The sequence below is a fragment of the Leopardus geoffroyi genome, chromosome D4 (assembly GCF_018350155.1).
Source record: "Leopardus geoffroyi isolate Oge1 chromosome D4, O.geoffroyi_Oge1_pat1.0, whole genome shotgun sequence".
Classification (NCBI taxonomy): Eukaryota; Metazoa; Chordata; class Mammalia; order Carnivora; family Felidae; genus Leopardus; species Leopardus geoffroyi.
The window spans coordinates 92,954,003-93,230,173 of record NC_059342.1 but is presented as its reverse complement, the minus strand read 5'-3'; the positions used below and the strand labels follow the sequence as shown (position 1 = coordinate 93,230,173).

At 62.3% G+C, this 276,171-nt stretch overlaps 6 protein-coding genes and 1 long non-coding RNA gene across 34 annotated transcripts in view; 2 read left to right on the top strand and 5 right to left on the bottom strand.

The window, feature by feature from the left end:
- KCNT1 (potassium sodium-activated channel subfamily T member 1) overlaps positions 1-48,897 on the top strand; it is a 51,852-nt gene extending 2,955 nt beyond the window's left edge. Inside the window, exons 1-32 of one of the 13 annotated variants that reach the window (XM_045467887.1) lie at positions 11,627-11,799; positions 16,881-16,922; positions 22,927-23,006; positions 23,473-23,572; positions 25,696-25,752; positions 26,534-26,582; positions 26,653-26,712; positions 26,824-26,898; positions 26,966-27,049; positions 27,337-27,431; positions 28,488-28,713; positions 30,327-30,491; positions 30,637-30,773; positions 31,754-31,817; positions 31,926-32,034; positions 32,510-32,618; positions 32,992-33,141; positions 33,270-33,505; positions 33,658-33,892; positions 34,769-34,874; positions 37,968-38,140; positions 38,511-38,582; positions 38,833-38,967; positions 39,111-39,222; positions 41,649-41,750; positions 42,036-42,119; positions 42,203-42,331; positions 42,651-42,671; positions 43,302-43,623; positions 44,766-44,828; positions 47,668-47,752; positions 48,133-48,897. In XM_045467887.1, coding sequence (XP_045323843.1) covers positions 11,645-11,799; positions 16,881-16,922; positions 22,927-23,006; positions 23,473-23,572; positions 25,696-25,752; positions 26,534-26,582; positions 26,653-26,712; positions 26,824-26,898; positions 26,966-27,049; positions 27,337-27,431; positions 28,488-28,713; positions 30,327-30,491; positions 30,637-30,773; positions 31,754-31,817; positions 31,926-32,034; positions 32,510-32,618; positions 32,992-33,141; positions 33,270-33,505; positions 33,658-33,892; positions 34,769-34,874; positions 37,968-38,140; positions 38,511-38,582; positions 38,833-38,967; positions 39,111-39,222; positions 41,649-41,750; positions 42,036-42,119; positions 42,203-42,331; positions 42,651-42,671; positions 43,302-43,623; positions 44,766-44,828; positions 47,668-47,752; positions 48,133-48,643 — 4,143 coding nt within the window. In that variant the 5' untranslated portion in view covers positions 11,627-11,644 and the 3' untranslated portion in view covers positions 48,644-48,897. Of the gene's footprint in view, positions 1-11,625; positions 11,800-16,880; positions 16,923-22,926; positions 23,007-23,472; positions 23,573-25,695; positions 25,753-26,533; positions 26,583-26,652; positions 26,713-26,823; positions 26,899-26,965; positions 27,050-27,336; positions 27,432-28,487; positions 28,714-30,326; positions 30,492-30,636; positions 30,774-31,753; positions 31,818-31,925; positions 32,035-32,509; positions 32,619-32,991; positions 33,142-33,269; positions 33,506-33,657; positions 33,893-34,768; positions 34,875-37,967; positions 38,141-38,510; positions 38,583-38,832; positions 38,968-39,110; positions 39,223-41,648; positions 41,751-42,035; positions 42,120-42,202; positions 42,332-42,650; positions 42,672-43,301; positions 43,624-44,765; positions 44,829-47,667; positions 47,753-47,840 lie in introns of those variants that run through there. The other 12 variants (XM_045467889.1, XM_045467893.1, XM_045467894.1 and 9 more) reach the window with 12 other exon arrangements.
- Positions 48,898-57,355: 8,458 nt separating this feature from the next.
- CAMSAP1 (calmodulin regulated spectrin associated protein 1) lies at positions 57,356-116,443 on the bottom strand. 7 transcript variants are annotated; one of them, XR_006709882.1, is made up of 20 exons: positions 116,288-116,387; positions 115,980-116,139; positions 95,547-95,809; positions 94,566-94,727; positions 84,336-84,416; positions 83,340-83,372; positions 80,640-80,781; positions 73,094-73,233; positions 72,655-72,751; positions 70,112-70,289; positions 69,622-69,713; positions 68,835-68,919; positions 65,816-68,153; positions 64,745-64,881; positions 63,716-63,924; positions 63,530-63,632; positions 62,085-62,200; positions 61,563-61,681; positions 58,028-58,497; positions 57,356-57,605 (listed from the first exon to the last, which is right to left on the bottom strand). XR_006709882.1 is itself a non-coding variant. In XM_045467878.1 (19 exons), the coding sequence occupies exons 2-19, from the start codon at positions 116,137-116,139 to the stop codon at positions 58,195-58,197; spliced, it is 4,758 nt and encodes a 1,585-aa protein (XP_045323834.1). In that variant the 5' UTR covers positions 116,288-116,387; the 3' UTR covers positions 57,356-58,194. The 7 variants fall into 7 exon arrangements, 4 of the variants coding, with proteins under 4 accessions (XP_045323834.1, XP_045323838.1, XP_045323836.1 ...); XR_006709883.1 differs by having other exon boundaries at positions 58,126-58,497; XR_006709884.1 differs by lacking the exon at positions 83,340-83,372.
- A 17,566-nt stretch (positions 116,444-134,009) lies between these two features.
- On the bottom strand, positions 134,010-152,017 carry UBAC1 (UBA domain containing 1). 2 transcript variants are annotated; one of them, XM_045467932.1, is made up of 11 exons: positions 151,768-152,017; positions 148,068-148,188; positions 147,089-147,162; positions 142,699-142,806; positions 141,712-141,814; positions 141,331-141,439; positions 141,190-141,231; positions 140,452-140,674; positions 137,737-137,823; positions 136,871-137,009; positions 134,010-134,629 (listed from the first exon to the last, which is right to left on the bottom strand). In XM_045467932.1, exons 1-11 carry the CDS (start codon positions 151,903-151,905, stop codon positions 134,514-134,516), a joined length of 1,260 nt encoding a protein of 419 aa, XP_045323888.1. In that variant the 5' UTR covers positions 151,906-152,017; the 3' UTR covers positions 134,010-134,513. The 2 variants fall into 2 exon arrangements, with proteins under 2 accessions (XP_045323888.1, XP_045323889.1); XM_045467933.1 differs by lacking the exon at positions 141,190-141,231.
- An 11,860-nt stretch (positions 152,018-163,877) lies between these two features.
- LOC123592666 lies at positions 163,878-179,404 on the bottom strand. The gene is made up of 3 exons (XR_006709894.1): positions 174,706-179,404; positions 165,653-165,664; positions 163,878-163,888 (listed from the first exon to the last, which is right to left on the bottom strand). It is a non-coding gene; the product is annotated as an uncharacterized LOC123592666 (long non-coding RNA).
- A 1,611-nt stretch (positions 179,405-181,015) lies between these two features.
- On the bottom strand, positions 181,016-253,015 carry NACC2 (NACC family member 2). 5 transcript variants are annotated; one of them, XM_045467915.1, is made up of 7 exons: positions 252,850-252,973; positions 213,390-213,817; positions 212,885-213,059; positions 189,903-190,067; positions 187,786-187,891; positions 187,347-187,444; positions 181,016-185,957 (listed from the first exon to the last, which is right to left on the bottom strand). In XM_045467915.1, exons 2-7 carry the CDS (start codon positions 213,753-213,755, stop codon positions 185,452-185,454), a joined length of 1,416 nt encoding a protein of 471 aa, XP_045323871.1. In that variant the 5' UTR covers positions 213,756-213,817; positions 252,850-252,973; the 3' UTR covers positions 181,016-185,451. The 5 variants fall into 5 exon arrangements, with proteins under 5 accessions (XP_045323871.1, XP_045323872.1, XP_045323873.1 ...); XM_045467916.1 differs by having other exon boundaries at positions 212,885-213,056; XM_045467917.1 differs by having other exon boundaries at positions 212,885-213,041.
- Positions 253,016-265,253: 12,238 nt separating this feature from the next.
- On the top strand, positions 265,254-269,153 carry LOC123592648 (formin-like protein 16). 2 transcript variants are annotated; one of them, XM_045467943.1, is made up of 3 exons: positions 265,254-265,416; positions 266,474-266,602; positions 266,948-269,153. In XM_045467943.1, the coding sequence occupies exons 1-3, from the start codon at positions 265,299-265,301 to the stop codon at positions 267,445-267,447; spliced, it is 747 nt and encodes a 248-aa protein (XP_045323899.1). In that variant the 5' UTR covers positions 265,254-265,298; the 3' UTR covers positions 267,448-269,153. The 2 variants fall into 2 exon arrangements, with proteins under 2 accessions (XP_045323899.1, XP_045323898.1); XM_045467942.1 differs by having other exon boundaries at positions 266,474-269,153.
- On the bottom strand, positions 269,089-272,905 carry TMEM250 (transmembrane protein 250). Of its 4 annotated transcripts, none has more exons than XM_045467973.1 (2): positions 272,799-272,905; positions 269,089-271,483 (listed from the first exon to the last, which is right to left on the bottom strand). In XM_045467973.1, the coding sequence occupies exon 2, from the start codon at positions 271,431-271,433 to the stop codon at positions 270,945-270,947; it is 489 nt and encodes a 162-aa protein (XP_045323929.1). In that variant the 5' UTR covers positions 271,434-271,483; positions 272,799-272,905; the 3' UTR covers positions 269,089-270,944. The 4 variants fall into 4 exon arrangements, with proteins under 4 accessions (XP_045323929.1, XP_045323928.1, XP_045323927.1 ...); XM_045467972.1 differs by having other exon boundaries at positions 272,795-272,887; XM_045467971.1 differs by lacking the exon at positions 272,799-272,905 and adding an exon at positions 272,428-272,758.
- Positions 272,906-276,171: the final 3,266 nt, after the last annotated feature.

The window sequence follows — 276,171 nt, the reverse complement described above, 5'->3', positions numbered from 1 at the left end:
CTGACCCTCCTGTGCTCCCGGGGTCTGAGTCACAGCTGGAGGCTGCAGGCCCCCCCACTGTGAGCCCTCCTCCTGAAAAGGTGATGACAGCCCCAGTCACCTTGAAGAGAACTGTGATGGGACCTCGAGTGACACGAGGGGGAAGGGGCTCTGCCACTGGGCGCTTTGCCGTTAAGAGTGTTTCTCCCCCTCCTCGCCTGCATCCTGGACAGGAGGCTCTCAGCCCCACTCCCCACCCCCCGGGCTCAGGATGATGCAGGTGGGCTCTGCACTGAGGTACAAGGGGACACCGGGGCTGTCACACTGCAGCCTTGTCCCCCACACGGGGCACAGCTGTCAAAAGGCTGGGGTGGGGAAGCCACCGGTGAGGACAAAGCGCCTGGCATGTGGCCATCTCCCAGACTGCAGGACCCGGACCGCCTGCTCTCCGCAGCTGTCCGCCAGCCAGGACTGGCCCGGCGGGGTGGCCGAAGCCACAGCTGGAGGCAGTGTCAGGGTCTGTGCCCTCCCCTCTCCCAGGCCTCTGAGTGCAGGACACGTGCACACGGAGAAGCATCTAGGGCCGAGGCTCTCGGGGGCCCTGGGGGCTGGGGGGGTGGGGGGACATCGGCCTGCTGCAGGAAGGACGAGGAGGCCAGGCCTCCAGGGGTCAGAACGCCACCCCCGCGGCTGTTTGCCTTGGCCCCTCTGACAACAGAGTGTGGAGCTGATGTGTCTCTGCACCAGATAGATAGTATTTCACACAACAAGCTGGGAAGTGGGGACAAGGCCAGTCCTGCGTTGCAGGGGCAGGGGGGGCCTCAGACCCCTGCTGGCCTGCGGCGGGGACAGGGGACAGCCATGGCCCCCGGGGCAGGGGCTCCTCCTCGACCTCAGTCCACAGGGCCCCTCCAACCTGGACTGGGTGCAGGCAGGGCTGGGGTCTCTGCGGGAGGCGTGCCCCTTCCCTGCCCCTCCCCTCAGCCGAGCAGAAGGGGATCAGGCCCCTGGAGTGCGCGCAGTGAAGCCCCCCCAGGAGCGGGGGTCACATGGAACAGCTCTGCCCTCAGGGCCATTCAGCTGTAACTGTTAATAAATGGACATCACTGAGCCACACTGGAGATGCCGCCAAGCCCGTGCACGGCTCCGAGTGGGTTCTAACCCCTCAGGGTGCTCCCTCCGCTGTGCTCCTGCCCCTCCCCCAGCCCTGGGCCTCCCTCTTCCCTCCTCCCTCCCGCCACCCAGGGCTCCTGCAGATGCAGCAGGGGTAGCCTGGGAGGGCAGCATGGTGCAGAGGGCGGGACACCGTCCTTGCTCACTGGTACAGGACCCAGGACCCTCCTGAGAGCCGCAGAGGGCAAGCGTTGGCAGGGATCTCTCGTCTGGAGGGGCGTCCGGGACAGCTCGGGGGCTGTGAGGGAAGCCAGGACCGTGGGGGCCGTAGGCTGGCCCGAGTCTCGCACATGTGGGTTCCGTGCGTACCGATGAATACGGAGGGTGCTTCGCGGTGCAGGGTGGCCGTGGACGCACCCCAACCCGTGGCAGTCCGGCTGAAGCAGGGGCGGCGTGACGCCGGAGGAGCCCCGCTGCTCGGCCCCGTGTCCGCTGGGTCCCTCCTGCGTGGGGCTGCTGGGCCCAGGCCTCCTGGGGGCCTGCCTTCCCCCTGCGGCCCGACTCCTGGACGGGGCCGACCCACAGGGTGGGACAGGGTGAGGCCCCAGCTCTGCCCCGGCACCTGCTCCTTGCCCCGCCCTGGCCGGGGGCCTGTGCCCACTGCCAACCCACAGGCCTCGGAGGACACGGCCGATCAGGGAAATGGTGGAGGGCCAGGCTGGCGTGGCCCCGATCAGGTTGGGGGGTGTCCCACCACCTTCAGCTCCACGAATAGCATTGGATGGTGCCCGGGCAGCGGGGATGTGGAACGAAAGCCAAGCCCCTCCTCTCCCCGCTCCCCAAGACCCCACTGGGCCCGGAACAGCCACCCAGGTGTCCCACCTGCTGTCACACCAGCCTGTTGGATGAGCCCCCACCCTCCTCGCTCAGGCATGGCATCGCTGTGTGTGCTGACCGCAGCGTTGTCCTGCCTGTCAAGCCCCTGCATGGTGGCTGGGCGCTTTCTGGCTTCCCGCGGAGCAGGGCCGGGGTGCGGGCGTGTGGGCTCCAGGAGCCGATGCTGGACGCCTGGAGAAGGCTGCTTCTCCAGGATTCTGCTTGGGGCTACGTGACTGAGTCAAGGAAAAGCCTCTGGTGGTGCCAGGTTCTGGGCAATTCCATGAGCTTTAAGGTGTCCTTGGGGAGTAAAATTTGTGTCTTGATTTTTCCGGTCACTTTCTGGGCCCAGGGTTCCTCTGCCTGCGTCTCCCTCACTCCACTGTGGGCCGGCTGGGGCCGTCCGTTCCCCGATCCTGTTCCCCGGTCACCTGGGGTCCCCCACAGGGAACAAGGGCCTGGGGGGTGGCTGGTGCAGGGCAGAGACAAGGGCGGACGACTCCCTGTGGAGGCTGGGCTCCTGGGGGCAGGTCAGGCCTTCCTCCTGCTGGAGTCCCTCCCTCCAAGTGGGGGTTCTGGGGACTTGAGTCACCTCTCCCCCAAGCCCGGGAGGCCAAGAGGGGACAGGGGGAGCTGCGAGTGGATGGACAATAAAGGGACACCGCAGACGGACAGGAGAGGGGCTGGGGGTGGAGGGGCACAGGCACGCGTGTGCTGAGATGGGTCAGCCGGGCTCGGGGACCTGTGTCTGCACTTGTGAAACGGGCGAGCTGCTCAGTCTTCTGGGGGCCAAGGGTGCATCAACATTCCTGGCTCCCCCTGCCCGTGCCCTGGGGGCATCTGGGAGTCCGCATGGTGGGGAATCAGGTGTCCCCTGGGAGCCCCGTTCCCCATCCTGCCCTGGGACTGTGCAGGTCAGCGTATGTCTCCGGAGACTTGTACGCGTGACTCAGAATTCAGTTCCTCCTCAACCGGTGCAGAGCACGGCACAGATGCCCAGTGAGGGGGCAGCCGGCATCCTCCGGGGTCACAAAGACCACGATCAGTTTTGGTTTCAAGTTCTAATTCCCGTTGGTCCCTTGATGTGCCGCTTACTGCTGTAACGGTAACATGCAGGGACCATCCCGCCGCCTCCATCTGAAGCGAAGCTAGGGGGCGGCAGTGTTCAGGTTGTGCTTCAGTCAGCTGAGCTGCGTAACAAAACACCACAGCTTAAACAACACGTTTATTTCCCGCGGCTCTGGAGACTGCGGGTCTGGGAGCAGGGTGCCCGCACGGCCGGTCCCGGCGACGGCCCTCTTCCCGGGTGCAGGGGTGGTGTGGGGCTGGAGGGAGCTCCCCAGTGTCTTCTCATAAGGGCACCAGCCCCATCCCCAGAGCCACCCTCATGACCTCAGCTAACCCTAATCACCCCCAAGACCCCTCACTCACAGCATCGCACCGGGGGTTAGGGCCTCAACACACGAGTCCACGGCAGGCTTGGAAGGTTGAGTTGACGCCACAGAAGAAATGGCAGTTCATCCTTCCCGGGACTGAGCTGCGCTTTGACTTAAACTCCTTAAGCTTTGAGGGCGACCCAGGAGAGCCTGGAGAGAGAGCCCGCTTGGAGCTTCCTCTCCCCTCCGGGCTGGGCGTGTGCGCCGGCTGGATGGAGGCAGTTCCTGCAGCAAAAGGACCTGTCCAGGGTCACAGCGCTGCTTAAGGGGGCTTCAGGAGGAGCGGGTCTCCAGAAAGTGCCCCAGACCCCTGTGGTGTTTTGACTGAGCCTCCACCTGGGAAGCGGGTCTACCTGGAGCCCGTGCGTGGGATCTTACTTGGAAATGGAGTCTTTGTAGCTGTGGTTAAGGTGAAGGTCTCGAGGGGAGCTCATTCTAGGTTAGGGCAGGTGCTACCCTCTGTGAAGAAGGTGTCTTACAAGAAAAGACACACAGGCAAACCCGCGTGAAGGCAAGGGCAGAGGCTGCAGGGACGCGGCCACAGGCCGGGAGCACTGGGGCCCCCAGGAGCTGGGAGAGGCAAGAACGACCCTCCCTGGAGCTTCTGGAGGGAATGAGGTTCTGCCCACACCTTGATTTCAGACTTCTGGCCTCAGAACTGGCAGAAAATAAATTCCTGTTGTTTTGGGCCTCCCAGTTTGTGGCACTTTGTTACGGCACCCCAAGACCCTGATGTCCCCATCACAGGGTACGAGTGTGGTGGGGGCAGGCGGCCCCGAGAAGCTAGGGACCCAGGGACCCGGCACCTGCTCCCTTCTCCGGTCTCTAAGGAAGTTTCCAGTGTGGGGTTGTGGAGCGCGTGCTGGGCCTGCAGGGTGGTCACAGCCCGTGTGGGGTGGAACCCCTGGTCCGCTGAGGTTGGACAGAGTCTGCGAATAACTTGGCCTCTCCTTTTGCTGGGGTGTTTTCCGGGGCAGGGCCTAAAGTGATACTGAAAATACACTCACAAGCGGAAATGCCGGAAAAAAGGCCCCCTCCCACTGGGCCGTGGGAGCCAGGAGCAGACGGACACCTCCCCCCACCCCCGGACAGCAGGAACAATGGCTCCTGGCCCTGAGGACTCCAGAGGAGGGGCTGTGGGGGCGCTGCATCCTTCGTGACCTTGACCCCCACGATAGCCCAGGGAGGAGGCTGCTCCTATGGGGCAGCAGGAGTAGGGAAAAGGCCTGGGGGTCGGGTCGTGGGGAGGGGACGGGCGGAGCCAGGAAGGTGCCTGGACTGGGCGGGGGCTCGGGTTCTGGTGCAGGTGTGTGTGGGGGGGAGTCTGAGGGAGCAGACGTGGATGCCCCCAGCCTCTCTTCACAGCTGTGTGGTGGGCAAGGGCAGCTCCCCAAGCATGGCAAGGCCCTGGCCAACCCCACTGCATCTCTGTCCCTGGGTCCAGGGACAGGAGGCCCCTCTGGGGGCTGAGCTGGCAGCACCCTCCTCCCCAGGCCCACGGGGTAGGGGGGCCGGGTCCCGGGTCCTTCCCTCCTCCCTGCCCGCATTCTGAGCCTTTGTGGGCTCCTCACCACGTGCCCACCTCGGGGGTCCGGGGGTCCAGAGGGGCTAAAGAAGCGAGGTCATCTTGGGAAAGCCCTTCCCATCCAGCCCCTGGAGCCCAGGCCCTGCCCCTGCCCGCATCTCGCTAATTAGCAGCTCATTCTCTCTGTGTCTTTGTCTTTCTCTGCCTCTCTGGCAGGTGTTCCTGTGTTTGGGGCCCCCTTTCAGAGCACTTAGCCAGGGCCCAAGAGCAGGGAGAAGGGCCCTGACCCTGTGTCCCCTTCTGGAGGGGAGGGTGGGCAGGGACTCCAGCTGAGTCTGGCCGTGGCTGTAATGCCCGTGTGTGGGGAGATGTGGCACCAGGGCAGGGTCGGTCCCCCCAGGCCGGCCCTCTCACATCCCTCTGCATCCTCTGGGCAGGAGTGGACACAGGTGGGCTGTCTGGAACTGCCCCAGAAAGACAGCCAGACGGTGACTCTTTGCAGGGGTCCAAAGTAAGCATTTTAAGATGGGGAGAGTACCCTGGTAGCCCCAGGTGCCATTGAAGTGCCCCCAAAAGAAGGAGGCAAAAAACGGTTAAAATGCTAAGCTGTGTTATGTATATTTTATCCCAAGTTGAAAAAGAGAGAGAGAGAGAGAGGCGAAGGGAGATTAACACAGACTGAGGAGCCCACTTCAGGACAGGGGCAGAGATCCGAGGGACGAGGCCACAAGCCAGGGGACACTGGAGCCACCAGAGGTGGGAAGGGTCCCCTGGAGCGTCCAGGGGACGGCAGCCCAGTCGTACCGACCGTGGACTTCTGGGCTCAGAACTGGTGGGACCCTTTCTGCTGTTGAACCACCCAGCGTGCGGTCCCCATTAGGGCAGCCGCGGGACCCTCACACGAGCTCTCCCAGCTGTTGGGGGAGCGGAAACGTCCGGAGAGATCCTCTCACTCCCGCCGGGCGGCAGGAAAGTGCCAGCTGTCCAGCCACCCAGGCACCCAGGCCAGGCCGCCATTGGGAAGTGAGTGTCTCACGGAAGCAGATTCTGAGTGGCGTTTGTGGGGCATCTGTGACTCACGCCCTGTGCTGGGGGAGAACGGGGGAGATTCTGGTGGTGCCCAGGAATTGGTTAAGGGGCGTGGAGGTGAGTGAGGGGCCGGCGGGGTCGGGGGAGAGTGGCAGCACCCTGGCCCGGGAGACCCCACCCGGTGGCCCCCAGCCCCTCGCAGCTGGTCTGCTCAGCCCAGGAGTGTTGTGTCCTTCTGGTTGTTGGGGCTCAAACTGCTCTTGATCCAGAATGGCTCCCGCCAGGTGAGGCCCCTCGGGATCTCCACGGCCGCCCAGGACCGTGAATACGATGAGATGTCCCGGCCAGGATCAGGATGCGTCGCACAGTGGGGGGGGCCGAGCTTCATCTCTCCTAAAGTCATGTGGTGGACTTTTGACCGCCTGAGCCTCCCCGCCCACCAGTGCCTCAGAAGTGACCTCGTCTGGAAACAGGGTCATTGCAGGTCATTAAGTGAGCATGAGGTCGTCAGGGTGGGCCCTAACCCTGTACGACTGGAGCCCTTTCACCAAGGGGGATCTGGAGACAGGCGCAGAGAGAAGACAGCCGTGTGCGGGACGAGGAGGCGGCCTCGGGAGCACAGCCCTGCCGGCGTCGTGGTCTTGGGCGTCCGGGCTCCAGGACCGCGAGGGAACGCGTTTCTGTTGTTTGAGCCGCGTGCCTGTGTTGCTTCTTTCCGGCGTAGCAAGGGACTGTGCGTGGTAATTCAGGTTACCGGTCGTCTGAGCGGGCCCCGTCCAACCACACGAGCCCTGTGGAAGCAGAACGTTTTCTCTGGCTGGAGCCCAAGAGGCAGAGCTTTGGGGTCCGGGGGAATTTGGCACACCGTTCCTGGCTCTGAGGACGGGGGAGCCACGTGCCAAGGCGTGCAACGGCCCTTCATAAGCGAGCCGGTGACAGCCAGCGCGAGAAAGGGCGCGTCCTGCAGCCTCCAGGAACTGAGTCCTGCCAGTGGCTGGATGAGCTGGCGGGCGGAGTCTTGCCCAGAGAGTCCGGCCCTGCCCGACACGCGTCGGCCTCGTCGGCCTCGCGAGGCCCCACGGAAAAGCCGAGCTCGGAAGAGCCAAGCTAAACCCTGCTCAGACGTGGAGCCTACAGCACCGTGAGATGATAAAGGAGCTGCTTTAAGTGGCGACGTCGGCGATGATTTGTTACACGGCAACGGCAGCCGATACACCTCTTTCCTGCAGAACATTCGCCGTCTGTGTGCGTCTGGGTGCCTCTTCCAGAGCAGCTCAGTCTGCCCCTCTGCCTCCGGTGTTCCTCACAGGCTGGCTGTCGGGTCCAAAGGCCGGGCAAACGATTTAGGTGAAGGGACATTTTAGGTGACATGTGGCCACACGTCTCCTGGTTTTCCCTCCACTGAGATGATAGCTGGGTTAGGGACAGCAGCACAGCCCTGCACATCACCCCTGCTGGCAAGAGGGACTTTGCAGATGTGATGCAGGTAAGGCTCTTCACGGGGGGCAGGGGACGCTCCTGGATGGTCGCTGTGGCCCAGTGCTGTCACAGGGTTCTCGGAAGAGGGAGGGGGAGGGGCTGAAGCAGAAGTCACAGCGGCGTGAGGAAGGGACCCAGAGAAGCTGGCAGAGGTGGGGGGTGTCCTCCCCCAGAGCCTCCAGAAGGAACCAGCCCTGCCCACACTTAGATTTTAGGCCTCTGAGCTCCGGACTACGAGACGGTAAATTTGTGTTGTTTTAAGCCAGTAAATTTGGGGTGATTTGTTACAGCAGCAGCAGGAAACCCATCCACCGTGTTGTAATCATTGCCCATCCTGATGCTGAGCTGCCCCTGCTGTGTCCGCTGAGAGCCCTGCCCACTGGGTTCTGTACCTTTCCTCCCCAATTTTTTTTATTGTGAAAAAAACACATAAGAAAATTTACCACCTTTTAAAAAAAATTTTTTTTAAGGTTTATTTTATTTTTGAAGGAGAGAGAAACAGAGCGTGAGCAGGGGAGGGGCAGAGAGAGAGGGAGACACGGAATCCGAAGCAGGGTCCAGACTTCTAGCTGTCAGCACAGAGCCCGACACGGGGCTCGAACTCACAAACCGCGAGTTCGTGACCTGAGCCGAAGTCTGACACTTAACCGGCTGAGTCACCCAGGCACCCCTAAAATTAATCGTCTCAAGGGCACAGTTCAGGGGCGTCAAGTGCATTCACACTGTCGTGCAGCGGTCTCCCCTCCGTCCCCAGAACGTGTTCGTCTTCCCAGGCTGGACTCTGTCCCGTTACACACGGACCCTCCCCTCCCCCAGCCCCACCCTCCCGCTCTCGGTGTCCGTGGCTCCGACTCCTCCAGGGCCTCCGGTGAGCGTCCACTCCTACAGGACGTGTCCCCCTGTGACGGGCTGACGTCACTCAGCACGGTGCCCTCCAGTTCGCCCAGTTGTAGCAGGTGCCGGGATTCCCCTCCTTTTTGAGGCTGACGTTCCATGGTGTGGGCGGACCACGTCTTACGTACCCATCCTTCTGTGGTCCATCTGATGGACCCTTGGGTTGCTTCCGTGTTTAGCTGTTGTGAGTGACGCTGCCATGAACACGGGTGTGCAAATATCCGTTCGAGACCCTATTTTCAGTTCTGCGGGCATACGCCCCAAAGCAGAGCTGCTGGGTCACACGGTAATCCCGCTTCTCGGGAAGCCCCAGACCCTCCCACGATGCCTGCAGCGTCTCACGCTCCCGAAAACAGCACACGAGGCTCCCATCCCCCACACCCGTGCCGGCACCTTTATTTTCCGTTGGTTCCAGAGCGGCCGTCCTGGTGAGTGCGTGCTGGTATCTCGTGGTCGTCTTGAGGTGTTTCCCCAGTGATCGGTGGCGTTGAGCATCTCCTCACGGGCTCATAGGCCCCCAGGCCGGAGCCTGGGAGGTCTAGCTGTGGTCCCGGGGACAGCCCGGGCGCCACCCCAGCCGGGCGATCGGCACACCCTCTGGTTCTCCTCTCGCGGAGTGGGGCTGTGGGTGAGGACTCCCAGGACCCCGTGGGCACACACCGGTGTGGCTCGGGAGGGTGGAGGCAGGGGCCTCCCCTGGTTCCCCTGGGCACCGCTTCAGAAAGTCCGCGATGCCGGGCCTGCGTCCTAGGCCTGCTGCTTCAGGGTCGCCCCTTGCTGCCTTCTGCCGTTTCCACATCTTCCTGGGTTCCGGAGGCTCCTGGGCCAGCCTGCCCACCTGCCCTCACACCTCCGGACATCATACCCGGACCCCGTGGGCCGTACCTGCCCTGGGGCGCCCCTCCGGCCCGGCCGCCCGCAGAGTGCCAGGCATGGGCGTCCGGCACCCCCCCCCCCCCACGAGACGGCGTCTGGTCGGTGTGTGAAGGACGGATCGGTGACCACCCCGTCTGCTCCTCCCCGTCTCGGGCGTCACCGCCCACCCATCCCCTCAGCCTTGATTGACGCCCCCCATCCGGTCCTCCAGAAGCCTGGCTGCCTCCACCTCAGACACCCTGGACTCGGCCTGGCCTCGTCCCTATCGTCACAGGGATGTGAGGTGCCGCCCCCCACCCCCCCACCCCCCCCAGGACAGCCGTCCTGAAGCGGGAGCCGAGCGGCGTTTATGGCGCTCCAGGCAAGGGTGCTGGCTCTTGTCCGCCCTCCCACCACAGCCGTGGGCCGGAGGTCGCCCGACCCCAGCGGAAGACGGCAGTCTGCGACTCTCCTCACAGTGCCCACAGCCGGGGAACGAGGCGCCTCGGGCCGCTGCCCGTGCCCAGGGCCGGCTCTCCTGCACGGCCAGGTGATGCGGCACCGGCCAGAGGCTAAAGTGGATGACCGTTTTCCAAACGAATCAGCCCTCATGGAAGTGACACGGCGGCCAGCTGGAAAGGGCTCCGCCACCAGCTCCCGGACGCAGCACTGACGGCTGTCTGGTGGTCCTTCCACACACGTCAGCCGGTTTCTCTCGTTAGGGCGCGTCATACAAAATGTTGGAGAAGTCTTGTCACCTGACACTTATCCTGGACCCCAGAAGCCATCACTACTCTCAGAGTCCAGGACTGCAGCAGCCACGGCGGACTCGGCAGACGGGCTGGCCCGAGAGGCGGGCGCCGCCACCTGGAGCCTCGGGTGGGCCGAAGCAGCCGTCGAGGAACGTGAGCTCGTGTCTGTCTGGGCAGAGGTGCATCCCGAGGGCCCTGCGGCTCCCGGCACCTCCTGGGGAGCCCAGCGAGCAGCCCGGACGTCCGACCCTTCTCCGCTACTGACCGGACCCGGGGAGCCTGGCCCGGCCCGGGGACGGTGCCCGGACCCCAGAGCCACAGCTGTGGGGACGCCGCCTGTGCCCACGGCCCCGCTCGCCGCGTGCCGCGTGCACCACCGCGTGTGGCTCGCTCGCCAGCGAGCCCCGGAGCTCTTCCAGCCACTCCACGTCCCTCCACGGGAAGGGGGACAAGCGGGGGCCATCTCCTCGTCCCTTCCTCACGCAGGCAGGCAAGGGGCTTTGCCCACACAGAGCCCTCATGTCTCCAGGGCAGATTCCTAATGGAAACGCGGTCGGGGGGATGCTGCTGTGGGGGTTTGCTGAGGCCACCGAACGGCTCCGCACCAGCTGTCCCCGCCTCGCGATCTGGGGAAGGGCCAGGCAGGGGCTGGGCGCCCTGGGCCCACCTGCCTCCCACAGACCTTCCGTAAGCCCAGGCCCCGGTGGTTTACTGGGTCACGCAGGTGGGGTGAAGAAACGGGCAGGCCAGGCAAGCTGGAGCCTCTGGTCCAGATGTCAGGGTTCGGGCAGGTCAGGAGGGCCTGGAGCCGCTGGCCGCTGCGGGGGATAGCCATGCATCTCCGCACCCCTGCGCCCAGGGCGCCCAGAGCCAGAGCCTCGGTACCCCCGGCACCAGCACCTGCTGGCCGTTACCTGGGTGAGCCACCTCACCTCCCGGGTCCTCGATCCATTTCTCCCTGCCTCGGTCTCCGGGGGAAGCCACCTCCTACTTCGGTGCCTCAGTCTCCCCACTCTGCGAAAACGAAATCTTCCCTGTCTCCTTGAGTTGCTCGTGTTCAGTGAGGTGACCAGAGCCGTCCCCAGCCGGGCATGGGGTGCAGACAGGGCTCCACAAAGCAGCCGCTTTGTCCAACACGGAGCCGAGCTTGGCAGATGAGCACTGCTTGCTTGGTGAGTCCCCCCACGGACTTCCGGATAGCCCTGGGAGGTAGGGAATGGGGGCGCGGGGGGTGGACCCACCCAGCCTGAGCAGGCACCAAGAACGGGGCCTGGAAGGCGGGCACCGCTCTGCGCAGGCCATCGGAGCCCCACCTGGGTCCCCTGGACCCGGAGGCCGACTGTGACTTGGGCGCGCGGCTGCGCACCGAGGCTCCCGGGGCTCCGGCAGCGCCTGCCTGCGGAGGTGAGTGGCCGAGAACCACCAGCTGTCACCGCGCCACTCCTGCTCCCCTCCCCCAGCGCCGCCGTGACTGTCGTGATTCTTACTACTACTTCCGTTATAAGGCGGCCCGGCAGCCGGCACCGAGACCCCTCCTGCCGGGGCTCCGTGCGCGTCCGCCCGCCCCCCCCCCCGCCCCACCCCGCCTCCCGGCGCCCCCCGCCCGCCCGGGCCGATCCACTGCGGCGGCGGCGCGGGGAGCGCGGGGCGGGGCGCGGAGATGGGAGCGCCGCCCCCGCCGCCTCCCGCCCGTGCGCTCCCGCAGGATGGCGCGGGCCAAGCTGCCGCGCTCGCCGTCCGAGGGCAAGGCGGGCCCGGGGGGCGCCCCGGCCGGCGCCTCGGCGCCCGAGGAGCCGCACGGGCTCAGCCCGCTGCTGCCGGCCCGCGGCGGGGGCTCCGTGGGCAGCGATGTGGGCCAGAGGTAGGGGCGCGCGCCCGGGGGGACCCCGCGTAGCGCCGGGAGGGGCTCTGCTTCTCTGCCGCTCGCCTCCCGCCCCGGCTCCGCTCGGCTGCACCTGCCGCGTCGCCCGCAGCCCCGGGAAGGGGGCGGGGGACGGCCGGGTTCTCCCCCTCCGAACCCTCACCCGGGCGCAAGGACCACCCGCTGTGCTCTCAGCCGGCCTCTGGGAGCCTGTGCTCTCCCCCTCCCTCCTGCTCTTAGAGGCTGGTACGGTGGGCCTGCAGGTAAGACCGGAGGGAAGCAGGGAAGACGACCGAGGCACCCGGCCAGGTGGCTCGGGGACCCCTGCCCGGCCCTCTCCCACTGAGCCCACACTCCAGTGGGTTCCAGCCGCCGCTTGTGGGGAGGTGAGGCCAATATCCGAGTCCCCACTTCAGAAGTGGGCAGCATGAGGCTGAAGGGGGGGGGGGTGCTGGCTGAAGGCTGCATAGCAGATTGGAGCTGGGACGCAGGTCTGAGGCTCCCTGGGGGGCTAGTGCCTGAAGCTGGTGGCAACCAGGGTGCAGCAGTCCAATTTCCTGGGGAGGGGCCCGCCTGGGGAAGGGGGCCTCACCAGCCCTTCTCCAGCTCCGCTGAGCGCAGGGCTGGACGCAGCACCCCCATTTCACGGATGAGGACACTGAGGCTCTGTCTGCGGCACTAGTCGTTAGCCAGCAGCAGTATTTAGCCAGCACCTTCTCTGTGCAGGGAACCCTTGTAGATGCTGCGGGGGAAACGGAGATGAATCAGATCCGCCCTGGGTGTGGGCACACGTCGTGGGCACAGAAACCTGTGCCTGGCAGAGAGGTGCAGGCTGGGCCGGGGTGAGGCGAGTGGGAGCTTCCAGGGCCGCTGGCCCTACGGGGAGGGGCACAGGAAGATGGGCAGGGGCCCTCCAGGCAGAGGCGACAGCCAGGGCCAAAGCCTGGGGAGGGTGCGATGCCTCGTCAGAGTTGGGGCCGAGGTTGGCAGGGACTCTCGGCCCGGCAGATGGTAGGATGAGGGGTGCCTCGGGAGCCTCTCCCCTGCCCCTCCCCTCTGGCCACAGGCTACCCAGGCCCCTCCTGCCCTCACACCCTGTTTCTGGCTCCTTCGAGCACCCCTGGTGGAAAGCTGATGCCCGGTGGTTATTCCCATTTGCCAGAGCGGACTGCTAAGGCTGGGGATTAAGTGCCTCTGAGAGGCGCTGGAGCAGCTAATGGGCAGCCCGGGCGGGAAGGCAGCAAGTGCCCGCCAAGGCCCTGAGGACAGAGTCCTCTCCTTTCCATCCTCCTCCTGCGCCGCGGGGGGCAGTGGCTCCGGCAGCTCTGGTTACAGCCAGTCCAGCCCCTGCAAGAGATCGGTTCCCCTTGCTGTCCCTGTTCCTGCAGGGGTGCAGAGGCAGGTCCGGCCCAGCCTGCATCTGAGCCTGCAGTGCAGAATGGGAGCTGAGATGGCAAGGCCACCTCTTCCAGGAAGTCCTCTCCCCTCCCCGCACTCTTCTGCCCCCAGTTCTGTGCTGACCCTTGTACGGGTGGCCTCGCTCTATCCCCAGCAGCCTCTGAGGTACAGGTACCAGCCTCCTTGTGCAGAGCAGAGAAGGGGGAACTGTCTATAGCTGCGTAGCTGGCCCGTGGTGTTCGGGCCTGGAGCCCTGCAGCCCCGTACCCTCAAATGCTAGATGCACACCATGGAGTTGATTCTGGACAGGAGCAGTAGAGAGCCACAGCAGGTTCCTGAGCAGAGGAAGGCATACAGGGTTTTTGCTCCTTGGAAACTCAGATCTGACGGAGGGTCCTGCACAACCAGGGCGGGGTGACGGGGACCTTCTGTCAGAGGGAGCCAGTGGCCAGAGCTCCTGAAGCTGGCCCCATCTGCATGCGGGGCCCCCTTCTGGGGCCAGCCAGGATCAGCGCTCCTGGACCACGAGGCACTGGCCTTCCCCAGGGTGGCCCACTACAGCTGGGGAGGCAGCAAGGCACCGGGAGGAGCCTGCTCCCAGTGCCAGGGCTCAAGGCCCCCCACCCCACACAGTGCACCCCAGGGGCGTGGATGCTGGGTGGGCCAGCACGGGTCCCTCCCCCACGCCGGCCAGCCCGAGCGCCCCGGGCTCTGAGCTCATGGGTCTCCTCCTTCCCCTCCCCCACGTCTTGTGGGGCCAGGAAGGGGAGGGGCAAGGCTTGGAAATCACGACCTGGAGCAGGAGTGTTGAAGACCATCGTTCAAGAGCCTTTGAGCAAGGGGTCCAGTGGACTCTCCCCGTGGGTCGGGGCTGTGCTGGGGCCCCTTCCTGACCCCAAAAAGCCCGGGGCTGGGGGGCCTTTGCCCTTCCCAGGTGCTGCTGCATGTTTGGTGTGCCAGCCTGGACGGACAGACAGGGCTGGAGAGGAAGGGGCTGATTGCTGGGCACCTCCCTCCCGCCCCTTCTCCTCCCCCCCACCAGGTTCGGGTTCTGCACCAGGTGAGGGGCTCACCGGCGTATCCTCGGAAGGGACATCTGAGTGGGTGGCCTGGAGGGCACGGGAAGACTGCAGAAAGATCTAGGAGGCAGAACCCAGGGGTCTGGGAGTGGTGGGGAGTGGTGGCGGGGTGTAGGGAGCACTGCGGACGGCTGCTTGGGGTACCTGGAGGCACAGCCAGGCTGGCCAGTGGGACGCTCCCGTCGGCGTGGATGCCCGGAGGGGAGGAGAGGGGCAGCAGGCCAGAGGCCAGGATGGAACTCTGAGGTCCTGCTTGAGGCTGTGGGGAGAGGCCACTGTGTCCCCGGGACAGACAGAGAGTCCTGGGGAAGAGGGGGGCCAGGAGGAGGGCCTGGGCGGGGGAGGAGTCGCTGCGACCAGATGAGGCCGGTGCCCCGCCATCGGTAGCTTCAGGGCAGGGGACATCCCTGGAGGGGCCTCACTCAGAGGTGGGCTGACAGGCAGGGTTTGGGGAGTAGAAGGGGAAACTCCCGCTGAGGGGCTCCGCGGGAAGCCCCGGGAGGGGCGGGGCCTGGGGCGGGGCCTGGGGCGGGGCCTGGGGAGGCGGGGCCGGAACAGCTGGAGGCAGTGCCTGGCCGGGGATTGGAACCCCGGTGAGCCCCAGTTCGGGGCTGCGTCGAGTGGGCCCTGGGGGCAGCCTGTCCCTCCTGCCTGTGGCCCTGTCCCCTGACGACGGGTGTGGAGGGGCAGGGCGCACCTCTGCGTGCAGGGTCCCGGGGAGCTTCTGTGAACTCGGGGGCCGAGGCAGGAAAGGGAGGGAGGACGGCAGGAAACACCTTTCAGCGGCGGCCACTTTGCTCCGCTGGCCCCCCTGCGCACCCACGCCCGCCCCCCCCCCCCCCCAACAGGTGCTCCGAGCCCAGCATGCAGCTCCACACCTCGGGGTCCTTGGGGCTCCAATGTGGTCCTGCTCTCCTGCTGTCCTTCCCAGAGTCCCGCGCGTCTGCCGTGACCCCAGGCTTGCCACAGCCAAAGGCAGTAGGCAGAGCCCCTTCCCCACAGGCCCGCTCACCCCCCTCTCCTTTAGGTGGCCCCCGTGGTCCTCCAGGAACCTGGCCACTCTCCTCACCCACCCTCCTTGAGCTCCACCGCCACTGCCCCCACTGCAACAGCCTGGGCCTTGCCAGGCTCCTGCCCAGCCCCCTCCTCCCCACCCCTCTCCATGCAGCTGTCGCCCCAACTCAGAGCTCGGGGCGGCACCGGGGCCAGGACAGGAAACCTGAGGTGGACAAACATGTAGAATCTGCCAGAAGCTCCCGGCAGAGCCCTGGCCTCCTTTGCTCCTTGCGGAGCCCGGCCCCTGAGCACGCCCCCTCCAGTCCCTCATCGTCCCGGACCTCCCCGCAGCCCCACTGTGCCGTCCCAGGCACGAGGAGCTGTAGACCGGGGCACTCGGAGGGGGGCCTGCCCACCCGGAGGGCCCTGCACAGGCGGCGGGCGGCCGGGTACGGATCACCCGGCCCGTGTGAGGGGCTGGCCCAGCCCTGCAGGCCAGCTCCTTCCTCCCTGCCATGGCCTCTGGAAGGCAGTGGTCTTCCCTGAACGCTCACATCCTCTTCTGGAACATGGCAGCATGGAAGGTTAAGAGAGGCTCCCTGAAGTCCTCTGTGCACCAGATGGGTACGTCATCAGCAAATAGACTTTCTGCATATACATGCAAACGCACACCCCTCCAGAGCCCCCCGGGGCCAGTCCTCAGAGCCCCAGCTGCCACCAGCACCACCCCCCTGCCGGCCTCCCCTCCAGCCCAGGCCCAAAGCTGCCACCAGCCACCACCCCCCCCCACCCCAGTCTCCCCTCCAGCCCGGACCCCAGCTGCCACCAGCCCAGGCCCAGCCATCATGGCGTCAGCTCTTGTGGCCAATCTGGGAGAATCCCAGGGCAGGCTGCCCAAAGGGGAGCAGGTGTGTGATTGCTGGCCCGGTGGAGGGGTGCACCCGGGCGCCCCCCAGGAAGCCTCAGCTCCCTGCCTCGGCCTGTCCTCTCCCTGGGAAGCCAGGGTACGGGGCTGCTGGGCTCTGTGGCCGGGCCCGTAGAAAGCAGGGGAGCAGAGAGGAGGCAGACAGACTTGACGACGAGGGGCCCTGGCTGTTGCGTCCGCCCTGTGGCCTTGTGTGGGAGCCGCCTCTCGCCACATCAGCTTCCTGGGTATAAAGCGGGGCTGATGGTGCCCTTCCCTGGAGCTGGGGTGGCGGTGCCTGGGGCGGGCTTGGCAGGAGCAGGGACAGTGAGCGCGCGCCGGATAGACTGATTCTTGCTGAGTCCTTGTGCTGAAGGCGGGTGTCTGTGGCCTTGGCCTTGTGTGCCGTCTGGCCTGGGCAGGGGTGCATGTGCTACGGGCGCTGTGCTGCTTTTTTGGGCGCCGAGGGGGCCAGGCCCAGTAAGCGCCTCACCACAGGCTGCCTCCCGTGGGCACCCCCGCCTGCCTGGGGGCTCTGCGGGTCTGGGGGTGTGCCCAGGGGTGCCCCCCCCGCCGACCCCGCCGCTTCCCTCGGACCCTGCCTGGAGCTTCCTTGAGTGTCTGTGCCCCCACCTGGTCCAGGAGCCCAAGCCCTCCGTCCATCCGTCTTCCATGTTGATGTGACCACCCGTGTCTGTCCCCAGGCTTCATGTGGAAGATTTCAGCCTGGACTCCTCTCTGTCTCAGTAAGTGCTTGCAGGGAGGGGGCCGCAGCAGGGAAAGACAAGTGGCCTCCCACCCCCAGCAGACCCCGGGAGGAGGGGGCTCAGAGTCCAGTCTGCCCTGCAGCCAGGACGGACGGGCCACGAGCCAGCCCTGGCCACCGCCGCCCCGTGCCATCGGGTGCTGCTGCTGGGGGTGGAGCTGAGGCCGGGGATGGGACAGCGGGCGGTCCTCTGGGGAGGAGCCCTGGACTAGCAAACAGGGCCATCCAGAGGCGGACACCCACAGCCCTCAGGGGTGCCCAGCGGGAACGGGGACCCCCGCCATTTGCGTGTGTGGGGACAGGCATGCAGATGACTGCTGGGACCCTCCCCCCTCAGCCTAGCCCCCAGGCACGTCCTGGCTTCCGTTAAGATCCAGGTCAAGTGGACGGTGGCTTTGAGGCTGGGGAGACCAACATCCTCCTTGGAGCGGCCACATCCTGTCCAAGCCCTGGGCGTCCAGCGTGGCCACTAAGTGGGACCCGATGTCATTAATTACCATTGTCAGCGGCAACAGCTTCCAGCTGCTGCTGACACTCGCCCCCGCCGCAGCCTGTGACCCGGGCCTGTGATTACCCCGGCAGGTGTGTGGGAGCCGGGAGGGCTGGGCCACAGTCCCGGGCCTCTGGCTCCCCAGCCCAGCCCCCTGCGCTACGGTGGTGGTGGGGCGGAGGGCCCCTCCAGCACCCGCAGGGCTCTCTGGGGCACCTCGGGCTTCCCAGGGGGAAACGGACGATTTGCGGCCACCGCAGCGTTGTCACTGGTAGAGCAGACGCTCCGTGCCCACCAAGGCCCCAAGAGGCTCTCCCAGGCCCCCGGCCCAGCCGAGGGTGCCAGGACAGGGGTTCTCTCCAACACGTGTGTAGGAGGTCCCAGGTGGGGCCGCCTCACGGGGGACATGCGGGCTGGGGTCACCTGTCCGTTGGAGAAGCCACTGGCCACCGTGCCTTTCCTCGGTCCCCCAGGCTGCTCTGCCCCTCCGGGTTCCCGACACGGGATGTCCCTGGCAGCGGGCCACCCTGGGGCAGCAGGTGGCCTGCGGGAGCTGGCCTGTGGCCCTGGGCAAGAGCTAGAGGAAAGCCTTTCAGCGCTGGTGGAGCCAGAGCCCCGCCACCCCGCGGGAGGGTCGTGGTGCCTGGAGGGATGTCCCCCACAGCGATCTTTGCCCACACGGCCACCAGCCCCCCATGGGCGAGTCTGCGAGCCTGGGGCTGGGAGTGGTGGGGACAGCGCAGCCTTCAGCCCTACCCCACCCCCCACCCCCGGTGCCTCACTACTCAGCAGACACCCCTGCCCGTCCTCTGCCCCCAAGCCCGGCCCTTTGCCCGCACACCTACAGGAAGTGCCAGTGCGTGGGGGGTGGAGCAGGCCACATGTCTGTCCTGGGCTGGGTCCCTGGGCTGGTCATAGGCTCTGCCCTTGCTCAGAATAGCCGGCCTCGGGGTTGGCAGTGAGGCCGGGGCCCTGCCCTTTCTCTCGCGCGTCAGTCTGCGGGTTCCTGTGTGGAGGGAGTGAGCCACACGGCGACACGCGGAGGGAAGCAGACAGTAGGACCCCGGCCCCATGTGAGTGCACGGCTGTCGTGGCCCGGCGGGCCGGCCTGCCGTGCTGTGTTCTTAGCGTCCGGCCACCCTCCCCGCCGCCGCCCTCCTGACTCTGCCTACGGAGCTTATTGGCACAGGCCGTCTGTGCCGGGACCACCTGCCAGGATTCCCTGGAAGGCCTGCTCCCCGGGCCTGCCTGCCCGCTGGCCTCCGGGTCAGCCTGCCGGTCAGAAGGCAGACGTGCAGCCCAGAGTCCGCCTGCCCGGCTCGCCCCAGGGCGGCCACCCTCGCCTGGCACGTCCTGTCCCGGTTTCAGGTTGGGGAGGTTGGAGCTGCTTTGCCGGCACAAGGGGGACTCTGTGGGCTCCCCTCCAGCGTGGACAAGGCCCTGGCACAGGCAGGCGGTCAGCCTGGGCCCACTCAGACACAAGCCTCGTGGGGATGGGGCAGAGGCAGCTGGGGGCTGACCCTTCCACCCCAGACATTTGAGAGGCCCCTTGCAGAGCCCCAAGCCCCCGATGCCTCCGACCCCCTGGGCCAGCCTTGGGCCTCGGCGGGCCTTATTTTCCACGCGTGTTGGGATGAGTCTGGCTGGAGCCCTCCGAGGGGCTCCAGGGCAGGGCTCGGCCAGACGGCCCTTTTGTCTGTTCGGTCTGGACCCCTGTCCTCACCAGCCTGAGAGCTGGCAACCTCCGAGGACAGAGGAGCCTGGGGTGGGGCCCAGGCGGGGCCTGTCCAGTCCCCAGCACCCACGGCCTGACCCCGGGGGTTACACCCAGGGCTTTCTGAGTCCCAGGCTCCCCTCAGGCTCTGGGCCCCGAGACCACGCCCTTGGGGCACCCTGGCTTTAGACCTTCTTCCTGGGCCCCTGGCGGCAGGGGGCCTCGGACCGAGTGAACGAAGGAGGACAGACACCGACGGGGGGGGGGGGGGGGGGAGTAGACCCTTGGGCTCCACCGTGGGGTCTGGGGCAGCTCGATGTCGAGGCCGAGCTCCGGGGCCACGGCACCGTGTGTCCTCAGGACCCCTCCCCCGGCTCGCCGGGCTTCCGGCTCAGCCCCTCCCTCACTCCCCAGAGTGGCTTCCGTGAGCTTGGTCACGCACCCCACGCAGGGCCTCGAGCCACGGCTGGACCGGGGTCCCACCCTGCCCCCTGCCCGTGGAGGGCATCAGCCAGGTGGATTTGTGGCCCGGGGGCCCGTCCTTTCTGGGTGATCTGGAAGGAGACCACGGGCACCAGCTGAGCTGATGGGTGCCAGGCCCCGGGCCACGCACTGGGGCGACCTCTCACTTAATCCTCCTTCGGGCGCAGGCACTTAGCAGACTTGAGAGGTTGAGGGTCAGATGCAGAGGGACAGGCTAACTCTCCCCAGAGCCAAAGCCCCCCCCATCTGCCACCCTCCAGACACCTGTGGTGGACCTTTCCTGTCACCGCCCGCACCCCCAGGTGAGGAGGCCGGGGCTCGGACGGGTGCAGGGGCCACGGAGCAGCCGGGCAGGGGAGGCACAGGGCTTCTGTCTGTCTGGCCAGACCCGTCCGTGACCCCGGGGCCCACCTGCTTCTTCCCGTGAGCTTGCTGAGCCGAGAGTGTCCTTCAACCGGGCCCAGGCTGTGCTGCGAACCTCGGGGCCGCGGGGGTCCGGAAGCCCTCCAAGGTTTCCTCCTGCGTCGGCCCAGCGCCCCGTGGGGGTCTAATTACGCTTGTCGCCTCGACCGCGCTTCAGGCTAAATGGACAGCTTGTAACCTGCTGTCTGTGGTGGTGTCAGAAGTGGGCAGCCGCGGCTCGTGAAAAATTAAGAGTGAGAGAGGCTTCACGAGGCTCGATTCACGCGGCCACGTCCGCCAGCCCACGGCTTCTCCTTCACCAGCCCTCTCCCTCCGCGGGCCCCCCGCCGCTGACCGCCTTGGGGGGGCTGTCCCCATGGGTGTCTGCAGCTGACCCCGGGGGACAAGGGCTGGCCGAGAAGTGACCGGGGTTCCGTTTCTGGGCAGCTGGGAAGGGGCCGGGTGACCCGGAAGCAAAAGTGTCCAGGCCCGACCGGTCCCAGGTCAGCAGGCCTGACCCCTCGGGCCTGGGCAGGGGCGTCCGGTAGGCATCGGGCTGCTCTACGTGCGGCCAGGGGCCGTTGGCAAGCGGGGGCAGGGGCGAGGTTGGGTCAGGCCGGGGGTCCCCGGGGAAGGAGCTGGGGGTCGCTCTCTTTCGCCAACAGAGAGCACAGGAAGGAGCCAGGGACTCCGGCTTCCGGCTTCGTCTCACCTGCTGGCGTCTAGCTGTCCAGCGAGGATAGGCAGGGGACCCGGGGGGGAGCGGAGCGGGGCTCTCAGCCGCATAGAGCGTGAGGTCCAACGTGGGGAGAGGGAGCGCCTCCGGCTCCGGCTTGGTCTGGGGAGGGTACCCCAAAGGGCAACGTCGGAGGGCAGCCGGGGGCTCAGAGCAGGGCTGGGGTTTAGAGGTCACCTCGCGCAAGCGGGCCAGGCGGGTGTCGAGGGGGGCCCGTGAACAGCCCTAGGGCGTCCCGCATTCAGAGTTGAGATGGGGGCAGCTGAGGAGTCTGGGGGGGGGGGTCGACCAGAGGGGGGTAGGGACAAGGAGGCCGCATGGTCGGTGCCCTGGGAGGCTCAGGAGGAAGGAGCAGGGCGGGGCCTCGCTGGCCAGATAAGGGCCCCGTCAGGGAAGCAGCCTGAGCGGGTGGCCCGGGTGGGGTGGGGAGACCCCTCTGTGGAGGCTTTGCTTTGATGGGGCCGGAGGGTGTCGGGGAGGGCTGTTCCCGGGCTGGGTGCTCTTCCCTCGGGCTCACTGACTTGCGTCCATCTGCCCCCCTGAGCTGACCTCACCGGGCCCGGGCCCGGGCCCGGGCCCAGCCAGACTTGTTGGACCAACTCCCCAAAGAGGCCCTCAGGAGCCCCCGACACAGCTCCAGGCGGCGCCTACAGAGAAGGGTGGGATTCGGGGCTTGAGGAGTAAGCCGGGAAGGCAGGGAGAGGGCTCCGAGGAGAGAGAGGAAAGGGGTCTGCGCTGGGGTGCAGTGGGGTACAGGGGTGTGCTGGGGGAGTGGGGGGGTGCCATGCGGTACAGGGAGTGTGGGGGTCTGCTGGGGGTACAGTGGGGTGCCGTGGGGCACCGAGGCTGTGCTGGGATGTGCTGGGGTGCCGTGGGCACACTGGCTGTGGTCTGTGGGAGGCCCGTCCTGCCTCTCTGGCTCCGGGGGTCCAGGCTGTGGCCGTGTGACCCCTCCCTGCACCAGAACCCGAGGGAGGGGAAGAGCCCACGGCGCCCAGGCCTCCTCTGGGAGCCGTGGCCAGTGGAGCCCACTGTGGCCCAGGCGGAGGTCCCCCGCCTGGAGCAGGTCAGGAAGGTGCCGGCGCCCCGGCCGAGGGCCCGCCGAGGCATCGCCCTGTCACACCGTCCTGTGCCCACGGCAGGCTGCGGGGAGGAGGGCTGTCTCGCGCAGCTTGGAGACGGCGCAGCCAGCCCCAGGCAGAGCGCCCCATTCAGCCGTCGGGGGCAGAGCGGTGCTCGTTTCTGCCCCCAGGGGAGCCCAGCCAGGCGGAGGCCATTCACAGCCCGCCCGCAGGCCGGAGCCCCCTGCCCCGGGGCACGATGGCCGGGAGGTGGGACCCCCAGGACCACACTCCGCCTGTCCTACTGCCGTCAACGCCAGGGTTTCCGTCCTAGGGGGACACCGGGCCCCCACCGGGCCAGCGCGCAGGGCACAGCGGCCACCGCGGGCCTGGGTCCAAGGCTGGGGCGGTGCTGGGCGGTGGCCCGTTGCCCCAGACCCCGTGTTACCCCCAGGGACCCGACGGCCCTTCCCGACTCCGCCTCCTTCCCTGACACGCCGGGTGTGCCGTGGCCGGTCCCTGGGAGGCTGGGAGCCCGGGCAGGACTCAGGGTGCCTGGGGATTGGCCAGGGGCACAGGTGAGCCTGAGGGAAGGAGAGCAGCCTGGGCTGGAGGGGCCACGGCGGGCCTGACGGCCGGTGCCTACGCGCCCGACCCTCTTGCAGGCTGCAGCGGGCCTCAGGGGACAGCCCCGGGGCCAGCAGGCAGAGCAGCCGACCATCGGCTTCCACTCCTACTTAGGGGACACTGGTGTTTGAGCCCTGTGCCGAGGGCCATCAGGGTTTGTTTAACGCCGGTAGCGGGCTGCCGGTGACAGTCAAGGCTGAGGGCCCGTGGCTGTCCGCCTCTGGTGCCCAGAAGGTAGCAGCCGACTGGCCCCAGCTGTGCCCCGTGGCTTTGGAAGGGCTGGCAGGCGGGTCTGCCGGGACCACGCGGGCCGGCCGGACACCGGGGCGCCCTCCCGGTCCCGCTGTCCCCGCGGGTCTCTCTTGGCCCCCGCGGTGTGGGGGAAGCCGGTCCCACCCTGGGCTTCAGGCTTGTCTCCCTGCTCGAGTCCCCACTGGCCAGAGCCCCCATGCCCCTCTCCCCTGCCGCCAGGGTCCAGGTGGAGTTCTACGTCAACGAGAACACCTTCAAGGAGCGGCTCAAGCTGTTTTTCATCAAAAACCAGAGATCCAGTGAGTGGGGGCCTGCGGGAGGAGCGGGGGCACAGGCGGGTGGGCGCGGGGCACGGGGGGGGGGGGGAGGCCCCTCGGCTTCAGGCCACCTACCCCCAGTGGCCATCCAGGGCACCGGCACAGCCTCCTCCCAGGCGGGCCCAGCCCTCCTACCTGCACCCTGGAGGGTCCTCTGGCCACCTGCCACCCTTTGCCGCTCCCCCGCCTTCCCGGCAGGAGCTTGGCTCCCTGGGACCCCATCTGGGGTGCAGGATGGGGCACGGGCCCTGGTCCATCAGTGTGCCCCCCAGGCCCCCACCCTTCTGTCCCAAGGAGCGCGTGGCGTGGGGAGCGGTCTGCACCCCATCTGGAAGGCAGGACGGGGTGGAGGGTCTCCCCCCGCAGTGCGGAGCACCCCTCGATCCTTGGGGGCGGCCCAGGGTGTCCCGGGTGCCCGGGAGCCCTGACCTGCATCCCCCGCCCGCAGGCCTGAGGATCCGGCTTTTCAACTTCTCCCTGAAGCTGCTCACCTGCCTCCTATACATCGTCCGCGTCCTGCTGGATGACCCGGCCCTGGGGATCGGATGGTGGGCGACTGCGGGGCTGGGGGCGGCTTGCCGGGACAGAGGCCGGTGGGGTCAGTGGGGGGGGGGGGGGTGTGCCCAGCCCCCGGGGACTCCTTCCTTCCCAGTGTCCGCCCCCGCAGAGCGGGCCCTGGATGCCACTCAGGGTCCCGCTGACCGACAGGCTTGGCTCGGGGAGAAAGGTGCCCAGGCCGCGCACTGCGGCTGTGCGTGTCCAGCGGGGCGGGAGCGGCATTCTGCTGCCTTCGGTGGGGGAGGGGCAGGGTGCAAGCCGGGCAGGGCCACCCGCACCTCCTGGGTCCCCTCGCTGGCACAGAGCTCGCGCTGCCCGCCTCCTCCGGGTCTGACTTGACCGCGGTAGAGTCGGTCCCTCTTGCTGCCTGGCCTTCCTGCCACCGGTCCTGCCGGTCGCCCGTGCGGGAAGCACACTCTTTTCCCCTGGAGGCCGTTGCAGTCTCTTCTCCGTGCCCATGTCCGGCAGCCTCTGCGACGCCTTGGCACGACCCCTTCCCTCCCATGCTGGAGACCACGCTTCTCCCCTCCGCTGTCTGTCTCTGGGCTTCCGGTGCCCGGCTGTGTGGTTCTGGACAGTCCCGTCTGCCCCGTCTCTCCTCTCGTGCCCCCTCTGGGTGACTTCCTTAGCGCTGCGTCCGGCCCTGGCTCAGTCCTTCTGCATCACGCTTTGATTTCGGAGACTTCCTTCTGGCTTTCCGCCTCTCCGGAGGTGATGTCTCTAACCCTGCCTTTCTTCCGTGTTTCTCTTGGGCTCAGTCTCTGCTTCTCCCGAGCTCACACTGGGTGGGTTTCTTCAAACATCCAGCAACTTGGGCTCTGCTCACACTAAGAGTGGGGCACTCAGAGGCTGAAGCCCCATCAGTCAGGACAGGCAAAGCCTGGTCGCCACTGTCACCTGGGACAGGCTCAGTCCTCAGAGCGGATCCGTCCCGCCTCTTCCCTGAGGGCGAAGTGTGGCCACTTGACTCCTGGGGCCGAGGTGGGAAGAAAGCTGGGGCCGGAGGACAGTGCAATCTGAGGAGCAGCGGGGGGGAGGGGGTCCCCAAGCCAGACACCCTTTGACCCTCCCTTGGGGCCCCTCGTGTCTTCATCCCAGGTGGGGCTGTGCAGACCCAGCTGTGGTGGTTTGAGAAGGAAGACTGGGGGTCCTAACTGACTCTCAAACCGCTTTCGTCCCACCTTCTCTTTCCAGAGGCTCCTGGGACATCTGGTTGCACATCCCTACAGGGACCAGGTCTAGGAGTCATTGCCGGTCCCTAGCACGTGGATGGGCGGGTGGGAGGGCGAGTGGCCGGATGAGACTAGGGAGTGGCTGGGTAGAACGGATGGGCAGGTCGGTGGCTGGATGAGTTACGAATGGGGGGCTGGTGGCTGGGTGGGTAACAGGTTGATGGTTGGAGGACGGTGGGAGGTGGATGGGAGGACAGCCGGCCACTTCTGTGGGCAGCGAGTTTGCAATAATAGCCCCAGTAAGGCTCGGGGAAGTGGGTCAGTTGGAAGAAGAGTGGGAGGAGCTGCCTGTCACCATGGGGCCCCGTGAGAGTGGGATCCTCTCGGTCCGTGACCCTGGCATTACAGCCGGGGCAGAACGAACAGGTCTGTCCCTACCGCCTTCCCAGAGGCTGGGCATCCGGCGGGCTGAGAGAGGCTCGCTCCTGGGGTGACTTGGGTGCACCTGGGAGTCGGCACCTCAGGGTGGGAGCCCAGCCGTCTCTCTCCCTGGCTCGAGAGCATCGTCCAGCCTCGTCTGCGGCGGCTCCGGCCTCCGGGAGGCACCGATTGCCCCGGGGTCCGCTCTGACCCCGCACGGCCCTCCCCGGCAACCTGCCGTCAGACGGGGCAGGATCCCCAGCTCTTTCCCCGGCTCTGCCTTTCCCATCCCAGAGTGCTGTGCTCTCCCGCCCAGCCTGTCTGCCCCTCCCCGCCTGGGACCCTGCCCGGGCGGTGTGCAGGGTGGGGGCAGGCCGTAGGAGCGCAGACGCCTGTCTGAGAGGCGGGGAGTTGGCCCTGGGTGGGGGAGTGGGTGCCCGCCCACCGGGCTCCTGAGCCCACGGCAGCCGTGGGCGGGGTCTCTTCCGGGGCCGGGCTGGGCCAGCTCTGTCTCTCCACAGCTGGGGCTGCCCGAAGCAGAACTACACCTTCAATGCCTCGTCCTCCGAGATCAATTGGTGAGTTCCCGGTCCAGCCCCTCCGGCCGGATGCCCGGCTTTGGCCCGCGCAGCGGGCAGCGCTAGGCAGTCCCCCAGGCAGTCCCCGCAGAGCACCTGAAGCAGCGGACCCTTTCAGAATTACAGGTGTCGCCCCAAGTGGCCCGACTCGGCGTCCCTCCAACTCCTGGCTCAGCCCTCAGACCGAGGGTGGGGAGGGGCCCGCAGGGAGGGCCCTCCAGTGGGTCACCGCTCCTGTCCGCACTTGCACCAAGGAGAGCGGTGCCCCCGTCAAGCGGTGCAAGTGACCCCGGGATGACCGTGACGCCTGGCCCAGCATTTAGGACGCGTCCCCAGGGGCCCCGCCACCTCCTGCCTCACTCGGCTTGTCTGTGCAGACGGCCCCGGTCCTTCCGTTACCCGAAGGAGCACCGGCGTTTGAACAGACCCTGCCCCCGCCCCCATTTGCTTCACCTCCCGGGAGCCCCCCACCCCCGGCTGGACTGGGGAGGAAGGGAGGCCCCGCGGCTCATCGCACTTGCCCAGGGAGCCTGTCCAGGGCGGGGGGGGGGCCTCCCGAGCCTGCAGCCCTGCCCCACGTCCCGCAGCTTTGGGCCTGGCCTCACCCTGACCTCCCAAGAGGCCTCCTTTCCTGGGGGACCTCTCCCTCCCTTCGTGTCCTTGTCCCCTCGAGGGGGAAGGCAGGTGCCCTCCCCCCGCCTGAGGAACAGCTCGGGTCAGGGGAGGCCTGGGGGTGGGGCTGGGGGACACCAGCCCGAGGCTCACCTCCCTCCCTCCCCAGGGCGCCCATCCTCTGGGTGGAAAGAAAGATGACTCTGTGGGCGATTCAGGTGAGTGGGGGGCATGGCTCCGGGTGGGCCCTGCTCTCCCCCCGTCCCACTCAGACTGCGCCCCTCCTAGGTCATCGTGGCCATAATAAGCTTCCTGGAGACGATGCTCCTCATTTACCTCAGCTACAAAGTGAGTCCCCCCCCCCCCCGCCTGGCCTGACCCTCCCCTCTGACCCCCCAGCCCGTTCCCTGACCTCCTGGCTCGCCTTTCTCCCCCCTCCCCGCCCCCCACGGCCCCCAGGGCAACATCTGGGAGCAGATCTTCCGCGTCTCGTTCGTCCTGGAGATGATCAACACGCTGCCCTTCATCGTCACGGTGGGTGAGCGGCCGGCCGAGGAGGGGGACGCCCCGGCCCCGGCCCCCTAACCCGGCTCCTTCACAGATATTCTGGGCGCCCCTGCGGAACCTGTTCATCCCCGTGTTTCTGAACTGTTGGCTGGCCAAGCACGCTCTGGAGAACATGATCGTGAGCTCCCGTCCCGGGGGGCCGTGTCCCCCCCCCCACCCCCCCCGGGAAGTCCCGGCCGGAGGGAGGAGGGGTGAATGTGCGCGTGGGGCCAGAGACCCGGCCCGCGTGACCCGGGACCCTGGACGGACCCTCCGCCCACGTCCCTTTCCGGGACTGTCCGAGGGGAGCCTGACGCGGAGGCGGGAGGGGGCGCGGGGCCGGGGGATGGGACCCGCTCACCCGCCTGCACCCACGCTGCCTGCCGGAAGGGCCAGGCGCCGCCCCTGACAGCCCTTGTCCCGCAGAACGACTTCCACCGCGCCATCCTGCGGACCCAGTCGGCCATGTTCAACCAGGTCCTCATCCTGTTCTGCACCTTGCTGTGTTTGGTCTTCACGGGGTGAGTGTGCCCCCAGGAGCCCCGCCGCCCTCTCCCCCTCGGGCCGTAGCTCAGGAGGGCCCCGCGGTGGCAGGGGGCCCAAGGACGGCGGGGGGGGGGGGGCGGGGGGGGGAGACGGCCCGGAGCCCACAGCCCCGGGCTGCGGCGGGCCCGGGTCCCGCTCCTCTGGGACCCAGGGAGACCTAGGTCTGGCTTCCGGGTCCGCACCTCGGAAGGCTGAGCACCGGCCCGAGCCCCGTGGGGACCCTTTGGCACGAGGTCCAGCTGAGAACGAGGTCTGGGAACGGCCAGGGTGAAGAGTGGGGGGGAGGGGGTGTCCCCTTTCGGGCCCGGCTCCCGCCGCGGGTCCTGGGGTACCGGCCCTGCCCGCTGCTGGTGAAGGCGGCCACCACGTCCCGTTGCCCCGGCAGGGATGTGGGGCGGGCACCAAGGCCCGGGAAGGAGCGAGGAGCAGCCACGTGCTTCCTGCCTCCCCTCCCGCACGCCTGCCCACACCACACAGACCGCAGCAGAGGGGGACGGGCAGCCACAGGGTCCAAAGCTCAGCCTGTTTCCTCCCGGCAGCCAGTGTGTCCTCCCATCCCCCTGGGGGAGAGTCTCGAGCACCTCTCTGTGGCACCCCACGCTGTGTGCCATGGGCCCCCCAGGCCCTGCCGTCAGCAGCTTCCGGTGTGGCGAGGACTTGGGGTCACAGGTGCGGGAAGCGGGGCCGTCGGGCTCTGTGCCCCGTAGGGGGCTGTCCGGCCTCCTGCCCGACCCCCTGGGTGAGGATGAGGCTCCAGGCGGGGCGCAGGCCCACCCCACTGACCCCCAGGCCCACACTCCACCAGTGTGGGTCCGCATCCACTCAGGGCATGTTGCCCAGGGGCCTCGAAACAGCCACCGGTTGGAAAGGGAATATCCAGGGGGAGACCCGAGGGGCTGGGCCGTGCCCACTCTGGCAGACCAGGATGGGAAGTCCCCGGAGCCATCGCCCGCCCCAGGTGTCCCAGGCCCCTCCCACAGCCCAGGGCAGGGAGCACAGGGCCCCCCTTCGCCCCCCCCCCCCCGCCCCAGGTGTCCCAGGCCCCTCCCACAGCCCAGCGATGCCCGGACTTCCAGGACCTGTGGCATCCAGCATCTGGAGCGCGCAGGGGACAACCTGTCCCTCCTCACGGCTTTCTACTTCTGCATCGTCACCTTCTCCACCGTGGGCTACGGTGACGTGACGCCCAAGATCTGGCCGTCCCAGCTGCTGGTGGTCATCATGATCTGTGTGGCCCTCGTGGTGCTCCCGCTGCAGGTGAGCCCCCAGCCCGCACATAGGCCGCTTCTGCCCAGCCCGGAAGTGGGCAAAGCCCGAGGCCCGAGACCCGAGGCCTCACGGCAGGGCGAGGAGCCAGGGGTGGCGTTCTCGACGGGGAACCACAGGCCGCTGGTGCCGTGCCTGCCCCCTCGGCCGCTCCTCCGGGGCCGGGGACAGATGCTCAGGACCCCGGATGCCCCCTGGTTATTCGGGAAGAGACGGAGCGCCCGTTCCCTCCCCGAGTGCTTCCCTTTAAGCCCGCTCACTAGTTAGCACCGTGGGAGAAGCGTGGAGATGGCCGCACGCCCGCTAAGCCTCCCTCCCAGGAGGCAGCAGCGGGGTCCCTGACGGTGCCACAGACTGGGCCTTGGAACGACAGAAATGTGCTCTCTCCCGGTCCGGAGCCTGAGTCCGAGGTGTCCGCGGGGCCAGCCCATCCTGGAGGCCCCGAGGGCGGCCCCCTGCACCCTCCCAGCTTCCGGGGCTGCTGGCCCTGGGCCCCCCTGGCTTTTGGCTGCGTCCCTCCCGTCTCTGCCCCGTCTTCACGTGCCTTCTCCCCGTGGGTCCCTCCGTGTCCTCTTTTGAGGACACCGGACAGTGGACGAGGGCCCACCCTGATCCCGTCTGACCTTGTTTCAACTAAGCACATCTGCAAAGACCGTTTCCAAATAAGGTCCCAGTGGGAGGTTCCGAGTGGACAGAGTCTCAGGGACACAACGGGATCGGCTGCGGTGAGGCCATGTAGCCCTCGCCTCAGCTGGGGGGGCACGTCGCCGGGCCTCCTTACAGATGCCCAGGCCCGGAGCCCGTAGCACAGCCGTGGTTGGTGAGGCTGCAGCCGAGTGCCTGTGTCGGAGCCCCCGTCCTGCACAGGGGGGCCCCCCCACCCCGGGCCCGGCACCTCCAGCTGCGGGGCCAGGCCTGTGCTTCGGGGTCACGGGGCCCGGTCGCCGCAACCTAGCAGGTGTTCCCTAAATGCGGTGAGCTGCTGGCACGTGGCCCGGCACAGGCGAGCCCCAGACGGGGTCCTCGGCTCCGTTAAATACACGAATGGCCTCGATGCGGGGGTGGAAACGGCCGGAGACCCTCAGGGTCTGGCCATCCCCTGCACCTGAGTCAGGCTGCAGGGGGGGCCCCGGCGGCTCCGCGGGGGTCCCGTCACCCTGACGCTTTTATCTGTCCTTTTCCTAATTTAAAAGGACTCCCGACACTCCAGGCAAACGTCCGGGAAGCGTGGGCTGGGCGGGCGGCATCCCCAGACCTGCGCTCGGCCCTGACACGGGCTCATAACCGCTCGTACTGAAGGTGCCCTTTCCACGTGCCCAGTTCCGGCTCCGGCTGCCACTTCCCCGGGGCGCCCTCGCGTTTCTCTCAAAGGGATCTCGTCGTCAGCTCCGTGTCCGGAGTGCGGACTTCGGCACCGGATCGCAGTCGCTCGGCCTCCTGGGCCGGGAGCCGGGGTGTCCGTTTTGCCCCCGCGTGGCCCCCCCACGTGGCCTGTGGTGTTGGGGGCCGGGGGAGGTCCACGTGTGGGCTCCCACGGGGGACACCGGGGCCCCCGCAGCCCCCTGAGCCCCAGGCCCCCCGCTGTCCCCCGCTGTCCCCCGCAGTTCGAGGAGCTAGTGTACCTGTGGATGGAGCGGCAGAAGTCGGGGGGCAACTACAGCCGCCACCGGGCCCAGACGGAGAAGCACGTGATTCTGTGCGTCAGCTCCCTCAAGATCGACCTGCTCATGGACTTCCTGAACGAGTTCTACGCGCACCCCCGGCTCCAGGTGAGGCCCCCCGGGTGCCGTGCGCCTCGGCTCCCCCGTCGGCCCCCGCGTCACACAGGCCGGCACGGGCGGGTCGGGGGGGGGGGGGGTGCCGAGCGGCGGCAGAGGTGAGCCCGCACGGGGACTGACGCGGCCCGGCCTGCAGGACTATTACGTGGTCATCCTGTGCCCGACCGAGATGGACATCCAGGTCCGCAGGGTCCTGCAGATCCCCCTGTGGTCCCAGCGGGTCATCTACCTCCAGGGCTCCGCGCTCAAGGACCAGGACCTCATGCGAGCCAAGTGAGCGCCGGCGGGGGGTGAGGGTGTGGCGCTGAGGGTGGGAGGGCACGGATGCCGCCGCCGTGGGGCTGTCAGTCTGGGTGGGGCGTCAGGGCGGGCAGCGGCCCCGGCTCCCTGCCCGCCACTCACCCGGCCAGACAGGCCCCTTGCTGACCTCACCTCGGGCACCTGGCCACACCCACCTCACCTGTCAGTCTTCCCCCCTGGGGATGCTCTCAGGTTCCAGCGTGGCTCCCCGTGGAGCTGGGGTGGGAAGACGGGCTGGGGGCCAGTTTTCTTTGAAAGACCAGCTGACAGAGTGAGTTGAGACGACGTCCTTACATGGAACTTTCTAGAATGTGCCAGTGCACACCCCAGGAGACCCCCCCCCCCCACCGCCACCACATTGTCATTCCAGAAGCCTCTCCTCCTCCTTTGTGATGGAATGTGGGTGGTAGCCCGAGGGGAAGCAGGAGTGCCCACCTCCTGAGCCCTGGGCCCCACTATCTCACCTATAAAATTTCCGAAAGGAATCCAGCATGGAGGCGGCAGTGGCCAGGGGCCCAGCCTGTGACCCAGGACCCAGCTGCAGGCCAAGGGGCTGGGAGAGGCACGGGCCTGGCAGAGACAGATGATAAGCCGGGGTGGGTGGGGTGCAGGGTGGAGGGGGGGCGAGGGTGCAGGCCTCCCCACCCTGGGGGGAGCGAGCTGCAGCCAGAGGCTCTCCAGGTGAGAGAGGGACCAGAACAGGTCAGCCGGGTGCCCAGACCGTGGGAGGGTCAGGCCAGCAGGTGGGCACATCTTCACCACCGACTGCCCCAGCCCCGCCCTGGCTTAGTGGGGTCACCGAGGCTGGTCAGTGCCCCGACACCGGCTCAGAAGCACAGAGTGAGGTGGGGTCTCGACGGGGCCCCCCCCTTCCAGCTTCTGCCCTGAGCCCCCGACGTCCGAGATGGGAGCGTGGACGGGTCCAGGCAGCGCTCAGACCCGGTGCTTTGCAGGATGGACAACGGGGAGGCCTGTTTCATCCTCAGTAGCCGCAACGAGGTGGATCGCACGGCAGCGGTGAGTGCTGCGGACGCCCCCCCCCCCCCCCCCCCCGGCCAGAGACCCTCCCCTCCTCCCGCCAGTCAGCACTGACCCCGCCCCCGCACCCCCCCCCCCCCGCCCCAGGACCACCAGACCATCCTGCGCGCCTGGGCCGTGAAGGACTTCGCACCCAACTGCCCCCTCTACGTCCAGATCCTCAAGCCCGAGAACAAGTTTCACGTCAAATTTGCAGGTACGTTGGGGGCCGCGGGTGTGCACCCAGCTGAGTGTGCACCTTGAGGGCCGGGCCGTAAGTGGGGGCTGGAGCGTGCGGAGGCGTGGCAGGAGGCCCAGCTGAGTGTCCTCGCCCCGGCGTGGGGGGCGGTGGAGCCCATGTAAGTCTAGCCGTTTGAGGGGACAGTCCTGCGCCCGGGGCCCCGGGATCAGCGTGGGCAGGAGCCCAGGGCTGGGGCATCTGATAAGCATCTCTGGGGCGTGCTCCAGCCAGGGGTGCCGGGGGGGGGGGGCAGGTGGGCGGGCCCCCGAGCTGGGCTCCGGAGCACAGGTGAGCGGGTGCCACCAGCCCCCGAGTTCTCACCATGCTGGGAGTCGAGCACGGAGGTGCTGGGGCAGATGAGGTCGGGAAGCTGGAGCTCCAGGGAGGGCGGTGGGGCGCCTGCTGTGGGCCCAGCGGGGCCTGGGCGGTGACCCGGCCCCTCCTGCCGCAGACCACGTGGTGTGTGAGGAAGAGTGTAAGTACGCCATGCTGGCCCTCAACTGCATCTGTCCGGCCACGTCCACGCTCATCACCCTGCTGGTGCACACGTCCCGCGGCCAGTGAGTGCTGGGGAAGGGGAGACACAGGAGGGGCGCCCAGGGAGGGTCAGAGCAGCCAAGGCGGGGGGGGGGTGGGGGGGGGCCGGAGTGGGGAGCCACCAGGAGGCTGCTGGGAGTTGCAGGCAGGGACCAGGGTGGGGGTGCCCAGAGAGCCCTGGGTCGAGGGCACGGTGACAAAGGGCAGGTGGGGCCCGGTTTGGGGGAGAAAGTACATTTGGTTCCCCACTGCTGGGCCGGGGAGCATCGGGGGCCGGGGGAGGCCGCCCGGGGACAGAGACCAGGCTGGGGGCCCCCGGGGCGGGTCCTCCCGGGAGGCTCGGCCATGCAGGGAGGGGTCAGGGGTCAAAGCGGTGACTCCGGCTGCCCGCCCCAGGGAAGGCCAGGAGTCCCCCGAGCAGTGGCAGCGGATGTACGGACGGTGCTCGGGCAACGAGGTGTACCACGTGCGCATGGGGGAGAGCAAGTTCTTCCGGGAGTACGAGGGCAAGAGCTTCACCTACGCCGCCTTCCACGCGCACAAGAAGTATGGCCGGGCGGGCGGGCGGGGGGCCCTGGGCCGGGGACCGTCCCCCCCCCCACCCCGGCCTCTCCTCTCTGAGGCCGCTGGGGGCGCGGGCGCTGCCCCCTCCAGCCGCCCGCGCCCCCGCCCAGGTACGGCGTGTGCCTCATCGGGCTGAAGCGCGAGGACAAGAGCATCCTGCTCAACCCGGGGCCCCGGCACACCCTGGCCGCCTCCGACACCTGCTTCTACATCAACATCACCAAGGAGGAGAACTCGGCCTTCATCTTCAAGCAGGAGGAGAAGCAGAAGAAGAAGGGCTTCTCGGGGCAGGGCCTGTACGAAGGGTCCGGCCGCCTGCCCGTGCACAGCATCGTCGCCTCCATGGGTGAGGCCCGGGGCAGGCTCGCTCGCGGGGCCCGACCCGACTCCGCGCCCGGGGCCCCTGGGAGCCTCTGTCCGCCTCTGACCCGGGGACCGGCCGCCCCCAGGAGGGCCTGGGGAGGGGCCCGCCGGCCAAGCTCAGCCGCTCCGTTCCAGGGACCGTGGCCATGGACCTCCAGAACACGGAGTGCCGGCCGGCGCCGGGCGACGGGGGCGGCGGGGGCGGCAAGCTGACGCTGCCCGCGGAGAACGGCTCGGGCAGCCGGCGGCCCAGCATCGCGCCTGTCCTGGAGCTGGCCGACAGCTCGGCCCTGCTGCCCTGCGACCTGCTGAGTGACCCATCTGAGGACGAGATGACGCCATCGGAGGACGAGGGGCTGTCCGTGGCGGAGTGAGTGCCGTGCACAGCCGCTCTCGCCGGGAGGGGGAGGGGAATGGGCGTGGCCTGTGGAAGTCGCGCGTAGGGGGTCCCTGGTGCGGGCCAGGCGAGGCCTGGACGCCCCTGGCCCTTCCTGAGCCCTCCGCCTGCCCTGGGTTGGGGCCCAGGTCTTCCCACTGCCCCAGCGTGTCCTCGGGGCTCCTCAGCCATTTGGCTTCGGGGCGGCGCTGACTGTTGCCACCGCCGGGGGCCCCCCCCCCCCACTCCGGCTCTGGCCCTCAGAGGGAGCAGACGCGCCCTGGGGAGGGACCGGCTCTGAGATCCGGGGGAGTGCCCAGGGCCGCTGGACACCGTGGGGCAGGGGTGGGGCTGGCCTCTGAGGCCCTCCCTCCCCGGCACTGCTGGGGGCTGGCCGTGGCCGGGTGGCTGCCCCCGGGGGGTGTGAGCCGGGCGCTGCTGGGGAGACTGGCCCGGCGCTGCGCAGCCAGCGGAGAGGGGCCGGGGGCCGGCGTCTGCCCGCTCGCTCGCTAGGGTGCTGGGGGCTTCGGGGAGGGAGGACCGGCCATCAGAGCCCCTCAGGGCTTTACCCGTGGTTTCTGGGCCTGGTGTAACTCCTACTTGCGTCCATGTGCGTGCTGCGTGGCTCCTGGCCTCGGACCCCCAGGGAAAGGACCGTGCCCTGTCACAGCTATGCTCCCACACGCAGGCCAGGGGCACGGACAGGTCCGCGGGGTTTGGCGCCTCCGTGTGGCCGCCTGGGACGAGGCCCTGCCATGCGCTGGGCCCCGGGCGGAGGGCTGGGAGGTCCCGTGGGGGGCGGGCTCAGGACCACCTCTTGCGGGTGGCCGGTGGCCGGGGTCCGTGCTGAGGGCTCCTGTCCTCCCCCAGGTACGTGAAGGGCTACCCCCCCAACTCGCCCTACATCGGCAGCTCGCCCACCCTGTGCCACCTTCTGCCTGTGAAGGCCCCTTTCTGCTGCCTGCGGCTGGACAAGGTGGGTCACCTCCCGCCACACTGTGTGACGTAGTCACAAACCTACGGAAAAACTGCCAAACCAAGAGGGCACTCCTGGCCCTTTGCCCAGACTCCCCGGGTCTCGCCCTCGGTAAACGTGCTTCCGCTTTGGAGGAGTGATTTTCCCCACCACCTGAGGGCAGGTGGAGCCCCCTCCCCTCACCCCTGCGTGTCCCCGAGGGCAGGTGGAGCCCCCTCCCCACACCCCTGCGTGTCCCCGAGGGCAGGTGGAACCCCCTCCCCACACCTGTGTGTCCCCTAGGGCGGGTGGAGCCCCATCGCCACACCCCTGCGTGTCCCCGAGGGCAGGTGGAACCCCCTCCCCACACCTGTGTGTCCCCGAGGGCAGGTGGAGCCCCCTCCCCACACCCCTGCGTGTCCCCGAGGGCAGGTGGAGCCCCCTCCCCACATCTGTGTGTCCCCAAGGGCGGGTGGAGCCCCATCGCCACACCTCTGTGTCCCCAAGGGGGTGGAGCCCCCTCCCCACACCCCTGCATGTCCCCGAGGGTGGGTGGAGCCCCCTCCCCACATCCCTGCGTGTCCCCGAGGGCAGGTGGAACCCCCTCCCCACACCTGTGTGTCCCCAAGGGCGGGTGGAGCCCCATCGCCACACCCCTGTGTCCCCAAGGGGGTGGAGCCCCCTCCCCTCACCCGTGTGTCCCCGAGGGCGGGTGGAGCCCCCTCCCCTCACCCCTGCGTGTCCCCGAGGGCGGGTGGAGACCCCTCCCCACACCTGTGTGTCCCCAAGGGTGGGTGGAGCCCCCTCCCCTCACCCCTGAGTGTCCCCGAGGGTGGGTGGAGCCCCCTCCCCACACCCCTGCATGTCCCCGAGGGCGGGTGGAGCCCCCTCCCCTCACCCCTGAGTGCCCCGAGGGCGGGTGGAGCCCCTCCCCTCACCCCTGCATGTCCCCGAGGGCGGGTGGAGCCCCCTCCCCTCACCCCTGCATGTCCCCGAGGGCAGGTGGAGCCCCCTCCCCTCACCCCTGAGTGTCCCCGAGGTCGGGTGGAACCCCCTCCCCACACCTGTGTGTCCCCAAGGGCGGGGGAAACCCCTCGCCACACCCCTGCGTGTCCCCGAGGGGGTGGAGCCCCATCGCCACACCCCTGTGTCCCCAAGGGGGTGGAGTCCCCTCCCCTCACCCGTGTGTCCCCAAGGGTGGGTGGAGCCCCCTCCTCTCACCCCTGAGTGTCCCCGAGGGCGGGTGGAGCCCCCTCCCCTCACCCCTGAGTGTCCCCGAGGGTGGGTGGAGCCCCCTCCCCACACCCCTGCGTGTCCCCGAGGGCGGGTGGAACCCCTTCCCCACACCTGTGTGTCCCCAAGGGCGGGGGAACCCCCTCGCCACACCCCTGCGTGTCCCCGAGGGGGTGGAGCCTCCTCCCCACACCCCTGCATGTCCCCGAGGGCGGGTGGAGCCCCCTCCCCTCACCCCTGCGTGTCCCCAAGGGCAGGTGGAGACCCCTCCCCACACCACTGCGTGTCCCCGAGGGCAGGTGGAGCCCCCTCCCCACACCCCTGCATGTCCGCGAGGGTGGGTGGAACCCCCTCCCCACACCTGTGTGTCCCCAAGGGCGGGGGAAACCCCTCGCCACACCCCTGCGTGTCCCCGAGGGGGTGGAGCCCCCTCCCCACACCCCTGCGTGTCCCCGAGGGCAGGTGGAACCCCCTCCCCACACCTGTGTGTCCCCAAGGGCGGGTGGAGCCCCATCGCCACACCCCTGTGTCCCCAAGGGGGTGGAGCCCCCTCCCCACACCCCTGCGTGTCCCCAAGGGGGTGGAGCCCCCTCCCCTCACCCCTGCGTGTCCCCGAGGGCAGGTGGAGACCCCTCCCCACACCACTGTGTGTCCCCGAGGGCAGGTGGAACCCCCTCCCCCCACCTGTGTATCCCCAAGGGTGGGTGGAGCCCCCTTGCCACACCCCTGCGTGTCCCCGAGGGCAGGTGGAGACCCCTCCCCTCACCCCTGCGTGTCCCCGAGGGCGGGTGGAGCCCCCTCCCCTCACCCCTGAGTGCCCCGAGGGCGGGTGGAGCCCCCTCCCCACACCCCTGCATGTCCCCGAGGGCGGGTGGAGCCCCCTCCCCACACCACTGCGTGTCCCCGAGGGCAGGTGGAGACCCCTCCCCACACCACTGCGTGTCCCCGAGGGCAGGTGGAGACCCCTCCCCACACCACTGCGTGTCCCCGAGGGCAGGTGGAGACCCCTCCCCTCACCCCTGCGTGTCCCCTGAGGGCGGGTGGAGCCCCCTCCCCACATCCCTGCGTGTCCCCGAGGGCGGGTGGAACCCCCTCCCCCTACCTGTGTATTCCCAAGGGTGGGTGGAGCCCCCTCGCCACACCCCTGCGTGTCCCCGAGGGCAGGTGGAGACCCCTCCCCACACCCCTGCATGTCCCCGAGGGTGGGTGGAGCCCCCTCCCCTCACCCCAGCATGTCCCCTGAGGGCAGGGGGATCCCTCACATAATCTCGGTTCCCTCTCGCTACAGTACACACACCCTTGTACACACATATGCGCGCGCACGCGCACTACCCGTATGTACACGCTCACACACTTACGTGCACACAGCCCAGATCTCGTTTCTGCTAAGGGCCGGATCCCCACAACACCTCCCTCCCTTCCCTGACGTGACCGCCCCCCTCCCTGGCTCCAGCTCGCGCTCTGCCGCGGGGACAGTCTCACGGCAGCCGGGAGGGGCAGACGGGCCGTGACAGGATGAGGCCGGTGGCTGTCGGCCATCCGGTGAGGGGTCCCCGGGGGAGCCCGGCGTCGCCGCAGCGGCCCCTGTGTGCAGACGCGGGGTCAAGGGGTGGCGGAGCTGAGGGGGCTCCCACACTTGCCGCCAACCGCAGGCCCCGTGGTCTGCTCACCCATGGCGGGGGGGGGGGGGGCAGCCGAAGAGAAGCCCCCAGGCCGCGGTCCTCCATCCTGAGGACCCTCCCCGTGTCCCCGCAGCTGGCCCTCTGGTTCCAGGTGAACCGGTGCTCGCGGGCACGGTGACCGGGGGGCCGGCGGCTCTATCTGCGGGGCTAACGCTGGGCCCGCCCCCCTCCCCCCCCACGCCCCCCCCCCCCCCGGCAGGGCTGCAAACACAACAGCTACGAGGACGCCAAGGCCTACGGCTTCAAGAACAAGCTGATCATCGTCTCTGCGGAGACGGCGGGCAACGGGCTGTACAACTTCATCGTGCCGCTGCGCGCCTACTACCGGTCGCGCAAGGAGCTCAATCCCATCGTGCTGCTGCTGGACAACAAGTGGGGCCCGGCCCGCTCCCGCCCCCCCCCCCCCACGCGCACCTGTGCTCCCCACCCGCGGATGCCCCGCTCCTCCCCTGCCCTGTCCCCAGGCCCTCCGGTCCTTGGTAGCACCTGACCTCCCTCCCTCGTGGAGTCCCCGGGAGGCCTCGCCCCGGCCCCGGCCCCCCCCCCCCCCGTGCCCCCAGAGCTCAGGGTCTGACCTGGGCAGGACCCGCCCTCGGCCCGCGGTTTCCCCTTGGGTGAAATAAAGAGCAGCCCCGTCGTCTGATGTGCTGCGGCCCTGGGGGACCCCCAGGCAGGGCCAGGCAGGGCACGGGGGGCACGCGGCCCAGCAGGACGGCAGCCCCAGGACCTGCTCCCCCCACAGGCCCGACCACCACTTCCTGGAGGCCATATGCTGCTTCCCCATGGTCTACTACATGGAGGGCTCCGTGGACAAGTAAGGCGCCGCCTCCCTGCGGAGCCCAGAGCCCGAGGGGTGGGGGTGGGGGCGCCCATTTCTTAGCAGAAGCCCCTCCCCCTCCCTCCTCCAGAGTCTCCTCCTACCCGGTGGTGGGGGGCCCAGGCGGTTGAAGACCACCGCCCGTGGAGGGGGAAGGAGGGCACCCAAAGGGAGCTCCCGGGATTCCCGACCTGGCCCTGAGGGACCCCCCCCCCCCCACGTGGCCTCTCCCCACCGCCCCCTGCAGCCTGGACAGCCTGCTGCAGTGTGGCATCATCTACGCGGACAACCTGGTGGTGGTGGACAAGGAGAGCACCATGAGCGCGGAGGAGGACTACATGGCCGACGCCAAGACCATCGTCAACGTGCAGACCATGTTCCGGTGAGGGGCAGGGGGCTCCCACCCCAGGCGGGTGTGGCGGGGCCGAGCCGGGTCCTGAGCCAGCCCCCCAGCCGTCGGGGAGCCCGTCCCGTTGCTGCCTCTGTGACCGGGGGACCCCTCCCTGAGCCCCCTCCTCCCCCCAGGCTCTTCCCCAGCCTAAGCATCACCACGGAGCTCACCCACCCTTCCAACATGCGGTTCATGCAGTTCCGCGCGAAGGACAGCTACTCTCTGGCTCTTTCCAAGTTGGAAAAGGTAACGGGCCCCGACCTGACCCCCCGCCCCCCCCGCTCGACCTGCTGTCAGGGTTCGGAGCCCAGAGAGAGTGGGTGAGGGGCCTCGAGGCTCCTGACCGTGTTGTCGGGAGCCTTCAGGGTCATTGGCCAGAAGCGGACAGTCGTACCTCTGCAGGCAGGGTCCGGGGCTGGGGCCGAGGCTGCCCGTCGTGTCCGTAAATACCGACACGGGGGGCACAGCCTGCCCGTTTCCTGCGCCCCCGACGCTGTGCTCAAACCGGAAACATGGCCGGTCTCAGAGAGGGGAGGACCCCGTCTCAGGCCACACAGCACGGCGGTGGCCAGCGGACTCCACCTTTCGCTCCTCGGGGCTCCAGGAAGGGCATCAGCCGGCGTCGGCGTGACGTTCTGGGCCCAGGGACCAGCCACCGGGGACACGGGCCCTGGCTAGGGCACAGGCGGCTCGGCCCTGGTGCTGTGGCCCCCCGCCCCGGCCGCTGGAGGCACCACACAGGCAAGACCAGGGAGCCCGGGACGGCACCGCCGTGGACGAGGCCGGGAGCAGTGGGCCCTTCCTGCGGGCCCGGAGCCGCCGTCCACACCAGACAAGGGAGGAGCTTCCCCCCGAACCCACGCGGATCGTGGACCGCGAGGCCACCCCACGTGTCAGAGGGGCGAGCGCGAGGCGGGCAGGAGAAGGAGGCAGCGGAGCTCCTGCCCGGGCGTAGCAGCCCTGGGCGCTCGGGCGCCCATCCTGCCTGGGCCCTCCCTGGACCGCGCCCTGCCCGGTGCCCGGGGCCGCTCGGAGCCCGTGCAGCGGCCTGTGGGCCGAGTCTCCATCCCCCAGAACGACCGGAAGGCGGACGCTGGTCTCAGCAGGACCAGCGTGCCGGGAATCCGTGTCCAAAGGCCGGAGCGGCCTTCCCAGCTCCGGGAACGGCAGCCTGACCGAGCACGGCCGGGGTGACTGACCGGCACGGGATCGGGCTCCGGCAGACGTGCACCCGGCGCCCCTGCCTCCCTCTCCTCCCGTGGTGACCCCAGCAGCCGCCCCTCCTTGCTGTACGGCGTGGCCTCCGGGGGCAGGGCCAGCCTGCCCAGCCCAGGATGGCGAGCCCGTGGCGTGGCTCCGCGGTCTGGGCCTGGAGTGAGCACGCCCGGGCATGTGACCCCGGGAGGTGCCTTGAAAAGCGGATCCGCTGTTCCTGGCCGATGTGGCCTGAGGTCCCGCGGCACTGGCAGAGCTCTGGGACCCCACCCACCCCCCACCCACCCTCAGAGCCCACGCCCCGCCCTCCCCCGCGAGTGCCGGGCCTGGAGGCCGCGGAGGCCTCGTCTGGACGCCAGGCACGCGGGCTCCTGACGGCTCAGACGGACGGTCCGGCAGCGACGTCCCCTCACAGGAGCAGCCGAGCATTTCCTTGAAGCGCTGACGGCGACTTACTTTTACGAAAGTGGGCGTGTCTTCCGCTTCAAGGACCGTTGAAGGTGTTTATAAAGGGGACCCAGGCGGGCACCTGACGGGCGGCTGCTTCTCCGAGTCCCGTTAAAGGCGCCGTAGCGCCGTGCCTCCCCTGCGCCCTCCGCGCTCTCCGAGCCTCACCGGTGCCGCTCGGGGTGAAGGGACATGACATCTGTAACGGCCGCTCGCCCTTGTGACGCGCCCCGGGAGCCTGAACGCAGACGCGGCTCAGTCCACCGGACAGGGCGCCACCGCCAGAACCGGCTTCCTGGCGGCCCGCACCCGACGCCCTCGCCCTCTGGGTCCCTTGCCTGACTTCTGCCTTTGAAGCAAGTCTGTCCCCGTGGGAAGGAGGGGGGCCTGTCCGGCCGTCGGTCGCAGATGGAGCTCGGCCGCCAGGGATAATGGCCCCGAATGCGCCCACATCCTACTTGCCAGGGCCTGGCCAGGGTGCGGGGGAGACCAAGGGGCCTCCTAGACGGGAGATGGTCCCGTGTGGGCCGAGTGGGCCTAGGGTCCTCACCGGGGACCTTACGGGAGGGAGGGGCGGGTCAGGGGTTGGCGGACGCGCTGCTGGTTGTGGGGGCGAAGGGAGGAGCGCAAGCTGAGGGAGGCGGTCAGCTTCTAGAAACGAGACGGGCCTCGCAGCCACAGGAAAGTCCCCGTGGACGCCACAGAGAACGGGAGGCAGGCGTCTCCGTGGTTTCCACGTGTGGAGCCCACGCTCCACCGGCCCGTCCGACTTCACTTAAAACCACCAGCTTGATGACAAAATGACTCACATTAGTTGGAACTCTAGGCAGCGAGACCCAAGCGAGACCCGCATCCCTGCTCCCAGGCTCTGGCCTCGAGTGCGCCGGCGGGGAGGGGGGACACGTAGCTGGCGCCGAGGCCTGAGGTCCGCCGCCCGCTGCGGCACGCACGGCTGCGCTCCCGTGCGCCCGGCCACCTGCCCTGCGCCCCTGAGTGCCCCTTTCCTGCAGAGGGAACGCGAAAACGGTTCCAACCTGGCCTTCATGTTCCGCCTGCCCTTCGCCGCGGGCCGTGTCTTCAGCATCAGCATGTTGGACACGCTGCTCTATCAGGTCAGCGGGGGCGGGAGGCAGGGAGGCCCCAGGACGCCCGGCCGGGAGCCTTCTCTCCACCTCCCGCCAGCGTCCCGGTCCCGGGCGTCCCTCCCTGGGTCCCGTCCGAGTCCTCTCCTCCCGGAAGGGCGCCACCCTGGGCTCCGCTCCGGGCAGCCTCTGGCCTTCTGATCCCTTTTGACCAGCTGGACTGTGGCGGCCAGGAGGGGCTTCCCCGCGGGAGGCTGAGGGCGCCCGGCGGCCCCCGGGGTGCCCGGCCTCACTGCGGCCTCCCTGTCCGGCCAGTCCTTCGTGAAGGACTACATGATCTCCATCACCAGGCTGCTGCTGGGCCTCGACACCACGCCAGGCTCCGGCTACCTCTGCGCCGTGCGTCATGGGCTGGGCGGGCGGGCGCGCCATTCTTGGGGGCCCCGCGGCGGGCTCCCCGCTCAGACCACCGCTCGCTCTAGATGAAAATCACGGAGGAGGACCTGTGGATCCGCACGTACGGCCGCCTCTTCCAGAAGCTGTGCTCCTCCAGCGCCGAGATCCCCATCGGCATCTACAGGACCGAGTGCCACGTCTTCTCCAGCTCGGAGGTTCGGGGCCGGGGGTGCTCCCGATGCGGGGGGCTCCCATACAGCAGCCCCCGGGCTGTGGATGCGTGCCCCTCCCGCGTTCACTTCTGGGGATCCGGGCCTCTGCTGTCAGGCCCTTCCAGGGTCCAGGGCACGTGGCCCTGCGCGTGGTCGGGTGGCGGTGGCCCCCGGGTGCGGCAGAGTGGGGCAGGGGAGGCCGTAGAAGGAGGGTGGCCCGGCGTGCTGGTCCCAGCCCCCAGGGGGCTCAGGCAGTGCTGGGGCGGGGGGCAGGGGCAGAAGCGCCCACGGGCACCCAGACTGCCCCCCGTTTCCTTTGCAGCCACATGACCTCAGAGCCCAGGTGAGCGGCCCCTCAGACTTCACGTCAAGGCGTGCTGACGTGTGCACCGTCCCGCCTGAAGCCCCCACCCCCACCGCCCCGAGTCCGGAGGGGCACAGGGCCCTGGGCTCTGGGCCAGGGCCCGGCCAGGGAGTGAGTCCCCGGGATGCGTGGGCCGTGGCGCAGCTCAGGGCGCACGGGATCACCCCTCCCTTACACGAGGGGAAACTGAGGCCGGGGGTGGGAAGCCCAGGCTCCTCCAGCCCTGTGTGCCATCTCCGTGTCCTGCTGTGGCCCCCTCCCTGACGGTCTGGCCCAACCTCCACACCCCCAGCCCCTTCCGGGGTGCCGCCTGCACCCCGCACCCCTCCCGCGTCCCTGCTCTCCCCCGCCCTCCAAGATGGGGGAGACAAAGGTACAAGAGGGGTAGCGCAGGGCCCGGTGGGGAGCCAAGGACACAAGGGCCCGGAGAGCTTGAGGGCGTTGCCCTCTTCCACCCGGCAAACTCGGGCAGACCCGGAGGCTGGCCGGGCTGGCGGTCTGGGGCTCAGGAGGAGGGCCTGGGCCCTGGGGTCCCCCCGGCGCGGGGCAGGGGAGGGGGGGCGCACCTCCCCGTCCCCGTCCCGGCCCTCACCCTCCTGCCTCGGCCAGTCCCAGATCTCGGTGAGTGTGGAGGACGGCCCGGACACGCAGGACGCGCGGGGGCCCTGGGGCGCGAGGGCGGGAGGCGGCGGCACCCACGGCCGGCACTCGGTCGGCGGGGACCCCGCGGAGCACCCCCTGCTGCGGCGCAAGAGCCTGCCCTGGGCCCGGAGGCTGAGCCGCAAGGGCCCCAAGCCCGCGGGGAAGGCGGCGGCCGCCGAGTGGGCCAGCCAGCAGCGGCTCAGCCTGTACCGGCGCTCCGAGCGGCAGGAGCTCTCCGAGCTGGTCAAGAACCGCATGAAGCACCTGGGACTGCCCACCACCGGCTACGGTAAGGGCCCGGCCACCCGCCCGCCACCGGGCCCGGGGCAGCACGGGGTGGACCGCGGGGCCCGTCGGAGGAGCCCCTCTGGCGCGAGGAGGGCGCCCCCTTGCGGCTCTGGGGCCTCGGGCCCCCCCAGGGGTAAACAAGGGACCGGAGCGGACGGCCCCGGCACGCAGGACCGGAAGCGGTGGGGCGGGGCGGGGCTCCCCAAAGCCAAGGGCAGGGTCCTCGCTGGCGGGCAGACCAGCCGCCTCTGGGATCAGACACGCGGGGGTGCGCTGTGCTCTCGTGGAGAACAGGGGGACCCCGGGCCGCCCCTCCGGCGCCTTCCCAGCAGCCAGAGCGTAGGGGGCGCGTCAGGGGGCAGCTGGACGGATGGCCCGGTGCCGGGACGCCCTCCGTCGACCACAGCGGACGCCACGGCCGCCTGCCCGCCCCGCTGGCAACGCCGCCCCAGGCGTTAAGTCTTTGCCGGCAGCCCCCTTCTCTCTGGAGATTCTCTTGGGGAAAAGCTCACGACCTTGACCACGGGCGGGCCCGGAGGAGAGCAGACCTTGCTCACCGCCTCTCTGCAGCGGCTGCCTGGCGGTGGGGCTGAGGGGGCGCCGCTCCCGCCGCTGCCTGTCTGCGCCCACGGCCTGCGCCGGTTCCGCCCTGGGGACTGTGCGTCCCAGCGGGCGCCCGCTCTCCCCACCCTGCTTCGTGCCATGTTGCCCGGGACGGGACCCTAGAACCCCCTCCAAGAGGGATCAGAGGCCAGAGTCTGGCAACCCCCGCCAGCCCCACCAGCCCCGCTCCCCCGCTACACGGAACCTGCACGGGTCACCCTCGTCTCTCCCGGGGTCCCTGCCTGGTCGGGTGCTGCCACCCCTTTTCCGGGGCCCTGATGCCAAGGCTCTGGGCAGGGCACTCCGTGTGCGTCGGGCCCCACGGCCAGTACCCACACTCGCAGATTCCAGCCCGCTGACCCCCAGAGCTTGGCAGAGAAGGGACCCACCTCGCTTCCCGGGCGGCGGGCTGGCCGGTGCCCGTGTAGACGCCCCCGGGTGCTGCTGCCTGCCCTCCCCCGCTGTGCGGCCGCCGCCCGCTGCTTGCTGACCTCTCTCTCTCTCTGTTTCTGTCTGTCCCTCTTCCTGTGTGTTCCGTAGAGGATGTAGCAAATTTAACAGCCAGTGATGTCATGAATCGGGTAAACCTGGGATATTTGCAAGGTAATTCTGCTCCGGCTGCCGCACCAGGGGGCAGCCTAGTGTCCGCCCCAGCCAGGCAGGTGGACAGGACAGGAGATAGGACAGGGTCCCTGCAGGCGCGGGCTCACGTGCTCCCAGAGCAGCCCGTGGCGGGGACCTTGACAGCCCCCTCCTCCTCTGTCTGCGGAGGACGGACTGACCCCAGGAAGGCTCGTGATTTGCGTGGCCCCTGGCGGTCACTGAGCAGCCCTTGGGCTCCCCCCTACTGACCGCGAGTTCAGTGAGGTCTGCTGTCCGCGTCTGTCCTCGCACACTGGTGGCTGCCGGCCCTCAGCTGGCCCCAGATGCCCCGCGGCCCTGAGCCCACCCTGCTCTGGGGAAGCATCCGGACAGACGGTTCCCAGCCTGGGTCCCACCTCCAAACGTGGCGGGGCCTGCTGAGCCCCGGGCCAGCAGCTGGGCCGCCCTGGGCCAGGTGGACAGTTGACGCCCACACCCCAGCAGGGGCTTCAGGAGGGAGCTCCCTTTCCAGTTGGGACAAAGCCTGTGCATGCTCCATTTCTCATCCAAGGGCTCTGGTTTCCTCCAAGAGGTCACCCCGCAGCCCCCCAGATCAGCCCTGGGACCCCAACAGAAGTCAGAGCAGAGTCTGGGCCACCGGCCCCGCTGCCAGAACCCCTTCCTTCCCCCCCCCCCCCCCCGGAGCTCCGCGCAGCCCTAGGGAAGCCTCAGAGCCCGTGTGCCCAGGCGCCTTGGGGCGGCCCCTCCATACAGGGCTCACCCCGGAGGGGACACACCCAGGCCCAGGAGAGAACCTCGTGGTCCACAGCCCCGTCGGGGGCCGGCCCAGCTGGGCCCGTGCTGGCGAGTCGCTGGCATCTCCTGGGTTCGCGCCCTTTTCCCTGAACCTGACACCCGTGATGGTGGTCACAGAGGGCCCACGGGGTCGGCACAGATCCCAGTCCGGCAGCTTCCACGAACGGTGCCCGGCTGCAGCCTTGCTTCCCCCCGAGGCTCCCAGGCAGGGGCGGGCTCACCTGCAGGGTCCCCAGAACTTGGTGGTGTTTACAGAGGCCCCTGCGTATGGTCGCTGAGAGGTGCCTGCGGCAGGACGTACGTAACACCGGAGCAGAGGGAACCACGTTAGCCGGGGCTGCAGGGTGGTCCCCGCCCCCAGGGAGGGCACCATCACTAACTGCTGGTACAAGTGTATGCCTCACCCCTGCTCACTGCCTGCCCTGGAGGGTGGGTGCAGGCTCGGTGAGGTGCGGACCCCAGGGGACGGGGCCGGGAGTCACAGGCCCAGGTTGGGGACGGGAGTGGAAGGACCTGGCCTGCAGGGCTGGGGGGAAGGGGGTGCGAGGATGGGGTAGGAAAGGTGACTCTGCCTTTGCTCATTTGCCAGAAGAGCCACCGTCAGCCACCCTCCCCCCCCCCCCCCCGCCACCCAGCACAGTGGTCACGGTGGAACTGACCTGTCCTGTCCCGGGGAAACCAGGGTCAGCGACTGACCACCCCCCAGCCCCTGGGACTGAAGCTGGAGCCGCACCCCTGCCCACCCCCCCGCTCAGCCTGCGCCCCCCCCCCCCCCCGAACCCCGAAGCACACCACCAGGCCTGGCCGGGGCAGTCCCAGGCTCTGTTAATTGCATCCACCCAGGGGGGGCAGCAGGGGCCCAGGCCGAGTGGGGAGGGCCCCACGGGCCCCCCAGCAAGAGAAGACAGGCGCCCGGCAGTGGCTGCTCGGCCACCGAGGGGTGGAACCAGCCGGCTGCCCGGCCCCCACGCCGACCTCTCCCCTTACCGTGTCCCGACCCGGTGTGCCTCGGCACGGCCAGCCCGCTGGCACCTGGGATCGGAGGGCCTCCCCTGCACCCCTCCCCTCCCCTGCACGCCCCGTGAGGCCCACTGGGGAGGGAGGCGCCTGCCGGGCCCGGGCTGCGAGGTGCACCGACCGAGCCACCCTGCTCGCGGCTGGCAGCTTCCACCAGAGGGCCCCCGACACGGGCGTGGTCACCAGGCAGAGCAACTCGTCCTCCAGCGGTGGGAGGGACAGGCTGGGCAGGCTGTCCCGTTCCAGGGTGGACACGGCTGGCTGTGCATGTCCATTGGCCCCCCCAGTCCCAGCCTGGGCCCCCGCCCACCCCCCCCACAAAGCTGCCACACTCGACCTCTGGCTGCAGGGGTCAGACTCCGCTCCGCTCCGCTCAGAACTTCTGGGTCCAGGGCCGAGACGCGGCTCCCCGCCCCAGTGGCCAATCCCCTTAACGCCTGCTCTGGGTCGGGAGGTGCCTTTAGACCTCACCACAGGGGTAAACAGAGGCCAAGAACCATTCGTTTCTCCGTCCGGGGACACGGGGCCTCTGCCGGGACGTGCCCGCCCCCAGCCCTGCATGCGGCCAGGGGCCATCTGTGGCGGGACCGCTGTTTCTCCAGAGCCCACTCTCCCCACCGCGGGCTGCGTCCCCACGGCCACGCGTGAGCCGGAGACCGGGCCGTCCCTGCACCCCCGGGGCTCCGCGGGCTGACGCGGCAGAGCAGGTTGTGGGGAAAAGGACGCGCGTCCAAAGCGCAGAACTGAGCCGGGCGTGTGGGCGGCCTGCCTGGCGCGGGGAGGGGGGAGGGGGACGGGGTCAGGTGTCAAGGCGCGTGCGCGTTCGTGCAGGGGGCCGCAGGTGTGCTCCGTGCCTCTGCTCAGGGCCGCCACCTCCGTGACCGGCCCCACGCGGGTCGCCGCCGGCCCCTCGCGGCTGACCCCGGCAGCAAGCCCGGACGGGCCGGGAAGACTCCGTGGCCGGGCCCGGCGGAGCGGACCGGGACGGTGGCCGGCGGTGACCCGCACGGGGCCTGTGTCTTTGCAGACCAGATGAACGACCAGCAGAACACGCTGTCCTACGTCCTCATCAACCCCCCGCCCGACACCCGGCTGGAGCCCAACGACATCGTGTAGGTCCCGCGTCCCTCCACGGGCGCCCGGCGGGGGCGGGGGGCGGGGGCGGAGGCTGGCACCCAGGGCTCTCCCCCTCCCCGGCAGGTATCTCATCCGCTCCGACCCCCTGGCCCACGTGGCCAGCAGCCCCCAGGGCCGGGAGAGCAGCGTCGGCAACAAGCTGGCCTCGTGGCACCCGGAGACGCGGGATGAGACGCAGCTCTGAGCCGGCCCACGCCCCGTCCCCACGTCGGCATGCATCGCGCTGCATGGAGCGCGGGGTCCCTGCCACACCGGCCCGGCCCTCGAGGAGTCCTCCCACGGCCGTGAGGGAGGACCGTGCCTCCGCGTGCCGGGAGGAGCTGGCGGCGAGGCCTTTTTTAACCTGTTTTTACAGACCCATCCGATCCGCGTCCCCACATGTACCGCAACTCGTGACGGGGCCCGGCTGCGTGGGGAGGGGTCCCGCCGCCCTGGCCGCGCCGTGGGCTGAGGCCGGGGTGCGTGGGAAGGGGAAGAAGCTGAGCCCGACACTCGCGCACACGGCTCACGCGGGAGCCGTGTTTTCACGGCCACGTACCAAAGGCCCGCTCACGGGGCTTGCCCGCGGCTCGCGTGTTGTGGGTCCCAGCTGGCCTCGGCCACACGGTGGTGAGGGTCTGGCCCCGGGGGTCTCCCAGCCAGTGAACTCTCCAGCCCCGTGCGGTGGGCGCGAGAGGGAAGCCGTAAACACAAGAAAGTTGCAAGCGTCCAGCTTGGCCGGGAGACCCTCCGGAGGCTGGGCGTGCTCGGGGGATGTGGAGGGGCCGGGCAAGACCCCCGCAGGGGCCCGGGGACACCTGAGAGTTCCTGCAACCAAGGCCTTGGTGACGAAAAAGAAGACGTCCTTCCCCTCTGGTTTTACGTGACCCGTCGCACCCCGGCCCCTGGGTGCTGGGCGTTGGGCAGGGGCGGTGCGTTGGCACAGGGTTCTACACCCATTAGCGCCCGATGGAAGCACAATTCACCGCGGGATGCTGGCCCGGGTTTTCTCCTCAGCAAGGGAAGGAGCCTGGGTGGTGGCCGTTGGTGACAAGCCGCCCGGGTTCCTTTGTGACTGTAACAGGTGTTGCACGTTCAGTGCTGGAACCTTCTATTAAATGGATGCTTTCTGCAAACGTGAGGGTCGTGTATAAGCCATTTCCTCCGCGGCCCCACCCACCCGGTCGCACCCCACCCCACCCCACCGGGACCCCTCGGGGAAGCCCCCGCCCCGAGGAAGGGCCGCCGGCCTGAGCCAAGACCAGGAGGCGTTGGGCCGGCCCGTGGGTACTGGCCGCTGGGAAGCACGGCCGGGGCGAGGGCTCCCTGGCGAGCGGCCCGGCGGGTGTTGGGGTCCCCTTCAGGGGGCGGGGCCGCCCCAGGGGGTGTGCGCCAGCACAGGGGCCTCCAGGTTTGTGTCCTTCCTGTTCACGGAGAGCACCCCACGAAGCCGGGTGAAGGGGAGGGGTCAGCACGGCCTCCGGATGGCGGCGGCGGGCAGAGGGGCCTGCCCGAGGGAGGGCTGTGACCCCCACACCAGTTCGTACCCCGGCGCCCCGCTTGCCTGGGATGCGCCGGCCCGGTGGCCCCCAAGCCCTCGGTGTGCGGCAGGGCCGGGAGGGCGGGCACTGTGGACTGGGTGGGGGTCGCCCGGGGCCCTGGACAGTCCGGGCCGGCACACCGTGGGCCCCGGATCCGTGCCAGCGGTGTCGGCGGTTCACGGGGCCCTGCTGGCTGGCATCCCCTCCCATACCAGCATCCGGCCACAGGAGACCCAGCCCCCCCTCCTGGAACCCACTGCCCGGCTCCCTGAGAGAGCGGAGGGGGAAAGGACGCTCTCCGCCACCAGGACCGGGAGGGGCTCGGGGCCTGCAAGTCTGGGGTCACCGGCACAGGTGGCGGGGACGGCACCAAGACACTGGGGGCAGGCTTCCCAATAGGGGTCCTCAGACACCAGCGGACGCGCCTCCTGTCTTCTTCCCGAGCCAACACAACTACCCGCGGGGGGCGCTCCAAGTCCGGGATGGCGGCCCGCCTACCTGGGGCTGGGACTGGGCAACCCCGGCATTCCCAGCCCCCAGGGGCAGCCGGCCGGCCAGGACCACCTTCACCCGCCAGTGACGTTAGCAGGAGCCCGGGGACACCCAGAGCGGGGCCGCTAGCCCAGGACCGTCCACCGACGGAGCCGGGCCAGGCCGGGCCCTGCGGGCGTCTTCCACGGGCACCCACGGTGTCTCTGGACCCTCTGCCTTGCCCTGGTTGCAGAGCACTGAGCTGGCGGTGAATGCCACCATCAGGTGTGGCCTGACCGTCCAGCCTGGCCCAGGGCCCGGGGTCTTCGGGGGAGGGGCCACCCCCGCCCAGGGCGCTCTGCAGGGGCCCCTGCCTCAAGGGGGCAGTGGGCACGGCCTCTCGGCCACACAGGCAGGCTCCTGGGGTCCCCCGGCTCCACAAGTGGACCCCTTCTCGGAGGGGCTCCTCAGAGGGGCTTCCCAGGAGGTCTGCAGAGTGCCTGGCTCCCGGGTCCTCACAGCCACTGGCCCTGTGCTTCTGGGGTCCGTCCGGGGCTGTGCCGGGAGGACTGCTCGCCCAGGCCACCTCCCTGTGGCCCCGTCCCACGTCCAGAGCCCACAACTGGGCATCTGCCACAGCCCCCATTCTGTCCTATCTCAGGGTCCCGGCCCTTCAGGACAGAGGGGGTCCTGGGACGCTCCTCACCCACCTGGGGCTCTGAGGTGGCCCGGGGCGGGGAGGGGGGCCTTCCGAGGGGAACCCCTTCCCTTGGTGCCTCCTTGAGAGCTGGTGCTGAGATGCTCGGGAGGCACTGGGCGTCTCAAAGCCCCTCTCCAAGCCTGAAAAACAGGACAACAGCACAGGCACCTTTGTCCTTGGTCCCCAAATCCAAACCCAGGAGTCAGCTGACGGAGCCACACACCATCTCCAGAGACTTGTGCCCGGGGCTGTGCTCCACCCGTGGACTCACCTGGCCAGGAACCCACCTGGGTGACCTGGGGTCTCCCCAGCTGTGTCCTGGCCACACCCCGCGGCCGCGTGCTTCCCTCACCACCCCCCCCCCCACCCCACCCCGGCCCTTCCGCTCAAAACACTTCCCCATCGGCTTGTCCTCCAGCCCCCTCTCTGGGCTCCAGGACCTGTCATCTGCTCCTCCCTGCGTTTCTGGGAGGACTTTCTCATTTCTGCAAATAACGATCATTTGGGTTTTTACCTTTTACTGACCTCTTCTTAAAAAACAGCCAGTTCTTATACCCGCAAGACGACTTTATTTGGGAACGGCGGACGCGTGCAACTCAGAACAAGCAACCTATGGCGAGCCCCGGAGCTCCAGGGCGCAGAGCAGGGGAGAGGCGGCCGCCAGAGGCCGTTTCTCCTCCCTCCCTCCCGCGGGCTCCCTTCCTCCTTCCGGGCTGAAGGCGAGTGCTGGTGCGCGAGCTCCTCCTTCCGGACGCCGCTGGTGACGCGCTTCCGGTCTCCACGCGTCACACCTCCTCGGTCCTTCCGCTGTTGCCACGGCTCAGGTGTGCGGTGAGCCCTTGGCTGGTCCCTGGGGCCCAAGGCCACCTGGCCTCCCCCCCGACCCAGACGGGGATCCTTCCAGCGTCCCAACCGCTAAGCGTGGGGTTTGCCGGAGGTCTCGCCAGGTGTTGCCAAATGGCACGAGTTCTCACTGCAAAACGTGTCGTGAACACGGACCGATGGCCGCCGAGTACTTTCCCGTAGTGTCTCTTACGCTTCGTGTGAGTCGCCCCCCGACGTGGGCACGTGTGCACTCCTGACCCACCAGGCACGGTGCTTACCGTCCCGCGCCGCCGCCAGGTTGGCTTCTCGGCTTCGGCTGGCCTGCGGCACGTGCACTCAGCGGGGACAAGCCGACCGCAGCTTCCTGTTCTCGGGCTTCTCCTCGCGTTCCGGCACGCCGCCGTGCTGTCACCGGCCGGCCCTCCTGTGTCGTCTTCCCTTTCGGCGGTGTCCACTTCTGACACGCGTCTCTCCCTTCCCCCTTTTACTATTATTTTAGCCTCCCCGCCCAAAGCTCGTTTCGCCGGTTTTCCATCTTTCTTAACGTTTTCAAAGTTTATCTACTTCCTTAAGCCATCTCTACCCCCAACGTGGGGCTCGAACTCACGACCCCAAGACCAAGAGTCGCCCCCGCTCTTTCTTAATTTTTAGCAAATGCGTTTAAGACTACAAATTTCTGAGAGCGGTTTTGGGGGCACGTAGGTGGCGTCGCACAAAAGTACGCAAGCCACTCTTGGCGGGGGCACCTGCTCTCCCAAATATCAAGACTTGTGACCAGGTCACAGGAAGCGACCGGGGGCAAGGTGCCGCAGAGACGGACAGGTGGACGGGGTGCTCCCTCCTGTCGCCGCAGTGGCTGCGGACGCGAGCGCCCCACCTTCACAGTTCCGTATGTCGGAGCCACGAGGCCGGTCTCCCTGCGTGACGCCCACTCCTTCCAGGAGGCCCCCGGGGAGGGAGGGTCCGCTGCCTGGCCCCTTCCTCCACCGTCAAAGCCCTTCCGCTGCTGCCGCATCTCTCTCTCCCGCCTCCCTCTCGCACCTCTGAGGACCCGTGAGCACACGGGGCTCACAGGACAACCCGGGTCGCCTCCCATCTCAAGGTCGGCTGCCTTATCCCTTTCACCCCCTTGCCACCCAGCAAGCACAGCCCCAGGGTCTGGAGAGGAGGCCATTACTCTGCCTCCCACGTGGACCGAGAGGCCAGGAGGGCCCATCGCGGCTGCATCGCAGCTGCATCGGGCAGAGGCAGGATGCCGGGGAAAGGGGGTACGGTGCGCTCCGAAGGGCTCCGGGTCCTCAAGCTCCTGCAGGGAACGGGGACCGGGCTGCTCCCTCGCACGCGGCCAGGAACGCCGGCTCCAGGTGCACAAGGACCCAAACGCAAACGCCCAGGACACAGGCTTCACAAGTTCATTTGCAAAATACCTTCCTAAAGTCCTGGTAGCTCTGATGAGAACCACGGCAACTAGGCCACATGAACCTGAGGAACTTGTGTGGATCAGGACACCAGACAGTGAAAAGCCACAGGATGGGACACTTGTCCTCGTCTGTGTGTCACCTCTCAGAAATTCACCTGCCGGGAATTAATTAGAAAGAGGCAAACAACCCAGCAGAAAAACAGGCAAAAACATGAACAGGCATCTTATGAGAGGAAAACCGAAATACCCAGCAAAGACGTGAAAATACACTCTGCTTTCCTGTGACCAGGGAGATGCAGAGTCACAGCACCGAGAGAGGCCGCGGGAAGAGCCTGCACGCCAGGGGCCCGCGACCCCTGAGCTGTGCGGACTCAGCACTGGCGGGAGCACGGAGATCTGGAGCACACCAACATCCTCCCCTCGAGCCCTGGAGACCCCGGGCTTCCAGGCCCATCACACTTGGGAGCTGTTTACACCTTACGCTTTCACCGAAGCCGTTAGGTTTTAAGTAAACAAAATCAAATTTAACAGCGTGGCAAGCAGGGACCATCTCACTCAGTGAATCCGTTTCCAGGCCAGGTGAGGAGCAGAGCTCCGAGTGGGCCGTGCCAGCCAGCGCCCGCTCCGACTCGGCGGGCTCCAGGACCCGCCCACCCTTGCGGGAGGTCCCGCTGCCCTGGCCTCGCATTTCAGGCGGAGCCTGCCGTCCGCACCCCGATCCTAGGCGACGGTGTGCTACCCCTGCAGGGCTTCGAGACGAGCGGTGCGTCACCAGCTTTAACTTAGGAGCAAACAGGTCAGGATCGCGGCGTCGCCGTCAATAACCGGGTATAAACCCTCAGACTGAAAAAACAAACCCATGTGAAGAAAACCAAGCCTCTAGCACGGTTTCCAGATGTGCGTTCCGGAGCCTTGTACAGAAGGACTGGAGCCTCCGCAGAGCTGGGCCGGTGAGCGGGAGCGCCAGCCCTCGGGGCCGGGCCGGGAGCACCGGGAGGTGGCCGCGGACCCACGGCGACCGCCTGCCGCCACACTGCCCCGGGGCCGGTTCAACGTCAACATGGGACAACGCTCCTCGGGCCAGAGGTCCCCACACACGGAGATTTTTGCAGGAAGCGTCAGTAACGTTGCTACTTTCTGCAAAAACAGGCCGTCCGTCCCCGGAGCACTGACGCCCCCGAGTACACCGGGAACATCACCCCCCACCTCCTTCCCACTCTCTGCTTCTTTGCTTCCCCGTCCTACCGAGGGCGGTTGTCGCCGGATCAGCCCCAAACGCTGCCTGCCGCGCGTGCCTGGCACAACGTCGAGCCCACAGGCGCGTCGGCAGGACAACCGGAGCACGCCCAGATTCTCTGGGGGGCCACCCCCTTTTCGGCAGCTAAGGTCACTTGAGGACTGTTTACAGCATGGCCCTCCCTCCACAAAGCCCTTCCGGAGGCTTCTCCCGGGCACTCGGAGCTCACGGCTCTGGCACGAGGCTGATTTGGCTGAGCACCATTCACTTATGAGTCTAAAAAGGCCCTTTGTGGAAACGTAGCAGGCTGCACGCTGGGATTCATTAGCTTTTCTGCGGGTGAGCTCTGCTTCAGGATAAAAAGAGAATGGGGGGACCCCTGGGGGGCTCAATCAGTTAAGCGCCCAACTCTTGGTTTCGGCTCAGGTCATCATCGCGCGGTTCGTGGGTTCGAGCCCCGCATCCGGCTCTGCACGGATGGTGCGGGAGCCTGCTTGGGATTCTCCCTCTCTCCTCCCTCTCTCCTCCCTCCCTCTCCCTCTCTCTGACCTTCCCGTGACTCTCTCTCAAGACAAATAACCTTAAGAAAAAAAAAAAAGAACAAGGATTGGTTTACAACGAACACAATCTGGAATAAAAGGGCAAAAAGTAAATCCCGCCTCCTGCAAATCTGCAGGCGAGCGAGTCTCATCGGCTCGACTGAAAACGCCGCGTGACAGCGGGCCTCAAGCGAGCCGGCGTGCCCCCGGCCCTGGCGGCCCCCCCGCGCCCTCTGGCTGCGGACGACCCCGAGACCGCGTCACCGTCCGTGTGACCCGCCACGTGAGACGGCGCTGTGACCAGCCACAGGACTTCCTGTTCGTGATGACGTACAACAGTGAGGGGCAGTCTGTCCGGTTCTTTCTAGAACAAGGGAGCCGTGACACGAGATCGTTTCTTGCCTGGCGTCGTGGCCTTCTGTCCACCTGGGTCTGGTGGCACGTCACATCCTGAGGACACCTCCGCCTGTGCCATCGGCACGGAACGCGGGGGGAGTGTCCTGACGGCCCCAACACGGGAGCCGCGCAGAGGACAGGGGCTTCGCGCCCCCGGCTGTCAACACACACCCGCCCCCACCCCACTTCCGGGGAAGCGGCTTCAATGCTGTCGCCGCGTCTCTGCAGCCAAGGAAGGTTTTCCCGACACACACCTGTCACAGCCTCGCGCCTGTGTGCGGGCCTGGACTGTGGCGTTTATGCATCGCTTCCCTCCACTGTTCACGCCGCTGTAAGGACCCACCGGCGCCATCGAGGAGACAGCAAGGCGCCCCAAGCTGTTGAGAAAAGACGCCACCCTGGACACGACCTGCTTCTCCACCGACGCGGACGGACGCGAGCAGAAACGCAGCCACAGCCTTCCACGCGCCACACGCTCCGACACAAAGACGTTCAGACCCCATCCCACGGAAGGAGCCGGCACTGATCATCGAAGGCGACGCAAGTTCATTCCGAAGGGAAAGTTTCTTTCAGCAAATACTTTCCTGTCCAAGTGACAACCACAGTTGCAAATGCAGCCAAGGACCGACTTGAGAGCCGCCTCCCCCCACTCCCGCCCCCTCCTCCTCACTGAGGGCAGCTTGGGGGCTGCAAGACCGCACCAGAGATGGCTCTGGTGTGGCACACTGAGGACACGGGGCCGACGGACCCAAGGGCACCTGTACGCACACACATCTGTACCCACAACACTCGTGCACGCCTGTGTATGGGCGCGAGATAAACGTCACCACGGGACTCACCCACTCCAGTGTCGTTTATCTCAAACATCCACCCTCTCGGGCCCCCGGGACACTGTGTCAAGACCAAGAACTTACACTTCGCACGTTCCATCATTTGCTCAACGCTTTTGTTACAAAATTAAGTTCTCTACAGGCAGACGAGTGGCAATACGAGACGTACATTTGCACGGTAAGAATTTACAACAGGACGCGAGCCCCAGAAGGGCTTTGGCGAGCGTGAAACATTCACAGAGCTACCAGTGCAATCCTAGAAACTGAAAAATAACGCTTGCCGCATCGGGCCCAAAGAGACGAAAATCTTGACCGCAAAACGCATCCCGTGTGTCCGAAACTTTCCATAGTAAAAACGCCCGCCACACCATTCAGCGCACAAAGAACCCAGAGGGCGCCTACCGGCCCTTTAAGCACACACGTCGGCTGCGGTGACCGACAGAGCATGCCCACAATGGTCAGGGCACCCAGAGGCTGACTCACCACACCGAGAGATCCTGAACTTTCCCAGAAGTCTGGCGGGAACGACCGCCCAGCTGTCCGCCGGGAGCACCCCCGCGTCTCCGTCGAGAACAATCCCACCCCACTCGCTCCGCGCGGCCACGTCGAAACCGGCGGCGACGCGGTCGCACGTTTTGACTTCGCAAAGGAAGCAGCTGGGAAGCCTCCCCACAAGACGGGCCAGAAGGAGGTGCTTTTCGAGAAGTGTGTTGGTCAACTAACGACGCAAAACTCCTCAAAAGACGCCGACCCACAGAAGGAGCCACGACAACCTCACACGGGGGTGATTACTAAAAGGCAAATTAATTACTTTATTACATCTCAGCGCTTTCTTAAAATAAATAGGATAAGAGAATATCGAACACACAGCGAGAAGCACAGGAGAACAAGTTCACTCAGGACCCTTTCAGAGCACTCGGCTTGCGGCCCAGGCAGCCGCCTCCACCCACTCGCAGGACGCGGCTGCCGCGGACACGGTACTTACAGACGAACCTTCGGAAGACGGGGGCGCAGACGGGGGAAGCGGGAGGGAGGCCCACAGCCCCGCCTCGGGGTCTGTAGCCTGCTCCCCCCTCCCTGAGGCACGGGGCTCACTTACCTCGTACTCCACCCACAGTTAGGGAGCAGCTACGTTTGCCTAACTTTTCCTACGGATCTTCGGCGTCTCTACGGTTCAACACAGATTCAAGTAACACTCCCAAGAAGACATGTGCAAAACTAACGTGACTCCGGAATCTTCTGGTAGTTGGGTCAAGGCTCAGAGCAGCTGGTCCATCACACGGCGTCAGGCCTGCGACCACGCGACGGCCAGGCAGGGGGGAGCCGCAGCGCACACCCGGCGGGGCCGAAGGCCGGTCTCCCGGGAGCGTCTGGTCCGGAGAAGCGTTAGCGACACGACCGTCTGGACCAACGTGGAGAGAACCCAAAGCCGCTCCACCGCAAATGACCACTTACGCCGCTTTTAAAGGCCCAACGGAACAAGATTATCAATCTGGATGAGGAGCTGCGCACTCCTCTCGGGGCCTACTGCTCTTCGGAACAAGAATCAAGACAAGTCACGGAGCGATACGGCCGCCAAAGGGACCGTCGGCCTAGCGCGTCACCTCTCAAGAGAAACATGCTCAGAGTGAACACTGGTCTACTGTACCAAAATCTGTCTTTATTAAAGTGAACAAATCATCAGAGCGCAATCCCAAACTCCGGGAGCGATGGCGGTCACCTGCTCCGCTCGTCTATTTCCAATGAGGCGAAGGCCGGCTGATGGCACCACTCACCGTCCTCATGATTGCGTGGCAGAAAACCATCACGTCTGTAAACGTCATCTTAGTAGGAGACAGACTTTGCAGATTTCAGTGCTTTTAGTGAACTGGGGTTTTCAGTAAACGTTTTCTGAGCAGCAAAGAACAAGAATTTTTTTCAGAAATCTTAGAACTGGATATAAACATTGGCAGTAGACACAATCAATAAATATCATACAGTTTCTCAAACGAACAAGGTTCCCCCAACTTGAATTCCTTTCCTAACGACATTCAAACACCCTGACCCGAGACCGAGCCTCAGCCCTGTGACCCCCACAGGATTACAGCCGGCCGGCACGAGGGGGGAAGGGGGGGGTCGGGTCACGTGCAAAAGGGGTCGGGGTAGGAGGTGAGAAAGAGAAGACCGCTTTCCATTCACACCGAGGAGAACTTCAAGTAAAGGGATCCACTGCCCGGAGACCTCGCGACACGCGCACCCCACGTCCGGCCCCGCGTGGCCGGCGGTGGCCGCGAGCCACCCGACACGGCGCCTCCTCCCCCTCCTCGCCCCACCTGGCACCCGGTGCGTGTGGGGGGCGCTGCCGGGGAGGCCTTTCTTTTGTCAACCGAAGCCTCTCTGAAAAACGTCTGCGACTCCGCACGCTTCGTACCAAACGAACGAAAATAATAAATATCGATCCCGTCCACGCATCCCGCAGGCCGCCCCGCCGGCGCCGGTGTCATTTACGAGTCTGGGTCTTCTTTGGCACCGCGGGCCGCTTGGGCTGCCACAGGTGGTTGTGAATAGTGAGGGCGTCCACGCTGACGGACATGGTTTTGGCCGGGATCAGGTTAAACTGTTTCCGGTCTGAGCTGTACTTATAGAGTTTGTCAATCATCTTCTTGGTGATGCTCTTTGGCCCCGTGCCGGTTAACTTGTAGATTTCTTCGGTGTCGGGGTAGTAGCAATAAAGTGCTCGGAACTGGCAGCCCGCATCCCGGAACAGTATGATGTAGTGGTTGGCGTCACACTTCTCCAGCTCCTGTGTTGGGGAGTAAAGGAAAAGAGACAGGGACTTGAGGGCCACGCCCAACGGTCACGGCCGCCACAGCGCCCCCGCGGGTGCCCTGCCGACGCCCGGCCCCAGCCCTCCCGCCCCGACAGCCAGCGCGGCAGGCGTCACAGGCCACGGAGACTCAGGTCGGGCTACGTGAGAAAAAATGCTTTTACGACGGAGTGAACAGCCACACACGGTAGGAGCCACCCGAGAAACGCAAATCAAAACCATGCGGGACGCCAAGGATGCCCCCGGGGGGGGGGGCCACAGGTGCTGCTGCGGGTGTGAAGCTGGGACCTCCCACTGCCCACCGGGGATCGGAACTCATGTGGGCGGCTGCTCCCAACGCCACGGTCACAGCGGGCCACGGCACTTCCGGTCTGAGGTGCGCACCCGGGACGCCGAAGCACCCACGCCGGCACACCCGCACGCGCACACGCACACCCGCCGGCACGCCGGCACGCCTCGCACAACAGCGCCGTCAGAACCGTCAGGAAGGCGCGGACGGCCGAATGGCCTGTTACTGACGCGGCTACACGACCCGGGGCGGAGAGCCACAGAAGGAGGGGAGCCCTCACCCGCACCCTGACACGGAGGGGCAGAACCGCAACGCTCTGGGAGAAAGGCCCCAAAAGGCCGCCCGGAGAGGGGTTCCCTTCCGTGAAACGACCAGGAGACGCGCGTCCAGCGGCGGAGGGCGGGCCGGTGGGAGCGGGGCCGGGGAGCGGCCAAGCGGGACAGGGTTCTCTCTGCACTCCTCCCACCGCGCGGTGCCGGGGCCACCGCTCCGCCCACGGACGGGAGCCCACGGAGCCCACGGACGGGGTGTGTGTGTGTGTGTGTGTGTGTGTGTGTGTGTGCGAGGGACACCTCAGTGACGCCGCCAGGAGCAGGAACTGGACGAAAGCGGCACTGCGGCGGCACTGCGGGTCCTCGTGACAGCGTCTGGCCCGCGGTGCTCTTAAGTAAGCGTCCTGTGTCACTGACGTTTGTGAACAGATCCTCCTCGTGCCCGGAAAGACCTATTTCGACGCTGTGCCCCCTCGCTTCCCAAGCCCCAGTCCCAGGGCTCCCGAGACCCGACCAGGGGGTTCCGAGGTCACCGCCCTCCAACAGCAGCTACCGGGTTCCGCCTTGACCCCGCCCCCCCCCACCCCCGGCGTGCAGCGGGCCTTTCCAGAGGCAACGTCACGGTGTCCCCAGAACACGCTGCCTGCGGAAGCAGACAAGGACCCAGGAACTTGAAGGGTTTGTAAAACCGTGAAACGGTGCCATTGTTCTTCCTAATCATTTTTTGCTTTAGAGACCCTTATTTTTCAGAAACACACATCGGTTTCGTCACAGTACATAGGCTTGTCGTTAACTCAGAATAACACACAGATACGTATTTTAAAAGACTAACCGGGAAAAAGAGACTCCAACTCAACAAAAATTGTGTGGAAACACACACGCCACTGGATGCACCTCCAGACACGGCCCCTGGGGGCAGCCAGTCCCATCACCGCCCTTTCGAGTCCCCACTCCCACCCTTGCTCCCCTCACGTCCGTGCTTGGCCCGCAGCCAACGTGGCGTTCGGAAGGCAGGTTGTCCAGGGTCCTCTGCCCACAGACGCCCCGTGGGAGCTTCCTGGTGCCCTCTGCCCTCCCCTGAGCTCCTCCAGCCCAACGGCTCGCTCCCACCTGCCTGCAGCATCCTTCCCCTAACCCGCTGCCCGGCCCCCCAGGCTCATCACCTCCTCACCTACAGCACGGGCCACGCGTGGCCACCACCTGCCGCTGCAAACGACTTTATGGGGACAGAGCCACGCCCGTCCGTCCACACACAGTCTGTGGTGGGATTCACACTATGACATCGTGCTGAGCCCCGCAGAGCAGGAACCATTTCCTGTCTGGCCTCTTACGGAAGAAGCCGAGACTCCTCCATCAAGGGCCGCCTCATACCCTAGAATGCCAGCCGCACAGCCGGGACCTGTAAGTTTGCTCCCGGATGGACCCTCAGCACCTGGACCAGCATGAGACATCAAAGGAAAGGCACGCCCAGCCCCACATGGTGCAGAGGGCGTGGCTCACTCCACACTGAACACCAGTCAGGCTAAGGGCACGTAAGTCCTAACCTTGACTCTCTACTTCCAAATGCCTTCCGCATCGTTCTTGCTGAGACCACCCCATCTCACCTTTAAAACAACCAAGGCCCAGGGCCCCCGGGTGGCTCAGTTGGTTGAGTGTCGAACGCGATTTTGGCTCAGGTCGCGATCCCAGGGTCATGAGATCGAGCCCTGAGGCGGGCTGCAAGCATAGAGCCTGCCTGGGTCTCTCTCTCTCTCTCTCTCTCCCTCTGCCCCTCCCCCTGCTCGAGCGCTCCCTTGCTGTCTCTCTCAAAATAAAATACAAAACCGAAGGCCCAGCAGCGTTCTCGCGGCAGATGTGACGAGTGTTGCCCATGGGAAGGTGGCGGTCAGCGCAACTCTCACCACCGAACTTCCACCCGTGCGGTGACCTGAGCGGACACTGAGCTGCTCCTGCCGCCGGGCGCCCCTCCACCCTGAGGACACCCCTGCCGCCGCCTCCTGGCTCCATCCGCCCATCCGCCACCACCGCAGCCAAGGCCATCAGCGTGCACAAGCTCCGCTCCCCCCGCTACCTACAATCACGCTGTCCCCCTCTGGTGCGCGACGTCCACCCGCTCTCCCCCCGGCTCCCCGCCGCACGACCCTGCCTGAGCCTCCGGCTCTGTCCCGAGCGCAAGGCCCTCCGGCGCGGCTCGTCCGAAGCCTGCTCTCCCTCGCGCCGCCCCTGCCCCCGCGCCACAGAGGCCGTGCAGATGGCTCCCGTGCGACGGCGCGCTCTCAGAAGCGGGGGACTCAGCAGCAGGGCGGCTCAGAGCCACAGCAAGCAACCGCCCTCAGCACGACTAAGTGCCGCTTTAGGAAGAAGCCTTGACTCACAAACGCCCTTCGTTCTACACAAAGACTCGGCGGTTGGTAACGCTGTGTGCCGACTGAACTTCAATAAAAAATTCAAAAACCTTAGTGCTGACGTTTGACACTTGCCTCTAATATGGAATTCTTGTGAGGCTCGTTCACTTTCCCAGCCAGACAGCAGTGAGAGATGGCGTTGTGAATGATCGGCTTGTTTGATTTGCTACTAGGCTCCTTGAACAGCTTGGGACCTGTCAAACAGGCAAGACCCACGACGTTAATCCCAAAGATGCGCTCCAGGCGCACATGCACCAGAACCGACGGTCTCCCAGAGCCAAGCGGCAGCCAGCCTCCGTCAGCAAGGTCCAGCCACCCCAAATCTGTTCGGAAGAATTCTCAACGACAAACTAAGAAAAAGATGAAAGTGGCTGTTAGTTTGTCCCTTTCTACTTTCTCTTTGATCCAAAAAAAAAAAAAAAGAGAAAGGAAACAGTACGTTTTAAATTCTGAGGCTCCCCAGGACACAACACTCGGCGCGGGGCCACGGGGACAGAAAGGCGCATCACCCGCCATTGGGGTGGCCGGGGCCCAGCACGGCCCGCCCCACCCGGGCAAGGAGGTGCCTGTGCTCTCCACGGGGGGCGAGGCCGTTACCTGTGTACTCGGCCACGGAGGCGAGAGAGGACGCAGCGGACGCGGTTTCCCAGTCTCTGTCTGTGCTCCTGCTGGGGTTACGGCTCAGCGTGGGCAAGGCTTCCAGGGACTCAACTCTGCCGAAGGAAAGGGCGATGGGACGGGGATGGTCACAGGCACCCCCTGGGGCCCCCATCCACACGGGCTGGTGGAACCCAGCCCCCCCACCATCGGTGCAGGGAAATCCGAGGGGGCGGGGAGGTGCCTGTCTGTCCGCTCCGCCCTGGGGATAACTGTAAGCTTGGGCCAAATACAAAAGCCCGACACCTCAGGCGTGAGAGAGTGACCAGAACAGACCCGCTAGAGGGATGTCGGCCTCCACCAGAGGTCCGCCCGAAGGCTCCACGCCGACAGGGCGGGGCAGCCGCACCGGGTCCCCACTGGCTCGGGAAGCTGGAGGACAAAGTCTGGGACACCGGTGCTGCCGACACTCGAGGGACGAGGCCTCGGACAGGGAGGAGGGAGGGAACACCGAGGGCTCAGTGCAAAACCCCGGGTCTCAACAACTCTGATCCCTGAGCCACGTCCCCCAGGGCAGTGTCCACGAGCACAGTGGAAGCCGGTGGCACCGAGGCTGTGTGAGCTGCTCGCAGAGGAGCAGGGGCTCAAATCTAAAGGCGGCCCCAGCAACCGACCATTAGAACAAAACCCCGACTGGGATCTGGAGTCCCCGAGACGTGCCCTCCCCGAGGCCCGGGTGACAGGAAGCTACCAGACACACGACGAGCAAGAACAAGGTGGCCACAGCCAGGAGAGGACGCTCACGGGGAGGACAAGAGGAGACAACAACACACGCAGACGAAGGGACGAGGCAATGGCAGTGGTTACTGACGCCCATGAGCAAACAGTGGGATCGACAGTCGCCAGCATCTTCTCCCAGATCCCTTCTTAAGCACAAAGGAGTTTCCTGGGGCCAGCAGGACCCCTGCCCCCGCTGCCAGAATGGCCCAGTAAGGACACGCCTGACAGGCCGTGCCAAGAAACACCCGCTCGCCAAAAACGCACAGCCTGAAGCTCGTCGGGGGGAATTTTCGCTGGGGGCGGCCCGAGACAGCCGGCCTGGACTGTCAGAAGCATCAAGGTCAAGGGAGGGAGAGGAGGGCAGAGGCCGGTCTGGCCTAAGGAGGCACAGGATTCACGTGACGAGCGGTCTGAGCAGGGTCCTCGGCCCTCAAGGACGCCATGGGACGGCTGGTGACCACAGACAGGGGCTGTGGGCCCCAGGGAAGCGCTATCCGGGAACTGTGGGTATCTGGGGACACGTCCTCGTTCACGGGAAAGACACGCGGCTAAAGTCAAGGCTACAGAGCAAAAGGGCTCCAGCTCGGCAGCAGCAGCCGGCCGCGGAGAGATCGCCCCAGAACCACCGCACGCAACGCGCCGCCCCGCGCTCCGCTCCCCCTTACCGCTGGGAAGGCGTGCCCCCCGAGTGCACGCTCTCGGGCTCGGTGGTGGCCGCGGAGGCCAGGGACAGGCTGGAGCCCGACTGGGCGCGGCTCAGGTGATCAGCTGGCGAGACAAGGGAGCTGCTGCGAGGCCCGCCGGGGGCCACCCCGCCCGCCGCAGCCGCCCTGCCCGCCCCGCCTGCTTACGGGTGGAGGAGCACTTGGTCCCTGAGTCGCTGCACGACTCCTCCCGGTGGACGGACTTGGGCCGCGGCTTCCGGGGCTTGGCCTTCGGCTTCCCCAGCCCCTGCTCCTCCAAGATCTGCTGCTGCTTCCTGCGCAAATACTCCTGCTTGATGAGCTCCCGCCGTGCCTTCTCCTCCTCCTTCCGGATGCGCTCTTCCTCGGCTTTGCGCCTTCGGGACACACGCTCCCCTCAGGCGTGGGCGGCGGCCACCGCGCCCGGTGTCCCTGCGACCCCCACGTCCGACACCCCGTGCCCCCACCCCCCTGCATCCAACTCTCCGCGCCCCCGCACCCCGCCCCCCTGCATCCGACACCCTGTGCCCCTGCCCCCCTCGCCCCCTTGCCCTGCCCCATGTCCCCGCATCCCCGCATCCAACACCCCGTGACCTCACACCCCTGCATCTGACACTCCGCGTCCCCACACCCCACACTCCGTGCCCCTGCACCCCTGCATCCTACACTCTGTGCCTCCCACACCCCACATCCCTGTGCCCCACACGCCGCATCTCTGTGCTCTGTACCCCTGCGACCCGCAACCCCACATCCCACACTTTGTGCCTCCGCAACCCTCACCCCTGCATCCAACACTCTGTGCCCCTGCACCCCTGCATCCGATTCTCCATGCCCCCCGCACCCCACGACCCTGTGCCCTGTACCCCTGCGCCCCCCCCATGTCCTTCACCCTGTGCCTCCGCATCCCACACCTCTGCATCGAACAGTCTGTGCCCCACACGCCCACATCCGACACTCCACGCCCCTGCACCCCACGCCCCCACACCTGCACCCGCCTCCCCCGGTGGACACCCGGCACCCCTGCAGAGCCACGCGACCCCAGGGTGAGCACTGACAGCTCAGGGATGTTGTGCTGAGTGAGAGGGATAAGTCCCAGAAGTGCCTCAGCCAGAGCTTGGCCTTGGGGCTGGGCGGGGGAGGCTGGGGCGTGGCAGCAAGGAAGGCGGGCGGACCGGGCAGGGGCGGGCGCCAGCTTACCGGGCCTCGTCTCTCTTGAGCTCCACCTCCGCCTCCAGCTGCTGCTTCCGCACCCGCGCCTCCTCGGCCTTACGCTGCTGCTTCAGGAGGAAGGCCGCCCGCTTCTTGGCGAGCTCGTCCTCCGCCTTCTGCTCATCCTACGGAGCAGACAGCGCGCATCACACCGAGGGACACGGCCCTCCAGGCGCCTGCACGCACGTGTGCACGGAGAACACGCGTGTCCACCGTTCTCCCTGATGAATTAGCGGGGGTTTACAGACGCTAAGATACAAACGGACACCAGTCCCAGAAACAGCCCCAACCTGGAGCGCCTAAGGGGCTCAGGTCACAATCTCCAGGTCTGTGAGTTCAAGTCCTACACCGGGCTCTGGGCTGACAGCTGGGAGCCTGGAACCTGCTTCAGATTCTGTGTCTCCCCCTCTCTCTGCCCCTCACCCGCTCACGCAGTGTGTGTGTGTCTCTCTCTCTCTCAAAAATAAACAAACATTTAAAAACAAAACAAAAAAAAGAAACAGCCCCAACCGGCCACCTTCCTCAATGTCTCCCACTGAAGCCAGTTTAGCCGCACGGCTGTGCCCCGGGTTTCCACCCGGTGAGCTGACACCCAGATCGATATCCGCTCATTTACAGTTTGAAAGCATTAAAAACCCAACCCTGCTTCTTGCTTTTGGGAAAAGAGAAATCCTGTGCCCTGTGGGAGAAAGACCACGAAAACAGAAAGGACGCCCCACCGTCCGTCTCTCTCCTCCACCTAAGGAAACACTATGAGAAAGGCAGAGACAGAAACAAAGCCCCCGGGGAACGTGCCTCTGCCATCCGTGGCTCTGACACGTGCAGGTCACACGGGATCCCCGAGTCGGGCCCAGGGCAGCAGCCTCACCGGCACGCGGCCCCGATCGCACCTACAGGCCCTGCCCCGCGTGCTTCCAGCAGAGTCGGGTCCTTGCGACATGGGGTGGGGGGCTCGGATCCCTCCCTGGCCCTTCGGGGGGCGGTGGGGGAGGTCCGCCGGCCCCGCTCTGAGCGTAAGGTCCTGACCCGCCAGCTGAGAAGATGCCGGGAGCAGTTTACCTTGAAGAAGAAGCCGACCCCCGGCTTCTGGTCGCCTTCACTGGCGAGGTCCACGGCGCTCTGAGGGCCCTCCGTCTCCCCGTCCTCGTCAGGGGCCTTCAGGTCCGAGAGGTCCACCTCGATGAGACTGGCCTTGCCTCTGGGGGGCTCATCCACAGGGACGTTCTCCTTCCCTGAGACCGAGGGGCAGCTGAGCCCCACCTCCTTCACGCCGCTTTCCAGAACTTCTTTGAGGCTCATCTGTTCGGACAGAATATTTGCGTCTTTGGAAGAAGACAAGACAAGAGTCCGCTGGTTGTTCTCATCGTGGAGCCGGTAGCTGTCAAAGAAGTACTTCTCGGGAGGGTCACCGCCAGGCTCTGCAACCCCGTCCCAGCCCGGGTCGGAGGGGGTGCGGGGCGGGCAGGGCCGTAGGTGCGGGAGGCTCTCCACGCTGGGCGTCGGGGTCTTGCTGCGGGAGGAAGCCTGCCGGTCCTTGGGGACCTTCAGCTCGGCCGGCCTCCCGGAGCGGGAATTCCGAGCCTGGCCGAGACGAGGAGGTTTGCGGTGAGCGGCCGTCCCGGGCGGGGAGAGCGGCTCCACAAAGTGGATGGCCGCGCGCACCTGCGGGTCCGGGCCGCCGTGCTTGGGGCCCGGGGCCGGGGCCGCGGGCGGCTTCATGAGCAGCTGCTCCTGCTGCTGCGAGATCCTCAGGATGGCCTGCTGCAGCGTGCTGATGGTCTCGTTCAGCTTCTCGATGGACAGGTCGCACTCGCTCGCGTCCACCGCCTGGCCGGCGTCCTCCAGCAGCGCGGCGGACAGCGCCCTGCTCTTCTCCAGCTCGTGCAGCGCGGCCGGGGCCACCGCTTTATGCTGCAGGAAGACCGGGCTCTCGGCGTCCACGTCCGGAGACTGCAGGGCGCCTTCCCTCCCCTCCTCCTTCGCGGCCAGCTCCTCTGTCCCGGAGGCCCCGTCGAAGTCCTCCCCGTCGTGCCGCGCACGCTCGCCCGCCGGGCGTCCGGGCTGGCGCGGCGGGGCGGCGCCGTCCGCCTTCCCCTTCTTGACCACGTGCAGGAAGGCAGCCTTCCCCAGCTTCAGCCGCTGCCGCGCGGACAGGGCCTCCACCTCCCTCTTCTGCGCCTCGATGGCCCTGCGCTTCTCCTCCAGCTGCATGTGCAGCTGCACCAGCTCGGAGGCCAGGAGGCTGGCGTGGTCCGCGCTCGGCCCGCCCGGGCTCTGCTCCCGCCGCTGCTTCCACGTGGTCAGCGGGGCCGGGCAGCTCTCCGAGGCGTCCGGCGTGGTCTTCTGGGAGCTGCTGGTGCTGGACCTGGTCTCGCAGCTGTTGAGCCTCTGGAGCTTCCGCTCCGCGAAGCTCGTCATCTTCACGCTGCCACTGGCCGCGGAGACGCCGCTGACCTGGGACACGGCGCTCAGACAGGGGCTCGAGCGGCCGCTGGCGTCGTCCTTGTCCTCGTGCTCCCTCACCTTCATGTCCTCCTGCAGCTTCGCCGACTCCTCCTCGCCGACGTACCCGGCCATCACCACGGGGTGGTCCTCGCCGACCAAGTCCTGCTCGGCTTCCTCCAGGTCTGCGACGTCAGAGTCCGAGTCCTGCCTCAGCACGGCCCACGGCTCGGGGTCGTGGGCGCCGGGGCTCCTGGCACAGCTGATGCAGAACCTGCCCTCCGCGTCGTCAGCGGCCCTGGCCACGTGGAGAAAGAAGCCGTCGGCAGACTGTCCCCGGGGTGACGGATCGAAATCACTCACCGCCTGCGGCCCTGTCTCAGCAGGCACGGGGTCCACGCCCGCGGGAGGTTCCGGACAGGAGATCGGGGTGAAAGTCCTGGTCGGGTCACGGCCGCCGTGACTGCTGGGCGCCCTCTTGCGCACCAGGGGCTGGTGGCCCTCGCTGGGTCTCTTAGAGGCAAAGCTCCGTGGCCGCCCCTCTCCACACTCGTCCTCCTTGGCGATCGCCTGCTTCTCCTTGGCCGGCCTAAGCACGGCCGGCATCAAGGGCTCCAGGAAGAAAGTCTCAGGCTTCCTTTCTAGGGTGTCTGCCAATCTCTGGGGAGACCTGGCACTTGCCGGCAGGCCCCGGTCGCCGCCATGGGGAGCCACGTCCGTTCTGATGACGGCCACGAGCTCTTCATCCTCGATGTGGACGTCGTTCAGGAGGCTTTTGCCATCGGTCTTCAGCGCTGCAGGCTGGGGCTGGTTCTGCGGAGTCAGGTTAATGACACTGGACGCCAGGCTATCCTTGCTGATGGAGCGGGCCAGGCTGACACTGTCACCGGAGCCGGGGTCCAGGTCACAGCTGGCAGCGTGATGGAGGGCAAAGGGCGCTGGCTGAGACACAGGCCTGCAACGTGGGGAAAGAAGCCTGTTGGACACGCCACCGTCTATTCGAGAAGGGGACTCAAACACACGGAGAGACAAGGCACTAGTTACGAAAAGAGAGCACCGGCCTTACGTCTAGTGGATTTAAGCAAACCCTTCCCCGGAGCAGAGGACAACAGAGACCAGCTCAAGTCCGGCAGTTCCCAAACACTTAGGGGAACACTTGGTTTGCGCATGAAGAGGTCCCGGGACCTCCTTGTGCCCTTAAAAGCTGCTGGGGCCCTCAAAGAGTCTTCATCATACGCTCATTGAGGGCTCGCTCCAGCAGCACAGAAGCTAGTATTACATATCGATACCAATGTTTACGGTGCTAACATGAGAGCTGAAACATTTCGAAAACAAAAAAAATTATGGCAAGAAAGCCATCCCGTGAGGTATGACCGTATTTTCTAAACTGAAAAAGCTTATGTGGAGTGAAACACTGTCGTGATCCTCTCTGCTGTCCGCCTCGGGATTCGATCTGTCACAAGAATGAGAAAAACCGAGGAGAGGACACCCCAGCCCTGTGAGGAAACGGTTCTGAGCCACGGACTCCCTGGGTGGGTCTCGGCGAGCCCAGCGGCCCCTGGACCCCCTCCGGGGAAGGGCAAGGTTAACCTGATGAACATTTCACACAGAAACTTCCTTGAAACACAGAGTTCACCTGTTCTGTTTTTCTGGCCATGCTACTGCTGCACCTCGTGGCTGGCCATCCACTCGGGTTAAAGAATTGGACCGGTGTCGCTGATCTGCAGGGAGGAGGAAGCAAGGCGTTCGGTATTAAGCAGCTGACTTCGTAGCATCTCAAATTCTTGCAACCTAATACGGAAATTTCTCAAGGAAACGCACCATAATTCAGTATACCAGAACTGCCCAAGAAAAACAATGACAACCACAATACAGCCTTCAAGAGTTTTAGTAAGTAACACATGACTTAGTATTTAGTCCAAATCATGACATGAGACCATCGGACCTCTAACTAAACATCCATACGCGCAAGTCCTTGCTTATTAGGTACGACAGAACAATTTTCTGTATGCTTCACGTAATTAATGATACTTTCACCAGGGGTGCCTGGGTGGCTCAGTGGTTGGGTAGCTGACTTCGGCTCAGCTCATGATCTCCCGGCTTGCGGGTTCGAGCCCCGTGTTGGGCTCTGTGCTGACAGCTCAGAGCCTGGAGCCTGCCTTGGATTCTGTGTACCTCCCTCTCTCTGCCCCCTCCCCCAATCGTGCTCCGTCTCTCAAAAATAAATAAGTGTTTAAAAAAAAAAATGATACTTTCACCATAAAGACTATACATTCTAGGAAATATCCACACAAATTAAAATTTTCCGGACTAGAATGACCAAATCAGAGTAGGAGTATCCCACCGAGGACCATCACCTAATGCATAGGCTGCAGGAGGAAGGACAAAAGACCAAGGCAGGTGCAGGGGACGTGTGCTCTTACCAGGAAGGCCCTCCCCCTGCGTGGTCTTCTGCTGTCTCTGTCTCAGAGGCAGTAAAGGGTGTGATGGGCTAAAGGCAGAGGCGCCTTTCCCCCTGAATGGGAAAGAACAGGAAAAGAGAATCACCAGTGTATCAGTCTTCAAGTTCAATGGCAAATGTACGTAATAAACCACAGAGAATAAACCATAGACAGAATCATGAATCACGGCAACATACGAGAAAACCACAGGTTCTTTGGGAAAAGTTAATTATCATAAGAATTAGCCAAGAGTACCAAGAACTTCAAACCCGGGATAAATATCCCAAAAGTGCCACTCGGGGACACAGTGGCTTGTGCACGCCCTCCCCTGCCTGGGGCTGCCGGAAGCAGAAGGCAAGGGGGGAGGCCTCCCACGGCCAACCCCCTTCTACTTTCCCCATCACCCCTGCAGAACACGAACTGCGATTCTGAGTGCAAACTAACTGGAGAAGAGAAGCGGAGGGGGACTCACAGGTGCTCGGGCTCCTCGGGGTGCAGGCGGTGCCTGTGGCCGCCTTCGGCTGGCAGGGCAGCGGGGGGCTGCAAGTCGGCCGGGCTCGCCGCCGCGGGGCTGCCCAGGAAGCTGCGCTTGGTGGCATTGGAGATGGGAACGGGAGGCCGACTACTCTTGTGGTGCGACACCGTTTTAGCTGCACAAATGGCAATTTACAGAAACGTCCGTGTTATTTGCAATTACCGAAAACATTAGCAAGAAGCACCTAAAAAAATGAAACATCCCGCAGACTTCTCCCAGAACAAAATGACTGCCAAAAGTGAAAGCTGCAACACCGGCAGGGCGGGAACCAGCCGGCGGCCCCGACCACTGGCAGGGACACAGAGCCTCGGCCCAGAACCACGGGTCCGGTGGTCAGGGGCACCCCAGGTCACCCACCCAAGTAAAACACACACCACCACATCCCACAGCTCTCATGGGGAAGAGGGTTCTAGACGTGGCACGCTTTGACCTGGGGGACCGCCCGAGCGGCACACGGGCTCCGAATGGGGTGCAGAGCAGCCAAGGGCCCCTCCACAGACACCGCCACGTGGACTACAGGTCCCAGTGGGAGACACGCAGAGGCGGACGCTGGGCCCCTGCAGCCCCATGACGCCTGCTGACAGAAGAGAAGCCCGAGCCCGCTTAACAGGTGGGGGCAACTCTGAACGCGGACAGATGCCGCAGGCTGCTGCCAGCCGGCCTGTCATCAGCCCCGCCACGCAGGCATGGTGCGCCCGCGCACGAAGGGGCTGGGGCAGGGTTGCACCTACACGGGGAGGCGAAAGGCAGGCTCCCCCGGGGCCGGCACAGAGCCCCTCAGAGGGACCGGTCCCCGACAAGCCAGATGCCCACGTGGTGGCACGTCAAGTCTCTCAGACCCGCCGTGGGAGGACCGGTGACCCACTGAAGCAGACGGACACACGTCCCGCCTCGAGTCCGCCTTCCCGTCCGCAGGTCTCAGCCACGCCTGTAGCCGAAAGCAGCCAGCAGGTGCCCACGCCACCCACGTGATGCCAGGGACGTGCCTTACAGCAGAGAGGCGCCAGGGTGGGCCGGTGACGCGTGAGCCCCGCCGTGCCCCCTTTCCCTGCCCTGCTGCCTCCAAGCCTCCCTCCCGCTGTGTCTGAAAAACCACCACCATCCTTCGGAGGGCAGCCCTTCCAGGCCAGAGCGTGCGTCGTCACCATACCCTGCAGCCAAACGCCACGAGTTTGCCCATCTCCGCCTCCAGCGCCGGCCCTGCTCCCAGGTGATGCTCAACACCTCGGGGTGAAACCCCAGGGTGGGGGGGAGCGGTCGGAGACTCCCGGGAAGGCACTCAGGGTCCGGTGCACAGAGAGGGGTCAGGTGCAGCACGCGACCTCACAGGACACAGCGGGAAGGAGAGCAACTGGGCAGGGACCAGGACGAGGCCCTCTGCAGAGGCAGAACAGGCAGCTAGCCTCTCAAGCAAGAGATGATGCTAAGGTTCTTGAGCTGGCGAAGCCAGTGACAAGGACAGGGAAATGTACCCGCGTTCTTCCCCAAGCCCTGGCACCGTTCAACTAGCTCGCGGCCAACACGGCGGGGACATCTGTCGGTCACCGTTCCGTTACCGATTAGGCGAAGCATCTCTGCGTGCGTTTACTGGGCATTTGGAGCACCGCTTTACTGAAGTACCCGTGCAAGTCTTTTGCTTTTCTTCTGTTTGTTTTTTTTTTTTCCTCGTTGGTATGAACAAGCTTTTTATACGATCTGGGTACTGAGTATACGCTCTGGGTACAGGTATGTGTTGTAAGTTCTAGGAGTGTCTTTTCCCCTTTATAGCTAGTTTTCTTTTTTTTAACTCTTTATCTCCCTTCAATGAAATCAAAGTCTCCATTTTAAGGTGTCTGTGTTACCAATTGTTTCCTTTGTGGTTTTTTAGATTCTTTCTATGGAATCGCAAGGACATGAAGACATTCTTCCATACTGTCTTTTTTTTTCCTTTTTAATGTGTATTTACTCTTGAGAGAGAGAGGGAGACCCAGAATCCAAAGCAGGCTCCAGGCTCCGAGCTGGCAGCACAGAGCCCGATGCGGGGCTCGAACTCACGAGCCGTGAGAACATGACCTGAGCCGAAGTCGGACTGAACTGAGCTTAGCCGACGGAGCCACCCAGGCACCCTTCCACACTGTCTTCTGAAGTCCTTACAGATTTGTCCTACCCCGTGGCAAACACAGTTTTTTCTGCCCCCCAGACAAGACTAGAGCTGCATTCTTCCCAACCGAGGAGGCCAATCACTCTCCGAAGGAGCCGGATTCTGATCTTACGGGACGAGCACAGGCCCAGAGCTGCACGCTGGGAAAAGCTCTAGGACATGATGTGGAGCTGCAGACACGCAGCTATGAGGACAGCGCAGGTCTCTGTATTCCCAGAGGAAACCACGTAAACGCCACTGACGATGACAAGGCGGAGACCCGTCAAGGGCGCCTCTGGAGTACTGTATTTGGCATCTCTGGGAGGAAACGGCCATCGATTCCCAGAAGGTTTTCACTCACCATCTTTCAGTTCCTGAACATCCCTGGGCTGAACGAAATCTGGTTTGACATTCTCAAACCACCAGAAGAGCTCGGCAATAAAAACCATAACGTTCGGCTGAAAGAAAACAAACAAAAACAGGGACACGGTAAATAGTTTATTCATCGATGGTTTTAAAAAATGTGTCTTTGGGGCGCCTGGGTGGCGCAGTCGGTTAAGCGTCCGACTTCAGCCAGGTCACGATCTCACGGTCCGTGAGTTCGAGCCCCGCGTCAGGCTCTGGGCTGATGGCTCATGATGGCTCAGAGCCTGGAGCCTGTTTCCGATTCTGTGTCTCCCTCTCTCTCTCTCTGACCCTCCCCCGTTCATGCTCTGTCTCTCTCTGTCCCAAAAATAAATAAACGTTGAAAAAAAAAAAATTAAAAAAAAAAAAATGTGTCTTTAATAATTCATGATTACCTTCAACACTAAGGGAGCATACAGCATGTCTTCTAAGGTGAGATAAAAGCATTTGTTAAGATACTCATTCGAGAACTCCCTCAGAAGCCGAATATTATACAGACTGTCAGCCATCGACGTTACCTCCTTCAAGCATATATCTGACGGGCAAAGAGAAAACTACAGTTTATCATACACACGCTGCTTCACAAGTATGTTTGCATTTACATATGTATATATATGTATATATACGTGTGTGTATATATATGGGTGTATATATATACACACACACACGTGTATATATACACATAATTTGAAATGAAAACATTTTAAACAAAGGGAATAGTGATGTTTAAAAGGATAACATTAAGACATTTAAACACTGTAATAAGTAGAACCAGTAACAAGAAACACAGAAAGTAAGCACTCAAGAAAAAGACCGGAGACTCTCTAGGGTTTGAATTTCGTTGTTGCCAGCTAAAACAGCATACCAGAATGGAGAGTACCGTCACTTTTCAGTTTATAAAGGACACTGCTGCATAAAGCCGTTAACATTTTACCAAGTTTCTTGCACCAGCTGGACCCCTTGCATGAGGTCATCTCCACTGTGGGGGCGGGGGGGGGGGGGGCAGGCTACCCCAGGAGTAGTCCCGAATACCACTGTTCCCCCCAAACCAGGAGACGACGCGTAGCAGAGGTCTCCCTCCACGGAAGAGGCTGGGGACGGCTGGTCGGTGGCATCCGGGGGGCTGCTCTGCAGGCTGGTGGCGCCCCCACCGGACCAGCACCGCCAGACAGCCTCACGCAGCTCAGACTAAAACGGAAGGGGCCGTGCAGATGACTTGAGAGAACTCTGCCTGCCAATACACACAGGTAAGAAAAGAACCGATTTAAAAACCATTTTTTAAGTAATTTTATTCTTCAGAAGACATCACCGGGAAGAGTTCGGAAGCGCAGATTACACTTGCGGTGCCCCAAGCTCACGACGGCGAAGTCAGTCCTCCGCCGCGTCCTGCACGATCAACACAGAACCGTGTTCCAAGCGGACTGACTCCGCGCTGACACGGCTAACGGGCGGAGTGACTCCGCGCCTGGGCACCGCTAACAGCTGCTTCCTGACTTTACGCTCTGATCACGAAACATTACAGACATCGGGATCAGACTCCCAAGGATCGTCTGCTCAGACGGAAGCGTTAACACCACACCTTATCTGATTCAGATCTCGTCCTTCGGTAATGAGACGGCACAGCACCCGCACCCCCACGGCAAGGCTCTCCCCCGCCGGAGACCGCCGCCCGCTCGCGGTCCACGCGGCCACGGACGGTGCGCGTCCACGAACACTACCCTCTGGACCTGGCTCTCTTGAATCTACGCTCGCCATCCCACACTGCACCTCCCGTTTGCAGCCTGTCCGTCCCCCAAACTCAGTGCTGTGTCCAAGTCCGTGTACGTTCACGGGGGTAGATTCCCGGCGTTCGTCTGAACAGCTGGACAGCGCTCCACGGTTTGCACTCTTGCACGCGAGAACCAAATCTGCATGTGCCCTCTGCGCCCCGCACACCCGGCCGCCCGGTGCTGGCAGCCCCGTGGGTCGCTGCCGGTTGGATGGGGGTGAGACGCCCCCTCGTGAAGCAGCACGTCCGTGACCACGGGCACAGTGTCACTCTCCACTTCTGCTTCTGCAACAAGCCTGCTCTCTGTCTCTAGGTTGTTCAACTTCGTCTAACTTGTACAAATTCTTTACCTGTTATGGCCACAAAAGGGTCGTGTGACGGTCCTTTGTCACTTTGTGTTCGTTCCAAATACTTTTCCATGGATATAGCTTGTCCCTTAATTTTTACACAGTTCCTCCGTCAGCACGCCGCATTCTCGTGTGGTTAAATGTAATAAAATCTTTTCTATCGCTTGTGCTTTTCTTCTTGTAATCTCAGGAATCCATCCCAACACCAATGTCCTAAAGGTATTTTCCCGTGTTTTCCTCTCAAAATTACTATGTTTTGCTTTTCAGGCAGAGATCTGTCACCCAAGGCAGGGACGCCCATCTCATGTGGACTGAAGCCAGATGGCCACGCGTCCACAGTGCTATGCGCCCCGGAACATCGCTGGCCGGGCTCCTTCGGGCCACGTGACTCTCCGGGACCCAAACCACAGCAGTTTAGCCAAAGTAAAGTTAAACCAAACTTGGTCTTTGTCAAGCCAAGTACCCACACTCTCATCCTTCAACATCACCTTGCCCGAAACCGGCACGAATCTACGACAAAACAGTGAACACGTGGGTTCTCATCTGCTGAACGGACAAGAAGCCACAGGGCCCTCGTGGTGCAAACCAACCCAAGAACAAGTGGCAAGAAGGCACCCCACTCCCTTGTGGTGACAGGCCAGCTGATAAACAGAGGAGGAGGACAGGGCGAGCAAACTCCCCGTGGACGGGACCACCAGCAGGTCAAAGTCTGCTGGGAAACGGGCTGTTTGTTCAGTCTCAGAGCCAGTTCCCCAAATGACTGACGAGAAAGCGAAAACCAGCGACCTCAGACTGGGGAAGCCCAGCGACACGGCCTCAGCCAAGGGTGCCCCGACCTCACGTCCCCAGTCAAATGCACCGGGACGGTGCATCACTTTGGAGGCACTCTTGCTAGCCCTGAATCGAATCAGAGGAAACACGGGACAGACCCAAACAGGGACATCCGACAAACCAAATGGCCTGTACTCTTCACAAGGCCGAAGCCAAGAAAGACAAGAATGACGGAACCGCCTGACAGCCACCTAGAGGGAGCAAAGCCGGGCCACAACCCGCAGTGGGAGCAACGGCCACAAAGGACACTACTGGGACAAGTGACAAACCGCTCGGACCGCGAGGCAGTGCCGCGTCGCCGTTAACTTCCCCGGTGTTTGTGGCGATCAGAGTGCCTTTGTCCCCCAGGTTGTTCTCAGACGGCTCAGAGGCAGAAACAGAGCTCATGTGACAAAATGTAACAACAGGGGCATGTGGATAAACGTACAGCCAAGAATGCCTTGTGCGTTCTTCTGTAAACATAAACACGTGCAAATAAAACGTTACAGGGGTTAATTTCATCCCTTAGGCCTTTACTCTTCCACACGAATGTTTACCTTACTTTGTCCATTTCTGTAAAAAAAAAAAAAAAATTATGTATTGGGCTGGCAATAAATGAACAAAGGAAATCACAATTTTTATACTGATTATCGGCATCTGAGAAAACAGCTTAGATCTTCTTCCAAGGACGACAAACGGGTCCTCCTTTGTCCAGGACTCACGGCGAGCTGCTGCGGGGAGCAGGGCAGGGGCAGGGAGGGCCCAACGTCGGAAGGCAAAGGCGCCGAGCCTGACCCCCACGTGGGAGCGCGTCCACGGCAGCAGGGGCCGGGGCCTTGGTGGGTGGCATCGAGGCAGCAGCAGGCCGACAGCATCCGTCACACGCGGGCAGTGGCTCCTAACATGCAGTTTCCTGCACATGTCGTATGCGTCCAGGGTAAGTCCTCCCACCTTCCTGTCCGGTCTTCCTGGACTGAGCCTCTCGCTTTTCCGCCTCTTCTCTCCCACTGTCCATTCCGCTTTTTAGATGTCCTTTCCGGGAGGTTTCTTCAAAGCCGTCATCTAACACTTCAGTAAACTCTTGATTTATTTATTTTGAGAGACAGAGACAGACAGACAGAGATCGAGCAGGGGAGTGACAGAGAGGGAGCGAGAGAATCCCAAGCAGGATCCACACTGACAGTGCAGAAGAGTCTGACCCAGGGCCTGAACCCAAAACCACGGGACTGTGACCTGAGCCGAAGTTAGACACTCAACCGATGGAGCCACCCAGGCGCCCCACGCACCTCCGTGAACTCTTAAATTTCAGCAGCCACGTTTTCTCCCCACGGGCCCGCTTCTGCCCACTTACGGTGCACCTCTGTCCAGGACACCGTGTTCCAGACGCTCTCCTCCAGCGCCCAGTCCGTGGCCACCGTCCTCTCTCGCCTGTGGGGCCCCTGCAGACTTGGCCTCGTGTTCACACCGGTGCCTTCCTCAAGTGTCGGGGGATCCGTGGCCACCCAGAGTCGAGCACAGGGCACCGGGACGTGGGCCTCACAGTAGGGGGGCGGGCGGCGGCAGGGGTCTCAGTGATGGCCACCCAAGGGCAGCGGCTGTGGGTCTTTGCCCGAGGCCAGATTCTGCAGAGAAGCATCCTTCCCGGTTTTTTAGCACCGTATATCCACTTACTTAGTCAACGACACAAAGTTGGTAAGACGACACGAGATATAAAACACGCTCCCTTGGGGCGCCTGGGTGGCACAGTCGGTTAAGCGTCCGACTTTGGCCAGGTCACGATCTCGCGGTCCGTGAGTTCGAGCCCCGTGTCGGGCTCTGGGCTGATGGCTCGGAGCCTGGAGCCTGTTTCCGATTCTGTGTCTCCCTCTCTCTCTGCCCCCCCCCCCCCCCCCCCCGTTCACGCTCTGTCTCTCTCTGTCCCAAAAATAAATAAACGTTGAAAAAAAAAAAAAAATTTAAAATAAATAAATAAATAAAACACGCTCCCTTGAAAAATCACGAACACGAAGAAACGCCAGTAAAAAGCAAAGGTCTTCAAGCACCTTCGTTCGTTCCACTTGAGACGGCAAGAGCGAGCAGGAGCCACGGGAGACGAGCTGACACCCCTTACACGTCAGGAGCGTCACACAGCAGTCCGGCGGCCACACACGTTAGGAAACGCTCACCGCGTAGGGGCGCTCACATCTGTCACCGGACGAAGTCGCTCCGACACCGCGATCGCTGCCGTGCCCCTCGTCCTGTGGCTTGTTCTGTGCCCCCTCGCCCCCCGGCTCTTTTGTCCGCGCCCGCCCACCCCCGCAACGACCAGTTCGTGCTCTGCATTTATGGCGACTTCGGCTTTGCTCTTTACACGCTCCACACACGTGAAATCGCACACTATTTATCTTCATTATTTCTTTTTTCTTATTTCACTCAGCCCAACAGCCTCCAGGTCCGCCCACATGGTCGCAGATGGCAGGGCTCCGCTCTTTCTCGTGGCCGCCTGATATTCCACTGTGTTTATGAACCAAGTCCTCTCTACCCATCAGTGACTCCTTCCCCGGCCGGAATGTAAGCAGCCTCCTGGGGCAGGCGGACGGAGATCAGGCTCGCCTCCCAGCGTGAAGAATTTTACACAGAGCACTGATGCGGCGATCACCTTGTACCTGTCGGGCCGTGTGCGACACGTCTGGGACTCGAGCCGTCTGGCTCAGCTGCCCCGGGAGCGCGGGCCCATCTCTGAGGCGTGTGGGGAGGAGGTCACCGCGGTGTCCCACGCCCCGGGCGCATCCGTTCCCCTGCCTCTGCGGGATTCTGCGGGAGCGAGCCGGCCTGCTGCCCTGGCACGAGCCCCCTGCCCTCCTCGCCGCTCCCTAACGAGGTGCTGGCCGCTCCGAGACCAGACGTGCCCCGTCTCCTCCCAGACGGAGCCTGTGCTTCAGCCCCTTCCTGGTGTCGTGATCTCTGACTGGCGGGAGAGAGAAGACCACCCCCCACTCTCCTTCCTTCAGCGTTCTTCGGCTTTACCTCTTTTCTACCGCTTCTACCGCACGAGATGAACCGAGTTCGCGCTCATTTTCCAGAACGTGCCCTGAGGCCACCGGCTCTGGCGTGTGTGGTGCTCGCCCATTATGCAGTCAGTTGTCTCCTCAACACCGGCGTGTCCCGGGCGCCAGGTCTGCTGGCTGGGACGCGTCCCTGAACAAAACGGATGAAAACGCTGCCCCTCGTGCAGCCCGCGCTAGACGACTGCGCCGAGCCTGCGACTTTGAGCCACAAGCACGTGACAGCATCCTCTTTGGTTTCCGAGCATTGAAGAGTTGAGAGGTTTGGAGAAAGACTTTGCGCTCTGCCGCGCCGCGGGAAACCTGTCGTGGTCTGCGAGCTGCTGAGGCTTCTTCTGGGGCCACGGTCAAGTCCACTTTTTACACACGCTTCCGGGCTCGGCTATTCTCAAAGAGCGGACGGCGAGGCGGTCGGCACGCTGGCCCACACCCGTGACTCTTGTGTTCCACATCCCGTGGCCTTCCTCCACTCGTACCTGCTTCATCAGCCAGGCCCCGTGACCGAGCTGGGGAGTGAGTCCGCTCGCTGCTCCTGAACGTCCGTCGTGTTTCTGACCTGCCAGCGTGCCAGGGCCAGACGCGACGAGGCTTGACACACCACCACGTCCTTGCGGGCTATTCCTTCTCTTTCGTAAGGACCCCCTCCTGCCAGGAGTCTGCTTTGACTTAAGGCCCCAATAGATCGGCCAGAGGCAACTGCGGCAGGAACCGCCCAACCTGGCGAACCGCAGGCAGACCTGGGCAATATCGAGGATGCAGAGGACAACGAAACCAGGTGCTGAGGGCCCCGGAAAGTTCCAGCACACGTTCAACAAGCTCGTTCCCCTGTCTTAGTGTTCCCACCGCCTCCCTTCTGTCCGCCGTCACCGTGAGCATCCGGTGTCTCCTTCCAACATCCTTTCCGCCCACGCCCGGGTGCCAGGCCTGTCTGTCACCTCTGCTGGTTCTGCACAGGCTGTCGGCCCACGTGGTCCTCCTTTCCCACTGGGCTCACGTGCAGCGGCCGGGACACCCCCCGTACAGACCTCCCTCCTGCCGTGACCCAGGGCTTCCACTAGTGCGAGACTCAGTTCCACGAGAACCTTCCCCTCGCCACACGGGCAGCGTCTAGTTCAGCCCCCCCACCCCCCGTCCGTGATGCAGTCTGGCAGCTCTGTCTCCTCAAGAAAGATCCCCGGCCCAGGGCCCGGGGTCCCTGGCATCCGACGCATCTCCGGCATCTTTCCCAGGCCGGCAGATGGGCCTTTCCTAGCCCTGCCCAGGGTCCTGGTCACTGCCCCCAACCACACACAGCCCCAAGGCTAGAGGGGCACGGGAGACCAGACAGGACTCGGGACTGGCACTCCAGAGCAGAGACCCTCTGGAACCTGAGTCTCTCCCGCTCTTTCAAGTTCTGCTGTTGTTTTATTTATAAAAGACGCTCTATCCAGCACTCTTGTACTTGGAGCAGGACCGACTCCTGCTCCGTCCTCTGGTGCCAGGATCTAAGACAAGTATTTCACGGGCGGGGGAGTCGTCTGGCCGTGCTCTTGGCCCGTACCTCCCTCCTTCAGAAAGAAGGACGCCCAGCACAAGGTAAACCAGAATTCCCGTTCCCGAGGCCCCGCACGCGGCCACTGTCGGGCAGAGAGTGCCTAAGACACAGGCTGGCACCGGCACCACTCGTGCACGAGCCACTCAGAGACGGACTCTGCACCTTCCCAGCCCCCAAGCAGCTTCTAGGTGCTTTACATCAGCTGCAGTGGGATGGACAAAGTCCTCCCCGTTCTGAAACTTAAGAGAAGTCACGTACACTTAACACTCTACAATTTCTTCACGAGATACAGCTGCAGGTTAAGCGTGAGCACACGACCCGCTAACGTCCCAGCTGGCGTCTCAGCGAGCCACTTCCCAGGCTTTTGCGCGTGTGCATCAGGCTGTGCGTGACGCTGCCCGGGCCTCGCGCCCACCCCGGGAGGCACTCCGCACTCACCATCCAGCTTCATCTGCTCCGGGCAGTAGTAGTGGACCACGGCCAGGAGGGCGGCCCCGTCACTGCCGTCCCTCATCAGGTCTTCCAGCAGCGGGAAGTAGGGCGGCTGCCTCGCGGACAGGTGCTCTCGGCGATAGCGCACCTGCGGGCGATAGAAGGAGAATGGTCCACGCGTGACGTGCCTCCACGAGCCCGGCCGCTACGGGCCGGCCGTTCAATCCGGAACTGCCCCGATGCCCGCGGGATGATGTTTCGAACAATGGCGATCATATGGAAAAGCTCACACGTCTGGATGACGTACTCGGCCTTGGACACACACGTCAAGATCCAGGGAAGTGAGCGCCACGGCCACATTTGGGGGACAGCAGTTAGCCGCTAATGGTGCCAAGGCTGTCCCACGCTACAGGGCGCGTGAGACCGGATACGGAACGTGTGGCTACGCTACCAGAAGCCGCATCCTCTGAGCAAGCGAGAAACAAGTTAAGCAGTGACCACCCTAATGCGCCGAAGACCCACCTGACTCTTGCTTCCTCCGCATCATCGGCACGAACCCCAGCCAGTAAGAAAAGTGCGCAAGAACGTTAACGTCTGGTCTGAGAAACTCCCCAAACCGGTTCGGCAAAATTTCATAGAAAACATCCACCAGACCCTTTAATAAATGCAACGAAGCGTCAGGAAACCGAATGCACGCGAGGTGCCACGTAAAACAGGTGCTTTTGCAAGGTTTCCACACTTGCGCCTCTGGAGGGCAGGGTACGCACGCCACCCCGAGCCTCTCCGCGCGGCCCCCACGGCGCCGCGTCAGGTTCCGAGCGTGCAGACACGCCAGCCGTCCGGGGAAGGGGGGGCCTGTCCCAGACGTCCTGCCGCGCACTCCGTCCCTCCTGCATTAACGCTTCCGGTCTGGACGCGCCTTCTCCAGCGGGAGAAGATACACGACAGAAGCGGGAGAGAGGAAACCAGCAGTCCGTGCTAACGACTGTGGGTCGCTGAGAGCCGCACAGATGGGTCAGCCCAAAGAAAAACCGTCTCTCGGCAGTCGAGAATTTAAAGTCGTCTGAATAAATACACAGGGTAATCGATGCTGGAATCGGGTATAAAACACGCCTAACGCATTCTTTCAAAACAGGAATGCGGTTTATTCTGTGTCACTCAAGTCTGTGTTGACGGAGACCTTAACTTGTTTCTCGAGGCCCGCGGCGGGCCCGGGGTGCGGCATGCAGGGCGTGGGGCATGCTCCAGGCCAGGCTTCCACACAGACCACACGGCACACATGGGACGGAGCACGGCATGCGGTGAAGCAAATGGTTTCTCCACTGAGCACAGATGGCATGTGTGTAACTAAAATCAGGGGACACAGCTGAACTCCGGGGCCCAGGGAGCCCGTGTAGGACCTTCGAGTCAGGTTCCTAAAACCTCCAGGCTGCAGAGCAGCGGGCTGAACCATCCAAGCCTGCCGGCCTGGCCACACCCGCCCGTGCTCGTCCTCACTGGCCCGTGTGCTGTGCGCTGGAGGCACAGCCATGGCCACCAGCGTCTCCAAGGAGACCTGGACGCCCACTGCCCTTGGTCACGGTTTTCAGCTTCTACAAACCCCTCCACTGACACTTTGCTTCCTACAGGACAGCTCCATTTCTGACGCTCTCTTCACTAAATAACACAAGTTAATACTTAGCACTGTGGCCTTCAGGATTCGGGAAGTTAAGAGACACGTGAAGATTCACAAAAATGCTTTCCTCTTCTTTGTTACTGATCCATCTCAAAGAGAAGCAAAATTATCCACAAAGTTGGCCACAAAGCAGAACATGTCACTGCTCACGTGGGTCGGATTTACCAGCTTAGAGCCGTGGTATTTCCTTTATGATAGAACTCTAAGGAATAACCTGGTCTGAGTAATTAAACTAAAGGAACAGACAATTGAAGGGGTGTGCAAAAAGGTGTGTTCTAAGACTTCACTGCAAAATGCACCCCTTGGAGTAGCCGGTGTTTTTCCACAGGAATGGCGTTAGCACGCTGGTTCTGCTCCCAGAATGCACCACCAGGTGGGGAGCACAGCTAACGTGGTAGGTCCAAGTCACTAGCTCGTCACTTTCCTTTTACGGGAAGTTAACTTGGATCCCAGAAAGCCTGCATCCACGCTGACCTAACTCAGACCCTTTCCCCACCCCGGGCAGGCGCGGGCAGCAGGGGTGGTCCCAACACCCAGGGAGCTGTCCCTAGAGACAGAAGCCCCTCCCTCCCTTCCACAAGGCCTTTCATCCTCAGACGACCCACATGACACTTCCTGAGAGAGATCGCATTAAATACCACCATCAGGGAAGGTAACATCAGGACAAAAAACGTAGACAGTAACTTAGGAAATGAGACTAGTCTCATTCCCTCCTTCCCTCCGGTGTCTGCGAGAAGAAAGAATGTACGTTCGTTCTCCCGTAAAGAGTAACTAAGTGTCCGTAAGAAGAAACACAACCCTCAGTCTCTAAAATTACCTAAGAAACCGGGCAAAACCAAACTGGGCGCGTCTACGGAAAGCCTGCTGAGCCCAGAATCGCGTTCTCGCTAGTACTGCAGGAAAGTGACAACAATACCAAGGAGGACATTGGACAAAAGAGGCAGGTTCAGGTGTGAGCAGCTGTTTAATGGAAGCGGGTGATTGCGACAGGATGGCCGTCTGGATGCAGCGGGTGTGCGGAGGTCACTTACGGGCACTAATTTCCAGTACCACTTGGAGGGGGACTGCGCGGGAAGCAGGGAAGGAAGGCAGGAGACGGTGTCAGACGGCGGGCCGCGTCCGGACCGCGTCACGCACACTTTCACACAATATTCACGGGAGAGCTGGGTGTCCTCTGACAAGTGAGACCCGCCCAGGGCGCATGACCTGGATGCCCTGTATCGTCACACGACCGAGGCAGAGGGGACACAGGCACCTCCGCGGGACGCTCGGCGTGGGCCGGCCACCACAAAGGACAGCTGCCAACTGCACCTCGGGGGGTGCCAGGCGTGTCCCCTGTGCCCACGTGACGGACAAGGAGGCTCACAGAGATGCGGCCCGGGGTGTGCTGCCCACGGCCTCCCCCCCAGCCCCCCCACCGCCGGCAGTGAGAGGACCAGGTAAGGGGTCGCAAGAGACTGCAGACGTGGCCGGGTCACATCTCACGCGCATTTAGGGGATGGGGATTCGGTCACACACCCGCTTGGCAAAAAACCACGATCACAGGGGAAGAAAAGGGCGGAAATGACCAGGACGCATAGCGCACCACCTCTGGATGTGTCATTCCACATCCATCTGCCTGAATTCCACGCAGGCTTGCAGAGGCGCACCAGCGGCTACGCTGGACCTCACGGGGGACAGACGCGGTTTTCAAGGGCACCCTGGGCAGGAGGCAATTTTCTCCCCATTTGGTGAACCGAGAAGCCAACTCCCGGGTTGTCCCGTCCGCCCCGCCTCCTCGAGCTTCAATGCGCCCGACCTCTCCCTCGCCCTCCCCAGTTAAATACAAGGCCAGCCCCGTGCAGGGAGGAAAGAGGAGCACACGGTCACGCCCACCACCAGGGCCACTGGGCGGAGACCTGGGAGCGCCCTCCGGGGAGGGCCGAGTACAAAGAGAGGAAGTGGCGGGCTCGGACAAACTTCGTGACAACCGCCAGCAACCGCCAGCGTCACCAGACGCGTTCGGGAGGGTTAAGGGTACCCTTTACCTTTTGATGAGCCGGACTTTCCAATAACTGCTGTTTTAGCTTGACTTCTTTCTCTGTTATCTCTCTCATTTTAAGATTTACCTGAAGCAGGAAAAAAATGCATTAAAAGGGTAACAACTTTCTCTGTGGGTCATATCGGTAGCTTCACCTCCCACCCAGAGAGCCCACCTCGCTCGTTTGCAGTCGGACTCTCAGACGCAGGTTGAGAATAACTGGTTTCGGCCAATTACACAGATGCAGAAACACACGCATTCCACACGGTCTGTGCTGGGCGAGACCCCAGAGCTGGCCCGCAGTTCCAGGACACACTCTGCGCCTCCACACGCAGGCCACGCTCGTGGCCGCCCACAACAGGGCCAATGAGCCACGGCACCGAATGCCCGGGGTGCTGAAACAGCGCGAGCCGCCACCATCAGCAAATGCCGCCGGTAAGACAGTGTGGGGCAGGCGCTCCTGCCCGGGGCCTAGGGGGTGGCTCGCATGTTCCCTGACCGTTCACAAGTAACACAGATAAACTTCAATCGTAAAATGTAACCGTGCGCTCCCTAGCTAACACGACTTCTTAGAACTTACTCTCTCCTGGAATGATTAACCCAACGATAAAATCAAAACTACAACTACAAAGTAACACCATGAGGAAAGACACTCATCAATGTGTCAAGGACACGGTCAAAGCTATGAGATGAAAAGACACAGAACCGAATGTTTTACTAAATAAGAATACACATAAACGAACTCATGCAAATCAAATCAAGAAGGTAGAAAATTTGTTTTGAAAATGTGGTAAAAGGAAAATCAATACAGATAAATTTTAAAACAAATGAATCAGAATAGACAGTGGGGGTGCCTGGGGGGCTCTGTCGGCGGAGCGTCCTCCTTCGGCTCAGGCCATGGTCTCGCGGTTCGTGGGTCCAAGCCCCGCGTCGGACTCTGTGCTCACGGCTCGGAGCCTGGAGCCCGCTTCGGATTCTGGGTCTCCCTCTCTCTCTGCCCCTCCCCCGCTCACACTCTTTTTCTCAAAAATAGATACTAAAAAATTCTTCTTTGAAGGATAGATGGGTGGATAATATAGCAAGTATTATAAAACATCATTTGTAAAATCTGGGTGGTAGGCACATGCACGTTCTCTGTGTATCTCTTCATGTTCCACCATTTTTCACAATAAAACCTTTTCACACGATGTGTTTCTGTCACATGCGAGAGAGTTTTCTAATACGGGAAAGGATTTTCTGATTAGATTGATGGCAAATTATACCAACAAACGTAATCTTTGACACTGTTCATGAAACGTGACAACGTCGCAAAGACCTACACAACCCTCCCTGAAACTATTTTCCAAATGACCAATGTGCGACGTTACCAAGACACGGTGACTAAAAGAGCCAGGAAGGACACAAGAGCCACAAGTGGACTTTAATATAACCGAGGACAAAGGTCATGGAGTTAGTATCCAGAACATGCAGAAGAATTCTCCTAACAATAAAAAGACGGAGGATCTGAAAAGGTGTCTCTCCGGAGGAGACCTGCAGGTGGCCACGCGCACGAACTCGCAGGGGCTCCCCCCCGCCCCCCGAAGGAGATTCGCACGAACTCGCAGGGGCTCCCCCCGAAGGAGATTCGAACCTGAACCACAAGACAACACCTCACACCCTCCAGAACGGCTAGAATCAGACAATCAGAAAGCAAGCATCCGTGAGGACGTGGGACACTGGAGACCGGAGACGCCGCCGAAGAGGTAAGAAATGGCGAGGCTGCTCTTCGAAAAGGTCAAGTTTCCACACGCTCGGCGATCCCATCCCCAAACACCCAAGAAACAGGACAGCACAGCACACAAACCTCATCCACAACGACCACAGCAGCATCCACGAGGGCCGAGGACGGGCACAAGCGTCCCCCGGCCGAGGAGCGGCACGTCCACCACACGAGGGAGCGGAGCACCGTCGCGGGCTACGACACGCTCCGGCACGGGTGACAGCTGAAAACGCGATGCTGAGTGCGGGCGGCCAGACGCAAAAGGCTACCAAGCGTAGGACCGCGCTGACCTGAAATGCCACGGTCAGCAAGGGTGCAGACAGGAGGCAGACCCGGGGCGGCCAGGGGCCGGGGCAGGGATGGGCAGTGAGTGCCGACGGGAACTCTCCGGACGTGATCAGAACGTCTGGAACTGGCGATGACAGCTGTACCACTTTGTGAACATATTAAACACCACTGAACTGGAGACTTCGAAATACTGCATTTTATAACCTCAATCTTATCCCAAAATGTTTTAAGGAGCTAATTGATAAGAGTTTCAAGTTCCATACTGCAATTAACCTCTGAGAAACTACTACCTGTCAAGTTTTGGTGTCGAATCAAAAGCAAACGAGCACACAGACTTGCAGGGAAGAGGGCGGAGCGGGACGACCCTAAGTCCCCCTCTCGTCACTCCAGACGACCCAGAAAACGGCCCGCAGACCGGCAGGACAGACCCCACGGCTAACCGTGCAGAAGCGGCCGCTTGGACATCAGAAGGGAGGACGGCATTCTGCCACACCACAATCTCAACAGAACGTAACGGCGCTCACTCTCCCACCCACACGTACTTAGGAAGCCAGACCGTCTTCGCGTGCTCCCACACAAACGCTCTGGAAAGGCAGGCAAGAGAGTCCGGCTTCCCTTGCAGTAAGCCAGATGTTAAAGAATCGTACAAATTTGTAAAATACCATTTCCTCTTTCAGAAAACATAGTTATTTTTGGTAAAAAAAAAAAAAAAAAAAAAGGAATACGTTATTTATATTAATATGAAATGAGTTTTGTTATTTTTAAGCAAATTAATAAAAATTTTAAATTTTGTGGTTTTTTTAACGTTTATTTTTGAGAGGAGAGAGAGTGTGAGTGGCAGAGGGGCAGAGAGAGAAGGAGACACAGAATCCGAAGCAGGCTCCAGGCTCCGAGCTGTCGGCACAGAGCCCAACGCGGGGCTCGAACCCATGAAGCCAAACTCAATGCTTAACCAACTGAGCCACCCAGACGCCCCAATGTTTACTTATTTTTGAGTGACAGACAGACAGAGCATGAGTGGGGAGGGGCAGAGAGAGGGAGACACAGAACCCGAAACAGGCTCTGGGCTGCCAGCTGTCAGCACAGAGCCCAACGCGGGGCTCGAACCCACAAACCGCGAGATCATGACCTGAGCCGAAGTCGGACACTTAGCCGACTGAGCCACCCAGGCGCCCCTAAATTTTCTTGTTTTTAATGTCTAATATGATAAATACTGACAGATTAACTTTTTTTAATTCTTTATAATCCAGTTTTTTTAAGAGTGTAAAAGGGGACCTAAGACCAAAAGTTTGAGAGCTCCTTATCTACACAGAGGAATGAAGGGGAACAGAAATGGAAACTACGTGGATAAATATTCCCTAGTTCCAATCACCTTAAAACACGCCTAACTGGACAAGCGCTGAAAACAGAGGTCCCGTGATTTCGCGGAGGCTGCAGCCAAGTAGGTGGCAGTGGCACAGCGGCCAGGGAGGCAGAAGTCATCGCCGATGAGCCGAGGGACACGGCATCACCCTGCCTGAGGGCAGACGGTGAGGACTAAAGCCTGAACCAGCCCCAAGAACTCCTGGAGAAAAGGGAGTGCCAAAAAATGCCCAGTCTAAAATAAGCCAGAAGAGAAGAGAGAAGAAGACAAAATGAGATGGATCGAAAGCCGACAACATGTCAGACCGAGAGACCTCAATAATCACGTTAAACAGAACTGGTCTAAACGACAACAAGGCAGATTCTCGGACTGAATAAAAGAGCAGGGCCAACTCCACAGGGTCCGTAGGAAACTCGCTTTAGGGAGCGCCCGGGGGCCTCAGTTGGCTGAGCAGCTAACTCTCGACTTCAGCTCAGGCCGTGATCTTGTAGTTCGTGAGTTCGAGCCCCGAGTTGGGCTCTGCGCTGACAGTGCGACCACGCGGGGCCTGCTTCTGATTCTTTCTCTCGCTCTCTCTGCCCCTCCCCTACTCGTGCTTGCTCTCTCTCGCTCTCTCTCTCTCAAAATAAATAAACTTAAAACCAATGTTTTTTTAAATAAACGAACTCGTTTTAAGTAGAAAGAAAACAAGAGGGGCACCTGGGGGGCTCAGCAGAAAGAGGATCTGACTCTTGATCTCCTAGTTCCAGAGATCAAGCCCCGAGACAGGCTCTGTCTGCACGGACAGCTCAGAGCCTGCTTGGAATTCTCTCTGCCCCTTCCCCACTCACACTCCCTCTCTCTCTCAAAACAAATACATAAATTTGAAAGAAAGAGAAAGGAAGAGAGAAAAAGAAAGGAAGGGAGGAAGGAAGGAAGGGAGAGAGAGACAACACGAGAGGGGCTCCTGGCAGGGCTCAGTTGGTGGAATGTGCACCTCAGGAATCTTGGGGTCATGAGTTCAATCCCACTGGGTGTCGGGATTACTTAAAAATTAGATTTAATTAGGGGCGCCTGGGTGGCGCAGTCGGTTAGGCGTCCGACTTCAGCCAGGTCACGATCTCGCGGTCCGTGGGTTCGAGCCCCGCGTCGGGCTCTGGGCTGATGGCTCAGAGCCTGGAGCCTGTTTCCGATTCTGTGTCTCCCTCTCTCTCTGCCCCTCCCCCATTCATGCTTTGTTTCTCTCTGTCCCAAAAATAAATAAACGTTGAAAAAAAAAAAATTAAAAAAAAAAAAAAAAAAAAAAATTAGATTTAATTAAATCATTAAAAGAGAAGAAATTAAATAGAAAACACTAGAAGAAACCAGTTAAAACCTAAAGCAGGTTTTTAGATTAGAGAGACTGACAAGCCAGACCAACCCAAGGGAAGGAAAACAAGGGACAGAAATCACCAGGAGCCAGAAAACAACAGGGGGCATCGCTACAGGCACACGTGCACACGTTTAAAGGACAGTCATTTAGTTCAACGAGGAAAACACAGCTGAGAAACTCCTTGAAAATCACGGGTTCCCAAAACGGACACAGAATTAAATACAAAACCTGAAATCGGGCAAAATATCGGAACACGCACCTAACAAAACATACACAGACGTGTTCAGCGGCGAGGGGCACGCAAATGAAAACCGCGGGAGGACAGCCCCGCACATCCACTCGACGGCTACCGCGGACAGACAGACGGTCGCACGTGCTGGCACAAGCCTGCAGCGGCTGGAATTCTCTTACTGGCGCTGCTCAAAGTGGTGCCATCACTTGGGGAAATAACCTGGGCAGTTCCTCCTAACGTTCAATGCGACTTTATCACTGGCCCGGCAATTCTATGCCTAAGAACGTGACCCAAAGAAAGGAATACGTGTCTCAGGTAAGACCTGTACACACAGGTTGCCGGCAGCCTTCGTCAGCACAGACCAGAACTGGAAGTGACCGCAGCGTCCACCGGCAGGGGAACGGGTAAACCGTGGTCTGTTCGCGCGATGGGACTCTCCAGAGTGTAAAAAGAAAACCACTGCCAGATGCACTAACACGGATTAACTTCAGAATCACTTTGTTCCAAGAAGGGTACATACGCATGACCCGGTTTTGTCAGAACCTAGAAGAGGTAAAACTAACTTCTAAGTGTAGAAAGCACATCAGGGGCAATCTGGGCTGGAGGGCAAACCGCAAAGGGAAACAGAAGAACTCATTTAGGGCGACGGAAATGGTGCCTTGTGGCGAACGTCAAACAGCAGTCACTGGTCAAACTCGAAGAGCCGGGCCCGTTCGCTGCGTGCGACTCACACAGCAGTGAAGCCGGGTTTTGTCTGTCAAAGACCACAGCAACGGGCTGGGCAGCGGTAAAAACGTCAAAAGCCACAGCAAGACGGTCACGGTAAAAGTCCACAACTCTGGCGACCGAGGACAGCTCAGTCCCTCACACAGAGAGCAGGGAATGTGGGGGACGGCTTGGTGGTGAGCCCCAATCCTGGGGAGGGCAATTTCTACCCCCCAGAGGGCCTGATCATCCAGGGGGAGGGGGGAGAGGGAGGGGGAGGAGGAGGGGGGAAGGGGGGAGGGGGAGGGGGAGAGGGAGCGTGGTCCCTGGAAGTGACGCACATAAAAAGAGAAAGAAACTCACAGCAGTCACCTGACAGGCCTGAGTGTGACTCCAGAGCTGCGGAAGAGGGGGAGAGCACCCAGACACAGAGCCAAACACGAAAAGGAAGCGAACCCATAAAAATACCTTCACGAGTGAAAATGGCCAGCACGGAGGTGAGAGAGTTTAAATGTGCAATATTCACACAGCAGAAATCTTGGGAACATCATCCACAACCACAGTTTCAAAGAAGATCCAGGTCTTATGAGGCATCAAAGACTGACGCTGAAGGGAAAACTCACCGTACGTGAGCCCTCAGGAACCCGAACCTTATCAAACATGGAGGCTGCTTTCGGTGGGGAGAGAACCCAGCCGCCAAATGAAGGTGGGAAGGCTTCTGGACCCGGCTCTAAACTGTCAGGCACCAGAGGACCCACACTGCAGAGGCCACGGCCACTCTCCCTGAAGGAAAAGCTTGGGGGAGCTGACACCTCCTCTGAGTCCAGGGAAAGACCCTCAGTACACAAAGCATGGAGGCACATCTCACCCCGCATCAGAGCTCACATCCGAGAGGAGCCCCTCGAGCAAGTGCCGGAAACCTCCTCAGTGAGCGCACCCCTCATTTGACACCGTGAATCCGTGCCGGAAAGAAACCACACGGAGGCAGCAAGTGTGGGGGAGCCCTTGGCCAGAGCTCACCGCTCAGTCGACAGCAGAGAATGAGAACACACACAAGGGAAAATCTATCAACGTAAGAAACTCAGTTCATTTGGAAATGCTAAGGAAATACAAAATTTGGAAAACACTGAATAAAACGATAAATATTAGGCAAGGACCAGAAAGGCCACAAAAAAACAAAGCAAGTACCAACTCCAGGAAAACCGAAGTGTGGCACAAGAAAAGGGACATGAGCTGTTGAAAAGTCATACCCGGTCATCTGACTACAGATCCAACCACAGTAGGCCATGTGACCACAGTGGACCAGCAGGGACCAGACGGGAGGGTCACATGAGCTAGCAGTAAATCAGAAGGCAACGCCCGCCAGAGGCCGATGCAGAGTCAGAAATACAGCGCACCTCTTTGAAAGACAGAGGTTAACACCAGAAAACGCACGTCAGCAGATAAAGGCTGCACCACACGAAGATCATCTCCCACACGTCAGCCAAGTCCACAGGCAAACGGGCGGCAGTAACCTGGAAAATCGTCTACACAAATACGGCCAACAGGGAACGCCCTTAGTGGTATTATGAGAAACTTGATCAGGCACGGGAGAAAAGGAATGCACCCCTCCCCCAAAGAAATATGGCCAAAGATCACAGACAAGTAATGTATCAAAGAGAAAGACAAACAGCCAAACGTACACTCTCTCTCTTAAACTTCAACTTTACCAGTAAATGAAGAAACGGAAGTAGAAGATGACACTATTCCCCACCTTTAAAAAATGGGAGGGGCGCCCGGGGGGCTCAGTCGGTTGTGTCCGACTTCAGCTCAGGTCACGATCTCACGGTTTGTGAGTTCGAGCCCCACGGCGGGCTCTGTGCGGAAAGCTCGGGGCCTGGAGCCTGCTTCCGGTTCTGTGTCCCTCCCTCTCTCTCTCTGCCCCTCTCCTGCTCATGCTGTTTCTCTCTCTCTCGATAATAAATAAATGTCAAAAACATTTATTTTTTTTATTAAATTTATTATTTATTTTTTTATTAAAAAATAAAAATTAAAATTAAAAATAGCAAATATTCTTTTAGTGATATCCAATCTATGGGAAATCATGGAAAAAGACACCTCGACGGACTAAGAGTACGAAAAAAATACTATAGTCTTTATGGTCAGAAATTTGGCAAAAACCAATCAAAACCAATCAAAAGCCTTTACAAATGAACCTCAGCCATGTGGCCACCATTGCCCACCCATTACATGTGGGAGGGAAATGCCCGTGGTCACCTACAGAGCCCGGCGCCTGAGACAACAGCAGGCGGGCACTGAAGCCGGCCCTGGAGAGACCCCTCCCCATCCTGCCAAAGGCCTCAGCTTTCGGCCCAGCACCTGGGAGCACCTAATTGTGCTTTTAAGACTGTGTCTTATGCCTAAAAAAAACTATGAGAATTTATTATTTTTTTAAGTTTATTTATTTTTGAGAGAGAAAGAGCACAGGCGGGGGAGGGGCAGAGAGAGGGGGGTACAGAGGATCCAAAGCAGGCTCTGAGATGACAGCAGACAGCCCAATGTGGGGCTCAAACTCATGAACGGTGAGATCACAACCTGAGCCGAAGTCGGACGCTCAACCAACGGAGCCACCCAGGTGCCCCTAAAAATTATGAGAATTTATGTTAAAACGCATGTGTAGGTGGTAGGGTTATGGGGAGTTTATATTTCATTTTATTTGCTTATTGTATTTTCTAGCTTTTCTATAATGACCATGTCATTTCATTTATAAGAAGGAAAAACCGGGGCGCCTGGGTGGCTCAGTAGGTTAAGCGGCCGACTTTGGCCCAGGTCAGAATCACACGGTTCGTGAGTCGTGGCCCCGCATCGGGCTCTGTGCTGACAGCTCCGAGCCTCAAGCCTGCTTTGGATTCTCTCTCTCTCTCTCTCTCTCTCTCTCTCTCTGCCCCTCCGCCACTCACGTGCTCGCTCGCTCTCAAAAATGAAAATAAAAAAGGAGAAGCCAATAAAAGTTATCAGAGAGAAACAAGTTAGAACCTTGGTTTTGCAGGGAGAAAGGTGTAGCACAGGGATACGGTCAAGTCCCCTGACGAGGCTGTGTGGCGACAGCTGGCAGCTACACTTGTTGAATCACCACACTGCGCCCCGGAAACGAACGGAGCACCGCAGGTCAGTGGCTGAAAACACACACGTGAACTCGCGGCTACAGGAAGGCCGTGTCGGGATTACAGAGCTATCAGCCAGGGCTCAGCTTCCTCTGGAAATGTGCACCGGTCCCGAACATCCTTCCTCAACCACGTTCCCGTGGTTCCCGTGGTTCCCGCTTCCCACAGGCACGGTACCCTGCACGGCCAGGGGGCAGGTGAGACACGGTGCCACCACCAGGAGGCAAACTCATGGGCACTGGCCAGCATCTGAGTGCAGACGTTGCAGCTACCCTGGAAAAGCCCTCCACCCCACCCGGCAATCGGGGCCTTAAGGGGGTCCGCCCACGGACTGGACTCCCCCACCCCACCTCCGGGTAGGAAACCAAGTAAACAGCAGGGCAAGCGTCTTAGCTGGAAGTCACAACATGTGCTTGACGTAAGGCCTTGCTCGTCACAACCACGGAGGGGGCCCTCTCAGGGGAGCCAGCACACGCGCCACGGCCTGGCTTTGCCACGTTCTTCAACTAATTCCGTGGCCACTGATTCTTACTTGGTCTCTCATAAAGCCTTACGTTATAAAGAACACGTACACAAACCATATAAGGAAATAATTTAAATCTTGTGGGCAGACTAACACAACTACTTAAGTTTATTTATTCGGTGGGGTGGGAGGGGCAGAGAGAGAGGGAGAGAGTCCCAAGTGGGGTCACGCCGTCAGCGCAGAGCCCGACGCGGGGCTCGATCCCACGAACCATGAGATCATGACCTGAACTTCAATCGAGAGTCGGACGCCTCGCCGACCGAGCCCCCCAGACAGTTGTCTCAGCTGCCCCAAGACAACTCTACGAGGGGCTGTCCCGCCTTCCACGTCCTCACTCCGTTAGCTAAGTGTCCCCAGTTGAACACCTTTTTACACACAGAGATGCTTCACGACCAAACTGTTGTGGAAAGGTAACCCTATGAATAATCCCGTGCCACTGAAAATACCCTCTCTGTGCTTGTATGAAAGATCACGCTGTAAGCTCCTAAACGTAAAAAGAGAAAACGCTTAGGAAGACACCGCTTTTCTCTTCATAATCAAAACGCCTCTGAACTCGGAGCACCCCTTCGATGCACAGAGACCCTGAGATGAAAATAACAAGAACGTAGTAATTCAAACCGCGGCCACGCTCCGCGTGCTCACGGGGACACCTGTTTGTTCTGTCTGGACAGGAGCAGACGTGCTTCTGGACACAGCACATCCATCTGCCGCTCCTGGGGCCCCTGCCAGCACCCGGTTCTCGGGCGACACACGAGGCGGGCGCGGCTCTCGGGGGAGGACCCGCCACCAGGGAGCGCCCCGGCCCGCTCGGGCCGCTCGAGGAGACGACCCGCGGCCCCAGTCCTCGCACCGGCCACGGCTCCCAGCACTGACCTTGTTGACCCAGAACACCATGGCGTCCTCGAGGTCGTACGGAAGCTCTTTCGAGGCGCTGAACGTTGAGAAGCGCTTGACGCTGGCCACCACCTTCTCGATGCTGATCATCTCCACGGTGTAGGCCATCATGAGGGCGTCCACCATCGCCATGTGGGCACTCTGGGAGCAGAGATAACAGTTAGGGTGGCCCAAGCCCACCTCACCTCCGCGGCAACCTGGCGAGCCCCAGGAGCTGGCGGAGGGGAAAGGTACGAGCACAGAGAGATGCGCCCAAAGCTGCACGACCGCGAACAGGGCCCAGGGTTCCAGCAGGAGCCCTGCTGCCGAAAGTCCGCCACGCCTTTGCACCATCTCCTCCCAGAACCCGAGGAACATCCCGTTGACCCACAACGCGTCCTCCGCGAAACCCACACGTGAAAAGCCACCGAGCGCAAGTCGCCAGAGAACAGCCAAAACCCAGTGACGTGGGAGGCACCCAAACTGGCCGCCCTAGGGCAGTCTGGAAAAGTCACATCGATGGTGCGGCTTCCAGAGAAAAGGGGGAGGGGGGAAAGCGGAGTCCTCTCTTCTTTATTTGGACACAAAAACACAATGCGCGTGAACAACCTAACAGAACAGGCCCGACAGCTGCACGTCACGACGTCCGTGAAATATCTGCCTCCGGACGTTTTCGTTAACGTGCCTCGACTTACCCTCCGGCGCACAGAGGGCTCGTGAGGAGGAAGAGAGCTGACGGGGAGCTGCTTGCTCTTTCCCCGTCCTCCACAAGTCACAGGCACTTCAAGACACACAGCTCAGGAGGCCGCCGCGCAGCCGCGAGCCCCGCCACCCGGCCGGACGCTCCCACCATCTGCACCGCGGAGGGCCGGCTGGCGGGACGACAGACCGGGGCGCCACACGAGTGCCCGCGGTAGAAGCAGTCGCGGTCGGTGACAGACCCTGCCTCCCCCCCCCGCCCCCCCACCACAGGACACTCACCATCTTTATGGGTGCGTGGCTGAGGTCGGGATCCGTCACGGGGGTGTCGTCACTCTCCATCACGTAGATCCCTTTCCGGGACAGGGCCTGGATGACAGACTGGTGTCCCTGTAAGGCCGCCACCTGGTCCCCCTTCAGGATGAGGCTGCAAACACGGCAGTAGAGCTCGCTGGACAGCAGGAGCTTGATGACGGGCGGCTTGATGTGCTCCTGCTCATACTGGTCAATGTAAAAGGGGTCCCTGAGGTCCTCGGGGATGTTATCTGAGCCAAGAAGAGACCGGCACGTGAGCATGATGCCAACGGGGACAGAGCTGCCGTCAATCACAACGGGCACCTAACCACATAAAAAGACCCCATCGTCTCCTCGGGCAAAGGCGACCCGGCTGCCGACACCGCCTGGGCGTGTGGGCGACGCACTCGCCTTAGTGACGTGGCCGCCACGACCTCCAGGGGTGACTCTCCTGCCAGACGGCAGCGAGAAGCACGTGTGGGAGCCCTAAGCAGGGAGCGGAGCCCAGGGGAAACCCGAGACGCGAGCCGGCTGGACTGCACGGCACCCGGTCACGCCACGGGGGCCACGCGTGGCACAGGCAACACGCAGGCCCTCGTCACCCTGCAGACGGCGTGGGGCACACGTAGCACGGGTCCCGGGGAGGAGGTCAAGCGCGCCCTTTCCTGAGGTCACACTGGACACGACAGCGAGGCCCGACACCACAGCCAGGCCCGCAGGCACCGTGACAAAGGCACGACCGCAGGGACAGGCCCTCACCTGACCCCGGGCCAGGCAGCACTCGACGCCACGCAAGCCATGTGACGTAAGCACGCGGCAACTGTCAAGCTGAGACTCTTATCCCTGCATTACTAACGGGAAAACGGAGGCATGGGGAGAGCGTGCCATGTGCCCAAGGCCCCGAGCGGCAGAAGCCGACTGGGAATCCGGCCTGACTCACAGGTCTACACCACCTCCCACACAAACACACCAGCCACACGTGCACCGCTGGGGACGCTCAGTTTCTGAACGGCTGGAGCATGGTCTCCCCAAGTGTCCCTCACACTTGCCCTGCAAGATGTCCATCGCTGTGCCATGAAGCTGCGCAGGCTAAGGCTGATCTCCCTCAGTGAGGCCCCCAGACCTGAGACCGGCCTCTGGATGCTCCGGAACAACCCTGCCTGTGAAAGAGTTCAGACGGGCCTGGTCTCTCCAAGGACACCGGGGAAGGACACCCACGGCACCTAGTGCCGAGACCCGGGGCGCCAGCGCGCCCTCTCCCCGCACAGTCCGGGCTCTCTGCGGCGACCTGGCGAGTGGCCTCCAACAGTGGCCTCTGCCCCCCACCCCCCCCCACCCCCATCCTCACTGTCCTCATCACAGACGCTTTTCTCAGGGCCCTGAATCACTTCCTTGTGGGTGTGGGGCTCCTCGGTTCCCCACTGGCTCTCCTAACGGTGGCTAACGTTCACACTGCCCTTCTGTTTGCAAGGCCTCGGTTCCCATCGCCCGTGACTGTGACTGACACCGTGGCAGCCCCGCGGGCACACGGGGCCAGCCCTTCCGAGGCGGGAGGGACACACCCTTGGCTCAGGGTCAAAAGGACCCTGTCAGAGCCCATCCTATTTTACAATCACCCAGAGTTCTGAGACAGAAGAGATCATCCCGACCACAGAGAAAGGGAGCCCCAGGGCAAAACGCCGTGGGAAGATTTCTGCTGCCTTTGTAGGCGGGGTGACTTGTGAGAGGGGGGCTGAGGGAGGGACAGGAGCCGGCCCCACGCGCTCCGGAGTGCGCCGTCCCAGAGAGCAGACGGCAGCCCGGGAGGACACCCACACGGACGATGCAGGACGTGGTTGTGACGGACGGGAGTCCAGGATGCGAGTCGAGGAGGTCGCGGGGCCAGGGGTCCGCCAGCCTAGTCCGCTTTCAGGTGCAAGAGGCCAGGCTGACTTCGGGCAGCGCGGACTGGGACGCAGGGACCCGGGCCCACCCCGTCCTCCTCCTCTCCCCACGCCTGTCCCAGCTCCATCGCCTCTGCTATGGAGAGGCCTCCATCGCTCCCTCACCTCTCCAGGACTGGAAGGGCGCAGGTGACTTCAGTCAGTCTCGTGGCTTGAAGGAGCACGGGCGTGTTGTCACCGTGAACACACGTCCTGACCCCAGCCACTTCCCTGGGTCTCCGTCCCTCTGCCCCTTAAGGTCCGCACGACGGGCTGGTGGGCACGACGGGCTGGTGGGCACGGGGCCTAATCCGCCTGCAGGGGAACTCCACCTCCCAACCTGCCCCTCCCGGCCTCATCTCAAGGTCAGCCGCTCACCAAAAGTTTCAGGGTCACCCAGTTCTCCTCCTGCCAAAGCCCTAGCAACTCTGGCTGACCCGCCCCCCTCCCTCCTTTTTTTTGTTTACTTTTTTGTTGTTTTTATTATGTACTGCAGTGACGTGCTGCATAACCCTCTAGAAGGGGTAGACGAGCATAACCGAGTTATTTTCGTCAACGGGGAAGAGGCTCCCTTAATCGATAGCCTCCACATCCTTTGGCACAAAGTAACGATGAACTCCAGAGACCTGCCTGTCAAACTCCACTAACTGGACAGGAGACAAGCCTTTCTTCCTCGCCCCCAGGACCGCGCCCGGGGATGTGCACAGTGGCTGTGCTAGGGATGAGCAGCACACAGCCAGGACACCGATCCCGGGCACAATCTCGAACGACATTGTGCCGCAGTTGCTGGGGCCACACTCTTCCTTCTGGCCCCCTAAAGGTGGTGACCCAGCCTCCTAGCCAGAAAACGACAGCTTGGGGCCACGCCACAGCCACCGCCACGCCACCGTCCCCCCAGCGCCGGCCCCCTCGCCTCTCAGATTACTGATGGGCTCCCCTCCAGGACAGCAGAGACCTGCAGGCCTCAGGACAGAAAGGTCCCTTAGGGTCACAGCTCTGGGAGGAGGGGGTGGGACACAGGCACAGACGGAGGGTTGGCTGCAGGAAGGACAGGCGTCCAGGGGCACAGGTTCGGAACGACACAGCCTACCCGCACCCGGGAACCCGGAGAGGCTGGACAGAACCACAGCCAGGGCTCTGAAGCAGCTTCTCTGTCTACCCAGGAGAAAGGTTTCCACGGGCGGCCCACTTGGTGGAACTTTCAAAACTAATCAATATAAATTGACTAGGATAACCCACTTTTTAATCACACCTGAACACGCGTGTATGAATCACAGAGCTGATCCCCATAAACTCCACATTTATGGGAAGATGACACGTCGACTGCAGGGAAGCGCTCCGGACACCGTGCGGCTGTGCCCCGCGCCCCCCAACCCCTGCGCCCCCCGCCCCCCTTCAGGGCAGCCTCTGCCCTCAGCCGTGGGCGGAGGGGGGCCGGTTACTGTGCTTCAGCGGGTCAACTGCTGCAGGGGCTTTATGTGCCAGCTGTGAAATTCCCTCTCGGTTTTACTAAAACCGACAACTGTTTAAAGGACGACAACTTCGCAAGTGCCTTACGGCTACTGCCAGGGACTTAGTTTTTGTTCCCTCTACAAATGTAAAGACGATTTGTCAGAATTACTCCTGTGCGGAGCCGTCATTTACTGAGCACCTACCGTGAGCCAAAGATGCACAGAAATGAGGGGGTTAACGAGGACAAAGACGTCACCACTCGGGGCAGAGCCTCTTAAGATGACAGGAATCACCAAGTGCCGTGCACAAAACATGCTGGGCGCCACGCAGGCCAGATACGGGGTGCTCTGTGCTGCTCTGGGACGCAGATCAGCCGGCACCACAGGGCAGGGAGGCTTCCGGGGCAGGCTTCCGGGGAGGGAAGCAGCCAGGCTCTGGTGGCAGAGAGAGCGGGAACAGGGGAAGGGATGAGACCAAGGGAGGGGGACGGGATGACGACACATGAGGGACACACAAAAGAATGACCCCAAGAGAGGGTTCTGGAAAACTGCGGCTCAGCACAGGAGCAGCCAGCCGCACAGGCCACTTCTCGGCTCACCAACAGGCAATCAACTAAGTACCTACCAGCAGCCTTCACCAGGAGGGACTGGGGGCGCCAGTGGGGTCCCTCAGTGACAGGGACAGGCACAGGGGGCTCTGAAGGCCTGAAGGGATGTGACCAGCCCCCGTGGGGGACGAGGGGCCGGAGGAGTTGGAGAACATAAGTCCCTACCTACCAGAATCCCACCACAGTCAGCGGCCCGAGCGACAACGGAGGCGGGCCAAGAACCGGTGGCACCAGGAAGGGGCACAGACACCCAGGAGGCATGGGCATCGGGCCTGGAGTGTGGCCAAGGCAGCAGACCTCCCACTCTGCCGACAAGATGCAGGACGGTGCCTCCGACACAGGAACCGGTAACGCGGAGGACGGTCAGGGGAGAGGGACGGTTATTCTAGGCAGGACGTCTCTGAGGTGCCCGTGGGACCCAAGTGGAGACTTCAAAGCCGCAGGAAAATACGGAGATCAAAGCGCAAGGGAAAGGGTCTGGCTGGACACACAGGCTTGGGATCTACCACGCAGAAATAATTATCACAGCCACGGAGCACACGCACGGGGGGCAGAAAAGGTCGTCGGGTACACCTGGCCAACAGCCACGTGTGGGGCAGACCTGGGCAAGTGGGAAAAGGAAGCTGGGGACCGGCACGGAGAAGCGATCGGGGAAGGGGGGGGAAAACAGAAGGCGGGCTCGGAGAAAACACTTCAAAGCAGGAGCGATCAGCGACCACGGTGGGGAAAAAGATGAGACACAAGGCGGCCTGAGAGGGGTCCGCGGATTTACAAGCAGGAGGCAGTGCCAGCCGGGGAAAGAGCAGCGGCGGCAAGGGTGAGGGACGGAGGGGCCAAGGAGAGGGCCAGCAGCCCCCTCTGCTTGGAGGGAGGCATGCGGAGGCCGGGACACCAGGAGCGGGCTTGACCGACCACGGGAGCGCAGCCGGTGACGGGGGACCGAGAGCAAGGTCTGGAGGCGGAGGCGGCCAGCGGGAGGGAGGAGCCCGCGTCTCTGGCAGAGAGGGCTGGACGGAAGGACGGAAGGCGGGAGGGGTGAAGCAGCCGCTAAGCCTGAGGGCAGTGGCTCTGTGCCGAGGGCGCCCCCAGGACACGGCCTGGCGGGAGGGACAGCGGTCCCCGTGACCCCGGTCTGCAGCAACAGCGACAGTGCGTACACGGGCTGGCGATGTGGGGCTAGGGCCCTGCGGGCACACCGGACAGGAAGGCCGCACGAAGTACTTGAGGGTCCTGAGAAGCCCGCACCTGCAAGGCAGGACGCGACATGCAGGAGGAAGGAGAAACGGGTGACAGCTGGGGGAGAGCAGACGCTCAGAGCTCCAAGTCTCCAAGGCAGGAAGGCGTGCGGCTGGGAGCAGGACCCGCGCCGGCCGGCCCGGCCTCTCAGAACCCCAGGCACACACACGACAGCCCGGCCCCCTGTCCCCCGGGTGAGGGCAGGTGTGTGAGCCGAGGCGCTGAGGGCAGAGCCTGCCGTCAGTGACAGTCACACAGGTGCCAGCTACCACTCTCATCCGTCGCTGTCCACCACACGCCCCACCCTGTCGACTGACGCCGTACCCCTGCACCCCGAGCAGGGCCAGGGGACCCCCCCAGGTGCCCCACGGAAGCCTAAGGCCTCACCTGGTCCGGCTTGGTCTCAGGAGAGCAAAGCCCGCACAGCCACCAGCGACCGGCAAGACGGTGGTCCAGTCGCCTGCTGGTGCCCAGCCCCTGCCCAGACTGTCGACCACAACGTCGTGGCCAGAGGCCTTGAACTGTGGCCACACCCCAGGCCTATGCTGACAACACCAGACAGAAGAGAGAAAAACTGCTCTGCCAGGCAGACTCACTGGCTCCCCTGCCCCACGCCAGGCCAGCACCGGCGAGAAAACCGTACCCAACGGTGGGCGGGGGGTGGGGGGGAGTGAGAGGGCGCCCCACAGGCTCTTTTCCCTCCCTCTCGGCTGACGCAGCTCAGGGGCAGGAAGCACACAGACTCTTCCAGCCGGACTGGGAAGGGAGACCCCTGCAGGGGAGCCCCCCGGAGAGCAGGAGGGGGTGCTGAATGAAGAACCCTAAAATCTGCGTGTACTATCCTGGATGACGCGAGTGGCCCCGTGTGACACTACCCACGCACGGCACAGCGCGGACTCTGAGAACTACAGCGGGGCCCCGGTTTCACAGAGGTGCCCTGCGGACAGACCAGAACGGTCCAGAGGCTTCGGGACTAAACCAGCATGGAGCAAAGGCCCACACGAAGCAGCTCACGAGGACTCAGAGTCTCAGCCTAACTGGGCTGACTGCCCGTTTAAAAGAAAAAATTCTCTACATTTTAGCAGACCCCAGGGTCCCACGCGCAAGAATCAGAATGTCCCAGACACGATGCAAACTTACTCGGCGCAGAAGACAGAGGGAACCCACGAGAAAAGGCAATCAACAGACCCCAACCCCTGATGGCCCAATGTCAGAAGCTTCTGATGAGGATGTGACTGGTTTCTAAAAATGCGCTCTAAGAGGAAAGAGCAAACACTCTTTAAAGGAACAAAAAACCAGCATAACACGGTGAGAAAGCCCAGGCAAAGAGAAACCCCAGGATGGAGAGAAAGCCCAGGCCAGAGCAGAAGATGGCAGGAGCCGGGGAAGAGAGGGGGGAGAAGGTCTCACAGGCGCCTGTGCCCCCCCATGGGCCCCGCCCCCGCTGGGAGGCGGAGAAGCGGCCACACTGGCCCAGGCATGCGGCTCACGGGCCCCCCCACGGGGATGCCGTGCCAGCAAAGCAAGTGGGGAGCCGCCGATCAACCCTCAGCAGCCCCCTCCCCCCCTCCACTTCGAGGCCCAGGGGACAGCTTGGGGGACAGCTCTGACCTGGGATGGTGCCTGAGGGAGGGAAGGTGACCAATGGGAAGGACAGGTCACAAACCTGAGTGCCAAGGTCCTGGCTAGACCTCCCTCCCTCACACCTCACACTCCCCAGGGAAGTGACACCCCAGGGATCCCCACGCAGCCGCCCACCAGCACGTCCAGCAGCCCGCGTACCAGCCCGCCTCTTGGCACACCTGCCCGCGCACCCCCCAGCCACCCACCAGCGCGCCCACCAGCTGCCCAGCCGCACGCCCAGCAAGCTGAGCAAACCTACGTCCGGCAAGGGAAGATTCTGTGACCAAACGTGGCCAAATGCAGAGGGAGCATCTGTAGGCATCTGGCGTGGAGAGGAGCTCTCCAGTACCAGGGGACAGCATGGTCCAGTTGGCACGCACAGAACGCGCCTCCGCTGGCCGCGCTAGCTGACCAGGGGGCAAGGTGGCCGGGCCGTGTGCCAGGAGAAGCCTGCAGCCGAGGGCCCCAGCTCCCACACCACGCTGACAGAGGCCGTGCTCCGTCCGTGGCAGGTGCGACGAGGGGGACCTGCGTTTCTGGCACCTCCCAGGTCAGGGGGACTGGACTTGCAGGGGACCCTGGTCACCCAGCAGGGCAGGCATGCGGCCGGGAACCCCAGAGGCTGCTCCCCTGGAGCCCACGTGACCCGAGTACAGCAGCCCTCGAGAGCACCCCAGTGCGTGTGCTGGAGCACCGGAGCGAGGGGGTCAGGGACGGCCGGTGCCTGGAAGTGCAAGTTTCTCCGGGGTACGGCACCGTCCTGGGCCTCTGGTGACGCCCACCGCCTCCCGGCCACCTCACCCACTCAGCCAAGTGAAAGCAGCAGCCGAGCAAAGCGACAGGACGTCCTGAACCAAGCCAGCGGTGACACCGAGCGAGCGACAGAAGCAGGCTCCCAGGCTGTGGAGCTGCCACTGTGAAGCGGGCCACGTGCAGCCACGGGAGGATCCTACACGTGAAGAGCAGCAGGCGACCAGGGGGCAGACACAAAGGCCCCAGAAGCCACACCTACAGGGTCCCCGGCTCCGTGCCCACTTCCTCTAGGGGCTCTGACCCACAGGGCAGCCGGACGCACGCGCGCGGGCAGTCAAAACGCGGACAGAAACCCGGCCTCTCTGGCCAGAGCACCAGGAAAGGGGCCCCCGCATGCTGGAGAGCGGGAGGGATCTGGGCTTTCCTCCCCTTCCTCTCTTCCAGCCCAGGTTACGGAACTCTGGCAGGGCAGGGCCCTCGGTGGTCTGCAGAGGTGAGGGCACCTGACGTTCCTGTCCCCTGCGCAGGCAGTACCGCTCCGAGTGAAGCCCTGTGTTTCCAGCCGGAGGACAAGGAAGGGGGGGCTCCCTGGAGCAGAAAATGCAGAGGAACCCAAGAAAGGAGAGAGCCGGGAAGGGGACTCCTCCTTCCGCGTACGAGCCCACACAACCCCGAGGACCCCCCTGGCTACGTGCACGTGGGACAGACCCACAAAACCACACTGACCTTGAAACCACGGCACACGAAATGACAAAGCAGACTTGGGGTCTGAGGTTCAAGGTGCTCACTGCCACCCGGCTACAAAAACGGACCACCAAGAAGACATCAGCAGCCCCACAGCGCAACATTCAAATGTCCAGGACACGACCCACGGTTACTCAACATACAGGAAACCGGAAAATGCAGCCGATTCCCAGGGCAAGAGACAATCCACAGATGCCAACCCTGACGTGACCCAGAGGTCAGAATTAATCACAGACCTTAAAGCAGCCATTGTAACCAAGCTCCCTGAGGTCAACGTAGGAACTCTCGAAAGAAACGGAAACATAGACATTCTCCACAGAGAAAATTTTTTAAAATAATAAAAGAATCAGAATTCAAGAACAATACAGTGTATCGACAGAGTGTTCACCGCACAGGAGAACCGAGAGGGTCAGTGAACCCGAGAGACGTTATGGAAATTGCCACCCGGAAGGCAGGGACTGAAGAGTGTCAGGGAGCAGGGGGGACATCAAAAGCCTCGCGGCCGTGCTCCTGCAGGACAGAGACCGCTGCCCAAGAGCATCTGAATTGGTACTGGCCAAAGTCGCCCCATGTTTGGAGAAAGACACCAATCTGCAGGCACAGGGAGCCCAGCAAACCCAAACAGAACCAAGTGGAAGAAAACCATGCCCAGACGCTTCTAACCAAACTGCTAAAAACCAAGAGGAAGGAACAGGCCCCGGGGACCCACAGCTGGCGTGAGCAGCCACAGACTGTCCCTGACCACGCTTGAAACGAGAACATGAAGAATTCTGACAGAAGAATTCGGAAATTACAGGACAGGACAGGACAGGAAAGGAAAGAGAGCCCTTGCCACGGGAAGACAGGGGAAGTGAACTGCATTCACACGCTGGGGTGCCGAACAGCAGGCCAGCCAGAGGAGAGACAGGACAGGAGGGAAGGCGGGTGACAGGTACCACAAGTGTCACACAGTGTGACCGGAGGCCCAGGGAGGCAGGACAGAAAACATGGGACAGAAAACGGTATTACTGCAAGAGATAGGGCGCAAGGAGTTTCCCGTCCCTGTAAACTTCATGAAACCCAGCGGGACAGAAAGGAGACACACACACCAAAGCACGTGCTGCTAACAGCGATGGAGTCGAAAAACAAAGCAAAAACATAAAGCAGCCACGAGGGCCTTGCGGTCAGGACGCACGAAGCGCAACTGTAAACCTTGGAAACGACTCGAAAGACAGGAGAACCCGAAGGCCGCACGAGGAGGCAGACTGGGGGGGGGGGGGGGGGGGGGGGGGGGGGGGGGGAGGGGGGACGCCAGGGCGGGAGGAACAGCACGGCCACGGGGCGTCTCCCGACCTCCCACCCAGCAGGTGACCTGACCCGGCATCTCCCGGCCCTCGGCCTGGCGACGGAAGGCGAGCCGCGCGGGCTCATCCCCGCCCCAGACACCAGGCCGGCCTGGCAGAAGCAGGGGCACAAGCTGGCGGTCTGCAACACCTGCCCCAACAAAGCCCCCCGAGTGCTCTCTCTCCCCACCAGACTCAAGACACAGCATTCCCCCGACACCGTGCGCGAGGGGACCCCGCCACGACAAGCACCCGACCGGGCCGGGAGACGCCCTCTGTCCTCCAGGGGCACCCGGCAGTCCGGCACCAGAAAGCTCCTTCCACCTCCAAAAAGCAGCACCGGCAGGGCCACGGGAGCCCCACGCCAGCCACGCCGGCAAAGGCACGCTGTGAACGTCAGACTGGCGGGACCGCGTGCTGCCCCAAACCGGAAGCTGCCGCCGCCGCTGCCGCTGGGGACACTTTCAACAGGACCCGGAGTCTCTGACAGAAGAGGCAGAGTGACCGGGGAGCAGCCGGAGGTCACCCGGCACACCCAGAACCAAGAAAATCATGACTTTAAGGAGAAAAGACGATCCACAGACACCAGCACCAAAGCGAGTCAGATGCTGGAATTCTCCGACACAGAGTTTAAAGCCGTTGTCGTAAAAGTGATTCCTCGAGCAATTACAAATTCTCTGGAAGCAAACGAAAACCAGAAAATCTCAGCAAAGAAAAAGTTCTAAAAAGAACTGAATATAAAACTGAAAAATAGAGCAACAACTCAAACTCGCTGGATGGGCTTGAGAGGAAAGTGGAGGTGACAGGACAGGATCGGTGAACTCGTGGACGGATCAACACGAGGTGCCCAATCCCGACGACAGATAGAAACCGCGCTGAAAGAACCCGAACACGGCCTCGGGGACCCACAGGAGGGGAACACGAGACCCAACAGCTGGATCACTGGAGTCCCAGAGAAGAGGGCAGAGAGTGGGGCCGAGAGGGCACTGAAAGGACAATGGCCAAAAGCCTCCCAAACGGGGCAAAAGACACAACCCCACAGGTTTCAAGGAACTGAGCAAACCCCTAATAACATGAACCCAAAGAAATGCACAGCAAGACACATTATTCCCAACTTGACGAAGAGCGCGATCGTGAAGCAGCCGGAGGGAAACACTGCACCCCAAACGGGGGCCACAGGCTTGGGGGACGGCAGGTCTCTCGGAATCACGGGGCCAGAGGGAGGGCGCGTCACCTTCCAGTGCTGCCCGAAAAGAGCTGTCAGCCAGATTCCACAGCTGGGGAGACTTTCCTTAAGGCAGCAAGGAGACCTACAGACCTTCTTAGACAAAGGAAAACTTTAAAAAACTCGTCTCTAGCAAACCTTAAAGAACGGCGGAAGGAAATTCCCCAGATAGAAAAAAATGAGAAGGAAGGGGTCCTGAGAACCAGGGAGCAGGAGTGACAGGTACAGATCATTTGGGCAAATGCAATGGTGAGTTTCCTACATTCCATCTGGTGACAAAACTCCCACGCCTGCACCCCCTCACAACAATGGCATTTAAAGGTGGGGAGAGCAAAGATGGAAGAAAAGGTTTCTACACCTCACTTGAAGGGGCAAAGCAACACTGGAGAGCTGCTGGAAATCACGTATAAATATGGCCATACCCAGAGCAACCACTAAGAAAACTACAGACACACCCCAAAACAGCCCATATAAATCACAACGGGATCTTAAAAAATAGTCAAGTCATCCACAGGAGGGCAGAAAGAAAGAGAGAAAGAGAGAAAGAGAGAAAGAGAGAAAGAAAGAAAGAGAGAGAGAAAGAAAGAAAGAAAGAAAGAAAGAAAGAAAGAAAGACAGACAGACAGACAGGAACAAGAAATACAGGAAAGACTACAACATCAGATGTAAGCCTTAACTATCGACAATCGCATTACATATAAATACCCTAAATACACCAAGTAAAAGACAAAGACTGGCAGAATGGCTTTAAAAAAAAAAAAGGCAGAGGCACCCGGGAGCTCAGCTGGTTGAGCTTCCAACTGTGATTTCAGTTCAGGTCATGATCTCACGGTTCGGTTGGGCAGTCGGAGCCCCGTGCCAGGCTCCGCACGGACAGCGAGGAGGCTGCCTGGGATTCTCTCCCTCTCTCTCTGCCCCTCCCCTTCTCACACTGTCTCTCTCTCAAAGCAAATAAAATATACATACATACACATATGTAAACAACACAGCTCTATGCTGTTTCCCAGAAACTCGCCTCAGACTCAATGACTTCAATATGCTGAAAACAAAGGGATAAAAAAAAGGCTAGATCAGGAAAACACGGTCAACAAACAGAAAGCAAGAAGAGCTGGGGCACCTGGGTGGCTCAGCTGGTTGGGCGACTAACTTCAGCTCAGGTCGCGATCTCACGGTCTGTGGGGTCGAGCCCCACGTCAGACTCTGTGGTGACAGCTCAGAGCCTGGAGCCTGCTTTGGATTCTGCGCGTGTCTGTCTCTCTTCTTTTCCTCCCCCTGCCTTGAGTTCTATCGAAAGTAAATAAACATTAAAAAACAGTTTTGTAAAAAGGCAGGAAAAATTGTATGAATACACGATAAAGTAGAAAGAAACTTACTGAAGAGAAAGAAAGGTACCTAAGGGTAAAAGGGTCAACCCAGCAGGAAGACCTTACAATCCTAAATGCATATGCACCAAAGTACAGAGACACAGACGTGAGGGAAAAAACAGAGCTGAAAAGAGAAATACACAGTGTGCAGTATGGCTGGGGTTTCAACAGCCGTCAGCAACTGACAGAACCGCTGGACAAAAATGAACAAGGAGAGAGATCTGAACGGTACAACCAACCAAAAGGCCCTCACTGGTATGTGTGGAAGGCTCCACCGACGGTACCAGAAAACACATCTCTCCCAATGCCCGTGGAACATCCACCCAAAAAGACCCTACCCTGGGCAAGAACACAAGCTTGAACAAGTTTAAAAGAACAGAAACCCTACAGAGTGTCACCTCACCACGACGGAACCACGCTAGAAATAGTAACGGAAAAGCCAAACGAGAGAATCTCAACACGTGGAAATTACGCCTACAAAAAATTCACGGGTCAAGGAGAAGTAGCAAAGGAAATCAAGGACACAGAACTGAATGAAAATGAAAACACAACGCACCAAACCTTCGTGGGATGCGGCTAAGGCAGCACCAAGGAGAAAATTTACAGCACTACACGCTTACCCTAGAGAAGAAAAAAGGCATCAATGATCTAAGTCCATACCGCAAGAAACTAGAAAAGGAAGAGCAAAACAAGCCCAAGGCAAGCAGAAGGGAAAGCTGAAGGGAGGGAGGCAGGTGTGGCTACAAAAGGGCCACCAAACTGAAGAGATCTTTGTGGGAATGGAATGTTCTACATCTCGATCATACAACGTCACTCTCCTGGTTGTAATATTCAATTACAGTTTTGCAAGAAGTTACCGCTGGCGAAACTTTCTTACAAATGCACGTGAACACCATTGCCTCGAATAAAAGTGTAGTTTTTTTAAGACTCTGGCCAGAGACACGAAAACGCTCAACTGAAAAAAGATACTCAAACGGCCAATGACCGTATAAAAAAATGCTCGTCATCACTAGTCTTCAGGGAAATGCACATCCAAACCACAGCGAGACATCACAGCCCGTTCACTCGAAAGGCTAAAATTAAAAAGACTGACAATGCCATGTGCTGGCAAGGATGCAGGTCCGCCTGGACTCCCACTCGGGCTTCGCGGGCGCAAACAGAAACGGATACACCGACCTCGGAAACCAGCGGGGCGGTCACACACACGCACGTGAGCCGGCAGCTCCACGGTTTCGCCCCGAGACAACCGAAACGTATGCTCCCACGGACCTGTCGCGAGCGCTCGCGGCGGCCCCGTTCGTGGCAGACAGGCTGGAAGCGATCCGAGGGCCCGTCCACGAGCGGGGAGGGAGCAGAGTGCAGGCAGCCAAACGACGACGACACCGCTGCTCCCAGCACTCGGAAAAGGCGCGCTCACACGGCTGAAGCTCCAAAACACAAGGCGGAGTGAAGGAAGCCGACGGACAGAACAGAGCGCAGCTGACGTTCGGTGGGTCGTGAAGGCAGCTCTAGGAAACCCCTGGGATCCACAGCAACCACAGATCAGCGAGGCTCCGGGTGGCGACCGGCTGGAGGGTTCAAGCACACCCTGGAGACGTGAAAACCGTCAACCGTGACCGAGGTCCTGTTCACAGGGGTGCGGAAGTCACACTACTACACTCAAAATGTGTGCAGCCGGCCGTACGTCAAGCGCACCTCACCGAAGCTGGTGTTCTCAGAGCTCCAAACTGGTCTTCTCACCGCATTCCAACCAAACGACAGGCATTTACCTCCCCTGCAGAGACTTCCCCGAGAGGCCCGGGTCTCAGACACCTCACTTTCTGGAAGGGAACGCTCTCGACTCCCTCAGGGGAGTTTCCCCCTCCCCTCACCTGTCCTGCCGCGGCTCCCGCTCCTCTCCCAGGTGCCCATCTCCTTGGCTATGCAGCGCAGGTGGCTGTGCGCGTGGCCGTGGCCAGCGCCACCCGAGCCCCGAGAGGCCATCGAGGACCCCAGGGTTCAGAGCACGGCACTCGCGGGACGGACGTCGGGTTAATTCCACGTGAGCGTCTAGTGACTACAGGACGGAGGGCGAGGGGCACGTAAGTGACCTGGGCAGCATAAACAACAGAAAGGGCCAGGCCACAGGGAGGAAAGGAGCCAGAAGGAGCAGCTCGGAGGTGACCCTTCTGCGTGTGACGACGCCGCCGTGGAAGCAGAAAAGCTCCGTGGACGAAGGACTGACGACTCCTGCCTCCTTCCCCTGCGTCAGCCAAGCCGGTCTCGGGAGCTCTGCCCCCCTCACACCTGTCAGCGCATCCCCGCTCCCCTTTCCCCTGCAGACAAGACAGGCAAGGCCTGGGCACCGCGGAGACGCAGCCCCCAGGGTGTCGGCAGCAGAGACGAGGCCTCTGGGAGGTGAGGGCGCTGTGAAGGCGGAGCCCTCCCGAGCAGGGTAGGTGGCCTTATCAGGAGGCTCCAGAGAGCTCGGTGAGGACACAGCGAGAAGACAGCCCTCTACACACCGGGAGGCGGCCTCACTGGACACCAGCCCCGCGGGCAGCAGGATCCGGGACTTGCAGCCTCCAGGGCTGGGAGAGACCCACGCGAAGCCAGCCCTCCAGCGCACGCGGCTGTCCGGAACGCACCTCGATGCGACTCCTCCACCTGATGACAGTCCCCACCCACACCCACCCGCTGAGGAACCCCTCCGGGCTCCGTCTCTCATCGCCCCACGCCCCTACACAGAAACCCTCCCAGGCACACGTCACAAAGAAATCCCCAGCAGGCCCGGAACGCCACCGCCACGCTGCCCAGACGGTCCTCTAAACTAATCACTACCATCTCGTCCGCAAATCCTATCAGGACGTTACTCACTCCGCCGGGCATTTCTTGGCCCGCACAGAACCCGGCCAGCCAGCCACCCCTGCGCTCCTGGAGCGGTCCCACACCTCACCCACCCTTCAGAGCCTCTGGCCCCACGCCGCCCCCCCCCCCCCCCACCGCCGCCCGCAGCCCCGGCGCCCGGTCCCCATCCACCCGCCTGCAGCTCCACAGCCGGCCTGCAGACGGCTCTCGTGGTGACGCCACGCGGCGTGAGTTCGCTTCCCCTCGCGTAGCTCAACCGCGCCCGTGGCTTCGAGCAAGCGAGGGGACGGCACCACAGCGCCAAGCCCTGCACGTCACGTAGTGCGCCAATGACACGCGGGACAGCTACGTGGCTGTCACTGGCTCAGCGAACGTAACTTTGGATCCAGCCTGGCCCCATCCAGAAGAAAAACGAAAGCCGTCTGACTTTTTCGGCAGTTCAGCTAGAAAGTGAAAAAGCACGCTGGGACCCGCAACAGCACTACGGCCCCAGAAAAACCAACAGCAAGAGAAATCTATGAGCCGGTAGGAGGCTAAGTGAGGTAAAAAAGCATACACGTTCCAGGATGCTTGGAAGAACATGAGCGCAAGTTTAACATGCGGCAACACAACAGTGGCCAACCACCTTGAGGGTCGCTCAAATTTGAAAGATGAGGGCAGTGCGAACTTCAAGATGGGGGTCAGTTCTCCGATTAACATTCAGACGGTGGCGCCGGGACAGGAGAGAAGGCATGTGCACACAGACACAGCTTTACAGATACAAACTCATCCGTGCTCTGGCCACCACGGCAGAATACAGACCGCATCCCTCTACTTCAGCTGGTATGTGTGTGTGTGACGAGTAGCCGAGTGCTGCAGACAGTGGCGTTAAACCGGACAACGGTGACCCCTGAGCTCACACACACCAGGCAGTTCTCGGCGCCCCCAAGCAGAGGGCAAGTCACACCAGAAGGCCAAGCGGCGGCCCCCTCGGCATCTAGTCGACCCAGCAGGGGCACCTAGGACGCATCACCTCCGTCTCAGAAGCACCCAACCCCTCGCCAAGAACAAAAGACTATTAAAAAATACACTCTAAACTCGTAACGCAGTAATCCGGGTGAATCACCAAGTGAAAAACGACCATCTGCTCACGGATGAGGGCCTCCGCACCAAGAGTCACCGGCCCAGGCTCTCCCGTTGGCCCAGGGACAAGACCGGCAGCCGCACTCCATTTCTGGTTGTGGGGCCTGGAGAGGGGTCCCGCGCACACGACTCATCTTAACCGAAGGTCACTGCCACAAAGCCAGGTGGTGAGCTGGGAGGTGACAACAAAGAGACATTGCTCCCAATATCAACCAGGCTCTCCTCGCGGCCCGGGCGGGGAGGCCACGGCGGCTGCACTGCTGACGGCCCTCACGGCTGTGCCGGCCAGAGCGTCCCACGTGACCACCCATCGCACGACATGCACTCGGGTCAGTTGTCTGATTACTCCCACGGAAGAGTGAGGGGAAAAGAGTGTCAACTCCCCGCCAGCAGCGGGCTCTAGACGGCCCGTAGCCTGTCTCCACCCCAGTGTGCTGCCCATAAAAAAGAAGGCTGACCGTGGCGGCCCCTACGGCCCTGCCCGGTTCAGGTGGTGGACTGGGGAGCTGTGGTCGGCCTCGGCTCAGCTTCCAGGGCTCCTCGAGGGTAAGTCACCACCACTCGGCTACACAGCAACAGGTCCACAAACAGCAGAATGCCGTCTAGCACTTTCCCTGCTGGTTTTTCCCTCTGAAGGGAACAGAAACTACCACCCTCCCCTTACCCCCGAAACCAAGGCCTAGATGCCCCTAGGTTTCTAAGGTCGTGGGCTAAAATCAACAGGCAGGAGCACAGCAGGCCCCCGCACTCTGTAGGAGAGGAAGTGCCGTGAGCCACTCCTTCAAGCTGCTAACGTGTTACAGCTCTCACCCAGAAAGACAGCGCAAAACATTCCAGCTGCACAGGTTGTACACTTGTTTTTTCTTTAAAGTCAAGTCTAGGCCCAGGGTGGGTCTTGAACTCATGACCCTGCCAGGCACCCCAGATTCTACTCTTTCTTGCAGACACTTTTATTTGTTTTCTTTATTAACATTTATTTATTTTTGAGAGACATAGCATGAGCAAGGGACAGGCAGAGAGAGAGAGACACACAGAATCCAAAGCAGGCTCCAGGCTCCGAGCCATCAGCACAGAGCCCGCTACGGCGCTCGAACCCACAAACCGCGAGATCATGATCCAAGCCGAAGTCAGACGCTTAACTGACTGGGCCCCCCAGGCACCCCTCTTGCAGACACTTTTAAATGAATAACTTCCAACACGTCCAATATATTATTTCTTAAAAAGAAGAAATAATTAAGCGTCGTCAGTGAAACAGCTGTTGCCCCAAAAACAGAGGAGCAAAATCTGAAATTAAAAGTACAAGGTGGCCCACAGTCCTGGCGGCAGCGAGCAGAGACGGAAGCCGGAGGAAACCTTCCCGGACTGAAACATGCCACCACAGGCCTGGCCAAGGTGACTCTCCTGAGCCTCCCCACTTACTACAAATGGCAGGCACTGGCCCAGAGGATACCCCAGGAGACACCAAGAGTCCCAAAAGGCCAACACAAAACAGGAAGGGCGCCTCCGTGCACCTCACCTAGCCAGCCTGCTCGCTTTCAATCCCCACACAAAGGGAAAGCACCGGTCAGTTTCATTTGGGTCCTTAACGACAACTACACAAGTGAAATACTGAAGCCATTTTCATCGTCACACCCACCCCCAACGCTGATTCACCATTAAAGCTGCTGATTGAAAGAACCATGTCTAATTAGCTGGAAACGAAGCTGGAGACGCACAGGGAAACGTCCAAAAGAAGAAACAAAGAATAGGCCCCTGGATTAGGAAAGGAACTTTGCGGCGGGGAGGGGGGGGGTCTATACCGTCCTATCAAAATCCCCCCCTCCACCTTCCTGCTGTCCTCAAAGAACAGACTGTGTGCTGGTAACACCGAATCTTCCACCCAGGCCGTGACCTCCACACCAATGACATACATGAAATCGCTTCAGCTCAGCCAAGGTGAGTCTTCTCAATCACGCGAATTAGGATCTCCCAGATTTGTAAATTTAAAGAGACTCTCGGGACGCCTGGGGGGCTCAGTCGGTTGAGCGTCCGACTTCAGCTCAGGTCACGATCTCGCGGTCCGTGAGTTCGAGCCCCGCGTCGGGCTCTGGGCTGACGGCTCAGAGCCTGGAGCCTGCTTCCGATTCTGTGTCTCCCTCTCTCTCTGCCCCTCCCCCGTTCATGCTGTCTCAAAAATAAATAAATGTTAAAAAAATAAATAAATAAAGTAAAGAGACTCTCAACTAGAAAAAAAACTGCCCCTGCTGCCCTTCTGAATCGACGTACAGAATGGAAAAACTTTCTCCTTTAGGGAAACTGAATGGAAACCGGCCCTCCCAAAGCCAGAGTTTGATGAGCACGCTGCTGCCACAGGATGGTGACCGATGGGCCACGTACAACCAGTCCTAGATGCCCAGACAGCACGTACTCTCCTTCCCCACGCACTCACGTTCTATAAATACCCACCTTTAACGATTTCAACACCGTAAGGCCCATTTTAACACGAGTTTTTGAGTTAATTACCTGATGAGTCGACACGTATTAAGGCGAGATCTGGTACCGGAAGTAAAACTAGACCAACCCTGAGAGGCGCACATTCACTGCCAGATCGCTGACCAATCCCACGTGCAGTGCCGAAGTGAAACGCAACAAAAACCCGGAAAGCCAACGGAGCGCGCTTCGTAAAGGTGTTCGTGTCCGTGCCGCGTTCATCACCAGAAACTTGTCGTAACCATTCGTAAAATCTCAGAAATACGTACAGGAGCAACGCCTCGCACGTGTGCCCCAGGAGCTGCGCCCAAGAATGCACCGTGTGCCCGAGAGCAAAGGACCGGACCGGCCAGCGCCCGTGGACAGTGAACGGGCCTCCAGTGAAATACTACGCAGGGGGGAAAAGCAAGAACCCTGCACAAAGCTGCGAAGAGCCTCCGAACGTCACAGGTAAGAAGGCAGCGTCAGAAGGTGCAAGAACCTGTGGGACTCCACGACGTAGCTGAGGGGCGGAGGCGGAGGTGGTGAACCGTAACCAACCGCCAACACGAAACACGAGGCCGCTAAGGACTACGCGCACCTGCTTGTCCTTAACCTGACTGCCCCATACCAAGGGGCCACGCCAGCGTTCCTCTTCGCCTCTTACTGTACAGTTTCCTATGTAACTTGTACCAATTCCACGCCTCCCCCCAAAGCACCGAAATTCGCGGATGTGGCAGCGGACCGGACCACACAACACACGAACCGAGCAGTCTTCAACGGAGCCATAAACAAAAATCGTCGACCGCAAACTCTAGGAAAGCACTCTCCTTACGCGCCATGAACCAACTTCAAACGGGGCGACGCATGGAATGGCTGGGACTTGCAGGGCGCCTCCCTACGGCCCCGGCCACGCCACCTGGTGAGACCCTGGCACAGGGCACCCTTGCTCCACAAGTGTTCAAACCGGGTCCACCAAACTCCTCCCCAAAGGGCCCTCTCCAGATCAGGGTCACTCTGGAAACAGGCACGTTTGCGCCAGAGTAAAGGCCATCTTTGAACAGGCTTCAAATTAAAAGGCAGAAGATTACACAGTATCAGCCCCCAAGTGTGCCCAAAACAAAGCACCAGATATTAATAAAGCCACTGCGAGAAACACTCGGTCTGTAAAAATCCAAGGGCTGGAAATAGGAAAGTCTTAATCCACTAAGCATATTAGGGCCTAACGAACTGGATCCAGTACCAAGGTTACCTAGTTCTTCAGAACGGGAAGTAACCGAAGGAAGGATGCTCATTAAGCACAATCCGTTCAAAGACCGATTTCTCGTTAGGAAACTCCGCGTCGGATGCTCGGCGCGCATCCAGAGCGGCTGGGCGTCCAGGGTTTACCCCCTGCACTCCAGCCCCACCAGGAGTCTAACTCCGCGCCCGGCCCCGCGCCCGGCCCCGCACCCACCCCCGGGCAGCTAGGGGAGCGCGCCCACTCCTCGCGGCACCTGCCGATGGACCCCCGCAGGCGCCCCCGCACCGCGCGCCGCCGCAGCCCGCTCCGGAGGCGACCGGCACAGCGCCGCGGCCCGGGACCCTGAGCACAAAGGCGGCCCCTGCCCCCAGCCCCCGGTGCGCCCATCCCCGCGGCTCGGGCGCCGGGCTCCGACCCCGCCCTCGGCCCCGCCCCGGCCCCCGACCCCGACCCGACCCCGCGGTCCGACCCTCCCCGGGTCCCCGCCCCGCCCCCGCCCCCGCCCCGGCCCACCTATGCCGTAGGCCTTGGCGCAGATCCACTGCAGGTTGGCGGCGATCTTGGCGCGGGCCGAGTCGTAGCGGTCCAGGGGCACGATGTCCACGGCACCGTCGGGCGCGGCCTCCATCCTCCTCCAGCCCTCCCCGGCCGGGCAGCCGCCCGCGTCCACCATCTGCACACAAAAAGGCCGCTGCAGCGCGGGCGGCGCCCGGCCTCCGCCGCAACAAAGGCGCCGCGCCCCTCGCTGCGCCGGGACCCGCGAGGGGGCCGGGCCCGCAAGCACCGCGGCCCCCGGGAGGCCGCCCCCGCCCCGGCCTCACCTCACAGCCACCGCCGCCGCCGCCACCGCGGGTGCTGCTGCTGCATGCTGCGGGGCCGCGCCGGGAGGCCAGGGGGCCCGGAGGCCGGGAGGCCCGGAGGCCGGGGAGGCGGCGAGGTGAGGGGCGCGGGCCGGCCGCGGGCCGGGGCGGGGGGCGCGTGCGCGGGCCGGGGGCAGGGGCGGCGGCGGCGGCGGCGGCGGCGGCCGCTGAGGGGGCGGCCAACCGGCGGGAGCGCGCGCAACGCCGAGGCCCTGCGCACGCGCGGTGGGTGCCGCCCTCCGCCCCGCCCCCGGCCCGTGCTAGCCCCTCCCCTTACCGCACGCGCAGTGGGTCAACCTGCGGCCCCGCCTCCGGCTCGCGCTCATCCCGCTCATTGCCGCACGCGCAGTGGGAGCGGCCCGCCCCCGGCCCCGCGCTCGCCCCGCCCACTGCCGCACGCGCATAGGGCCAGACTGCGGCCCCGCCCCTCTCGCCGGGCGCCGGGCGCGGGTCGCGCGGAGCGGGCGGGCGCTGGTGGGCAGGCCCGGGCGGGTTCAGCAGCAGCCCTTTGTCTGGGCCGCGCCTCCTCCGTCCCGGCACCCGGCCGTCCGCACCGGAGGTTCCAGCCGCCGTCCGACGGGCCGACTGCCACCCCGGGAAGGCGACCCCCCCGGCCCCTGCACAACCCCGGCGTCTCCCCCTCCCGGAGAGAGGCACTGCTGACGGGGCCGCCCTGCCCACCATCGCGGGGACCCCGAGCCTGCAGCGGGGGAAGGGGGGCCTGGTGGGCACCGACCCCGCCCGCGCCTCTGCCGCCCCCTCCCCCCGAGACCTCCAGGCCCGGAGACCCAGGACCCGCGGAGAGCAGGGGCGAGGGCTTCCTGAGTGAGGATCCTGGGGCGGGGGGAGGGGGGGGGAACCGCCGCCCTGAGCCCGAACGTGGAGCCCGCGGTCGTTGCACAAGCACCCAGCGGAGAGCCCCGGTGGAGGTCGCGCCGGGGGCAGGGGCGGCCAAGGACAGACGCGCGGGGGTGGGGGGTGAGGGTAGGCGGGGGCCGGGCAGTCCCGGCACGTGGGCGACAGGGACGCCTACTAGTCCAAAGCCAGACTAGGAGAGGGGCTGGGGATGGCGGGGGGGGGGGGGGGGGGTGCTGGCCGGTCAGAATTGGGAGCTCCAACCCCTTCCCCCGGATGGGCAGCCAAAGAGTGACTGTGAACACAGTGGGGAAAGCGTGTGAAAGACCCAGTCGAGGTCAAGGAAGAGGGGGTGGGCAGGGCACGGAATTCAGCAGGGACACCGACCCCTGATGTGGACCCTGGAGCGGGAGAGAAGGAATGGGGGTCAAGGGTGACTGTTAGGGTCTCGGTATTGATCCTGTATCCTGCAACCTTGATGGACGTGTTATCAATTCCGACGGTTTTTCAGCCTATCCCTAAACCTGACTCCTACACACAAGACGATGACCTCGGTGATCGAAAATAGTCGTACCTCTTACCTTTCAATCCCCGCGTCGTGTATTTCTTCCTCTTACCTCCGGTAGAGTCACATCCTAGTCTTGTTTCTGGGCTTAGACGAAAAGCATCCGGTCAGCCACTGCCGAGTGCCCTGTCACATGTGGCTTTTCTGCGTTAATCAGGTTGGGGAGTTTCCCCTCTATTCCTGTTTTGTTGAGGGTTTTATCACGAAAGGGTGTTAGGTTTTGTCCGGTGCTTTTTTGTGATTATTGAGATGATCCTGTGAGGCCTTTTTATTCATCCCATTGATGTGGTATATTTCATTGATTTGATTTTCAGATACTCAACCAGCCTCACAATTCCTGAGACAAATCCCACCTTGCCGTAGTATATAATTTTTTTTTCAAGTGTGGCAAATCAGTTTGGGGTTTGGGTTTTTGTTGTTGTTGTTGTTGTTTGTAACTTTACTGAGATATAGTTGACATACAACACTGTTAAGTTTAAGCTGTACCACGTGACAATTTGGTGCACGTGTAATACACAGCACACGTAGTACTTAACATGTAGGTACGTATTGTGAAATGATTACCACGGTCAGGTTAGTTAACATCCATACCCCACCTGGTTACCGTGTGCGTGTGTGTGTTGAGAACATTTAACATTTACTCTCTTAGCAACCTTCAAGGGTACAGTTAAGTATTGAATGGCCAGCATGCTATACATTACATCCCCAAAACTTACTCCTCTTAAAACTGTAAGTTGGTAACGATTTTGACCGAAATCTTCCCATTTCCCCCACCTCCCAGCCCCTGCCAACCACAGATCTACTCTCTGTTTCTATACGAGTTTGGTTTCTGGATTCCACATGTCAGTGAGGTCATACAGTGTTTGTCTTTCTCTGATTTATTTCACTGAGTGTAATGCGCTGGGGGCTTATCCGTGTTGTCACAAATGACAGGATTTTCTTTTTTATGACTGTATTTGTATATTTCATTCGTGCATGTGAGATATACGTGTATATGTGTATAAAAATGTAAAATCCCGGGGCGCCTGGGTGGCGCAGTCGGTTAAGCGTCCGACTTCAGCCAGGTCACGATCTCGCGGCCCGTGAGTTCGAGCCCCGCGTCGAGCTCTGGGCTGATGGCTCAGAGCCTGGAGCCTGTTTCCGATTCTGTGTCTCCTTCTCTCTCTGCCCCTCCCCCGTTCATGCTCTGTCTCTCTCTGTCCCAAGAAAAAATAAACGTTGAAAAAAAAATAAAAAATTAAAAAACAAATGTAAAATCCCATGCTCTGTCTCTCTCTGTCTCAAAAATAAATAAACATGAAAAAAATTAAATTAAAAAAATTTTTTAAAAAAATGTAAAATCCACTGATGGACACTCAGGCTGTTTCCATGTCTTGGCTCTTGTGAATAATGCTGTAATGAACATGGGGGTGTGGGTATTTTTTCAAATGAGTAGTTCTGTTTCCTTTGGATAAATACCAAGCAGTAGAATTGCTAGATCGTAAGGTTGTTCTGTTTTTAATTTTTGAGGAACCTCCATACAGTTCTCCATAGTGGCTGCACCACCATTCCCACCCACAGCGCACAGGGTTCCCCTTTGTCCACATCCTCGCCAACACCCGTCAGTTCTTCCATTTTTGATTGTAGCCATTCTGACAGGGTGGGTGAGGTGATGACTCCTTGTGGTTTTGATTAGCATTTCCCTGATTGATCAGTGATGTTGAGCACCTTTTCGTGTACCTGTTGGCCATTTATATGTCTTCCTTGTGTTTTTTCTTTGTTTTTTAATGATTATTTCTGAGAGAGTGAGTGGGGAAGGGGCAGAGAGAGAGGAAGACACAGAATCCAAAGCAGGCTCCAGGCTCCAAGCTGTCAGCACAGAGCCCGACACGGGGCTCGAACCCACTAACCGTGGGATCGTGACCTGAGCCGAAGTCGGACGTTTAACTGACTGAGCCCCCCAGGCACCCCTATATGTCCTCTTTGGAAAAATGTCCAGATCCTTTGCCAATTTTTTTAGTTGGATTATTTGTTTGGGAGTACCTAAATGTTTTTGGAAGAGTTTGAGAAAGACTGATGTTAATTCTTAAAATGTTGGGTGGAATTCACCAGTAAAACCATCTGGTCCTGAGCTTTTCTTTGTTGGGAGATTTTCGATGACGTTTTCAATCTCACTATTGGTGTGTCCAGATTTTCTATGCGTGATTCAGGTTTGGTAGGCTCTACGTTTCCAGGAATTTATCCATTTCTTCTAGGCTATCCAGTTTGTGCCACATAATTGTCCACACTAGTCCCTTATGATCTTTTGTATTTCTGTGGTGTCTCTTGTAATGTCTCCGCTTTCATTTATACTTTTGTTGATTTGAGTCCTTTTTTTTCTTACTCTAGCAAAAGGTTTGTCAGTTTTGTTTATCTTTTCAAAACACCAGCTTCCTTGATTTCTTTCCTATTGTTTTTCTAGTTCCTATTTCATTTATTTATGCTCTAATCATCTTTATTACTTCCTTCATTCTGCTAACGTTGGGCTTAGCTTTTTCTTCTTGTGTTTCCTTGAGGCGTAAAGTTAAGGTGTTTATTTGAGATCTTTCCTTTTTTCTTAATGTAGGCATTCGTCTCTATAAACGTCCCTCTTGGAACTGCTTTTGTTCCAGGCCGTCAATTTCGGTATGTTGTGTTTCGTGTGTCTCAGGATACTTTCTGATTTCCTTTTTTATTTCTTCTTTGACCCATTGGTTGTTGGTGTGTGTTGTTTAACTTCAAGGTATTTGTAAATTCTCTGCTTGTCCTTCTGTTACTGATTTCTAGCCATGGTGGTCATAAACGATACTTGATGTGATTTCAATCCCCTTTACTATGTTAAGACTCACTTTGTAGGCCAGCATGTGATCTGTCCTGGAGGGTTGGTCTACAGCGTGGTTCAAATACACTGTTTCCTTCCCGACTCTCTCTGGACACTCTATCCAGTGCTGAAGGTGGGGCATTAAAGTCTCTCCTGTATACTGGATGTCTGTTTTTCCCTTGATTTCTGTTACTATTTATCTCAAATATTTACGTGCTCTGTGTTCTTGTTGGGTACACACACACTCTATGTATATGTATATACATACACACACACACACACGTATGCAGTATTTACCATTGTTACATCTTCTTGATGAACTGACCCCATTATCACTGTACAACGACCTTCTCTGTCTCTTGTGACCAGTTGTGACTGACAGTCTGTCTTAGGTGATATGAGCACAGCCTCTCCTGCTATCACTGGCTTTCCGTGTGTAAGGCATGTCTTCTTGTGTCCCGTCACTCTCAGCCCTTGTGTGTCCTTAGAGCCAAAGTGAGTCTCTTAGAGGCAGCGGGCTGTTGGATCTTGTTTTTTAGTCCATTCAGCCAGGATATGTCCTATGTTTGGAAAACTTAACCCATTTACATTTAAAGTAATTATTGATAGGTAAGAACTCAGAATTGCCACCTTGTTCATCGTTTTGTATTATTTTGTGCTTTTATTCCTCTCTCGCTGTCTGCATTTGTGGTTTATTTTTTGCAGTGGTATGCTTTTTTTTATCTGTTAAGAAGATATAACGGTCTATGTATTTTTTTAAGTAATCTCTATGCCCAACGTGGGGCTTGAACTCAGTGCCCCGAGCCTGGGAGTCGCACGCTCCACTGACTGAGCCAGCCGGGCACCCCCAAAACAGTGTGTTTTGAGGTGACAACCCACCTTCGGTCAGCAGTCAGGTACAAGAGCCCCACGCTGTTATTTCTCTCCCCCCCCCCCCCGCCCATTTTATGCCATTAACATCACACTTTGCACCTTTGCGTGTCGAGCATCCATTTACAAATTATCATTCCTGCTGTGAGTTTTGGTAGCACTGCCTCGTCGGAAGTGTTACGCTGGAGATGGGAGTGGTTTACGTGCCCATCATGGTGTCAGGTGTTCTGAATTTGACTAAATACTTACCTTTACCCGTGAGGTTTACACTTGTATTTGTTTCTGTGTTGTCGCTTAGCAGTCTTTCCTTCCCACCTGAAGAGCTCGTTCTGCCTGTGTCCTGAAGCAGGTTAGTGGTGACGAACTCCCGTGGCTTGTGTTGGTCCGGAAGTCCTCACCTGTGCCCGGCTCTGAAGGACTGAACGGAGCACACGCCTCTTCCAGGCCGCAAAGACTGGTTTGGGCAGGCGAACGCACCTGCCTCTGGCTCAGGACGGCGGGATCCCCTCCGCTAGCGCAGTGGTTGGGGGAGGAGCGGGGTTAGGGGCTGGGGCTGCGGTGGGGGCCCTCGGGTAGCTCGCTGTGACCATCACCGAAACCCGGCTCGCCTCCTGGTGGGCGTCGAGCCAAAACACAGGAAGAGGAAGGGTTTCACTTGCAACGGGTGAAGGGGCTTTCCCAGAGCAGTGTCTCCCCACACAACACAATTGGAGAAGTGGTGGTTCAACGTTTATTTATTTTGAGAGAGAGCATCCCAGGCAGGCTCCGCTCTGTCAGCGCAGAGCCCAACACGGGCCTCGAACCCACGAACCGTGAGATCACGACCTGAGCCAAAACCAAGAGTCAGGGGCTTAACCACTTAACCCACCGAGCCCCCCAGGCGCCCCGGAAACCGGGGACCTTTTAAGCTAAGGGTCCGTGCGTGTTCGCGAAGGGGCTCGCGCAGTGGGGAACACAGCACAGAATCGGGGCAGAAGTCCACTTGAGGTGACCGCGTGCCAGTGACGGTCCCAGGGCGCCAGGGATCAGCGCCCTCGGTTCTGGCTCCAGACGGCCCGGGACCCGAGTGTCAGAAGGGTTCAGATCTGCGAAGATAACTGGGTCAGGTCAGTCTTCACTCTGGGTCCCGATTAGGCCTTTTCCTGCCCTGACGGTGACGTTCGCTCTTACGTTTTGTTCTTAAGACGGCCGGGGGGCTGACACGTCCTTATGCCGAGAAAGCTGTCTGTCTGTGTTTTCTGCTCGTTACCAGGTGCACAGAAGGTGCCCCCACCACATCCCTGGGAGGGCTCCGGCCAGGTCACCAGGAGGTCCCCAGATGGGCTGGCTGAGTCCCCGCCCACTCCAGGCTCCACAGCCGCCACCGAGGTCTGCAGACCGGCTTTGCAGGCCCAGATGGGTATGTCTCCGGCCAGGTTCCTGGGCAGCCTGGGCTGGTCCCTGCCAGTCGGAGGGGCTGCAGCCGAGTGTAGGGCCCCCTCAGTATCTCTGGGGGCACAGATGGAGTGCGTCCCGCCGCGTCCCTGTACCTGCAGGACTGCTCGGGGGCTGGGCCCGGCCAGGATGAGGTCTGTGTCCTGTTACCAAGGCATAGCTGGGAGTGACCCCTCCCAGGCCCCTTGGCCAGTGGTGCTGCTGGCCCAGTGTCGGACGGGGCTGTAGCCGAGGCCCGGGGATGAGCTTTTGCGGGGTCTGTGGCCAGGACCTGAGCTTGGGGCAAGTCAGCTGCCGGGGCATGAGTCTGCCTTCCCCAGTCTCCTCTGTCTGGGGCTGCGCCGGACCCCACAGCCCCCACCAAGGCACCTTTGTCTACGAACGGATGCCCCCTTGGCACAGGTCAGCGGGGGCCCCGGGGGGGCGTCTCCCGTGTACCTGACGTTCCCGGACCCGGTTTACCACGGCCGCCTTGGAGGTCGTGTGTCCGTGTTCCTGAGACACGGGCCTAGTGCGGTGATGTCTTTGTCTGGCGTGGTGTCAGGGTAATGGCCTCCTAAGAGGAGTTGGAAGTGTTCTCTCCTCTCGTAGTTTCTGGAAAGTGCGTGGAGAGCCGGTGCTGTGCACTCCTCTGCAGGTGTCGGGCAGGGCTGAGCATGGGAGCCTCCGGACCCAGGCTTCCCTCTGTCGCTGGTGTTCGATCGAGAATTCTCCCTCTTCACTTGTTTGGGGTCCGCTCAGATCGTCTGTTTCTTCGTCGGTGGTTTCGGTGATCTGTGTCGTCCTGGGAATTCACCCGTCCATCTCAGTGCGAGGACTTGGTCCTAAGAATTCTAAAGGCCCAGTTACCCTGCCCCGAGATGGCAGAGGGAGGGTGCAGCAGCCCGGGGGAAGGGGCAGGGGCTGGTGCAGCTTTGGACACATTAAGTCCGAGATGCCCACCGGACCCCAAGTGGAAAAGCTCCCCGGGTGGCCCAGGGAGGGCGCAGAGAGGGCACTGCCAGGCGTGGAGGAAGGGGCGTGATGGGGAGAGGAGGCGCCATGGGATCCGTCGCCCCGGGCAGCGGACAGCCTGGGTCCTGCGTTTGGGCCTGGAGGCCGGGGTGAAGCCATCCCCGAGGAGGGCTGATCTGCTGAGAAGCTGGGCCTGGGACTCGGCGATGCCCTGAGGGCCCCTGACGGGCAGGGGTGTGGACTGGCAGAGGCAGTGCAGAGGGAGGTACCCCCCCCCTCCCCCGGGCAAAGGATGGCGGATAAACGGAGCGGTGGCCCCGGGTAGTGCGTGTGCCCCGAGGCGCCTGTGTTTTCAGGGCGGGAGAGGCTACAGCCAGTGGGTACCAGACACACTGGGACTGGTGCAGCGAGGGGAACCCGATGACGCTGGACGGTCGCCGGCGTCCTTCCTCCCCGGGCAGGAGAGGGGCCGGTCACCGGTCTGCGGGTGCGGGGACGGCGACGGGAGGAGGCCCAGGACAGGCGTCTGGGTGGGTGGGAGCGGGAGGGTCTGCGATGGCCCCCATGACCGGGCAGCCGCGAGGGGCTTCTCCCCGCAGACACCAGGGCCGGTGGTGCAGGCCCGTGTCCCCTCTGCGAGCGCGTGACAGCGCGTGGGGGCTTCAGGGGGGCGGAGCAGAGGGGGGTCCGGCAAGGGGGTGGCTGGGGCCTGGACCGCGGCTGGGGACCTGGCGGTGTCAGAGGGCACGGCGCGGAAAGAGCGGAGAGGCCCCGCCCGGTGCAGCAGGGCTGCGTGTGGAGGCATCAGCGCGACCACACTCCGGAAGGATCGGTGCCTCCCCGCTCCGTGGTTTGGTTTTATTTCTGGATAACTCCTCAACGTGAAGGAGCCCCTGGCACAGGCTTCCGGGCGTTGCTGGAAGGCGTAGCCTGGGACGCACCGTGTCTGAGCCACAATTGCAGACAGACTGCCCGACGGCCCAAACCGGACCTGCTCGTGCGCGTCTGAGGGGGTGTGTTTGCAGAAGCAGTGACTTGTTCGGGAGCCATCCAGACTCCGAGGGGGCGGTGGGACTTGCTCCCCCCTGGCCAGCTCTGGGGGGAGGCTGTGGGGAGAGACCCGAGGCGGGGTTCCGGCTCCCATCCCCCCCCCCCCCGGGGCCCCTCCCCTCTGAGTGTGAGCCCGTGGGTCACTGCGCTGGGCCCCTCGGAAGTCCAGCGAGGACAGAAGGAAGCAAATTCTCTTCCAGCAGCGGGCGGCCCGACCCCACCAGGTGCCTTGGCCCGAGCTCCAGCCCCGCCCCCCGCAGCCCCAGTGCCCTCCCGCCCCGCAGAAGCACCACCACCGTCCTCGGGTTCCACCCGCTCCCCTGCTTATGCCACTTTCTGCCCGGAGGTGTCTGTTTGCCCCCAAGCGCCTGTGCTGCTGGGACGCAGAGCACAGGCCACCAAGCGAGGGGGCAGCCTGGCTCCCGCCTCGTTGTCAGAACGGACGGGCGAAGGTGGCGGTCACGTCGCGTGGGCTTCCCGAAGGCACCACCTGAGCGAAAGGCCAGCTTAACCTCTCCTCGGCTTGGCAGCCGTCCCTCCGTTACGGAAAGTTTAAACTGACATCTTTCCGTTTTCCGTGTTGACTCCATCAAATCCAGCCTGTCTCGGTTTTTCTGTGACATAAACGGGCAGGGAGTCCCGCTGACACGGGTGTCTTGGGGCCCTGGCGGCCGTCTAGGGCGTCCACGCGCCCCGTGGTCGGGCCCACGGGTTCACGGGCACATTCCCATCCCGTATCCGGGAAGGAAGATTTTGTTACAAAAGAAAGAATTTTTGCTGGGGCAAAATAGGCCAGTCTCTTGGCTTTTTCCTCTTTTTGAATGTTGAGAATAGGTCAAAATAAAGCAAAACCCCAGGAGGGCTGCGTTCGGGGACGTTCTGATGGCAGTTCGCCTGTGGTGAGACACATCCTCCGGGCTCGATCAGGGCAGCGGCTCAGCCCTGCCCGCGGCCTCCCGCGTGTCACTGAGGGCGCCAGGGGCCTGGTGCAGGCCCGAGTGGAATGACCGATCCATTGACAGACCCGCCGAGCAAGGCCCCCCGGGCCGCCTGCAGACGGCCACCCCTCCTCGAGCCCTTGGCGCCCCCTGCCAGGGACCCATCGCCCGGCCCTCCAGGGCTCCTGCCTGCCTTCAGGATCGTCTGACCCCGCCCCGCCTTGCTGCTGCCCCTGCCTTCTCCTAGACACAGCCGACGGGCAGGCCGCATCCTCTGGGCTCCTCACCAGCGAAATAGTGCAGTGGGCTGAACCTGCCCCCCAGGATGCCCACGTCCTACCCGCCAGAACCCGTGGATGTGCTGCCCAGCGCGGCAAGAGGGGCTTCATGGACGGCACTAGGTTCAGGACCTCGAGGTGGGAGACTGTCCCGGGTTTCCCTGGTGGGCCTGGGCACAGGGTTCCTCTGTGGGCCGGGGGTGTGTCCCCCACAGTCGCCCCAAGGTGAAGGTGTGAGAACTCGGGGCCTTTGGGGGGTGGGAGCGGGTCGTGGGGTGGGGCGAGTCCCACTGGAGGGCAGTGAGCAGCCAGCCTCACCAGGCCCGTGGTCATATGGGGGGCCAAGAGGGTCCCGGTCACAGGGAGATGCTGCTGGCCTTGGCCGTGGAGGCAGGGCCACCAGCCAAGCACTCGAAGCCTCTGTCTAGGAGCCTGAAAGGCAAGGAAGCCGAGCTCCCAGGGCCCCGGGAGGGACCAGCCTGCCCCACCCAGACCGTGGCCCATGAGGCCCATGCTGCCCGCTGGCCTCCGGAGCTGTGGGCTCCACTGCTGAGTTTGTGGCAGCCCAGGACTCCCATGCACAAGGTCACCAACACCTTCCCCAATACGCTCAGGATGGCGTGGCCGCCCAGCCGCACGGGACACGGGCGGGCACGTCCAGGGCCCGGGGCCTCCTCCCCCCTGGGACGCCGTCCGCCACACCGGCCCCCCGTCCAGCCGGGAGGCCCCTGCTCGGGGCTGTGTCCCTGGCCCCTTAGGTCGGCGGTCGCCTCGGCTTCTCCCTCCAGGGAGACGCGTGACAGATGACGTTCATATACGTGACATGCTCCATGGGGTGTCCGGGGTAATCGTAACTCCCAGCTATGACGTGATAAAAAAGTACCGGGCCTTTGTCTCTGGCTCTTGGCACACAGCTCCTAAAACCCTTGGATTTAGGGGTGACACAAGTGTGCTCTGTGCGCTGCTGAGGGGAGTGGGGTGCGTCTAAGGGGCTTCGGCCTGCGGCTGCGCAAGACCGGACGCGGGTCGGGGGCCGCCCAGCCCCAGCCCCAGCCCCGCTGCGGGTGGGGACGTGAGACTGAGTCCAACACCTCGGCCCAGGACACCGCCAACGACGCCAGTGCAGCGAGGCCTCCGGGAAAGCGCCTACCGACAGGGTCCAGGGTGGCGCGCCCCAACTGCACGGGGGCGGGAGGTCCGGGTGTACCCGTTAAACAGGTGATGGCGAGGGAAGTGTTTTCCAGAGTTCCAACAAACTGAAATGGGGGGTTGTGGGGGCTGTTGTAGCTGGTGTCTGGAGGGGGGCAGTCCCACGGGGCAACTCCAGGGGGTCTGAATTGTAGGATCTCCCACCAGTGTCCGGGAGCCGGAGAACAGGTTGTCTGGGGGGGAGGGGACCCCACATACTAGGTGTCAGAAGCGTTGGAGTAAAAACAGGTGGACAGGGGCGCCTGGGGGGCTCCGTCGGCTAAGTAGCCGACCCTTGGTTTCGGCTCAGGTCACGATCTCATGGTTCACAAGTTCGAGCCCCGTGTCGGGCTCTCTGCTGTCAGCTTGGGATCCTCTGGCCCCTCCCCCGTTTGTGCCACCCCGCTCAAAACCAAAGAATACATTAAAAATAAACCAGATGGACAGTATGCACGCAAGCTCTGACCACATGCTGGGATGGGAAGTCGGCCTGCCTGCCCTCACAGGCCTGTGACGGAAACGTGACCTTTCCTACACCAAGGACCCGGGCGGCAGTGTTGCTGGGGCCCTACCTCCTGCAGAAGTCCCATCTCCCCATCCTGCCCCACCACCGCGATGTCACCGGTACCAGCGGGCCCGTCACAGATGCAAAATGACCCGTCAGGCGAGCCCCGAGGTCTCAGCATGACGCGCTGATAAGGAAGCCCCCGCATGGGACACGGCGATCCAGAGGCATTTTGATAACAGGGTTTCAAAAGTACAACGCGTCTGCACAATGAAATCCTGTGAAAGGGCATAAAGGTGCCGGGTCCCGAAGCAGGAGTGGAGCACTGACCCACCACAACCTGGGCAGACGCGGATCCAAGAGGCCAAGCGACAGGAGCCAGACGCAGACCGAGCACCCGGGCTCCGTTCCTGTGAACCGTCCAGAGTGGGCAGACTGTGGCCGCGGGGAAACACGGGCAGTCGGTGGATGACTGCTTCATGGGTGTGGGGACAGCCACGGGGCTCTGCTGAGAACTCTGGGTCACGTGCGGCGGAAGGGAGTTCTGGGAACCAGACCTCAACAGAAAACTGGCTGAAAACAGGCAAAAGCGACCCTGCCAGGGAGCAGAGGGGACTGGGGACCCATGGCCTATGTCCTGGCCTGGATGGCGGGCTCAGAGATAACGCACCCAGCTGCACGGTCCAGCATCATCCACGTGTAAGTTCATATTTCAACTAAGAAATCAAAAAGTGGGGCGCCCGGCTGGCTCAGCTGGTGGGATGTGCAACTCTTGATCTTGGGGTCCTGAGTTCGAGTCCCCCCATGTTTGGGGTAGAGATTACTAAAAACAAAAGTGGCTTAAACAATAAACAATGGCTAAAAAAAAAAAAAAGAGGGGACACAGAGCAAATGAGTGAACGTACTATGGGGCCAGGGGCCAGAGTCCCATGTGGAGAAGGGACATACATGGATGGACAGTGGGATGGTGAGAAGGCCCTGTGTGCCTGGATTTAGCTGAGGATATTGGTTTAAATCAATGATTTTTTAAAAAATTTCCTGGGTCTTGGGGTGCCTGGGTGGCTCAGTTAAGCATCCGACTCTGGATTTCGGCTCAGGTCACAATCTCACGGTGCCTGGGATTGAGCCCTACATCTGGCTCTGCACTGACAGTGTGGAGTCTGCTTAGGATTCTTTCTTGCTCTCTCTGCCCGCCCCTACTCTCCCTCAAAAATAAATAAATAAAAACTTAAAAAAAAATTAAAAAGCAAAAGCATCATCACAGAACCTGGTTTGGACGGTCTTAATTGAATGTGTTTGAGATCAAAGGTTTTGCTTTTTGTTTTCCGACCTTCTTCTGGACCCCGAATGCATCCCTGCGGCCCTCGGGACACACGCTTTCCTGTGTTCTTCTCGGGTGCGCACGGGAGGGGGGGGCAGTGTGCCGCCTGCGCTCTGATCAGGGAGCGGGGAGCCGTCCCATCCCTGCACTCGCACCGGGGCTCAGGCAGCTTCCCGTGGGCACCTTTCACTCCAGTAAAAAGTTAAAGGGGGGGGGGGGCGCCTGTGGGGTTCAGGCGGTTGAGTGTCCGACTTCGGCTCAGGTCATGATTTCACGGATTGTGGGTTCGAGCCCCGCGTCGGGCTCTGTGCTGACAGCTCAGAACCTGCTTGGGATTCTCTGTCTCTCTCTCTGTCCCTCCCCCACTTGTGTATGCGTGCTCTCTCTCTCAAAATAATTAAAAAGGGGGGTAATGGGGGCGCCTGGGTGGCTCTGTCCGTCGGTTAAGATCTGACTTTGGCTCAGGTCATGATCTCACGGTTCGTGAGTTGGAGCCCCACATCAGGCTCCGTGCTGACAGTTCAGCCTGGAGCCTGCTTTGGATTCTGCGTCTCCCTCTCTCTCTGCCCCTCCCCTGCTCACACTCTGTCTCTGTCTCAAAAATAAATAAAACGTTAAAAAATATATTAAATAAGGATATTTATTTAAAAAATAATAAAAAAAATTAAAAAAATTCAAATAAGGATAAACTTATTTAAATCCTTAAACTTACAGGAAATGATTTCCTCAACACAGACTTAAAACATCAGAAAGTCACCACCACCCAGACCCGGCTCGTCTGAGGGTTACCCACAAATCCCAGGACCTGGATCCAGGGCAAACGGACTTCACCCCAGAAGGCAGGGGGGATGGCGTCAGGCCACGTTCCCGGGTGGTGATCCCTGGACGGCAGCGTTCGGACCCGAGGGCTGCGGCTGAGGACGATGTTCTCACTGGGCACCTCTAACTCAGGAAAACGCCCCCAAAGGGGCGTCTGCCGGGCGCCCTGGCACGGCCTCCAAGGAGGCGACCCTGCGTCAGCGCCCGGTGCGATAACTGGCAGGGACGAGCAGGAGAGATCCCGTCACGTCGTCCAGCTGCGGCCGGTCCTCGTGGGCCAGGGCTGGGATGTGCGGGCACGGGACACTGCATGGGCGCCCGTGTCCCGGCTGGACGGTTGGAGGGGGACAAGCACGTTCCCGCTCGGACCCGGAAAGGCCTCGCGGCAGGGCACGGAGGGGCCCCACCCCCACCCCGTGGGCCCGCGCTCGGTAGCAGAGGCCGCTCCGGGGGCCCAGCGGATAGGCACACGTGGAGGTCCCAGGGACGTCCCGGCCGGGGCAGGGGACCACACGCCATGACTGAGTGCTTGGCAGAAAGCCCCGGTGCCAGGAGGAGGGCAGAGACCCATCTGCCCATGAGGACCGACGTGCCACGCTTCACAGACACGAGTGGATGGTCCCGGGCGGAGAGCGCCGGAGACGGGGGTGGGGTGGGGTGGGGCACAGGGGCCGATGGGAAGGGAGCCTGGGGGCCGGCAGCCCAGGCTTCCACACGTTTCCCAGAGCCCCTCTGAGACTGCCACGGGCTCCCGGCACCATGCTCACACCACACCGCCGAGGTGCCAGCAATGGGGTGATGGGGTGGACCCTGACTCCTCACCAGGCAGGAGGCCGTGGGCCAGGGAGGCCCTGACGCGATGCCCAGCAACGGTCAGGGCCGGGCTCTTCTGGAACACTCACCTGATGATCCAGAAGCATTTCACGAGTGAGCTGGGCAGAACTGCGGGCCGAGCCCCCTTCGGTGGGACCTTTTCATTTTGGAAGCAACCGCTCTTGAGAAGGATGCATTCTCCAGATGCAGCCTATCTCTGCTGCTCGGAGCAGACGCTCCCCTTCCCTGGGGCCCACATCTGACTTAAAATAGCCACCCAGTTCCCAGAGGGAGAGTGTGCGGCGAGGGCCGTTCCAGGGACAATCTGATGGCCCGTGGACCCCACACCCTCCACTACCTGCTGCCACTCAGGAAGGGATGGCGAGGGCAACGGGAGGCAACAGGGAGAGTCCCCGGGCCTGAGCGCCAACTGGGAGCGCCCACGTTCCTGGTCCGGGCAAAGGAAGGAAAGCCTGGGGTGCAGGCCTGCGGGGGGCTGCTGGGGCTTGTACCCAGCACGGGCCAGCGGCCTCCCTCCCCGGCTTCGGTGCCCTCTCTCCTAGGGAGGACGCGCTCAGGTCGGGCCAGGACCCAGCGTCCTGGCCAGAAATGCCACCCGGTTCCAAACCGGCTTTAAAGGTGAAGCCTTGAGGGGACGTTGCACCGGGAAGGGGCCTCTTGATAAACATCGGGCTTCGTCACCCCTGCCACAGCCCCCTGCGAAGGAGTCCAGAGCCTGCGAGAGGGTGGGGCACGCGGGAGGGGTGCCCAGAGGGCAAAGAGGAACCCCCAGCGCGCTCTTTCTCGTCCTCCTCACCCCAGGCCTCCCACACACCTGCCCCGAGCCCAGGCCTCCCAAAAATGTGCCCGGGTGCCCAGCTCCCCTCGGCCCGCCAGGCGTCACGAGCTGCCCCCTCCCTGCACTGCCCGCACCTAGAGACCAGCTCCGCCTTGAGCACACAGCCCTTTGCACTAGCTCCCCTGGAATCGCCCCAGAACGTGGCCGAGCTGGTCCAGGAAGCCTGCACTTGGCAGTGTCTAGAATGTCATCGAGCCCTGGCCCATCCCGGGAGCCCCAGGATTTAGGTCACAAACCGTTACCTTTGCTTCGGTCTGGTGGCCTGAGTGCGAGGCCATCGAGGGCAGAGTGACGACTCACAGGCGCAGGAACGACAGCGTCACTTTTCCTTCCACGATGGCCATGCTGGAGACGTCCGTTCTCTCCAATTCAAATTGCTATCTTTATTTTTCACACTCCTGTTACGGCATTAGGTGGGCTTTTCTTTTTCTTTTCTCTAATGTTTGTTTATTTTTGAGAGAGAGAGACAGAGCATGAACGGGGGAGGGTCAGAGAGAGGGAGACACAGAATCGGAAGCAGGCTCCAGGCTCTGAGCCGTCAGCACAGAACCTGACACGGGGCTCGAACCCACAAACTGTGAGATCATGACCTGAGCCAAAGTCGGAGGCTTAGCCGACTGAGCCACCCAGGCACGCCTTGAATTTTCAAACCACGCGTGGAATTAGGTTATATTTTCTCAAACTCTCATTGCAGACGCTGAAGCAGACATCATGAGATGTCTGTTACAGAGGGGGCAGGAGTCCAGCTGGTGGCGAGCAGACCCCCGCCTGCCCTGGCAGCATGGCCACCCTCGGACAGGCTGGGGGATGGAACAGTTCGGCCGCCTCTCCCCTTGGACAGAGACCTGCGCCACCGGCCGTGCACCGAGGCCTCTCCTTGGCCTTTCCCACCCACCGGGCCACGCCTGAGACAGGGGTGAGGCTCCCAGGAAGACGGACCACGGTGGGGAAAGGGCCTCGCACCGCAGTCTGCACACGCGTGCACTGGTGACACGCCAGCGATGTCCTTCTGCAGGCGCGTAGGGCAGGCCCTCCTGGGTCACAAGGGCCGCAGCTCCCCACGCCCAGGGGGCCGCAGCACAGGTCCCCGAGCAGGGAGGGAAGCCTTGCAGGAGCCGGAGCCCAGACAGGCCATCGGCCCCCCGGGGCAGGGCACCACGAGCTGCTGCCGCCCGACTGAAACCAACCCCCGACAGGCAACACGGCCGTGTCTGTCAGAGAACAGGCTCCGAGCCAGGGTCGGACACGCTTTCCCTCCTGAGGAATGTCCTTACACAGTGGACAGAAAAGAAGGTGCACGGGGTGGCCTGAGGCCTGGCCCACGAGGCGGTCCACAGCCGCCACGCCGCAGGGCCGGCCCCGGGGTGTTGCCTTCGAGCGGTTCGACCAGGAATGTGCTTCCACACGGAGACTGCAAAGCGCACCGCCCCTTGCGTGGGGCTCGGAGTCAGGGGCACGGAGGCCACAGCCCCGTGGCTCACTGCTTTGCCGTGAGACAGAGGAGAAAGTCACAAGGCCTAAGAACCTTCCAGTCGGTCGCTTTAAAGACAGGGCACAAATAATGGAGTGCAGGGCACATCCCTGGTGCTTCGGGAACAGCTGGGACTGTATTTTTTTTTTTTTTTTATTGCTTACTTATTTTGAGAGAGAGAGAGAACAAATCCCAAGCACACTCCGTGCTGTCAGTGCGGAGATCTATATGGGGCTCGAATTCACGAAGCTTGAGATCATGACCTGAGCCGGAATCAAGAGTCGGAAGCTTAACCGACTGAGCCCCCAGGCGCCCCTCGGTGGAGACCGCCTCGGGCTTAGAAAACGTGAGATTCGCTACCTGTAAAAACTTTTTACTATTCTGTCCACAAGTTCTAAGTCTGAATCAAAAGAATGAGAAAAACCCAGATCTGTGGAAAGAAACACTTCCTTACAACACCTGTGCTCAGCTGAGCGGGGCGGGCGAGCGGCGGAGGCCCCGGGGCAGCGAGGAGGCCCCTAGCCCGCACCTGACCGCGCAGCCGACAGCCGAGCGCACCCAGGTCTGGGCCCAGGCAGGTGGGGCCGCTGCAGAAGACGAGTTCAGAAAAACATCTGAAAAATGCGTCAAGCAGTAAGCAACAAGCAGCATTGAAAAAAAAAGCAAAGCGCTAACCCATTTTCCCATTTTGCAACACGAGTAACGTTTACAAAGGAAAGGCAGCCCCACTGGCATCCGGTCCGCCCTCGGAGGCCTGGGAGCGCTCGCCGGGCCCATACAGACCGTCCGCTCCAGTCAGAACCGCCGTTCTGCCCCCAGGACGCGAGCCCGGGCAGCCCGCCACGCCGAGGGGGCAGCGACTGCCTGGAGCGGGACAGGCGCGGCGGGCGTGCTTTGTCGGGAGCGCACAAGCCCCTCTCCGGCGCTAAAGTCACACGATGACAATAGCAAAAAGGGAATTTATTTATTAAAGAAAAATCATCTGTGATTTCCTCTACATAAGTTAGGACTGACTTCACACTTTGGGTCGAAACATGCCTTCTTCCAAGTGACAAGCAGCGCCTGCGGGTCGGGTCAAAGAGCGTTTCCAGAGCCCAGAGGGACACTGTGGAGGGAGGGGACCCCTCCCGGGGCATCCACGCCTTGTAAACACTGTTGGAGGCCGGAGACGCGGCCGGCCGTGCACGCTGCCATCACACGAGTGTTTAAGCAGAAGATCAAAGCCGGAGAAGGGCCCCCGAGCCCTGAAGACCCGGGGTGGGGTGCGGAGGGCGGGGTCCGGCGAGCCTCCCCCTCCCCCCCAGCCTGCGGCACTGGCACCGAGGGGTCTCCACGCTCTTCCGCGGCTGGCTGGCAGGCAGGCTGGCGGGTAGAAGAGGGCCGTGGCTGGGGCCGCCCCGGCTCCCGGACAGGTGCTGGAGCCGTGCAGGGGAGCGGCCGCACTTGCGCCTACGTGCGGTTCAGGGTCTGGAAGATCCTGGAGATCTGCAGCATGACCGGCCCCGTCTCCGGGTCGTTCATCCACTGGGTGCTGTTCAGTGGGTTTTCCAGCATGTCTTCAAACGCTGCGGGGAGGACACGGCAAGGCCGGCTGAGACACAGCTCTCGGCATGCAGTCAAGCACCACGGACTTGCCTCTCAACCGGCCCTTAAAGGGCGAGCCGTGAGTACCCGGGTCACCCCTCCCCAACAACCCCCGGCAACGTCTGATCTGCTCAGCCCACAGGGGCACCCGCGTCTCCAGCCCTGGGCGGGCAGGCGGCGTGCCCGTGTGCTTGCTGGCGCACCGATTCTGGAAAGCAATCTGGCAACGGCTATCCGCGATCTTAAAAATAGACGCAGCCTATGACTCAGTAATTCCAATTCCAACCCTATCCTGGCAAAATAATCAGATGCAGAAAAGACATAAAAACACTGCTGCAAATTTAACAATATCTGATTGGGAAAATGAGAATGTTCAGTGTTCAGGAAATGACTTAAAAAAACCGGACGCGGGGCCACCTGTGCGGCTCAGTCAGTTAAGTGTCCGACTTGACTCTGACTCAGGTCATGATCTCCCGGTTTGTGAGTTTGAGCCCCGTGTCAGGCTCTGTGCTGACAGCCTGGAGCCTGCTTGGGATTCTGTGTCTCCCTCTCTCTGTGCCCCTCCCCTGTTCGCACACGCACTCTCTCTCAAAATAAATATCAACATTTAAAACATTTTTAAAACAACAACAAAAAAACCCAAGCATTAAAAATGTGAGTGAGGGGCGCCTGGGCAGCTCAGCAGGAACCCCACATCCCAGGGTTGTGGTTCGAGCCCCACGTCGGGTGTAGAAACGACTTACAAATAAAATCTGACAGAAGGTGTCTCCCAGCACACGGCTGTCCCCCGCAAACCCTGGCCGTGTGAGCTCACAGGCTGCAGGCGTCACGCACGTCTGGAGAGTGCCGTCCTCCCTCCGGCCTCACCCGTCACCACACGCGGAAGTGCGGAGCGGCCCCACGCGCACCAGCCTCGGGGAGCGCACTTACCCTGTCTGCTCATGGCGCTTCAGGGCCACACGGGACCGCGGTGTAGCAAGAAAGTCTGACTTAGTCACTTGCTTGTGTGACCTGACAGCCCTCCCAGCCCTTAAAACCACCGGGGACCCCCGATGGGCACCCTCCGGAAACCAGTCACGAGCATCAGACAGGGGGCCCAGAAGGACGGCGGCGCGTCCAGGCGAACTCGAGGAAGCACACAGCATGGGGTCAGTGAGGAAGGACCGGCTGCTCCGTGAACGTGCTGGGCACCCCACCCGCCGCCTCCTGGCGCCTAGAGCCGTCCTGGGGACAGGGGTAAACGACGCGGGGCCCCAGGGGCTGGCTGGGACAGACGGCAAGGACGGACATCTATCAGAGCAAGGACGGTCTCCTACCAGACTCGCACCTGCCAACGTCCCCAAGAAACACCTGTGCAGAACAGAAGCGCGAACACGACGTCTGCACACGCGACGAGAGACGAAGGGGAAGGTGTGGACACAGGACGAGCCCTGACCAAGCCCCAAGGTGCAGGTGCCATCAAAGCAGCTGGCAGATGCGGGTGATGGGGGGCGGGGCTCGGGGCAGACACAGGCACGCTGCCCCCGAGGGGCCCACGGGATGATGAAGGCCGGCTCCTGGGGTGGGGGAGGGGACCGGAGGACCCGCGGGGCCTGGAATTCCACACTGTTGGTGGTGCCTTTTTCAGTTTATTGATTTGAGAGAGAGAGAGAAAGCGAGAAAGAGAACGAGTGGGGGAGGGGCAGAGAGAGGGAGAATCCCAAGCAGGTTCTGTGCTGTCGGCACAGAGACCGACGTGGGGCTCGAACTCACAAACTGGGATCACGGCCTGGGCCGAGATCAAGAGTCAGAGGCTTAACCGACCCGGCCACCGGGCGTCCCCAGGCTCTTCCCATCCCATCCTCTGAAGCCAAAAGGACGTGTGGCTCTTAGTTTCGTTACTATTCTGCGAGTCACAAAAACCATACGTGCTTCCGGACGCCGGCTGTTTCACGGTCAGACAGAGGGCCAGAGAAAGCCCTCGCGACCAGAAAGAGCAGAGGCCAATGTCTCCCGCACACCTGGCCCCGGCCCGCGGGGCGCTGCCCGCGCTCTCCTCAACCTGGACGGGCCACTCTGGTGCCCACAGCGCGTCCAAGTCGTCTGCACGGGAGGCCGCCACACCACGGCCACAGCCCGGCCGTGCCTCAGGCAGGAGCTCCCCGAAGGTGACAGGGACATCGGCGTCACTCGGTGAAATCCACGCGGTGTGGCGGGGCCCGCCCCTGGGGAAGCCCACGTACCTAGTAACGTTTTAGGGTTGGTCAGGCCCAGCTGCACCACTGGATTATCCAGGATGGCTTGAAAGAGGGGGCTGTCGGGGTCGATGCCCTTGTCCAGCTCCTCGGGGGAGGGCTTCCGGTCTCCCAGCAGCCACTCGCACTGCGGACGCAAAAGTCACACACACGTTAGTCGCTCCTGAGCCCCCACCGGCAGCGGCTGCCCCCAGGGAGGGGCCCAGGCCGGGGGGCTCCGATGTCGGCACGGCCAGCAGATCCCAGCTGTGCTGACAGCATGAAGCCTGCCTGGGACTTCTCGGCAGGACCCGCGCAGGGCGCTGGGAGGAGAATGAAGAGAGGCATGGAACCCCCAGGCTGCATCCCCGGAAGTCCCCGCCCCACCACCACGCCCTCCTCGGGCAGCTGTCGTGGGTCCACAGCCTGGGACCCGTCCCAGGTCAGCTCAGGCAACTAACGACTCACGTGCGTGCCAAGGAACACACGCGGTCGTACAAAGACAGATCCCGGGGCGCCTGGGGGGCTCAGTCAGTTAAGCGTCTGACTCTTGGTTTCTGCTCAGGTCATGATCCCGCAGCTTCGTGGGTTCGTTCCCCACGTCGGGCTCTGTGCTGACAGCATGAAGCCTGCCTGGGATTCTCTCTCTACCTCTCTCTCTGCCCCTCCCCTGCTCTCTCTCTCTCTCAAAATTAACATGCAAACTTAAAAAAATAAATAAACGAAGAATGAAAGAAAGAAACAGAAACAAAGAAACACAAGGCCCAGAACTTTCTCGTCAACATGCAAAACGCCATCGACCCTCTCGTCTCCCTCGGAAAGAACGGACCGCCTGAGACAGGAGCCTGATGCACGTGACGCGGGGCGGTACTCACGGCGGCGTTCTGCTGGTTGTTGTTCACTCTGAGGGCGTCTATCACTTCCTTCTCGTCGAATCCCATCTCCATCAGGGAAATGACGGCCTGAAGGAGAACCCACAGGCCACTCAGTGTGCGCTCGCTGAGGACCGGGGAGCCGGGCCGTGTGGCCCGGATCCACACCGGGAAGCCTGCTGACCAACATGCCACGGGCAGGCCACGCCAGCGGCAGACCCTTTCAGGTCTGTCCCCGTGTGTGGCCAGAAACGTCCCCACCACCGCCGTGAGCTCTCTGCAGGGGCCCCGGTCCCCAGAACGAAAGGGTGACGGAGAGACCATGAGGGGAGCAAACCCGACTGAGGTGGGGAGAAAAATATCCTGCTCACTTGAGGTTTCTGCACGTTTTATCCTTCAAAAAAGGACACTAAAATTAACTTCGAACATCTTACACTTAACAAAATATAAACTGTAAACATAAACGTTTGAGAATTCTCAGAGAGAACAACGACCCAACGTTCAACGTTCTGGGGATGAGAGATGTACGATTTCAGGACAAAAACCACAGAACACGTTACATCCTTCACTTTACCCTTGACTTTTATTGTGCAATCTTTAAAAGGGTCAATTTTGGGGGGAAAAAAAAAGGTAAAAGATTTCATCAAGTTAATTGCATGGAGATCAAACCACACTCTTGTGAACTGGGCCCCCGTCTTCTTCCTGGTAGACTTTTCCGTGTCAACCACTCTACCTTGCCACACACCCGGGTGTGGGTGCTGGCGGCCATGCCCAGGCTGGACCGGCCCGACAGGTGTCTCAGACAGCACCCGGTAGGAAAGGAAGTCAGCCGGAGCGGCAGCCAGAAAGATGCTTCACTGGGGCCAAATGGTGTCCAGTGAGCCCACGAGAAAGCATCTGTGCGATGACCCACTTCCTTTCCTTTCCCGAAGCAGCTCCTAACCCCAGGGCTGGCAGGGGTGGGGGTCCCCCCGCAAATCCTAGGAGAAGAACGCACCATGTGGTAGTTGACCTCCGGGTCACATAAAATCACCGGGACCTCCCACTAAATTCAAGCACCCGGAGATCTTCCTGTGAACGTCAACAAAAACCTTCCTCTCCTTTCACTCACTCCCAGCTCAGCCTAGAGAAACCATGGCCGAGTCCTTCCGCACGGGGACTCTGGGGTCACGCCCCCAGCCCGCCTGCCAGGGGTCCACGCGCTCACAGGCCCCAAGACCCGGGCTCTGCCTGCCCCACGCACCGCACGCACTGTCCCCCCGCAGCTGGCGTTGGCGTGGGGGGAGGGGAAGAGACCGCGAAACGTCCATCTTGGTCTCAAGTCCAAGCCCTGCTCCCTGATCCAGACTTCCTGGGAGCCACGCTAACACTCCCGTCCTTCCAGACTATCCTTTCAAAGGGTGTGGAACCACAGGGTGGGAGACGACGATGTCCTGGGTCAGCCTTTTGCAACAATTGTCACGGAACGTCTACCACAAAGAGGGGACAGGAAGGCCTGGCACAGGCACGCATCTTGGGATAAGAGCACCTCAGGCGTCACTCAGCGTCACGAGGTTGAGAGGGCAGCAAAGACCACCGGCCGAGCAGCGGTGTGCCCGACGAGGACAACGTGAGACCACCCTCCAGGGAAGTCCGGAGCCCGGAGGAGCACAGAGCACCCTCCAGGAACACGGCCTCCCCTCCCATGGGGCTCAGCCCGGCGCCCAGACCAGGCTCTAGAAACACCAGCTACGGGCTCAGCTGTAGCTGAGCTCACAAGAAAGCAGACAGAACAGCAAACTAGCGTGGGAGGGGGCAGGGGCATTAGCAGGGCCTGGGGGTCAGGGTCTAACGTGCAGACGCAGACAGGACGTGGGCCTTGGGTCCATGTGAGACGACAAGCTGGAGCTTACACCCGGCACCCTGGAAGGGGTCTGCACCCCCAGAGGGAAGAGGAGCCAGAACAGCACCGGCCCCCGCGCGGGGAGCGGTCGGCCCCCAGAGCCAGGGCTCACGCCACGTGCGGTCAGCGCGAACCGGGCCCCTGGAGGGAGGTGCCGCTCGACCCAGGGGAACAGGTGCAGGATAGGCTAGGGTGGGCATCCCACGAGCCCGCGGGTGAGCCCACAAGGACGACACGGCACCCCAAGCCGAGTCAGGAACTCACGGACTCAGAGCCCTAACACCTCGAAACGACCCATCTATAACCTGAAAGAAAACCGCAGTCTTAAAGCACAGAAAACATCCAAGGGGAAATCACGACCCTGGTCGAACGACCGAACAGTGGAGAACAGGGAGCCACAAAAGCACCCAGGAGGAGGCGACAGTGGAGGGCAGCCACACCAGACACGAACGTCAGCCGGCCAAGTGCAGCGCGAGACGGCCCAGGCCTCGGGTCCTGACATCCCGCAGACACCACGACCAGGTGGTCAGAGCCTGACCGCCTCCCCGTCCACAGACAGTCCTGCGGCGCCCCAGCCTCTGGTCTCTGGGCAGCGTCCCCACCCAAGCCCACGGCTCACTCACGGCGGGAACGGGGACAGGACCGTCGTGAGTTTTCAGGTGACAAATGAATATCTGGAGGAAAAACAGCCACCTGGATTCACATGAGGACAAGCGACAACCGAACCTGGGCCTGACGATAAGCCCCTCACCAGGTCCAGCTTCCTCCACACGGCGCAGCCCCACGTGGACAAACGCCAACCCTGCCAGGCGGCGTCCAGGCCCCGGAGCACGTACCCGAGCATCGGCCCGGAACTCCCTTTTCCTCCGGATCTTCTTGAAGATCTCCGTGAGCTCATCTCTGGGCTCCTCGTCTCCCGAGCTAGTCCCGGCCGCCTCGGAGGCAGCCTCAGGGGCGGCCTCAGCCCCTCCCGGAGAGGCCTGGCCCGGAAGCGGCGTGTCGATGGTCGGGTCTTCTGCGTGTTCGATCAACCACTCCATGGCCTGAGGCACTGACATGCTGCAGGTGACAAGAGACTTTCCAGATGGCCCAGGCCAATCGCTGAGGGCCTCCCACCTCCTTCACATCTCACGGAAGGTTCTCTGGCTTTAGTGACTTCTCCGGCAGGAGCTGGGGACCCCTTGGGAGAGGCCGTGGCCCTGGCCCCGAAACCCCCTAAGATCCCGGCCACCGCACGGAGACCCCTTCACTAAGCAAGGGCCATAAGCTCATGAAGAACGGGAGACTTTTAGGTCCAAGGCCAAGAGCAGAGCCCCCCCCAACCGTCCTCTGGCTGTCAAGGCGCTCATTTCAGAGCTGAGTGCGGACGCAAAGGCAAGTGGCTGCGGCGGGGCAGGCGTAGGAGGCTGCTTAAGAGGACACAGCTCCGGGCCGCCACATCCCTGCCACAGGCAGGCTCCCACGCAGTGCTGGCAACGACGGCCCGGGAGGACCTGGCCACCCTGGCCCGTCCCCAGCGAGGGCGAGGCCACATCACACTGTCCTGAGACAACGGAGGTGCCCCACTAGCTTCCCTCGGGGATGTGCGTGCAGGGTTTCTCTTTAAAAACTCACATCTATCAGAAACGGTTCAATCAGAGAGTTTGGGACGGAGGACGTCACCCCAGGGGAACCCACCGCATCGGCAGCAAGGGGAGGAGGTGGCCCACACGTACTGGTTCAGCCGCAGGGCCTTGGCGGCCCTGCTCTCCGGGAAGCCCATCTCCGTGAGCTGCCGCAGGGCTGCCTCGTCCACTCGCCCGTCCTCCTCTTCGTCCAGCATCGCTGTGGGCGAGAGACGGGGCGACCCGTGAGGGCCGGGCCAGCGCGAGGGGCCCGGGGGCCCGGGGGCGTGCCAACCCCCCGAATCCTCAGCAAATCCACACGGTGCCTCGGCCGGCACCCGTGTGGACAGGAGCCCGCGTCAACTGAGAGCACAAACATAAAGCATTCTTCGTCCCCCCGTGTGACCCCGGGGCCGTGGCCGGTGAACGGGCGCCGCGGGGCCCACGGCAGGTCCAAGCGCAGGCTCGCGGCCAACCCGGGCTTGCTCGTACCGTTGGCCTTCTTGAACAGCTCGACCGCATCCGGGTTCAGCGCTAACAACTTCTGTGCCACCTCGATGAGAGACACCAGGATCTTCCGGAGTTCCGTCTGGAACTGCAGGAAAGGAGAAAAAGGCTCTTAACTGCTTCACGTGCCAGAGACCCGCCTGGAGGTGTAACCACGCCCCTGGGCCCTAGACCCCACATCCCAGTCCCAACTATGCTGCTGCCGCTTCCGCAACACCAGAGGCGGGGGCGACCGGACTGGCAGGACTCTGTGCCGGGCAGGGAGGCGTCGGACGGGCGACACCGCTCAGCCCCTGGGCCGACGCAGAAAGCACCCGGCGCGGAAGGGGAAGAGAGCAGCCTGACCCACCGGGCCCCCCGCACAGGCCTCGGGCTCTCACCAGGAAGAAGGCTGCTGGGAACTCGATCAGAACCCTCTACGGGTGGGTCCCCGGTCCCATGGGCGACACAGGGGCCGGCCACCGCTCGTTCCCACGACGGGCCTCCGACGCCGCAGGAAGGACACGCACGGGGCAAACCGCGTGCGGGCCGGGGCAGGCGTGCAGAGTGTGACGGCACGCTCTGCTGCTGAGGTGAGCAGGGACGTACGTGGTGGCACTCTCGGAGCGGGCGGCCATGCGGTCCCAGTCCGTGGGGCACGCTGCACCCTGCTGGGACCGCTCCATGGGACACCGGACACACCCTGCTTTTCTAGCTCAGGACTTTGCATCCAAAATTACTAAGGGTCCAGATTTCTCTCTACCAGTTTTTACCAAACTTCGGGCAAAACTCTAGTATTTTCCAGTAGCATCTACCTTTGCGGTCCCACTTTCCAACGTCTTCTTAACCTTTTTATTTTGAAATCGTTTAAGGTCTACGGAGAAGCTGCAAAAACGCACACAGAACTCCTATTTGTCCTCCCCCCCACTTCCCCAAGCACGGCCCCCACACAGGCGTGAGGAGCACGTGGCGTGGCCCATGGCGGGCACTCACGTCTCTGATGTTGGTCTGGACCTCGGCCCGGTCCATGTTGTAGGAGGGCAGGTTGGCGGTGGCCCGGAATATAGCTTCTCTATCCGGGGCTTTCTCTTCTTGGTTTTTCTACACAGAAAAGTAATCAGAACGTCTGAAACGAATAGGGCGCCTGGGGGGCTCAGTCGGTTAAGCCTCAACCCCTGATTTTGGCTCAGGTCAGGATCTCGCGGTCCGTGACTTCAAGCCCCGCGTGAGGAGCCTGCTTGGGATTGTCTCCCTCTCTCTCTGCCCCTCCCTCACACGTGTGCATGTTCTCCCTCTCAAAAATGAACAAACATTAAAAAGAAAAAGGAAGTCCAGAATGAACCCGAGAGCAAGAAAAGGCAAGGCCACATCAGCCGGAACACGGGCTCCCGCGAGGAGAGCGCCTTTCCCGAGGGGGCGGGCACCGCTCTCGCCTCGGCAGAGGGCCCCTGCGGGTTCTGTGCGCGTCCTCGGGGACAGAAGACGTGATGCTCTCTGGGGACACGATTCCTGCCTGTCATAACCAGAGGGTGGCAGGGCAGGAGAGAAGGCAGACACGGTGTCTCGTGGCCACAGGGAGGCCGTGGCGCGTGAGCCGTGGCTGTGCCGGGGCGCCCGACACAACAGCACATCCACACCAGATGGCGGCGACTCCAACACAGAGAACCAGAGCGACAGAGACTGTTCCTCCGAGACAGAAAACAGACGGGGGTCAGCCGAGCACGCGGGGCAGGAGTCCAGCCAGAAACCAGGCCAGGCCGACGCCAGAGCCCGAGGGAAGCGCCCAGGTTGGGAGTGAGCGGCCGAGGCCAAGGACAGTGGCCCTCTACCACCCTGCTCGGCCAGCAACCGCCTTGGAGAGGGCAGACCCGGGGAGCCCCGGAGCCGGGGAGCCCGGGCTCAGCAGCCGGAAAAGGGGGCCCCGTCCTAACCCTGGACGAGACCCAGTCCCTGCGCTATTGGGCTTCAAGGACCCCAGGCAGGAGACACACCCCTGTGGACGGAGGGAACAGGGCCGAGTCTGTGCCCCACAGGCGCGACCGTGGGCACAGAGAGCAGCCGGTGAGCCCCTGGTGCCTCTTGGAGAGACGGCAGCCGAGGAGGCCCCGGGGTGTGAGGAAAGCCTCCAACTCGAGGGACAGAGACCCGAATGAGAACGGGAAGTAAGGAAGCGTGAAGGAGACGACAAGAGGAAAAGGATTACACGCCAGAAAACCCTTGGAGACGGGGGCGCAGCAGGAGGCCATCACCGTCGGAGGAGACACCGCTGGGAAACGTAAAAGATCACCACCAGATAAACAGGCCATAGCAGTCAGGGAAAGATGTCCAGGAAATCGCCAACATCCAACCAACGGGAACTCCGGAAAGAGGGAGAGAAAACGAGGGGAGGGCACTGTCCAAGAACAATCCAGAAAAAGTTCTGGAACGAAAACCCACGGATCTCGGACTCTACGTGCCGGGGGCGGGATCTGCATCAACGCAGATCACGAACTTCCAAAGCCCTCAAGAGCCTTGGGGCTGGGCGGGGGGGGGGGGGGGGGGGGGGGGGGGGGCTAGAAGACCCCGGGGGGAGGGGAGGGGAGAGGAAGCAGAGCAGGGGAGCAGGGACAGGGGACAAGTCAGGACCAACCAGCCGCTGCCGGCCACATGGAAACCCCGGACACTGGGCCCGGCACCTTCATCGTGCAGTGCACGCACACAGGTGGTGCTCACCAAAGCCACTGAACGCTGGAGTGCAAGGCCGCAAGACTCCTTTCCCTTCCCAGATGCTAAGGGAAGCCAGGCTCCACCAGACAAGTCAGCTGCAAGATATCTGATTCTGCAGGTGGACTCCGAATCGGGCCCTAAGATCACACTCCTGCAATCACACCCGCACAGTCCCAGGGGCTGGGAGTAGGATGCATTTTGTTATGGGATAAGGTCAGGCTATGGCACAGTCAACTTTAAAGGAAACGCCCCCGCCTTGGTGGGCCTGACCTAATCAGGCAATCCCTTCCAAAGAAAAGTGCTCTTTCTGGCCAGAGGAAGAGTCAACGCGTGAGAAATTCTGTCACTGGCTCTGAAGATGCAGGGGACCGTGAGGCAAGGAATGTGGCGGCCCTGACTGACCGAGCAAGAAAACAGGACCCCGGCCTGTTAGCGGTAGGAACCGACAACCACCAGAACGCACCCAAAGCAGACCCTTCCCCAGAGCCTCCAAAGAGGAACGCACACCGGCCGCACCTTTAGACCTGAGAGCCTAAGGCAGGGCCCAGCTGAGCCCACCCAGACCACTGACCCACGGACCTGGGAGCTGTGTGCTGTCTCAAGCTGTTGTCTGTGGTTATGAGGCAGGCGGCAGCAAAGAGTGTACGGATACACAAGATTCAGAAGCTCGGACACAGGGGGCGAGATGGGAAAGCCTAGAAGCCACTGAGGCAGAGGGATGCGGCTGGAAGGAGCTGGAGGGACGTTTCCAGGACAGCAGGAGCTGGCAGATGGCCTCACACATGTGACCCTGTTTTCAGAGACATTTATTAATCCGGGCAAAGAACTTGAAAAACTTAGCAACAACCCTACAGAAAACAAAAGAAGGAGGGGCGCCTGGGTGGCTCAGTCAGTTAAGCATCATCTTGCTTCATCTCAGGTCGTGATCTCAGTTTGTGAGTTCGAGCCCCATGTCGGGCTCTGTGCTGACAGCTTGGAGCCTGGATCCTGCTTCAGATTCTGTGTCTCGCTCTCTCTCTGCCCCTCCCCTGCTTGCACTCTGTCTCTCTCTCTCTCTCTCAAAAATAAGTAAGTGTTAAGAAAAAAAGAGAGACAAAGAAAAGAAAAGAAAGAAAAGAAAAGAAAAGAAAAGAAAAGAAAAGAAAAGAAAAGAAAAGAAAAAAGAAAAGAAAAGGAGGAGGCAATTGTGGGTTCCGGGAGAAAGTTGTATAAAAAAGGATAGTCTTAGGGATGCCTGGGTGGCTCAGTTGGTTGAGCGTCCGGCTTCGGCTTAGGTCATGATCTCACAGTCTGTGGGTTCAAGCCCCACGTCAGGCTCTGTGCTGACAGCTCAGAGCCTGGAGCCTGCTTTGAGTTCTGTCTCTCTCTCTCTCTCTCTCTCTGTCCCTCCCTCCCTCACACTCTTTCTCTCTCTCTCTCTCAAAAACAAACATTAAAAAAAAAAAAAAAGGATAATCTTAGTACCCTTCAACTCCTAACAGAAAACAACATGTATACACTAATCCTAACGGAAATCCTGAAATCTTCAACCAGCATGGAAACAACCAGGGCTATGATCTAACACACCAAACACCAAGAAGCCAAAGAACCTAAAGCTGATATTCTAATAATAAATTATGCGTGCTGTTTATCCATCAGGAAGAGAATCGCTGAAGGAAGAGCGAAAGGAGTTAAAGATGTTGCCTTCAGGGTGTGTGACTCCCGTGGGAGAGGGATGTGCTGATTTTTATTGAGAGACCGGTAGCATTATTTGCCTTCGGAAACGCGTGTTACTTTCACTTAAAATTAATAATAATTCACAGAAACAAGCATTAACGTCTTACGATGTTTTGTTTTGCAAACGTGCGCAGACAAGGTGAACTGCCGCGTGAGGTCCGCAGCCGCAAGTTACCCAGAGCCGCCGTGGCGGTGGGAACCCCATCGTCTACACTGGTTACCAAGGGCTCGCACTGTAACCGGAGAACCGCGTTCCGCCCAGGCAGTTCTCCGGGACAGGCAGGGGCGGGCCCGGTTCTGTCTCCCGGAGATGGGGGGGTGGCGGCTGGCCCATCTCCACGCCAGCGCTGTGGCCAGGTGTGGCCACAGATAAGCCCCCAGGCACTCCCCCCGTGCCGCCTGTCCCAGAGGAGACCCTGAGATAGCTCACTGCTCAGAGGCCCACGGCCCACGGAGTCTGGCCTGCTTTCTCGGGGGTGAACGCCCTCCCTAGCATTTCGGAGCATGAGTAAGAAACTCCGTCCCCAAGATAAGCGAGGAAAAGTTGTGAAATTCGTAGGGCAGCCCCTTTCCGACAGCAGCGTTTTGCACCTGGGCGCAGGTGTGGAAGGCCCCCCGCTTCTCCAGGAACTTCCCGAGCGCGAGCCTGCGCTCCTGGCACGGGGGCCCAAGTGTGTGCCCGCCACCCCTTCCCCGTGCTCCGGGTGCCACCCGGGGAGAGGAAGGAGGGCGCTCCCGGAGATCGGGGTGGACGGGTGGCCCGGGGGGCGGAGTGCCAGCCACGCGGCCAGCGACCAGCGACCAGGAGAGGCTCCGCCACGACAGAGAAGCCCCGTGACTGTGACCGTGGGACGCGCTGGGTCTGCGAGCGGCCGGTATCCAGAGCCGTGTCAGGCCGCGGGCTTCAGCGGGGGGGGCCTCCTGCTGACAAAGGCGTCCAATTCCCGACTCTGAGACTCACCTTTTCTTCTGCGGACACGTCGGCCATCTTGGGCAGCGGACTCGGGGCACGCTTTTTTATCAACAGTAAGACATCTGGAAAGGAAACACGTCTATCAAGCCGGTTACCTCCCTTATCTGTGAAATGACAGAACGGGCACCAGAGGACCCGAGGACACAGGAGCAGGGGCGCCCTCTGGGTGCCCCCCAAGCCGAGTGCTCACATGAGCGCCTTCGCCCCCCCCCCCCCCCGTGCGCGTGCGGGTCCCCTGGCCCGGCGGGACCCTGGCTGGGGGTCACACACAGCACGGCCCTGACAAGTGTGCCAAGAACGGGTGGAAACCTCACAAAACGCTCCTGTTTCAACGGGCTCCGCTCTCGGAGGCTGGGGGGCCGGTCTCCACCCTCAGAGCTAAACCCGGGGCGTGCCGGGGGGGAGGGGGGCCGCGGGCCGCGAGGCTGGCAGCTCCCGCCTGGTCCCCAGCCTGACCCCCACACTCCACGGAGGTCTGGGAACAGTACTTCCGAAACGGATTATTTAAGAGAATCCCAGAATTAAAACCACCCTTTGAATGACATCTAGAAAACCAAAGGTTTCTCCCCACGCGCTTCGGACGCAAAGCCTAAGCGACGGGACGGAAGTGTCTGTAGCAGGAGTGTCATCCCAGGACACCGGCGCCCTGGGGTCCGGCTGCACGATACAGCCGGGAGCAGCCCTGCAGACCCTGGGTTTGCTCAGAAACAGAATTAGAAACGAGGTTCACAGCTGGTTTCTCAGATGGATGCTGCCCGTTCCATTTCGGTCTGTGCTGTTTGTCACAAACGTCCCACAATGCGTACTTTGTTGTACCAAAGGGAAAATAAAATCCTTTCAGTGGACCCAGTGTTCTCGGCCGGTCCCAGCCCGGAACGCAGACGCGGACGTCAAGGGTGCTCTGCCTCTCAGGTCCCCCGTTCCCACAGGTGCCGCGGCTCCCCCCGCTGCCCCGTGAGGCCCCTACCTTGGTCTTGGATGTTCTCTTCCAAGATTGTTTTGGCATCACTCAGCACCCTCTCCGAAGCGGCGTGTATTAATTTGTGATGGGTCACACTTTTGGGGTCTTCTAAGCTCCCGTGAGCACACTGGGGGGAAGAATCACATATTTCAAGATAGAAAACAAATCATGATGGCAACAATACGGGACCTGACCCTCAAACCACAGCAGGAACGTACTAGCTACTAGCTAAAAAGTCAGAGCGCAGACGAAGTCAAAGAATTCTCATCAATGGCGGAGGCCAAACAAAAGGCCACAACATCTGATCCCTAGAGCAGCAATCTGTCCACCAACCCAGTAAGTACTCCTGAAATAGGTTCACGGCTTGACATAAAATACCCTGCTGGCAATTAGTGGCAACCTGAATCGTTTCCCTCGTCTGCAAAGATCTGGAGCAACATCTTAAAATGAAAACAGCAGGTCCGCCGTTACCTGAAAACCTAAAAACGTAAGTATGATTTGTGTACTTTTTCTGTCTTCCAGACGCACGGAAGGGGCTGGGAGACGGTGAAGAGAGAAGGCGAGTCCGCAGACAGTAGAAACAGGGCCCTGACCACTGAAAAGCCTGCAAAACCCCGAGAGGAGAACAACCAGCCTTCACTCGGCCCTTGGCTTGCGCTCAGCACGGGACCACCACACAGATCCCGAAGCAAGCTGCAGCTGCCCCGGGTGGGGCCCCTCCTGGGCGGCCAAAGGGGACTGGCCGACTGGCACGCAGTTGTGACTCCCTGGCCAGGGCCCCAGGCGCCCCAGAACGTGGCACCGGGGCAGGGGTGGGGGGACACTGAAGTCCAGGCAGGAGAAGGCCGTGGCAACAGCCGGAACACTCTGGCTTCAGGGGGGCTGTTGTGCACTCACATCGACGGGCAAGGATGAAGGGGGCAAAGAAGGGCCCAGCCAACAGCAAGATCCGCTCCTGCATCTATGAGAGCAGATGCCACCCTCCCCCCACTTGCCTTGAATTCGACTCTGGCTCTGCTCCCAGAAATACTGGGTGTGCTCCTTCTAACTCCGAAATTCGCAGGCTAGCTGATCTGACAAGTTCAGAATACAGTGTATGAAACACAATTCTCCAAAACAACCCTCGTGTGGTCCCTGAGAAGACTGTACTGTGCAACCTGTCCACGGCGTGCCAGGAGCACAACACAAGCGTGAGTCATCCGCACACACCGTGACTTCATCCTGCTCCTTTGTTCTCGGCACAGACGCAACGAGCAAGCAAAGATTGGGCAGCAGGAGCCGGGCCCCAGCGGAGCCCATCACGGGAGCCGGGCGCTGACACCCGCTGAAGCTGCTTCCTCCCCAGAAGGGTGAAGAGGCCGTTCCTCCCACACGTGACGTGACCTCCTGGGTCATCCCAAGACACACCGTCATGTGATCTCATAGCCGTATTAACAGGTACCATGTCACGCAGTGACAATTTCACAAGAGACCCCAACTGACGTGGAAAGAAAAGAAAAGCTACAGAGCTCATCAGGTTCTTTAAGAGTTATGGTAAGAACGCTCCTCATTAATAAAGCAACACGCTCCCAGGAGTACCACTGGGGGGGGGGGGGTGGGGAGAAACCCACAGCGTCCCCTTCGAGGAGGAAGGGAAACATTGCGCCAGCCTGAGTGTGCACCAGGGGAAGATTGGGAAGGAGGAACAGAAGCCCGGGCGGGCTGAGCCTCACTGCCTGCTGCAGTACGACACTGAGGCAATGGTTTCCCGGGTGACGTTCAAGTACACAACTTGAGAATACTCGTCGCTAACTACTGCATTCTGACCGGCTCGAGAGACGGCGCGTCCTGCCTACAGAACAGGACGGGCACGGAGGGGGGAATACTTCCCGACCACTCAGCTCTCGAGTCCCGTGATTTACGTGGCTCCCCCACACCTGGAGAGACTGCAGAGTGGAACAAAATCCCAATTTAAAGTAGGAGAGTGCCAGAAAAATCCCCAACGACACACCTCAATCCCGACTGGAATAATAAATATCAGGAACAGGGTAATTAGCATCTTATTCAAATTGGCTGCCTAATGAACCCCAACAGCTCCTGAAATTCATTAGCAAGCAACTGCGGATCGGTCCAACAGTTCTCACTTCCTGTTCCCCTTCATAAACTAATATTATGATAGCTATGTAAATTAGCGAGTTAAGTCAAATGCCACCCCGATTTACCCACCGACTTCTCCCTGCCTGACTCCGCAGGTGTCGCTCCAAGTCCGGGCAGTTCTGAATTGACAGTCCATTTCCAGTTATTCCATTAACCCACAGGTTTGTTCTGAGCACAGAGAGCCTGGCTCTGGACATGTGAACACAGACCCAGCCCTCGAGGAGCTCCTGTCCTTGGGTGGGCTGGGGGGAGGGAGGGGGAACAGCAAGTCGGGGAGGTTTTTGGCTTTTGTTTTACACGTACAGGACTCGGGGCGCCTGGGTGACTCAGCCAGTTGAGCGTCCGACTTCGGCTCAGGTCATGATCTCGTGGTTTGTGAGTTCGAGCCCGGCGTCGGGCTCTGCGCTGACAGCTCAGAGCCTGGAGCCTGCTTCGGATTCTGTGTCTCCCTCTCCCTCTGCCCCTCCCCCACTCACACTCTGTCTCTCTCCGCCTCTCAAAAATGAATAACAAACGTTAAAAAAAAATTTTTTTTAAATAAATGTACACGACTCGACAAGCAACAGGGCCTGGCTCTAACAGCCTGCATGCTCGTGGAGCCCCCAGCCTGCTAGCCTGCTGTCCGGGGGGGTTTCTAGATGGCGAAAACACCGGACTGGCCCCCTCCTGGATGTGAGGCCAGGACCGCATCGTAACTCACATCCAGCGTGTTCCAGAAAGGGATCTGCGCTGGAAACCAGAATGCCTGCCTGCCTTGGCCAGTCACAAAACAGCTCCACAGACCCCCACTCCCAAGTGACTCAAAAGTATCTTCGTGCGTAGTTCCTACAGTAACTGGAAGTTCGTCCTTGGAGAGGACGCTCGCCACAGTACAAACGTGTAATTTACTACATGGAATCCGCAGCAGAAGACTAACCTAAACCCTGACAAGAAAACACCGCGCGGGCCAAGGGCAGCGGGAGTCAGGTGTCCCAGCCTGCCTGAGTGGAAGAGTTTACAGAGACACGGCCAGCCAGAACTACTTCCAAAAATTAGCAAACTAAGGAGCCAACTATACAGGGGTATTTCACATGAACTGACCGTTAAAAAGTGGCTTTTTCAGCGAGGAGACTCTTCTCCTGGACCCACCCGCCGAATGGATGCAAAGGCCACGGCAAAGCAGGGGCTCGGGGACGAGTCTGGCAGCGGCCCCATTTCAGGGACTCCAGCTCGGAGGCTCAAGCGGCCAGAGCCAGACCCCATGCCAGCCAGCGGGAAACAGCTCCAGGTCGCCCGCCCCGCAGGGAAGGGAAGCCACTTCTCCACGGCGGGTCCCTCTTCCTCGGCCCGGCTAAAAACCAAGAGCCTCACCCCAAGCGCAAAGCGAGCACAAATGATGGAAAACCACGAGGCCCTGCTCCGCGCGGCGACTTCACCTTTCCTGCCTCAGTTTCCCGGCCTGCCCCGAGCTCCTCGGGCTGCGGCAGGAGTTGATCGTGAAGCGCTCGGCCCGGAGCCCGGGCCGGGGAGGGCGTCGGGAAGGTGTAGGGGTTGGGGGGTCGGGAAGGGGGCGGCCGCGGCCCGGACTTACGTGCTTGAGGCAGCGCTCCTTGAGCTTCTCCACCGAGGTGTCCTCGGTCGCCTCCTCCAGCCACTCGGCGCCGTCGGACGCGCAGATGTGCAGCCGCAGCACCTTGCCCGCGAAAATCTTCTCCTCCTGCACGAACATCGCGCCGCCGCCGCCGCCGCCCGGCCTGCGCCCGCCGCCCGGGCCGTGAAGGTCACCGGGGCGGGGCTAGGCCGCCCGCGCGCTCCCTCGCCGGCCGCCGCCGCCCCGCCCCGGCTCCCCCTCGGCCGGCCGCCCGTCACTTGCCGCGGGCCGAGCGGTCGCCTCGCTCCCGCCGCCGGGCCGCCGGGGGCGCGCTGTCCCCGCCGCGCCGGAAGTGCGTCACAGCGCGCGCCCGGAGCCTACCGGGAGATGTGGTTCTCCCGTAGCCCCGGCGCGCCCGGCGCCGCGCAGGAAGTGCGTCAGAGGGAGCGCCCGGGCATGCCGGGAGGTGTAGTTCTCTTGCTGCCGCCTCCGTCCCGCACAGCTTCCTTGCACTTCGCAGCTCCCGGCCGCAGGCACGCGGGACGGTCGAGTTTGGTGATCAGTTCTGAGATGCGCTCTGGGTGAAAAATACGCAGCAGGTCTCCGAGAGTCCGCAGGGAAAAGGAATGAAAAATACTCCCTGTTGTCTTTGTATTGACTATAAGTTATTGGTTATAGACTGTTATACGAAATAAGTCTAGGCGTATCGGGTTATGTAAGGTATGTTGAAATTGATTTCTCCTGTTTCTCTTAAAGCGGAGCCTACCCACAGTTTTAATTGCACATGTGGCAGCTATTGTGTTTTTCTGGACTGTACTGCTCTGGGTCAACTTCTCAGAGTGTGGTTCGCAGCCAGGCAGCGGCAGCCCGGGTTCCCGGCCTCCCCCGAACCTTCCGCGTCAGACAACCCTGAGCGGCCTCCACTAGGGGGCAGAGCCGCAGGCGGACGCAACTGTCCTCCCCCCCCCCCCCGCCCCCCAACTCTGCACGTTTCCTGTGACAACGACAGATGTGGGTGCTGCGGTTCGGGCCACGTATGATCTGGTCCATTCAGAGAACCTTTACTGAGCAGAGATGAACGCCACACAGCTCCCCTGTTCGTGCTAAGGAGATCGGCAGCCTAAATAGGGCCGTGGTCCCCACGTCTGTCCCCTTCGGACGTTTACTGTCCCCGTGCCGCTTTGTACCCATGTTCTCATTCTCCCCCACAATCACTCTGACCATGCCCGAATTTCGTTTGTCCTGTTAGCGTTTAGTGATGGCCTCCATGAGTCCGGACATGAACAAACGAGCGGGCTCTCTGCTCGGCTGGGAGGCAGTGGCGGCGAGGGGAGGGAAGGAGGCTGGAGGCGCCCAGTGGGGCCAGGCCACAGGAAGGGGCGCTACAGCTAGTGGCCTTCGTCGGAGGCCATGGGGGCTGCAGTGTGGATGGTCACCACCCTCTGGTGGGGCTAGGGAGGAGGACAGGAGCCAGCCCGGATGCGGGAGAAAGCTACGGCATCCTTCCAGAGGGTGATGCGAAGCATCTGAACCAAGACCGTGGAGGCGGTGGCACTTGGAAATGCATCTGACGGAGGGCAGGTATTGGGGAGAGCAAAATCGGGGATCCCATGAGTGCCTCCAGCGTGCGTGACAGGGTGCACCTCGGTGCCAGCACCCGAGGGAGCAGGAGAGGGTGGGCGGCAGAGGTGTTGAGCTCTGCTCTGCACAAGGAGTCCTGGACATCAGGGGACGTCCGAGGGGCCCGGGCCGGAAGGCGGTTGAGTGCGCAGGGCTGAGGTCCAGTGGACAGGCCCGGCTGGAGACAAGGAAGGGCAGCCGCAGGCTCGTCCACAGGAGCCAAAATGACGGTGGTGCTCACCCCGCCCCCCTGTGCAGAGAGGAGCCCACCAAGGAAACAGAAGAATGGTACCAGAAAGTTCTAAGGGCGAGGCACCATGAGATCCAAAAGGGGGGATTTCAAGAAGGAGAACATGCGGGCATGAACTGGAGGGAGTCATGGTGGGGCGCACACCTCTGAGACCGCACACCGGCTCGGCCACTGGCTGCGAGGGGCTACGTGGTACCGCTGGCCCAGTTCCTGTTGGCGCCACAGGCCTTTCGCGTGTGCGGGACGAGGGCCCAGGGGGCCTTCCTGTCGTATGTCAGCAATCAACTCTCGAAAAGCGGTTCACTGTACCTTTATCAACCGAATCAGCCAAGCCTGGCCATGTGCCTAGCACCCTCCATCCACAGAGTTTCCCTGCTCACCTACCAACTCCTGGCCTCGGGGCCCCCCCTTCCTCCAGGAAGACCACCCTGACTGTGCCTGCCCTGAGCCACCCCTCAGCACTTTCGGCACCGCTCACCCTGACCCCGTCACGCGGGCATAACCCCCTGCAGAACGGGTGTCCTGAGTGATCTGTTTCCGAGGAGACAGACCTAAAGAAGCAGTCGTAAACAGTAACTCTTCTCATAGGAATTCAGGAGAAGAGCACTAGACGCCCCAGAGGACCTGGGTCCGGGGCTCCTCCTCCCGGGCTCTGCTTCCCGGCAGTCCACTGGGAGCAGGGACGAGGTGCTGTCCTGGGATTCCCTGCGGTGAGGGGGCCACGCTGTCCCCAGAGACCTCAGCGGGTTCCTCCCTGTCTGAGCCTCTGTTTCCTCTTCTACGTGAGAATGAGGACACGTGTGCACCCGGAGAGGGAGCACCTGCCACCCAGCTTTGGGGAGCAGTCAGCCGCCAGCCCCGCTGCCTTGCAAGGTGACAGCTCACGCTCCTCGGTGTAAAGACCCGGCATCCCACGCAGCCCTGGACACACCCCTCCCCCCCCCCCACCGGCCTGCCCGCAGCCAGCTCTGCTTCTCCCCTCGCCTAACGCCTGCCTCCCCCCTCCCAACAGACGCAGGTCCCTAAAGCACGTTGCGCCTGCCGCTCATCGCAGCCTCTGCCTGCGCACCTGCCTGGGTGCCCGGCAGGCGTGTATTTCGTACCTACGGTGCACCGGGAGCCGCTTCAGGTGCCGGAAGTGCGGCAGGAATAAGGTGGCCGCCGGCTCCGGGAGATGCTGCTGGTGTGAACGTGGCAGGCCCAGGGCCCGAGGTCGAGCCTGGAAGAGCCGAGGGTTTCCCTGAATGCGGCGGAGCAGCCTTGGCTCCGGACCCCGGAGGGCCCGCGAAGAGCAGAGCCGCCCTGGGAGGTGCCAAGGGGATGACCTCCCTTCCCATGGCCCCCCCTCCCCCGTTGACGCCGGCTGAGACGCAGCTCCGGGACCCTGGGCAGGCAGTGGCTAGGCCATAAGGGCTGCAGAGGGTCTCCCGGCCAAGGGGGCCTCGAGCCCGGCGGGGAGGGGCATCCACCCTGCGGGGATCCCAAGCCTCCCGGCAGCGGCTGCCAGCGGTGCCTCCCGGCGGCCACTAGAGGGCAGGGGCGAGCTGTGGTCCTGGTCCTGCAGGCCGGCGGGTGAGCCGCGGGCAGGCGCCAGCCCCTGTCCTCTCAGCGCCCCTGCCGGAAGCCTGCCTGGGCACAGCGGCTGGGCCAACACCTCCTTCGAGGGTAGTGGGAACGGGCCCTAATGAGTGACTAAGAGCTCTCCAGACAGCAAGAGGGAGGAGGAAGTGATTGGGGGGAAACTGAGGCACCCAACAAGAGGAAACAGCCCCACCACCCCTGTGGGTGCCTTGGGGAGCCCAGTTGGAAAAGCACAGCTCTGGGCCAACACCTTTCAGCGGGAGACCCCAGGACCAGAGAGGCAGGCATCTGGTCATGTATCCTGTTCAATCAAAAGCCAGCACACGGCCCCACTGCCAGTGCCTGGGGTGGGGGGTGGGGGGGGGCTCCTGGTTCTCAGGATGTAGCCCCAGGCGGGCCCTGGCCTCTCTCAGCTGCCCCCCAGCCCCGCCCCCCAAGGTCACTGGGTGTGGGAGTGGCCGGGGGTCACCAGAACAAAGTCTCACAAGGCAGGGGGCTTCAAACAACCGGAATCTACTCTCATCCAGCTCTGGAAGCCACGGGTGTGGGCAGGGCTGGTCCCCTCTGAGGCTGTCGGGGGAGTGCCTCTGTCGCAGGTCAGCTGCTGGTGATCCCAGAAATCCCTGGTGTCCTTTGGCTTGGAGACGCGCTGGGCCGGCTCCCTGTGTCCCAAATCTCCCTCCTCTCCGTGCCTCTGTCTCTCCGTGTCTTGGAGGGCGCCCACCTGTCACGGGATGCAGGGCCCACCCTAACTCCAGGATGACATCATCTCTAGACCCTTAACTCATCACATCTGCAAAGACCCTGTTGCCAAATGAAGCCATTCTGAGGTGCTGGGTGGGCGTGAGCTTGGAGGGGACCCTACACAGCCCCCCATGGGTCATGGGCACCCATGAGTGGGGGGCACGTACCAAGCCGGCCGCACCCTGCCCTTGGGGAGCCGAGGCCTCAGGAGCCTGGCAGATAGGAGTGGTCCCAAGGTTAATTAATTATGACATTAAAAATTCGCCCGTTAAGGGGCCCCGCAAACAGGAAAAGTATTAATCACTCGTTTCCTCAGAGTGACAAGTGCATTTCCCTAAATTCCTCTGCTGCTGACTTAACCGAATGATAATCTCCCGGCTGCTGCCATTCCCGTGAAGTCACAGCTCATGAATATTCCAGTGTCACAATTTGCTTTTTAAAAGGACAGACTTATTATTTCATTTTTAAGCTTGCTGTCACGAATAGTAATTTTCCAGGCCCTGAAACAATGAAACGGCAGTGACTTTCCGGTCACCCACGAACAGTCCCAGGGAGCCAGTCCCTGCCCTGTAGGGGACCGGGTGGGGGTGCCAGGCCTTCCCACCACTCATCCAGACACGCAGTCAGCCCAGGGGAACATGGCTGAACAGTGGTGAATACACTGTACCCCCCTGCCCCTCCCCTGGGCACTTCGCAGTTTATAAGCAGGTGCACCGTTCAGCCCCGAGTTTCTGCAGGCGCTCTGCATGCGGGGGGCCACAACGGTGTCTCCAACCGTGAGCCAGCTGAGGGGGTGGGAAGCTTCTCCCAGGAGCCAGACAGATAGCAGTTCAAATCCTGACGCCGAGTGATCTTAGGCAAGGCACTCTGGGCCTCAACTGCCCATCTGTGAAATGGGGTCTGGAGCCAGGATTGGACCCAGGTTCACCCAGCGCCAGAGCCGGGGTGCTCGCCCCCTCGCTGATGCCTCAGGTCTGGCGAGACAGAGCATCGGGACCCACTGCCCTGAAGTTTGGATCTTCCGTTCCCAGTAGCAGAGGGACTAGTGGCAACACCCAGCAGCTTCCCCGGGAGCGCCCTCCGGGTGTGATTTCTACCACTCGATGCAATTACGGGCCGTTCCGGAAGCCCAATAAACCGTAGCGATTCACTAAATACGTGTTTAAGTGGAAAATCAGATGCCACGGCTCCCTTCCGTAATTGTTCGTATGGGAAGGGACTCCTTTTCAGAGGTGCACTGATGGTAGATGGGGAAGGGCCCCCCTCAAACCCCCTCCCTTCCCCTGCGCCTCAGTGCTGTCTTCAGCGCCGGCCTCCCTAGCCCCAGCCTGTCTCCGGAGAGACCCCGAAGGCCCCCACCGAGGCCGTCCTACAGATCGGGGGCCGCTCCTCAGCCTGGCTTCGGGTCGGCCATCCAGGAGGCCCAGCCCTGCACCTCCCAGGCCCGTCCCCACCCCCACCCGCACCCCCGCCTAGCCTTGCTCACGCTCTGCACCCACAAAGCCCCTGCCTCAGCTTATCCTGCCCCCGTGACCCCCGAGACTCAACTCGAACATCCCTCTGCTGCAAAGCCCACCCCGGCTGCCCCTGCCAGGCATGAGCCGGGACCCCCTGTGCACCCCCGGACCCAGTCCCCTGGGTCAGACTTCAGGTCTTCCCATTTCCCTGTGTTTGCTTCTGCCTGTCCCTCCTCAGTGGCAGGGATTACTGCATCCTGGACCCCAGCCCCAGCACAGGGCTCTCGGGAGAGCTGCAGTCGACCTCGTTCTTGTTCCCACGAATGAAGAATGAATGGATGAAGCATCGATCGGAGGGACCTGTGACATAGGTTTACTCTGGAAATAACACGTCCTTACAAAGTGTGGCCCCCAAAAGAACCCTTCTTGGGGAATTACATCGTGCCTCACTTTTCCAGAACAGTGCTAGAGAGGATGTGTAAGAGCTGCGGTCTTGACCTCCAGGGGTCCACAGCGTCCTCTGCTGACAGCCGAGATGCTGCCCCGTGGGCCCCAGCGATGGGATTAAAGGGGAGATCGTATGGGGCGGCGAAGCTTCTCTTGGCTCCCCAGAGGGAGCCCCCAGCCGGTGCCGGAAGCGTGCTCTGATCGGCGGACAGCGCTGTGCGCACAGGAGGCAGCACTGACCCCGGGAACGGAGGGGCTTTACCGTAACCCGACGTCTTCAACTGTCCTTGGGATCTTGTCACAGAGAATCTGAGCGGCCGGGGCCTCCAGAGGCTTGGTTTCCGGAAGGCTGTGTGCTCTTTGCTGAAATGGCATTTGTGGAACGTGCAGTGACTTTTCACAGGGACACCACCGGCCCCGTGGGGGAGGGGCCTGGGGGCAAAGCTGGCTCACCCACGAATGCTGTTTGCGGTCCTGGGTGGGGGCACTAAATGCCGATTGCACACCCCTGCCCCCTGGAACAAGAGCATCGGGCAAGCCTGTCCCAGGGGCTGAGGCCACACCACCCCAGGGGAGAGTGCTGGTGTCAGGAGATCCCAGCTTGGTTCCAGGAAGCCCCCGGGGCGGTGGGGGAATCAAGAGGCCCCCCAGATGGGCAGGGGCCCTCCCGAGGCCATGGGGAGTCAGTGCAAGGCGGGGTGGGACCCAGGCCCCTGAGGCCCCTTCACAGCTGGGGTGGCCCCAGGTGCACAGCCTCAGGCTGCACCAGCCCCCCGTTTGCTGGGGAACCCCTGCAGTCTGACATGCAAAGTCCTTGGGAAATCTCACCAAACACCTGCCTGCTTTCGTCACCGCGAGGAGAAGACAGGGGACGTCAGAAAGACCCCAGCACCTCCTGCGCCCAGATCCCTGGTCCAGAGGGTCCCCCCACCCCAGCCAAAAAGGTGTGGCCGTGCCTCTCTCCGAGGTGCTGAACCCCGCCCCTGGCAGCCCTGCTGTCTGGCATTGCCCCTGCGTCCTGCCCTCGCGCCTGACACACACTGTTTGCTGTTCTCATATTCTCATTTTTTATGTTTAAAATCGTGGTTATACGCACAGACACACACACACCATTTTAACCATTTTTTAATTTTTTTAATGTTTATTCATTTTCGGGAGAGAGAGAGACAGAGCATGAGCAGGGGAAGGGCAGAGAGAGAGGGAGACACAGAATCCGAAGCAGGCTCCAGGCTCCGAGCTGTCAGCACAGAGCCCGATGCGGGGCTCGAACCCACGAACCGGGAGATCATGACCTGGGCCGAAGTCAGGCACTCAGCCGACTGAGCCCCCCAGGCGCCCCCATTTTTACCACTTTTAAGGACACAGTTCAGGGGCGTCGGGCACATTCACACTGTCGAGCAGCCGTCCCCCCTCCGTCCCCAGAACGTGTTCGTCTTCCCAGGCTGGACTCTGTCCCGTTACACACGGACCCTCGCCTCCCCCAGCCCCACCCTCCCGCTCTCCGTGTCCGTGGCTCCGACTCCTCCAGGGCCTCCGGTGAGCGTCCACTCCTACAGGACGTGTCCCCCTGTGACGGGCTGACGTCACTCAGCACGGTGCCCTCCAGTTCGCCCAGTTGTAGCAGGTGCCGGGATTTGCCTCTGTTTGAAGGCCGAGTGATATCCCGTGGTGTGGACGCCCCACATCTTGCTTGCCCACCCATCTGTCACTGGACACTTGAGACGCCTTTTCAAAACCTGCCTTTATTCTTTCGGGGACATACCCAGAAGTGGGGGCGCTGGGTCATATGGCAGACCGATGTCCAGTCCTTTGAGGAACCTCCACCCTGTCTCCCACAGTGTCTGAGCCACGCTGCACCCGCGCCGGCAGCCCGCGGGGCGCCCACCCTCCACGTCCATGCCACGCTGCGTTCTCCCGTTCGGTGGGTGGTAGCCGTCCCCCCCCCCCCCCCCGGGCCCGTCCTCTCATCTCATCCTCCTCCTGTTTTGTTTTGTTTTTGCTTTTGTTTGTCGCTTTGTCTCATCTTGTGTTTCTGCAGTGGGGAGTGTTCCAGGGGCCGGGTGTGATGGTGGAGAGCACGATTCTGGATCCAGATCCTCGCCTTGACTCTCACCAGCTGCGCAACCTGAGCCTGCTGTCAGAAGAAATGAGAGACGGCCTGTAAGGGGCCAGCGAAGTGCGAGCAAGAAAACACGGCAGCTCTTTTTACCGTCAGCACCGCTGCGGGCTGGGCCGTGTGTTTAGGGAGGACTTTCACGCACAGGAAGGCTCACACCGGTGACCCGGCCGCGGAGGGGGCTGGCAGGGGGGTGGCTCCACCACGGCCACCCCCCCCCCCCACCTCCGGGACAGCACCTCTGGGGGCGCGGGTCCAGGTGGCCCCCCTAAGGGGAGGGCTGCGGCCACCGCAGCCCCAGAAGCGCCTCCTTTCCCTCACTCGGAGGCAGGGAGGCAGGCGGGCGTCCGCAGCGATGAGCTAACGCTTCCCAGTTCTGAGATAATGGCCTCTGAACAGTCACAGAAGAGCTGATGTCTGGGCGCCCCCGAGGCAGGAAGCATCCGGCACCGATTCTGGGAACATGAGACGTTTAAGCGACTGCCTTGTTGAATATTTCATGATTTACATTAATGGATTTCTGGTGTTTTTCATAACAAAACTGTCCACATTATGATGGGTTAAAATGCGGTTATTCTGGCCACTCTCCCTCCGAACACCCTCTCGGAGCGCCGGCCACTGTCCCTCTGTCTGCCCGAGTCTTCTCCCCGAGAGCCTGCGGGGCCCCCCGGAGCCCACGTGTCCTAAATGAGGCTCTCGGCCTCCGGGAAGGCGGTCCAGGCACCCCACAAAGCGGCCTGGGGTCTGGGGCTAGAGGGACCTGCACAGGCCCCCAACACATGCTCCCCGAGACCACTTGGCACCCCAGGAATTCATTTTTTTTAATTAATTAAAGTACACAGTTTATCCGATTTCCTTAGATTTCATTTAAGTCCCTTTCCTGCCCGGGGTCCCCCCCGGACCCACACTGCAGGCAGCCGCTCCGGGCGGGGACAGAGTCTCAGACTTTCCCTGGTGTTGACCATTTGGTCGGTTCCGGGGAAACCAGGCCAGGGGCTTCGCAGAACGGCCCTCAGCTGGGATCTGTCTGATGTGTTCCTCGTGCCGGGGCCGGGGCGGGGGTGTGGGAGACCCCGGAGCCGAGGTGCCCTCGTCATCACGCCGGGTCGGGGGCACACCGTCGCTGTGACCGTGGCCCCCCTCCCAGGCCGTGGCTGACGTGGGGTGCTGGCAGCAGGGACAGTCCTGCACCATTGTCCCGGGGCAGGGTGGGGGTGGAGGGCACCGGCAGGGCAGAGCTGGGCGGCCGGGCCCCAGCTCAGCGGCTCTGGGGGGTTCTGCCATGACCTCGGGCCTCCATGCTCCGCGGGCTCAGCCCACAGGACCCACGGTGCCTGGAATATTTCAAAATTCCTAGTGTAATATCCCAGAAACCAGGACCATCCAGAGCCCCTCAGAGGTGCAGGCAAATCCACGGTCAGCGTGATCCGAGCAAAACAAAATTAATTTCTTCCAAGGAGCGCGTGGCCTCACCACCGGGGCTGGCTGGCTCTTTCCTCGGTCGCCCCCACCCTCAGACCCCCCGGCCTGGCTCCGTAGGCATCACCTCCAGACTGGGAGAAACGGAGGCCCCACAGGCTCCGTCCAGCCTGAGGACACGCCGTGAGGGTGGCCGGGAGGAGCCCTCGCTCTGCAGTCCCAGGCGGGTCCGGGCTAGGAGCGGCCTCCATGGGGGCCGTGTGCGGGGAGGCGGCTGGCTCCCAACAGCGCCGGGGAGGGCGGTCACGGGGTGACATGGCAGTCACGGGGTGACACAGCTGCCCCACCGTGCATTCCTAGCAGGGCCTCTGGGAAACCGGGGCTCGTGGCTGAGGTCACTCGGGGTTCAGCCCAGAACCTCCCCGCAGATCCTAGGACTCTGTGGGCTGACCCGCAGGGTCCCCGCCCTCACGGTCCTGGGGCTCAGCCCAGCCCAGGCACCTGACCCTGGGGCAGGGAGGGGGAGGCTGGCCGCCTTCAGGGGCCACTCTTGTGGGCTTGACGGTGCTCCCAGGGCCTCACAGATCCCTCCTCCTCCTCCCACCACATTGTATGCAACTGCCAGGAGCATTAACGCCAGGGACACCCCCAGCTTAAATGAGTCAGCACGTGGGCCTCCCTCAGGTGGCCACGGTCTGTCGTCTGTCCTGTCCCAAAGGAGGGCCGCGTGGAACCCCCTGGGGACACAGTGTCGGCCCACCTTCCTCTTCTCCCTGTGCTGAGCCCCTCTCGGCCCCAGGGCACCCGAGGTGCACTCTGCTTTCATGGGGAAGGTCGGGGGGCCCCACCCTGGCCACGGCCACCGGGCAGTGCGGGCAGGACAGGCACCCAGGCCTCTCGGTCCTTCTGCTCTCCGGCCACCAGGGCATAGGGTGAGCAAGCCAGGCTGGGGAAGGGTGAGGGATGGGGTGGAGACTCAGGAAGGCGCAGGGGACCAGAGCCCAGGCGAACTCGGTCCCACATTTGCTGCAGCGGGCACCCACTTGGCTGTCCTATGCCCCTGTCACTCATGTGATCACCCCTCCCACCGGGGGAACGAGTCCCACTAAGAGATAGAGAAACAGGGGCAGACACGGGGGTGTGACTGCTTCACTCAGCGACTTCCTCCCACCCCTACCCCCAGCCCTGTTCCTCCAATAAGACCGGAAATTCTGGGCCACGGAGGGGCCCCCCCAACAGTCACGGGGGTTCAGGTCGGGGAGGCCCACAGCCACACTGCCCCACCCATCCCTCACCTGTCCCCCAGCTTCCCCAGCCCATCACCCACCCCTCACCCACCCAGCCCCCACCCCTCCTCCACCCAGCGCCCAACCTCCCCCACCCCCACTGAGCCCCCATGCCTCCCCCACCCAGCCCCCACTCAGCCCACACCCAGCCCCCGCCCAGCCCCCACTCAGCCCCCACCCCTCCACCACCCAGCCCCCACTCAGCCCACACCCTCTCCCACCCAGCCCCACTCAGCCCCCACCCAACCCCCAACCTCCCCCACCCCCACTCAGCCCCCACGCCTCCCTCACTCAGCCCCCACGCCTCCCCCGCCCAGCCCCCACTCAGCCGACGCCTCCCCCGCCCAGCCCCCACTCAGCCGACGCCTCCCCCGCCCAGCCCCCACTCAGCCGACGCCTCCCCCGCCCAGCCCCCACTCAGCCGACGTCTCCCCCGCCCAGCCCCCACTCAGCCCACGCCTCCCTCGCCCAGCCCCCACCCCGCCCCCACCCTTCCCCCGCCCAGCCCCCACTCACCCCCACCCCTCCCCCACCCAACCCCTCCCCAGCCCCCAACCTCCCCCACCCTCCCCCACCCATCCCCCAGCCTAGCTCGGCTGGTCTTGGTGGCTCTGCAGCGCACATGCGTGGCATTCAGACCGGGTGCCTGCCGAGGAGGTGGTGGGAACACGGCGTTCCCTTGGTGCCTGGCCAGGCGGGCCAGGCGCCCTCCCTCCTCCACGCAGGCACTTTTGGCACTTTCGCAGAGGCAGCGAAGTTCCCAGACGCCACCCATCCCCAGACACACGCTGTGCACTGCCCGGGCCTACAAGCAAAGCAGGTGGGCCCCGCCCACTGTGGACGGGGTGTCAGGACCCCCACAGTGCTTACACCTGGCCACTGCTGACACCCCCAGACCCCACCCCTGCCCGCTCTGGGCCGGATTGCCTGGCGCCGGGTCGCCCCTCCTCCTCTGTGTCCCTCCACCCCAGGCGCAGTGCTTGTCTGCCCCTTCTCCACCTCCATCCAAGCTTGTCTTGGAGACACCTGCAGCTTAGAGTCCCGGTGTGCGGCCGCCCTCGGGGGGTGCTCACAGCGTCCTGTGCTTCCTCCTGACACGGGGCCCCACGGGGAGCCGGAGCAGGGTGTCCTCCCTGGGCAGTCATGCAGCCCTGCACTCGGGGACTCTTCCCTCTGCTCCTGCCTCCTCTGCACTGCCCCTCTGGCTTGTTCCTTCCCCGGCCCGGCTCCTGCCGGACACATGGCCTCTCCAGAACTCCTCCTCCAAGAAGCCTTCCCAGTCTGCTCCTCCAGCATCATCTGGTCGAGGTGGACCTGGGGTGTCCCTCCAGGGACTGAGGGACAGGGCTCCCTAACCAAGGCTCACCCGCTCTCACTCACCAGGCCCCCGGCAGACACACCTCTGAGCTGGCACAGGCCGAGATCTGCACCCCATCCAAGAGCAGACACCCTCCGGGACCACCGAGAGGGGTCCCCACTATTGTGCTGTCATCAGCCTGAGACAGCATTGTCACACCCCCCCCCCCCCCCGGAGCACTCACATCAGCCAGGGGTGGAGGGAGGACGTGGGGACACAGCCGGGGGCAAGGGAACCTCCTTTCTCTCCTGCTCTGGGAGAACCCCACCTCCTACGGCCTCCCAGGGAAGTGGGTCCACTGCCCCCCATCACCCATGTGCCCCCCACCATGGCGAGAGGGCCGGCCGAGTCACCCCAGGCCACCCAGGAAGGGGTCTGACCACAGCTGGCACTCTGGCTTCCCTGCCCCCAAGGCCAGGAGCCCCGCTGGTGCCCACCGCCCCCCCCCCCCCACACCGAGGCCGCCCACAAACACCTCGGTGCTTCCCAGCACGCGCCTCTCCGGGAGCCCCCTGCGCGGCAGAGAGGGTCTCGCGTCCCAACTGGCGCCCCTGAGTGACGCCAGAACGGTAATTCCTAATTAAATAGAAGAGGAAAACCCGGGACTGAGGAGCGATTACCCAAATCGCTGGATCATTGGATCTCGAGGAACAAATATGCGGTCGGTGCCGATCGCACCGCGGACACATGGCCATAAAGCGGCGACAGAAGGGAGCCTGGCAGTGAATATGGAAACCCTCTTTTCGGGGACCGTGCGCTCGTAAAGGGGCCGCTTCGCGGAGAGCCCACAGAGGGGCAATGGCAGCCCGGAGCCTGATTTATCCGCGCAAACGCTTTGTAGTACTTGAGATTAATACAAATATTTAATAAAGAATCAGGATGGTTTATCTGTAATGCAAAGAGAATCACATTGCCTATATTTTTATTACTGAAAAATTGGAAGCGGGGAGAAATAATGATGGAAACCACTGTATAAATGACAAAAATACCCATTCTGGTTATGTGCACGGCTCTACAATCTCCCTCTACCCTATAAACATAATCTATTCGCGCGGCTCTTTCGGCAGATTCCGGAGCCCGCTCTGCGTTGTGGAGTTTAATATCACCCTGTTCTCCACGGCACAGGGAAGTGATTAAATAAGAAATAAATTTGGCTGTCACTGCATTTAAAATCAAATCAAGGATCATTTGTTACCCAAAATGAACCAGCTCTCCTTCCCTGCCCATAAGCAGGCCGCTGTTTGCCGAACCATTTAGAAATGTATATACAGTAAATTCGGCACATAATGGCTTGTACTATAATATGATCTTTATGGGCTCCAGCACCGAGCTGCCGGAAGGACCGTAAACAGCACGTGGCTTTTTTAATTTAAAGTTATAGGTATGAGACTTCGCAGACCCGTCTCAGATCCATCTGAATCTCGTTGGCGGAGGCCCGCGCACAACGTGGGGCCGCCGCCCCAGATCCCCTCCCACCGCCACCTCCTGCCCTTGCGTGGCGGAGGGGCCGAAGCAGAACTGAGGGTGCACGCCCTGACCCTAAGCCCCTCGAGGGGCAGCAGGGCCCGGAGGAGACAGAGCTGACCCCACCCGGCGTGACTTGCTCACCCGAGAGAGCGTCTGCGGGCCGGGGCGCCCAGCGATGGCTGAGAAGCAGAGCGGGCAGAGGAACCAGGAGCCGGGATCCCAGGCCGGCCCCGGGATGGCCGGTCCACGGGGCTCAGACGCCCTTCCGAAGGTAGGGCCCCGGAGGTGACTTTTACAAGCGTTCCCAACACAAATGTTTGCCAGGCTTTAGTCCTGAAAGGGGTCAATGCGCTAACCCATGCGCTGGGAACCCATGCCTTGGGAAATGCACTAACCCATCACCCTGGTGGTGTCCAGCCAGACAATCCAGTTAAGAACCACGTGGGCGTCCCTTTCTCCCAGGCCCAGGGAGCTTGTCCACAGTCCCGTCAAGCAGGCCTGTCCCCTGCCCCAGGCCAGGGGCCCGGGCTGTTCTCTCCACCCCCTGCCCGTCCATCTGGGACCTGCACCTGTGCTCAGCTCAAAGCTGCCTCCCACTCAGGTGTCAGCGTCCGAGATGCCGTCACCAGTGTGTTCACGGCTGCTTTTCTTCCAGCCGGACGGGAGACGCTCACTCCGGCCCCTTCTCCCCGGCCTCCAGCCCCTGCTCCCGCCCAGGGAAGGGAATGCTGGGGGATGGCCAGGGGTGGCCAGGGCCGCAGGGCTGCAGGGCTGGGGTTAGAGCAGCGCCCCTGCCCCAGCCAACGCCCGCCGCAGGTAAGGGCAGGGGACACCTGGCACTTGCTTCTAGTAGGGAGACTGAGGCCCAGGCAGAGGCAGGAGTGCTTCAGGGTCACGGCCTGGAGCAAAGCTGGCCCTGCCTGCTATGACCTTGAGTCCAGCTCAGCACCCTGACTTCCGAGTCTCCCCCACCCACACCAGCCGCCCCCTCCCCTGGAAAGTGGGGCCTCTGGGAGGAAGCACGTTAGTTGAGCAGGGTCAGGGCCTGGAGCCGGGACAGAGGTGCCTCCACCAGGCCCAGAGGCCCCAGCCCCAACTCTGACCTCTCACCCCGGACCCCATCCCAGACTGAACCCCCTTCCTTCCACGGGACATCCCCCACTCCCAGAGTCCACAGAACTACTAGATATGCAGGCCCAGGGGACTGTTCCTCCCGGGGCGCAGGGACACGGCTCTCCAGTTCGGGAGACTCGGGCACCTGTCCCCGTGGGCTGGACGCAGGCGAGCCCCTCCGCGGGGCGGTCCAGCAAGCATCCAGAGAGTGTCCGCGGCTGCCTGCCACCTCATCAGCGGCTCGCTGTGCTAAAAAGTGCGACATAAACTTAAAAATTAATTGCTTCACCTTCTGAAGCGTCTTTAACCGCTCCAGAAAGGAGATATGGCTAATAACCATAATTTTAAAGTCAATTCTTGTTAGAAGATTATGTTTGACCAAATGTCTTCTGTGAGCTCATTATTTCACATTTTCTCCTCCCTCAAAAAAATCTTTTATGTATATTTTGTCCCTAAGAAAATACGGGACGGGCCATGTGGACACAGCTCCCCCCTGCCTGGCCGGGGGCAGGGCGACCCCGGGGGGGCTCAGACCCCTGCAGGCCTGGGAGCGCCTCTCTTCCTCCCAGGGGAAGCGTGGGGGGTGAGGAGGGCGTTTCTGCTCTTCTCTCCACTGGGGACTCACTGTCAGTCCGAGGGGCCCCTCCTCCTCCGTTCGGGTGCCCCTTGGAGCCCTCAGGGCTGGTAGGGCATGACCCTCAGGTGCCCCTGTGACCTCTGGGCCTGGCTTGCTCTGTCCACGACTGGAAACCAGTGAGCGCACCGGCTCCTGGGCTGGGGTGAGGGGCCTGGCGGTTGCCCCTTGCTGGACGCCCGAGGCGGGGGCCTCAGGGCCTCACAGGCCCCTAGACCCTCAGAGGCTGCTCCCCGGTGACCTGGAGGGGGCCCAGAAGCAGGTGGGGAGGGACGGCGGGGGCCTGGAGACGGCCCGGCACATTTTCCTTCCACCACCATTCGGCAGGACCCCTGTCTGTCCCTCGGCCCCAGGAGACAGGTCGTGACGGATATCAGCCCCTTCCGAGGCACAGGTGGGGCTCCTAACCAGAGACCCCCGGCCCTGGGGAGCCACCCTTAGTATGCCATGTTCACACGTGTGTGTGGGCACAAGTGTTGGGGGCCCAGCACTCGGGGGCCGAACACCTTCTCCCCGGAGCCCCTGAGCCTGAGGCCAGCGCAGGGCCCGCTCTGCCTGCGTCCCAGGGCACCTCCGCGCCCCCGGGGTGTCCGCAAAGAAAGCCAAAGTCCGAGGGTCCGCCAGCCTGCGAGGACGGCCCCCCGGCTGCAGGCGGAGGGGGTGAAAGCGGCTCCCAGGCCCCCTCCTGAAGCAGGTTGATTTTTATTGCCTAGAGGACAACAAATCACTCTCTGACAATAATCGGAATGAACAGACACTTAATTATGAGGCCATGAGACAGCATGATTATTAATTTCAGAGTGTGCAACCCAGTCCTAAAGGCTGAGCCTGGACACTTACCGCGGGCGCTCCTGGGGGCCTGGGGGCAGTCAGAGGCGGGGGGGTTCCAGGCACCAGGGCGAGGGCCGCTCCCAGGGAGCCCCAAACCTCTCCCTCCAGCCTGGGGAGCCTGCGCTGCAGGGGAGCGGTGTTGCTTGGGCTCCGGGCCCCCCAGAGGCTGCCCAGCCAGCACGCCCCAGGGTCTGACTGGGGTGAGACCGGCCGGCCCCTTGGGCACGCAGGGGTCCGTCCTGCGGTTACTTCCTTCCTGGAGGGCCCAGCTCTGCTGAGAAGGTCCTGGGCCTCAGTCACCCCCAGCAGGGCAGGTGTTGGCAGCCGTGTCGCAGGAAAGAGGGGGACTCGGGGGTTGGCACAGGCTGACCTCAAGAGGTGGCCTGTCCCCCAAGCCTCGGTGACACGTGCTCCCTCCTAGGGCTTCTCCTCTTTTCCCACACCTCCTGTCTCCCCAGAGTTCGGGAATTCCTCCCACGGCATCTCCAAGCCTTGGGGTGCCGATCCTCCCCAGCCTGTGGGGCCTCGGGGCCGCGGACGCTGCTCTGGATGGAGGCCGGGGGACGTAGAGGGGCCGCAGCCCCGTCGCGAGGTCGCAAGACCCAGCGCACAGCAGCGGACAGCCCTCCCCGGCCACCAGCGAGAAGCCGGGTTCCAGGCCGGGCAGCCTGTGCGAGCCGACTGCCAGCCAAGCTGTCGGCTGGTGGCGCTTGGCAGGCGGTGCGGCAGAGCGGGAAGGGGTGTTTGCAGACTGCCGCTGACAGTTTCCCAGACGAAGCCGCGCTGGTTAAACACGAGAAGTGAGCAGTGCCCATGGGCAGATCCCGGCCGGGAGGAGACGAGCAAGGCAGAAGGTGGAGATGTGGAGGCCCGTCTCCCGAGGGCTGGGCTGCTCGGGGTCCTCCCCTCCCACCCAGCACCCTGGCCCAGTGCCAGCCGTTCCCCCCCCCCACCTGCCTGGTGCCAGCCGTCCCCCCCCCCCCAGCCTGGCAGCTTGGCCCGGTGCCAGCCTGGTGTCCAGACCCCTGAGGGTCTCCGCTTCCCGCCTCTGTGCACGGCCAGTGTGGCCGCCTTCCGGGCTGCAGGGTGGTGGGATCTGGGGGAGGCACCTCGACCCCTCTGATGGGGGTCCCTTCTCTGTCCTCCCAGGCGGGCTGCCGTGTGGGGTGAGCTGACCAACCTCATCTGGGAAGGAGTTTAGGACAGGCTCTCTGGCCTCTGGGTTTCTGACCCGGCACCACCATCCGGAAGCCCAGGCACAATGCCGCCTACCTGGCTCCCAAGGAGGGGGGGCCTGGGTGCCCCGGTCTCCCTGGGGTGGGGGCAGGTCCCCCGTTCCTGCTGGGCTCTCCCGGGCCCCTCCTGCCGTCCCCCCTTGGACTCTCTGGGTCCCCCCCACCTAAGGAAAGCAGTCAGGGTGCCACCATCACCAGAAACCAGGGTTCTCACGTGGGCACCACCCCCCTTTACAAACGAGGAAACGGAGGCTCAAAAGGCCAGTCCTGTGTTGTGGTCGGCAGGGCGCCCCCAGAGCAGTGCTGTGCCCAACCCAGGGCTGGACGGGGGCAGACAAGGTCTTGATCTCAATCCAAAATACAAGTCCGGGTAAAGCCGTGCAGAGAGCCATTAACAAGTGACAGTCTGCTGCTACCTGGGATGAGGCCACTGTCCATCGCCTCCCAACCCCGCAAGGGATACTGAGCCTGGGCTGTGGGCCGAGTGAGGCATCCAGGGCAAAAGGGAAGGGTGGCTCTGGCAGAGGGAGTGGCGTGGGCAAAGGTCCTGTGGCAGAGATGGAAGAAGGCCAATGGCACATGGAGGGAGGGGCCAGAGCAACACAGAGCCAGCGTGGGGCAGGGAGGGTTGCCAGGTAAAGTACGGGATGCCCCGTAAATTTGAAATTTCAAATAAGTAATGATTTTTAAAAATATAAGCATGTCTGAAAATTGCATGGGACATACTCATACTAAAAAATTATTTGTGCATCAAATTCAGATTTAACTAGGTGTTAGGTATTCTTACTTGCTAAATCTGGCCACCTTAGCCAGGGATGACCCACACTTGGGTGCACCCACCTGGCTGCAGGGTGGACCCTGGGCCCAAGCCTTGCCCCTGCCCTGAGACGTCCTGCCTGGTAGGCCACCACCTCCCTCCTGACCTTCCTACTCCTTCGCTGTGAGGCCCTTTCTCGGAGGTGACCAAGAGGGGCCAGGGGCAAGCGTTGGGCCAATCGGCCCCCTTCACGGAGGAAGTGCGTGGCTGACCTTCGCCCCCGGAGGTCTGGGCGCCGCAGGGCCCGAGGCAGACCCAGTGCCCCCGGCCCCCCGGCCCAGCCTCACCGGGCATCCGCGGGACCGACCAAAGGCTGTGCTCAGACCCCACCCGGCCAGGCCACCTGCACAGGCCACCAGCTCCCCCTGAAGCAGGTGATAAACGCCCATTTTTTAGGGCCAAAGCGATTGATTACCAATCGTGTGGCTGACAGTTACAGGAACAGCAGGAGGAGGTGTTAATCTGCTCGAGGTTCGGAAGCCGGTTTCCTCCAGTCTGGAGACGAGGAACCTCGCCTCCTGTCTCGGGGAGGACAAAGTGACCAGATTTATTGCAGCCACAAGAGATCATCATGCACTCAGCAGCTTCCAGACCCTGGCTCGAGGGGAAGTGGGGGCCCCCTGGGGACTGAGCGGCGGGGGGGGGGGGCTGCTCCCGGAATCCCCCACCGGGTGGGAGGAGGAGAGAGCCTGGGGAGGCCAGTGCTGGGAGGGACCGGCCAAGGCCGGGAAGTGCCCCCCACGCCACCGCCCCCGCTCAGCGATGCTCAGGGGCTCCCCTCCCTGCCCCTGCGGCTCCCTGGGCTCCCCACCCTCCTCCCCGGCCGCCCGCGCCAGGCCACATCCAATCTCTCTCACAGCCTCAGTTTCCTTTCCTGCAAAACAAAGAGCAGCTTCTGGAGGATTCCGGGACACCCTCCAGGCCAGCCTGAGGACAGCACCTGGCCGGTTGGGCTCGGCCACTGAGCACTGCTGGCCCCTGGAGGGACAGGGCTCTGCAGACCAAGGGTCCGGGCAGGGCGGGTGTCCAGGGCCGGCCGGGCTGCAGAAGCCAGCCTCGCTCCCCGCGTGCACTCAGGCGCAATCCGCACGATGAACGCGGTAAATGATTGCACCCTCAATAATCAAAGAATCATCATCGATGGGTCTTTAATTTCCATACAATAACTGTCTTATTAAATCTAAATTTAATGTGTTTCTGGAATCCTTAATTTAAAGTGTTACTGCGCCCACCATCTGCTCCAGTAAATACAAATGCAGGGAGCACGTGACTCCAAGCAGCACGGAGACAGGTGCCGGCCTCACTCGCACAGCTGAGGCTCCTGGGCTGGACCTCCTCCCGCCGGGCTGGCCCGGCTTCTCTCCGGGGCCGGACCTTCTCTCCTGGCTCAGCTTCTCTCCTGGGAGTGCGGCCCCAGCGCCAGCCCGGGAGTCTTCCTGCAGACAGGGGAGTCCTGGGCCTGGCATTCGAGGCCGCAGGAGCTCCCCTCTCTCCCCGGCAGGGCTCTGCCCTGATGTCGCTCAGCGCTCACCCCGGGGCACCTCCGGCAGGAAGCCTCTCCTGGCCCCTGACGGCTGCCCAGAGTGCCCACAGACCCTCCCTGGACACGGGCCCGGGTCTCCGCAAATGCATAGTGGGTGCCTGTGGGGCCACTGCCCCAACGGGTGACCCTCACGACCCCCGATCCTGGACACTGGACTCAGAGAATCGGCTGGCTTCTCCTCCACGTGCTGGGTGGCCGGGGGCCACTCACAGGGCCTCTCTGTAAAGGGGACAAGATAGTTGATAGGCCTGGGGGATGGGAGCCTGGAGGGGTTGGCGGACCTTGGGGGGGGATGGAGAGGCTTCTGGTGACGCCTGGGGGACATCGGGACAGGGAGTGTACTGGCTCTTTGGTCCCTTCCCCTTGGCCTGATGGATGGCTGCCTTGCCCTGCACCTCTCCAGCCTTGTCCCCAGCCCTCCCTTCCCCAGGTTTCCGGAAGCAGCTGCCCTTGGAAGCCCCTCCTGACCCAGGTCACCCCTGGTCTGGAAGGGGTCGCGTAGCTCGGTCTGGGGCCAGAGCGCCCGGGGCTGGCTCTGTGCTGCACCGGGCCTCCCTCCTGCTCCACCGTGTGAGTAACAGCGTCCCCTCGCCCCTGTCACCTGCCCCCGCGTGGGCCGGGCTTTTGCCTGCATGCTGTCCGCTTGAGCAAAGTCAGTCACCTCTGGCAGGTGCGGATTTTCTACCCCAGACCTCATATCGCAGACAAGGGCTCACCTGGTGCAGAACCACCCCCCCCCCCACCTCTGCCAGAACGCCTCCCTCCTGCACCTGTCTGCTCAGCGCTCCGAGCCCCCGGCGGGTTGGCGGGACCCCCAGCACCCAGCCCCTATTTGGGACGGTGTCGGGTGGAGGGTAACGCCCGGCCTGACTCAGCCCCACCACCCACTGGCCGTGAGGAGTTATTTTTGAAATTGTGGCAAAATAGGGGTGCACCGGGGTGGCTCCGTCGCTTAAGCGTTCGGCTCTTGATTTCAGCTCAGGTCACGATCTCACAGTTCGACGGTTCGAGCCTCGTGTCGAGCTCTGTGTTGACAGCACGGGGCCCACGTGGGAGTCTCTCTCTCCCTCTCTCTGCTCCCCCTCCGCTCGCTCTGTCTCTCTCTCTCGAGATAAACAAACTTTAAAAACATTGTGGCGGGGCGCCCGGGTGGCTCAGTCGGTTGGGCGTCCGACTTCGGCTCAGGTCAGGGTCTCACGGTTTGTGAGTTCGAGCCCCACGTCGGGCTCTGTGCTGACGGCTCGGAGCCCGGAGCCTGCTTCGGATGCTGTGTCTCCCCTGCTCTCTCTCTCTCTCTCTCTCAAAACTACGTTTCGAAAATTAAAAAAATTATACATTTTAAAAATTGTGGCCAAATACAGCAGAGACAAGATTTACAGTTAAGCGTTATAAACTGCACAGTTCGCTGGCATGAAGCACATTTCTGATGCTGCAGCCTTCACCACCCTCCAGTTTCAGAACGTTCCCCCCAAAAGGACACCGTGCGCCCATAGTCAGCAGCCGGCCCCTGGCGCCAACGACCTGCTTTCTGTCTGTGGAGCTGCCTGTTCTGGACGTTTCACGTGGCATCCCACGCTGCGTGTCCTCGTGTGCCTGGCCTCCCTCACACAGGGCCGCGTTTTCAAGGTTCCTCCGCGTCGCCGCAGGAATCGGCATTTCCTCCCTTTTTCCTGGTGGAGGAACATCCCGCCTCCCCGGGGGGCCCCCGTTCACTCGTCTGATGGTCCCTCCCTCTGGCCGCGGTGAATAGCGCTCCGGGAACGTGCGAGGACGGGTTTTGGTCCTAACATCGGTCTTCAGTTGTTTGGGGCGCGTGCCGGGGGGGTGGCACGGCTGGGTCCCGTGGAAGGTCCGCGTACGGCGTTTTGAGAACCGCGGCCCCGCCGGGGGGCACAGACGTGTGAGCAAGCGTCCTCGGCGGCCGCGGATCCGCCCGTCGGATGGAGACCATCACTGCTTCCTGTGGCGCGTGAGGAAGAGCGGCCAGGGTGGCCCTCAGCACGTGGGTCCGGCCGTGGCAGCCACAGTTACTGAGCCCCTGCTGCGCACCAGCCACTTTGTTTGGTGCATCTAGTCGGTGCTCTGTACGTACCAAATAGAGAGGGGATTTCCGATTTCCGATTTCCATGCCACCTGGGTGAGGTAGAAACTGTTTTCTCTAATTCACAAAATCTCACACAGGTCAAGCGACTCCAGAGTCCCCCAGCCAGAGGATGGGGCCGGGACCCTGTCACAGCCCATGTGGCTCCCGAGAGCAGGGCTGCCGTGCACATGGGTGCAGGTTGCTCACTGCACAAGGGTGCCCGGCTGAGGGGATGAAAGGGGCTGCCCGGGTCCCATTCTGTCCACCCCCATCATGTGCCCGGGAGCTGCCTTCGCCCAGGGTGCCTTGTTGTGACCAGCGCAGAGGTGCCGGGCGTCTGCTGAAGGCCTGGCCGTGTCCTGCCAGGGGCCCACCCTGTGCCAGGCCTACCCAGGGAGCCCTGGGGCTGCCCTCTGCTGTGTGTGGGAAGCAGGGACACAGTGTGCCTCTGATGCAGGAACGGGGAGAAGGCCAGAGACAGGCCTGCCTCTCCGATCTGGGCCTGCACGTGCCTGGGCCCTGCCACAGTGGCCCCGGGCCCAGCCTCTGCTGGAGGGATGCCCAGGAGAAGGCCGTGCAGAGAGGCACCCGACTCCGTGCAGGTGTGAAGGCTGAGGGTCAGACCCTTCACACTCCTGCTTTCAGCAGAGGAGGACCAGAGGGGGGGCCGCAGTGACCGTGTTCCTGCAGTGTGCTGCAGGCCTGATGGACACGGTCGGAACAGAGGTTCCACTTACAGAGGACGAGACTGAGGTTCAGAGTGGCCAGGCCCAGGCTCCTCTCGGCCTCCCCTGTCTCTCAGGAAATTGGCTCTGGCTGCCGGACCAGCTTTCCCTGGATTCTCGGTACAGAATCACCCACTGGCATCCTCCAGGGGTCCGAGTATGTGCGGCTGGGGAACCAGATTCCTGCCTGAACAGAACCCACCCGGCCAGCACTCACTCTCCATCATGCACGGCCCCCTCTGAGGCCCCAAACTCCTCCGGGCAGCAGCGGCCTGATCCCATTTCATGGAGGGGAAAGCCGAGGCCCAGGGGAGTCAAGCACATGCCGAGGCTGAGGAGGGAGAGCTCCGCTATACCTCCCGCCCCGCGAGCATCCGGGCGGGCCTGGCCTACCTCAGCCTCGGCCCCTCCGGAGTGAGCCCCTCCACACAGGCGCGTTCAGAAAGTTCCATGTTTGTGGAGCTGGCTTCCGCCTGGATCACAGCCTCCGTCCTCGCGGTAATCGACTGCTCGCTAATCAAATTGATTTCCATTCCAATGAGCCCTGCCTGCTGCCTACATTCCAGGAACCGTATTTTGAGCACAGACATATAATCAAACGGCAAAAAGCAGAGGGCACAGAGGGCCTCTCTGCCAATCGAATAAAAGCTAAATGGCCCGAGCTTTTAGGCCTAATCACTTCTGTATTCCCACCAGGGCTGGGTCTCCAGCAAAGCCCATCTGATCGAGGCTGGGCTCACCCGAGCATTTTGGCTTCAGGTCCTAATATCCGCCCCCAGCCTTGCCGGTCTCCCCTGATCTGCCGGGGTGGCCTGATGGCTCCCTTCCAACCGAAGTCCAGCTTCCCCTTCGGGAGGGGCTCTGCCGCTCTGTCCTGGAGACGTTCCCGGGCCCGGCCCCGGGCGGTGCACCCCTCCTCCTGGCATGTCCAGTGGCCGAGAGTCCCTGGAGGCCCCAGGGCACGGGTCCAGGAGCCCAGGAGCACAGGGCACCAGCCCTCCAGCCCAGGCCGTCCCCGGTCTGTGTGGAGCCCTGGCCTGGGGGGGCTCTCGAGGGGGCGCGTCGGGTCCTGAGGCCCAGCGGCTGCCCAGGGCCTGTGTGGAGACACAGACCTCGAGAGCCCCTGCAGCCAATCTCTGAGCCCAGAGGGACCCTTTTCAGCCCCTGCAGGGCCCCCAGGAGGGGAGTCCAGGCCCCCCCTCCTCCTCGGCCCTCCATCCCCGCCTCCCGCCCCACTGCCCTGCCCAATGTCCCCAGACAAAGAGCTGGGCCTGTCTTCTCAACCCACTGTGTTGGCCACGGGAGAGAAGCAGCCAGTCCAAGCCCGGAGCCGCCTCCCAAGTGTCAGAGTCTGTCCTGGGCCAGAGGCCACCCCTCCCTGCCCCAAGCTCCACCCCCCCACCATATGACCTCAGTTCCCCATCTGTGTGGTGTGGGTGACCACAGGAAGCAAAACGCTGGGAGCATCCGCCCCTCTCCACAGCCCATCAGCTCTCAGGACCTGGCGTGGGAGAAGGTGGGCAAGGGGCTCTGTGGGCTTCCGTGGGGGTGGGGCTGTGTGCCGCGGCCACGCCCCTGTGCTGGCCCCGGGCTCTGCAGGCTGCAGAGCGTGGGGAGAGTGGTCACGGGTGATGGCCTCCCCACGAGAGACCGGGGAGCCTTGTGGGCGGGGGCTCCTGGAAGTGATGGGGGCCCTGGGGCTGAGTGAAGAGGCCCCCCCTAGAGGGAGCTCTCAGAGTTCCTGTGGCCGGTCCCAGTGTCCCCCTCAAAGCATCACCCCAGACCACAATTACTCCCTGCTGGCCCTCGGCTGAAACTTCAAGAACTCTGAAGCCAGGAGCTGCAGCCAGAATAGGGGAGGGCACCTGTGTGGGTCACAGCTGAGACAGAGCTGGCCCGGGCCCGGCCGGTACCCAGCACACCTTTAGCAGGAATCTCCGTCTGGCTTCTGAAATGGCGTTCGAGGCCGGCCGACTTGGCCAGCCGTGCGCAGGGCCGTGAGTTCCCCTCCCTGTTTCTTTGGGCGGTGGGGCTGCGGTCAGGCCGGAAAGCGTGAGGTTGCCTCTGTGTCCACGCAGACCCTGAGGGGTCCGCTCGACCCGCTCACCTCCGACCGACACTTGGGTTGCTCCCACCTTACGGCACGAGGCTGGCACCTTAGGACCACACCTGCCTTTTCTCTGGGGACCCTGACTGGGGAAAGTGCCCACCGGTCTGACTGGAGCCTCTTTGTCTGAAAGAGTCTCCGAGACTCCTTGTCACCCCTCGGAGGTTGGAGCCCCTCGGGGTGACGCTGAGCCAGGCTGCCCGCCCCTCCCCTGCTCTCCCAACCCCAGGGGCCACCCAGGCAGGTGACTTCCACTCTGGGCCCCTCAACCCTCGCCTTCCTCAAAGAGCCCCGGGTCACCCGGCAGACCAGGCCAGATGCCCCATTCCTTCCCTCCTCAGAGGAAGGGCTGAGGGCCCCCCTCGTGGTGGGGGTGAGGAGACCGGGAGTGGCTGTGGCGGGAGACCCCTTCAACACCTCTGGGCCTCAGTTTCCCTGTCTGAAAAACGGGGCTACAATGAGATCACCTCACAGGGTTGTGTTGGGGCTTCAGTGAAGTCCTGCATGAACACCAGACCTGCAGAGGTCAGCAGGGCCAAGCTCAACCCCACCCCCACCCCCGGGAGGCCCGAGGTACGGTGTGGTCTCCCGCAGGGGTAGCAGGTGCGTTCCTCCCCCACCCCAGCCCCCTCAGGTCCCCACAGGGATCCTGGCCATCTGCGTGTGCTGTGATTTTTGTGGGTGTCATTCGTAGTGACAAAAGTAGCCAAAGCAGTTCCCCACCAGAGACCTGAGCCCAGTGGCTCTGGCTTTCAGGCAGGTGGGGAGGACTCAGGGTCTCCCGGAGCGAGGGCCCCAGAGACCCTGCAGCCCAGAGGCCGAAGCCGAGGTCCGGAGGCGGGAACATGTGCGTCCATATGACAGTTCGGGGCACCGAGCCAGGCCTCAAATCATCGGCTCTCGTGCAGGCCAGGGTCCCTGGGGGGATGGAGGACCAGGGGCCGGGGGGCGGGGGGGCCCGGCTGATGGATGAAGGACCACACAGCTGAGCAAGCAGGGCCCGGTTGGCAGGGAGGCGTTTCGGGGTCCACGAGGCGCTAATTCCCTCAGGGCAGGAAATGCCCTCCCAGCCCCAAGCTGTTTCGGGCCTCCAGCGCCTAGAGGGAGGGTGGGGGTGCTCCGGAAACAGCTCAGGATGGAGACCCAGACCATCGGGGTCTGTGGAGGTCAAGTTCCCCACCCCCTGCCTCACCCACTGTTCCTGGGGGGGCTGGATGTGAACACCCGGCCGGCCGCCAGGGGTGACCTTCCTCCCCTCCCGCCCCGGTGCAGCCCCCCAGCTGGGGGCCAGGACTTCTTCCTGGAGGGTGAACTTCTGTCCTCTGCCCCCTCCAGGACCAGGGCCGGCCAGGGTCGGAGCAGGGCAAAGGCCACAGAGCTGTATGGCCCGAGGGGTGGCTTGTCTGGGGTGCCAGCCCAGTGGGGCGCCCTGGAACCTCCGTGACCAGGCAGAGCTGCCTCCCGAACAAGGTGCCAGCGCTGCTGGGGAAGCCCTTTTCCAGAACCTGCTCCGCCGTGGGGAGGCCAGAGGGACAAGCGTGGCTGGCTCCTTGCCAGGAAACAGCCACACCCCCGCACCAGCCCGTCCCTCACTCGAAAAGGCACCTGAGGCAGGATCCGGGCAGCCCCAGGCCGTGCACGTGGGCTCTGTGCCAGCCTGGCTGGCGCTGGGCAAGGCCTTGCTCTCCCCGGCCCCTGATGGCCAGCCCTAGAGAAACAGGCTGCCTTTCCTGGAAATCAGGGCCTCCGCGCCCCTCCCCCTGCGGCAAGGGCATCCACCTCCCAGCTCCCTGTCTGTCCGGAGCAGTTAGGCAGTTACGGGTCCCAGGGGGCTGGGACCAGCTTCCGCTCAGCGAGACCTGCCTCCCCGGTGTGTGTGGGAGGGGGGCCCAGACGAGACCCCCGGGGCCGCCACTGCCTGGGCCACACTGCCGCCTTGGTCCCTGCGCCCGCCCCGCCCCCTCTCTCCGTAGGCTCCGTCACAAACCTGCCACACCCCGGGCCCACCCAGAACAGCCTCCCTCAGACGACGGGGACCCCGGAGGTGGGCCACAAGGGAAGGGCAGATCTGGGCCAGAGATCCCGTCCAGCCCCTAATCTTCTGCGGCATTCCTACTGAGGCCACCTGATGTGTCCCCACCCGCTCCTTAGCAGGCTCCCGGGGCCCCGCCCAGCTCTCTGCACTGGTCACCCAGGGGGGCCCAAGAGGCAGCGCCCACGGGGGATGGCCTCACGCCCCGCCCTCGGGCGCCCAGGCAGCCCGGCCTCCGTGACCCCTACTCTCACAGCAGGAGCTCTGTTGACATCGTCACCCAATTCACCCCCTGCCCGTCCCCCGAGTGCCCAGACACGTGGGTGCCTCGGTGGCCGACATACTGGAGAGCTGGGTGCATCTGAACACCCTGTCCCTCCTCCCCGTCGGTTCCCTCCCTCCCAGCCCAGGGCCCTAACCGCGGCCCGCCTGCCCACCGTTCTCCTTCCTTCCCGACGAAGATCCCTCCGTGGTCCTTGGACAAGCGTCTGTGTCCACTGCTGAGTGGACCCTCCCACCTGGCCCTTCTGGGGTCACCTGATCGAGCGGATGTAATGCAGAGCTGTGACCGAGCCGCCCCAGGCCTCCTCAGCAGCAGCAGATGGGCTGGGTCACTGCCAGCATGGCGCGGGGTGACAGCACAGGGCCTCTGTGCCCCCTCCGGGGAGGGGTGGTGCCCGTCCAGAGCGGGTTGTGACGAATACGCCACCCAGGCTTATCAACGAGTGGGAGCTGGCACAAAAGTGACCAGTGTGGCTCCCGCCCGGGGCCCTTCCTCCACAGGCTCAGGACCACCTGGTCCCCGGGGCTCGGACCCTTTGTGCGGAGGACAAAGGGCTCCAGGGCAGAGCCTCGGGCCTGCTGACACTGCACCCCCTCCCAGATCAGGACAAAGGCTTGAGAGGAGGGGCTGAGGTTCTGATGCCTCAGCCAGTTTCTGTGGAGGCTGCAAGGGCAGGGAGGCCGCTGAAGGACAGGGGCCGGAGGGGACAGAGCACAGGCCGGCAGGTGCCGGGCTCCCCCTCCTCCTGAAACACCGGGACACGCTGGGCCAGGCGGGTCCCCGTGCCACAGGGTCCCCCCCTCCGAACTGGGTTCCAAGCCGGGACTCTCCTCGTACTCCCACCGCACACGGGCCTCAGTCGGCCCCAGACCACCCGGATGGGGCATCTGGAGGCCTGTGAGGGGGCTTTGGGGCCTCCCAGGTGTGTGTCCCGTGGCCCAGAGGAGGGGTATCTCTACCACGTCCAGCAGCTGTGAGGCCGCGGCGGGAAGGGGCCAGAGAGGACGCTGGTCAGCTGGACTGGGGGTGGCAGGGAACAGCTCTGAAAACAAGATCTGAAGTGACACACTGTCCTGGTGGCCGGAGCTGGGCTTGGCAGTGGGGTGGGCACAGGCACGCCCAGGTCCCCAGCCCTGCCTGGGCCAGGCTCCTTGGGCATTCCGGGGGAGACGGCGTGATGTGCTGACCCAAGCCAGCGTACCCGCTGATGCAGGGGTCCCCAGGGTAGAGCACCCATTTGAAAACCACGTGCGCCCATTTTAGACTCTGTGCCTGTTCCGTGCTGGCCGTGGCTCCAGGGGACCCCATTCTGGGGACACCACCATGAAGCAGACCTACAGGCGCCCCCCCCCCCCCCCCCCGCCGGGGAAGCTCGATAAACAAGTCAGCAAATACACCCGTGGCTCAGCCCGGGCAAGAACCGGGGGTGCCGATGAGAAGACCGGGGACTGCCATGCCACACAGGTGCCCGGGTGCGGGAAGCACGTGCGAGGGCCCAGTCCAGGTCTCAGGGACACCCTGAGGCACGGCCTCCCTTGCCCAGCGCCCTGGTTTCAGGGCGAGCTCTCAGCAGAGAAACAAAGGGGGCAGGCAGAGAGCTGCCAGGACTGAATCTGAGAACCCCAGTCCAGAGCTGGCCTGAGGGGGACAGTTCCAGAGACGGCTGGGAGATGGGAGTGTCCCCCGGGACACCGGGGGGCTCCCCGTCCGGCCAGGGGACCTGCTGTCCACTTGCAATCCCCCCTCTGTCCACCTGGGGGCAGGCCCGGCCCAGGAGGAGGTGGCCGGGGCACAGCCAGCAGTAGCCGCACACCTGGCGGGTGGCAGGCAGGTGAGGCAGGTGAGGTGGCTCTCCCAGCTGGCAGACAACAAAAAGGAAAGGAGCCCCTCCCAGCTCAGCCCGGAGCCCTCCCACAAGCACGTAACCCCCCCGGGGTGGGGGGCCCGTGGGCTCGGAGCCTGGGGATGGCCCTTCCCCCCACCTGGGGATCCTGGGTCCTGAGGGCGACCCGAATCACTGGGTCACCTGCCCAGCAGCCGGCCTTCTCCCTGGCTCCTCGGCGTCTCCCCAGTCGCACTGACCAAGCAAGGTGCGGACAGCTGGGTTTGAACTGACTTTATTATTCCGTAAATGTGAATTTTACAAAGCGCTATACAATTAACGATCACATCCTTCTGTTTGTTTGTCACGGATTTCCACCTCACGAATCGGCTCTGAGCGCGACAGAAGCCCTGGGTTTCCCGGTCGCCGGCGGACGTGTCTGTAGGGTTGAGTTACCGGTGCAGCGTCAGCCACGGCGAAAAAGCAACAGTCTTGACTCTGCTGAGTAGCAGCAGAAAGGAGAGAGGACGCACCTGCGGGGCTGGAACGGAGCTCGGGGCTCAGGAAACAGACCTCCTCCGCGGCACAGCGACACTGATTTCATTCATTTATTAACAGTCGTGAGTTACAGCACTACCTAACAACCCCCACCGGACGACAGTCTCCTTTATCAAAAGGCTCTTTTTCCCAAACATTCCGTCCAAAGCATGAATGGTCTGTTTGCACCCAGTGCCATCCACATGTTCAAGTCAAAAATATTTATACATTTTATACTTAAGTTCTTTTTTTTTTTTTTTTTTGTCTGCTAAAAATAGTATTGCAAGTTTTGGCTTCTTTTGACATAAAAATTACAATCATGTGCAAAACGCTAACAATGAAGGGGCTGATCTGAATTCAAGCAGGTTGTCCAATCTGAACGCTCCAGATTCTGCATAATTTTCCTTTTCATTTTTTTTTTTTTTCTCGAAGAAACAAAACAAACAAACAAACGGAACCCAGAACCTTTGCCGTGTTAGAAACATCTTGTACCAAGCCCTAACGACCTCCCGGTGGCGGGTGGCGGGTACTCGGAGCTGGCTGGCTGACATGATGACACATCTATGCATCACAGTAGTTAAAGCTCAAGACAGCTATGAACTCTCAATTCTGTGTTTAGGATTTACTGCTGGCAGAGGCAAACAGAGGTTTTCTCGCAGTTTTCGGTGGGTTAATGGGCCATCGGCCTCTTTCCGCGGGCATCAAGACATCTCCATAAAAATAACCCATCTGAGGGGAGTCTAGGCGGTAAATGGCGGGGGGTGGTACTGGGCTGGTGCTAGAAAGTTCTGCCGTTCGGAGGGAATAGGTCAGGGCCGGGCACACCAAGAGTCCCCGCAGATGCTCCGGCCCCGCCCCCCGCCGCGCCCCTCCCCCTCTGCCTTCCTTCCAGCTCCAAACACAAACGCTCACGAGCGAGCTCGCTTGTGCAGAGGAGACGCGAACCCCAGGCCCACGGTCAGCCAGCACCACGGCAGCCGGAGAGGGGCTGCAGGCCGCACCCGGGAAGCTATCTCCCCCGGCCTCTAATCCCCGGCCACGGCCACATTCAGGGGCAAGGTAAGACAATCGAACCAGACGCAAAGTTAAGCAACCACAGAGAACTCTGGGTGAGACCAGACACAGTGCAGAAAACAAGACAGAATTCAAGTACTGAGGCGCCCCGGCCAGGCCGGGGGGGCCCTGCCAGCTCACAGTATCTGTCACATCTACCCGTCCCTTCTCCTGGACCTTTTGCACTCCGTCCCAGCTGCCTCCTGCGGCACAGCCCGTCCGCCGGGGGAGGATGGGCGCCCAGCCGGCTGCCCGCCACGTCCGCTCTGACGGGGTCCAGTCCCTTCTCTCCTCCTCAAAAAGGCGCGGGTCTAACTTAGCTCTATAATAGACTCTACATAGTGTATGCATATTGCTAATAGTCAAGCTTGGGAGTAAAGGTGCAGAAATGTCATAAATACTGAGTGGCTTGTCTCTCGGTCTACAGGGTCTGGGTGAGTCAGGGTCACGCTCACGGGACAGGAATTAGCCGTCTTGTAAACAGAGGAGGGGGAGGGTCCGGTTTTCTTAATTGGTTTTCCTTGGGAAAAGTGATTGGAAGATGCTAAGGCACTCTGGAAGGCCCCTCCGAGCCCAGGCCCGCCGCCGCCCGCCCCGCGGAACATTCAGGACGCGGAGGGAGCGCCCCGGCAGATACAATCATCAGCCATGCCCGTCTGCAAACGCTCCGGACCCACGTCCACCGCGGGACACATTAGTGCAAAACGCTCGGCCTGGCCCGCCCGGGGCACAGGGGGAGCTCAGAACCCATTCACATTGAAGTATTAAAGTTTCACCTATAGCTCTTGCCTTCCTTACCCAGAACAACAAAACAGACGGCGGTTATAAACAATTAGGGGACAGAGGTCGCGGGACATTGTGCTGGCCTGAGTGGCGGTCAGGCCTTCTCTGTGCAGGCGCCACTGCCCCCACCGGGCCAGTGCACCCCTGCGTGACCTGGCCTCGGGTCGGGGGCCGCTCCCACTCTGGACCGGAGGGGAGAGAGGGAGAGCGAGCGAGCCCTTCTGCTGACGGCCGGGGCGGGCTGGCCGTCTCCCCAGGGTCCTCAGGGATGGTCAAATTAAAGTGCACATTGGGGTGAGGAAGGGGAGCTGCAGGGGGGATGGAGGGATGGGGGTCAGCCTTACCCATCCCCACCCCCACCCCCCAGGGGCCGCCTGAGGATGCTGGGGGAGGCCTTCTCGCAGTCCCAGGAGGGCCAGGTCCTGAGGGGCCCACACAGAGCCAACCCCACCTGGGCCCAAGTCGGGGGGGAGAAGGAGGCAGAGAGAGAGGCGTATCTCGGGGCCAGGCGGTGGGTTCGGGGCCCCAACCTCCAGGCCCAGACCACCCTGGTCTGGGGCACAGGGGCTGCGATCAGCTCCCCCGTGCCTGCCCAAGGTCCCCCCACCCCTCTTCCGGGAGCCATCAGATCTTTCTGGAGGGTGGGCACATGTTTGGGCCGGCTGGAGGAGGCTGGAGGCTCCGTGCAGGGAGCCCCCTCCCCAAGCCTCCCCCAGGGCCTCTCCACACAGGGCAGCAGTCAGTAGGACCCTCCGTGGAAAGGGGCCTAAGCCCCTGCAGGCCGCCCGCAGCTGGGAGAGGCTCAGCTCTGTGGGTCCCGGGCAGGGATATCTACAGGCACACGCAGGCAGGTGGGCCTGTTCTGCACCCAGTCGGGGGCGGGGAGAGTGTGAGGGAAGGGGAGGGGTCCAACAGACCCCTTCAGGTCCGGAAACCGAGGGGTGTCTCGGGTCTGGCCTACCGGCTGCCTGGGGCTCGGAAGGAAGGAAGCCCCCGGACAAAGTGGCCACCTGAGTGCTCCATGCAGCCCGTGCCCTCCCTCACCAAAACACAGCAACTCAACTTCAAAGGGAGCCTTCCAGCAACTTCTAGGGGCCCTTCCTCCGTGCACCCTGCCGTGCATTCCAGACTGCACCCCTACTACTCCCCCCGCCCCCGCACACCCACAGCCACAGCGGGGCACACCCCAGGGTTTGCAGCACAAAACAGGGACCCACTCCAGCCCGGCCTGGCCTCTGCCTCCTCCCAAGCAGGGCCCGCAGCACCCTCCTGTGTCACTTGCCCCGGCTGCGTCTCCCTGCGACAGCCCTGCTCTGCACAGGAGGGAGGTGGGACCCAGGGCCGGGCGGGACCCGGATGCAGATGACCCAGCCCCCCGCCACAGTGGGTTGGAGGCAGGGACATCAAATCCTCCCTAATTTTTTGCTCTTTTGGGTCTGAAAATTTTCAAACCATACATGAAATAGATCTGAATTAAGACAAAAACAAATAAACAGACAAACGTAATCCCAACGTGGCTGAGGGCTGTGGGGCGGCACCAGGGCCGTGGCCGCGCCCCACAGGATGGCAGGTGGCCGGGCGGGAGCCCGCGGGCGCTCATGGCAGCTGGCCCAGCCTGTGGGGCCCCGGTGCAGCAAGGACCAAGGAGCTGGGGGACCAGGGGAGCCCACGGGCACAGGGTGGGAGGACAGAGATGCCGGAACCCTGCCTCCTCCTGTGGGCGGCCCATCCCGCTGCCCCCGCACACGCTCAAACACACACGCACACGCACACACGCTCTCACGCGCTCCCACACCCCACGCACACAGTGGACCCGGAAGGCCTGACCCCCGAGTCTCAGGAAGAAGGAAAACCAGAGGAGTTTGGCCCCCGGGGGCCCAGCCCTCGCCCCTGGCCCCAGGGGGGTGAGCAGTGAGTGTCAGGGGGCGCGTGCCCCACACCCCAGGCCCCCTGGGCAGAGGGGGCGGGCAGGGCGGGGAGGCAGGGCAGGCGGACCCACTCCCCCCCCACCCAGGCTCTTGTCCCCGTCCCCGCCCCCGCGAGGGGTGGGGTGGGGGTGGGGTGGGGTGGGGGGGGCGGGGGGCGGGGCCACAGCCTGGAGGCTAACCTCGCAGATATCAAAAGGGGCCCTGGGACCTTCCTCACGAGGTCACCGGCGGACTCGTCCTTACAGTATATCGAATGCGTGTGTTTCCTTCATCAACTTTAAATACAAGCAGGATAAAAATCACATTTTTTTCAGGCAACAGTAGCAGTTCCGTAGGTAAGTGGCTTGATCACATTTGTTGTATTAGTAACGCATGCAAGCAGCTGGAAAACCGTCCCGCGGGCCGGCGGCTCCTCTACAAGGTCCCTGCGTAGGACGCCTCCTGTCTCCGGGCCACCGCGGGCGTCTGCGGCCGGCTGGAGCTGGTGCCGCCCTGCTCGAAGGGCTGCGGGGGGCTCTGGGCGGCCGCGGGCGGCGGCTCGGGCGCGGCCACCTCCTGGATGACGGAGCCCGCCCCGTCCGCCTCCTCGCCGGCCTCGAACGCGGGGTTGTTGGCGGCGCTCAGGTCGACATTCACGGCGTCAGTCCTCAGAGCCACGATGGTGGCGGCGTCGGCCCGCCGCTCCGCGTAGATGCGCTGCTCGAACACCTGCGCCGCGGCGGGCGGGAAGTCGGGGTCGAGGGGCGGGCCGGCGGCCGAGGAGCCCATGACCGTGCGGTACATCTCCACGCCCTCGGGCAGCATGGACTTGATCTTGGGCAGCCAACGCTTGCGCACGCGGCGGGCGTTGGTACACATGTCCGCCGCGATCACGTTCATCTCACTCTCCTTGAAGCTGGGGGCGAAGTTCTGGCAGTACACTGCGAGCACAGGGGCGCGGGGGCACGGGCTGAGTGACCCCCGCCTCCCGAGGGGCCCCACCAGCCCCGGGGTCAGGGTGACCCCCGCCTCCCGAGGGGCCCCACAGCCCCGGGGTCAGGGCACTTATTTGCTGGAGTGGCCACTCCTGAGCCAGCGGGGGCATGGCTGGGGGCCTCCAGAGACCTCATGGCCACCCAGGCCTCTTCTGGCCTCAGCCTGAGGACAGGGGGTCACCCTTCTCTCCACTCAGTCCTGGAGACCCTGCCCTGCTCCCTCGGGACAGGCATCGGGACACATCGGGACACAAGGCATCGGGACACAAGGCTCCCCTTGTGGCATCGGGACACAAGGCCACGGTACCTCCCTGAGCACCCACTGGCTGTGTGGCCTTGGGCAGGTCCCTGGCATCTCTGGGCCTCATTTATCGCTGCCCCACCCACCCCGGGTCCCAGACCTGCTCAGACAAGCCTGATGGGTAACCCTGCCCTGGCCAGAAGGGGAGTCGGGGCAGGGAGGGCAGGCAGCCCTCGGCACCCGCTAATCAGAGGCGCTTCCTCAGAGTCTGGACAAGGAGCGAGGCGGAGCCGGTCAGCACCTTCCCTCGGCCCAGCCCACGCTGGGAGGAAGTGAGCCCCGGTGGCCGCATCCGTCATCACTGAAAACAGTGCCGAGCCTCTCCTCTGTCCTCCACTGGGAGCCACAGGACCCCGCTCTGCAAGCCACCTGGGAGCCGGAGCCAGGTCCCCAGGGCGAGCCCCTCACACCAGCATCGGCCGCACACCTCCCGGCCTCTTCCCGGAGCCCCGCTGGCACTGCACGCTTTGGGACTCCCATTATCCACCACAAAGGCCCCTCTTTGCTCTAAAACAGAATTAGCCTCACAAGAGACGTTTTCCAAGCAAGGAAGTAAGACAGTGTCTCGTGAGCGTCGCGACGGCCGCAGGAGGGCCGGCTCTCGGCCCGTCTGGCCCGATGGGAGCGGGTGGGCTCCTCCCGAGGCCGGGGCTGGGGCCGGGGGGCAGCAGTCGGCTGCGGAGATGGACCGGCTCCGCCCCCACGCGCCCAGGAGCGGGAGGCAGGAGCCAGCAAGCAGATGGCAAAGGCTCAAAATAACCTCGAAATGTAAATAAGGGGTTTTGTTCAAAAAGGAAAATTAGATCTATTTCACATATTAAAATAGTTTCGCACGCAGCTGAATCCATCATGCTTGGAAACCTACCAAGAACGTTAGCACCTCGAGACCTGGCTCCTGAGAGCTGTTCTTTTCTCGTTCCCCCCAGCCCTGTAGGGCCAGCCTGGTGCCGGGGAGAGGCCGCCCGCCCCGGCCGGGGTCCCCGGGGGACCCCGCCGCTCCTGCGCCCCCGACCCGGGAGACCCCGTCCACTTACGCTTCACGGCGTTCAGGACCCGGCTGTCCAGAGGCTTGCGGCTTGGGTCACTAGTGGACGATCGGATGCCGGTGCCACAGCTGTTGGCCAGTGTGTTCCTGGCGGGGGGGGGGGGGGTAGTCAGAGGTGCCACGGGAATGGGGCTTTCCCACCCAGAAGTCTACCTACCCCCCGCCTTGTGCCGCTCCTGACTTCCAAGGGTGCAGGGGTGGGGAACAGGCCCGCCACCTTCTGACCCACCCATGCAGTGAAGCACGCAGCTCTTTGTTTTAGACGGGGGGTGGTCCACAGCCCTCCCCAGACCCAGGCCCCGCCTCCCTCACCTCCACAGTCCCCGGGCCGACACCCAAGTGTGAAGTCAGTAAGGTGGGGGCCTCACACGCGAGAGGCGTCAGCCACAGGAGACCCTCGAGGCTTCTGCACCTGCCCAGGGACCCACCTGTCAAAGAAGGTGGCGAGGAGCCGTCTCAGCAAGACCTTGTGCTTCACCCCTGCGCAGAGGTGGCAGTTCATCAGCTGACCTCGTGTGATGTAGACGCCAGAGCCTGTGAGCACCAGACACAGAAAAGTGAGGCGCGCGGCCTCACCACCCACACAGCCCAAGGCCAGGACCTCCCCGGGAGGCTCCTGGGGCCAGAGCAGGCGCGCAAGGGGTGTGGGGAGCGGCGCAAGGCCACCCGACTTCTGGGTGCAGCACCCCAGGGCGTGCCCTGTCACCTGGAGGAGGCAGCCTTGGCCATGTGTCCCCAGATCACCCTGGCAGCCTCAGGGGGTTTTTCTGCTCAGCCCAGGGTTTGGGCAACGCTCCTCGCCTCTCTATCCCTTCCCCAAAACCGAAGCGCCTCGGGCAGCGTTGGGGCCTGGAGTTCTGGAGGTCACCCGGCCCTGTGCCTGGGGGGGGAGGGGCGCCGCCAGCCCAGGGCAGGGGTGGGGGCAGTGAGCCCACACGGTACCGTTTACCCCAAAGAAACCTGGCAAGGCCCAGGGGCCCAGCAGGGCGTGGGCCAAGCCAGCAGAGGACACAACGCCCAGAGCGTGGGGTGGCCTCCATTTAACGGACGCTGCTTGTGGAGAAAGGAGCCCGCACCGGACGGTGCCCCCGACCCCCTGAGACAACAGTGCGGTAAACCCCAACGGGCTCTGGGGCCTCCTGAAGTCTCCTTCAGGCCTCTATGACCCCAGTTGTCACAGATCATGTGCTGAATCTTGTGAAAAAGACAACGGCGGGGGGGGGGGCTCCTTTCTCGGGGGGCAAGGTGGAAGGAAGACGCAAGGAGGTGTTCTTGCGTGTGGGTCCCCAGCTGGTCGGCCTGGGGCTGGCTTCCCTCCACGGGCCAGGTCTCCGGGGGAGCCTGGGCCCACTGTTTAAACAGACATGTGATTCTGGATGGAGACCACCGCCAGGGGCGTCGGGTCAGTGTGGCCTGACGGTCCTCAGCCACAGCATGCCAGGTGTCCCTGAGGGCCACCCCGCTCACGTCTGCAGAGGCTCCCACCCAACAGCAGAGCAGGTCACTCTGAGCCACACGGGGGACACCCCCTCGTTGTGGGGAAACACAGTGGGGCCTGGGAACCTGATATCCAGCTTGCGTTGGGCCAGGGATGGTGGCCAGCCCTGGCCCCCGCCCCCAACCCCCAACCCCGACAGACAGGCTGTTAGCTGAAAGGCAAAGCCACCCCTCTCTGCCCTGTTCTAAGGTTGCCTGTTTGGACAGTGGCTCCCAGCAGAGGGGACGGCTCAGGCAGAACCCTATGATGTTGCCCAGGGCGTGGTGGTCAGGAGTGCCCAACAGGACTGGGGGGGGTGGGGGTGGGGCAGAAGCTCACAGAAGGTCCACGCCAGCACTGGAGGGAGGGAAGGAGCCCATGGGTCCTGGCCAGCCTGTTAGGGGCTCCCCCGGCCAACCAGGAGACTCCTGGAAAATGGCTCCACCTCCCTAGCGAGGGTGACAAATGGCTCCACCTCCCTCCCCACCGAGGGTGACGAGGGTGACGGCAGCATCTTCTGTCTTCCCTGTGCAGAGCCTTAAAAATCTACGAGGGGCCTGCGAGGCCAGATGCATCCTCGTGTTGAAAAGATAAGTATTTCTCACAAAGGCACCCGGCCCTAATGGGCTTTCGGACTCTACTGTGTCGTTCGCTTTTGCAGAATTCCGTTTCTGACTCGGACCTGCGTCTGGAGCCTCGGTCGCTACCCGTCAGCGCAGCGATGGGGCGCTCTGGGACTTGGGGGAGGGGGGCCTGTGCGCTGTATTCGATTTGGTTTTATCTGCCACCTAAATTAAAACACAATCGTGATTGCAGCCCCTGCCAATCAGATGCGCGACCAGCCCAGGGGATTCAATTAAAATGCTAAATTAATTCAATTGAATAACTCCTCTTAATGACACATTCTCCTAAAAGGAAATTAGAGGAAATTTAAGATGTTCTTTTTTTTTTTTTTTTTTTTTTTTTTTTTGACTGATTAGTGATGAGTACATTGTTCAGAGCTCTGAAGGAAAAAAAATAAACGAGGGCATCTGCACACAATAGACAGGGGGGGGAGGGGCACTTCACCTGCCACCAGCTCTAGCTTCTCGCCAGGGTCCCCTTCTGAGTAGAGCTTGGGGTGACAGCGGTACCCGATCTGGCTGATGAGGCTGGCGGGCAGCGCCACCAGGTCGCGGCGGATGAGGACACAGGAGCGGCTCTCCAGCGGCATGGGTTCCGGTTTCTCTTGCACTGCGGACACAGACCCGATCTGGTCAGGGGTGCTCTCAGGCACGGAGATGGGGATCCTGCCCAGCCAGGCTCGGGTCAGACCCTCCACGGTGGGCTCGACTGCTCCCGCCCTGCCTCCTTGCCCTCCCCACTCTCTCCCTGCCCGCCTCACCCTGACCTCTGCAGGGAGGACCAGAGCGAAGAAGTGAACGGAAGAAGGCAGGGAGGGATGCCCACCCAGACCTGTGAACAAGCTATGAGGGCCCGGGAGGTGCCCACCAGACACGGGCCTGCGGATCAGGCAGGACTGAGGGCTCAGGATGGCACGTGCAAGGGGCTGGTCGGAGGGCAGCCGGGCTGGCCCCGAGGTCTCATCGGGCACTCTGCCGGGTGGAGTGCAGGCCTGGAGCGCATAGGGCCTGCACTGTGCCCCTGGCCTGATTGCTGGGGGCGGTCCCATTCCACAGGTGGGGGCACACAGGGCCTCTGCCTGCCAGTGGGCACTTCGCGGAGGCTGTGCCATGCTGCCGGGACGAGAGACAGTTCCGTAAGTACCTGACAGCAGTAAAGCTGGGCGGTGGCACTGTCGGGCAGGGCACCCAGGGCACCTCCAGCCCTCCAGGTGGTCTGGGAATGCTCCTGACAAACCACTGCCAGCTGACAGTCAGGGGCCCCTGAGCTCACCGAACCTGCAGCTACGATGGGGCAGGGGCTGAGCCCCCTCTGATGTCCCCAAGCCACACGGGAGCATAAGAGCAGCTAGACGTCAAGGCCACTGTCCCCCCCCCCCTCCCCTCCCCTCCCGAGGCCCCACCCTCCACCCTCCCCTGGCTTGGATACAGGCCCTCTGGCCAGTCTCTCAAGGCCGGGGTGGGGCTCCCCCACTAGTGCTCATGAAGGCCCTGAGTCTACTGGGCACCAGCCACACAGAGTGCCATCCAGGTGCTGGGGGGCCAAGGAGAGGCCCTCAGGGGATGCCCCGTCGGGGGCTCATCAGGTAGCCAGGCTGGGTGGGGAGAGACGCCGCATGGAGGCTCCCGTGGTGGAGAGGACTGAGCCCCACCAGGCTTTGTGTCCCAAGACCCCTTAAGCAGATGCCCCCAAGTCCAGCCCCACATCTTCCCCCATCTCCCTGCAGCCCCCTGGTCTCCTTGCCCCCCCACCCCGGCAGCCACACAAGCCGCACGCTCATCACAGGGTCAGCGAAGGGCCTCTGCACGGGGCAGGGCTCCAGGGCAAAGCCCCCCTGCCACGCACATGCTGCCATCAGCCCGGCACGCTTCACCCCGCCTCCCTCACCCTGTGTCCCCAGCACATGGGCCACTCTGGGTCACCTCCCAGGAGGGCCACCTGCTCCCGGTCAGCTGCTGTCACTGAGAAATCACAGCTGGTCCGGGGCAGGGGACTCCCCCCCACAGCTGGCAGAGAGCATGGCCCAGCCCGCCCTCAGCCACCCAGACACAGGGGCAAGGTCTGCATGCCGGCGAGGGCCTCAGGCTGCTCAGAGGGTCACTCAGGGTTGGGCCCTCATGGTCAAGGAGAGCAGTTCTCTGTAGCAGCCTTAGTGGCTCCTGGGCCAGAGGGGGTGGCTGTAGACCCCTGTAGTGCCCAGATACCTGGAGGGCAGGGCCAGGCTGGAACCTGCTCTCCATCAGGCTCCAGGCAGGGACACCTGGCCACTCAGGCTGGAGCAGTGGTCCTGTCCCCTCGGCATTGTGACCCATCCCCGCTTAGGGGGTCCCAGGAAAATTCAGCACCTGGCCTCACTGTGGCATGTGCCAGGTTGGGCCGGGTCACAGACCTGGGAAAGCCACACGGGGGCTGCTGCAAAGGGGCTTCAGGAGGCAGGTGGCAAGGAAGCGTCTTGGGCAGACCCTCACCCCCAGGCGGCCAGAACCCTAACCCTCAAGCTCCCGTCGGGGCAGTGGTGGGGGCCGGCCTCCTGGAGCCACAGGAAAGCCCCTCGGGAGAAGGCAGGCTGGGCTCCAGTGCCCAGCACGCCCCCCCCCCCAGATCAGGGCTCAAGTGGGGGGGGCAGTCGTTCTGGGGAACGGGAGGCACCTCCCACCAGGTGTGTGTGGGGAACGCGGGTGGGGGCAGATGAGCAGAGAGCAACAGAGAACCTTCCAAACCTGGCATACCCGGGGGCTCAGGGAGCACAGGAAAAACAACCCGGGTGGTATTTTAAAACATAATTACCCGCCCCCGCCCCCCCCACGGCCTGCTGTGATTACACACGCAGACGCAGAGCCAAAGCCAGCGCCGCGGCATTTACATAAAGAGCGCTCACCAACAGAAATAACGGCGTCCACAACGCAGCCTGCCTGTTTCTCCAAACAGCAGAAGTTGTTTCCGCTCCTCTCGCCTGCCCCCCGACCCGCCCCAGCGCCAGCCCCAGCCCCCCACCCCGGCCCCTGCCCCCGGGCCGCCCCCCAGCCCCTGCCCCTGCCCCTGCCCCCCACCCCCGCCCCGGCCCCTGGCTCCCAGCCCCCAGCCCCCTACCCGCCAACACCGGCCACCAGCCCCTCGCCCTCCGCCCCGGCCCCTGGCCCCCAGCCCCCTTCCCCCAACCCCCAACCCCGGCCACCAGCCCCCCACCCCCAGCCCCTAGCCCCCTGTCCCTGCCCCCGGCCCCAGCTCTCCACCCCAGCCCCCACCCCCCACCCCCACCCCCAGCCCCCACCCCCGGACCCCCGCCCCAGCCCCCGGCCCCCGGCCCCCAGCTCCCAGCCCAGCTCCGGAGAGCCAGAGACCAGCAGATCCAGAACACCCAGAACAGCCTCTTCTATTTCTGCTCTGCCTAGCGCCGGATACTGCACCAGCTAAAAATACCCGAACCCGCGTGGTGGCTCATCTGGAAAGGTGCGCCCAAAGCCTTCCCTGCCCCTGCCCCTGCCCCTGCCCCTTCCCTGGGCCCCAAGTCTCCTCCTCCCAGGGAGAGGAGGGGGCAGCTTACAACCAGGTTCTGGGAGCCTGGGAGAGCGTGCACGGGGCCCCTCGGGTGTCCCCGTGGCCTTCGGGCGGGCGTCCCTGACTGCGGGGCTGGCGGGAGGCCCCTCGGTGGGCTGTGGGCAGGGACACGGCAGCCCGCAGACGGACCCACGGATCACACTGAGGTCACTCGGGGACTGGCCACCACGGCGGACCACCACCCTCACCATCAACGGCCTCGTTTTCAACCAGCAACAGCTCCAGTCTCCAGGACCGTGGGCTCCGAATATTTGGGGCCCATGGAATTTGGAGAGAAGCACATGAAAGTGAAGAGCAATTAGGTGTTTGTCCCGAGAGGTGAGTAATTGCTCTCCCCGTAGGAAAGGTGAGTCCCGGTCAAAAGGCCTCTACGGAATGATCCGGAACAGTAGCTGATCTGGGCCAAAGGGGCAGCCGCAACCAAGGACAGGCAAGAGTTTCCCTCGGATCACCGGACAGAGAAAACTGTCACTGTGGACACTGGACTCATGGGTGGACCCGCCGGGGACTCTGGGCACCAAGAAGGGACCCAGCTGCTCCCTGACTCGGTGACGCTGCGTGAATCCAGCAGGCGAGGACATCGTGTTGGGAGAGAGGAAACCAGCACAGAAGGACCAGTCCCGTCAGATTCCACTGGCTGTGGGGCCGAGAGGAGTCGGACCCACAGGGACAGACAGCACGGGGGGCAGGATGGTCGGCGTGTAACGGGACCGAGTTCGGTCTGGGAAGATGGACACTCCTGGGGACGGACGGAGGGGACGGCTGCATGGCAGCGTGAGTGTGCCCGACGCCCCCGAACTGTGCCCTCAGCAACAGCTGTCACGGCAAATCCTGCATCACGATATTCCAGCCCAACAACACGACTCTCTTGAAAGAATGAAAGGCCTCTGTGGGAGACAAGGGCTGTGGTCCTCATTTCGCAGTCTGTTAAGCACGGATAGAAGGCAGCGCTGGTGACGCAGGCCTGTAGGGACCCCGGGAGGGTCACTGACCTCCGTCCCTGCACCTTCGCACCCTCCCGTGGGTCACTGGGAACCCGGAGGAAGCGACGGACTCTCTCCCCAAACAAGACACACGGAGTCCCCAGCCCACGGGATGCCGGTGCATCACCACGCCCCAACGGTGTGGCCTCTGTTCCTGTCCCCAGATGCACAGAGTGTCTCTGGCGGCCCCTCAGAGATGGCCTAGGCAGCCCCCATCCTTGGCAGGGAGCCCCCACCAACGTGTGTGGCTGCCAGCAGGTGACCGAGCCCCTGGGAGGTTGGGCGCGGAGGTGTGGGGGCAAGGGAGGGGACACTCAGAGTACGTGTCATTTGTTAAAATGGCACAATAGGAAATCGAACCCCTAGTCCTTGATCATATCGGAAAACACAACGTAAAGCCAAACGGAAAGAAAAAGGCCAGTCACACTACCCACTTTCAACTCACTATAAACCGATCGTAACGGTACGTGCGGGCAAGCGAAGGGACACGCGGTCCACAGCACGGAAACAGGCCGGCACAGACACGCTTGGCTGAGTTGTGACAAAGGTTCGCTCGCCACTCAACGGGGGAGGTGACAGCTGCTTCGGCACGTGGTGCAGAGGAAGCAGCCAGGCACGGACAGATCACAAAAGCGAAGCCGCCCTTGATCTGAGCCTCACGCCTGACGCGGAAATTGACAAAGATGACCCGGGACCTCGCGTAAAACACAAAACTACAAAACTTCCAGGAGAGACTCTTCGTGAACTCGGGTTCGGCGAAAAGCTTACACACGACCCCGAAAGCACAGCCCGTGAAGGAATGGCCTGATTAGCGGGACCCCACGGAAGGGAAAGCCTCCCGCAAAGACAGCGGTCCCAGCCCGCGGGCCTGCACCCAACAGGCGATTGGTGCTGAAAACCCGCAGCGGCTCTCAACGCCCGACAGCCAGAAAACGGACAGCTCGATCTTTAAAATGGGCAAAAGATCCAGACAGATGCTTGGTGAGAGAACACACAGACGGCAGACCGGCACCGAAGAGGCAGCCGCGTTAGCCACCGGAAACTCCAAATAAAACCGCGTGGAGACACCACTCCACACGCACGGTGCGGCTGAACTTGCGGCCTGAGTGGGGCGAGGGGTGGCCACTGGGCGCTGGTCCTCAGCCACAGTGCACAGGGGGACACAGACACCCCGGGGGATGGCTAGGCAGGGGGACACGGGCACTCCAGAGGACGGCTGGGCAGGGGACACGGGCACCCTGGGGGACGGCTGGGCGGGGGACACGGGCACCCTGGGGGACGGCTGGGTGGGGGACATGGGCATCCCGGGGGATGGCTAGGCAGGGGGACACAGGCACTCCAGAGGATGGCTGGGCAGGGGGACACGGGCACTCCATAGGCAGCTGGGCAGGGGACAAGGACACTCCAGAGGATGGCTAGGCAGGGACATGGGCACCCTGGGGGACGGCTGGGTAGGGGACACAGGCATCCTGGGGGACGGCTGGGCAGGGGGACACGGGCACCCCGGGGGATGGCTAGGCAGGGGGACACGGGCACTCCAGAGGATGGCTGGGCAGGGGACACGGGCACCCTGAGGGATGGCTGGGCAGAGGAACATGGGCACTCCAGAGGACGGCTGGGCAGGGGACACGGGCACCCTGGGGGACAGCTGGGTAGGGGACACAGGCATCTTGGGGGACGGCTGGGTAGGGGACACGGGCATCCCGGGGGATGGCTAGGCAGGGGGACACAGGCACTCCAGAGGATGGCTGGGCAGGGGACACGGGCACTCCATAGGCGGCTGGGCAGGGGACACGGGCACTCCAGAGGATGGCTGGGCAGGGGACACGGGCACCCCAGGGGATGGCTGGGCAGGGGGACACGGGCACCCCGGGGAACGGCTGGGTAGGGGACACGGGCATCCCGGGGGACGGCTAGGCAGGGGGACACAGGCACCCCGGGGAACGGCTGGGTAGGGGACATGGGCATCCCGGGGGACGGCTGGGTAGGGTACACAGGCATCCTGGGGGACGGCTAGGCAGGGGGACACAGGCACTCCAGAGGATGGCTGGGCAGGGGACACGGGCACTCCAGAGGATGGCTGGGCAGGCAACACGGGCACCCCGGGGAACGGCTGGGTAGGGGACACGGGCATCCCGGGGGATGGCTGGGTAGGGGACACGGGCATCCCGGGGGACGGCTAGGCAGGGGGACACAGGCACTCCAGAGGATGGCTGGGCAGGGGGACACGGGCACCCTGGGGGATGGCAGACAGGGGGACACAGGCACTCCATAGGCGGCTGGGCAGGGGACACGGGCACCCCGGGGAACGGCTGGGTAGGGGACACGGGCATCCCGGGGGATGGCTAGGCAGGGGGACACAGGCACTCCAGAGGATGGCTGGGCAGGGGACACGGGCACTCCATAGGCGGCTGGGCAGGGGACACGGGCACCCCGGGGGATGGCTGGGCAGGGGGACACAGGCACCCCGGGGAACGGCTGGGTAGGGGACACGGGCATCCCGGGGGACGGCTGGGTAGGGGACACAGGCATCCTGGGGGACGGCTAGGCAGGGGGACACAGGCACTCCAGAGGATGTCTGGGCAGGGGACACGGGCACTCCAGAGGATGGCTGGGCAGGCAACACGGGCACCCCGGGGAACGGCTGGGTAGGGGACACGGGCATCCTGGGGGACGGCTGGGTAGGGGACACGGGCATCCCGGGGGACGGCTAGGCAGGGGGACACAGGCACTCCAGAGGATGGCTGGGCAGGGGGACACGGGCACTCCAGAGGATGGCTGGGCAGGGGGACATGGGCACCCTGGGGGATGGCTGGGCAGGGGGACACAGGCACTCCAGAGGATGGCTGGGTAGGGGACACGGGCATCCCGGGGGACGGCTGGGTAGGGGACACAGGCATCCCGGGGGACGGCTAGGCAGGGGGACACAGGCACTCCAGAGGATGGCTGGGCAGGGGGACACGGGCACTCCAGAGGATGGCTGGGCAGGGGGACATGGGCACCCTGGGGGATGGCTGGGCAGGGGGACACAGGCACTCCAGAGGATGGCTGGGCAGGGGACACGGGCACTCCAGAGGATGGCTGGGCAGGGGGACACGGGCATCCCGGGGGACGGCTAGGCAGGGGGACACAGGCACTCCAGAGGACGGCTAGGCAGGGGGACACAGGCACTCCAGAGGATGGCTGGGCAGGGGACACGGGCACCCTGGGGGATGGCAGACAGGGGGACACAGGCACTCCATAGGCGGCTGGGGAGGGACACGGGCACTCCAGAGGATGGCTGGACAGCTCTTCCAAAGCTGAACACAGTCTGAGTGTGGGAGCCGCACCCCTCACCTGGGTGCTCCGCCAGGGAAACAGGATGAAGACGGTCCGCTCGGGCCCTGAGCAACGACGCGGACAGCGGCTCTGCTCACAAATGTCCCGACTGGAGACGGCCCAGTGTCTCGTGTGGGGACAGAGGACAGATCGGTGACCGCCAGGGGATGGGGTGGGGGTGGGTGATGTCGGGCGGCACGGAGGGTGGACGGAGCTGCTGTGTATCGTGAGCGCCCAGGCGGCCCGCCCAGCGCTGCCCTGCCCTGCCCCTTGCTGCTGGGCCCCAGGAGGCCCCCCCGACACCCACCAGGCAGGCAGTTCTGAAAGGGCCACACCCACAAAGGCGCCCATGCGTCTGAACACAACCGTGTTGGCATCCTGGATACAGGGCAGGGGGTCCTTCCGAAAGGCGCACTTGGGCCCCGAGGGGTGGGGCAGAGCATCAGCAGCTGGGGGTCATCACAGATGACTGCTCCTTCACGTGAAGACAGAAATGCCACCAATGTAGCCACGTCCCCCAGCGACTGTGAGATGAACCCGATTTTGCGGGGGCTAAAAGGCAAGGAAGGACAGAAGGCATCTCAGAGCCAACGAGATCCCAGCACATCGGGCACAAAATAACAAGTCTGGCAGGGAAAGCCCTGAAGAAAGAAACCTACAAGTGGACACAGAAACGGCGAGGAGAGACTGTGTGCAAACGCCCTGCCAGGGGCCCCCCACGCGGGAACGGTCTCCATGCACAGGTAGGGTCCCCGGGTCCCCGTGCGCAGGCAGGCGCAGGCACAGCGGCCGGACAGGACGTGAGGCTCTGACCCTGCAGCCCTGGACGGCACCCAGGGCGACCCTGAGCCGCAGCCCCTCTGGGGCCCGGCTCATAACATTCCAAACCTCCTCTGGGAGGCTCCCCGTCCAACTCAGCCAGTCCCACTCAAACCTGCCACGGAGGCTGCCTGTCCCCAGACCCCACAGGTCTGCCGGTTTTGTGTCCAGCACCCACGTCTGGCCCTGGGAGACCCCACCGAGGCCCCAGCTGGTGTCCCGGCAAACCCAGCGGCTGCCCGCCCTGCCAGCCTGACCGCATTCTCGACCGTCAGCTCCGCGGACTCGAGACGTCCACCGTGGACGGCCTGGACAGATCCTGGTCCGTGACACCAGGTGACACTGGTCACCCTGAAAACACAGCGGGGCTCTGCGTGCCCTGGGACCGTGTTTCCGTAAGATGCACGCACGGGCTATGCTTGAACACAAAACACGGGATGCGAGGCCGCTGGGAGACAGCGGGAGGCGGAACAACGGGGGGAGAACAGCTCTCCCCAGTGTGACCTTCTATACTCTTTACAATGATTAGCACACATCAGCTACACAAACACAAACGCATTTAACCTGTGAGGTGCCCCAGAGACCCCTGTACGGCAATGGGGGAGTGACCCCCCCCATCGAGAGCGACTCCAAAAGCCGCGTTAAAAAGAAGGTGCTGGACGGGCCCCAGGGCGGCTCAGTCAGTTAAGCGTCGGACTCTTGATTTCGGCTCAGGTCAAGGTCTCACCGATCTTGGGTTGAGCCCTGGGTCGGGCTCTGCGCTGTCACTGTGGAGCCTGCTTGGGTCCTTCTTGCTCCCTCTCTGCCCCTCCTGCTTGCACAGGCTCTCTCTCAAAATTTAAAAAAAAAAAACAAAAAAAACAACTTGAAAAAAATTAGTCTCAAGGCCAGGCCCCTGAGCTGAGGGGACAGCTGCCGTAGGGCTGGGTGGGAGGGACAGCCGGGCCTGGAGCGTGCAGATTCGAGGGGCCTCGGCCTGGGAGATGGCCCGACTTCGCCTCAACTTCCTGCCTCCACGAAGCAGCACGTGTGCAGGACCAGATTCAGCAACCAAAGGAAGGTGAAATCGGGGATGTGGTGCCCACGTGCGAGATAGCAGACTCGGGGGCCTGCCGGGAGGAGGCGGTCTGGGAACCCCAGGACCGGCCGTGGCCTGGGAGCCGCGGCGAGCACCTCGCCGGCTCCCACCCGAGGCCTCTAACGACGAACCGTCTGTGGAGGAGCGCTGGCGGGAGCTCCCAGATGCTTCCTACCGTGTCGAGCTTCAACGAGAACTCAGCAGGAACAGGGGGAAATGAGTAATAAGAAACCAATTTACAAAAAGACATCAGATCAGACCCAAGGTGGTCCGTCCCAGACAATGGCCACCACCCGTGGAGCGCCTGCTCTCGACAGGGCAGGACACGTAGCAACACAATGGGGAGCTGCACCAGAAAACCAGAATGTGTGGGAAGGATCAGACCCTGGACGGAAGATCGGTGTCGCTGGAGGAGACGGAACAGAGCAGCTGACAGGAATGCCAACCTGGAAAAGAATGCCAATATCCAGACCGAAGTGGAGAAAGGAAACACAAGAGTGACAAAGAGCGAAAGAGACACGGAACGTGGGGCAAGCATGACCCTGTGTCCCGGGAGCCCAGGAGGCCCGGCGGCGCACGGGAGCCAGGGTGACCGAGGGATCCCAGCTAAGAGGGAGAGGGCCGGGCCCTGAACACGCTCCCGGACGGAGGCCGTGCTCAGATGGGTGTTGGACTCTCTAACCCTGAAGACAGCAGCCCCCACACTCATAATAAAAGAAAGGGAAACAAACAGAACCAAATGGCTGATCAGCCACAAAGGGGGAAAATAGAGAAACACAGATCAGAGGGGATGGATGGGAAATCGCTAGAAAGACGGGGCATGAAGCCCAAAGACACCGGTGATTACACGAGATGGAACCGGACTGTGTGCGAGAAGACAATGAAGGTTTGTTAAGCCCGGACAAAAACACCAAAACCCACGACACATCGTGAAGCCGCGTGGAGACGACACAGCGCGGCCGCGGCCGCGGACCGGGGTGGCCGGCGGGCCAACCTGAGAGCATGCGACGCTCCAGCGCGGCAGAGAACGTAAGAACCACCACACGCGGCCACCCCAGCAGGAACACGAGAGCAAACGTGCGGGCGCGTGTGGGACGCGACGTAATCATCGGTGCGGTTCATTAAGCTGACCGCCTGGCTGCTTCCTTCAGTGCGTATGGAACGTATTCTGGGGCATGAAGCAATTCCTGACGAATTCCAGAGCAGCGAGGCGGTAGGAAATTCGCGGGGCATTTGATTTGGAAACTTCAACAAAAACATGACCAGAAAACCCAAAGTGTGGCTGGAAGTTGAGGGACACGCCGTCGCACAAGCCAAGGGTCGAGGAAAACACCGCGACTCAGTGACACAACCAGAAAATCTGTTTCGTGGGTGCCGATGAAAACACGCGAGACAGGATGAAGCCAGCCGCGCAGCCCAGGAAGTGCGTGGCCCCACGCGCACTTACCGTAAAAGGCTGAGAAGTCAGTCATCTGAAGATCTGTCCTTTTTTCTTTTCAAGTTTATTTAGAGTGGGGGAAGGGCAGGGAATGAGGGGCACAGAGGGTCCGAAGCAGGCTCAGTGCTGAGATCTGAAAGCCCGACGAGGGGCTCGAACTCACAAACCTTGAGATCATGACCTGAGCCAAAACGGAGTCAGATGCTCAGCCGACAGAGCCACCCAGGCGCCCCGAAGGATCTGTCTTAAAAATCCAGGGCAAGAACAGTGAATAAACTCAGAGAAAGTTGTAGTACGGTGAGATGAAAACATATACGGAGACAGAAAATAGAGAAAAAAACCCAAAAGTTGGTTCTCTGAAGAAAAGGGAAAGGAAAAAAGGCACAAACTAACAGTGTGCGGAACACAGCACAGGCCCCTGCAGGACGACGGCCTGTAGACCTCCAGGGTGAACAGACCAACGGGAAGTATCTGAGGCTGTCTGGGGCGCACGCGACCTTAGCTGCACATGTTTCTGTTAATTAATGAATTATCTTGAGAGACAGAGAGAGCAGGGGAGGGCAGAGAGAGCGTGGGGAGAGAATCCCAGGCAGGCTCCGCGCTGTCAGCACAGAGCCCGATACGGGGCTCGAACCCAAGAACCGTGAGATCGTGACCTGAGCCGAAACCAAGAGTCGGGCGCTTAACCGTCTGAGCCCCCCCAGGCGCCCGGGAGATCTTTCTTTAACGACATAAATGGCATCCTTAGGTCGTGGGCTGCACGAAACACACGAGGGGACGGCCCCGCTCCAGACGTCAGGAGGGACCTTAAGAGGATGCTAGGGACAAGTTCACGCCAATGAGTCAGAAAACCAGATGCCGCCGACAACTGTCCGGAGAGGCAGGAGCACGCTTCCAGGCGGACCGAGTCCTCGACTGAGAAGACATAAAAGTACAAAACAGGCGGGAAGGAATTCTCGGTTCATTTCAGAAGGTGGATAACCCTGCAGGGAAGCGTGAGGCACCGTCTGAAGGGAAATGAGACACACGGCCCGGTGCTCGCAAGCGAGGAACGTCCAGGCTCGCTCCCGCGGCGGGTGGCCGCCCGTGAAACGGATCTGACCCTCGAGGCGCTCTCCGCGGCCCCCAGGCCCTGGTTCGGAGCCCCCCGCCTCCTCCGAGGCGGGCGTGGGGGGGGGATGTGTCTACACCGGGGCGCCCACACCGCGTGTGGGGCCTGTGCCAGCAGATTTCCTGGCGTTGAGGCCGGAGCCCAGGACCGTGCAGGCCACGTGCCCAGGCTCCCACTGAAGCAGGTGGCCCCCTTCCACACTGCCTGAGGCCCCTTCCGGGGCACGGACACTGCGGAGGGCCTCACACCTCAGGACGGTCACCAAAACCGGGCAAAAAAAAAAAAGGAGGAGGAGGCCGAAGGCAGAAATTCAATCGTAACTAGGCCGAACTTATTCCAGAAACACAAGTGTTTTGTTTTTTTAACGTTCAGAAAAGCAATCAGCGTAACTCAGAAAAGTAACGGGCAGAAGAGGAAAGCGGGATGCCCGGTTCAGTGTTTAGAGACGAGGCTTTTGTTAAAATTCAACCCTGATTTATGAAAAAGGAACACACCAACCTCTTAACCTAAGACAAGAACGTCCTTAACCTCATAACACGCATCACAAAAGCCTAGAGCAAATATCCTACCTCACGATGAATATTGAACGCGTTTCCTGAGCTCAGAGATGAGACGAGTGAACCGGGAGGTCTGGCCAGTCCGGTCGGGCAAAAAGGAAGCAAAAGGGCCAGGAACAGAAATAAAGCCACCATTGCCAGCAGGTGACAGGATGGGACACAGAGAAAATCTGAGAGTCTGCAGGGAAACTAGTGGAATAAATGAGTGGACGGTGGCCAGGGTTTTTTTTTTTTTTTTATTACTTAAAAAAAATTTTTTTGTTTTTATTAGTTTTTATTTACTTTTCAATGTTTACTTATTTTTCTTAAATTTTTTTTAAATATTTTTATTTATTTTTGAGACAGAGAGAGACAGAGCATGAGCAGGGGAGGGGTGGAGAGAGAGAGGGAGACACAGAATCCGAAGCAGGCTCCAGGCTCCAAGCTGTCAGCACAGAGCCCGACGCGGGCTCGAACTCACGGACCTCGAGATCGTGACCTGAGCTGAAGTCGGACGCTTAACCGACTGGGCCACCCAGGCGCCCCTCAATGTTTACTTATTTTTGAGAGAGAGACAGAGTGTGAGCGGGGGAGGAACAGAGAGGGAGGGAGACACAGGATCCGAAGCAGGCTCCAGGCTCCGAGCTGTCAGCGCAGAGCCCGACACGGGGCTCGAACCCACGGACCGTGAGATCGTGACCTGAGCCAAAGTCAGACCTCTGACCAACTGAGCCACCCAGGGGCCCCCAGATTTGCTTTTAAATAATAAATCCAATTTGTTTCTACATACAAGCAACAAACAATGAAAAAAAAATACCACGTAGATTCAAACAAAAAATGAATTTCTAGGAATTAATCTAACAACAAACATGCAGAGAATTACAAAACAGTCCCAAGAAAACCCGAAAAAGACGTAAGTAAATGGAGGAAACACCCAACATTGGAGGGATCTCAGCACAAGCCTGATCTGCAGAGTCAACGAAATCCCAACCAAACCCCGCAGGTACTTTTGTGTGGCATTTGACAAAACACGTAAAAATGCAGAAAAAAGGCAGGACGGCTGTAAGGAACAAAACCAGAGGCCGACCTTACGCAGGAATGCGGGCGGTGTGCCCTGGCACAGGGACCAGCAGTGACAGAGGGGACAGGGCAGGGCTAGGGATGGGGCCCACATGCCACATGCACACGGGGTCAGCAGGGCGGTGCCCACAGAGGTGGTCTTCTCAGTGAAAAGTGGCAGACCCACTCGGAAGTTGGGTGGGAAAAAAGTAAACCGTGGACCCCAGATCACCGCACGTTGAAACATCGATTCCACTCACACTACAGACGTAAACGCCTTTCACGCGGAAACAGGAGCGTCGGATCTTGTCTGTTCGGAGAACGGACATCAGGAAGAGGGGAGGCTAGGACAACCCTGGGGTCGGACTGGCTTCGGAGACACCAGCCCGAACCTGCGGTTTTTACAATCTATGAGTCCCAGCTCTGACGGACAGGGGGGCTTGAAAACAAGGACGTCCCTGTGGCCACACGCAGACCTCGCACCTCGATCGTGAATTCTCCACGCCACTCCCCGATGAAGTGAGAGACAGCTGGATTTTTGCCAAACGAGATGACAAATGCTCCAAAAACCCGTCTCCACTCACACGGGAGACCCAGTAAGGGAGGGAGCACCGCAGGAGCGGAGTGGGATATGTCGAGAAGCCCTTCCCGAACACAGAGGGCCAACTAGCAAGGGTAGGGCGTAAGGAGTTAGTAACCGGCCCAGGCAGCAGCATCAACAGACGCCGAGGGCGAACCCACGCTCCACCCGGCCGGGGTCACCGATCACCACCGTGAAGCCGCACGGGTTTCAGGTGCCTCCCGAGAGGACGCGCCGGGAGGGACCAGGCACCGTTTCCCCCGAGATGCGGCCGGAACGCACAACCTGAGCCCAAACAGAGGGACGTTCAGCCCAATGGCTGAACTGTGCTCTTCAGAGAGAGAAGTGGCCTGGAGGGCAAAGGCCGAGGAGGGGAGGGCAGAGAACCGCCACGATACGCAGTGTGCGCATCCGAACCAGGCACAGGTTGGGGGAAAAGCGCGCTGCTCTGGAGGATGGCATGGGGACACGTGGAGGGACTCAGGCACAGGCCGGCGAGCAGCACGGCGCCACCGCCCGGCCTCCTGTGCGTGGAGCACGGGACTGCGTCTATGGAAGAGGCTGTCCCCACTTGCAGGAAACGATCAGTACTTGGGGCCAAAAGGACACAATGTCTGCAGCTCGCCCCCCGACGGTCCAAAGACCCCACAGCCTCTCCGCAGGAAGAGAAACAGACGTGGCACATTCTTACCCGTGAGCGAGTCTGAGCAAAGGGCATTGATCTTGAAACGTTCTCGTAAATTTAAAATGATTTCAAATCATGGGGCGCCTGGGGGGCTCAGTCGGTTGAGCGCCCGACTTCGGCTCAGGTCACGGTCGCACGGTCTGTGAGTTCGAGCCCCACGTCGGGCTCGGCGCTGACGGCCCGGAGCCTGGAGCCCGCTTCGGAGTCTGTGTCTCCCTCTCTCCCTGCCCCTCCCCTGCTCGCGCGCTGCCTCCTTCTCAAAAATAAAATAAATGTTAAAAAAAATAAGTAAAATAAAATGATTCCAAATCAGAATTGTTTAAGTAACACCTAGAAGAACATCACGGCCATCCAGACGTGGAGGAAGAGGTCTTTAAACAAAATCCGAAAACTGCCATTGCTAAATCGTGAGCGGACTTCATGACATCAAGCCCAACAGAGGACACAAAGGGCAGCAGGGAGCCCACAAGAGCAGGGAGGCTCTGGGGCGCAGGCTGCCACACCCACTGTCACAGGGTGCCACGTAACCAGCTACCGCGAGAGACCCGGGGTGACAAACTGCAAGTGTTCCACGGGGTAACACTGACGATGTCCCGTATCCACAAACAACCGACAGACCACAAGAAGACGACCCCTAAGGAGGAGAAAGCTGGTCAGCAGAGACAGCCCAGGAAACGACACAGGACGGCACCAGTGGCAGAGGCTTTAAACTAGCCACATAACGTGACCACAACTTTAAAAAAAAATTTTTTTTAATGTTTACTTATTTTTGGGAGACAGAGCAGGGGAGGGGCAGAGAGAGAGAGAGGGAGACACACAATCCGAAGCAGCTCCAGGCTCTGAGTCGTCAGCACAGAGCCCGACGTGGGGCTCGAACCCATGAAGCGCGGGATCATGACCTGGGACGAAGACCGACGCTCCACCGACCGAGCCCCCCAGGGGGCTCAGTGGCTTGAGTGTCTGAGTCTTGACTTCACCCCAGGTCACGATCCCAGGGTGGTGGGATCGAGCCCCGCACCAGGCTCTGTGCTCACGGTGCAGAGCCTGCTGGGGATTCTCTCTCCTTCTCCCTCTGCCCCACCCTGGCTCGTTCTCTCTCTCCCTCTCAAAATAAATACATCAACTTTAAAAAAACAAAAAAAGAGCAACCCAATGAGGAGAGAAGCAGGGAGCCAAAGATAAGAACCAAATGCAACTGCAGAGAAGATCAGCAAGCATTAGAAACAGCAATAGGAACTATTCGGTCAACAAACGGAGCCTCGGAGATGGCAGGGGCAAAAGGCCACGTGACCGGGGTTCCGGACAGAGGGGCACGAGGACACCTGAACAAACCATGGTATAAATGCACGTGCCTGAAAGGTCCACGGACGTCAGCAGAATGAACACAGAGGACACCACACAGGGGCACGTCGAAACCAGGTGGAGGACGGTCAGGGACAAAGGCGGCCTGCAGAGACACAGCATGCACAAGGGACACAGAAGGACGGCAGTCCCCACGAAGAAAACAGGAGAAGGCGGAACACAAGCGTCCGGCCAGGATTCCAGGGCACGCACGCTCGCGGCCACGGACACCCCCGCACAACGACAAGGGACTGACTTCACGGCACGTAAATCACACATCACTACCGCGAACTGTCCAACGCGATAAAGACGTGTTTGCGAGTTTTCAGAATCCACTGCTGGTCCCTCACTAGGACCGCGAGAAGCTCAAGTCTCGCAAAAGGAGCACGTGCGGTAACTATCACCGGGTTTTTTCATCAGCGACATTTCTTTGAAAGAGAACTGGAGACAAAGGAGCCTGACCCGCGCCTCACGCCTCATGCAGACCTTGACCCAGAACGGGCCACACGCCGAATGTGAGACCCAACGCCGTAAAACTTAATCTGGAAGAAAACGTAGGGGAAACGTCTGTGTGCTGGTCAGGTAAAGACTTCACCACCACGAGAGCGCGGTCTGTAGAGAAATATCGCTGACCTTGTGCAAGGCGATTATCAGAGGCACCGACCGCCGCCCTAGCCGTCGAAAATCCGCACGTAACCTGGACTCCCCCGCACGTAACTAGCGCACCGTTGACCGGAAGCCGTACGGGTCACACACGGTCGATTAACACACAGTCGGTACGTTCTGTGCACCATATACCGTGTTCCTACCACAAGGCGAGCTGGGGGAAAGAAAATCATACCGTAAAGGACAGGAAAACACACTTACAGCACCGCAATGCAGAAAATCCACATTTAAGCGGATTGTTCGGGGTCAGTGTAATTAATCACTTAGCTTCATCAATATCCCAAAGTGTCAGTTTATGAAAGGCTCTGTCAAGGGCACGGACAGACTGCGGCGGGGGCGGGGGGAAACGTTCTCGAATCACAGGCCCGACGGAGGCCTCCGCCTGCAGCATGCAAAGAACGCCCAATTCTCACCGGTGCCTCACGCCCTCGCTGATGAGACAGCCCAGTAACAAGGGCACGGATTCAAAGGGACGGCAGGGACGGCGGACCCGGCGGACCCGCGTGAAAGCTGTCCGACATCATCGGACGTCACAGAGACACCGCTACGGCCACCGGGCACAGCTTTCAACATCAGACAAGACCAAGCATTGGCGGGAACGCGGAGCAGCTGGCGGCCCACGCACAGGAGAAGGCGGAGCGGCGGGGCGAGAGCAGGGCAGCCGCGGAGAGGGGGCCGGCCTGGCGCCCGCTGGCAGAGACGAGGACGGGGCTGACGGCACCGCTGTGAACTGGAGAGCCGCAGGCCGAAGCCGGTACGTTACACGGGACTTCAAAGAACTGAAAACAGGGGCGCCCGGGGGGCTCAGTCGGTGAAGCGTCGGACCTCGGCTCAGGTCACGACCTCACAGTGCGTGGGTTCGAGTCCCGCGTCGGGCTCTGTGCTGAGCGCTCAGGGCCTGCGTGGGATTCTCTCTCTCCCTCCCCCACTCACGCTCTCACAAATAACGCTAAAAAATGTCATAAATGTTAAAAAACTTGCAGAATTTTTTAAATAAAAAGTAATTAATTTATCAAATTAATTAAATGAATAAAACGGACCGAAAGTGGAGAAAAGCCGGCTGGCTGTTTCAGGTAAAGAGGACGACATGTGGGAAGGCTGGTCGCACGTCAAGAAGGGAAACCCGTGACCACGACCGCGCAGGGGGCCACAGGGGGCGGCGTCAGGGACAAAGGCACCAGGGACGGGGTGAAGACGCAGGGGGCTGGGCGGCTCAAGACAGAGGTCAACAGCGGGGCTAAAAAAAAGCCATACCAGGAGAAGCTCGACCCAAAAAAGTGTCGGCAGAGAGGAAACCGGGAAACGGGGCCAATGGAAACGGATGGCAAGACGGCAGGTGCGAACCCACCTCCGTCAAATCTCATTCCCAGTGTCAAGAGACTCAAGTTGGACCGGATGAACCCGCAACGTCGACCCCGTGCTGTGTGTAAGCATGCACCCCCCTCCCCTGCCCCGCGCGCACCAGACACGGGAGCCGGCGTGGCCGCAGGGATCGTGTCAGACCAGCCTTCACAAGCGCATGAGCTCCAGGAAACACACAAAACGCCATGGCTGGAGCACGAGGAAAGGGAAGTCGATTCGTTCTGTACCTAAAGGAACAGAATTTATCATTAAAAACTCCCACAATTAACAACGCTAAAAACCCGCAGAGCCAAGAGGCTTCACGGGTGGATATGTTCTATCAAACGCACAAGAAAGAAGTCACATCACACTTACACAAACTCTCAAAAACTACAGAAGGGAAGAGAAGGTTCGCGTTCTCCTGATCCCCGAGACCATCCTAAGAGCGCTACAGGCGATTGCCCGCCACGCACACGGGCGCAGAAACCCCCGAGAAAACGTCAGCAAACTGAACCGAGCGCGGCATCAACGCCACGCCACGTGGGTTCCATCCCGGGGCTGCGAGGGTGGCTCCGCGTTAGAAAGTTAACCGATGCAGCACCACACGTGTCCAATCCAGGTAAAAACCCGCGTCGCCGCTCAGGACAGAAATCAACTCTCAGGAGACCAGTGACCGTGTGGCAGCGTGGACACGTGCCTCTCCCGTGACCCAGCAGCGCCACCTACACACGGACGTTCACAGCAGCAAGACGACAACAGCTCCTGTCCCCCGAAGCCACCCGTGCGCTGGCCACTGGTGGCCGCGTCCACGGCCTAGGACTAGGAGGACTGACACCTGGCACCACGTGGACAGGCCACGAAATACAGTGAGAAGAAAGGACTCCGTTCTGAACGATGCCACTTAAAAGATTCTGCAGAAGGCAAATCGACAAGGACAGGAAGCCGGTGGGGAGGCCGCAGGGGGCCAGGGCTGGGGCGGAAGGACCCGGAGACATTTGAGGGGAGGCAGACTGATCTGATCTTGACCGTGACCCTGGTACTCCACTGATTACAGCCCCCAGAGTCATCGCCTGTACACTTGGAATCGGTACATTTCACTGTGTGCAAACACTTGGAATAACCACCCAACACGGGGAGGGAGAGGTGGGCCTGACCCGGGAGCACAGACGAGTCTCACCCGAATTCTGCGGAGAGAAGCAGACGCAAGGACGCGGCGCACGACCGTGCCCACCTGATGTTCTAGGACCGGCAAACGCACCCCGAGTGACAGGGAGCAGATCCAGGGCTGCCTGGGGCCAGCTCCCCGGGCACGTGTGGGACAGGCACGCTGGGGCCCGCGCCTCCCTCGCGTGCCCTGACTGCTGCCTCCAAAGGGAGGGACCCCCCCCCCCACCCGACCAGGCCAGGGACAAAACGCACCCACTGCTCCCGGGGCCCTCCCAGCAGTTGGGCGGGGATCCGTCAGTGTAGACACCCTGGGCCCAGGTCAGGAGGCAGTGAGGGGTGCTTAGGATTGGGATTCGCACGACAGACCTAGCCTTCCCCTTTCCCCGCAGGACCCCCAAGGGGCAGCAGGGCTGCAGGCGGGAGCAGCCCCCCAAGAGGCTAGGGGTCTGCCTGTCTGCTGCCATGCTGGGAGCGAGGGGCTGCCCTAGTCAGGGAGGTAGGGTCGGGGGCAGGGGGTCGGTGCTGCTTCTGGGGTGAGCAGGACACAAGGGTACCACAGGCCATGGTGGCACTGACCAGGGCCTGGTCCGGGGCAGGGCGCACACACTCTGCGTCCTTCCAGGGCTCACAGGAGTCGTCTGCAGTTTCTGCTCGAGGCGGGGGAGACAGGACCCGATCCCAAGCACCGCCAGTGTCTGTCCCGTGTCCAGGGGCCGGGACAGCAGGCAGACCCGGAGGAGCCAGCCAGCCCGCAGAGGGGAAGAGAGGGCGAGCCCAGGCAGGGCCACCAGCCCACGGCCACCTGTCCCCTCCCGGCACAGCGCCCCGCGGGGCCCCTAACGTGGACATGCCTGGCTAGAGTGTAAGTGCCGAGGAGTGCCTTTGTCTCATCCACAGGGAACGGCGTCTGCCAACAACGATCAAACATCTGCCCGCGCAGAGGAGGGGCTGGGCCCGCGGCGGAAGGCGCCACGGGAAGCCCGGTCCTGGGGCGGCGGCCCCGAAGGTGGCTCCTCCCGGCCACCCACGCTCCTCCCGCAGAGGTGGCGGCGATGGGAGAGGGAGCCCTCCCCACCCCCCTGGGCAGCTCACTCTCCCCACCACCGAGCCTCGCTCCCTGGGGCCAGGGGGCAGCCCGTCCTGCCTCACGGGGACCCCAGCCAAGATTAAATAGTTGTCCGAGGTCCTGTTTGCTGCCTGTCTGTCTCCCCGTCTGCCCGTGGGTACAGACGTGCCCAAGGAGTGTGGCCGAGTAGAGGCCGTGAGAGCAGACCCCTTACTGCACTGGGGTGCCCTCGGTGCCCTGCTCACCCTGCTCACCCGTGGCTTCACGGGTGGATATGTTCTATCAACATCCCTGATCCCGCCAGCTCTCGACAGCCCCGCCCCGCCCCGCCCCCGTCCGGACCCCAGACCGGGGGCAGCAGGCTGTCCGGCCGCCCGAGGGGCTGTGAGGATGTCCCCCAACCAGGCCAAGCCAGGGCGAAGAGGGAGCCCGGGGTACAGGCAGCCGGCACCCAAGGGGCAGCCAGCCTTGGGGGACAGGCCCCCATCTCTGCCTGCTTGCCCCCACCGCCCCCTCCCCCACAACCGTCTTCCCAGCGGCCGGTGATGCCAGCGACGTCACTGCCAATAACCTAGATTTTAACCAAGAAATCACACCCCCCCCCCCCCTGCCCCACTTATGGTCTCACTGAGGAGAAAACCCAGACTGCAGCGCCCCGGGCCGACTGGAGGCAGGGCTGGTCCCATGCCCGGCCCACCTCTGCCCACCGTCCCTTTCTGTTTCCCAGCTTCCCAGCACCCCATTCTCCTGCCAACAGCCCCCAGGGAGATGGGGGCAAGGGGCTCTGATGGCCGCCGGACTCCCTCCTGTCACCCAAGGCACGGGAGACCCCTGTAGGCACACTGCCCTGGGCCAGGCCTGTGCCCCTGGCATCTTGCCCGAGAGCTAGGGGTGGGGGTGGGGGGGCTGGTGAGACGGCCGGGCCAGAGTCGAGGAGTGGGGCGGCCCGGCCCCCCAATCCCTACCCTGGCCGTTCCAGGGCCACTGTCCCATTGGCTCCTTGGAAAAGCCAAGGACACAGGTAGGCCACTGCCGTCCAGGTGGAGACAGGGCTCCAGGCTCATCAGGCCGGAAGGGCAGGTGTACTCAGACGGGCCGTCTCAGAGTACCTGCACCCAGAGATGCCAAGGCTTCGTCTTATTTCTTCCTACCCCAAACCTGCCAAGGCCAATGGCCACGTTGGATGGAGACGTTTGGAGGCTGGGCCATCTCCTCGGTGGGGTACCACTGTGGGCCACCAGCGCACAGCCCCCGCCCCGGGACCCTTGGCAGATTCCAGCTCCCTGTGGCGGGCTCTGGGGCTCCACACGGCCCTCACACGGCCCCCTGGGTGGCTGTCGGCCGTGGGCAGAGGGCACCGCACACCGGGCAGGTTCCCGGAGATCCCCCTAAGGCCTGGGCCCAGCGGCCCTCTGAAGGGCCGAGCCGAGCTTGCAGGTTTCCAGGTCAAGGTGGTCTTTGCACTAGCGTCCTGTGGGATTCATGCACACGTAACAACATGCACTTAAATAAAGTAATGACTTCTAGGGAACAACCATCCACCCACAGCCCCTGTAGGGGGGCAGGGGGGTGCCCAGGGTGGTGCTTCCCTGCTCCCCACAGTGCTAAGAGGAACCCGGCTTGGCCAGACTGTCCAGTCCTCGGCTGCCCCGGGGGAACGGCCGTCCCAAGGGCCCTAGCTGGTCGGGACCGCCCCCCCCCCCCCCCCCCCCCCGCCCAGCACTGATCAACAAGTCCCTGCCTGGAAGTGGAGGGGGAGGCTGGTGGGGGGAGCAGCGTTTGCCCCATCAGGGACCAGGACGTGGGGGAACAGAGGGGAGGAAAGAGCCACCAGGCGGTCCCTCGGGGCCCCGGTCCTACATCGCCACTTCCCGCTGCTACCACGGGCCCTGCATGCAAATTAGCAGGCAGCGAGCCCAGGCACACGGCCAGTTTTCGGGGAACACGGAAGGCAGGTAGACACCCGATCCGGGGCCCCAAATACCAGACCCTCCGCCCCACAAACCCCAAACAGTCTCCAGGGATGTGATACGGTCTGTCACGCCATGCTGAGTTAGGGCACCTCAGACGCACGGGTCCCCAGTGGGGGAGCACCCCACGAGTAACTTGGGGGACGTATCTCACTCAGCTCAACAAGCACTTTCTGGCCTGGCCCTTGGTGGCGGACCCAGGGAGGTGGTGGCAAATGAGATGCGTTACTGGCCTCGCTGAGAGTCACGGGGCAGGTGAAACCACACGGGTGGGGGGCCGGCTGAGGTCAAAGGTAATGCAGACGGGCCTGCTGGGGCCTCCGACAGCGTCTGGCACTTTGCTGACGGGGCCGCTCGGGCCTCGAGCAGGCGGCGCTCACAGCACTCCGTGAGCCCTCAGCCAGGTCCCTGGTCCGCTGAGGCCCTCGGTCTCCTTGTCTGACGAGCGGGAGACCAAGCCCCATCCCACGTGCTGGACGGCAGCTTCCAGTGGGTGGTCTCTCGGCTTTCCCGCGGCTCCCATCTCACGTGGCATCAGCTGTCAAGGCCTCAGCTAAGGCCACGAGAGGCTGACCTAGGTCGTGCCCTCCAGCCCGTCCAGCCCGGCCCGGCGCGGCGGTCTCCCCGAGGGGCCACAGCCAGGCGGTGAGGGCCCACGGGGCAGGGGGCGGGCTTGCCTCTGCACCCGCACGGGCCCCGCGGCGTGTTACCTGCGTAGCTGCCGGTGGCCTTGATGTACATCTGGCCGTACTGCTCCTCCGCCATGGTGTCGTAGGCCTCGTCGTCTTCCTCGTCCTCCTCGTTGTGGTACGAGGTGGGGCTGTCGGTGGTGGGCAGGCTGCTGGCCCCCGGACTGGTCCGCTCCCCCTGGGAGTAGGGCAACTGCTGGATGCTGGGGATGAGGGTGGCCAGGCTGGGCACCCCGTAGTAGGAGACCCGGGGCAGCTTGAGGGGGGCCGCGCCCGCCGCCACCGCGGCGCCATCCCGGGGCCCCGTCTCCAGCGGGCGCTTGGGGGCCAGGCCCGGGCCGGCGGCCGGCGGCAGCTCCGTGGCTTCGTGCTTCACGCGGGTCAGCAGCGGGATGGGCACGGAGGGGGACACGACGTAGGGGGGGGCTGCGGGGGCGGCCGGCTGCAGCTGGTTGCAGGGGCTCTGGGGCTCGGAGCTGGCGTCCTCGATCATGGCGGTCTGCGAGTCGCAGTGGGGCGAGCTCACCTTGAACATGAGGTCCGTGCCGCGCTCCACGATGTGCTGGATCTGCAGGAAGCCGGCCGTGTACATGACCACGAGCTGCTCGCTGGCCGCCATGGTCAGCCTGCCCGTGTAGCAGAAGGACAGAATCTGCTGGAAGCAGGCGGGAGGCACAGTGCCCGGCAGCTCGAAGGCGCTCTTACTGTTGCCGCTGAACAGGTCGCGGAAGTACAGGCTGCTGGCGGCCAGGACGGCCCGGTGGGCCTTGAAAGCCTGGCCCTTGACCACGATGGACACATCGCAGTAGAGGCCCAGCAGGCGCTGCTCGTTGAGGCAGCCGAGCACCGTGCTCCCGAAGTTGGGGATCTCGATGTGCAGCAGCTGAGACATGGCGGGCAGGCGCTAGAGGACTCGCCTCACACTCAGCACGGGAGCGCCCGAGCGGGGCACATCTGTGGGGGAGAGAGGGCGTGGGGACACGCGGGTCAGGCTCCCTGGACGGCCAGGGCTCGCCGGCCAAGGGTACGGAAAGGCACTCGGCCCGAGCACGCCGCTGTGCCCTCCTCCGCCGCGGTCCCCGCCCCGGCCCCCCTCCAGCAGAGCCACCCAGGGGAGGTCCTGGGGCCCGAGCTCCTCACGGCAGGACCCTGGCTGGGCCTGCAGCCAGCGCTGCACGGGACTCAGAGCCGCACAGCCGTGTTCCAGCCGGGGGGGGGGGGGGGGGGGGGGCGGGGGGGGGGGAAGGGGGAGGGGGACGCCCCCACACACACACCCCCGCACCTTGCGTGGCTCCCAGGGCCCACCCCCAGGAGAGCGCCTGAGCCCTCGGGGCCCGGGACGCCCCGTCTCAGCAGAAGCCAGGAATGCAAACAGAGGCCTGCACTCAGGGGAGGACGGGGTGGATGGAGGACAGACACGGAGCGGGGCACTGCCACCCGCGGCGGCTGGGAGGGGTGAGGGCGGCGGGCTGCGTCTGCAAACTCTTCTCCCCAAGAAAAAGTTAGCAGCAAAGGACCCCTCACAGCCCTGCCCCTCGGAGGGGCTGGAGCCCAGAGCGAGGGGGGTCTCGCAGGGGGTCTCTCGGAGGCTCTGGGTTTCTGGTTTGTTTTTCCTCTTTTCCCTCAGAGCAGCCACACGGAGGGCCCACAAGGGGGGAGTCCCACCCCACTGGCTGAGATGCTGGCCCCTCGTCCCCCTGCAGAGGCGGGCAAGGGGTGGGGGTGGGGGCGCCCAGGGGAGTGAGCTGAAGCCAGAAGTCAGTGGCTGGCCACCCCCGCCCCTCCCCCGGGGCCGGCTCCCCAGGCCGCCAGCGTCCGTCAGGGACCCGGCTGGACCAGCGGTCGGGAGTCTGTCGCAACCCCACCTGCCTGCCCTCCTGGTCCCCCAGCTCCCCGTGCCGGCCAATCCCTGCTGGCTCGGCCCCAGCCCAGGTGACTAAAGGGGTCGGGGGGGGGGGGGGGGGGGGGGGGGGGGGGGAGTCGGGGAGGAGTGGGGGGGAGGGACCGGCAAGGGCTTGGGATGCCACTGCCTCCTCGGGCGCCCCAGGGGCCGGGGCCGGGGCTCCAGCGAGGTTGATCTGACGCCCGATTCAGGGAAGATTCGGAGAAGCCGGGCACGGACGGGTGGAGAAGGCACCGGCCCAACTCTGCACAGCGGCGCCCGCACAAAGGGCCGCTCTGTCCCGAGGGAGGAAAGTGCAGGCGGCCGCAGAGGCGCCGGGCGGCCGGAGGAGGGAGGGCGGAGGGAGGGCGGAGCGCCCGGACCCCGGCGACAGGAGTTGGGCAGATGGGTGGCCGCGGGGGGAGGGCCCGCAGTGCCCCCGCTGCGGAGAAGTTGCCGGTCGGCCGTGGCACCGGCCCGCGGGGGAGACCTACCTTTGGCGGCTGCCGCCGGTGGCCCGGCAGTGCCCGCTCCGCCTGGCAGGGGCAGGCTCGCCAGCTGCTCCGGGAATGCAGCAAACAGAGCGGGAGCCCTTGGGGTGGGGAGGGCGCGAGGAGCCGGGAGAGGAGGAGGAGGAGGAGGAGGAGGAGGAGGAGGAGGAGGAGGAGCAGGGCAGAGAGTCTCGGCGCTGGGCTCGGCGGCCGCAGCTCAGCTGTACCCAGCCCGGCTCTCCGGGGCAGCGCACAGCATCTAAATGAAGAGGCCGGATGCAGACGGACATTCAGGCAGCTCTCGGGAATGAATAGCGGCCTTTGACTTGGGAGCCCAAGTAAATGCCAGCTCCAGCCCCGGCTTTAAAAACAGAGGAGTGTTGGTGCCAGAGGAATGCACGGCTCCGGGTGTTGGTACAAGACAGACTTTGATGACTCACCACAATGCAAACAAAGATGGCAGAAATACTGTACTGTACGCGGAGAAACGCTCCGTGGTGCCACGGCAACTGAGCGCCGAGATTTATGGTGCGGCTCTGCATGTGAATTACCCAGTAAACTGCCGTCCTGCCATCCAGCACAGCCCGAGTGTCAAAGCATTTAAAGTATTCCAAACAGTCTGCAGGGCTGGCACAGCCACCAACTCTGCCAGGGAGGGAGGGTGGGGGCCGGCGAGGGGGGCGGGTGGGGGGCCAAGGGGGTGGGGGACAAAGGGGTAGAGTGATAAGGGGACGGGGGGTGGGGGATGAGGGGGGCGGAGGGCTGGGGTCATGGGGGCTGGGGGGTCAGGCGGTGGGGGATGAGGGAGCAGGGGGGATAAAGGGACAGGGGAGAGGGGGTGGGGGATGAGGGGGCAGGGAGTCGGGGACAGGAGGATGAGGGGGTGGGGCACAGGGGGGCGTAGAGGGCAGGGAGGCAAGGAGGAAGGGGGGCGACGGGGTGGCACAGGCAGGGCAGAGGGTGAAGGTGGGGAGCCCGGGAGGAAAGAGGGGCAGGTGATGAGAACAGGAGGCAGGAAGGAAAGCACAGGTGGGAGAAGAGGCCCAGAGACAGGGAAGGAGGGGCGAGGACGAGGCCCAGCCCCCCCCCCAGTGCCCCCCAGGGCTCCGCAGTGGCCCCTGCTCGCCTCCCTACTTCTCCCTGGGGTCCGGAAGCAGCAGGGCCCGCTTGTGTAGCCCTACACCCCATCCCACTCACCCAGGAAAGTCACCCTGTCCCCCAAGCCCCCACGCGGGTCTTTTCAAGAAGAACAACTCTGTGACTGCAGCTGGGCCAGGCCGAGGGGGGCCCCTCCCAGCAGCCGGGCAGCAAAGCCACCACCTGCAAGGGTGCCCATGTGAAGGAGGCTGGGCTCCTCCCCTGGGCCTCCCTTGGGAGGGGAGGCTGTGCCCTGCACACGGCCCGTCCTGTTCCAGGCCCACACCCCCGCCTGTGGCAAACCACTGGCCCGCCCTGCCTCGGTCTCCCCTCTCGCCCCCAACCGCGGCCCTGGGAAGAACACACACAGCCTGCAAAAAGGAAGACGGTCGAGACGGGTGACGGCACGGCTGCCACCACCGAGAACCTGACCCTGGCGGCCAGAGCAGGAGGGGCCGGGGCACAGGCAGCGGCCCTCCCACCGCCCCCTCCACGGCAGCGGCGCGTCCGGAGGGAGAGAAAGGGCCATCTGGCGCGTCCACGCTCACATGCGGCGGGCTCAGCTTCCCACAGCAGATAAAACGCTGCGGGAGGAGCGGCACAGGAAGAAATACAGGTGTGGGGAGGCCTCCCAGCAGCAGTGGCTGCCGGGCTCCTCCGTGGGACGGATGGCGACTCGGTGTGGCGGCCACGTGAGCGCTGAGCTTGGAGCGTCGGCAGAAATGGTCCCCACTCGCTGCTCCGACGGGGGACTTGGCCCTCGTCCCCCTGGCGATGGAGCCAGTCTGGACCCTGGGCCCTCGCTCTCCTCTACCTGGAGGGTGTCGAAGCAGCAAGTCCAGGGGAGGGGGCGGCGCGGGTGGCCCGGTCAACAGCAGACAGGCCTCAGGGCAAGGGTCTCGTGCTCCGCACAGCCTGGCCCCGCTGCCCTGGGGAAGCTGCCTGGGGGTCCTGCCTGTGTCCGCACAACCCCGGGGGGCGGTGGGACAGCCTCGCCGGCATCCAGACCCAGAAGGACAGACCCAGGGTCGCCCCCGCCAGGAGCCATGTCAGGCCTCCCGACTGAACGGTGCTGTCCTGGCAGCCTCCTTGTCTTGGGGCCTAGGAGGAGCCCACTGGCCCCAGGATGAGGGGGCTGGGGGCACAACCCCCCACGTGCCACCCGGCCACAAAAGAAAGCAGACCGGGGCACAGGCAGAGCCGACATGGGGAAACAGAGGGCCCCCCAGAGGCCAAAGGATGGCGGAACCCGTGATGGGGGGGCGGGGCAGGGCCACTCCTGGCCTGGGTGCTGGCCTTGGGCCCCAGGGCCCAGCATACACAGCCTCCGCCGGTTCTGCAGGAGCAATCCCCCCGCCCCCATCGCTGGCTGTGCTGCATCCCGGCCCTGCCTGGAACAGACCTGTTGTCACCTCCTCAGAGAAGCCTGCCAAGGGTGTCTCTTGACCTGAGCAAGATCGGGGGGGGGGGATAGCGGGGGGGGGGTCTGCCCACTGCCTGGTGGACATTTAGCCCAATGCTGGGCACACCAGGGAGGGCCACGAGAGTGGGGCTGTGCTGGCCAGCAATACACCACAGAGGAGAGGGGGCCCTCCAAATGGCCCCTTCACAGACCCACAGCACCCACTGCCAGGAGTCTCCTGGAGAGCAAGATGGGGTCCCCTGAGCCAGATGAGGGCTCTAGGGCCGTGAGAGGGGTGAGTCAGCCTGGCCAGCAAAGGTACACTGTGCATCGGTGCCCAGAGGGCCCCAGTGGCCTGGGGCTGGGCCAGCCAGTGGCCAGGTCCCAAACTGAGGGCAGGGACACCAAGAGGCCCTCGGAGCCTGTCCCTCCAAGCATCGGGTCCTGGCTGGTCAGCAGGGCTGCAATCCTGGGTCCCACCGGGCAATGCCCCCCCCCCCCGCCTCCCACAAGCCCGGCTGCTCTCCCATCCGTGTCCTGTGGCCTCAAGCAAATGGCACCACATCTGGGACGCTCATCTGTCCCCTGGGGGTCAGGTTTACGCTTTGACGGTCACTACAGGGTCGAGGCGGACGGCGAACGTGGCATGCTCTATGCCCCAGTAACCTGCATCACAATGCTGTTACCTGCGGTGACTGGGACAGGAGGCGGTGGTCCAGATGGGTGCCTCCGTCAGCCCCCAGCCCATCCCCGCCCACACCTGTGCCCCAGGGCTGGGGGCCAGACTGCTGGCCCGGAGAGGGGACCATTCCTCCTCTGGAAGGTGATGAGGCCATCGGGTCCCGGGGGACGTGTGTCCTCAGGCCACCTGCACAGGCCAGGCTGCCATCCCACGGCCCAGCCCAGAACAGCCCTACAAGAGCTGGTTTTAGATTGCTTTCTTAGAAGCCTTGGCCGGGACAAGAACAAAGCTGAACTTTAGGAGACAAGAATCAAATAAAGGCTTGGTTTACGTGCCTAGACCCGTCAAAGCAGGGCAGGTCAAGGGCCGACCCTGTGCGGTGGCCAGCGAGGAGGGGCCGGGACCCGAGTGGGCCGAGGGCAGCGGGCACCAGCCCCACCAAGACCGCCTTTCCCCTTCCACGCCTCGGTTTCCCCCGCCACAGCGAGACTCGCCATGCCCACTGGCCTATTACTGAAGGTTCTGAAGAGCCAGAAGGAACGGCAGAAATTTCTAACTGTGCTCACTCTGGCCATCCTCAAAGCCACTGCACCACAGAACCCCGCCCCCTCCTAACGACCTTCAGGACAGAACCCACTTTGGGAAATCCCGAAGCCAGAGTCCAGCTGGGCCAGCCTCGGGGGCCCCCACCCCATTCAGACTCCACGACCTCCCCCCAGAATGAGAAAATGTGGGTAGCGGGGGGGGGGGTCTCTTCACCGCAGACCCTCCTTCGGGGAGAGCCAGGATCTAGGGCCCAGGGTCACGGGTGGTCACCCAGAGCTCCTCCCGGCCCCCCACGGGCAGCGCGGCCAGCAGGTGTACAGGGAAGGGGCCCAACGAGAAGGGGGTGAGGGTACTGGCCCCAGGAGCCGCAGACAGGTGCCCACACAGGTACCGAGGGACTGGCCACAGGGGGTGCGCCCCAGGGCCTGGGCAGGATGCAGACGGGGCACAGGTTCTCGGCTGCAGCCAGGCCAAGGCCGGCCACACAGGGCTCTAGGTGCACCTGGGGAAGCAGGGGCTCCAACAGGGACTGGGAACACGCCGAGGACTTCTCTTGGGGGCCCAGAGGACCAGAGAAGGATGGGCATTCCACGCAGGGGTGCCTCCTCCCCAGGACCCCACGCAGATATGGCTGCAAGGTCTGGGGGTCCTTGTCAGAAGCCCCCCCCCCACCCGCCCCCCAGATCCCGAGGAGCTTCCGGAGGTGGGACAATGCAGCGTCTACCTTCTGTAGGGTCACCACCAGCCCAGGAAGGAGAGGCGAGATAAATGATAAATGAAATTAAATAAGATCATCGGGCAGGATTTAATTCTTCCAATCTAATAAGAGGTCTGGGCCTCGGCAAACGCACAGCTATCAAGTACGCCCGTGGCAGAGAGGCGGGGAGGCAGGGAGGCAGGTGCCCCAGGAAACAAAGGAGCCCCTTCCGCCTCCCTGCTTCCCCTGCCCCGAGCAAGCACCAGGCCCGTCCCCGGGGCAGCCCCTCGGCCTGGCCGCCAAGCCCTGCCATCCGGGGTTCTCCCGGCTCAGCCACGGGGACACCTCCCGAAAGTCAAGGTGCTCCGAGTTTGGTGGGGGCGGGGCAGGCCGCAGCCCCAGGACAGCGCCTCACAGGGAGGCAGGCAAGTTAGCCCGTGAGTCAGCGTGCACACGCACACGTGAGCGCGGGGGGCACCAGGGCCGCGCCTGCTGTGTGCGTCCGGGCTGTTAAGGGAGGGCGGGGAGGGAGCTTTCCAATTACAGCGCAGGCTCCGGTTACCGGCCTGTGGGAGCGGAGGCTCACTTACACCCCACGCCCGGTCAGTGCTCTGGCTGTGCCGAGCACCTCTGGCCTCGCCGGGGAGGGCGACCCTTCAAGGGTCGAGGTGTCGGTTGCCAGCACAGCACGGCCGCCAGCTGGGCGTGCCAGGTCCCCAGGGGCTGGGTGAGGCACCCGCCAGCTGGGGCCTCGGGGCCTCGCTGCTAATGGAAGGGCCAATCACCCCTCGAGGACCGGGGCTCCAGGGTGGGGTCTCGGCTGCCGGGAGCCCCTCCCCGCAGCCCCCAACATGCACCCACCGCACCTATCGTGTGCCCGCCTCCCAGCCCCTCCTCTCCAGGTGGGTGCGGACAAGGAGCCTGAGCTTCCTGCCAAGGCCAGGGCCCGGGACCTGCGTCCCGCGTCTGCAGCCACCCAGGACAAGCTTCGGGTGGCAAGACAGGGAGGCACCGTGGGGCGGCTCGGGCCCGGACCCGCCCGGCGCCCCCAGGATCCGCTGCAGAGGAGACTCCCCTCTCGGCCTCTGCACGTGCTGGCCCCGGAGCCCCTGTGCCAGGGGAAGGGGCACGCACTTCCCGCCCTGGCTCACCGTGCCCCCCGGCACCCGGCAGCCTCCACCCCCGACCGCAGCCTGGGCCGGCATCGGGCGCCACCGCTGGCTTCAACTGGCTTCAACTTCACAACAAGCGTTTGCCTGGAAGCTTTTTTTTCCTTCCCCCAAACAGAAAAAGGCAGCCTGCCAGAATCTGCAAATTCAAACATGTGCTTATCAGTCCTTCCCCCTCGCCGCCCCAAGGAGGGTGCCACACACCGGGGGCTGGTTCTCAGAGAGGCTCAACGCACACAGGGACCCACGGCACCAGGCAGGCCACCAACGGCCATCGGAGCCGCTGCTGCTGCAGGGCCACGGGGCTGGGCACGCGCTGGGCAGACACCCCGCCAGATGGGACAGCGGGTCCCACATCTCAGCACGTGTCCCACGGCACGGGCTCCGACAAGGGTCCGGTCTGGTGGTCCGTGTGGCCGAGCCGGGCCCACGTCCGAGGGGCTCCTCGACACCCCAGCCCCCCCCACCCTTCACTCTCAAATACTCTGACTTTACTGTGGGTATGGGGCTGGGGGGGGGGTGCCAAACAGACACGGCACGAACGGCCACACAGCCACACGGCATGAAGGAGCAGGGACTGGCCGCCGCCCCGCCAGGAGCCCGTGGACCCAGCAGGTCCGCTCTCGAGCCACAAAACGGTTCCAGAAGGCTCCCAAAGAATGAAGCAGTGTTCTGAACAGAGCCGACAATCTCCCTCACCCGTATTTGTAATTTAAATAACGTAAGCTTGAAGAGTGTCTCCCTCGGGCATAGTTTAATAACTTAAAAAGCCAGCTCCACTCGCTGGCAGACGGGCCTCCTCCCCCTTATCGGCTGGCGGGAGGTCCCCCCTTGCACCCCCCGGCTGGAGGGCGGGGCTCGGGGGCACCGGGGGCTGCCCGGACCGAGCGGGCTGGGCCCCGTGGAGCCGGACCCCCTCCTCAGCCCGCTGGGCACCCTCCCCTTCCCACAGGCCGGTGGGGGTCCCAGAGCACCTGGGGGACAGGCGGGGGTCCCGGCGCCAGTGGGGCGGGGGGCGCTGCCCTGGGCCGGTCACCGGCTCCTCATCCACCGCGGCTGTGCCACACACACCCCCGTCCTTAATATTCATAGCCTTTCTCATCTGCATATCGTGCCATAAATAGTCGAGGTAAGACACAAAGCTCCCCTGCATTTCTAATTATGCTTAAAAACCTAATGTAAATCAGACAGACACAGAAATACTCAATCAGCTGCCGGAGGGGGGGTCCAATTACACGGAGACGGGGCCACGACGTAGCAGCCCCCACCTCGGAGCTCCGGGCAAGGCGGCGGCTGGTGGCGGTGGCCCCCCTGGCCTGGAGACCCTGGCCAACCTCGCACTTGCTGGCCCTGAAGCCAGAGCCAGTGTGGGGCGGGGTGGATGCCTGAGGAGCCTCAGCAACACCTTCCCCCCCCCCCCCCCCCCCCCTGCCCACCGCCCCCAGGGCCAGCCAGCCGGCCTCACCTTCTCCCTAAGGGCTCCCAACTCCCGGCCTCCTTCCCACTGCCCACCTCAGCAGGTGCTGCTCCCCCTGGCTGTGAGGGTTGACCCCATGGGCGGAGCATCTCTACTTCCCTGTCTCCACGTTCAACCCCCTGGACACTCTGGCCCTCCCGCGGGCTCGGCTCACACAGTAGGGCGGAAACAGATGGATGTCCCCCACCCCCACTCTGGAATGGAGTTGGGGACGGGGCGCCAAGCCACCGAGGGGCCAAGAGGACAGGTCAGCGGGTCCTCTGAGTCCCGAGGGTGCTGCAGCCCCGCACAAGCAGGACAGAGGGGGCTCTGGCACCACGCTCTGGGGCCAGTCCCCCTGTCTGCAGGGACACGGGGCATCGGGACCTGCAGAACAGAAGGGTCTGGGGGACGGAGGCCACGCCAGCCGCTTAGAGCCCAATACAGTACCAGCCCTCACAGACGGGCACCACGGGGGACTCCGGGGCTCCAGCAGGTGGCATGGACCCAGGTCTCGGGGCGCCTGGGGGCTGCCACCTGGTGAGCCCGGGGGTGCACATGCCGACAGCCGGGAGCCCGCCCGCTGCCCTGCACCAGAGCCCCACAGCATCTGCCCGCCTCCTTCCCCTCAGAGAGTCCCCAGATGCCCCTGGCCCTGCCTTCCGGGCAGCCCCAAACACAAGCCCCACTTCCTGTCCAGGAGTCAGGGCACCTGGGCTGGCCCGGCCCCGCCCTTCCCAGGGGGCAGTGGCAGTGGGACTGCCTCAGGGGACATGCAGGAGGCTGGGCCCAAGTGACACGGGGGTTGCCCCACTCTGCCTTTAGACAAGGAGACACAGAGATGCCTGCTGCCCGCATCTGCCTGGCATCACGCCCAGACCTATTTTTAAGCCCATTTACTAGAAATCCCACAAATTAAAGGAAATACGGATAATGCAGTAAGAATCCTGGGGGCCGAATAAAAGCTACACATAATTGTCCTCGTGCTCCAATGTGAGAATCTTAACCACAAACCCAGATCTCCCCAAGCCCTTGTGCAAGGCGGAGGCATCCTGCCGCGCGAAGGTGGGGGGAGCAGGAGGGGGCAGGTCCGTGCTTGGCCCGCGATCAGAGGCACAGGCCGCGGCACACAGCCGGGGCCATAAAAGGTAATTACTGATATGAAAAATAAAGATCGTAAATACGAACGCCCGACTTCACAGCCTTGGGAATGAGGATTACTGCCAGGGCGATGGGTTCCAGAGGCGGCTCCCCTGTGCCACAGGTGGGGGCACCGGGCTGGCCCCCACCCCGCTTTCTCACGTGGCTCCCGTGGCAAGCTGGGGGGTAGGGGCCGCAGAGCCCCAGACCTTGCGGAATCTGTGGGGCACGGACAGGACCAGCCAGAGCGACCGGGAACGGCAGGGTGCAGGGCTCACACCGGGAGGGTGGGACCCCCCCCTCCCCCCCCCTCCCCCCCCCGGGACGGGCTGGCCCCCACACCTCAGGGGTGGGGGTTGAGACACAGGACAAAGCCACGTGCCCGTCAGAGACGCAGCTGGTGGGCACCACGTTCTCTGAAGACCCTCAGCACCCTGGGGCACATGCTCACCACCCTTGGGAGCCCAGGGCCCCAGCCCTCCCCGGCTCATTCCCACCCGCCAGGTAGCGGCTATGCGGGCATCCAGCTGGCGGTGCCTTCACCAGAACCCCCCGCACTGCCTGCTCGCCCCAAGCCCTCCCAGACCCACACGCCTCCTGGGAGCCTGTGGGTGGGGGTCTGCACAGGTGGCAGGGAGCAGAGGAGGTGGAGAGAGAGAGGTGTGTGTGTGTGGGGGGGGGGGGGTGTCCCCAGATCTCCTGGCCCGGGATCACACTATTCATCTTGGACTGTCTCAGAGTAGGGACAAGGCCCAGTGGTACCACTACCTTCTAGGCTGAAGGAGACCCTTCCCCCAGGGGCTGGGGGAGGGGGGTAGTGGCAGGCCCTCCCCAGGCCTGGTCCCCAGTTGCCCTGGAATCCCACGGAGGTCAGGGAGCCCGCGGCCACCAGCTCACGTCCTGCCAGACGCCAGGTGGCCTCCTATGGCCTGGCTGGGGCACAGTGGGGTGAGGTCAGGGCTCCCGCTGCCCCAGGCACACGGGACTGAACCCCAGGCTGCCAGTAGCCACTCGGACAGACAGCAGGCCCCGCACCTGGCACCTGTCCCACGAAGATGCTTCCCCCGGCCCCGCAGAACACCAGGCTCCCCAAGTCCCGCCGCAGGGCCTGCCCTTCTCACTGGGGGGACCTGGCCACTGGGGGTCAGCTGGGAATCAATCGAGCCCGGGAGAGCGGTGGGCGGACGGGCCACGCTGGCCGCCCCCAGCCAGATGCCCCAAAAGCACCAGCTCAGAGAAGGGCCGAGAGGCTGATGGCAGGCGGGCAGGCTGGGAGGGAAGCAAGCTCGGGAGATACACAATCGTGAACCCCAGGTGGACGGGACGCCGTTCAGAGAATTATCAAACACCTGGAAATGACCATCACAGGGAGGCGGGGCCGCCGGGCCGCCGCGAGGTCGTCCCAGGACGACCACCGTCCGGGAGGACGCCCTCCGACTCCCTTTCTACCCAGGCTCTGCCAAGTTACATGTAAACGTGCTCGTTTTCGTCCAGGAAAGATGCAAACTTTCTCTCCGCTGGAAAAGACAGCCCCAAAGGCGCGGGGTTTTGCTCTGCAGGACACGAGCCAGCCGCGGGTCTGGCCCGGCAGGTCCGGGAGACCACCCGTTCGTTCCCCTTCGGGCCTCGGTGTCCGCGGCTCCTCGGGCGCCCTCGCAGCCACCTTCCAACCCGCCATCTCCTCCTCCGTGAGGTCAGCACATCTGCAACCACACTCACCTTGCACGTGTACGCGGGTCTGGGGCCTAACTGAAAACACCACGCGCCAACGGACATCCCGCGGGCTGGCCCGCAAGCCTCCCGTCGAGTGAGCCCGGGGGGCAGCAGACCCCGGCCTCCGCTGACGGTCTTCTTCTGTTTGGCGGTTTACTCCCCCCGCCCCAAGACTATTCCGTCCCCGGCAGGTGGCCTAATCTGTCAGCCCACCCGTATCCCGGGTAACGTGTGGTCCGGGCCACGTCCCTTGTCCGTGGCAAGGACCGGGAAGGAGCAGTCGCCGGGGCCCCGGCTGGTCTCCACCACCCTTGTCTGGGGCACCGCCGGAGCCGGGAGCCAGCGAGCGGGCCGACGGCCGGCCTTCCGGTGTGACCACGGGGAGACTCTGAGGGGCAGGTGAGGGGTCTCGCCTGTGCCGTCAGTCGTGTTCGTTCATCAGTCAAGGGAAGAGCTCACATCCGCTGCAAAGGAAATCCTCTCTCTCATCAGACGAGGCAAGGTGAGCCGCTCTCCATGTTCCCTTCTGACCCGTGGCCGGTGCCGCAGGCTGTGTCCAGACCTTGCTCACGTTGGGACTTCTGAAGGGGTTTGTGACTCAGAGTCTCTCGGAGAGCGGCGTCCTCGTGCACTCATACGTAACAAGTAACTTCACAAACCTAATACTTTCGGAATTCCCACAATATAAAGAGAAGGAAATTCTAATATTGTAAATGAGCTAGCATTTTAAGGAGGGAGCCCTTTGCAGAGAAAACAACCAGCTCAAAAAGTATTTCCAAGCAAAACTCCAAATGTCCACAATCTTGAACAAATGAGAGTGCTCTGATAACTTGGGTTAAAAAAAAAAAAAATTAAAAACAACCTGATGTCTTTTCTTTAATTTATAAATCCAGCATGGATTTCATTATCAGGATCTGGATGTGTTTTCTCATGAGGAAAGTAGTTAATCGGAATTTCCCAAACTCTTTACACCGTTTGACCAATCAGAGAAGCTACTGATACATGCACATGTGTTCCCGACTAGGAAAAAATAGAAAATCTATGGTCGACTCTACTGAATAACTCAAACTGATGCCAAAACTTGTATCAAAATTGTGATGAATTCCTACTTCCGGGATTATGGAACACGGGAGTGATTCTTTAAAATCTCTCTTTGTTGGGGCGCCTGGGTGGCTCACCCGGTTAAGCGTCCAACTCTTGATTTCAGCTCGGGTCATGATCTCATGGTTCGTGAGATCGAGCCCCGAGTTGGGCTCTGTGCTGATGATGGGGCGTCTGCTTGGGATTCTCTCTCCCTCTCTCTGCCCCTCCCCTGCTCATGCACGCGCACGCTCTCTCTCAAAATAAATAAATACGCGTTAAAAAATAAAGATAAAAAAACAGAATCTCTGTCAAGATAATTCCAGCATCTGTCATCCAAAAACACGTAACACATAAACAACACATAAAGGCACTCAGTGAACCAGGAAAGGGGGAAATTTCCTCAACCTGAAAAAAGTGCGCACGTGAAAAACCCACAAGTAACATCATACTCAGCAGCAGAAAACTGGCTGCTTTCCTCCTAAGGTCAGGAAAAAGGCAAGGAAGTCAACACTGTACAAGGGGCCCTCACGGAGCCCAGTGGGCAAGAAAATGAAATAAAGCAAAAGTAGTTAGAAAGGAAAAAAATGAAACTATCTCTATTGTAGGTGACATGATCTTGTACGCAGAAAATTCTGAGGAGTCGGCCAAAAAACTATTAAAACCAGTAAGCAAGTTCAGCAAGTTTGCAGGCTATATGATCAGTAGACAAAACTCAAACACAGTTCTGTATGCTACAAATAATCTGAAAATGAAATTAGTAACTAATTTCGTTTCCAATGACATCAAAAAGCACAAAATACTTAAATAAATAAATTCAACAGAAGAGCTGTAAAACTGTGTTGAAAGAAACTACAGATGTAAATAAATGGGAAGATACCTACGCTCACGGATTAGAAGATCTAACATCGCCAAGGCAGCAGATACTCCCCAAACTGACCCACAGATTCAGTGGGATCCTAATCAAAACCCCAGGTGACATCACCACAGAAACTGTCAAGCCAATCTTAAAATTCTTATGGAAACCCAAGGAATCCAGAATAACCAAAACAATGCTGACAAAGAACAAAGTTGGAGCGTTCATACTTCCCACTTTGAAGACTTACTACAAAGCTCCAGTAATCAAAACGGTGTGGTGCTAACATGAGGATATATATAGATCAATGGAATCAAAGTGGGAGTCTAGAAACAAACAACAAGGGGGCCAAGACCATTCAACAGGAAAATAACAACCTTTTCAAACTATGGTGCTGGGACACCCGGACGTCCACATGTAAAGGGATGAAGTTGGACCCTCACCTCACACCACATACAAGAATTAACTTAAAACACCCCAAAGATTTGAATGTAGGAGATAAAACGATACGACTCTTAAAACACAGAGGAAGGGGCGCCTGGGTGGCTCCGTCGGTTGAGCGTCCGACTTCGGCTCAGGCCATGATCTCACGGTTCGTGGGTTCGAGCCCCGCATGGGGCTCCACACTGATAGCGCAGAGCCTGCTTGGGATTCTCTCTCTACCTCTCTCTCTCTCTGCCCCTTCCCTGCTCACTCTCTCAAAATAAATAAATAATCTTTAAAAAAATTAAGTAAGTAGATAAGTAAACGTGCTGGTGTAGATGTGATGGGAATATAAGTGGATGCAGCCAGTGTGGACGACGGTCTGGAAGTTCTTCAAAAGGTTCAATATGGAGTTGCCATAACCCAGCAACTTCACTCCTAGGTACAGCCAACAGAAATGAAAACAGATATCCATGTAAAAACCAGTATATGAACGGCAGCATTATTCGCAATAGCCAAAAAGTGGAAACAACCCAAAACATCCATGGATAAATGAAATGTGGCAAAACCATACAATGGAATATTATCCATCCATAAAAAGGAATGGAGTACTGACAGATGCTATCACATGGATGAACCCTGAAAAAATCACGCTAAGAAAAAAAAAGTCACAAAAGACCATATTACACGACTCCATTTATATGAAACGTCCAGAACAGGCAATTTATTTATTTTTTATTATTTTTTTAAAATGTTTATTTTTCAGAGAGAAAGAGAGAGCACAAGTGGGGGAGGGGCAGAGAGAGAGGGAGACACAGAATGGGAAGCAGGCTCCAGGCTCCGAGCTGTCAGCACAGAGCCCGATGCGGGGCTCGAACTCATGAACCACGAGATCATGACCACAGCCGAAGTTGGACGCTCAACTGACTGAGCCACCCAGGTGCCCCCAAAACAAGCAATTTATAAAGACGTAAAACAGATGAGTGGTTACCTTGGGCTGGAGGTGGTGGGGGATCAGGGAGGAAAAGAGGGAATCAGAGTGACAGCCAAAGGGCATAGAATTTCTTTCTGCGAAATTCTTTCAGAATTTTCTTTCTGAAAATGTCCTAAAATTGACTGTGATGATGGGTGCACAACTCCAAGTAGGCTAAAGACCACTGGATTGTGTGCCTACAAGTGACCCGTATGGTGTGTGAATTATATCTCAATAAACCTTTCTTTCAAAGAGAAAAAAATTACAGATCCACCAAAATGAAATTTTAAATGACAAGAGACCCACAGGAAGGTGTTGGGGGGAGTACAGAGAAAGAAACAAAAAGACAAACAGAATCGAAAAATAAAATGGCAGACTGAAGCCCTGGCATACCAAATGTAAATGGCCTAAATATACCAATTAAAAGACAGAGACTGGCAGAGTAGATGAAAACACAGGACCCAAGTGGTCTATAAGAAATCCACTTTCAAACATAATGATACAGATAATTTCAAAAAAACAGGAAAAGGTAAATCACGCAAACATAATCAAAAGAAAACAGGAGTTGCTATATTAATATCAAGTAAAGTAGATTTTGGAGCAAAGAAAATTATCAGAGACAAAGAAAGACATTTCACAAGGACCAAAGAGTCAACCCACCCAGAAGGCACAGAAGTACTCAACGTATCTGTACCAGAAACAGAACAGCTAAATACATGAAGCACAAATGGACAGAACTTAAAAGACAGAGACAAATCCACCATCGCATCCGGGGACTTGGACAACCCTCTGTCGACAGAGCAAAAGTACAGAGAGAGCCAAAGTCAACTAACAGGATCTGATCAGCACTCGCAGAGCTGTCCATCCGACAGCAGCAGAATACACACTCTTTTCAAGTGTCCGTGGAACCTACAGCAAGACAAGCAATATCCTGGAAATAAACATCAAGAAATTTAAAAGAACTGAAATCATTCAGGGTGTGTTTTTCCACCACTATGAAATCAAGTTAAACATCAATAATCTAAAGTAACAAGGAAATCTCCAAACACTTGGAAATATTAGCAACACCCCTCTAAGTCACCCACGTGTCAGAAGAAGTCTTCAGGAAATCAAGTGAATGAAAAGGAAAATACAACATATCCAAACCTGTGGGACACTACTTAAGAGCAGAGAGGAAAATTTATAGCTTATACTAAGTACTTGTAGTAGGAAAAATTTCAAATCAATAACCTTAAGCTCTCATCTCAAGAACGTAGAAAAAGAAGCAAAATAAACTGAAAAAAAAAAAAATAACGATGAGGGCAGAAATCAATCATATTGAAAATATAAAAAAAAATAGAGAAAAAAAATCAATGAAACAGAATTGGTTCTTTTAAAAAAAATTTTTTTACATTTATTTGTATTACATACATTTATGTTTATTTACATAAATGAACCGCGAGATCATGACCTGAGCCGGCCGTAAGCTTAACCAACTGAGCCACCCAGGCGCCTCAACAATTGGTTCTTTTAAAAGATCAATGAAAGTGACAAACTTCTATCATGACTGACAAGAAAAAGAGAGAGAAGACAAATTAATCACCAGTATCAGAAATGAAGCAAGGGATATCACTACAGACCCTGCAGATGAAAAAGAATAATACGGACAACTTTCTGCACATAAGCCTGACAACATAAATTAAATAACCAATTCCTAAGGGAAAAAAACCTACCACAATTCACCTAATATGAAACAGGGCATTTGAATAGCCTTCTAACTATTCAGGAAATTGAATTTGTAACTTTAAAAATTCTCAAAAAAGAAATCTCCGAGCCCAGATGGTTTCCCTGGAGAATTCTACCAAACATCGAGAGGCGGATTAACACCACTTGTACACAATCTTTTCCAGGAATCAGAAGAGGAAGGAATACTTCCCAATTCACTTACGAAGCTAGTATTACCCTGATATCAAAACCAAAGATGGCACAAAAAAGAAAACTGCACACCAATGTTCCTTGTGATACAGAAGCAAGATCCTGAACAAAATATGAATAGAATTCAACAACATATAAATAAAATCAGGGGCGCCTGGGTGGCTCGGTCGGTGAAGCGTCCGACTTCAGCTCAGGTCATGATCTCATAGTCCGTGAGTTCGAGCCCCGCGTCGGGCTCTGTGCTGACAGCTCAGAGCCTGGAGCCTGCTTCAGATTCTGTGTCTCCCTCTCTCTCTGTCCCTCCCCTGCTCATGCTCTGAATCCCTCTGTCTCAAAAATAAATAAAAACATTAAAAAAATAATAATAAAATAAAATCATACGCCACGACTGAGTGGGATTTATTCCAGGGAGGCAAGTCAGATTCAACATTTTAAAATCAATCAATGTAACCCACTATCACCAGACTAATGAAGAAAAATCACATGAACGTACCATTCGATGCAGAAGTATTTTTTTTTTTAATTTTTTTTTTCAACGTTTATTTTTGGGACAGAGAGAGACAGAGCATGAACGGGGGAGGGGCAGAGAGAGAGGGAGACACAGAATCGGAAACAGGCTCCAGGCTCTGAGCCGTCAGCCCAGAGCCCGACGCGGGGCTCGAACTCACGCGAGATCGTGACCTGGCTGAAGTCGGACACTTAACCGACTGCGCCACCCAGGCGCCCCTCGATGCAGAAGTATTTGACGATAGTCAACATCCACCCACGATAAAAACTCTCAGAGAATTTCCTCAACTTGATAAAAAAGCATCTACCAAAATCTTACAGCTGATGCTTTCTCCTTAAGATGGGGAATATGGCAAGGACATCCTCCTCACCATTGTTACTCAACACAATGCAATAAGGCAAGAAAATGCATACAGATTAGAGTGGAAGAAATAAAAAAAAGCTGTCCCTATTTGCTGATGACAGGATTGTCTACGTAGAAAATCCCAGGGAATCCACCAAAAAAACCTTCTAGAATAAGTGAGTCTATCAAGGTCACAGGATACAAGATAATCAACTGTGTTTCTATATACAATCAATTACCAAGATGATACTATGATCGTTCAGAAAAATCTATATGTAAGGGGTGCCTGGCTGGCTCAGTTGGTCGAGCATGAAAGGGATCTCAAAGTTGTGAGTTCCAGATCCACACTGGGGGTAGAGTTTACTAAACAAACCAAACCAAACAAACAAACAAACAAACAAACAACAGTGGTGTCTGGGTGGCTCAGTAGGTTAAGTGTCTGACTTCGGCTCAGGTCATGATCTCATGACTTGTTGGTTCAAGCCCCGCATCAGGCTCTGTGCTGACAGCTCACAGCCTGGTGCCTACTTTGGATTCTGTGTCTTCCTCTCTCTCTGCCCCTCCCCTGCTTGCACTCTGTCTCTTTCTCTCTCTCAAAAATAAACATTAAAAAAAAATCCACACGGGTAGGGGCTCCAGTACGGCTCAGTCTGTTAAGCATCCAACTCTTGGTTTCCGCTCAGGTCATGATCTCATGGTTCATGAAATTGAGCCCTGCATTGGGCTCTATGCACTGATAGCATGAAGCCTGCTTGGGATTCTCCCTGTCTCCCCCTCTCTGCCACTCCCCTGCTCATTCTCTCCCTCTCCCTCTCTCTCAAAAATAAATAAACTTAAAAAAAGCTACACAAAAACATAAACAAAAACAAAAGATGCACAGGACTTGTATGCCGAAAACTACAAAATGCTGATGAAAGAAATCTACATCTAAATCAATGGAGAGACATACCATGTTCATGGATGGAAAGATGACACAAGAAGATTCTCCCCAAAGAATTCTCCCCAAATCTATACACAATTATTAACACAATCCTACCAAAATTCCAGCGTATTTTTTTGCAGGTATAGACAAGATTGACCAAAAATGTATATGAAAAGGCAAGGAACTAAAGTAGGTGAGAGAATTTTTAAGAGGAATCCAGTGGAAGAAATCAACCCGCCTGATATAAAGACTTTCCAGACAGCTATAGTGACTAAGACAGCATGACTGACAGATCAATAACAGAATAGAGAACCCTGAAAAAGACCCACAATTATGTCCAAGTAACTTTATATAAAGATGCAAAAGCAATTCAGTAAAGGACAGTCAGCCTTTTCAGCAAACAGTGCTTGAGCAAGTGCATATCCAGAGGCAAATGAAATGAACCTCGACCTCACACTGTGTACCAACTTAATCCAAAAGAGATTGAGAACCTACATGTGTGACTTAAAACTAGAAAAAAGGGCAGGAGAATTAACTTCAGAATCTAGGGCTAGACACAGCATTCTTCTCTAAGCAAAAACTCATACATAAACTTGACTTTATCAAAATTTTAAACTTTTGCTCGTCAAAAGACCCTGTTAGGAAGATGGAAAGACAGGTTGGGAGAAAATACTTGCAAAGCACATGGACGACCAAGGGTTAGTATACAGGATATATAAAGAAGCCCCACATGTCAACAGTGAAACACAGTCCGATTAGAAAATCAGCAAAAGGAACGCTTGGGGTGCTCAGTCGGTTAAGGATCCAACTCTCAGTTTCGGCTCAGGTCGTGATCTCCCGGTTTGTGAGTTCGAGCCCCGTGACGAGCTTGGTGTTCACAGTGCAGAGCCTGCTTGGGATTCTCTCTCCCCCCTCCACTGTTCACTCTCGTTCTCTCTCAAAATTAATACGATTTAAAACAAATCAAGGGGCGCCTGATTAAGTCGGTTAAGCGTCCGACTTCAGCCAGGTCACGATCTCGCGGTCCATGAGTTCGAGCCCCGCGTCAGGCTCTGGGCTGATGGCTCAGAGCCTGGAGCCTGTTTCCGATTCTGTGTCTCCTTCTCTCTCTGCCCCTCCCCCGTTCATGCTCTGTCTCTCTCTGTCCCAAAAATAAATAAACGTTGAAAAAAAAAATTGTTTTAAATAAAAAAATAAAAAAATAAAATAAAACAAATCAGCAAAAGACACGGAGACATTTCACAAAAGAGGACATATAGATGGCAAACAAGCACACGAAAGATGTTCCCCGCCATCAGCCATCAGGAAACGCAAATTAACGCCACTACGAGATGTGCCACAAACTTATTAGAACGGCTACAGCCCAAACAGCAGTAACACCAAATGCTGGTGACGGAGGGGGACGATGGATCACTTACAGAAGAGACCAGGGTGGTGGCTGTCAGAGGCTATGGGGTGGGGGTGGGAGGGGCCCCGGGGGGCCTGTGGAGGGTGCACTGGGTCTCTCGGTGGTGCTACCTGGTCCAGTAACAGCTGTACTGAGAGACCACAAAATCCACCCGCTCCCTTTTATGAGCAAATAACCTTCCACTACAGGGACTCACCACTTTGTGTTTCCGCTCATTCTGTACGATTCACAACTGCTCGTGAACCTAGGATTATCTCAAAATACAAAGTTAAGGGGCGCCTGGGTGGCGCAGTCGGTTAAGCGTCCGACTTCGGCCAGGTCACGATCTCGCGGTCCGTGAGTTCGAGCCCCGCGTCAGGCTCTGGGCTGATGGCTCAGAGCCTGGAGCCTGTTTCCGATTCTGTGTCTCCCTCTCTCTCTGCCCCTCCCCCGTTCATGCTCTGTCTCTCTCTGTCCCAAAAATAAATAAACGTTGACAAAAAAAAAAAAATTCAAAGTTAAAACGAAAACCAAAAAGCATCAGCGTGTCAACGTAAGATATCCCAAATCCTCGCTCACTGTAACACGCCATGCGAACATTAAACGGAACAAACAGCATTCAGGTAGCTCCGCGTGAACAGTCAGCTCATGATGGAAACAGTGTTTGGATGGCAGGTACTTTACTCATCTGTCCTCATCACAGATCAGAGGAACACGCTCCCGGCCACTCTGACAAGGTGTGGCAGGCACACGCGTGTGTAGGACAGGCAGGCCCCCATCACCTTCCACTCGCAGCCCTCTGTGTCAGAGAGAAGTTAGTCACCCCCTTCCAAAAACATAACAACACGGGACAAAGAAGTGTGACTACAGGTCCAAGAATATCAAAGGGCATCTTCTGTTACCAAGGGGAAAAAAAGAGGTATCTTGTCTTAGAGGGAAATGGCTGTTTGTCCCAGCATGCGGAAGGGGACGGCTCTGTCGATCAAGCATCTGACGCCGGCTCAGGTCACGACCCCACGGCTCCCAAGTTCGAGCCCCCCATCGGGCTCTCTGCTCTCAGAGCCTGGAACCTGCTTCAGATCCTCTGTCCCCTCTCTCTCTGCCCCTCCCCTGCTCACGCACTCTCTATCTCTCTCTCTCTCAAAAATATATAAACTTAAAAAAAAGCACCTAAAACTTCAAATGGACATATGGGAAACTGTAGGAGGTTTGCACAAAGTGATCTTTATTTCTCTTGCTTTGTAATACCTGTAAATAGGGGCACCTGGGTGGCTCAGTCGGTTGAACGTCCGACTCCGGCTCAGGTCATGATCTCACGGCTTGTGGCTCGAGCCCCGCGTCGGGCTCTGTGCTGACGGCTCGGAGCCAGGAGCCCGCTTCGGATTTTGTCTCCCCCTCTCTGTGCCCCTCCCTTGCTCACCTTCTGTGTCTCTCCGTCTCTCAATAATAATTAAATGTTAAAAAAAAAAAAAAAATTAAAGTTCTTCACTCCCAAAGCAGTGACGTTTCCTCGCAAAGGCGTTCCTGATTTCCAAGACTATAATTATTCGATTAACAAGCACCCAGGCGAAAGCCAGGCGTCATCCCACAGTGGAACGTTCACCTCTTCCGATGGCTCTGATTTCGTCTTCTCCTGACTCTCCAGCCCGGTAGTTTCCCGGGGGCCCGCGGCCTCGGGCGTGTGAGTCGGGGCATGCGGGGTTCACCGCAGCGCCGGGACGTCCCCACCGCACCTCCAGAACCGCCTCGGCTGCCCAGCCAGAGCCCTCCAGGGTTAAGCTTGAACTGTCAAGGGCCGTTCGTAGGAAGAGAATTCTCACACGTTCCCTTCCAGGAGACGGGTCTCTGCACACCGTCCATTTATGGTCTTCCTCTGGGGGAAAGAGCGATCACGGCCTCACGCGACGCTTAGGTTGCGTGCAGGGGTTAACCTCCTCCAGGCCGGCGCTGTAGGGCTCCCTGGGAGACCACCGGGCCCTGTCTGGCCATCAGCAGGTGCCTTCTGCTGCCCGGAAGCTGCCGGCCAGACAGGGACGCTGATGTCTCCGAGGAGGCGTGCCGCACGGCTCACCCCCAGCAAGGGGACCCCGTGTCCAGGCGCCTGTCCTTGCGCGGAGGCGCGGGCTGCGGACCAAGGCCCCCACGGACCGCGGTGGGTGGTGGCCGTGGGGCTCTGGGGCGGAAAACCCTTCCTCCCCCGGAGACCCACCGCCGGCCCTCTTTCTGTACACAGCGTGGAAACATTCCAAAGGGAACATTCTGTACATCGCGAGCGCCGTCTCCCTAGCCTCTCGGTTCAGAAGCAGAGACCTTTCCGGAGTCTCTTTCCCTTTCATGGCAGCGGAGCAATCTGCAATGCTCCCTGAGAACCTGCCCCCCCCCCCGCCCCCCGATGGAGCTGCCCGGGCTGGCTGCGCAGCCGACAAGGACCTGTGGTCTGGGGGGGGGGGGAGGGGAGAGCCGGCGTCCCCCGCGGCCGTCAAGGCCACTGGGGCCACCGGCCACACCCTCGCGCTCCCCCACCGCGTGGCACCGTGAATCACACAGAACACAGCGAAACTTGCTCTCGAAAACCGTATTTGGAGCTCAGTTATGACCACGAGAGGATGCTGCTAGGAACGCTTACCCAAAACTTGGAAACGTGGCAAAGGGTAACTGTGTGCCGTCTCCGGGTGACAGGAGGAAGGGTCCGGCGGGCCCTTCCACCGAGGATTAGCTCCTTCAGATGCTTCTGTCTGACTTACTATCTGACGTTCGTTACCTCCGGACCGGGTCGTGTCAGCCCTTAGATTGGTGCCCAAAAGGGGGGCAAATGGGGATTTCTGCGGAGTAGCAAAGGGAGCCCCGAAGGCTCTGGTCTTCCTGTCCTGTGGGACACCGAGCAATTCTGTAACCAACCGAACCACCAGACTCCAACACTCTTTCTTCGGCGACTGGAAACACGCAGTTCCTCAAATGCTCTTGCAACCGGCTTTCCTGTCCACGCCACGGAATATTACTTAGCCGTAAAAAGGAGGCAAATCCCGACACCCGCTACAACCGGACGAACCTGGAGGACACCGTGCAGAGTGACGTCAGCCCGTCACAGGGGACACGTCCTGTAGGAGTGGACGCTCGGCGGAGGCCGTGGAGAGGAGTTGGAGCCACAGACACGGAGGGTGCGGGGGAGGGGGCCAGAGGTTGGGGCAGGGGAGGGCCCGTGTCCAACGGGACAGAGTCCAGCCTGGGACGACGCACACGTTCTAGGGACAGAAGGGACGGCTGTACGACAGTGTGACTGTGCTTGACGCCCTTGAACTGTGCCCTTAAAAGCGGCTACGATGATAAATTTTATGTCACGTGTATTTTTCCCTTAGAATTTTTTAAGTAATAATTTATCAGACCTCCACGTGAAAGGTGTGAGAGTCCAATGTCAGAACAGAAGAGAAACGTGACCTTTGGCGGAAGGATTCCAAGGAGGACACAAACAGCAGCAGCCATAAAGGGCACTGTTGGCAAAGTGAACCAACCAATTTTCTCACGGAGATCGAGAACTCGAAAGATCAGCGCCAAGAAAAAAATAGACAAGGAGGACGAAGAGATGTTTACAATACCTGTAAGGCAAATTTGTGTGGTCAGGACCCTGAAAGAATTCTACAAGCCCATCAAGAAAAGGACAACTCAGCTGGGAGGGAGGGAAAAGCTGAGAACAGGCACTCAGGGGACAGCATCCAAAGGCACCAGAGAAGGAGGGAGGATTAGTCACCACGGAGATGAGCAGAGCCTCCAAGGGGAGGGAGGGGCCGGGGTGGGGGGCCAGCGACCTGTAACCCCCTCCCCCGGGCTCACCCCCCACACACCAGGTCCTTCGGCAGAGGCCGTCCGTCCGCGCCCTGCAGCAGAACTGACCCCAGAGCCCATGACAGATTAGATGCTGGAAACATGGGGAGCCCCCCCCCCCCAAGGAACACCTGCCCACTAAGAACCTCTAGACAGCAGGTGCCACGGGGACGCAGGGACAGATGAAGGGAGCCTCGGCCCACTCCCTTACCTGGCATCCAACGGCACACCGTCCAGGTGCCAGGAGCTCGGCTGGCGGGCGGGCCGGGGGGTGGGCGGGGGGGGGGAGAGGTCTGGGGGGTGACACTTTGGCCCTGTCCACCTGCACCCCGGCCACACACTGATGTGTCAGCTGCATGAAAACAGATCGAACTCTGCGCTTAGGATCGTGCACATTCCTGTGAGCTGCACGGCCAGGTGAGCGACGAGTCCGAGACCTGACTGGTGAACTTAAACGCCTCTGTGCACTTGGCTACCCAGAGGTGTGCTTTTTACGGGGGAAAAACCAGGTAAGTGATGTCGCTCTATTAACAGCTTTCCGACGATGAAAATTTCCGCCACGTAGCTCAACAATCCACGCGCGGGTTTTTAAAAATAGCGTCGGCGGGCGGCACCGAGGCTGCGGGTGCACCCCCACACCCTGTGCTGTAGCAGCGGCCCCCTGCCCCCAGGACGGCCACCCCCTCGGCCTAGAGCTCCCAAGGCCTCAGAACCCCATCTCCACGGGAGAGCGGACACACAGGCGGGAGGCTAGAAAATCCCAGGTCTTGTCACAATGGTCGAAATGTCCGGGTGCTGAGCAGCATTTTTATCCGAGCTTGCGAGGAATGCCACACGCCCCTTTTACAGGTAGGGAAACCGAGGGTCTGCGTGGGGAGCCAACTGGCTCGCCGGCCCAGGAACTTGACCCGAATCTCGAGAGTGGACTTCAGGCCTCCTGGTGCAGACAGAACTCGGGCACCAAATGTTCCTGGGCCACAAGCCGCTGAGGGCACGTGCACCAGAGTGACCCACCCCAGTGCCAGAGAGCAAGGGGGACAAGGGTCCAGGCTCAGGGTCCTGGGCGTCGGCCGCGTGGGGGCGGAGGCAGGTGGGGCCAGAGCCCCAACCCCGGGGCACAACCCCCCCCCCCACCAGCCTGGGCCCCTCCAGGGACAGGTGCCCGGGAGCCCCTGGGAGCAGCGAGGGAGCCGCAGGGGAGCCTGGGGGCTGACGCACAGGACCACCATCCGTCCCAAAGCCGGGAGAGCCGGGGCCACTGCCGCCAGCCACAGCCACAGCCACCGTCACTGTCACCACCCGCTCCAGCCGCTGCCGCACCTCTCTGATTCCCTAACGGTTCCCCGGGGAGCACTGAAGGTAAATATGTTAATTTGACTTCAATCACGGCTTTTTAAAACAAAGTGCACGCTCTATCAGTTTAGGGCACGGAACCTGAAAACTACTCACTCGAACGTCTGGGCATTCCATCCTGGGCAAGGACACTGACCTCGAGGGGCCAAGGGGACGGCCGAGGGGGCACCAGGGGAGGCCGGCCCGCCAGCTCCCCCGTGAGATCAGCCCCCCGTGCCGCTGCCTGGCTGCTCACAGGGGACACTTCCCACCAGCACAAGGCTCGACTCGGGCCCATGCATGGGGAGCAGGGCCCGCAGATCACGGGCTGCCCGGGACGCGCTTGGGACAACCCAGGACGGCCCGAGGCCTGCCCAGGTACGGCCTGGAGGAGGGACACCGGCCGCCCCTCCCACCTCGGCTGGCACTGGAGCAAGCTTGGGAGTGAGCTTCCAGCAGCCACTGGGCCGGAGGTGGCAGGCCAGGCCCACTCTAGAGCAGAGTCCGCTTGGGCCCCTCCTCCCTCCGTCGCCCGCGGGGGCTCTATCCAGGGAAGCTGCTTGGCTGGCCCTCCTAGAGGGTCAGCCCACTGCCCCGGGGTCTCAACAGGTGCCTGGACCGCCCCCACCCCCACCCAGACGGCACAGAACTTAGCCCACAAAGGACACCTTGTGGTGCGCTCCTGCTTGTCCCATTCTGGGGGACCGGAGGTACACCAGGTCAGGGGGCTCCTCTCCAGACACACGGGGGGCACTCTGACGCCCCAGGCAGAAGGGGCCCGGGGAGAGGAGAGCAGCCAGATACCCGAGCTGGCGGCCTGCAGCCCCCACCCAGCAAAGCCCCCCAAGCAGCAGGCGGGCACCGCGGCCCCCAGACGGGGCATTTTGGGGTGACAGGGCGGGAAGTCAGTGACAGGCAAACAGACGGCCTTTCCAGCAGTGGTTCAAGAACAAGTAACCAGCCACACTGCTGTGTTGTTCATCACCGCAAGGACAGCGTTTCTGGGCCCCGGGGCCGCCCTCCCTCACACGCAGCCTCGAGCCCAGACCCAGGAAGGCCCAGGCTGGACCCAGTGTGTACGGCTCGTCCCAGCCACCTGAGCAGCAGGACAGGCCTGGGGACGGCCTAGGGAGGCCAGTCCCTCCCTGTGCCCTCCAGGAGGCCCGGGGATGGCTAACCCCGTGGGTGCCTGCTCCCACGAACGGAAGAGGCTGACCTAGAACACCACAGCCCAAGGTCAAGGATCAAGCAGTCTTGGGGAAAAGAAACAACATGTTCACACGTGTTCATATATCCCAGGGCCGACAAGGGACGTGGGAAAGGCTTCCCAAGGACAGACACCAAACCAAGCTCAGGACCAAGACGCCCACCTTGGGACCCTGCAGGATCCCAAGCCGCTGGAAACCCAGAGGGGAAAGAGGCCAGCCAGCTCCTCAGGGGCTCTGGCGGAGGCAGGACGGGGGTCAGCGGGCGAACCTGGCCCGCCCACATTAGCCAACAACCTGCAAACGTTGCCCCCGGGGGCCACCTCGCCTGCCCCAGGAACTGGCGAGTGCCCCGTCCCCGCAGGGGTGGTCCAGATGCACGGGGTGAGGGTCCCGAGGCGTCGAGGCTCAGGCACGCAGGGCGTCTGCATCTACCTCGGGCTCTAACCAATTCCCTCGTGAGGGTTCTTGGAAATCAGTGACTGTAATGTAATCACAGCTGCTGGGGCTCTGAACAAGCCCGCTCAGTGGCTCCGTTCGGTTATAATTATTACGAAAGCACAGTTAAGAAACAGCGAGGAGAAACGGAAACCTTCAGGAATACCCAACAGCCGGTGGAGGGGCGGCCCCACCTGGTGGCCATGCCCTCACCGGCCACCCCACCACCCCGCCCAGGACGAGGACACCCGGCCCCTTCCTGCTGGCCCTTCGTGGAGCCATCCCACCCCACCCTGACCCAGCTATAGCCACCTGGATGTACCCGGTCCAGGCAACCGGGAGCACCAGGGCGGGGCAGGGCTGCGAGGGCAGCTGGCGACCCCCTTGCCCAGGGGCCCTGCTGTCTTCACCCCAGCCCACCTGGAGTGGCCCCCTGGCACCCGCAGAAAACCATCAACGGTGGGGGGGGGGGCAGTTATCCCTACACCCCGCTCAGCTCTTGGACCCAACCCCTCCGGGCCTCATTTCCCTTCCACAAATGGAGGGGAGAATCAGATACTCTCCAGAGACCGTGGGTCCCGGCATGACCCGCCAGCAGCTCAAAGCAAAACCATGACTGCCCAGCACCCCTGCAGGCAGGGGGAGGGGAGAGGAGGGGCTTCTCCTAAAGGGGCCACAGGGGTCCGACACAAGGTGGGCAGCCGGGAGTGCTGTCCCAAGCCTCGGCCTCGCGGCCCGGAGCTGGTGGCTGAACCTCTCGGGCGCAGTTCATCGGCCTCCTCCTGGTGCCCGTGGAGAGTACAGGGGCCTGACCCCTGGGGAAGGCTGACCCGCGAGCCTTCTGCCTGGGGGCGCCCTGAGTCACCCCAAACCAAACAGGAGCCAAGGAGAGGCCCCCCATCCGCCCCAGGCGGCGCCTCCCTGCCTGCAGGGTGACCCCACTCCTGGGACCGCGGGTGGGAAGCCTGGACCTCCCGGACCCCCAGACACAGGCCCACGGCGCTCACTGCCCCTCAGCGGCCGGCGGGCCGCTGCAGAGCCCGGGCCCCCACCCTTCTCCCCCTTGGGTGGGGCTGGCTCGCAGGGGTGTTTGCTTCCTTCTCCCCACAAAGAAAACCACACATTTTCCAGGAGCGGCTGGTTTTCTCTTGCTAACTGTACCCTCGCCCTCACGGATGGCCCACTTTGCCACTAGGGTTTTGTGCTGACTGCCTCAATCCCATCAAGTTTTGGAGCAAGAGGAATGATCCTGTGTTCTCCAGCTGCAGCGACTCGGGCCCCATCTGACCCGTGCAGACACGACAGCGATCATGCCCATCTCCTCTGTCCCCACGAGTGTGCGGGCCTGGCCCCGGGCTGGAGCACCCCCCCCCCCGGCCCCCACCCCGCGACACTCCTCTCCTCCCAGATGGAGCCACCCCGGGCGGGAGGTCAGAGGACCGGGGGCCCTACCCCAGCCCGGGGGACAAAGGGCTCTGCCCCCCCCCCCACCCCTGCTCGGGCGGGGGGGGTGGGGTGGCCGGCTCTGCCGTTCCTTCCAAGGCCAGGGCTGGCAGAAGGAAGGGGCAGCAGTCGTGCAGAACGGGGAGCGGGCCTTTACTCCTGCACTGGCTGAGGGTCCCCCCAAACCACATCCCCCCAAATCCCACCTCACAATGGGATCTCAGCCAAAACCAGCAGCAGATGCCAGGTTAAGAAGAGGCCTTACTGGGTTGAGGGTGAGCTCTATACCCAACAGCTGGTGTCCTTCTGAAAAGCAGGCGTGGACACGTGGGACACACAGAGAGACAGGAGGGATGTGGTCGTGAGCTGAGGACACCCGCAGCGGCCAGAGGCTGGGAGGGAGCACGGCCCGGTGACGGTCTGACCTCCGGACCCAGGCGGACACCGAGTCCTGCTGTTTGGACGCCTCCCTCCCCCCACCAAGCTCGTGGGCCTCTGTTCAGCAGCATCAGGACCCGCACACACCCGCCCCACCGACATCGACCTTGACCCCGGCTCGGAAGCAGTGGGAAGCCACTGGTTTCCCGACTTGGACAATATCTGCCAAGAACGAGGGCGGCCAGGCGTGCTCTGAGTCCGGGACGCCTCCTCACTGCCCGCCACAGCCCCGCCAGCTCAGAGCTGCCAGACTCGGGGCCCCGAGGGGCCTGGCCGCTCACCCGCCTCCGGGAGCAGCTGGTCCCGACAGGACCGCAGCGTCACCCACTCCGGCCCCTCTGGGCCTGACACCCAAACCCCCCCACTGCACACAGGGTCCCGTGTGGCCCATCACTCCCCCCGGAGACACACAGACAGACCCGGGCTGGGAGGCGTTGCGCGAACCTGGCCTGCGTTCCAGAGTCAAGGGCACAGGAGCCAGGGAAAGACCACAGAAGCTTCCAGACTAAGGGAGCCTAAAAGACACAGTAAGACTGAAACCCACGGGGCGTCCCGGTGGCTCAGTGGGTTACGCATCCGACTTCGGCTCAGGTCACGATCTCGCGGTCCGTGGGTTCGAGCCCCGCGTCGGGCTCTGTGCTGGCAGCTCAGAGCCTGGAGCCTGCTTCCGATTCTGTGTCTCCCTCTCGCTCTGCCCCTGGCCCTGACTCTCTCAGGAATAAACAAACATTAAAACAAATTAAAAAACAAACAAACAAACCTCAACCACATAAGAGCATACCTACACTCACAGCAGCATTATTCACAAAGCCAAAAAGTGGAAACAATCCAAGTATCCGTCGACAGGCAAACAGACAAGCAAGCGTGGTCGACCCGGCGTGGACCCGGCGTGGATCCCCCTCAGCCGTGGCTGCGACGCGGATGCACCCAGAGGACACGCGCTCAGTGAGAACGGCCAGACGCCAGGGACGGACGCTGTAAGATCCGCTCACCTGGGGCCCTGGGGCGGCCGGACCCACGGACACAGAGAGGGGAGCTGGGGGCCGGGGGCTCCTATCTGCCCGACGAGCGGTCCCGGGACGGAGGGCGGCCACTCGCGGGGCGCCCCTGAACCGCACGCGTCAAACGCTCGGATGGTGGACGTGATGCTCTGTGTCGTTCACCACAGTAAAGGAGGGAGAGGGGAAGAAAATTCCAGACGCAGGGAGGGGACCGGTGGGATGGGGGGGGGAGGGAGCCTGGGAGGGGGGGGTCCATGTGTAACGGGGCAGAGTCCAGTCTGGGAAGACGGACGCGTTCTGGGGACAGACGGAGGGGGAGGGGGTGGCTGCCCGACAGCGTGAATTCACCTGACGCCCCTAAACTGTGCCCTTAAACTGGTTAAGATGGTAAGCTTTATACATACGGTAACTAGGATTTAAAAAAAATTTTTTTTAATGTTTTTATTTATTTTTGAGAAAGAGACAGAGTGTGAGCAGGCAAGGGGGCAGAGAGAGAGGGAGACACAGAATCCGAAGAAGGCTCCAGGCTCCGAGCTGTCAGCACAGAGCCCGACGCGGGGCTCGAACCCACAAACGGCGAGATCACGGCCTGAGCCGAAGCCGGACGCTCAACTGACTGAGCCCCCCAGGCGCCCCTAGGATTTTTTAAATTAAAACTTTAGGGATGGATGCCTGGGAGGTTCAGCCGGTCGAGTATCCAACTCTTGGTTTCAGCTCAGGTCATGATCTTGAGGTTCGTGGGTTCGAGCCCCCCTCTGCGGGTCGGCCCCAAGCCCAGCCACTAAAAGCCTTCAGAAATGAGTCTCTGAATGTGGCCAGGACCCTCTAGGACCTTCTGAGCTGCAGCACGCCCAGCAGCTGGGGGAGGGGAAGGCAGAGGAGTGCCCCCAAACACCCTAGGGGCCTCCCAAGCAGAACTCGGGCCTATTCCCAAGGATGCTCGGTGGAGAGGACTTCCCATTTTCCCGGGTTATCGAGAACCTGACGAGGGACCCAGAGCAAAACCACGGGCCAGCCTCCCACCACCTCGGGGCCCTCACTGCTGTGGTCCAGCCTGGCCCAGGTCGATCTGCGTGGCTCGGAGCGGTGTGGGGAGAGACCAGGGACCCTGCTCCTCCGCCAAGAAGCGCCTGAGGCCCCCATCACAGCTCTCCAGAGCCAGCCGCCTGCTTCTCGGGGTCCCGGGGCCAGCGGGGCCCCTCAAGATCCGGGCTCGTGGGGTCCCGAAGGACAGCACAGCCTCTCGGCTCCCGTGGCCCGCAGCCGGGCCGCTGTGGCCCTCCCACCTCCTCCGCTGCATCATTTCCCCTCATCAGCTTACTTTCCTTCTAGGGGGAGGAAGGAGGAGGCTCCAGGGGCCTCAGGAGCCCGACTCTGCACTAAGGTTTGGGATCCAGCACCGGGCCAGGCCCAGCCCCGAGGGCTCCTCTGGACGACACGCCTTTCCTTCCCTGGCCCTTCCCATGACAGGGGCTGGCCAACTAAACTGGGTTACGACAATTAACACAAATTCTGCCGCCTGTCCCAAAACTTACATAACCGCAGACAGTGTGCCTCAGGAAACTTCCTCCGCCCATGGCCCCATTTCCTGCCCTCGACCCCGGGCTTTGGTCCTGGAAACAAAGCTGCTTCTAGATTCCCCAGCTGGTACTGGCCCTCCAGCCCTGCCAGCCAGTACTCGTCGGGGCAGCAGCCTCTGTCTGCGTGTCCGGCTGCCCACCCTCCCAGGCCGGCACAGGGCCAGCCCCCCACTTCCCAAACAGCACCCCCTCCCCTCCGCCACCAAGGGGTTTCTGTGACCTCCACACACCGGACGGCGTCCCCCCAGATTCACGTCCGCCCAGGACCTCAGAAGGGGACCTTACTTGGAGTCTGGGTCTTTGCAGATGTGATCGGTTAAGGACCGAGACGAGACCGTCCTGGGTTGAGGGCGGGCCCCGCATCCCGTGACGGGTGTCCTCGTAAGAAGAGGGAAATTTGAACACAGACACAGAGAGGGAGGGCGGCCACGTGACAGCCGAGGCAGAGGTGGCAGGGACGGGTCTACAAGCCAAGGGACGCCAAGGACCTCCGGCACCACCAGACGCTGGGAGAGGCCAGGTTCTCCCCTGGAGCCTCCAGAAGGGGCCAGCCCTGCCCTCTCCTTGACTTTGGACCTGCGGCCTCAGAGCGGCGGAGGGGATACATTTCTGTCCTTCGAAGCCACCAGCTTTATGGTCACTTGTTGTCTGGGCTCCCACCGCCCGCGCCCTCCCTGCCCGTTGGCAAATATCACCGCTCTCCCGGGGCGGACAGACCCCATGGGGCGCCCCAGAGCAGCAGTCACAGAACGGAGCGGGGCACCACAGAGGGGAAGGAGCTTGGCAGGGAAGAGAGCAGCACTGCCTCATCACGGCCGGGTCACGGCACGCACCAGCACACCGGGGACGGCCCCCACCCTCCAGCGAGTGCGTCTGTGCGTGGAGCCTACGAGGCACCTTTCCGGGGCCATCTCGGAGACCAGAGAGTGGGCGGTGCCCCACTTCCATTTCTCCTTCAAAGCTCTTCTCACTTGTGGGGAAACTGAGGCCCAGGAGGCCACGGTAGCACAGCACACAGTAAGGAACAGCGCTCAAAAATCCCAAGATGAGACTCGCTCCGAACCTGGATTCTGCAGAAAGTGGCCGCTCGGCTGAGAACGGCCCCGAGCGGCCCCGACAGGATCGTGGGGATGGTCACGGTCCCGTCCAGTCCCAGCGGCCCCCAAAACCCTGTCCTCTTCCTGCCTGTGTGGCCCTGAGGGGGAGAGAGCCTCGCATCCACACGGAGCGGGGGGGACGTGTGCTCGGTCCCAGGCTCCCTGGCCCTGCCCATATGTGACCACGTCCACGGGAAATGCAGGAGACCCGAGGTCCCCGGGTGCCACCAGCTTCCACGGTTGCCAGGCGGACCCTACTTCTGGGGACCCGTAAATGGGCTCTTCTGCCGTGGGGGGTCATGGATCTGTACTCCACACTGGCCCCGCCCGACTTCTTCTAGACGTGTGAGAGAGGACATTGGGAAGGGATCACAAAGCCATGAAACTAGAGCCCCCCCGCCCCCCGTCAGGACCAGCTGGGGGCTGGTGACGGAGGGAGCCGTCCTCAGACTCTGGCCACCTCGCAGATCCACAGGCCGGCCACATGTCCCTCGAGGCCGCCCCAAGCCCCTCCTGCGAGCTGCAAAGCCGGTCAGGGTGACGGCCTAGAGCAGCCGGAGGCGGGGCCGGGTCTGTGACCTCAGTGCCTTCCTCGGGGACGCACCCGAACCCCACAGGCCACCGCAGCAAACACCACCGTCTACCTGTAGTGGACCGGGACCTCAGGGAGGGCCCAGCCCCGGCACGGAGGCAACGCGAGCTCAGCAAACTTCACGGAGCCCGGCAGCAGCTTGGACGAGAGCCACGCCAAAGCCTCCACCGTGTCCACTCTGCCCCCGGCTCCCCGGGTCCCTCAGCGTCCCCACCCCCGCCACCCCCATGTGCCCCACGCCCATCCTGGGAGAAGGTTCCCGGAGGAGCCAGCGGGCAATTTGCATAATATTCTTTGCAAGTTAATATCAGCCTCTGATAATGATCTCGGCATAGCGTGGAGCGCTGAGGCGGCTGTTACAACACTAAGTAATCATATTTTAAATTATGTTTCCCTTTATAGCAAGGTGTTGCAAAAACACACAGACATGAAATCTGTCTGTAGCAGCCCCACTGCCAAGCACCTGACCAGCTTCCCAGTGGCGGCTGTGACTGCAGCACCGGGGCCCGGGAAGCCCAGACACCAGGGGCCACACGTCACCCCCGGGCCCCAGCCCCATCGTCACCGGGGCCAGGGGGCCCTTCCCGGCAGGGGCGCGTCTACACGGGGACGTTCACGGGGCACCTACCGCCGCCCACTCTTGCCAGGGGTCCCGACTGCCCTGGCAGGCTCTCCCTTCCCACCCTCCCTGGCCCCAGCCTCACGCTGGAGACCCCCGTGCCCCGGGGGGGGGGGGGGGGGGGGGGGGCAGACTTCGTGGGATCACAGGCAGTACACAAGCCTAAGAACTCAAAAGTCTAGGCTTTGGTGCCCACAGGCCCTTCTAAGGTTGCGGCCTGGCCGGGGTCACCCGTCACCCCTCACCCAGTGGGCGGGCAGGTGGGCTTGTCCTAGACTGTCGCACCTCCGTGCCCCAGATGCAGCCCGTGGTGCCTCCGACAGCCCGGGGGGCCGAACGTCATGGGCGACCCGGTGCCTGGTGGGGGGATGGCGAGGGCCCGAACAGACGCGGCCCCTGGGGCAGCCGTGGGGGGGCGCCGGGCGCCGCAGGGGCCTCCGCCCTGCTCAGAAGGGGAGCCCCACAGAAGAGGCCACGTGCCCCCTGCTCTCCTCTCCTTTCATCTGGGAGCGAGGGCCACCACTCAACCTTTATTTTCTTAAAAGCTTTTTTTTTTCTTTTTTATTAAAAAAAATCCAATTATAGCACAAATCTCTCAGCAGGGGTCAGTGTGAAATAAGAATGGCCAGAGTTAATGGACGTGACACAGGCAAGATTAATGCCTAAAGGGCTTCGTAAGTTGTATGATGCAGATTTCATTAACATTTTAATTGTAATGTATCTTTTTAATCTTCCCTCTCTAATGGCTTTATATCCAAAAACAGGGAAGAAAAAACTGCTGACGACAACAAAAAGTATCAATATACAAAATTTAACAAAGGCGCTTAGCAGCGCAATGGAAACTAAATTAAATGAGCAAAACTATGTTAACATTGTGATTTTTCTAACGGCACAAAAGTCAGGAATGCGGCAAAGGCGGTTACTTCTCCCTTCTTGGCACAGAGACAGCGATGGGGCAAAAACGGGAGACAGCCGGGCAGCAGCCGCGGGCACAGGTACCGCTGAGACCCGGACCCTTCTGCTCCTGACCCGCAGGCCGGGGCAGCACCCACAGTCCAGACTGCCAGCCGCGTCCGGGAGCCGGAGGGACGGAGGAGGGACGCGCCGTCCAGAGGACACCAGCCATCAGAGCGGAAGGCCCCCGGTGATGTGCGGAAGGGGAGGGGACATCTAGGGACATCACTGTAACGCGGCGGGCATTTTGCGGGGCAAAGGCTGGGGTGGCGGATAAGCGGGCATCCGGCCTCCAACACCCACAGTGAGGGGCCCGGGCAGTCCTGGCCAGCCAGCTCCAGCTCTCAAAGAGAGCGAGCGTTTCCACAAATACACCTGGTTCTGACTACCGAGGGCTCTGCAGATTTTTATTTTCAATCAACAAACACTCAGAGTCCCAAGCCTGTTGCTCTATCTGATGGCTTGCGCCCCCCTCCCCGACGTGCCTTTTCTCTGCAACAGCCCCCACACCGTGCCTCCCTCGGGACCTGCTGGATGGGCCTGGGGGCCGGCCAGTCCGGGGCCCGGGACACAGCGCTGCAATCGTGCAGATTGCTCAAACCCAGTGACTATATATGGGCACTTTCAGGCCTCTGCGGTCTCCGCCCCCGACCTGCCCGCTTCCCAGGCACACAGGCAGGCGCTAGGCGGGGCCCATCCGTGGCCATGTGCCCTCCTGGATGCCAGGGCCCAGGGCCGAGGGGGAGGGGGAGATTCCTTCAGAGACCCAGAGCCAGCCTCTCCTCCCCCCCCTGGGACCAGAGAACAACGCCTCGGAGGAAAGTATGTCTGTGCCCTCCCTGGAGACTGAGAAGCAGCCTCCCCTTAAAGGGCCATGTGCTTCTCACTGGCTGCGGCCCACTCACAGGGAGGGGGCATCCCGGGAGGGCCTCCAGGCCGGCCCGCTCACCTTCAGCCTCCAAGCAAACAAGGAAGCTACCACTCAGCATCGGAACTCACAGGCCAGGGTGGGGGCTCAGAGAGGGCGAGTTACGCATCCAAGGTCACACAGCTCCAGGCGGGATGAGACCTGGGAGAGACCCCGGAGTTCGTGCTCACAACCGCCCCCCCCCCACTTCCTGAACCCAGGCCAGGGGGAGGGGCCCGGAGAGCCCAGGTCACGGTCAGAGCCCCTCCATCCATTCCCCCGCTCAGATGTGCTCCCGCCGCCCTTGTCCTCAAGGGCACTGCCCCACTCTGAAGATGCTAACCACAGAGGCGGCCACCAGGGAGCCCCACTCCAAAGTTCACGTCCCAAACATCAACGGCTGCCACTTCCAGCCACCTCTGTGTCCGCCCCCTCCCCCCCACGGGCCGCCAGGCCCTCGCCCACGGGGCCCACTTCCAGAACCCAGCACGTGAAAGGCCGGAGGCCACCGTGGAGGAGGAGGCCCAGCTCCCAGCAAGCAGCAGCTACACGTGGCACAGGAGGGAGCCGTGGGCAGCCGGGAACCACGGTCTCCACAGAGCCTGAGGCCAGGCCTGGTGAGAGCAAGCGCTTGCCAGAAAAGAACCAGAGGGATCCCTGCCCTGCCCTGCCCTGCCGGCGAGCCTCTGGCCTCACCAAGCCGAATGCTCTCCCCAGCCCAGCCCGCAGCCAGGTCCCCTGGAGCCCAGGTCCAAGTCGGGGGAGGACGTGACCCTTCAGGCACACCCGAGGTGGCAGCAGGTCACGGTGTGGGGTCCGCACATCTCTGAACAGAGGTGGACACACAGACAACTGACTGGAGCCCCCGGCTCATCAAGAGGGTACGAGGGAGGGGAGCAGGCCAGGCAGGGCTGACGCACGGTGCTGGACAGGGGCTCCAGGGGGGCCCAGGGCCCGGCCTGGGCAGAGGAGAGGGCCACAGGAGCCGGCCCTGCACAGGCCCTGTGCCCACTCCCCGGCCCCAGGCAGACCCCTCACCCAACCAGACTTTACAAGCCCCCAAAAGTGGGGCCGCCCACAGAGCTGGAGAAGCTCAGGATCCAGCCAGGGACACCAGGGCACCTGTTCCTGCCTTGGAACCACCCCCCCACGCGCAGTGGCACCACACCACAGGCTTTGCTCCCCTTCAAAAGACCAGGGCCGGAAGACCGCCCCGGGTTCCTGAGCCCAGGGCACCCCTGAGGGACAGCAGCCTCGAGAACGAGCCAGGTAGCGAACACGACTCTGAACCGAACGTCAGCTTGTCGCGTCCCACGAACTAGTCGAACTTCCCAAGTATGCCCGTCACACCGGGGTCTGTCAAAGGCTCTGGTTCCCGGGAAAACATGCAAGTGTGCCAGGGCGAGGGGCGAGATCTGGGCTGCAGTCCACACGCGGACAGTTGGGCAGACACTCACCACGCTGCCCCCCGGCCAGGGTGGCTTTTGCAACCCTATGGTCTCTCGGGACAACAGAACCCAGGCAGAGCCCAGGCAGGGGAGGCCAAGGTGAGCTGGAAGAGGGCCCATGGGGGCTCGGCCACGGCGGGGGGGGGGGGGGGCCTCAGGGCACTGACGCTCTCGCCCTCGTGGATGGCAGGTGCTGCCGCCCGTCAGGGGAAGCCCGGGGCCCGGCCTGGGCGGCCCATCCCCAACTCTGCACTCGGGGGAGCTCAGACCTCAGAGGCAGGGGTGTGGGGTGGAGCCCTGGGAACACCCTTGGAAGACTCCTTGCCACGGTTCTTATCCCCTGTCCCACCAGGGGTACGGGGCCCCCCTCAAGCCATGACGCAAGGCAGGCAGAACCCGAAGGCAAGGACGCACGAAGGGCCCGGCTCAGGGCTTGCCGTCACCCCTTCCGTGAGTACCTCGTGCTCGCTTTAGCTGGAAACCAGAGAAAGCTGTGAAGGATTTTGCCAAAAGTGACCCGGGAGTCCAGCCTCCCAGAGACGGCCTCTCTGGGCGCCCTGGCACACCCTCCAGCGGCTCTGCGGTGACGATCCCGAGACACCCCCGTGCGGCCCGGTGCTCCCAGGTCAGGGGCGCGCCAGGAGTACGTGCCGGCCCCCCGCTCAGGAGGAGGCTCTAAATGGCGGCAGGAGAGAAGGGGCAAAGCCGCCCCAGGGTCAGCGTGGTGTCAGACACCGCGTCCAGCCCGGCCTCTGCCCGGGCCGTGACCACCGACAGCAGGTCTCTGGCCACCGAGAGGTGACAAGTGATATCTTTCACCTGCAGGCTCCTTCCAGCAGCCTTCACCGAGGAACGCGGGGGCCCCACACCTCGCTCTCACCTCCTTCTAAAGGTACCACCCAACCCTGGAATGACCCTATTGAAATGCCAACGGGCCTCCTGGGAGGGACGGGCACCACAGGGGGCCACAGGAGCAGGGACAAGGTGATTCGCTGGAAGGGGAAGGCAGTGCCCGCTGCCTGACCCTTTACCTAACTCCTTCCTGCCAGGCTGTTTCCTCACCTGCGAAACGGAGCCAATAACACAGGCTACCTCTCCTGGCGCCCTTGCCAGGCTTAAATGACAATAAGTGTGGAGAGCCACCTACCGCCATCACCTGGGCAAACTGGAGAGAGGGAGGGGAGTGGGGTCAGGGGCTCAAGAGGAGAGGAGGGGGGTGGGGCGGCGAGAGGGAAGACCAGGGGAGAGACCCACACCAGCCCAGCCCAGCCCAGCCCAGCCCAGCCCAGCCGGGCGCAGGAAGAGGAGGGTGGCTGACCGCTGCTGGCACAGTGGAGTGCTTGCAGGCCGCTCACAAAAAGCAGCCTTACGGGATGGTGGGCACACGGAGGGCAGAGAGGATGGCTGTCTCCAGCACCCCCGCCCCCAGGATGGGCTGGACGAGGACAGCCAGGGGACACACACAGCCAGGTGCCCAGTGAGTCCGAAGAATTACCACTGGAAAGAAGGCGCCCGACTGCCAATGCGCCCAAAACATCCCAGATCTAGAGGCCCCGGGGAGGGGGGGCGGGGTGGGGGGAGGCAGTGGGAATGGTCTATAAGGCCAGCTCCAGGGGACCTACCACCGGCAAATCCACAGGTTTAATGAAAGGGCATCAGGACAGAGTTGGTAAGCACCAGCCCCAAGACCAAACTTCTGAGAAGCCCGGAAGAGGGGACCCGGAGGTGACCTCTGACCTCATGCCACCCCCCCCCACCCCCCACCCCCCCACACACACATCAACGCGGCAGACTTCGGAAGAGCCTGGGTCGCCTGCCCGGGCCATGGGCGTGGGCAGCGGGCTCAGAGGTGACCTCTGAGCTTCCCGGATAAGGGGGCTGGGGCGACAAGACCTCGGCTCCGCAGGGTCGGCGCAGCGGGTGACAGGTGCGAGCCCCCCCTCCCTGGGCAGCCGGCGCCCAGGTTCTCCCCAGGCTGGGGTCCGCACGGGGCAGGAACGGGGGTTGGGGGGGGGGGGAAGGTGGACAGGGGCGCCCGGGGAAAGGGGGCCCGCGGGGACCGGGAGGGAGAGGCGGCGGCCCGGCGGATGCGCAGCCGCGCGGCCGGCCTCGGACCCCGACCCCGGCCTCCACGCCGGGGCCGGAGGCCGGGCGTCCCGGGCGTCCCGGCGCGGGGGAGGCGCCCGGGGCCCCAGCTGGGCGCGGGCGCGGGCCGGCCGCCTCCCGGGCCGGGCCGGGCCGCGCCGCCTCCCCCGGGCCGGGCGGGCGCGCCGCGCGAACTTGGGCTGCGGGCGGCCGGCGGGCACTGCGGCAGGGAGGCGGCCGGGCGCGCCGCGGAGTTTGCGGGAAGTGCGGCGGCGGCGAGCCGGCCGGCGGCGCCAAGTTGGGCGTACCTGCGGGCGCCCGGCCCGGTCCGGCCTGCGGCGGCAGGAAGTCTCGCGTCCCCGCGCTCCGGCTCACATGGACTTTCTCCGGCCTCGCCCAGCACCGGCCGCACCGCGGCGGGCGGGGCGCGGGGAGGCGCCGCGGGCCGTTTAAAGGGACAGCGCGCCGGCCGCGCGCGCGCACTCGCCGCCCCGGGGCGCGCCGCCCCGCCGCCAGGTGGGAGCCCGGGTGGGCGGGGGGGAGGTGCCGGCGGGGGGAGGGGGCGCCGGGCGCGGGGTGGGAGTTGTCCCGGGGCGGGGGCCGCACTCCTCGGCCCCTCCGCGCCGCCTTCCCCGGCTTCGCGCGTCCGGCCCTGCGCGGGACGCTGGGCCGGGCCCGACCCACACTCCCCCCCCCCGCCCCCCCCCTCCGCCCTCCAGGCCTCGCACGGACCCGCGGAGACCGGGAGCCCCGGGCCCTGGAGCGCCCCCTCCCCGCGGCGCCCGAGCTAGCACCGAGCAGCCTCCGCAAGGCGGCGCCAAGCGGGGCCGCCGGCGGGAGGGCGTGCGCGCAAAGCGGGGATGCGGGAGCGCCTTTGGGCGAACCTGGCGTCGGGCCCCGGGGCCTCTCGCTCGGCCCCGGGAACTTGGCCGGGGCTGCTTTCAGGCCTGGCTGGATCCGGGCGCGCTGGCGCATTATTGTCATTCATTCCCACCGGCCGCCCCTCCCCCCACCCCGCCCTCCCCTCCCCCCACCCCGCCCTCCCCTCCCCTCCCCTCCCCCCGGGATCCGGGTTTGCCCGAGGCCACGCTCCTGTAGACACAGGTGAGCCTTTAAGTCAAACAGGCCAGGCACCCGCACCCGCAGCACCCCACAAAGGCCCCCTTTTCAATCTGGAGTCTTCAGTCAGGACAGGCCAGAGACAGCCTGGCTCCCTCCCTCCCACAAGGGTCCTCATGGGAAAATGGGGGTGGTACCAAGTGGGGTCACCAGGAGGAGGGGGTTAATGTGAAGAACAAGACGCCCACCCACCCTCCCAGAGAATGTTCTGGACCCCTTGGGGTAAGAGGCTAGGGCTACAGCCCTGCAAGACAGTTAGCCAAGGTCATTCCTAGGACAATGGTCAGAAGCCCGTCCAAGAACGTCCGTCCCCAAGCACAAGCCGGGTCCTTCACCTTGATCGTACGCTGACCCCTCCCGCCCCCCCAACTCCAACTTGAGACTGCACAGAAAACAGCCTCCCACCAGCTCTCTCCTGCCTTGCCCTCTGGGAGGATGGGTGTGAACTCTCGAGGACTCTCTGGGACGCCCCCAGAGCCCCACTCAGACCTAACAGGGCCCCAATCCCCTCATCCCCAGACCAGTCCAGCCTACTGCAGTTTCCAAGCCCAAGGGGCAGTCTGGCGTGTCCAAGGGGCCTCTACCCACCAGAGGCACAGACTTGCGGTTTGGCCTGTGCTCACGTGGTCCGGGAGGTGCCCTGCCAGCACGGGTGCCCGCAGGGTGGTGTGGGGCAGAGGCCCGGGGCCTCAGGATCCCACCGGCTCCTACGTGCTACTGAGGATCTTGGCTGTGCAGACACCCTCCGGCCCTGGGAAATTTGGGCTTCTACAGAGGACACGCGTGAGCAGGGACAGACTAGTGTCTGAGCACTTCCAGCCCAGGGCGAGAGCACGAGAAGCCATCATCCATGAGTTGCTGAGATCCTCTCATGGCCAGCACCGGGGTCCCGGCGTGGATAAGGACCCACAGAGGGTCTAGAGGTGTGACGGCCTCCCTAGACAGGGCATGGGAGGCGTCTGTCTGCACTCTCCTGCCCGTGGGGATCTGGTTCACACATTTGCACCATCTGATTGCTTCCATCACTCTGTTTTCTAAATCTCAAAGTCTTTCTTCTGTAATGGAGGACATTCGGAAAACATTGTAAAGTTTTTAAAAGACAACAGATGACCAAAAACCTGTTCCCCGAAGGTAACAGGATTTGCTGCAGTCTCTGTGCAACTGGGTGTGAGTACACTGCACAAGCACATTTTTTTTTTTTTTAACATTTTTTTATTTATTTTTGGGACAGAGAGAGACAGAGCATGAACAGGGGAGGGGCAGAGAGAGAGGGAGACACAGAATCGGAAACAGGCTCCAGGCTCTGAGCCATCAGCCCAGAGCCTGACGCGGGGCTCGAACTCACGGACCGCGAGATCGTGACCTGGCTGAAGTCAGACGCTTAACCGACTGCGCCACCCAGGCGCCCCTGCACAAGCACATTTAAATGCAGGTGCTGACGGCCCGCTCGCCTCCAGGCCTGCACCGCGTGTTCCGCGCGTGCTCTGTGCGTGCTCTGTGCGTGTTCCGCGCGTGCTCTGTGCGTGTTCCGCGCGTGCTCTGTGCGTACACTGTGCGTGGCCTGTTTGTGGTCTGTGCGTGTTCCGTGCGGGCTAACTACGCTCCGACGGTCCTGTGAGGTTAGCTCTTTCTACCCCTGTTCTGCTAACGAGAATAGCGCCGCTCAGCAAGAAAGTGCAGCCAGCTTGGGGCTCGCTCAGCCAGGGCTCCCAGCAGGCGGGGAGGACTTGAGCCCAGCCAGGGCGGGGGCCTGAGCACCTCCTGCCTCCGTTTGACCATTGTGAGTCAGACGTTGTGAGCCGCCAGCTTGCTGCTGGCTGATACGCCGGCCCGGTGGCCGCAGGCCCCTCTTGCAGGACCCGATTAGCCCCGCAGCCCCTCTGAGATGCCAGCAAGGGTTTTCTCCGCTCAGGAAGGCCCGGCCTGGCGTGTGGTCCTGCCGCCGGGGCAGAGAGCATCGGGCTGTGGGGGAAGAGGGAAGTCACCAGAGAGGTCTGCACACTGACGAACCACCCAGGTGGAGTATGAGGAGCAGGGCGGAGAACCCGTGCCGGCCACCTGTCTGCCTCCCCCTCCCCCACGCAGTAGGCTTTGGCGCCCCACCAAAGGGGGACGTCCTGCAGGTGGCTGCGTGCCCTGCGAACACCTGCCGGGGAAATGACTCCCCGGAGCTGGTGCTCCATCGAGGAGGGCTGCGGGAGCACCTTTCTCCTCCCTGGGCTCCCCTGGCCACACACACCCCCAAACTCTGCATCCTGCACGGTTTTCTTCCTGGGCCTCTGAACCGAGGGGTTTCGGGACCGGATGCAGCCGTCAGGTCTGTGCGCGCTGCGACACCAGGTCTGGAGGACGCCGACCTCCTCCATCCGAGGCTCGTCTCCAACGAGGATTGAGGCCCGGCAAGCACACCCGAACTCACGCCTTGCTCCGCCAGCCGCCTCCTCGACTCCTGCCCGCCTGGGTGGCTGAGGGCCGTGTCACGGAGACATGGCCACACGGAGCGGCTCCCCGTGCCCCAGACCCGCCCCTGCCTCCCCTGCTTCGGGGAGCGTCAGCTCAGCCTTTGGGCGGCTCAGGCCCAACCACCTCGGACCCCTCCTCGTCACCTCTCTCGAACCCACGCGCTCCCCATTGCCCTCCTGGTCCGACCCCCTTCTCCCCAAGTTACTGCAGCGGCCTTGAAGCTGGGCTCCCTGTCTCCCTAACCTCCCAGTGCCCCTGCCCCGGTCTGTCACGGCACAGCAGCACAGAGACGGCTCGGAACGTGTCAGATCACATCACCCCTCTGCTCGGGTCCCCCAGTCTCCTTCCCACACAGAACTTGAGCCCAAGTCTTTGCGACGGCCACGACCTGGGTCCCCACCCCACACTCACCCCTACCTGGTCCCCGTGCAGCTCCAGCATCCTGACTCCACTCCAGCCACACGGGTTTCTGCATGGGCCCTCCAACTGCTGGCCTCCTTCTGCCCCAGGGACTTTGCACCTGCTGTTCCCAGTACCTGTACGCCTTCTCCACCACACCCCCCCAACCCCCCCCCCCCCTTGTCTCTGAGACTACTTACTTCCTTTGGGTCTCTGCCAGTCATACCTGGAGCCTGGGCCTTCCCGACCCTTCCATATAAAAGAGCCAGATGGGCCACCGCCAGCCAGCTCCCCCTGACCCAACCCTGGTGCTAATGCTAATCCACTCCTGACATTCACAACCCCTTCTCCCCTGCCCGCACGGGTACAGGCTCCCCGTCTTGCCCACCACCCTGGCCTTGGCCCAATGGGATGCCCGGCACAGGTCAGGTGACAGTACCTATCTGCAGAATGTGGGAGCCTGAGGGGTGCTGTGCCCCCGTTGATGAGGGGCCGGAGCCCCTGCCCACCTGCCTGAGTTTTGGTGCCTCCTTCCTGCCCGTGGAGTGTCAGGAGTACCCAGTCAGCAGGAAGGGAAGCAGCAGGCAGGGGACCTCAGGGTCAGAGCCCAGGCCGGGACTGCCGGCCTGCGAACAGCCCCATAAGCGATGGAGCAGGAGAGCGGCATTTCCCCCACTAGATGTGCACAGGGGCCTGTCCTCTCGGCGAGAGCGGGGAGCTCCGGGCTGGGCCTTGCAGGGAGCGCGGGGGGGGGGGTGTCCGCCCCCCAGTCCTGCCTGTTGGTACAGAAGCAACGACGTCTTAAAGCCCTTTGCTGCCGTGGCATTTGCATCCTCTCGGGAGGAAGCCTCTTTTATCGTCCAAAGAGGAGTTTGCTGGGGCCCAAAGGAACCGACTGACCGTAGGTCCCTAACCCTGCCTCAGAAGCTGCCCCAGGTGGGCTCTTCCCCAGCCACCGCCGCCACGGGGAGGGCTTTCCCGTGAGCGCCCGGTGGTCCCAGCATGGCAGAGTCAGGGAAGACCCCAGGCCTGACCCCGGGTTGCTGCCAGCAAAGTGGCGAGGCTCCGATTCCACCCCACCCGAGGGAAGATCCGGGAGAGGCCCCGGCCACACGCCAGCAGCCCACAAAGCATCCCTTTGTCAGGATCCTGCTCCCTGCCGACTGGGCGGTGCAGGGGGGCCCCCGACAGCCCCGGCTGTCCCCTCGCGGCCAGGGTTTGAGTGGGGCCCCCAGTCTCACCCCGGAGTCCGGGATCTCAGCGGGGGCAGAGGCCAGCCACGCCGCAGACCCCTACCCCCAGGTCTGCAGTCAGTCCTCCAGTTTTAGCAGGTGGGGGTTTGCCCGCCCATCCCCCGTCCCCAGTTTGGGATTCAAATGGAGGCCACCGCCCCTTTTAACATTAAACACTCCAACCTGATCCTGTAGCCCGCACCCTCCAGGAAGCCTGCCCAGGACCCCAGGGTGATGCTGCGGAGCCTTTGAGGGAAGCCGGGATCCACGGGAAGGGGTGGGGGTGGGGGGCGGGCAAGAGCTGCCCACGCCTCGTGGCCGTCCTGGGCGATAAGGCATAGGACACCAGGCAGGGACCCCACAGACCCAGGCCACCCTTCCTGCCAAAGCCCAACACAGGACATCTGGAGGGCAGTGGCCAACCTTAAACACAGCCCACGCCCCTCCCCTGGAAACCACCTCGCTTTGGTTCCTGGCCCAGCTCCTGGAGATTGGGGGCAGATGGGGAGCTGAGGGCCTGCCCCCAGGGCAGCATTCTGTGCATTCCTGCTGGAGGAGGGGACAATGGAAGGTGCCAGCAGGTTGGGAGTCTCAGGGGCCTTGCCCCTCCCCCAGACCCTCCTAGGAAGGCCGGCAGCCAAACTTACCTGGAGGTCTGCCAGCTTGGCCTGTCACAAACCTTCCTGGTCCCTCTGCCGTTTCTGTCCTTACCACAGTCACCCTGGAAGATGGGCGGGAACCCCCAGGAGACAACAGACCCTCCACCCCGGGGGTCCCTCCACTCCCCCTTGGGAACGAACTGGGCTGCAAGGCACTTACGTGGGCCTTGCACGCAAGGGCACATGTGGTCACTGGCACCTCTTCTGGGGTGTCATTGCTGTGCTCAGAAGCCCAGCGTGGTGTGCAGGCCGCCGTGACTCCTGGCTCCAGCTGCCTGGCACCCCTCACCCACCGCCAGGTCCACGTCAGGAGCACTGGCCCACACCGAACAGGGACCAGGCTTGCTCTGCAGCGGATCTGGCAGAAGAGTCCCGGGGTCCCAGCCCCGCAGAGAAGGCCTGGCCAGGGCCTCATTCTGTGCTCAGTGAGTTCCCAGCAGGCCTGAGCAGTTGGCCTCTACCCGCTCCCTGGCCTTGGTCCTCCTCCCACCCACCCACACCCTCCTTGTAGCACATGGGCCATTGCCTGTGCTGGCTGATTTCCCCTGTACCCACTGTCACAGGGCCTTTGCACCTGCAATTCCCCTGCCTGGGATACCTCCACTCTGTATTGGCAAGTGAACTCTGATCGGTTCGTCCCTTAGGTGGTCTCCTCGGGTGCTCAGGGAAGCCATCCTGACCCCCCCGGTGGCTCTCGCAGGGTTGGGCCCCCTCAAGGCAGCCATAGGTATGGCTAATAGCACATGGGTTAATCGGGCCCCTACCCAGGGTGAAGAGCCACAGTTGCTGAGCTCCGGCAGCCCGGGAGGGTTGCGGGCCAGGCCCCTCGCCAAGGTGGGGGGCAGGGGGCGAACAGGCTGGCTCGCCTGCCCCCAGAGCAGGAAGACCAGGTCATCCTTGAGCACAGCTGTGTGCCAGGCCTGGTGCTCGGCCACGGATGTGCTGGGGAGCAAGGTGGGCCAGGGCCGCAGTCCTGGGGCTTCTGTCCGAGCCAGGGGGACGGTCAGTTAAAAACGAAGCTAGAAAGTGCTGTGTGCACAGTGAGGTCCTTCACGCGGTAGGACAGCAGAGTGGGACCCAGAAACCAGCCAGGGCGGCCACAGACTCACCTCCAGCTCTGCCCGCACGGACTGAACGCGTTCGGCCGGGAAAGGTGCGCGGTCTCCAGGATCAAACGTAGAATTGCACACAGTCCAGCGGGTCCCCTTGTGGGTACGGACCAACATTGCAGGCAGGGGCTCGGAGCGCTGTCTGCACCCCCACGTTCGCGGCACCCTTCCCAGCGGCCAAGGGGTGGAAACAACCCGTGTCCTTCGATGGGACCGCCAGATGTCGTCTTTCTTACAGCAGAACGGTGTTCAGATTCCACTTCCGGGAAATACCTTAAGGGTCACGCTGCTGGAGACAGGGCGCAGTGGGGGAGGGGGAGGGGGAGGGGGCCCTGACCGCTGGGTTCTACGAGACCCACTGGGGACTCCCCCGGAGTCCAGGGAAGGCTGAGCTGGTGAGGACCCCAGGAGATGGAACCAGGGGGAGGGAGCAGGGCGGGAGGCCTGCTGGGGGGCAGTTTGGGGGAACGTGGCCTCCCGTGTGGGCTGCGTGAGCCCCTGGATAGTTCCCGCTGGAGTCGGAGGCCCCGGGAGTCAGACCAGATGTGGCCAGGGACCAGTGCGCAGGGATGCAGGGTCCCTGCCGTCACCTGTGCTCACCGCTGCCCCAAAGCCAGTGGTCTGTGAGCGTCTGGCCACGCGGTCGAACTGCCCTCCACCAAAGACCTAGTGGCTCCCCGAGCCACGAGCCACGCTGCCAGCTTGGTCCTCCCCCACTGTCTACACCTCCTCCTGGGCCCCTGTCCTGCTGAACCACAATCTGCGTTGTGCTGCCCCCCCGCCCCGACATGACCAGTGTGCACATTAGGATCTGAGGTGTGCTGGTCCACACTGGGATCCGTGGGGAGTGCCGTCGGGCCCTGCCTGGCCTGCCCTCCACCCCTGTGGGCCCCTGCCTGAGACCCACAGGCCCTGCTGGCTGCCAGCTGTGGACCCGGAGCCCTCGGGGATGGATGGGGGGGACGTGATGGCTCAGACCCCAGACTCCCGGGAGCACAGTCCCCAGGCAGGACCGCTGGACCCGGGGTCTGCACGTGCAGGCTCTTTCGCCAGGAGCTTTCACCCACTGTCGGGCAGCTAGAGGGCAGCTGGGCCCCTCAGATTCAAGTCTGGGTCTGGTCCTGTGAGGAAAGCCAGGCGCTTGCTGGTCCGCAGGCACGGAAGGACTAAAGCCGTTCAGCCAGAGGTGGTGGGGCCAGCGCAGTGGGCCCGGGTGTGCCCACCAGCAGAGCCCTCCCCTTGGGGTTAGGAGGGGACACATCCGCTCTGCTCTCTTGCCCTCCGACCCGCTGGACCCTCCTCTCCATGCCCTGCTGCCTCTCCGAGGGCCGCTTCATCTTGTCTGTAGGGGTCGTGAGGTTTAAGTCCTCTGATGCGGTGACTCCTCTCCGTGCCTTCACCTAAATCCTCAGCGTGGGCTGCGGGCCATCCCTCACCTTGGGGCTCCCCGCTGAGCCCCACGGCTGGGAGCAGAGTGGCCTCGAGGGGCACGCCTCCTCCAAGCACCCAGCAGCCCTGCTCCTGGGCCCACCGCACGCATGGCCTACCCCCAGACGGGCCCCTGGGGGTGGTGTGGAGCATGGCGGGGTGATGGGCCACCCCAGCTGTGGCTCCCACTCCTCCTTTCCCTCCACTGCCATTCTGGCTCGCAAGACATCCGAGTTCCCCGGCAAGGGGTCTTGGGCCTGCTCTCTGCTCAGACGGGCAGCACAGAGGAGGCCCCGGGCCTCTACGCTCCAAGCCCTGACCCAGGTGACACGCCTCACGTAGGCTCTCCAGGGCTTGGAGGGCGGGGGGAGCCCATGACCCACAGCTAGTCATCGACCGGGAGGAGCTGGCAGGAGGGCCCATGGAGCGGGCCCCTGCAGTCACTCCATGTGGCTGTCCCAGGCAGGGTCCTCCTGCTCACAACCTCGCCCCCCCAGAGAAGAAAGGGATGTGTGCTGTCCCTCGTCCCTGCCTGTGTGTGGCCATGCGGTCACGTGTCCCAGAATTGCCCTGTGGCCCGTGGTGTCCCCTCAGATGGCCACGGTCTGGGCTTCCCCAGGGAAAAAAGCCAAAAGTGACAGACGGTGGGGGGGGGGGGGCAGCCCTGCCCCTCGAGGACCCGACTGTCTGCTCTGGGTGGTGTGACTGGGGCTGCAGGGGAGACTGGATCCAGCCCTGCCCCGTGGACACCAGGGCCCTGGGCCCTGCTGGCCGTGGCCACCATCCTTGTCATCTGTCTTTTGTCCCGGAAAATTCTTCTTTTTTTTTCAATGTTTATTTATTTTGAGAGAGGGAGTGAGGAGCAGAGAGAGAGAGGGAGTGAATCAAAAGTCAGATGCTTAACCAACTGAGCCACCCAGGCGCCCCCGTCCTGGAGAATTCTGGGCGAGGCCCCGGTGGTTCGGATTCGGGCTGCCCACATGAGGCGGTCAGCCCAGGGGAAGGGCCAGAGTGGGCCTTCCGGTCGCCAGGTGTGGCCTTAGCTCAGGCCCGGCCTACGTGCTGGTGACACGTCCCCATGGCTGCTGGAGCCCCTGCCCCACCGGGGAACTGCCACAGCCCTGCGTCCACTGGGTCCGGGTACCTCCTTGTTTTTTAAGTTTATTTATTTGAGAGAGAGAGAGAACGACACATCAGGGGAGGCAGGAGCCAGGTCGAGAGTGTCTCCCCAGTGAACAGAAAGGGCGAAGGTGCTTGAGGGTGTGGGGTCCCGGCCCCCGCTGGTGGCGGAACCTGCCCCCTTCCCCGCCCCCCACGCTCCACACCCGGCCCCAGCCAGGGCATCCTGGGCTGGGCGCGCCTGGCTCCAGACAGGTGTGTGAGCAGGGGCAGACCCTCTCCTTGACTCCCCTCCAAAGCTGCGCAGGGGCGGGGGTTCCCCTGGGCATTTCGCCAAAGGCCCGGACAGACAGCTGGGTTGAATCCTCTGGGTCGGAGAAGCCACCTCTCCCAAACCCAGGCCGAGCAGGCTCGTTCTGGTCGGTTGGAGCATGTGACTGAGGCACAGTTAGAACCAGAGGTTCCTAACCTTCCCTGAGGGGTCACGGCTTGTCAGCCTGCACCGCGGCCACCCTGGCAGAGACGGGCTTTTCCTCTGCTGGCACTGGCTTAGTTGGTGTCGGCACACAGACCCCGCTCCAGGCTGGAGTGGGGGGGGGGGGCCCGGCAGCTCGGTGCTGGGGCTGGGGCTCGCCCCCTCCGCTCGCTGGCTTGCTCGCCAACCCTGGGCCCCGCGGCTCCGCTGCGAGTGGGTCCTTAGGCGGCAGCTGGAGACTGCTGAGCTCGCCTGCCCCCCCCCCCCAGCTCCCCCAGCCTCTGCTTCCGCCGGACCCCCTTCTGCAGCCGGACCAGCGCCCCGGGACCCTGCGGCCGGAGGGGGACTGCTGTGCACCGGGGCCATCTGAGGCCGCGCCCCACGGGGCCCGGGGACATCTGTGAGTCCTCGGAGGCGAGTTTGGATCCCTTACACAGAAGGAAACTGGGTGAGTATTTTGGTTCCGCGTCAACGGCGGCGGACTTGGTGGCTCTCCGCGCACGTGAATTAGGGCAGCACCGTTTCGGCTTCTGCGCGCCTCCCCTCAGTTTAAATCGGATGCTCCCATCTCCTTCCTCTTTTGTCCTAAATTTCCACCGCTTTGTGCAGCTGCACAGCAGCTGTGGCTTCCTGCTCCCGAGAAGGCTGAGGCGCGGGGTGGCTTCGCGGACTCCCCTCCTCCCGGGAGGGACGGCGGAGCCTGGCCCGGTCACACCAGGGCGGGCGCAGCAGCTGGGGGACACTCTGTGCCGCCTGCAGGACACAGGTGAGGGCCGGGCACACACTGCCCGGAAGCGGGCCTCGGAGGCGCAGCCGGGGACGCCCAGGGAAGACCCGTGCGGGGGCGCCGGGGGCCGGGTCCGAGGCGGCGGCTACCTGCCCGGGAGAGCTGGGCAAAAGGCAGCCGCCCACCCCCACGGACGCTCCTGGAGGGAGACGCTCCGCCGCGGACACCGAGCTCGCAGAGCACGGAGTGACCCTGGACACGGTCGTGCAGAAAGCGTCAAGGGCCTACGGGCACAAGAACGTGCCGTCCTCAGGGTCCACCCCGAGGTGAAGGTGTTAGGACGCGGGGCCTTGGGGAGCGGAGGGGGTCGTGGGGTGGAGCCTCAGGGGAGGGACTCCAGAGCTCCCGAGCGGCTCCCGCCGCAGGAGGACACAGCCAGAAGTCTGCCGGTGCAGGATCCTGGCCTCGCAGCCTCCAGAGCCGTGGTCGTGGGGCCGTCGGTGGTGTTGGGTTACGGCCGCGGGGATGCCCTGAGACAGGACAGCCCTTCACCCCTGTTCGTCCATCCCACGGCTGTGCCAGCATGCCGCACCCCCGGAGGTCTGGCCACCTACCCCTGAGGTCAGGACCTGGAACAGGTCTGGGCCGCGAAGGGCCTTCCTGCCCTGTCCCAGGGCCATCTCATCTCCCTGACGCAGCCTCGGCCTCTGGCTTCCACACCTTCCCCAGAAGAGGGCCACCCAGAGCTCTGGCCCACCGGGGCGGTGTGGGGACGGACATCAGGAGTCCCCCGCCTTCCCCTCTGCAGCTCCTGCCAGTGGGAAACACCTGCCCCGGCTGCCCTCCCGCTCTGGGAAGAGCCTCGTGCAGCAGCAGCCCTGTCCCCTCCGGACTGTGAGTCCGGCCGCTCTGGCTTTCCTCTCCCCCGTCTTGCAGGGAAAGCTGGTCCCGGAGGGGAGAGAACATGGCACAGCACAGCGTCCAAGAAACAAGGCCCTTCATGCGGGTCAGCTCAGGACCATCTGACCCAAACGCGGGAAGGGTTTCAGCTTTCTACAGCAGTCTGTTTTCAAGGCAGGGACACGGGGACAGTGGCCATGAGGGGCTGCCCTGTCCCCTCGTAGGGCACCTGGGGGAAACACCGGTGCCGGTGGGCTGGGCCAGGACCCGTCCACCCCGTCCTGCTCGGTCTCTGGATGAATAGAAAACACGCCTGCACGCAGGGGCACGCGCACGTGTGAGCGCGCGCGCACGCACACACACGCACACCCTAGCCACGCGGCTGGCTGAAGGGGCTGCACCGCTCTGAAATGCACACTCACCACACGCGTGGTGCTGAGCACGGGCTGAACCCACTCCAGGCTGTGTCATCGGCGGGACCCTCGCGCCGCATCCGGGAGCCTGGAGCTGCGAACAGGGGGCGGGGCTAGTCGAGCACAAGTAATTCCTGTTACCCTTACGGCAGGCCTGTCAGGCCGTGTTGTAAATAACGAACTCACATTCTATCACCCAAGGGCTGCCCCTGCCCCTGCCCTGTGCGGGAGGAGAGTTCTGGGGGTCCAGGCGGTGGGAGAATGGAGCAGGGGTGCGGCTGGGCCGCTGCGAAGACCTGGAAACGCACCACCTCTGCTCACCTGAGTTGGCAGGGCGTCAGGGGGGGCCCCGGGTGCCTGGGGTCGGGGGCTTCCCGGGGAGGACTCCTGACCCCAGTGAGGGCAGGCAGGTGGCCGTTCCCTGCCCTTCTGAGACCGCGGCACCCGGTGCAAAAGCCCCGAGGCCTCTTCTGGGTCCTCCTGGAAGGAAGGGGCCCGCAGCCCCGGCCGGCCTCCTGTGCCCCGGTGACCTGGACCCGGCCCCACGGTGGGGGCACCTCGCCGGCCCCGCACCGGGGACGCACCTCCACCTGACTGCTCACTGCTCTTCTCCCCGTGACATCACCCTCGGCCTGGACTGATTGATCTCCGCGTGAATATTCATGCGGCATTTCAGCCAGGACTAGGCATGAATATTCTCAGGAAGGGGACTGGATGGCGGTCAGCATGCTGATGCCCACGCGCTGGTCAGGCTTGCACATCAGCACATCGGCCGGCGGGCCTGCGGGCTTTCGTCTGAACACTCGCCCACCGGCAGGACTGCCACGCAGAGGTCGGTGGGGTGCCTCAGGCCCTGCCCTGCCCAAACACACAGACCTCCCCACCCAGCGACCTAGCCTAGCCGCCCCCACCCCATCTTCCTGTGGCCTCCCTCCTGCCTTTCCAGACTCCTCCTGGGCCTCCAGGCCCACACCGGTCCCCACCCTGCCCCAGGTGTCTGCCCCCAGCCCACGGCCCCCTCCGTGACAGGTGACAGGCATGCTGAGGAAAGGCCCGTCTCTGCTCAACCCCGTTCACAGGGCGCCAGCACCTTCCTGGCCTGGGGCCTGCCCTCGGTGCCCCGCCCCCCCCAGCCACCTGACACTCTGGGCTTCCCAGCACAGTTAGGAGCAAACCAGGCCCATGCTGGACCCTAGGAGGTTCCGGCTCGTGCCCCCCCCCCACCCCGGGCTCTGGCCCCAGCTGCCCCCCTCAGCTGGCCAGGCCGGAGCCAAGGACAGGCCAGCACTGCATCATGTCCCCGCCCAGGGCTGGGGAAGCGTCTAGCCCCAGGTCAGGGTGGTAGGTGAGCTGGTCGAACTGGCCAGGGCTGGAGGAAGTCTGGCCTGGCCTGGGCTCCTGTGAGGCCGCACCGGCCCAGGAGTGGGGCTCTGCCCTCTCTTGGACAAGGGCGCGCTCGCTTCCCGGGCCCAGGTAGCCCTGCTCACCGCACACCCTCCTCTGCGGCAGGCCCTCCCCCAGCACCAGGCGCAGAGCCGGCCACACAACGAGCGCCACAGCAACCCTGCCAGAGGCCCCGTGTGACACAGCCGCCAGCAGGCCTGGGCACGCTGCCCGCGGTGGGGGGGGGGGGGGGGGGGGGGGGGGAGGGGCGCAGCCCAGGAGCCGCTGCTGAATCAGCGGCTCCCTCCCGCCCTCCCTGTCCCCTCCGGGCAGGGATGCTGCTGAGGCAGGGCGCTCCCGCCTCTGGGAGCTGTCAGGGAGGCGGCAGCCCCGGGCTGGGATTTCTGGAAAGTGGCTCCCGGGTGCAGAGCAGCGGGCCAGCCTCGAGGGGATGGGAGGAAAGGCCATCCTGGAGGAGCTGGCCCAGAGAGGCCCTTTCCTAACAGCACCAACGAGGGAGAAAGGAGAAGAAAGCTCGCTCCCTTCCCAGAAAGGGCTGAATCAGCACCGAACGCCCTGCCGTGCGCCAGCTCCCTCACCCAATCGCACGCTGGAAGCGACAGGGACCTCTCAAGGTCAGGGACCAGCCGTATCTGTGCAGGGAGCCCCAGCAGATCGCCCTGTCCTCCGCAGCAGCCCCTGGGGGAGGGGGCCACCCTCCGCTCCAGACTGGGGCCGTGCCCACCCCAGCCGTCCTCCCGGGTGGGGCTGTGTCCTCCTCCCACCATGCAGCTGGCTGCCCCCCCCCTGCCCCGGGAGGGGGGTGCAGGGATGGGGAACGACACGGGGGACTGACTACCCCTCGAGGTGCGACCTCCTCAGGGGCTGCCAGAAGTGCAGAGAGAGCATGAGGTGCCCGGTCGGCTGCCCCGGGGTCTGCACGGCACCCAGACTTTCTCAAATAAGCATCTGGTTTCCAGAAGCTCCCAAGTCACTGCCCCTCCTGGCCGCCATCCCCTCTGACAGCCCCTCACACCAGCCACGGAGGAGTCAGGCCCTGGGAGTCCCTCAGCAAAGGGACAGACTGGACAGCGAGCCTGAGTGCACAGGAGTGTCCAGAGGCTTCTCCTCCTGTGTCCCGGCACCTGGCTCTGGCCCGCAGGGACCCGGCACCCACGCCTTTGTTCAAGGAAAGTGCTTCTCCGGTTCCTCCTCGCCCCGCCCCCGCCCTGTGCCTCCCTTTGCTTCTGTCCTCACCCTGGCCTCCCTGCGACCTTGCCAACTGGACCATCCTCCTGTCTGGCTTCCCTCTCCCCCACACACACTGCCTCCGGGCCAAGTCCCAGCCCCACCCCCCCCCTCCCCCCAGCTCTCTGGCAGGCCAGGTTCCCAAATCAAGGGCCCACTCGCCCCCACCTCCGTCCTGTCCCATCACCGGGGGCAGCACTGCCACCTGCAGAACCTTCCAGATGCTCTCTGAGCCCATCTTCTCCCACCTGGAGTCCCGCATGAGCACCAGGGGCCCCCCCTGCCCTCCCAGCTCACTGGCTCTGGGGTCTGGTCAGACCAGCTCCGGCTCCTGGCATTTACCAGCATCGCCCTGGGACCTGTGCTCAGGCCAGGCTTCGTCTCCACTTGGCCCCGGCACCTGCCTCCTCGTGGCCAGCCTCCAGGCCTGTAGGTCGTTCCTTTCTTCTCGAAGATGTCGAGCCCACAATGAGCAGACGCTCTGCTCTGAAGAAGACATCTCAGCAGGAAGCCTGCTCTCCCCAGAAGCTGCCCTCACGGGTCACCCTCCCCAGCTGAGCCAGCCACCGCCTCACGTGGTGCCCCGGGGCCCGGACCACTCTGAGTGGCAGCTCCTTAACTGAAACCTCACATCCCACTCCTGCCGTCCACCCGCCCGGGACCCTGCACGTTGTCCTCGAAGAGAGGGGCTGAGGGCAGGGGTGACTTCAGCCCCGAGGTGGGTGGGAGTTGGCGGGAAACCCCTCACTGGACGGCACCTCAAACCCCGAGGGCTCGTGCTCACCGAGCACCATCACAGCCTGCTTGGTCCGCTACCTGGGAGCCACGGCACCCGGGTCAGGCCTCAGCATCCCGCGAGGCCGGTGGCACAGCAGCGCCCCCACCATGCAGGCCTTGGGCGCCTGGGAAGACAGCACCCCCACTGGCCTCAAACCAGGCGAGGCCCCGGGAAGGCCGGGAAGGCCGGCGTCCTGAGGCTCGGCGTGCCGGGGACCACGCCTACAGGTGCACGCCCGGCCCAGCCCCAAGGGCCGCCTGAGGCGGGACAAACGCCACCTCCTGAGCAGCCTCTGCCACTCTCGGGGATGTTACCAGCTGTGCCATCGAAAGCTACCCCCCGCATGACCTGGATTGTTTTCTTCTGAGAAAACCCTCCGTTCCACAAGATTCCGGAAGCCGCAGAGAACGGCCTCTCCGTGGCACTTTCTGGCTGCCACGGCAGCTTGGAGGGATGCCGCCTTCGGCGGTGAGCTGGGAGAAGTCAGACACGGGCGTCCCTGCACAGAAGCCAGGAAACCCTGACAAGCTGAGGGTACTAAGTAATCAGGCGTCTGTCATCTTTCCGAGTGTTTTGGTCACTTACGCTTTCTTTTCCGTACTCACCACTCTGAGATTTGAGACTCGCACGCTCTGCGGGCTGGGCCGGTCGGGCGCCCCATGTGCTTTTGGTTAAACAAGAACCACGACTTGAGTTTTCAGCCAGGGTTTTCTCCGCACACACGTATCTTCCCCTGAAGTGGAACTCACGCTGTGCTCACTTCTGTGACCTGTTTCCACTCACCGCACGGGCGTCCCCTCGCCCTGTAAGGACCCTTCACGCCCGTCTGCTGGTGGAAGTCGGCCCTCGTGGACCCGGCCAGGGCCCCCCACCAGCGCTGCCACTGTCCCTGCCATCCTGACCGAGTCCCCAGGACTCCGAGGTCAAGGTGGGCCCGCCAAAGCCCACCACGTCTGTTCCTCCCCTGGCATCACAGATGACTGCTTTAACACGCTCCCAGTGTTACTCGTGACAGACGCCATCTGCGACGTTTTCGGTTGGTTACATCCTTAAAAAATAAAATAAGATTTTGCGCTTTAAACAATGACTCCGTCAACATGTTAAAAAAATAAGTTTAATGCAGGTGGCTCATTTCAATAAAGAATTTGACAGGCACTCGAGACGCGGAGTAGCTTTGTGTTCAGGGCGCCACCCCCTCGCACGGCCGGACCCCTCCTGCCGTCCTGACTTCGCGGACACGTGCCCACCCCACCGATGGGAGCTCTGGGGGAATCCGAGTCCATTAACACGAAACAAAACTTTGAGGAAACAGCATGACTTAGTGCAAAGGGTTCTGCGGCGCTGAGCAGTGGCGTGCACGCAGGTCAGCTCCCCGCCTGCCGTCCGGGGAACTAAAAGAACTGCGAACCAGGAGCCTTCGGGCTGCCCTCGGGTCGGCGATCTGGAAGCTGCAAGTCAGAGCGCGGTTCACCGCCGAGCGCCCTTCGCCTTCTCCACCTGCCTTGGGGCTCTCTTCCAGTGGGACCCAACCGTCTGACAGCTCCCTACCGCCGCCACCGGACCGCCCGGCCAGGCAGGGCCAAAGGGGCACTGCCCACACCCGGGGGTGGGGGTGGGGACAAGCTAGGGTGAAGCGTGGGTCTGTCACTCCCTAGTATGGGGCTGTGTCCTGTCCCTGGTCTCTGCCTGTTGCCCCAGCACGATTATTCAAAGCGCCTTCTCACTTGCCAACAGACCCACAGTGACTACTGAGCCCCCAGGCCACTCTGTCCTCCTCTGAAAGAGAAGGCCAAGGCCAGGGGTCCGGGCAACACATTGGCCCCCGCTGGACTACCAGCCCTTTGTTCTCTCCCGCCCCCCATGCATTTCTGCCTTTCACTCCACAGCTGCTCTGGCGGCCACCAGGGCAGGAGCACGGGGCTGAACGTCCCTGGCTTAGAGGCCCGGCCCTGGGGCACACGCATAACTCTAAGAGGTGCTTTTGACACAGAAGCTTTGCTTGTGCTTCTGCGGTGCCCACTCAGGCCGTGCCGCACCTCCTCGAGACCTCTGACGTCAGCTCCGTGCACGTGCGGTCCCCTTCCAGCCACCACTCCGAGGAAGAGAAGCCAGAGCCCCTCCCCCAGCAAGCAAGGAGTTAAGCCGCCTCCTCAGAAATCCACACTTGAAGAGGCTGTGGCATCCAACCTGATGTCAATAAACCGGCCGAAGAAGACGGGCCTGCCCGGACCCAGCACTGCCCTGGGCCGGCCCCTGATCTAGGGAAGCTGCCAAGGCCGCCTGCACCCCCACCAGACTGCATCTAAGCAAACCAACAAGACCCTGAAGCCTGGCCTGGGACGCAGGACCCCCTACGCCTCTCAGGGTCGCAGGCGCAGAGTGTGCGAGCCGTGCCCGGATTCGGCGGCCCAGGGCAGAGGGAACAGCCTCGTGGCAGTGTGGTACCTCAGGGAGCTGAGCCCGACGCTCCCCTGAGGCTGGGGCAGGGGCTGGGGGTTCGCCGGAAGGGGGCCGGCGGCTGGCCAGGACGAACTCGCACACCCCGGCCCACGCCCGTGTGCCGGACAGGCAGCAGAGACACACAGGCTGCCCCGGGGCAGATGAGGCCAACGGGGCCCGCCCTGGCAGCGCGGGGGCTGGAGGTCCAGGCTGGCGGCCACGGGCGCCGTACAGACTCGGCCACACCAGGAAGATCGGGGCGGAAATCCGGCAGCAGAGGGGGCACCCGCGTCCCCTTCGCGGCGCAGCCTCAGTCCCCCTCCCCCACGTGCTGGAGGCGGGGCGGACGCCTCGGCCGACCCCCCTCCGTGAGCCGGGCCGACCCCCCTCCGTGAGCCGGCTCGGGAAGAACGAGGACCTGACCTGCCCCGTCGAGGAGAACACGGCCACAGGCGCACCCGCCGCCGCCGGTCGGGCCAGAGAAACCCCAGAGCCGGGCCCGCCGCTGCCCCTCACATGTCCACGAAGACCATGAAGCACCAGCCCAGGCCCCCAACCAGCAGCACGGTTACTCGGATCCCGTAGATGAGCAGCTCGTTCAGGAGGCGGAAGTCGACGCGCCGGCGGCCAAGCAGCAGCAGCAGCACCGACAGCTTGAGCTGGAAGCGCAGCAGGACGCGCACGCCCAGGTACTGCAGGCAGAAGAGGGCGGCCAGCGCGCCCCACAGCGTGGCCGTGAACAGGCTGCAGCTAAAGTAGAGCAGGAAGCGGATGAAGCCGTAGAGCCAGCGCGCCCGGATGTAGACGTCGAAGTTGTTGTACTTCGTGCGCGCCAGGCGGGAGGTGCGCGCCGGCCCGCAGGCTGCGTGCAGGCAGGTGGTGTGCGGGCCGTGGAAGGAGCGCACCCGCCGCGGGATGGGCATGACCGGCATCGGGGCCTGGGCGGTGGTGCTAGCTTGCGGCAGCGGTGGCGTCCGGGCAGTGGTCAGCATAGGCGTCATGGGCACCTAGGCCTGGAAGCCAGCCGCTGAGCCCTGGGGGAGGCGGTGGCCTGCAGGAAATCGACAGAGAGGAGCCGGGTCAGCCCCGGGACGATGTGAGCAGGTGCATCCGTTCTGGGAAAGCAGCCAGCCCTGGGGCCGCAGCGGAACTGAGTCTAGGTCAGGGGGATCTACTGGGGCTGGGGGGGGGGGGGGGGGGAGGGCGGTGTTGCTCTTTCCACAGGGACTACCGGGGACACTTCACAGGGACACAGACGGATGAGTTCGCCTCAGCAACTTGACAGGCCAAGTGCTGCAGACAGCGGGTTGCGGGGCTCCGAGGTCACCTGCTGGGCCTGAACCCTGGCGCGGTCACCCACTAGGAGCAAGCTGGAGCGGTTTACGTCACCCTCCCGTCCCTGCTCTGCAAAGCAGGGATGCTCGCTGCGCTGTGCTCCCCGGGGTGCTGGGGGCTAGCTGGTGGCCGTGCCCGCCAGGCGGAGGACAGCTGACTGCCAGTGGTGCCATCACAGGCCCACAGATTGGGCGCAAGGAAAGGAGAAATAAATACCAAGTGGCTCTCTAGTAACTGCCACTCACAGGTCGCCTAAATAACTTGTGGGTGGAAAAACATGCAAGTACAGGACGTGTGAGACCGGGGCGGCCAGGTTGGTTGCGGGCTCGGGAGCCACATCACACGGGGGCCCTGCCGCGGGGACCCGGGGTCTGCGCTGAGGGCCGCGGAGGCGGCGGCCGGGCGCGCCCAGCCCTTCCCGCAGGCTTGGCCAGAACCTGGTCCCGCGCCTCCGGGCGGCTCCGCGCGGCTCGCCTCGGCCCGGCCTCGTCCGCAGGGTCCCCGCCCGCTCCCTGCTGGTCGCGGGGACGCGCCCGCCGCCGCCCCCACGCACGGTCCTCCAGCGCCGGCGCCGCGGGCTTCCGAGGCGGGCGAGGACCGGCGGGGACCCGGCAGGCGGCGGCCGCCCGCCACCCCGGGGCAGGCCCGCCCGCCGCTCACCAGGTGCCCTCTCCGCGCCGGCGTCGGGGGAGGCCGGCGGTGCGGGCGGCCGGGCCGGCGGGTCCCCCCGGCACGAGGGGCTGCAGGAGCAGGGCGGCCGCATGGTGCCGATGGCGCGGCGACTGCGGGTCCCGGCCGCTCACGCGTCCCCGCCCGAGGGCGCCCCGGAGGGCCCGGGGCCCGCGCGCCCGGCGGCCGGCAGCGTTTGGCCCAGCGTGGGAGCCGTAGCGCCGTCCCTCCGCGGCCACCGTAGGGCTTCCCTCCCACCCCTCCGCCCGTGCCGACACCGAAGGCGCCTCCCTTCCCCCTGCTCGGGCCGACTGCGAGCGGCCGGAACGCGGCCCTTCCCCAGGGCGTGCGTGCTTACGTGCCTGCGTGCGCGCGCGGCCCTTAACGTTGCCGACCGAACCCTCGCACCGCGTACGCCGCCGGCGGCTCTCTCTGTCTTGCGCAGGCGCAGATCGTGGGCAGCTCCTCCGCGCACGCGCCGCGGTGCCCGAGGCGGCTGGCAGTGCGCAGGCGCGCGCCCGCGAGGGCTGGGCTGCGAGCGGCGCGCTCCTCGAGTCGGTGCTGAGGGTCCACGCTGGTCCCGGACCGGCCGCGGCCGTTCGCGAGTGCGACCCGCAGGGCTTGCGGCCGGGCGGGGGGACGGGGACGGGGTGGGGGGGCGACTCCAGCCGCAGCCCTGGGCTTGCCCCTTCCTGGGACAATGAGGATGCAGCGCAGACTTAAGCGTTTCGACCCGACTGGGTGTCAGCGTCGCGGGGACACTGGGTGCCCCTAGAGTGTCCGAGTCCTCTCAAGCTTGGGGGTCTGCGGGCCACACACTCGTGGACGCGGCTGTCTGTGCCACCGGGGGCTGGGCTTGGTCGCAGTTGTCTGTGGACGCTGATGGACACCTTCACGGTAGCTGCCGGTGGGCTGCCCTCCTCCAGGCTGGCCACCGGGCTCTCCCCATCCGCTGGCACCCCTGAAGTTAGCCTAACTCTAGCGCACTCACATCCTAGCTCTGACTCACTGGGCATGCGGTTCTGGCTCTCCGCTCGCGCCCAGCTGGTGGGGAGGGTCTGGCAGGGTCAGGATGCGGAACTGGTGGGGGGAGGCAGGTAGGCCTGAGGCCGGGAGAGGTTTGAAAAGTGCCCACAGCGCCTGTGCAGGGGCAGCGGGAGAAGATGGGAGAGAAGGGGGAGATGTTAAATATTTCTTGAAACACGGTCTTTCTGTGGCCTGGGATTTTGCAGTGGCCCCTGCTCCACCCTCCACCCTGAGGTGGTGGTTTTCCTCTCCAGCCGGGGGTCCAGCCCTCTCCCCTTGGGACCCTCCCCCCCACAGGCCCCCTCCTGGGCTCTGTGAGGAGGCCCCATTGCTCTCATACATGACCTTTCCCTTCACACTTGCTTGTTCTGCTCCTCTGCTGCTTCTCCACCTGCCGAGCTCCTACTCACCCTTCAAGACCCCGGTCAAGTATCCTCTGTAAGGTGCCTCCAACCACGTACCCCCCCTTCCCTGGCACCCATCACCCCTCCTGAGTGTGAGTGGAGGGGATTCTGTTTACGCTCAGCCATTCCTTTCTTCCATCCCCAAAGTTCCAGTTTGGTTTATAGACCTATTGTCCCCCACTGGCCCGGTTTTCTTATCATGGCCCACGGTGAGACGTTTCTATTTTGTGATCCAGTGGCCCACACACGTGTTTAAACAGCTCCAGGGGCGCCTGGAGTCTGTTAAGCGTCTGACTTCGGCTCAGGTCATGATCTCACGGTTCGTGGGTTCGAGTCCCGTGTCGGGCCTTGTGCTGACAGCTCGGAGCCTGGAACCTGCTTCGGGTCCTGTGTCTCCCCCTCTCTCTGTCCCTCGCCTGCCCACACTGTCTCTCTCGCAAAGATAAACAAACATTTTTTAAAAATTCAACAACTCTAGAATAGTACTCCGGATCACACAGTCTGATATGTTCTGTTGTTTCACTACATCAGGATGCTGCCAACTTCTCAGCCGGTTGAGCATCTGGCTCAGGTCATGATCTCACGGTTCGTGGGTTCGAGCCCCGCGTCGGGCTCTGTGCTGACAGCTCGGATCCTGGAGCCTGCTTCGGATTCTGTGTCTCCCTCTCTCTTTCTGCCCCCCGCCCCCCCCCCCCGCTCTCTCTCTCTCTCTCAAAAATAAATAAACACTTAAAAATTTTAAGAAAAAAGACACCGCCACCTTGCCACTACAGGTAGAGAGCCCTGAGGAGAGCGAGGATGGGGCTGTGTCCTCAGGGCCACCTCGGTGGCAGGGCCAGGGGAAGCCCCTGAACACCTGCTGCGTTTGTTTGCAGGCCCTTGTTTGGGGGTCCGGTGGGGATCCCAATCTTGCTCTCCATCCTGAGCATCCCCCTCCCGGGGTCAGCCCCGGGCCTCCCCACGGGGGTCAGGGCTGCAGCCGGTGGCCTGGCGCCACCTGCTGGGATGCCGCTGGGGTTGCCACAGGGCTGGCTGCCCAGATTGGGGTGGGGAGAGCTGGCAGAAAGGGTCTGAGTCCGTTGGAGGCTTCAGGGCAGGGCCACAAACCAGGGCGCCCCAGACGGAGCCTAACCATTTCTGTGTCGTCTGTGGCTGCTTTCCAGCTGCCGCGGCAGAACCGAGCGGCCCCCCGAGAAGAGAGCCGACGGCCCACAAACCTGAGGACCCCTACTCGTCGGCCTCTGTGCGGTTTGTTGAGCCCTGCTCCCCAGTTTAAACACGGGGAGGACGGCTGCCGTTCTCGGGTCGTGTGTTGACTTCCCAGGCCTCGGCACGGGTCAAGCGTGACTTCAGGCTCACAGTAACAGCGATGTCATTTGCCGCGTGTCCTTCAGGCAGAAGGCTTCGTCTCAGGGATTCCAGGGAGATCGCGCCTCCCGTGGTCTGGTCAGAGGCCTGAGCAGGCCCCCCAGCTCACAGAGGGGCTCGACGGCCCCGGTCCCTCGCACACAGACGTGGGCTGGGACTCCGCCCCTTGGCTCCGGCTGCCTTATGACCAGATCCGAGCCCCAGGGACCCCACTTCCGGGGACGGGTCAGAGGCTGTGCGGCTTCCACCTCGATGTCCTGACGCCCCCTCCCCGCACCCACCTGCTGTGCTGGTGGACAGTGGGTCACGTGGGGGGACCCGCAGGGGCCCTGTGACAGGCACATGGGGGCATCTGAGGGGTTCGTGGGGAGGCCCCGTGGGGGGCTTCAGGGCCCGGCCCATCTGAGCCCAGCCTTCGTGTGTCCGGGGAAGGTACCAGGCCTGTGAGTGGAGGAGACTCATGTGATCACGTGGTGGTCACGTGCGGGCCGCACAGGAAGCGCGTAAGGGAGGCAATTTGGAGGGTTTGTGGGGGCCGCATGGGTCTAATGTGGGGTGACGGGGTACGTGGGGGGTATGTGGGGACTGTGTGGGGCACGTGATGGTCACTGCCGGGCACTTGTGGGGGTTGTGGGGTTCATGTGGGGGGCACGTGGCAGTCACGTAGGGGCTCGAGCGGGACTCACGCCTGTGTGCCACATGTTGGGCGTGTGGGGGACACGCGGAGGGCATTTGGGGGGGTCGCGTGGAGAGGCATTGTTGGGGGCCCCGGTGCCCTGCCGTGTGAGCATCTGGCAGGGGCATCAGGCCTGTGAGTGAAGGTCGTTCAGGGCCTCGCCCTTTGGCCGACCTAGGCTTTCGCAGCTGAAACCCCAACGGCACAGGGCAGAGAAGCCCTGCGCGGGTGCTGTCCGGTCCCGGCCGCGGAGACCCTGCC

Bases quoted from the DNA above. Each gene is read 5' to 3' on its own strand.
- CAMSAP1 (XM_045467878.1), bottom strand. From the start codon at position 116,139: ATGGTGGACGCGGGCGGCTGCCCGGCCGGGGAGGGCTGGAGGAGGATG. The intron at 68,154-68,834 runs GTGAACTCTGTG...CCCACGTTGCAG, and splicing joins TGGCCAGAAAAACAGAACAG to GCCTGTGTCTCAGCCAGCGC. The intron at 64,882-65,815 runs GTAAACTGCTCC...TCTGCTCCGTAG, and splicing joins GGGTCGGCTTCTTCTTCAAG to GATGAGCAGAAGGCGGAGGA.
- UBAC1 (XM_045467932.1), bottom strand. From the start codon at position 151,905: ATGTTCGTGCAGGAGGAGAAGATTTTCGCGGGCAAGGTGCTGCGGCTG. The intron at 141,815-142,698 runs GTGAGTGCCCGC...CCTTTCCTGCAG, and splicing joins TCCAGACCAACATCAGAGAC to TTCCAGACGGAACTCCGGAA. The intron at 137,010-137,736 runs GTGAGTACCGCC...TTGCGTCCGCAG, and splicing joins ACAACCAGCAGAACGCCGCC to TGCGAGTGGCTGCTGGGAGA.
- NACC2 (XM_045467913.1), bottom strand. From the start codon at position 213,755: ATGTCTCAGCTGCTGCACATCGAGATCCCCAACTTCGGGAGCACGGTG. The intron at 187,892-189,902 runs GTGAAGTGCCCC...TGGTGCTCACAG, and splicing joins GAAGCTAGAGCTGGTGGCAG to GCTCTGGCGTCTACATCACA. The intron at 185,958-187,346 runs GTAAGTGGACGG...CTGTGCTCGCAG, and splicing joins GGTCCTGAACGCCGTGAAGC to TGTACTGCCAGAACTTCGCC.
- LOC123592648 (XM_045467942.1), top strand. From the start codon at position 265,299: ATGGCGGTCAGCATGCTGATGCCCACGCGCTGGTCAGGCTTGCACATC. The intron at 265,417-266,473 runs GTCGGTGGGGTG...CTTTCCTAACAG, and splicing joins GGCAGGACTGCCACGCAGAG to CACCAACGAGGGAGAAAGGA.
- TMEM250 (XM_045467973.1), bottom strand. From the start codon at position 271,433: ATGACGCCTATGCTGACCACTGCCCGGACGCCACCGCTGCCGCAAGCT.